This window comes from Patella vulgata, chromosome 4 (genome assembly GCF_932274485.2).
Source record: "Patella vulgata chromosome 4, xgPatVulg1.2, whole genome shotgun sequence".
Lineage (NCBI taxonomy): Eukaryota > Metazoa > Mollusca > Gastropoda > Patellidae > Patella > Patella vulgata.
Window position 1 is genome coordinate 69,876,956 of NC_065882.2, and position 288,358 is coordinate 70,165,313.

Sequence of the window (288,358 nt, forward strand, 5' to 3'; positions counted from 1 at the left end):
TAAACTGGTTGGCTTTAAGCTGACACTTACAGTAGGATAAACTCACACGAAAATTACATCAAGTAAATTTGTGAAATTAAAGACGTCAAATGAGGAATTTTGAATTCCTTGCAAACTACAATATTGTGAAAGTTGGAACTCTAAAAGGAATATCATATCAAAAAATGATTCTATTCCGTTCAGAATTAATAAATTTCGTATTCGACAATCTCTCTCTATATAAAACAAATATCAAGCAAGTGCCACCTCATTTTCAATAAAAGGCCTGGTCTCGCTTTAACCACCGTACATCTTATGCATATTTTGTAAAACTCACAAAACATTTTACCATAGGTACACGAATCGTGTACCATAATGCGTTTCAGCGCCATTTGTAACGAGGGACACGAAAAACGAGGCTAGACATATTCCACAAGTCATGTCAAAAGGTGACGCCATATTCTTATCTGGAGAGCATGCGCAATATAATATATTATCGGTGTAGACTGAAATAACCACACGCTAGAGATTGCCGTTCGATTGAGACTTCTGGCGTATTTCGCCGAACATAAATGATTTTAAATTAGAGTAAAAGCGAAAACGGTTGAATGTAAATCTGTTTATATTATACATTCATATTACATTATAATATGCGTTGCGACCCATTTGTGTCAATTTCTAGGTCCCAAATATTAGCGATTTAGCTCCTTTAAGCCATAAAATATTAGATATTGTTCAAAAAACAGATTCAAATGACACTCATCAACTTTGAATAAATTCCGCCATTTGTTGTTTTTTTTTTTTTTTTAAATACATATCGATCACTTTTTGATGTTTTGTCCTCCAAATCAATAAATCATAAAAACATGTATACCTTTTTTGAAAATTAAACCATCAATCAACTTTTAGATTTTTATGAGAAAACTAAGATTAAATATGTTTTATACTGAATCGGATCATCGATAGTATCGGAGCGAGTAGGTCACTGTTCAGATAAACACGTCGTGTATTCCGTCGGGAGTCAACTTAATTAACTACACTGTTAGAAATAAATGTTAATTTACCGTAAGAATATGGTAAAATATTTACGTAGTTGTATGTTATTTTACATATGTATGTTTTATTACACCAAAATAGGAGTGATAGTACAAATAGTCGTATAAAAACCCATATTATACAGGTGATTTTACCCTGAAATAATTCATTTTACAAACGTAACGTCAAAATACAGTAATTTACAGTGTATTCCTACTATAGTAAGATGTACCGTACCCCAAATGTATTGTCGTAAAAAGTTGATATCACAGAAATATTTTATTCAATAGTAATGAAATCAAAAATTGAAAATATTTTTGTTAGCATTTCTCAGCACACAACCAATTAACAGTGATCATTGAAGTCCACAACCAAATAGCAAATGATGTTACGATAACTATCAGGTACACTGTCAGACATTTATGTAAAATTACAGTAGTACAAGGGATTTTTGTACCTCAATAGTCGGTATATTTTACAACATATACTACTTTTACCAAGTCGGGTGTATTTTTACCGAATTTCGTGTATGTTTATCGAGTTTCATGTCGTTTTGACAATAAACGGCGATGAAATCAAAGACATAATCAAAGTCCGGTAAAAATACATTCTTACATATTATGTAATAAAATTGAACTGAAAGTAACGAAGCAAGCGTTAACTTTACAGATTTACGTTTATTCACATTATTATGTAATTTACTTTTAGGTAAGAAATATGAGTAAAAGTACAACAGTTAAAGTATTTGTTTTTACCTTAAAATGTTAAGAATATTTACCAATATTCAAAAGGCACATTCAAAATTCGGTAAAAATAATGCTTATTATGTAATATTTCAATATTGAACGTAAAATAACATATCCAGCATGTAATTTTACAGATTTACGTTTATTCACGTTATTTTGTAAATTTACTTATTGGTAGGTATCGTAATCGGTAAATTTACTATCTACCAAACAGGATTATTGATATTCAATATATATATTAGAGTAATGTTAATACGAAATTTTACACCGGGGCTACTGGTTGCTAACTCTCAGCAAACGTTGCCCGAATCCTGCCTGTAAAATTACCAATATTTAGTATTTTTAACTAAAGTGTAAATTAACAGTGTGATGTATTTTTACAAGAAATGTAAATTAACATAGTGATGTATTTTTACAAGAAATTTAAATTAACATTGTGATGTATTTTTACAAGAAATGTAAATTACCATATATGTCCTTTTACAGTAAAATGTTAAATAACCAATGGTGTAATTTTACCTATGATTTAGGGGCAACTTTTGCTGCCCGTAATTTTAGGGTAAAATAACCAAAATATTTCTAACAGTGTAGAACCATTAACCATGGGATGTGATCTCTGTTTGGAAAGGATTTCATATGGCGTAATCATAAAATAATTCAGAAATAGATAAACCTGTCTAGTAGAATCAAATAAATTTGAAAGAATTCTAGATGATGATAGGGTTTATGTGAATGGGACTCAATGAAGCGCCTTGCGTCATACGTCCAGAATATCTGCACCCCCTTGAGTTTTAACGATCCCAGTCAAATGGATAAAATCAAGCGGTTTCCATACAAGAACTTTTATGTGTCAGAAATGAACAGTGGCTCAGATATGTTACAACTCGACTTTACCATGCACGACACAGCCCAGAATTTAGGGACCCCCCCCCCCCCCGCCCACTTTAACGATACAAATATTGCTTTTTTTACCCCAATATGATCTGTTCGTTCCTCATGCTAAATCTGCGGTCACTACGCTCCTGTGACAGGTAATGTACACCGGTTATAAAACGTTCTATTACATGTACTGGTTGTCACGAAACCAACTCGAAATGTAATGTATTTGCTTAGTTGCACAAAGATAAGTCAGACATATACATTTTCCTTCCAAATTGTTTTACCTGCCACAATTATATCAAGTACACTTTAGGTAAAGGTGAAGGGTCATTAAGCGGTGAAAGGAATTGTTACACCCGTGATTCAGTTAAACAGATTGTGTCTTGATATAGGTATACGTACATGAATACAGGGGCGCCGGAACGTCGCGAGGACCAAGGTACCAAAAGACAGGGGGGGGGGGGGTCTTCTCTCGGCCACTAGAAAATTTTGAAATTTGTCAATTCCGCGAACGCTGTTTAGAGCGCCTCTAGCATTCCAAATTCCAACATAAAACCCTTTAAAATACATGATAATGAAAGAGACAAAACCTGATTATTCACAAATGAATAGACTAGTAAACCCTGGTACCCGGGTTCCGGCGCCCCTGCATGAATATGTACCAAACTTAGAGGAACAATTACTGAATTGTTACAAACTTAAAGCGGAAATTGCAAATTTTCAAGTTATATTTTTAAAATGTATTTAAATAAAGCCTTAAAATAGATGGTATCCATAAACAGTCCTACCTTGTTAAAGAATAATCCTATTAATCCTATAATTCGCTATTGCCAGCTGAGAAATTGGCAAAAATATTATTTTTAACTTCCAATTCCAACGTTGGAAAATGGCTGCCCCATGTTGTCAATAGCAAAACAGGGGAGGTAATTGTGTTGTTATTTCCTGTGTCATAGATTCTTAAGGGTGGGAAATAATGCCGATGATCGTATAATAGTGATTTGATAACCTATTGATTGGACTTTCTTAGAAAATTTGAAATTCTCGCTTTAAAGGGTGTATGACTTTATTTTTTGAACTTTAAACTAGATGAAAATGGGTCTAATGTTATATGGATGTATAATAAAGTGATTCATATTCAATTTTTAAAATAAATTATTGTAATTTCTAACCATTTATGTTCGGTGAAATACGTGAACATTCCAAATTCAACCACGGTCGTTTACGCCTGCTTATTCCATTCTCCACGTTTATTAAAAAATATTATTGTGTGGTTTGTGAATCAACGTGGTTTTCTTTGTTCATTACAAATAGCGCCCGAAACCATGCATAGAACACACGATTCGTCTATTGATTATAAAATGTTCAATTGGATATTAGGTCCCATATTGTTAACGACATCAATATTGATTGAAATGGACCGATACCGTATTCTAATTTGTGTTTTTAATTTCAAATATTATGGAAAATAATTAGATAGAGGTTTAGCTCCTCTAATCTATTTTTTTTTAAAATTTAATTTCGTTCCAGTGCTGGTTTAAACTACATGAACATCTAACTGTACGTGTTTATCAATCATTTTGTCCAGTATCTCTTCAAAGACACGCCAAGTGAACACAAACACATTATGGATATAATAACGACATTTATTCGGGGGGGGGGGGGGGGCAATACCCGTTTCGCCGCATGTGAAGATTTAAAATTGATCGGGTGATGGATCTATGCCATTAGTCATTATGCCCATACTGTTACTAACAATTTTATTTAAAATCATTCCCGAGAAATGCTATTTTTAAGTGTTCAATCTAGCACTCTCAGAGCAGAAACCCCAACTCTTATCTTTAGAATTTAATACTAAAGATAGGATGCAACTCTATTTCATTAACGTGAAAAACTAAAAAAAGGAAATTATTTAAGAAAATGGAGACGGATGCATAAATTTTACTCAGTTGTCACTGTTATTGTTTAAGTAGGTGTTTCTAAGGAGTGTGAATGTTTAATTTGTCTATATAGGTTTTATGGGGATTTTGTTCACGTAAAGATATTAATCTGACTAGAAAAAATAACACAAGCATACAACCTAGCACCCTAATGACATGTGCATTATATAGCACACCCTTAAAATAAATAACTTTGTGCTTCGATATGCGGAAGAAAAGTCATGATAATTTATTAATATATATTATTCATAGCTTACATTTTTAAACTGACTGACAGTTCATTTATTAGTAATTTTTTAAAGGTGTGGAAGGTGCATTTGTTGAAAGCTTTTTTTATTCCTTAAAGATGCGTTATGTAACATTTAGATACGATAATTCAAAAATAGATAATGTAAAATGAATATATTGAAAATTTTATATAAATTACTTTATTCTGTGTGAAGTTATCACTGTTTGAAGTTTTGACAATATGTGGCTTTGATTGTTTATTATCGTAACAAGGTGCTTGTTATTCGCGACTTAGCCTCACTTCTCCATTTTTAAATTAAATCATTTTATGACTGAAGCGTTCTAATCTATTTAAAATCGGAGCCATACGATGGCCTATCGAGTTAATTATGGGTGTGTCATGTTAATAAATAAATGTTTAAATAATAGTTTATATAAAATTTGAAGCCAAAATAAAGACATGCAATATGCAGATTTAATTCTTACGTATTGCAATTGCGATTTTTAAAAAAAATATCGTTACGTCCAATTTGCATTTAATACAGCCATCTTAATTTGGAAATTGTGAACCAGGTTTGCACCTTCGATTATATTTGACTAAGTCTATCTCAATATTTATGGGCGTATATGAAACGGAGTACAGCGTTAAATATTACCGTGACCACTCATTAAATTTATTACTGAGCTGACGGGACACGGATTTACACAAATAATATACATGCTGTCACTATTTAATTACATATTGGATGTATGGACGCAAGTCATCTTATTAGTGTGTACAATGTGACAGTTTACCAAACTTGCGTACTGTAGATTTGTTAAAATTAGAAATCCCTCGAAAGCGTGATTTAATATGTCTGCCAGTCACTAACCAGTAGCTATAATACAAAATAATAATAGTTACATATTGGTTCCAGGCCCGTAGCCAGCTTGCTAGCTTCGGAGGGGCAGTGAAGTTTTTAGGGGGGGGGGGGCACACCCGGCACAGTCTATAGTAGGTATTTTACAGCTATGGTCGGCAAATTTTTTTTTGGGCTACGGGCCTGATTGGTTCTCATATATAATAATAGATAAGAAGCACAAAAGTTAGTAAATCCGAGAAATTTCTTAAAGGCGTAACTACTATAATAGGTTGATGTGTGTACAAAGTTCCATAAACGTTATGAGATATGCTCCGGAATCAAAGTCGGGACAAAAAGTCCAGAATCAAAACTGGAACAGAAAGGACGCATGGGCAGGGCCCATTTTAATATCATTCGGCGATAGATGACTAACAATTGATTTGACATCTGTCAATCAACTTCCTCTAACCCTAGCCTTGTTCACTACCGTATGGATAATGTTAGTGGCCAGACTCGTGTATTGACGCTCCAACGAGCTGCGCTAGTTATAATATTTGAGAAAATGATGACACTGGCTTTCATATGCCTAACTATTTTACCATAGAAAACAAGACCAAATTATATTCTAACTATCCTTTACACACATCACTTTGATTTCCATCTGAATAAAGTTCTTAATCTGGTCTAATAATTTGTTTTGGACAATTATCCCTTTGTGGACAAAACAATTGATGTCATGTGTGTAAATATTAGCATAATAGGAGCATCTCCATTCTATGAATTCAAATGTTTATTAAAAGCAACAAATGTCTACATGGAGCTAAGTATATTTATCTAGGATTATTTTATTGATTAAACTAGATCTACGCTCACATTAAATCTACATTGCATGGATTCCGTCTCGGTTAATTTTATTCATAGTCAACCAGTCCTAGAATTTTGCCTAAATCAGTTTAATGCATGTAGATGAAACATAATCAAACTAAAGATCACATTTTGTAGCCTGTTGTAAGCGATATAAAACATGCCATAGCAATGATATGATCAAGATCTCTGATTTCGTATGAAGCATGGGGTAAGTCAGGGGTGCCCCATCCCCCGCGCATGCGAAAACTTGGTGCATTGGATGATTAGAGATAATTAAGCCATGAATATGAAGATGGCATCGGAAACGATATTCCTGAAGTTTCCGGCTTCAACATGAACCGATCGCCCAAACTTAGCCAATCTGTGCTAGAGAAGTATCCAGCATGTGCAGGACATGCAAAACGTGAATTTCACGTGCTATAATGTTCTATATATAAAGCTGACAAACATCATGACCCTCTCATTTGCTCTAAAAATGGAGAAAACTGAATGCAGAGCAGTGATCAAGCAAATTAATGATGACATGACACAAACATTAGGTGGCAATGCTTCTTTGTACAGTACAGTCAAAGAGTGGTGTGTTGAATTTACAAGGGGCAAGATAAGCCCTTATCGACCTGTTAAATCGCTTTGAATTTAGTGGTGAAGTCACGTGACAGTATATTCGATTTCAAAGCACTTTGGCGCGTTCGTTAAATGTACCGATTAGGTATCAAATATAGCCAACATAAGTAATAAAAAACGTGTTATTTTGACATTTCTGCCCCAGTCTTCTGGAATCTTCCGACCCAAACACAATATTGCCCACGGTCTATTTCAAAGAAGCATGTCCGACTCCTTCCTTAAAACTGAAGCATTTAAAAACAAGAGACCGTCAGTATTCCATGGATGAGTTTAAAGCTGCGGGCCTGATCATCTGGGTTTTCATTGAGTCAAGTGACGTAGTTTACAAGCAAGCGAATTATTTAAATAATATTGAACCATTTGTTAGTCCCGAAATGACATAGTTTGTGACAAATGAACGTCAAAGCTCAGGTGTTTTAGTTTTATGTGTTAGCAGGATTTCTGTAGGAATTCAAGGGCTCGTTCGGCAAAATAATCCTTATTTACGTATGTCAGTGGTAAAAGAAGTAAGCAAAGTAATTGGTTTCGCCGACTTTTACAAAAGAAACGCTCCTGGTCTTACCAGCTGTAATTAATTCAACTTGTCGTGCAGTCATTTGATAATATTTCCCATCAAACTCAACTGTAAAGAGTTCTTCTGGCTGGATGGACGCCATGTTGACAAAAACACGTGATCACACGATCAAATCGTCAAATTGCACCAGGAGGTGATTTGGCGATTTGACGTAATCGCTTCGGAAATCGGTATCGATAAATTCGTTGATTAGGGTAATCAATTTGAATTAGATGGACATTAAAGATGAAAATTTGATTGAATGCAAATCACCTTGACTAATCAGTGGTCGTTAAAAACGCCTTAATACTGGCCGCTCTTGTGATGTGACCAGCCATGATAACGCTGATGATGTTCTCGACACAATAATTCAGGACAGGCAAATAAGTTTTAGACAGTTAGCTACTACTGCACATGGCACATGCCATTTGGAAAACATCAATTGAACGAATAATTGATGAACATTTCCACGTGAACAAGGTGAAGAACAAAAACGTCGAGGACTATCGGAGAGATCCACGTGATAGATCTTGCGTCATAAGGTCATAAGCATAAAGAGCGTCTTTCAAAAGTAATGTAGCCTACGTTTTCTGCGACTCAAAAGGCCTAATCATGGTAGATTATCTAAAGACGGGTTCCTTGAATTGCGTGGGTTGTGGGATCAAACCAAAAGAAAAGCTCCGTGGCGTCTGGCTGCTCCAGTTCAAACAACCCAAGTAGCAATGAACGCAGCTTAAAGTTCTTCCCTTGCTAGATCCATATCCCTTTGAAATCTGCCATTAGATGCCACAGATTTGAGACGGATGATGAGGCGTCACTGCTGTGGGAGATTTTTAGAGTCTCACGACAATGAGTCACTCAACAAACCTCAGCAGATTCCAGTACCCTACATCTAGCCTCGGATTTATGACGAAGTCCGCCAATGAAACAACTTTCAAGTTCCCGGATTACCAACGGTGTTGCCCATGACGACGCCTTTGAGGAACGTTTTATCATACAAATATTTCAAAGCCCAGAACCATAGAATACACGACTCGTGTACTGATTTAAGAAAAAAATGTTTATTATGTCCTATATATTGGACATTAGGATCTCATATTTTCACGACAAGATATCAACATCCATATTGATTGGAATGGGCCAATACTGAATTCTAATTCGTGTTTTTAATTTCGAAAATTATTTCCCATGTTGAGTAGATGTTTAGCTCCGTTAATTGTTGTGCGGTTGTCGATTTGCCTTTTATACATGATTCTTCCTCTTCAAGTTTATTTGATGTTAGTTAGTTATATTAACCTAATAAACACAACCAACTATTTGTCGTATTTACCAGTAGAATTAACATTTAAATAATCTGAACACACTAACAAACATATTGTACATACTGACAACACGCTATAAGCAGCGTTAAGGCATCCCATATACAGTATCCTGAGGGTTGAACTCAAATTCTAAAACAAGCTTAATTGATAATACTCAAGTCGAAAACACCGCCTTTCCTTTTCTCTTAAAGGTATAGCAAAGAATTTTATGATGAGCTTTACAAGGATAAGAACTATTAAAGATACATTCCCGCGTACAAACTGGGTGATTTGATGATATATTTTGACCAAAAACATATTCAAACTAATTGATTTATCATAAGTTTGCTTCAAATCCTTCTCAAAACATTGTAATTGTCAGGGAATACCCCTGCTATAAAAAAATCGACCGAAAGTGGTCATGTTTGCGTCACGTGACTTACCTCTCTCGGTACCTAGCAACGGGTGCGAAGCCGGAGAATTCATTGCATATATAAAACGATGTTGTCTTTAATCGCTAAATATTTATTACAAATATCAAAGCCCAATAAACTCTCGGATGCCCAAGTTTTTTCCGTGTTTTAACTCAGAATCTGTTGCACCATCAAGTTTATCAACATATAAATCAAGCTCTCACTAACGCTGGGAGATTAGGCAATCTTCGCGTACTACCTTTGACGTTAATCGAGCGGATATCACTAAACGTCGGGTTGCCGGTTAGGGAAACCCTTACATTTTTGCCCTGTATGCACTCCATGGGTGTTTTTCATGAAATCCAGTATTTTTCTACTAAGATTGGATGTTTCTGCTTTCTATATATACCAAAGTTTCATACTTTTATTGGAATTAAACACCCAATAAATACTTTTCTGGGAAAGTATCTTTAAGCAACAATTTTAAATACACGCCAAATTCTAAGCATGCACGAATTACGTTTTCAAAAAGGCGTAACTGGAAATTCAAATTTGCACATTTTTGGGGTTGTTTTTTTTTTGTTATACGAATCCAAGTTAATGATTTACTATGCTTAGAAGTTTATGCACATTCTTGCTTATTTGGTTCGGGTAATCGCCGAACGTGTTTTTCTCATAAGAATTACCTACTTAGATGTACCGGTTTACTGGGAAGTCTGAGTTGAAAGTACAACTATATGTAAATTGAGGTTTGGCAGGCAACAAAACATATGACTGTGGCAATAAAGTATGTGAATTTTTAAGGTAACTATAATAGCCTATAGCAATTTTATTACACTAACTAAAAGTGATCAAAGCCAAAGGATACTTATTGTATACCCTTACAAATTAATAGGCTTCTTCCTGCATTAACGTCAACGACGCATTAATTTCAAGACTATCGTAAGAAAGATGTCTTAAGAAAGAAATAGAATATAATGGTTTCCTCTTCAAAGATATTGGACATGTCGTCAATTATGGCACATGCACAAAAAATATCACGTCATATTAGCAACATTAATATTAATCAGGAAACTAAACAGAAGCTTTATCAACGTAAGAGCAATAAAGACAAGAATTATTGCCAAAAGAATTAAAATGTAGTAAATTCGTCTTCAAAAAGATTGGATTTTTCCTCAATTACACAAACAAAAAAATCACATCATATTAGACAACATTAATAATAATCGGAATCCTAGACAGAAGCCAAATAAAAAATGTCATATAAATTATAGATAGTTCTATTGCACCAAAACATCCATTCGTGACATTCAAACGTCATATTATATGGGTATGCATGTAAATGGAAAATACAGATGTGACGTCGGCCTTTGATGTTGGCGTACCATTATTTCAAATAATGGTACGGGCAATGTGCCAAGCGTACATTATTTATACCAGTTGCAATATTGGACTCGTGTGGCGTATTTCATTGAAATGCACGCGCTGGATAGTGTCTGTATTTTAAGTTGTTTTATGGTCTCGTGCAAGACATTGCGTAATATATAGATATTGCCTAGCAAAACAGTAGGACGTTAAACCCCATTTCATTTCATTTCCCTTGTGCTATCGTACTCGTACAATATCGCACTCGACCATTAAACTACACATATTAAAGGGGCATTCTGGAAGATTGGATAAAGAGCTGAAAGTTCTCGCTGTTATAGTTAAAAAATAGATAATGTTAACAGAATATGCTAAAAAATTTAGTCAAATCTCTTCACTCTAAACCGAGATATTAGCGATTGAAGTTTGGGCTTGCCTCGAACGTCATAACGTTAAATCATCCGTTATAAACGGTATTCAAATCCATTAAATATCGCAGGCTAACGATGGCATCGAAAGTTGATTATGGCCTTGATAAGCTAATTAATGTTTAATTAATAATATTTAATTCAGACCTAATGAAAGACGTACAGTGGGTAGATTTAGCTCTTGAATAATGCATGTTTAATTTAATACGAGAATACAGTTGTGACTTATGAAATATATAATTATAGATAAATTTTAACAAAGTGGTAAAATACCGACAAGGAAGAATAATATAGCTTATGTGGTCGGGTGTTCGGTCCCTGCATTGGCCGAGAAAGTTCATCCAGATTTTCCGGCATGGTTCCCCCTTGTCAGTGATGCAGGACGGAGGTTCTGACAAGGACAGCTGTCTAGTCGTTTAGATGGGACGAAAAACCGAGGTCCCGCCTATACATTGGCGTGCACGTAAACGATCCCTTGACAGATGGAATTCGATATAAGAGTATGCCGTGGTGCCGCTGTCCGGCCAAATTTCCCTCATAGCACACTGTATGGCGTATGCCCGAATTCATTAGCCCAGTTCGGAGCAGTAGGACGTTAAACCCCATTTCATTTCATTTGTTTTGTTGGAGGGTCAAGAAATCCTCTTCAAGTTACGCTGAAGGCTATTTTTATATTTTCGTAGAGCAATGTCGTATTTTTATCTCTTGATTTTAATAATATGCCATTTATTATTAAATAAATTTATTTCTGTTTGAAAAAAAAAGGTGAATCCCTGAAAACTGTTTGAAATAGCCATGACAGGGTAAGTAAATCTTCTCCGGTTAATATTGACTTACCGGTAGCTGTAAAGTTAGCTTGTTAATTGTTCTAGTTAGCTGGGATCCTGGTACATATTGTACTGTTAAACACATTTTCCTGAATAGCCCTTCCTCCTCAGGTGATATGAAAGGAGGGCAGGGGCACCTTAATTTGAGGACAGTGCTAGCTACTTGTGAAAAAAAAACCCGAATGTTTGTGGTAGTTTTTGGATAGATTACTTTAAGGGTGGCATGTGGCCATTGCACCCCCACCCCCCTCAAAGAAAGAACAAAACCAAAAAACAACCGTGTTGTTAGGCCTGTTTTACGTGCACAGATTAAGCAGTTGTTGATTTTAAATGGTATATTGTTTTTGTGTGTTTCTAAAAAAAATTCTGTATCAAATGGCTTGATACATATGAAAGGTCTGGGTTGTTGTGCCTTTAATAAAGACCGAGTTTAAAGGAGCTAAATCGCTAATATTCCGGACCTAGAAATTAACACAAATGGGTCGCAGCGCATATAATAATGTAATATGAATATATATAAACTGATTTACATTCAATCGTTTCAGGTTTTACTGTAATTTCTAATCGGTTATGTTCGGCGAAATACGCCAGTACTCTTGATCGAATGCCAATCTCTAGCGTCTGGTTATTCCAGTCTACACCGATAGTATTTTTTGCGCATGCTTTCCAGATAAGAATATGTGGTCACCGTTTGACATGACTAGTGGAATATATATCTAGCCTCGTTCCTCGAGTCCCTTGTTACAAATGGCACTGAAACCCATTATAGTACACGATTCGTGTACCAATGGTAAAATGTTTATTTTGTCTTAAATATTGGATATCAGAAACCCATCTTTTCCCCGGTAAGATCACAACATCAATGTTAATTTAAATTGACAAATAATACCTGTTTTCAATGTCAAAGACTTTGGATGATATTGAGTTAGAGACTTAGCTACTTTAAGTTAAAGTAGAGCAGTACAAATCCATGTTGTAAAACCAAATGAAATGGGGTTCAACATTTCTGCAAATATTTTATAATGAAGACCCAGTTTGCTGTGAGTGACATTTTTTCTGACGACAGGAGTGTGGTCTAGTGGTTTATTACCTTGGCGTGAAATCACAAGATCTTTCATCGAGTCAAGTGGCGTGGTTTTGATTTTCCTGCTTGAATGTTGCCAAGGAGAATGGTCACCTGTCCAACCTTCATGAGTTTTATCCAGGTCCTCCCACTGCTAAAGACAGCTATGCGCACGCAAATTATTGAAATAAAATTGAACCGTATGTCAGTCCCGAAATAAGCTACTTTGTGTCGAGATCCATTTAACCTGCTTCCAATGGCATATACATGACCTTGATATTTATCTCATCCGAATCACTAGATCATTTGTTCGCACATCCTCCGTCCTGCACTAAGTCAGTTTGGAAAATGGTGGATAGAGAGCAAGCTCTATACTCGCATAGCAATTAGCAACCCTTCAATTCATGTGTTTTTATGCACAAATTTTTTATAAAGAGAGAATAAATATACACCCACACAAATTAATTTAAATTTTCAATTTAATAATTATGTACTTTTAATTTTAAACCCATGAACCAATTCTTAATTACAAGTGTATTCTCTATACATGCCCTCACTTAGACTTCTGATGTCTACAGACCATCAGGAAATTGAGATAAATTTCACCTAAAAAGTATATTTAGCATGCATGGATCACATTACAGAAGTTTACATGTACTGTTCAAGTACTATTGAGTTCATTTTACTTGCCTGAAGGCACTACTATCAACAAACCAACAACTCAAGTTTAATGTTATACTTTATTGTTCGATTATATTGAAATAAAATCAGTATTTTAAATAAAATGATAATTATGGTGATAATAATATCTGAAAATGCAATATGAGCAAATTTGTGTTGGGCAAACAAAATGATTAGAACTTAATTTATATCTCCATATTGTGAAGAGAAGCTCACAGTAACATAACATAGAGGCTTTTAATAGAAATAATAAAAAAACACATAACAATTTAGAGACCTTTAATCTGAGCTCCACTCCTCCCTTTGGCACCATTGACAAGGGGCTGGGGGGGGGGGGGGGAGGGGAAACACTGGGATCGAATCTGGAACCTCTTGGTCAGTGTCTAGTGAGCCAGGCTTACTGACTCAGTCACTGTGCACCTATAATTTATCAGATTCATACCAGATTCTGCAAACCAGTTTACCTCTCAATTTCATTTATATCTGTATAGTTAAGTTTAATAATAAAACCATTACTATACCAAGGCATGTTATTTTCAGTACAGACTTTTCTAACAGGGTTTCTAAATGGGTTAATAAATGTAGGTTCGACCGTTACACCAACTGATGTCACTGCTTGTCGAGCACATTCACAACTATACTGACAATAATCTGTAAAATAACTTGGTATATCTTCTTTCTAAAAGTAAAAATATTAAAATCAATCAATTACTTTATTATTATACTTTAACTGAAAACTGAAATGAATGTAGTTTTAACACAGATCTGAGATCAATGTAACCTGGGCAGCTCATCGGATTTCTGTTTTAGAAAATAAAAGCATCATCTCTCTCTCTATTAATTATTTGAAAACGGTATAATTTATACTTGAATCATGTGGTAATATATCAAATAGTAACAAAGAGTTTTGATTACTGGGGTTTTGAGGGGTTTTTTGTTCTTGGGGTTATAATTTGGGGCGTCATCTAATTGCTTATATTGCCTTACAATAAAATAAATGGGTGGGCCGCAGCTATATTTCCCATGCAATGAAAAGAAATTGAATGAAAATTATTTTTGTGAATGATAGTATGTTTAAATTACATAACCCGGGCCATTGGCAATATTATCATTATTCCAAATATATCTATATGTCGCAATAGATCTCACAACGTAGCTCTAATCAATGTTTGTTAATGTCGTGATTTTAAGTTAGGAGGGGGTGACGGCTGTCCTAAGTTAAAATTGATTTTAGTTAAAATTTCCCTAAAATAGTTTTGCGAAACGCCACTATTTTAAGTTAAGATACAATTTTAACTTACAATATTATTTTAGTGGATTTTATCTTAAATGCTTAAAATCGTTTTGTGAAACGCATCTATCTTAAGTTAGGATCGAATTTTAGTTTAGGACGATTTTAAGGAGATTTAAGTTTTTGTGAAACAGGGCCCAGGGGCCAGTTTCACGAAATTTTAACTAAGATAAAATCCAAATTTTAGTAATTTGATTGGATAATATTAGATTGATTTTAGTGCTTAGCCAATCAAAATTGAGGTATCTACTAAAATTGGATTTTATCTTTCCTTAAAATTTCGAGAAACAGGGCCCTGATGTACTAAATTTATTACATTTATTCCATGGAAACATGAGATTATATCATAGATTACTTACCTTTAATTTAGAGATAGTTTCACCCCATGTTATATATGCACCAATACCAGCATTAAAACCTATAATGACAATATTACACATATAGTACACTTTTATTACAATAATACACTTTCCTGTATGGGTCCTGTAAGTATTTAGAAGTGTGTGTGTGGGGGGGGGGGGGGGTGAAGACCCGTAGACTATTTATGTAAAAAATTGTTTTTGGTCTGGGATTTAGGGATAACAAAATCAAAGCGATTGTATTTGACTATTTATTTTAACAGGTCAAAATTTGATTTTATTGACAAAATTAGGATATCTTACCAACAACAAGATCAGGGTTATCTCCCCTGTACTGATGGTATGGTTTTTGATGTATTGTTATAGATACATTGTTATATACTTCACGTTTACCATCTAAACTAGACATAATCTCTATACCAACCATATGTATATCAAACTTTATAGATGGAACTAAATAACCTAATTCCTGTAATAATATAAACAAATATTTTATGTCAATTCAAAATGGTACAAGTATATAACAAGGAACAAAAATATTTAATTCAGAAAGTACTATTATTAATACAAGAGAGAGAGAAATGAGGTTTAACGTCCACTCAACACAAACTAGGTCATTTTGGGACTAACACAGGGTTCAATTTTATTTCAATAATTCGCTTGCGCGTAGGGGTCTTTAGCAGTGGGAGGAAACTGGAGGATCCAGAGAAAACCCACGAGGTTGGATTATTAATACAACATGAAATGTCCTATTGTTCTGCATCAGCTGGGTTAATGAAGATGGGCATACACCATGCAGTGTGTTATGAGAGAAATTCTGTCTACTCATTGGTGCTACAGCCAAGTGTCAAAGTTTCTTTTATGTGCACGCCAGGAGTCCACAATACCTGTTCTTTTGTCCCATCCAAAAGACTACACACTGTTTCTTGTCAGGCCCTATATGTCCTGCACCACTAACAAGGGGAAATCATCCTCGAAAATCCTGAGTAACCTTCAAGGCCAAAACCAGGATCAATCTTGGGACCTCCTGGTTAGCAAGTACGCATCTTACTCATTGAGCTACTGTGACTCCCCATTATCATCACATCAGTAACATAAACTCAATAAAAGACCATATAAACTATACATCTCAGATCATAATCATTTCAATTAATGCACAAATAAACTTATAAATTACCTGAAATACCATCAACATTTCCACTTCTTTTTCTACACCTAATATATGTATAGTCATATTTCCACTGGTTTCAATTTCTGAAAACTTCTCTGGAACTATAGTGAAATACAACTTTTATTAGCCCACAGGCATTTTCATACAAGTAAATAAGGTATTGGTGTTCAAAATTTATTTCACCTTAGAAATCTGTTTCGAACAATCAAATAATTTTATGTTTTCAAATATAAAACACTTTTAGACTCTTTGTAATCTTGTATTTATAAATTTCTGATCGTAGAAGTTTTTAATTTCAGCAAAATTTTAAGTGATTGACAAAATCAATCATAATTTGAAATCAATAACCCTATGCAGGAGGGGGGCTTTTATTTGTGCAATTTTATTTTGTCAAAGGATGGCGAGGATAAAACTCAAGGTTCTATTTTTATTGCATGGTGTGTTTATTCAATCTGTTGACAGGACGTTACTCTGCAGTACCTTAGAACTGAACTGAACTGAAATGGGGTTTAACAAACATCCTACTGTTAACTGGTCTAATGAAGACAGGCATATACCATACAGTGTGCTATGAGGGAAATTTTGCCCGGACCGCGGCACTACAGCCTACTCTTGAATCAAATTCCAACTGTCAAGGGATCTTTTACGGGACCTCTGAGCGACTAGACAGCTCGCGATGTCAGGCCCTCTGTCCTGCATTACTGACAAGGGGGGGACCACCCTGGAAAATCTGGATAAACTTTCTTGGCCAATGCAGGGATCCAGTATCTTAGAACTGGAATGTTTTAAAAATTTGACCTGGTCAAAGAAATCAATGGGGATTACCAGTCGGAGACCTGATGGACAATCGCTGTCCATCCAAAGACTGATTGGTTATATCGGATGACCTGTGATTAAAGATATGTATGTATACTTAGAACTGGAATGTTTTAAAAATTTGACCTGATCATTGAAACCAACGGGGATTACTAGTCTGAGACCTGATGCCTTTAGGTTGAAGCAATCCTTGGAATGGACAATCGCTGTCCATCCAAGGACTGATTGGTTATATCGGATGACCTGTGATTAAAGATATATACTTACAATCAGGTATAAAACAAGATGTTACAATATAATATAGTGTTAGAGGAAAATGAAGTAATATAGCTATTGGTGAATCTAAAGGAAATCCTCTCCATTTATAATATGATTGCCAATCTTGAAATGGTTGATGTAATGGTGGAACTGTATTATCAGGTTTTGAGGTTAATATTGAAGATTCTACTGGTAAAACGTAAGGGTTGTCATCCGAAGATAGCTGACCTAAAACATATAAATATATTTTTAAAATTGTTTTTTTTAACTGGATGTATTTTTTTTATGTATCTGTATACCATAAATATATATACCCAATATATATACTTTATATACCCAAATTGAAATAGATATATAGTTTAACGTAGAAAAAGTAAAAATGTCCTCATGGGAGAACAACTTTTTCAGAATGATGTTGAATGGTATTCCAATAAAATTAAAGGAGTTAAAACTATTCTTTGGCACCTAGAAATGGACATAAATGGGTCGCAACGCATATAATAATGTAATATGAATATATATAAACTGATTTACATTCAATCGTTTCCGTTTTTACTCTAAATTATAATCAATTATAATCGCAAAATACGCGAAGAGTCCAATTTGAATGGCAGTCTTTGGCGTCTGGTTATTCCACTCTACACAGATAGTTTTCTCCTGTGGGATATGTTTAGCATCGTTCATCGAGTCGCTTCATTACATATTGGATATCAGAAGCCCATCTTTTCATGGTAAGATAACAACATCAATGTTGATTTAAATTGACCAATAAGTTGTGTTTGTCATGTCGAAGACTGTGGATAATAATCATCAGTTCTAAATATATCTTTTAGGTGTACTACCTCAGTTTATCTAGATATCTTTTTATATGCAAGATATTCTAGACAAGAGCTCATTGTCCTAACTGCAGGACTACTGTGTGGGACCATCTCACTCAAAAATTTAAAGATCCACATACTTTGAAATATGATATATTTGGGTCCAGGACAAATGCCCATTTAAAGAATAGTTTCTTTCTAGAAGAATTAAACCATTAAATTCACAAAACTTTTCAAGTTCACAATTAATAAAAGATCAGGCAAAAACCAAAACATTTACATAAGATACAGTAATACAATTACATAATTATTTAATATTTTGACTTTTGTATAAAGACATCTGAGAAGATTTGGCTTTCATGGTAACATTCTAATAAAATATTTTTTGATATTAATAAACTTATGACAGATCAGATGTTTCTAATAAAAAACAAAATAACTCAGGCGGGACGGGACAGTTTTTCTATGGGCAATTGTCCTGCTCCCAATGTATTTTGATAAAAGGTATTTTAGTAATATTTTGATAGACTTAGAAAGCCTTACCGAATGGACATTCATGTATATTGACTATTTTCAAGCCTAAAGGACATTCTCTTCTCCACAAACCATCATTATAAACACCATGTTGTTGTAAAAAACTTTTATATTTCTCAAGATGAAAATCCGCTGCTGTTGTGTCTAGTAACACAATAAGAAAATTATTGATAGTACCAGAATTAACATTTTATTCTAATATTTAGACCATCTATGTAAAACGTTATATGGTAATTTTTCCGAACTTATTAACTCAAAGAGAGATAGAAATGGGGTTTAACATCCACTTCACACAATTAGGGACTAACATATGGTATAATTTTATTTCAATTTTTCTCTTGAGCATAGATTTCTTTGGCAGTGAGAGGGAACCGGAGGACCTGGAGAAAATGTATGAGATCAAGCAAGTAACCCTACCCCTTGTCATGTACAAGCTTGGGATAAAAAAAAAACATGCCACTTAACTAAACAGCAGACCTTATGATCTAAAGTGCATGAGTTTGACCACTTGACCACCCACCTCCACCCACCCAGAACTCAAGGTAAAAAAGAAACATAACAGAAATTAATTTAATGTCTACTCAAAATAGTTATATATCATTTCAATAAAAACATGTGGAAATTCTTCATATGTGCCAATCCACAAGGATGTTTAGTTGGGGGGGGGGATAATCAAAGAATACTGAGATTCCATGAGGAAATTCTTCATTTCAATAATATGCCAATCCACAAGGATCTTTAAAAGTAGGGGATCATAATTGGAGAATACTGAGAAAATACATGAGCTGACACAACCTAATATTGGATGTCGCATATGAAACTGCATTGAACCAAATTACACTATTTCTAAATCCAATCTGATTTGAATAAGCTTGAAGGTTTTGATTTTGACATGACATTTTTTACTACAACTGATCTATATTATGTAATTTGTTTATATCACTAACTTCTTTCAGGGCTAATCAATGTCCCATATTTAACTACTTTCAGGGCTAATTGATGTCCCATATTTAACTACTTTCAGGCCTAAGCGATGTCCCATATTTAACTACTTTCAGGGCTAATTGATGTCCCCAATTTAACTACTTTCAGGGCTAATTGATGTCCCATATTTAACTACATGTACTTTCAGGGCTAATTGATGTCCCTGATTTAACTACTTTCAGGGCTAATCGATGTCCCATATTTTACAACAACTGATCTATACTGATCACTAACAGTTTAACTGATAAATATGAGTAGTATATATCAATCATGTAGATAACTAACCTGATGTAAATGTAAAAGGAAATGTAGCTAGTTCGTCTGTTTTCTCCATATAAACTTTGATCTTCTTACACCAATGTTTATGACTATGTGGTGCCATTGGACCTTTCTTTGACCAATCATTTTTCTGGCATTTTCTTGAACAATACTCAAATCCTTCACATGCTGAACTGCAAAAGAGAAAGCATAATTTATTTTAAAGAATTCTAAAATATCAAACATGAATGATGTATGTTAGATGTAGTAATACTGCTACTAAATTATCTTATTATTAAAGGGGAAGACCCAACGATTTTCAATAAGGTTTCCATAAATAATAAATATATATTTAGAAATAATCCCTCCTATAACATATGCAAAAAATAATTTGTAAGCGAGAAATTAATTTTTATTAATACCGGAAGTGACGTAGTTGGTTCGACATGCTCACTGGTCACTATAGTAAACATACAAATTTGGAATAAGTTTAGCGCTGTATTTTGTGATCGTTTCGCCGTTTGGCAGAAAATCTGATGAAAGGTAATCTTTATTAGGATATTAAGAACAAGAACTTACGGTGTTTTGAAGGTATAATATACAACGCGTTTGTGTAAATAAAGTTTCTAAACTGGAGACTGTGACACAATTTAAACCACATGGCTAATTGTTTACATAACGTGATAGCTGGCACGTGACAGATATTAACCGAACACAAATTGGCGACCTATTCGGCTAGCGACCTATTCGACCGATCCAGCTGGCAACCTGTTCGTTGGCAACCTATTCAGAATAAATTCAACAGTCGCCCAAACTCATCTATTTTTATCAACCAATAAAATCCAACGTAAGGTCTATCAAATGAAAGTAGAATATATTATCATTTATCCATTCCTTTAGCTCAGAATAGAGATGTAATTTCGCATTATCTTACAAAATTCTGGACATCCAACTAAATATATTCCGAAAGCTGATTAAATAAGCTTTCGAAATATTATTAGTAAAAGTTGGCACAATCATATTAAAGGGGTGCGCTCTCATTCTGAATAGGTTGCCAACGAACAGGTTGCCAGCTGGATCGGTCGAATAGGTCGCTAGCCGAATAGGTCGCCAATTTGTGTTCGGTTAATATCTGTCACGTGCCAGCTATCACGTGATGTAAACAATTAGCCATGTGGCTTAAATTGTGTCACAGTGTCCAGTTTAGAAACTTAATTTACACAAACGCGTTGTATATTATACCTTCAAAACACCGTAAGTTCTTGTTCTTAATATCCTAATAAAGATTACCTTTCATCAGATTTTCTGCCAAACGGCGAAACGATCACAAAATACAGCGCTAAACTTGCTCCAAACTTGTATGTTTACTATAGTGACCAATGAGCGTGTCAGACCAACTACGTCACTTCCGGTATTAATAAAAATTAATTTCTCGCTTGCAAATTATTTTTTGCATATGTTATAGGAGGGATTATTTCTAAATATATATTTATTATTTATGGAAACCTTATTGAAAATCGTTGGTCTTCCCCTTTAATATTAAATCAGCACTAATTATTGGATATTTATCTATCTTCATAATTTGAAAATATATTTTTCAGGCTAGGATATTGTAAAATTATTACAATTTTAATCCACAGATACTTGGATATATATTCCCTTATGTTTAACTCGATCAATCAATTGAATTGCTAAACAGTAGTTTTTCTCTTTCTCAACAATTTGAATACAACACCAAGATCAAATACAACATCTGCCTAACAGGGTCCAGACAACATTAAAGACACGCTATTTGAATGGCAAATCATTGTCGCTAGCATGCTATCGAATTATGACAACATAATTATAGTCTTCATTCTTAAAAGGATATATCTTTAAGTAAGGTGTTAATAAATCATTATTATTGGACAACAGAAATCAGTTACCAGCTTACACTCCCAAAACATACAGAAAAAATAAATTCCCTCAAAATTCAGACTTGTTATTGTTATATTATCACTGTCCAAAGCTCAAATCATTTTTAAAACATAAATCTTAATTAATATTCAAGCTAGTAGTTAATTAATCTTGCATTAGTGCCATACAAAAAAAATATTCTGGTTCTCCGACAAGCCTTGCAAAAAAATCTGATGCGGGAGGGAGGTTTTTATTTTGTAACCATAGAGCTATATGAATTCTCAAATCACATTTCAAGAAACTACATTTATCTGATGATGTCATTTATAGGAATGTATGATTACATAGTGTAATTTATGATTCTCAGTAACATTTATCAACGTTGTGACATGGCATACACTTCAACATTTGCTTCCTGTAACTGAGGTAAATAATTTATACAAGGTAATTAATGAGATTGTTTTTATTCTTTTATTCTGAAAGCCAGGGGCTAAGAGAGAGGGAGGAAATGATGAGCTTTGCGTCATGGTTTTGAGTTTTCGCGCCGCCTTGAGTTTTTGCGTCCCCTTGCAAATGACAAAATTCATGTGGTTTTAATGTTATTTTCAACATTATAATAATAATCATAATGCTTAACCAGTGTTAATCATATACAGTGGGTCAGATAGGCTACAAATTGATTCTAGCATGTTCCACATAGCCCAATATTACCCGGTGGCACTGGAAGGGACCCGCTCCCTGCACACACATAGAAATATTCCCTTTTGGGGGCCTGGACGGGATCTTTTTCCTCATGCAAAATCATGGGTCACCTCACCCCTGCTGATAACCGAAATATTTGTTTTGTATGGCCTAATGTTGATGCCACACCCTATTTCAGATGAAAAGATATAAATAGTGTTAATAATAATACCATGTTTTAAATAGTTCAGGGGTTCCTCTAGTTCTACAAGAACAACATTCTCTAACATAAGATAATTCTTCATCTTTCTCGGATCTATTTGACATAGTATCAGGATTTATATACTTAATCTTCAACTTAGACAGATCTAAATGGGTATTCCTGTAAATAAAAAGGCAAACAAAAACTTCAGTTAAACGATCAATAGGAAATCCTAGAACTAAATCCTACATGAATTTATCTTTATTTGTTAATGAGCTACGGTGAGCATGGCGTTGGCTCACTAATCAATAGGTTCGATTCTGGTATTGGCCGGAGAGAGCCAATAGGGCCTGGCATGGAAAAGTTTCTTAACTATGGAAGGAATGAAAATCTGAGGTCCTGTTTACACATAGCTGTGCACATAAAATCACTTATGATAATTGGGAGAGAGAGAGAAATGGGGTTTAACATCCACTTGACCCAAACTAGGTCATTTTGGGGCTAACATATGGTTCAATTTTATTTCAATATTTCGCTTGCATGTAGTGGTCTTTAGCAGTGGGAGGAAACTGGAGGACCCGGAGAAAACCCACAAGGCTGGACAGGCGACCCTACTCCTTATCACGTACAAGCGGGGAATCGAAACCACCCCAGTTGACTCAATGACAGACCTTATGATACAACGCGCACAGCACTTGTCATTGTGTATGCTTGTCTTTGTTGGTACCAACGTTAAACCCCACTTCATGTATAAGCTTCTTTGGGATCATCTACCATACATATTCTATAGAATTTTGCTGCTCAAAATTGATAACGATTTTTAACTCAAAACTAAGTATGAGTCTGGTATTTTACATTTATCAATCAAGGAAATAACTCTGGAACCAAGTATTCAAAATCAGGCCAGACCTCTGTAATGTGAACAGAAAGGAGCGACAACAATTAATTAATTAAAAATTTGTCTCCAAATAAATAATAATAGTGATATCAAACTGTAGGGGAAAAAACTTTGATGGTCCTTGACTGGTACCTTGCTATTTCTGCATCCTTAAATGTAACAAGTTTTGGTCGTCTTGATTTTCCAGACAAAGGATAAAGACAAGCTAAACAAAGTAATGAATAAGCTTGTTGCTGTAGAGATTCTATATTGGGATCTTCCATATGTACAGCTAAATAGGCACCATTTTTATCTGACATCATTAAAGTCCTCTTCTTTATACCATCTACGATCTCTAGAGAAAAAAAAAGTTAACATGTTTTCTTAACCTTTAACAACCTGTTTGAGTTTAAAATATAGTTAAGTTTATTAACCTAAAATTTGTCATGCAGCTCAAACATGTCAATAACACACAGGGGACATAAAATTGGGTTTATCATCCTACTGTTCTGTCTTGACAGGGATAACAAAGACAGGCGTACGTACACCTACTCTTATTTCGAATTCCAACTGTCAAGAGGGTTCTTTTTCATGCAAGCCAACATATACATGGAACTTCGGTTTTCATCCCATCTGAAAGACTAGTCATTGTCCTTGTTAGGACCTCCGCCCTGTACCACTGACAAAGGGAAACCCTGTGGAAAATCCAGGGCAACTTTCTCGCCCAACACCAGGATCGAACCCTGGGCCTCCTGGTTATTAAGCCTGCACCTTACTCACTGAGTCACCGTGGTTCCAACACAAAGGACAACTTATCAGTGAAAAAGGTGGCATATATTTTAACTTCATCACACAAAATCTGATGTAAAAGTTAGGTAGCCAGTGCTTTACTCTCACCAAGTCACACTGGCTCTCCTGGTTATTAAGCCTGCACCTTACTCACTGAGTGACGGTGGTTCCAACACAAAGACAACTTATCAGTGAAAAAGGAGGCATATATTTTAACTTCATCCCACAAAATCTGAAGTAAAAGTTAGGTAGCCAGTGCTTTACTCTCACCAAGTCACACTGGAACTAAGACTACCAGTAATACTAACCTGGTGCCTGTTCTATTATCAACCATACTGTATCTTCCTTAGGTAATTTACAGATTTCGCGTTCTCTGTTCTTCGAATTTTTCATGTTTTCCACCATCTCCTTTGAGAACTTGTCAAATTCTTCTGGATGATCTTTAGCATAATCATCTACGAATTGTGCTAACTTGCCTGGATCTAATAACTCTTTACGATTCATTCTGTAACTGAAATTACAATACAACACCATTTTAGTTTTCAAAAAAGATAAAGACTGTAAGCATCATCAGCACAAAATCTGTTACAGGCCTAGATAAATATTTGTTTTATCCATGTAGGCCTACATATATTTTGGATGCTGAAATGTTTTCATATTACATCATGGACACGAACAAAGAAATAGGCGAATCTTTAGAGCTGTCCACCACTCGCATTACATGTGAGTGATTAATGGTTTTGTGGAGGCAGATATTAAAGAACATCTGGCTCGGTGTCAACACTAAAAGGGGACAACATAAGTCTTAAAGCACAAATGTCTTGTGTATAGTTACAGGGATTACCAAATGGTCCAATGCATGCACTTTAGCTCATAAGGTCTATCATTCAGACAAATGAAATGAAATGGGGTTAACAATAACATCCTACTGTTCTGCTCCGACTGGGCTAATGAAGATGGGCATACGCCATAGGCCTACAGTGTGCTATATATAAGGGAAATTTTTCCCATACAACAGCGCTACTGCCTACTATTATATTGAATTCCAACTGCAAAGGGATCTTTTATATGCACGCCAATGTGTACACTTGATCTCAGTTTTTCATCCCATTTGAATGACTATACAGCTGTCCTTGACAGGCCCTCTGTCCTGCACCACTGAAAAGGGGAAACCACGCCGGAAAATCTCAATGAACTTTGGAGTACGTTGACCCGGCTACTTTTGACTTCCGGCCACTACTAACCCTAACCCTAAGTAGCCGGATCAACGTACTGCGCCTGAACTTTCTCGTCCAATACCGGGTGCGAACCTGCGACCTCCGGGCTAGCAAGCAAGCCTCCTATTCACTTAGCCACTGAAGCTCCCTGTCATGATTGAGACAAGTAGGCTACTCAAGTAGCGTGGTTTCAATTCCCAGATAGGTGTAGGCTCGCCTGTCTAACTAGCCTGGTAAGTTTTCTGTGGGTTTCCTCCCACTGCTTTTCGTACCCAATACGATCAAGCGAGTTATTGAAATAATTTGTGTTGAGTGGATTCACATATCTAATTTCTCTCTCTTTTTAGGCCAACCTACACGGTGAGATTCCACTTTTATTTTAACTCTCCAGTCCAGGCTATCCAACATATCTCATTTATCTGTTGCAAATGACGAAGTGAGGCAAATACACAAAACTTACCCGTAATGTACCCAAATACTAAATTATTATGTATGTTTAGTACTTTTCTGTCGTCTTTTCTGTACAAATCTTTTCGCTAATCCAATTTTCTTTTTTATATTTTTACACAACGTGATTTAATGTAGTCGCGATTGTCATGCACAGAAAATATCTTAAACCTGATTATCTCCCTTCAACCATAACACTGTCGCCATTGAGTCTATTATGACTGCCGACCTTTTTTTTGACAAATAGGAATTCATCATCGCTCACAAGTATAAGATACGAGGGCTGGCTGAAAAGTTCTAAGCCTAAAAATGATAGATCAGCTGGGTTGAAACCTAGGAGTATAATACTCCTTGGTAGTTGGTTGAAACAAACTTTTGCCACCAACATATTAACATTGTGATACAATGATTGCATTGAATGAATATCAATATTGTAATACTATATTAGTATAGTAATTACAAGGATTTGGCAAAATTCAAAATTGTGCTTTCGTAGACATAGATTAAGAATAAGAACTACAATCTATAGTGTTTTTGTCTTCCTACAAGACCATCTTGTGAACCTACCAATTGAAATTACCACAAATGGACAAAACTGGCTATAGAGCAGTGATCAAGTACCTGCAAATGAAAGGACTAACCCCAACACAGATACATGCTGACATGGTCTCCACTTTAGGGGATGATGCCCCTTCCTTCTCCACAGTAAAGAAGTGGGCGGCGGAATTTAAGCGTGGCAGAGAGAGCCTCGACGATGACCCACGTACTGGAAGGCCATCAACAGCAACCATTCAAGAAAACATTACCCGGGTGCATGACATGGTGATGGCTGATCCACGATTGACCACGCGACATATTGCCAGTATTGTGGGCATCTCTCATGAGAGAGTTGAGCACATTATCGCCAGCGAGTTAGGAATGACAAAAGTGTCTGCAAGATGGGTGCCAAAGCGCTTGACTGCAGATCAGAAAGGGTCTGATGTCCTGTGACAATCTGCGCTGTTTTGAAGCAGATCCTGATAATCTTTTGGCCAGATTTGTAACCATGGATGAGACCCGTTTCCAAAAATAAAAAAGGAACTAGCCGGTCATCATTATCCTAGTAATGATGACATCATGTCAGCTGTGAACAACTTTCTTTGACTTTAGGGTGACTGAAGAAAATTCCTTCCAGACCGGCATCCAGGCAAAAGTGTGTAGGCCAACACATCGAAGGGGATTATGTAGAAAAATTAATAGAAACCATCTACTTTATACAGGTCTTCCACATAAAGAACTTTTCATCCAGCCCTTGTAAATCGTTTTAGGACTAGATATATGATGATCGATTAATACAAGATCCACAACTCAGTGGTCTTATTTATCAGTCTTTACCCAACTCAACCGTTGCCACTATGTGCAAATTAGCCATTATAAATAACAAGGGCATATGGATATAGTTTGTATAGCCTTTTGTTTTAAACAGCAAAAAGTTTGTACAAGTAAGAAAACAAAATCGACCCCAAAAACTAGCTTTCAGTTGTTTAATAGGGCCATTATAATATGTACTGTTTATTATAAAATTACATCCCAAGTCTTTTTCGATTTCATTTACAAATAATTCAAGTCACATGCAATGAATTAGCTCAAATATATGAATAAGAAATATGAATATGTAAATTTATATGATTAATGATAAAAATGGTACAAATGATATGAATAAAAATGTATTAAAATAATTTCAGGGAATTAAAACCATACATTTATTTTTCATTTATTTAAATCTTATATTTATTTCTGTTCCTTCCACATAGATACTATCATAATGCCATTTTCTATTACATCTACATTCTGTTCCACATTTCTCCGATGCACATTTAGCGCATGGGAAATGACATCCCGGACAATCGTGATCCAGACAATCACAAATATCCACACCTGTCTCCCGGATCCTTCCTGCTTCATCATATAGACTATTGGGCTTTGTACTGAAAATAAACACAGTTAATTTTATTTTTACAACAAAAATGATATATACGAAACAAGAATCAAAAATAGTTTTCCTATTTAATTGGTTTAATGACATGGGGAAAGCACACTGGAGAATTTCTCGGCCAATACCGGGATCGAAACCTGGACCTCAGGGTAAGCGAGCCAATGCCTCACTGTATCAGCGTATGGGGATTAACTTCCTACACACCATGCAGCCTGCTTTGAGGGAAATTTTAATTTTGTTTGGACAGCTGCATCAAATTCCAATTGTTAAAGGTTCTTTTACGTGTACGCCAAAGTCCTATCCGAATGACTAGACGTTGTTCCTTGCTGGACTTGAAAATTCCGAGGCACTACATGTATATTGGTCAATGCCAGGAACGAACCCAGAACGCCCTGGTTACTGTGCCTGACTAGTCACTCGGCTACCCATGGTCCGACAATTGAGGAAATGATGAATGTGTGTATAGCATGTTCGAAATACATCACCAACGAAACATCAGCGTTAAGAATTAGTTATGTGCTGTGTGTTTTTCACTGGTTGGCATTGTCACCGAGGTGAAATCAGCCTCTTGAAGACATAATCCTTTATTTCCATACATTTCAGACACAGTGTAACCCATACCTAGGTTTTAACTTTCTCTGCATTTTTCGTAGTTCTCTTGTACTTCGTTCTGGATCGAAGTCATCAAGGAATTTTCCAGGATTAACAAAAGATAACATCTTTAATTCTTTTTCGGTCTGAAATAAACAATTGATATAATGTTATATAGTATAGTGTAATTTTCTTTAAATTCAAATCACCAAAAACCCTCTAAATCCACATAATGAATATAGTGTAATTCTCAATAAGGTGTTCGCAATGGGGATGCTCATGTGAACGTTCCGCAACTGAATTCTCTCAATCCTAAAGTACTGACATTCGAGTAAACCGGTGATTTCGGATTACAGCACAGCCAACGACTGCATAAGATGATATCTCAATCAACCATATGACAGCTGAACCATAATATTTGTCGCGACTGATGGAACTGTGACAGGATTGAATTCGGTGTCACTCGATGTTAATAGTGTCAATTCGGGACGTTCCTGACTGGCAATCACACATCCCCTATATAATAAGTGAATGGAATGGGACCTCTAGGTTAGCGAGTCGGCACCTTACTCAACTAGCCACCCTGATTCCCGAACAGGCATGATCAACAAAACAAAGACAGTACATAACTTGCAATATTATGGAAATAAATGAGAAATGTTATTGAAGTCCATACTTGAATCAAGAAGAGGTCAATAAATCTTCGTCTTCTACGATGAATGTGTGTGGAAGAGAAGTAGATGATGTTGATTTCAAGGTGTCGCTTTTTATCAATGAATATAATGAACAAAGACGGAGCATGTTAAACATGACACGCACGGGATGTTTCTTCCCCTTGTCTTTAAAGCACTTAACAACGCTTAAACCTAAACCGCGAGTACATTTAGTTTTTCATCTTATAAAAAAAGGGAGTGTGCAATATTTGACAATGGCAACGAACCCATTTAAATTAATACGTGTGTGGTTAAACGGCAAATAAAATCGTCATAGTGTACCAAAATATTATTCAGTATTTACATGTAGAGAGAGAAATGGGTTTTAACGTCCACTTGACACAAACTAGGTCATTTTGGGACTAACGCATAGTTCAATTTTATTTTAATAATTCGCTTGCGCGCGCAGGGGTCTTTAGAAGTTGGAGAACTCGGAGAAAACCCACGAGGTTGGACAGGCGACCCTACTCCTTATCACGTACAAACGGGCATGTAGTTATAATATGCGGCATAATTATACTATATTCAGTCATATACACCGATCCCCGTGCTGGCCTAGAAATGTTCATCGGTCGGGATTTTCTAGCCCGATTCCCCTTGTTAGTGATGCAGGACAAAGATCATGGTCAGGTACAGCGTATTGTCGTACGGAAAGGACAAAAACAAAGGTCCCGCGTACAAATTGGCGTGAATCTACAATAAACGTTGACTGTTGGAATTTAAGGAAGAGTACGCTATAACCTATCACTTTCAACCATTTCAATCAATCCAACCACCAAACCTTCTTTATCTCGAGTTGGTTTTCCCGCGATTTTTTTAATCTGTTTTGAATGCTTCAATAATAAATATAATGGATGTCCGTGACCTGGTGTTTGTTTACGATTATTTCAATTTTTGCGTTCTAGTTTTTTGAGGGTTTTTTTTTACACGTGAATGCCGCAGGTTAAATTTACGGCTTGTTGTCATCTCAAATACAAGTGAAGTGGCTATAATGTGGACGACAATACATTAAATGACGACACCGACCAGTGTTTATAGCCATGTGATAGTCCTAACATCCCCCGAATTATGCCGTTCTGTTCCATTTCAACGCAACGTATATATATATCTCGTTTGTTCCGTCCTTAAACCCAAAGGTACGCGTTCATTATCAATCCACAGACATTTTCTTAAATGAGTTTCGGCTCGCTACGTGAAGTATTAACTAATGTATTATTTGATAGTATTCTCAGAAAGTCAATTTTAGTGGCTCGCATTCTATTAAATTAGAATTTAAAACATTTGCTAGAAATGTATTTCCATTGGCTGCGCTCTGTCCACCCTTTATATTAAATTTTTACACCCTCGAATTAGATTGTTTTATCTCTTAGCTCTACTTGAACTAACATATACTTTATATACATAATAAGGTAAAGAGCTTTAAAAGATCTAATTACGGTGGGTCCCGATACACTCCACAATACCTCTGATTTCATTATACAGCAAGTTCAACGGGACTTTCCGGCGTGGTTCCCTCTTGTCAGTGGTGCAGAACGGAGGGCCTGGCAAGGGACAGCACAACGTCTAGTCGTTCGGATGGGACGTAAAACCGAGGCCCCGTTTACACGTACACATAAAAGAACCTTTGACAGTTGGAGTTCGAAATAAGAGTAAGCCTTATAGTGCCGCTGTCCGGGAAAAATTTCCTCATAGCACACTAAATGATGGTGTAAGCCCGTCTTCATTGGCCCAGTTCCGAGCAGAACACATTGGCCGAGAAAGTTCATTCGGATTTTCCGGCGTGGTCTCCCCTTGTCAGTGATGCAGGACGAAGGGCCTGACAAGGACAGCTGTCTAGTCGTGCGGATGGAACGAAAAACCGAGGTCCCGTGTACACATTGGCGTGCACCTAAAAGATCCCCTGGCAGTTGGAATTCGATATAAGAGTAGGCCGTAGTGCCGCTGCCCGGGCAAAATTTCCCTCATTGCACACTGTATGGCATATGCCCGTCTTCATTAGCCCTGTTTAGGAGCAGAACAGTAGGACGTTAAAACCCCATTTCATTTCATTTCATTTCCGAGCAGAACATTAGGACAATAAACCACAATTCATTTCATTTCGTTATGCAGCTTTTGGGTTTTTTCTTATCGATGACAATAACTGCTGTAAAGTCACTTACTACAGTATTCAATAAGTGTGGACATTAACGCAAGACGACTGGCTATATACATACGGGATGAGACCGGTAACGGGTAAATGTAAATATGAGATTGCGACCGAGAAAGGAAACATGCGACCATCTCCATTGAATTGTAAGCAAAGTGATTTTACTTGCGCCTTCCGAAGCACTGTCATATTTGTCTGAGCTGGTTTTCACTTGATTTGATTTGAATAATGAAGTGACATTTTACAGGAACTTCATTTCAATCACCTTTGGAACAGAATCGTCGTCGGCATAAAAAGAATCCGATGACTGCGTATAACCAGGAAAATCCATACTGTTCAAGGGCTTCTTTTTTGAGCTATCCGACTGACTAACCGATGAACTTCTATCTCCATTACTAGTAGAATTATTACTGTCTTCAGAATGTATCGAAATCCTGTCTTGACTGGAATCATTCATAGCTGAAAAATACAGGTTTAAAGATATTGATTTTATGTTTTACATGATAAATATAAGCCTAAACGATAATGGCACAGAATAAGCGTGTATAATTGAATCCACGTTGTACGAGAATCTTTTATCGATAACCATCGTTATTTATCTTAGAGAAGGTTTAGATAAGTTGGCCGTTCTTTCGATAATAGTTAAAAAAATAGATAATGAAAAATGAATATATTCTGAGCGAGTTATCAGTGTTTGAAGTAATGACAAGTTGTAGCATAGATTGTTTATTATCGTAACAACAGTGCTGTAAAATCGAGACTATGTATCGATCATCCAATTTTAAATTAAATTATTAAATGACGATCTAGTGAATTGATTATAGGCTTGCTGTGTGAATGAATGTCTAAATAATAGTTTATATAACATTCGAGGCCAAAAAAAGACATGCAATATGCAGATTCAGCGCTTACATAAATGCATCTTTAACCAACGTAGAGACTATCCTCGAGATTTGTAATCAGCTGTTTCTGCACATTAACGGCGTTGTATTTGGTTAAAAGACGACGATTCATATGTACACTATGACGGCATTATTTATATTTGCCTATGTTTTGAGGGGAAAAAAGTCACGTAAGACAGAAGTCGTTGCTATTTCAATTTTTTTTGTTGTTGTTCATGTCACTTCCTTTATTAATTTAAAAATAGTATGGTTACCGGAATATTACGGGGTGTATGCTAATTTCATAGCACGAAATTAGATAACGGTTTATTTATAACACATGTAATAAAAATAACGCATGACACAATTATATGGAAAACAAGTTACTTGAAGAGTTTATTTCAGTTACTTAAACAATTTACATGTAATAAGAGTTTAATTCTATGGGTCCAAATGACTAATTTCTCACGACAGGGTTCCTTAAAATCGGCAAACGAAAGGGTTCTTTCTCTTAATGTACTTTCAATGAATGAAAGCAACAGTTCTTATTCAAAACAACAGGCTAACGCCCATACCGATTTCAAGGTTTGACTAAGTACCCCAGTAGCCTACATTACTGTACTGTTAGTAACGTCATTGTAGATTCCAGTAGTTCTATCCAATAAACTACATAATAATAGAAACACCAAGGTATATATATATTACGTTAGACAAAAAACTACGCGATCGACAAGGAGAAGAACTAGTAACCTTTCATAATGCATTATGAAATATGTTATACGATTCTAATTTTGATCCATCACTTTCTCTTTTAAGGATTGAATATGTCAGTTAATACTTAAACAAATGGAATCGTTGGTTAACAATGAGCTTCCGAGCGAAGCGAATCTCAAATGCTTTGAGTATTAAATGTACCGGTCATACAAACCTACACTTGACAGATTAAATGTAGCCTAGTCCTACCGATAATACAATTACCATTTTTATACCGAGCAAATTCGACTACTACTTAATCTAGTCTTTATTCGGCTCAAATAATTTTTCGTATTTCATAGAATTATGCCCTAAATTACATCTCAAAACTTATTTTAATGTCAGGGAGTGAGAGGGGGCAATGGGACAAATAGGTACGTAACCCATGATGATGCCCTGAATGTGAACCGGGTCAAACCGCAAACGACTTCTTCGCATCAGACTTCTGACTTATCTGTCTTTCAATTTGCACTGCCATCGATGATATCCTAGGCTAGTCTATAATATTTTCCATACAAAATAAATTAAATCTTTTCACCCGCCTATATATATACGTTCTAGTTTTCCATTTCGGGTCTCCTAAGTAAGCGTTGACATATTTACATACAACAGTTATTCACAGAAGTTCCAGCATGGTTCCAAAAAAGTAGGGAATCCCCGAATCCCCCTTTCTTTGTTGTGAATATCTCGTTTTTACGATCAAGACTTAACCGGAAATAGAGGATAACGTCCAGACACTCACGATTTCATAACAAGAGATCGACGCTCTTCTCCAAAATAACACCATATTATTCCAAACAAACTGTATGATTTCACTTTGATTTTGTGAATAAAAAAATACCAAAAAGTATTCTGTTCTTTCAAAAATAAACAAAAGAAAAAATAGGAGGGAGAAGGGCCGAACCTTTAACATTAATTATTCCCTAGATTATTATCTGGGAAATTGTCTAGTTCATTTATACTATATAGTATTCCTTTCTTACTGAACATAAATTTTGAAAAGGGTAAACAGTTCATTATTAGAATTGACCAACAGTCAAAAAAGGAAAAAAGCATGAAATTGTGAAATAATATTGTCAGCAATATTTTTGTCTGGGTATTCGAGACTACGGGCACCTGCCTTTGCATTTAAGGCGTTCACGTATTGGATGAAATCTTTAGCGAATCAACGCCATGGTTACATAAATTGTTGTCGTCATTAGTCTCTTTGATCCAGACACTCGTTGGTGAATAAATTTCTTTAGGACCTGGTAGATCTAGACTAAATTGTCGTCAAACTGATTATTAATTGTGTTTCGGGTGATTCATGAGTCATTATTTGTTGACGAAAAGTGATTTTAAGAACAGTTTTACGGATTATAACGGTTTGGTAAGTGTCTCAAATTGACTGTACTTTATCAGATAGACTAAGACCTTCAATGTTTCTTATTCAGGAAGACATTCTGCAGAGAAACGGAATCTGACAGAAATGAGAAACCAGTGTTGTTTCTTTTCTTCTCATTTGTCCGTACTCTTCACTTCACTCTGAAATTAGGTGAAACATTCATACTTGGTTGTGGAATGTCGACATAGTTGTACATGTTACTGAATCTATGTATGTTTATACTATGTTCAAAGAATTCATAAAAATATCATCAATGTCAATATAATTAATTGTGGTTCACCTGGGAATTATTTTTGTGATGGGCCAAGTTGAAGTAGAGCAACAAAAAAAGAAAAAGAAAGATAGATTAAAGGGATATGTCATCATTTTTATTGTCAATAACAGTAATTTGACAGATCCTATTCTATTGTATTGTTTTCGATGACAATATACATATTTAATAATCAAACACACGATTATACCCCACAGTGGGTGATTGAGATCGAACATCATCAAACATTTTGAGCCCAAGCTGGCCAAGGTGGGGATGACACAGCCCGGAATGAAAGAACCTGATCAAAAAATAGGGTGGGATGAAACCACCTGCATACGTTATATTGGACTCTATTAAATTTATATCGGTATTGCCAATGGAGAAATCCACTAAACGTGAAGTTATATTTATTATCTCTTAACTATCTATGACAGACATCACTGTCATCAGTCACAGTGAATTTGAGATGAAGAGTCTCCCGACAGGAGATGTTACATTTGTTGTAGGCCCTACTAATAAGCTTACACAGCATGCAGAATTGATTTTCTGATATATGTTAGCAGTGGTTTATGGTTTGTAGCCTGATATATAGGAAGGTGAAATATCAGATTAAGTAACAAACATTGGAATTAGTACAGATACAATTCACAATAAGCGTATACACATGATAAATTTATAATTAACTATGTGCATGTTCTCCATCCACCAGTCCATTTTGTTATGAAATGAATTATTATTTAATAAATAAAAGGTCACAATATAGATAGGCAAAAGAAAAAGGAAGAGAATAATGATCAGTGGTGGGTAAAACATTAATATCCTCTTCCTGTTTTAAAGGTTAACATAAAATAGCCATGGGTATTTTACTTGTAAACATCCCTATTTCTCTAGGAAATAAATATTATTTATAAAGGCTGAATTGGCTGTACAATAATACAATAGAGGGCAAGCATATGAAATAGTATTAAAGAATAGGGATTTGAAGAAAATTTGATGGTGTCGTGATAATGATCATGTATGACAGATCAAATCCAAGACTGTAACAAATTAACTCCTTACTGAAAGTACTGTATAGATGAGTGGAAGAATCTCTGTACAGTTCAGGCAAGATCGGATCTCAGTATACGGTTGGGGACCAAAAGTAAGATAATAAAATAAAGGTAATATTGCCCAAGCAATGAACTTGGCAAGACTGTATATTAGAAGTAGAGTAGTTTTAATCCAGGATGCGTTTTGACCGCTTTCCCTTTTATCAATGAATGACAGATCTCAATACACATTTATTGTATAATCAATACATGACCAATTCCAAAACTCAACTGACTTCCAGTGCTATCAAGTAACTATACACACCTACATGTACATCATCTTTGTGGGGTGTACACATATTTTTTTACCAATTGATAAGTATTGTACAGTATTGAAATAAATATTTTATTATTTGAAATTTTACATGTAGGTATTGCGACATTGTTGAATATTACCAACAGCTGTCTGATTATGACACATACATACTGTATCCTATTACAGTATTTGAATTAAGAATTGGGAAATAATTACATGTCCAACAAACCATTTCTCTTGTATGTATTTTGAGGAAAGGTGGGATGAGGGGAGCAAAAATTTATCATTTACGTTTTACATAACAGCTCTGGTGTACAATGTATTGTGTACAAAAATAATTAAATTTGTGAACTTTAGAAAACAGGCATAAGAATGTGAACTTAAATATACATCTTTTCAAGTACAGGACTGTCTGTACATGTACATGTATATGTCAAACTGTCTTGTGGGGAAATCCATCTACTTCATACTTCGAGAATAGATCTCTGCCCTAAATGGCCGCCATATCCAAACAATTAGTATACTGTTTTGTAATGCGGTTCTACTCTGTTTCACATCTGTCATACACACAAAGAACAAATAGACTTTTTCAATTTTATTAAATGGAAGCAGAATAAATACTTAACAAAATTCTCGAAGTAGATACATAATGTTTTAGACTAACATCGTCGATTTAGGACTTAGAATTTCGGTCAACTAGCTTAGTGTCTTTTCTTAAGCGGAGCTAACTGTAGACAGACAGGATAAGTTTAGTATGGGGATCCTGGTGTCTTGATGAGTGTACATGTATGGTGGTGACTCACCAATCCGGAGGTACATGTACCAGGTTCGATCTCTGTTTTCCCTTGTCAATGTCAAAGATCTTGTGACATACATGTACATGACGTAGTACACTGTGGCTTTTATCCATCTTCATTATCCTGGCTGGTGCAGAAAAGTGAGACGTTAAACCTCATTTCTTTTCATTTCATTTTCAACATACATTATGCAAGAGCTAAATCTGCCAATTGCAGGTCTTTCTATAGGCCTGAAATGTTATCTAAATTACTAATTAGACATTAATTAACTTATCCAGACCATAATCAACTCTTGATGGCATTGCTAGCCTGCGATATTTACTGGATTAGAACCAGGTCTGCTGCTTCTGATTAAATCAAAAAATGGATAATCAAGACTATGTTTTTTATCGTACCAACTTTAGTAATGATGATCGAGACTAGGCCCAAAATTCAATCGCTAAATACTCGGTTCAGGGTGGATCAATTTGACTGAAATTTTCCGCATATTTCATTTACATTATCTAGTTTTTAACTATTATTGTGATAACTACCAGCTCTTTATCTAATCTCCCATAATGCAGGGGCGGATCCAGAGGGGGGGGGTTGGGGGTCGGAACCCCCCCTGCTCAGTTACATACAAAATTTTGTAAATCAACATTTCTTGGACGTGTGCTTTATTGTTTATCGGCAGATATGGGACAGGATGGGCACTCAAAGCACGAGATAATGATATAGACATTACATGTATGTGATATCACAATTGATGCTTTGCAATGCATCCATGAAATTGAATCACAATGTCATTGTATTAATTCATAATAAAAATTGACGTCAAACTAGGTGTTGAATTTCTCTGTTTAAAAAGCTCAATGTGTATGTACATGTATATACGCCAAAATGACGATAGAGACTATGCAGGAGGGTGGGGGGGGGGGCGGAGATACATTGTCTCAGGAACCTGGCAAACCCCCTCCTGCAAAAATTCCTGGATCCGCCCCTGTAATGTATCTTTAATCTCTTAGTGTTGATATAAATGCTGTGGGTTGTGGTATACACGACTAACTGTGAGACATCATCTTGTGTTATAAGGTATACATGTAGGTATGTAGAAAGGTCTGTCATCATCTGATGGGTTGGATAGATCATGTACATGTAACATTTCCTGAAAATATTTTATCATCAGTTGAACTTAGTCTGATGTTACTTACTAAAGGGCAAAGGCTGAAATAATTTTAAATATACATGTAATTGTAAGGACACATGTACCACTGAAAATAATAAGTACACTTTTCTTGTGATTTTAATCTTTTTTTCACTGTATGGCTTTTTATGTTATTTATTGATCCATGGAGATATTAGATGAATGTGTAGCCCTTCAGCAGTTTGTTTGAATTGCATACAAGTCAACAAGTGAAACTGATGTATCATTTATTGATTTGGTGTAATAACTGGGAGTTGTCCATTCTACCACTGGTCATACAGAAATATAATGCGATCTAGACACTGTATAATCTTTTTTAATATTATAGGTATATATTATCATAATGGAGTAATTATAATTAAGCCTATGAGCATTAGGCTGCTGGTGAAGTTGTAAACAGTATGGAAATGGGATTAAAGGCTGGTATGGAACCTGATGAAGTAACTATAGTGGGTAAGTACATGTAATAAAATGAAACAATGAACTGGACCTGACCTCTTGTATAAACTTAGTAGTATCTAGTTGATTAGGTGGGATTTATTCATGGTGTACTATATACATGTATTTCTCTTGAAGATCTAATTTGAAAAAAAATTAGAATAACCTCAATATCATTACAAACATCTCAAATATCCTAATGATCAGAAAAAATAATTGTGTGTCCGAAAAAAAATGTCATTGGAGAAATTAAAAAACGAAAGGAGGATATCTTTAAGAAATTCACACGTTTTTTTTTTGATATTGCCCTCTCAGTATACACAGTGACGAAATAACTTCAAAGACTAGATGTATGATGCCAAATATATTCTTAGTGTTATTTTACCAGTGATCACCTACATTCCAAACACCTCACAATTTTAAATAATGTAGCATATTGGTGGGACATGTACTTGTGCATATAAAAAACATTTTTGTCAGTGAAACTACTGAATCAAATTATTTACCAGTAATTTGAGTTGTAAAATTCATTAGGAATTGTGTGTAACAGCCGTAACCAGATTTTTAGTAAAGTACTATACAATTAATTGACATTACTGGTTCCTTTAAGGATTAAAAGTGTAGTCAGACACTGAATGAAGAGCCGTAACCTGATTTTAGTAAAGTACTATACAATTAATTGACATTATTGTGTCCCTTTAAGGATTAAAGTATTGTCAGACTGAAGAGATTTAGTTAATTGGCATCATTTAGCCAGATTGCTATATTGATTTAGGTGGATAACTAAGGATTACACTAATCCTAATTATATTATCTAGTTGAATGCATTCTTTACTCTGTAGTGTAGCCAGTAACCCCATAAAAGTTTTGTTAAATATCTGTCTGCACTTTTTCTCCCAAGTCCACTGAGCAGTGCCAGATTGGTGTATCTGGGCATTACGCCATTAGAGCACCTAGCCAAAAACATTTTTTGGGTGTTTTGTCTGTACATGGAAATTTGATTAAAGATGGCTATTAATCTGTTGATTAACAAAATGATTTTAAATTGTTTTATATTTTCTTCATAGTTGTTGATATTTATGTTTCTGTATGAACACCAAAGTGATATTTAGGGGGTGGTCAAATCGTCTATCACATGCCTTTACAGTTCTAAGGTTTGTGGCATGGTTTCGACCCCAAGCTTGTACAATATAAGGAGTACTGTCCTTTGGTTTCCTCTTACTCCTAAAGTGAAATAAAATGAAATGGGGTTTAACATCCTACTGTTCTGCTTTGACTGGGCTAATGAAGACAGGCATACCCCATACAGTCTGCTATGAGGAAAATTTTTCCCGGTCAGCAGCACTATGACCTACTCTTATATCGAATTCCAACAGTGAAGGGATCTTTTACGTGTACAACAATGTATACACAGGGCCTCCGTTTTTTTGTCCTATCCAAACAACTAGACAGCTGTTCACTCCTAAAGACCCCTACACTAGTGCTGGGTATTGCCACTGCAGTCACGATACGATGCGATGCATGTTGTGATTGAGCTGCTGCAATACGATACATATCACTATTCAATATATACCAAGAAAACAACAGGATAAATGTATAATTGATATTTTTAGTCCTGCCGATGTCGAAGAAAAAAGACTGTTGTATATCACGATATTGATAGGTATCAAAATAAGGACAAAAACAATTTAAGACTGTTTGTGTACTTATGGATAATGTGTGACGTGGTAATTAAGAGTGACAGATTTCTTACTGAAGTGACAAAAAACATAAAAAAAAGAATCGTGAAATATCGATTCAGTGTACTGTCTCTCGATTCGACATGCAAATCGTGAAAAGGTGAATCACGATACATGGATAAATCGTGCCAGCACTATCCTACACACAAGCAAATTCTTGAAATAAAATTGTTATATTATGGAAATGTAGTTTTAAAGTACAATGTATTAAATGCCATACTTTAATAACCTAGTAATCTAGTATTTGATGTAGATATTATACATGTAGATGTATGTGTATAGGTACAGTGTATGTTGACTGGACATGCAAACACCTGTCTATTTTATCTGTACTGGTATATGTACATGTAGATGTCCACAAGCTGTAATGCATGAACTGTTGAAAAGGTTAATTAGTGGTCACCAAGTTTAAAGTCCTACAGTACAATAATTATGTGTACATGTACATTACACTCATAAAATCTAATTTTGTTTTATTACTCATATATGTACATCAACTTTAAATCTTTTGGATTTATTTTTAAGTATAAATGTCTACACGTGACAACTTTCTCAGAGTAATACATCATATATCATTCAAAATTCAGGTTGTTCTAGTTTGTCAGAATTTGCAAAAAGCTATTAGTGCAGTGATATATATATGCAATATATTGCAAAATTTGTTTTCTTAGAGCAAAAATATTATTTTTCATAGAGCAAGAAAACTATTTTTCATAAAGCATCATTTGAAACAGTTTAAAGATATATCCATAGATTTTTTTCACTGCTATTTTGGAATTGGAATTTTGATAGTGATTGTAGAACATCAAACTACAATTTCTGAAGTCACCAGTAAATTACACATGCTATTGTTGTGCTGGTTTACTTGAATTATTAGGAATTAAATGAAGATACATGTAGCTAATAAAAGTCTATTTCCCAACAAAATGAAAGTAGAGTAACACTATTGACACCAGATATGATATTGAGATGTAATGTATTTATACTTATGATTGATTTTCTTTTGACGGCCATAATTGGCATGAATTAAATCGTGCAGTTATACAGTGTAGGCTACATGTACATGGTGAATTTAACTAATCAGAAAACACGCAAGATTTGAGGTCTCATTAATTGATCGTGTTGCCAATATTTGTTACGTCTGACCTGGCCTGCTCTGTCAGATCTTTGGCAGACTTTTTGTTGATTTGTTTTTTGCATCTTGGACGACATTTGCATTGAATGTTACAAACTCCTGGTGGTCTCAGATTCTAGAGCTTTTTGTTATGGCAATTCATACAGCAATTAGATTTAAATAGAAAAAAAACTTATTGGTTTTAACCCCTGACATTTGTACAATGTATGTTTATGTTGTATGATAGAAGCCTGTGTTGTTTTTCTATTCGTGAAGTTCAGTAAATATTGAATTACTGTTATTTTCTCATCCTTTAACATTTATTTACACACTTGTGACTTAAATATTTCTTGGTATAGGAAAGGTGTCGCGTCTGTACAACTGGCCTTTTGACCATGCTATTTAAATAACGTCATTTGTAGGGAATTTGTTTTTCGTTTGTCAATACATTAACCGTTAACCTGTGTTTAAAGAAAACTGTCGATTGGAACAATAAATCTTAATTGATTATTAACCTTGTTCAAGTTTTCACTCTCCCGATTTTAACACACAGTTAAAATGAAATTATTTTGGCTATAAAATGTTGGTTGACCTTCCTTTACCTGTTTAGAATGGTTAAAGATAGTCATGTGCAATACGTCTCTCCTGATTTACAATTCAAATAAACTAGTAAATCTTCTTTCATTCAGGGTCATTTAAGGTGACCTGTATAAATGTAGTAAAGAAGGAAATTTTAAAGGCTTTTGTTTGAAAATGTCCAGTTTTTATATATGATAAAACCATTGGTGGGAATGGGAACAACAATGGGGAGGGGAAAAGATATTCCTTTGCTACTTCAAGTAAATCCAAAATGACAATTTTCGCATATAAAAAATAAAAGCTGTTGAAATGTGCATGCCTTGTGCTACATGTAGATGAAGCTATCAATTTTAAGATGATCGTTTGTCAGCCAGTTCGTAAAATAAGCCTTTCTTGAAAACAGATTGTGAGTGGGTTTTTAGAATTGGTTTATTTTCCCCAGATTTGCAATGTGAATTATTGAAATAAAAATATAATGTGTTAGTCCCAAAATGACCTGGTATGGTGTCAAGTGGACTTTATACTCTATTTCTTTCTTTCTCTCTTGTGATCTACATCTACATATTATTGTTAAATGTATAGTCATAGTATAATTAATAACACATTTAATTGATGAATAGAATTGTGAGCTATTATGTATTCATTCTGATATATTTTCTGAAGTATTTAATATATGTTATAGACCGTTGCATTGTAAGGTCTATCATTGAATCAACTGGCGTGGTTTCGATTCCCCGGTTGTACGTGTCAAGGAGTAGGGTTGCCTGTCCAACCTCATGGTTTTTCTCCGGGTCCTCCGGTTTCCTCCCACTGCTAAAGACCCCTACGCGCAAACAAATTATTGGAATAAAATTGAACCATGTGTTAGTCCCAAAATGACCAAGTTTGTGGTAAGTGGACGTTAAACCCCATTTCTCTCCCTCTCTCTTTTAATGTATATATGTTACTATATTGTTTCTCAATATATCTGATACAATGTAGCGGTACATGTATGTAACTAAAGTGTACAAGATTTTATTGTCTGATGTGAAATTTTTAACAAGTAGCTGAAACAGGTAGATAACCTGATTATTTACATACATATATACCTATATACCATGGTGAGATATAGGTAAACCTTTTGAAGTGTACATCTAGGTATGTAAGTTACCTTAACCTACATTTTATAACCACACCAACATATTTACCTGACTACAAGAAATTATTCAACACTTGTAGATGTAGATAAATCTACTGATACAGGACCTACGTAATACATACTATGATACATTTATATTATGTAAATCTAGGTGTCATCTATTATATATTTGATTGTATGCATTATATTCTATACACTGTACATGCAAAATATATACGCAATAAGATTAAGTAAATATTTTTGTAGAATTCAAAACAACCCATTGTTAACCAAACTTAGAAAAAGGAACGCCCATTTATAGAAAAATCGTCACTAAAAGAAATAACAAACAAGTACAATCTATATAATCAAGGAAAATCTGAGAAAAAAAAAAATAAATTGATAAAGAATTAACCGGCTTACTGACAAGAAATATTTTGATCTTCACTAGACCTATTATCAGATTGTTAACATCATTTTTCAATCAATCAGGAGATACAGATGTATAAGCTTTGTTTAGAATTTGTCTGGCAATAAAATGTCATATTATTAGCCGTTTTGTTCAATTCATAATTCATATAGAAATATGAAAATGACACAGCATATACGTGAAAAATATGGTGTATTAACTATTAATGTCTTTTTAAATGTTGTCTAATCTTAGTAATATCTGTGTCTATGATGATAGTCATCTTCAATCCAATACATACAAATCTACATGTATATAGTGACAATCAAATTTTATAGTTTGCATACATGTATATAGACTAGCATATGTTTAAGGTCCGTCTTATGATCTATATTGTAATAGGGCTTTTACTTCAGAACTTTGCTAGACAGTCAATAATTTTAATTAGCAAGATAATTTTCCAAAGAAATTTACCGTTTTTAGCATTATTTCATTTTTAAATATATTTTTCAGTGTTTTTACACATAAAAGGTATGAATTTAACTTTAGTTATTGTGTTTTACAGTTAAAGTTTGTGATAGGCAAGAGCTCTCCCATTGTATGATAATGAGGGGGTGGGGGGTTTTCTCACCTGATCAATGTTATTTTAAGATAATCTTTTGATTCCTATCGTGGCGAGAATTTTGCTTGAACAAGGATTTTCCTGCATCTTCAAATTCTAATTGTCCAGAAATTTTCCATGAGAATTTAATTTTCGGTCTGAGAGGAATTGGCTTCTGACCAGACAAACTTTCTTTATCAACCCACATGGGCATCGCTGCCGACACGGGTAGAGACATGATCATCCAGACATTCTTCTATGGCCACATTATGATAAACGAACCCAAGACATTCTCCAGCACTCTACTGGTATATGTTGCTTGTCAAAGCATTACTGTTAATTAGACAGCACATTTTGTTTTTACTTATCTATATTGTAGACATGAAGGATAGTTACTGAGTACATGAAAAAGGTTGCCATGACACATACATTGTACCGTACATGTATTTAATAAATTTAAATTCATTATTCATTTATTTGATATTTGAAATCGAAACAAAAAGAAGATAGTTTGCAAGAAAGTATTGTTATTATTCTATGTGATTTAAAAAATATATAATAAAATAATAAGATTCCAACTCTTTTATCACACAAGTGGACTAAGGAATGTTAAAGTGTCTGAAGCTGTTTTAATCCTTTTCAAACTGAAAAATTGTGAAATTAATATCAGTCAAAACTGGTTTAATTCTGTTCAGTATTTAAAATTGTCAACATTTGACATTCTCTGTAGACGATATACTTCTTTGGGGTGGGGGGGATGGCCGAGTCTGTCATTGAGTCAACTGGAGTGGTTATGATTCCCTGGTTGTACATGATAAGAAGTAGGATCACCTGTCCAACTGCGTGGGTTTTCTCCGGGTCCTCCAGTTTCGTCCCACTGCTAAAGACCCCCTATGCGTAAGCGAATTATTGAAATAAAATTAAATCATATGTTAGTCCCGAAATGATCTAGCTTGTGTCAAGTTGACTTCAAACCCCATTTCTCTCTCTCTGTAGACGATATTAAAACTAGATATGGTCAAAACAACCCTGTGTCACATATAATCATCACTAAAATCTTATGGATCTTTCTAATCTGATTGAATGCAAGCTTGGAGATAAATTGATTTCTTAGGAGCCACGGAGCCTACGTAAGTAAGACACTGATTTTCTAACCTGGAGGCCGTGCGTTCGCTTCTGGTGTTGGCCGAGAAAGTTCAAGATTTTCTGGCGTCGTTTCCCCTCGTCAGTGGTGCAGGTCGGAGATCCTGACAAGGACAGCTGTCCATTCGTCCGGATATGACAAAAAACCAAGGTCCCATATACACATTGTTGTGCATGTAAAAGATCCTTTGGCAGTTGGAATTTGATATAAAAGTAGACCGTAGTGCCGTCTTCATTCATTAGCCCAGTCGGAGCAGAACAGTAGGATGTTAAACTCCATTTCATTTTATTTTGATTTCATTATCAAATGTTAAATTATCATTTACAGTCTTATATTTTAGACATGAAAATTTCTATATAGTCAAAAAAAATGAGGATCCTCATGTTTCTTCTATAATCTTTTTTATGACAAGACATCCGTGATTTAAGATTTATGTTATGTAATACATTATATCACAATTTATAACTGTAACATGTAACAGATCTCTTTATAAGGTTTTTTTATTAAAAGATTAGTCCATCCAATAAATCTTTTCAAGAAGGATATACTGTATATCTTTTAACAGAGTAAAGTGGTTGAATCAGACATGAAAGAGATCAAACTTAATAGTTATTTGTTTTGAGCTCTGTGTGTGATGAACACGGGTACTGAATGATATAACTAATAATTTGAAATAAATTTTATAATTATTAAAGCTCTGATTGCTGGGTGTACTTCTTTAAAGGCCCAATACCACTCTTGTTGTAACTGAATAATATGTCCCAATCTTTATTCTGGTCAACAAATTGCACTATTTTACAATATTCCAATTAATTGATGATACAAATTTCATCTTAACACACCTAATTTAAAAAATTGGAAAAATTCAACTAAATGATTTGAAAAGCCTGACGTAAAGCTTTTCAAATGTGACTAGGATTTAAAAATATTTTTGAACCCTCTGGACAAGTAAAATAGGATTTAATGGATAATTTACGCAACAGGTAGGACACTAACACAACTAGTACTTAGAATAAGGCTATTTTTTATTTTTTTGGAGCTGTCAAGCCAACAAGAGTGTTATTGTCCCTTTAACATTTTATTTAAGTTTGAGGTTAACTGGGTTGTTGGGTGGTCGCTTGTTCAAACGAGTTCACTTTTAGATCATATGGCCTGTCATTAAGTCAGTTGGAGTGGTTTCAATCCTAAACTTGTATGTTACAAGGAATAGGGTCATCTGCCCATCCTCGTCTCCAGGTCCTCCTGTTTCATCCCACAGGTAAAGATCCCTACGTGTAAGCGATTTATTGAAATAAATTTTGTACCATACATGTTTGTTAGTCTCAAATGACCTAGTTTTGTGGAGTGACCTAGTTTGTTTGGAGTGGACATTAAAAAAACCTATTTCTCCCTTTCTCGTGACGTAGAAGTTAGATGATATAACCACCTGTAGGGCGGGTCCGTTGATCAGTATATATATTATAATATATCAAGCTCAGTCATTGCATTTAGTAAAAGTGTAAAAATCAACACGTCTAGAATAAAAATCACCATTGATAATATCACATTAAAAACATTTACATTGACTGCTGTAAGGTTTTTTATTTTTATAAATGATATTTTATTCATAAATGAATAAAAACAGGCATGACATATTTAACCTCTCTCCTCTTTCATTTGTTTGTATTCATTGGGCGGAAAATTTATTTGATATCATTGCAATATAGATGGGCGAGGTCTAAACTCAGACAAAGGTGTGGTACAAAATAGATGTCCTGTTTATCTTGATCTTTGATCATGGATTTATTTATTAAAAAATATTGAATGTTTATATCTTACAGTTCATGGTGCTAGAGGTCTACAAGGTAAAAAACCAGGTGAGTAGGTTGATACGTCTATCACATGTAGAAATAAATCATGCATGTCTATAATAAAACAAATAAAGTCATGCTTCACTTGTTCTATATATATAAAAAGGTTTTAACATAGACTTGTTTATAAGTATAGTATTAATGAATAATGTATTGATCATATTTTTAGTTCAAAGATTTAGAAATATTGCACCTTTTGACATTTAAATTAGAAACCCATTATCCCCATACATGCCATGGAAAGTAAATCTCCATTTAAGTATAATAGGGTTTTCAGTGTTTGAAAGGTATATTTGACTGTAGGCTATTGAAGTATACAGTAGTGTATATTAATATAACTAGACACCTTGATGGATGACACTGACATCAACCATTTCACAGAAAAAATGTTTGAGCCTATGTATGGCAGTATTTTTTCTGTTGACAGTTTTAATAGTATAGATAATTTATTAAATATGACACTTGACAAGGAAATCGTTGTGATATTTTATCACCCCAATTGGTCTATTCTGTTGATGAATTATATTGATTGTGTTTTTACTTCTGACCTCAAGACCTACATGTATTGGAATAATATATAAGTATAAAAAGAAATCAATAACTGATAAAGTAATGACTAGGTCTGGTTTGTACCATTCTGTTGCGTACTTAGTAATTTACAATCTAATGTAGTTTTGAAATACACCTAGTCACCTTCTGTAGTGTACGCCTGTCTGTGCCATACTTAATTTGCAATAAATTTCATCTGGCTAATGAACCAAAAGAATTTGGAATTTAGTTTGTTCCATCCTATTCAATTGACTTGCAAGAGCAAATTGATCTAGCTATCATTGGGTATTAGAATGAGTTAAGTTTGAACTGCCATTTCTTTCTACCATATTAGGTAGAATGTGCTTGTGAATTATGTCACCCTGGCCTGTACATTCATCTGGCACCCACAATTACATTCCAATCTTGTTTAAAAAGCTAACAGGAAGAATTCAAATTGATTCTCAATGATATCTGATGATTTATTCCAGAGTAATGTCCCTTTTAGCAGCCTGGAGACAACAATTATTTAACTTTAGTAATAATTGTAAACCAAGATTTCTATCTGATTCATCTAACTCATGTTATACATGTCTCTGTGAATGTATAATCAGTATAAACATATTGCGTTATGTAACTGCTAGTAGCTGCATGTTTTATTGGCTGGCAACCCATGTTTAATGAAATATTTGATGTATGATTACAGGAAGACACAAGTATTCTGTAATTTTTGGTGTTGGTACAAAGAAATTCCGTACAGCCGTAGTTAAAGATGCTACTGGATCACCTGATTGGAATGAAGAGAGTGCCATGTAAGTACCGGTATACCATTTTAAAGTTACAAACCAAACCAAACCTAAGTCTTTAGTCTTAACTGGTTTAAATGTTTCTTTTGATGTAAGATCTGATTGAACTTAAAGGAGCTAAATCGCTAATATCTGGAACCTAGAAATTGACACAAATGGATCGCAACGCATATAATAATGTAATATGAATGTATATAAACTGATTTACATTCAATCGTTTCCATTTTTATTCTTATTTCAAATCAGTTATGTTCCACGAAATACGCCAGAAGTCTCAATGCAATGGCAATCTCTAGTGTCTGGTTATTCCAGTCTACACCGATATTTATTGTGCATGCTCTCCAGATAAGAATATAAGGTCACCATTTGACATGATGTGTGGAATATGTCTAGCTGCGTTCTTTGAGTCCCTTGTTCCAAATGGCACTGAAACGCATTATGGTACACGATTTGTGTACCAATGGTAAAATGTTTATTTTGTCTTGAATATTTGATATCAGAAGCCCATCTTTTCCCTGTAAGATCACAAGACCATTGTTGATTTGAATTGACAAATAATTCGTGTTTTCAATGTCGAAGATTTTTGATGATATTAAGTTAGAGACTTAGCTACTTTAAATCATTTAAACATATGTAATATTGGAATAAGTCTTCAATGTTTTTTTAAAGGCTTTATTAATGTTTACATCATATTACATGTAGGTTCAGTACATAAAAAATTCCTAAGGGATATTATACATATGCATAGAATATTTTCAGCATTGTTAACATTTTCAAACTAGGAAGGAGTAACACTACAACATTGTTATTAAGTTGAATATTAGCTTTTAAAACGGCTAAACTGCACAGGCCAGTTAAAAATATTTATTTGATGGAAAGTTAATTATGTTCTGTCACGCAACACACCATTTTTTCATCCCTGACATTTACATATGAGTAAAGGTTTTACAGGTGTCCCAGATAGTTGATGTTTTTCTTTCATGAAAGTGTCAGTTTCTCTTAAATAAACAAAATGCACATGTAGGTAATTGTTGACATGAAAAACAAGAATGGTTGTACTTAACCACCTGCTTAAAGAGACACTGATAACCTTGTAAATATTACAACGATAACCTTTTATAGTTAATTATAATTAATTGTAGGAGGATGTAGATATAGTAAGATACATGTACAAATAATTTAAATGGTGTCCTATGTCATTTAGCAAGGAAATGATCTATAAAAAAAATCATGCAACTATTCTTTAAGATAAGGAAAACATCCAATGAATACGGTAGATCTATTGTCTATTTTGTAATGTTGTATTTGTATAAAATTGGAGATTTTCCTCTTAATTCCTACTTTATTATTTTATGTCATTTTAGTAATGGCATAGATCTGTTGTGTCTGTTCCTACATGTATTTGTTTTTTGATAAGATTAATATCAAATAAATGGCGGTTTTCAGCTTAAAGGGCCGATCTCGATTATATTTTGGAGAATAAAATTGCTTAATTTTGTGATAAAAGCCCTTAAAATCCTCAAACATACATTTTCGAAGAACTTAAACCCGTCAGTCTTCATCTGGAAATGGAGACCGGTGTCACAAGCTGTTTTACATGTATGCGATGTCTGGATAAAACCAGACCTTTAATTTATAAAAATAACGTGTAGGTGAAATTTACCTTTCGTTATCAAGTACAGCACGTGGGTCATGCACTGTATAGACCTCTAATTAAATGGCAATAGATTATCAGGACACAAAATCTTAAAAGGATTATGTGTCCGGATAAGCGATTTTGACGTTCACGATCAAACAATTCAATATTTGGATCTGAAATTTTGAGACAAGGTAAATACACCATTCCTCTATATTTTGGGGTTTACATGTAAATTACATACGTACACAGACTTTTATTTCTGAGACTGTTAAAATCGGGATGGTTCCTTTAAATCCCATTTTATTATTTTCAGCCATGTTGGTCACAAATCTATTGTGTCTGTTTCATACATGTATTTGGGGTTTTTTTTGGTAAAATTAGTATCAGATAATTGGAGATTTTCTGCTTAACTCCCATTTTATTATTTTCAGCCATGTTGGTCATGCCACAGATCATGTTTTTTTTACCGTTATGGAAAAAGATGATGTCCTTGGACAAGTTGTTATTCCGGCCTTATCTTTACAAAGCATAAAGGGACAAGTTAAAAAGATCGGCCTTAAACCACATAAAAAATGTATGAACCCGAAAGGTGATTTAATATATCAGTGTTATGTATCTAAATATAGGCCAGCAACATCAACACCCATCATTAAAAGTAGTACACCCATGAGATCGGGAGGAGGCGGAGCCCATCTGACAGGTTTCGCGCGCTTAAAGAGTAACCTGACACCATCACCTATTAGCAACGGAAAAGACTCAAATAAACGTGAAAATCGCAGCTCACTGGCAACATTTAATAAAAAGCTCTCCCGTTCAATTCACAATATATTTAATTTTTCTAAATCGAGTGATGAAAAAAATGACGACGATGAAGATAACGATCATTCGAGTAATAAACCGTTTTCAAAATTCGCAGCAAAATTTCGCAGCACTAATAATCTGGATGACATGGCTCAAACTCCAGTTATCACAAACGTCATTCCGAATATTGGCACGGTGAAGGGGGGTACGAGAATTATAATAGAAGGACGTAATTTAGGATTAGGTAAATCAGATATCGTTGAGTTAATGTTATGTGGTAGTGATATATTAGACACAGTGGAGTATGAATCTTCTAACTGTATTGTGTGTACGACGAAGGAATGGGAGGCAGGAAAAGGTGATATATGGTACGAAACTGTGTCTGGTGGCCAAACGGTGGTCAAAAACTTTTTCACTTTTGTTGATTCTTCATCTAAAAATAGTGCACCTACACCAGTTATAATGAAAATATCAGATTCCTCATCGGAAAACAATGACGACGCTAGTACTGGAATTGACAGTCGGAACACTTCAGTTGCTGGAGATGATGAAATGCTTTCAGCCGTTACACCTGAGAAAAATAATATCAATTCTGTTCCACCTAGTCCATGTCCACCAAGAACACCTTCAAACCAACATAAACTGGAGGTAAATATTAATGACTCATCATTGAGTTGATTTTATCACCTGAAACCTTTAGCACTTCAAATATTTTCTACACAAATGCACCTTAATGTACAGATATTATTTTTCCTAAGGCACAATCTATTTCTTTGTAAATTAGCATGTTTAGTTTATATAATGTTTGTCAACCATATCCTTCTTTAGATTTTATTTTATAGATGTGTTATAATTCATCAAAGTAAAATTCAGTCTGTTTTCATTAAGTGTGATCCGTGGAAATAAGGATTTTAATTATACATGTAGCTGATAATTAAAGCACCACAGAACTTGTATCTGACATTTTAAATTTTGTACATGTACATGACATGTAATAAGATGTATTATGTAAGTTTTAGATGAAGAGCTGTCTGTTCTTGATACATGTATAATAGTTATGACTATTTTGAATGTTTCTTTCAAATTGCTTTATTCTGAGCAAAGTTATGAGTTTTGGAAGATGTAGCGTAGATTTTTTATTATCGTAGCAACGATACTGGACAAATGAGACTTTTTTTTTTTTCAATCCTCTGGGCATTCTAATCCATTTAAATCTCCACCATATGATGAGCTGATTATAGGCTTGTCATGTTAATAAATGTCTAAATAGTAATTTATATAATATTTGAAGCCAACACAAAGATCTTTAAAGGCTCAATACCACTCTTGTTGTAACTGAATAATATGTCCCAATCTTTATTCTGGTCAACAAATTGTACTATTTTACAATATTCCAATTAATTGGTGATACAAATTTCATCTTAACACACCTAATTTAATAAATTGGAAAAATTCAACTAAATGATTTGAAAAGCCTAACGTAAACCTTTTCAAATGTGACTTGGATTTAAAAATATTTTCGAACCCTCTGGACAAGTAAAATAGGATGTAATGGATAATTTACACAACAGGTAGGACACTTAAACATCTAGTACTTAGAATAAGGCTATTATTTATTTTCTGGAGCTGTCAAGCCAGCAAGAGTGTTATTGTCCCTTTAATAGGCAGATTTAGCTCTTACATAATTCATCTTTAACAAAATAAATCTAAAACAAAAAAATGTATTCTGTGTCAAACGGAATTGTTCCTGGCAATTCCTTTGACAGGTGCCTTATTTCCAGGCTTGATTACATATATTAAGTAGATTATGTTTAATTTCAAAAGATTCTTTGAGTTTTGCTTAAATGAAGAAATTATGCAGAGATATGTATATACTTGTACAGTAAAAATGGTGAGTCATACCAAGTGAAGTGACACCCATTGATAAGAACATCATTAATTAGTATGATATATTATCCCAATGACAGACTGAATTTTTTTTAATGAGTTATTTTATGTTATTGTGAACATGTTGAATTTCTGTAGAATTATTTAAATTTAGCAGATAAGTGAAACGAGTGAAGTATCCCGGTGGTCTTTAGTGAAAAAACGCATGGTATATACAATATCTGATTTATTAATTATTTTACAGCACATACTCCTCTTTCTCCCTTCTTCTTTTAAGATTTAGTTGCTTTTCCTATATATCCCTTGCAGAGTTCTTATTTAACAAATTTCGCAATAAAGACAGTTAGATTTCACATTTAAATTTGAAGATCAGTTTGATTAAATTGAAAGTTATTTTACGATTATTTCTTTTTTTGAAAACATAATTTAAAGTAGATGATCGTTATAAGGGAGAGTTTTTATCCCTTGCAAACTACAATATTGTCAAAGATAAAACTCGAAATGGATTTTTTGATCCAAAAAGGTTCAGTTTCATTCAATATTTACATAGATATTATGAAGAGTTAGGTATTTCACGATATTCAGATTCCTCTACAGTCAGTATAAACAAACCAGAAACACCTATAGGTGTTGTACTGTACAACATGTGTAAAACCTTTTCATAGATCTCGGTTAATCCAATTAATTCCAAGCTGTAAGATTATCTACTGTTGATATTGTGGTTTTATTTTCTTAATTAGATGTTAAATAATTGAGTAAATTTTACCTAAATATGACGATCAGTGGCTTTATCGTAAAAGACCAATAAATTAAAGTTGAATATTTAAATTTTGGGAATGCAAAGGGACTGGCTGTTCAATTTCTCAACCAGACATTTTTATGTGTTATCTAGTCATTGACTTGCAGAATTTGCTTAAATAAGAACTTTGTTATCTTGCTAGTTGACGTAGTGCTAGAAAAGTACATGTGTTAGATGTATGTTTATGTAATGTGGTATATTTGTCTGTAATGTTAAATGTGTAATTGTTGTGTACATATTCTGCTATGAATATGACAGTATGTGTATTATTTAAACAACGTGTGGGTTGGTCCTTGAAGATGAAACATTTCTATTATATTTGTCATGTCTAACATTTTTTTATCCTAATTACCCTAATTAATGGTGTTAATGACCACTGACCTCTTGGTCTAGATAACATTATTCATATTTTACATTTTTTCTACATTAGTGATAAAACATAACATTTTGTGGTAGTAATAATTTTCTATTTTAATGGGTTTTGAAACAGGATTAGTGAAGTTATTTGAAATTAACCTTTGACATGAGTTCCTGTCGACTAATTTAAAGGGGTATTGTTATATAAAGTTATAAAAATGTACACAAAGTTTAATATAATAAAGTCATCCATCTATAGATACTGTAGGGGGAGGATACTGAAGGGGGAGGGCCCCCTCGTTACCCTGTGAAATGGGGTTTAGCGTCCACTCGACACAAACTACGTCATTTCGAGACTAACACATGGTTCAATTTTATTTCAATAATTCGCTTGCACGTAGGGGTCTTTAACAGTGGAGGAAACCGGAGGACCCGGAGAAAACTCACGAGGTTGGGCAGGCGACCCTACTCCTTGTCACGTACAACCGGGGAATCGAAAACCACGCCAGTTGACTCAATGACAAACCATATGATACAGCACGCACGTGCTAACAATTCGGCCATCCACCCCGCCCTCCCCCCATTACCCTGTGGGAAAGAGAATAACACGTACCGAACCCATGGCTATCAATATTCCAGGTATATTAGTCTCATGGTCCTGAAAACAGGTGCATGAAAGGTGAAGAGGTGATGCGAAGATTTAAATTTTATCCATTTTTTTCTCCCTAGACCTAAACAATCACCGCCATGTTTATTTTACTAATTGGTTTAAAGTGAAATTTGTTTGCATGTGATTAAAATCAACCTAGCTAACTTTTAACTTGTCAAACAAAATTTATCGTGGAACATAATTACTGCACATTATATAAAACATGGTAAAACTACCAAGTTGGGAATTAATAATTTGAACAGAGACATGTTATCGTATAAGCTTTTTATTTATTTATGTAAGGCATTGTCATGCTTATATGATGAAAGCTTTTACAAATGTGATGTTATCATATTTGAAAGTGGGATGCTTTATGCAAGTACAGTATATACACTGTATCTTGGGTATTTATTTATCGCATATCAGCAATGTAAAATGTTTTAGTTGAAAATGTATTAAACGAAGACGTAGTTACAACAAGTGTTTGAATAGGGTAGATTAGGTTAAATATATATATACCAACGTGGATAAAATGAAACCAGCACTGCCTAATATTTGTGGAAACTTAGTTTATCCATCAATTAAATCTTGAAAGAGAACATGTATTATATGACACTTACAGAAACAAATTATATATTATAAAGTTAATTTCAGAGAAGTTTATTTCAAGGTGGGGAATATGTACAAATCATTTTTATTTCATTTTTGTATACTCACATATAATTTTGGTTGTATATTGTTTGGAAGTTGTATCTTGATCCTCAAAACCGTATCATTGAAATGCTGAAGCTGCAGGTCAGCCTATATTGAATTGCCTGGCAAGCCATCTTTCTCATTTTCAGTTTATCTATGTTATGTTTTGTTGTTTAATACATGTAATACCACAATAAAATATGTTTTATAACAATATAATTTGTAATATTTTTAGTTACCCGATTCGATGAAAACTAAATCATTAGGTCGAGTACAGAGTAATGAAGGTATAGAAGGACGATATAAGAAGAATTTTATGAAACATGTAAGACGAGCTAGTGAATCTATAGTAGCTGAACAAGAAGGTTTATCACGAGAAGATGTTGATAGACATAGTAAGTAATACATTAATAACAACTTCTAACTTCCTTGTTTCTTGAAAATACATCAATTCAAGTTAGGTCTTTATTTTATTCCAGTTGTAATTTGCTTTGTGCATGGTTAATGTTAAAGATGCATTATGTAAGATTTAGATAAAGAGCTGGCCATTCTTGCTATAATAGTTAGAGATTAGATAATGAAAAAAGAATAATTTGAAAAATGACTTTATTCTGAGCGAAGTTATCAATGTTTGAAGTTTAGACAAGAAATAACCATAACTCCGCCCCACAGTTCATATTTTAGATTATCAAGTTATTCAAGTACCATTGCCATAATTAAATCTCAATTGTTAGTTCTTTTGATTTTATCAGTAGCCTCTGGACATATTCACATTTCCACTCAATATGTAAGCCATTCGATGATGGTCTATAGAGTTAATTATTGGCTTGTCTGTGTTTCATCTCACTGGTATTTAGGCCACACTAGTTTGAAAATTGGTTCTTTAGCAAAATGTTGGTTTCCGTTTCTTGGGTTATAGATATTCTCAACAGATTATAATTTTTAACTAAACATCATTCAGGAGATTATTTAATTATCAAGACCCGAAGGAACTAAATATTACATTGCTTTAGTCTTATTTCTCCATGGGACCTAATAATGCATACATGTAGTTGTATACCGGGATCACCTGGCTAAGTGGGTAAAACGCTTGCTTGCTAGCCTGGAGGTCGGGTGTTCGATCCCTGCATTGGCCGAAAAAGTTCATCCAGATTTTCCGGCGTGGTTCCCCCTTGTGATGCAGGACGGGGGGCCTGACAAGGACAGGTGTCTAGTCCTTCGGATGACACGAAAAACTGAGGTCCCGTGTATACATTGGAATGCACGTAAAAGATCCCTTGGCAGTTGGAATTCGATATAAGAGTAGTCGATAGTGCCGCTGCCCGGGCAAAATTTCCCTCATAGCACACTGTATGGCGTATGCCCGTCTTCATTAGCCCAGCATAGGAGCAGAACAGTAGGGCGTTAAACCCCATTTCATTTCATTTCATTTCCATAATACTTCTTTGACTAACATCCACAATTTTCAACACATATTTTGTCTCACAGCCCACTACATTTATTTGTACCCAGTTTATACATTCAAATAGGTAAATAAAACATCTTGTATTCAGAAATAACATTACTTGTACACTAATTCTAGTTAATCATATGATACTCAAAAAAAGCTGATATTGAAATAGAAAGTCCATAATAGAATAAGTCTTAATCTTTAAATGGCATTTAGTAAATGGATAGAGAAAAAGCAAGAACATACATGTATGATACTTATGGAAAATAGCTACTAGTGTATTTTAAGGCGATGTTTCGAAGAGTATTCTTTCAACGTTATCATTATCAAGCTAATACTGTTGAGAGAATACTGTTGAGAGAATACTGTTGAGAGAATACTCTTCGAAACATCGCCTTAAAACATGCTAGTAGCTGTTTTCCATAAGTTTGTGTTTTGTTTTGTTTTGTTTTTTTAAAAATAAGTCTTGTCATATGATTTGATAAATTGAATATTACGGTAATTGTTGTTTTTTTTTTTCAGGTATAACAAAGAAAGAACTACAAGCTGAAGTTATACGTTTGTATAATGAAAATCAATGTACGTTAAATTACATCTTTTTGTTTTATTTGAAAGTTAAATGTTATTTTTAATAAAGGTGATCTTGTAAAGTGTTTTGTACAGTTATGTTATAGGAATATGATTGATAATTAAAGATACAGTAATATATTTCACAGGGTACCTATTGATAAAAGTCTACAAATTAAATGCTAAACATTAAAGAAATAGTTAGTCTGAAAGTTTCAGCAAAAATAAAATAGATTTGTTTGACAAGGTTAAGTTAATTCACATTTGGAAATCTCTCTTGAATTGTATGAGCGACTTGGCAATAGCGACTATCTTTTACAAGTATAACAAATGCAAGTATGTAGCCATGGTTATCTTGGCCTTGGGAATAGCATGGAATTTTAAGACGTATCACCCAAAAGCATATGGAAAATGTACCACAGACTAGGAAGGTTCCAAATAGTCTTCCACATAGAATTAATCCATTTGATTAACCCAGATATATCTTGGACTGCTTCTTTATGTGAAATGAAGGTAGCTGTTTCCTGTTCATTGTCATCAAACTTTTAATTTAATGATTTTTATATTTTCAGCATTAAAGAATGAGAATGCTGATATGAAAGGCTACATTGATCGACTTATAGCCAAGGTTATCCAGCATTGTCCTGATGCCTTAGAAACGGTGTAAATATTTCCAGTGTATTGATTTATAGGTAGTTAGTTTGTCTATAAATGTTATTTGTTATTTATGATACAAGTCAAACACATGGTTTATTTGATTATGTATCTGTTATAAATTATCATGTCAAATATTTAAATTTATGAAGTTAGGCAATTTGAGAAAATATGACTATGACATCACACCACGTAACATCTGAGTATCTGGATGAGATATTGTGACACATCTGTCACTGATTGTATTATTTGCATGAAAATTCTATTTGTACCTTTTGTACCTTTTACTTAGAAACTTGGATGTTTTGTAAAATAATGTAGTCTTTGTACATTTACTTAATTAATATTACATTTGTGTTGTTTGTGATAGAAATAAGCCATATCAATTACTAAATAGAAACTAGTCCATAACTAACTTCTTACTAAACCTTCTTCTAATATTCTTCATTTTGATAAGTAAAAAACTAGCTTATATTATTAAAGTAAGAAAAACTAGCTTATTTTTATTATAGTAAGAAAACCAGCGTATTTAAGTAAGAAAAACTACATGTAGCTTATTTAAGTAAGAAAAACTAACTTATTTAAGTAAGAAAAATTACAAGTTTATGTAGCTTATTTAAGTAAGAAAAAGTAGCTTATCTATGTAAGAAAAACTAGCCTATTTATGTAAGAAAGACAACTAGCTTATTTAATTAAAAAACTACCTTTTTTTAAAAAAGATGAATCTCTTGTGGATGATTTCACTTTTTCCATTGAATCTGACAGGATTGCCGAAAGGTAGCAATTTCTAAACTTTAATGAATGTTCATCTTCACATTGTCATGGTATGGCATACCCTAGACTGCCATAGAGCTGTTGGCAACAATGTTGGTCTGAGAGTTTCATACTGCAGGTTATATTCATCACTGGCTGTGCACGTTCAAAGTCACAGTTTGTTATTAGACTGTAATATTATGTTCCACACTAGACAGTTGTAGGTAGCTGGTATATGAACTGTAAAATTATAATTAGTCTTACATAGTACATTGCCAGATATCATATAAATAAGTGTATTGGTCACATGTGATCTAGGGGGTTGAGATGGCCTAGTGGTGTAGAGTGTCAGGCTCTAGCAGGTCTGGTCATCTCTCGCTTGCGGTCGTGATTTCGATCCCAGGTCTGAGTATATGTGACTTAGAGAAAGGGGCACCTTCTCAACCTCGTGGGTTTACTCCGGTTTCCTCCCACAGGAAAGACCCCTACGTGTGCGCTAAGATAATGAAACTAATACAACTTGTCTGAAATATCACCCTTGGTGGAAGCAGATGTTAAACGCTAATAAAAGAAGAACATTATTGGAACCCCTAGAGCAACCATTTTTCATACTATTTCTAATACAGCTGAAAGACATTTATTTTATTATTTTAAAATATTGTATAGTCATAAACCATATTATTCTGTGGGGATATTCTTAGGTTGTTACTTTATTATTTTAGATCATTTTCAATGACTTTTTGTTTTTCTTTTTTTAATTCACACCAATTCGAAGTGTTGTTAACTTAATTCCATACCCAGCTCAAATCAAAAGCTTTCTATCAAAATATAATATCTACCATTTGTAAAAGTTAGGTTGTTAGCATTTAAATACGATGAATCAGATCTGAAGTACATGAACGTGTATTATATTGATATTAATAATAATACAACCTGTTTTTTTACTGGTTGTTATATGATTGTAGATTTCATATGTTTGATATTCTATTCAACATAATTTAATCGTTTGAAGATCTCAAACTAGAAATTGTCCGTTTTTAAGATGTCTATCACAAGTATGTATTATTTTGAAACGATTTTCCCTCCATTTTATAATGTTTTTTTCAGAATCACTTTGAGTGATATTTTTCATTTTTGAAAATCACATTTTTCATTTAAATTTGTACTTTGTAATTATATATATACTTCTAGCAGTTGTCATTATGTTGTAGTGTTTCTACCAGTATATTAAATAATTGTTAATAAGCCATAAACAGCAAGTTTATTATACAGTTCTTGAAATTGTTTTCAGATTATTCAAATTATACAAGAAAAAGTCAGTATTTAACCAGTGTATAAACTAGTGAATTTTATACTCATTGATTATAATGTATGCAGTATAATAAATGTGATAGTTCACACTGTCTTCCACATTTATATAAATACAACGCTGATTAGTCATGACAACCTCATCATGTCATGATAATCATAGTAGTCACAGCACCAAATAGTCATGGTAACAAGAAATCTTTGAAGATGCATTATGCAAGAGATAAATTTGCTTATTGCAGGGCGTTTTTGTAGCTTCTAATGTTATATAATTTAAATTTATTCAAACGACGAGCCCATAATCAACTGTCTAGGCCATCAGATGACTGAGATATTGAGTAGATTAGACAATGTCTGTCATTTTATCATCGCCATTGCACATTAAAATGGCTGAAAATCGCGACTTTGTTTATTATTATGGCAACGTAACCTGACAATTGAGGCTACATTTAAGACCTCAAACAATTATAACTTGGCCAAGAATAAAGTTATTCGACTGAAATTTTCAATACATTCATTATTCATTATCTATTTCAAAACTGCAGCTCTTTATCTAAATCATACATAATGCATCTTTAATATTAGCCACCACCAAACCTGAATTAATGTATTATACTTATGAAAACATAGAAATGTTTTTAGAAATGATGTTCTTTGAACTTGAGGTTTGTTATATCTTTAAATGATTATTTATAACTAAATTGTTACCTTTTTAAACACGTACTATTATTATGAAATTTTTGTATATAAATTGTATCTTGCTAGCTATTGTGTTGTTGGTTTGTTTTGTGTACTGATATTAGTATTTAATTATTTTATATTTAATGTATTATTGCTGTATGTCTACTTACATGTAATACTAACCTAGATCGTGTATATCTACTTCTAAATATTTTATCAAAAAAATATTCAACTATTTCTATTCATTGTACTTTTGCTGATTTTCAGTTAACATTTAGTTATTCTTGTCAATAGAAAATAATGTATGGTTAAGACTTATTAATATCATTTTAATATTTTGTTTTACTACTGGTATATTTTTCAGTTAAAACTTAGAACTTTCCATCTAGAGCATATCAATTTAAATGTTAATTAACTTTTGTACTACCATATGGGACCGAATTATATGCTATTGAGTTGACACCGGTTGTAATTTCACATGTGTTCTCTGGTCTTTATCATCCTTGATACTGTCTGTTACATCAGAAACAGCCAAATCAACTGATACGTAGCTCTACAGACTAAATGTTGGCTTATTCGCATAAAGATTTTGATATCTGGACGTTTTCTTTTAGTTAAAGATGATAAATGTATATTAATTTTTAAAAAAGAAAATAGATTTTCAGTAGTTTTTTTGTAATTGTGTGTATTTCTATACAATCAGCATATGTAAGTACTATGAAATATTTTTTTATATTAAATGTTTATATCATTTTATTGTTCAACATATGTAATAATGTATATTTTATTTATTTTTGTAAATGTACATGGTATGTTGTCTAAAACTGATTTTTAAAGATTCATAGTAAAAGCTGCTGATGGTCATTTAAAGGATTTTAAACACCTTGCTCAGTTATTATCAGTCCAAAAAGCTTTCAATTCCGTTCAATAGTGACCATTCAAAGATATGAAGTACTGAACATTTCACAATATTCATCATCCTCTGCAAAAGACATTTACAAGCTAGTGTTACGTATAGATGCTGGGTCAAATCTTTTGATGGGCCTCTTTCTGATCCGATAGGAGTTTATCTGCCATTGAAATTTTGGTTTGATTTTCCCTATTAAATGTCAAAGATAGATTATGTATGATTTTGTTAAAGAACTGGCCGTTCATGCTATAATAGTTGAAAAATAGATAATGTAAAATGAATATATTGAAAATTTCATTCCAATTACTTTATTCTGAGCGAAGAAATCACTGTTTGTAGTTTTGACAAGATCTATGCATTGATTGTTTATTATCCTAAGCACGGCACTGATTATTCAAGTCTTAGCCTCACTTCTCCATTTTAAAATTGAATTATTAAATGACCGAACCGTTCTAATCTACTTAAAATCAGAGCCATTCAATGGCATCGAGAGTTGATTATGGTCTTGTCATTTTAATAAACGTCTAATTAATAACATTTAAGGCGTAAAGAAAGACTGCAATAGGAAGATTTAGCTCTTACATAATGTATGTTTAAGTAATCAATTTCAGTAAATTATAGCAATGATTAAGCATGAAAAGTTTGATATTATCTGAAATATGTTAATGACACTCAGCAGCTTTAAGAAATAATCTAATTTAAACCAGTATTATCAATGTTTGGGTTTATTATGATAAAGTAAAATGAAGTTATTATTTTAGATTAGTCAAATCAAACACTTACTTGAGATACTCTAATCATAGGCCTATACATTAGATGACAAAATTTAAAAATACTTTAAATACAGAAGAAAGATATTGAATAATAATTATAAATTTTTGATGATGAAATAATTTATACACTGGGCTATTTTTATATGTACATATTTGAAGTTATAGATTTGTTATCCCCCAGAATTGGTGATATACTCATGTTAAATTTTTGTAGCCAAATACTACATTGACCTGTCAGTTATATAAATATTAATATCAAAAATAGATAAATTCAACATTCCAAAATATATATGAGCTGCCCTAATATAATATGATATAAAATTCTATACTGGATGATGATAAAAAAAAATACTGGATAATAGAGTAAATGTGTCTGTATCAAAGAAGAATGTACAGATCAATATTGACAAAGTAAACATTAGCACTGTATAGGTGACCAGCAATAAATTTAGTACATTGTGCCCTTAAGCCGATTTATCCTTGCTATCCCACATAAAAACGTGCCAAAAACAATATCATTTAACCTTGGTAATCTGCGTAAAATCCCAGCGACTTTAAATCTGGTATATTTGTCATTGGTTTAAGTTGATGACCAAAATTAAATCAAGGTTTCATTCTGTGGAAATTTGTAAGAATTTAGGTTATATACGAGATTTGTTTATGTCGAGTTTTACCTCAGGTTGTATTAAAACATCACTAGTTATAGATGACCTTCACAGATGTGTTGACAAGTATTTCACACCGTTGTGATGATACACACTTAAAGGCTTAAAGCTGCTTATTCTTAAAATGCTAAATGTTTGATCCATGGTACAAATTTATGGCATTTGTGTCGGCAAACTGAAAGTTTATATTACTTGTGTCGGCAAATTGAACGTTTATATTACTTGTGTCAGGAAATTGAAAGTTTATATTACTTGTGTCGGCAAATTGAATGTTTATATTACTTGGGTCAGCAAATTGAAAGTTTATATTATTTGTCCTTTATATAAATTACATGGTTGTCAATAAAGTTGTGAATGCATTTTTGTTCATATTTCGATGTGCACATTAATCATTATTATATTATTCATTTGACTATATATTACTAAGTATATGAATTGTTATATTAAAAGGGTCACATAAAATAGGAGGAATTACAATCTGTTATGTATAATCACATATTATTTATTTGCGATTATATTTGATGTAGAAAAATATGACAATAAAAATATTGTGGCAAAAATTTGTGTTTTTTTATATTTTTGTCATGTTGTTTTGAGTACATGCAGGTATCGGATGCCGGACAAACATTACTTGATGTACATGAAGACATGCCTAGAAATTATTATTATTACCAGGGATAAGAGTAGTCTAAGATTTCACAGGGTACCTGTGGCTAAAAGTGGGTAGTTTCACTATGCAAGTCAAAAATGTGAAGATATAGCCTTATTAGAGAGGTTTTTGCTAAATATATTGTACCATTCAGAAATATTATATTTGCACAAATGAGTTATGTTACTCAGTAAAAGACAATATACTTATTATACCACTAGTGAAAGTTGAATCTTTAATAAGAATATCAGTCCAAAAATGTTTCAATTCTGTTCAGTATTTACAAAGATGTAACGAATTGAAAAATCCATCAATCTATGCTGCTCCCTAGTTGTAACAAGAAGGCCGCCATCTTTATTTTCTGTGAACCACATTGATGGGCCTGTTTTTAAATCTGATTTAATCCAAGTTTTGGCATTTTGATTTTGTTTTCTTAATTAAACATTAAATAATCAATCTTGATTAAGCCATGCATCATTACTTTAAGGAATATTGTTTTGATACATCGTATTTAAGGGGACTGTGTAAGATATTACAGGACAGCGTACATGTAAATAAAAGTGTGTTGAAGTATTTAAAATACCTATTTGCATTGTCTCACAATTTAAAAGGAAAATAATGAGCCATTGGGAATGGTTGCCTGATTTGGAGTTGCGTAACTCTAAGGAATTTCAGTGAATTGTATGAGTGACTTGATAATCACGATTAACTAGAACTTCATCTAGTTTTATTTGGGTCAAAAATGTGTTGATTTCAAGGGATTTTATATGTTAATTTGTTCTGTGCGATGACAACCTGTTTTTGTTGAAACTATTTCATCAATAGAACAAGCTAGTGTTGAGATATTACTATTCACCATATACATGATATAACCAATTTTGTAAAAAAAAATGAAATGGGGTTTATAATGTCCTACTTTTCTGGAGGGCTGGGTGGTCCAGTGGTTTAATGCATATGCAAGAAATCAAAAGGTCTGTCATTGAATCACGTGGAGTGGTTTCTATTCCCTGCTTGAACATGACAAGGAGTAGGGTCACCTGATCAACCTCGTAGGCTTTCTTTGGGTTCTCCAGTTTCCTCCCACGGCTAAAGACAATTATTGAAATAAAATTGAACCATATGTTAGTCCTGAAATGACCTAGTTTATGTTGTGTGGACATTAAATCCAATTTAGATCTCTGTCTCCTACTTTTCGGCACCAACTGGGCTATTTTAGAAGGACATACAACTTGGTATGGGGAAAATTTGGTCTGGACAGCAGTGTTTTCATGTATTTGTTTTACCTGCACTCAAACGGGTATACAGGACCTCAGTTTTTCGTACCTTCCTATCAACTAGATCCTTTTCCTTGCCAGGTTCAGTGTTCTGCATCATTGATAAGGAGAATCCACACAGGAAAAACCCTAGGGAAACTTACTTGGCCAATAAAAGGCATCTCTCGGCTAATAGTCAGCGCGCCACCAAGTTTGTATTTCACTGGTCGACACTATTTTATTTTGACTTCTAAATCAAATAAGTTTACGTGGGGGCTGAACATCTAAAAGACATACACTTTTGATCAAGTGACATGGTTTTATATTCCCAGTTTGTACTTGACAAGGAGTAGCGAGGATTGCCTGTTCAATCACATGGGGTTTCTGGTCTACCGGTTTCCTCCCACTGCTAAAGACCCCTATGCACAGACTAGTTATTGAAATAATACAGAACCATGTTTGTCCCGAAATGAACTAGTTTGTGTGGAGTGGACGTTAACCCAATTTCTCTCTCTTTCCAACAGGTTTAGCTCGGCAAACAAGAGTCATTTCCCCTGATACACATTGTTTATAAAAAGGGAGAATACTCTTTTTAATAACCATAACTAGTTGCTTTTATGTTATATAAATCTTAACAAAACAATTTATGTTTATATAAATTGATTTAGTGCATAATGATCGGGCAAATAAATCTCTCCATGCATGTTGGTAGGTCAAGACTGTTAGGGGTGCAAATATTCTGAACACAGAAGGTATGATATAATATAACAATAGTACTTGAAAATAATATATATGGTGCTTACAAAAACTGGGAGTTTGTCATTTCTTGTAGAGTGTCACTACCACGTTCACCTGTCAGATTCTTTACAAGCAATGCCACATGTGCACATGGGTGAATATTTGTTTTCTTCCCATACAAAAGACTAGAGACCCTACCTCGGACAACTAGGACGAATCCCTACAAGAGAATGAACGAATGAAATGGGCTACTTTTCTGCACCAAAATTAATGGCACACAGAAGAGAGGAAAATCCTTTTAAAAAACAATAAGATAACATATGTTTTGTGTCATTGAAATGTCAATTTTATTGAAATAGTTTGCCCGAGACAATGACTGCACATTTAATTAATAATAGCATCCATATCCACTTTCATTCCACCTACAACCAATCTCTCAACACAGCAAATTAAACACAAATATAACTGATAATAACAAAACATAACAGTACTACATACTAATAACATAACACATGCACTTAGATAAATAATACATAGAATCACAGACATTCAACATTATATCATTACAGTTTTAAGAATAGGGTAGGTATCAATAAAGCTTGGTTCTGTCAATATCCAACCTTAAAATACAGATGTGGTGTCATCCATTTATGTTTGACATAATCGTACCATTATTTTCAATAATGTACAGGCAATGTGCCCATGACAATTTCATTGAAATGCATGTCCAGAACAGTGCAGTTTGTCTGTATTTGATGTTGTTTAAATCTAGGACAAGATATTGCCTAATATATTCATACAACACTCGGGTATACGCCCTCATGCAGTATCAATATATTACTTAATGTCTTGCTATCAACCATTAAACCACTCTTAATTCAGGGTAAACAGGGTTTTTTCTAATGGAATAAAGAACAAATTAAAGTACATTTATTGTATCTAAAATACAGATGTGACATTATCCCGTGATGTACAGGCAATGTGACGAAATATTGAACTTGTGTGATTATTTCATAGAAATTCACATACGGTAATGGGTATCTGTATTTTAAGTTTTCTAAAGGCCTTGAGCAAAACATTGTGTAATATATTGATACAAGACTCAGGTTGACACCATCGTGCAACATAAATATATTATTTCATATCTCACACTAGACCTTTAAATCACTCTTACATATTAGGTGTCCGACACTTGCAAGTATGTTTTGTTTCTCAAAACAACCTTAAGTTTTGTCCAATTTACTATTAAATCCTTTTTTTCTCTTTTACAGATATAAAAAAAGGCCTGTATAATTACTTAACAGCACTGACTTTTCCAACCAATAAATTAATACAAATTAAATTTGTGTATTGGCTTTGCACAAAAAAAGTTTCTTTAAAAGTGTAATGTACATAAATGCATTTTCTTATTGTACCTTAATGCCGTGAAAAGTTAGTATTTAGTAAAAGATAAAATATTAGTCGAATAAACTAAATACTCAATACAGAGCATATAATCAGCAATTAACACTAAAATCATTATGCAAATATATCCTGAGAAGTAAGCCTCCAAATATTTTGACACATTTATGCTGATGACAATAAAGCTAAATATTTTGCTGCTCAGGAAACTGACAATTAAAGCTACGCCAAGCACTAAAGTATAGACCTCTTGTTATGATGGACTATAAAGAATGCCCAAATATCCATTCTGAGAACAAATATAGGTATGATTAGATTAGTTCCGATACTGTTTTTTTATATTGCACTTAATAATTTCATAAACATACATTTTATTATTTATTATTCAATTATTCAATTATATAGAACATGAATAACACATTTAATATTAATGTCTAAAATGCCGGCAAACAAATTGTAAGCACTATATGGCTACGTACAACATAAAATCAACAAAATAAATATACATCCATAATCATTCAATGTACATATAATACATAATATGCATAAAATATACAGAAATATACAAGGAGGTAAGGGTACATGTATAGTCATGATGTTACAATAAACATACCCAACATATTCTGAAAGATTTCCAAATCTTTCAAAATACAACAATAAAACAAATATTGAAGCCAATAAGTGATGATTACTAAGAATATTTTTCTTAGAGAATAAATACTATAATGCACCTTTTGACAATAAAACCAAATATCATTCAGAAATATTGAACTAACCACCAATTGAAATAAAAACTAGGAGAAATGGATCCGCTCTACTAATTTATTCTCCAAGAATATTTTATAGCTAGGGAAAATAGTGACAGAACACAATCATGGCTTTTATACAAATGTAAATTTTACATTATTATGGCAAATTAAGATGCAAATGATTTTGTACAAGTTTTATGACTTAATATTGACAAGTGAGAAAGCGGTAGAGGATTTGAAAATGATCGAGATTACTGAACCATTATGATCAAAGTGTAATATTTATCATCATCTATTGTGCCAATTTTCCTTCTACATTAAAAAAACCCCCAAAAAAACTGTCTGCTAATAAAGCTGTCGAACATGAAAAACTAATACTATTGGTCATTCATCATTCTAGAAAGCCACTGAATGCAAATATTTATTTTTTTTAGACAAAATCTAATTTTTCACAACTTAATCCATATTAAAATATACTAATTGATTATTTCACATTTAATTAAAAAAATTCAACATGATATTTTCTGTAGAGGATACCGAATCTGACAGAAGGTTTAATGCATTATATATCTTTATAAATATGGAATGGATTTGGGCCATTTTTTCATTCGTTCCTAAAGTTTTAAGTCCACTTCCACCATAGGTGATATCGTAGACAAGGACCATGTACTGATATACCTTATAGAGATTCTAATTTCACAATATTCCTCCAATGAAGATTTCATTTGTTACAACAATTACAACAATTTTACCATAAAAGTAAGCAAATAGTTTGTCTTGATCATTTCAAAATCGCTTATGCATAAAAACAAATATATATGATGTGAGACATTATTATAATGCACATTAAAAAATGGCATCTAAATGCATGAAGTACATAGTTACTTTGGAATAATTTCAAAATGTAAATTATGAAAAGTAATAATGTTATATAAATATTTACCTATTGTATGTAGGTAGTAAGTATGTGATACAAAATGATCTATGTTCAAACAATATACAAGGATTTCATTATAAATCGGGGAAGGCAGGGCTAAGAAAGAGGTCTGTTCTATTGCAGACCAACCCAGCTCTTCCAAATGTCTAATTAGGGATTTATGTTGCGTGGATAGTATTACTATCTAGTTAAAAAAATCTAAATGTATTTTATCAAAATTATCTACACGGAAGAGATTATTTACGAGACAATCATTATTTAGCAGACAACTCTACTTTAGACGTAGTCCCTGGTGTGCAACAGACTTCCTTTACAATATACATTATGCAAATAGCTACTTCAATTTACCGTTATTGGGTTTTACCACACAAAATTGAAATTAAATCATGAATATTAATATCGGTAATAACATTATCGTATCCTAATTAACAGGATAAATTTTATGAAATGATTTTCTTGGATTTCCTATGATCGACATATAACCTAATAAAATCTTAAATTGACGAACTAAGTTGTCTGAAGCTAATCAATAAATATTCCTATTATTACTTTAATTTTGTTTTATTAATAGCCTTTTATATTTATAATTCTGTTAGCTTACCAAAGTCTCAGACTTTTAATACCAGAATAAGAAATTGATGAACACAGCTTTCATATTATAAAATTTCTCTGGTTTATTTGATCCAATAAAGAGAAAAGAAATGTAGCATGTTAGAGCTGTCTATTCTGTGATCATATTTTATTATTAAAAGAACTGTATTTGCCTCCAGCTGTCTTGAAAAAACAACAAGATGATTGTGCTAAGAATGTTTTTTTTTATCTTTTAAAAATGTTATTGTAAAGGAACATGAAGTTTTGATGGAAAGTAAACATTCTATAGGATCTGACTTTCTTCATCACCATGTACAAAAATCAAATCAATAAAAATTCAATATTTGTTTTTACTCTCTTCAACTACAGTTTCAATCAAAAGTAAAAAAATAACTCTCTTCTGTATTATTATATATATTATAACACATAAAGCTAGTTTAATCATTTTCATTTTCAGAAACAACTGTTCTTCAAAGAATTTCATTGATTCTTTTCTTCTAAGCTGTTTTGATTTGTATCATCTTTTAAAGCTGTCTAATTTCAAAAGAATACTCTATTTCTTTCATATTTTCAGTTTTCAGAAAAAAAGAAAGATTACATGTTTTTCCAGTGATTCTTTTTCTACAAGATATTTTTATTCGTACCACCTTTAAAAACCATGCTTCATTTAAATACTTTTCTGCATTGATTGGACTGAGCTTTATTTAAAGTCTATTTTCAAGAAAATTCTTTATTCCTACAATATCTTTATAGTTTCGAGAAAAAAAAAAAGACTAAATGTTCTTCCAGTGATTGTTTTTCTCTAACCTATTTCAATTCGTATCATCTTTTAAAACTGTGGTTCTTTTAAAGTCAGAAAATACTCTATTCCTTTATTCAAACATTTTTAAAGGATCGAATAAAAAACTTTGAAGAATATATTTGACAGTTGTATACAATACATTAGTTTACTCTTTCCTATTCTCTTATTTATTTCTATATCTTTCTAATAACAATCTTATTTATTTCTATATCTTTCTAATAACAATCTTATTGTGTTTTAATATTAGGAAAGAAATTGACACCTTAATCTGATTCTAATGTCATCTTAATGCATTATACATTTAGATTATTGGTTATCAAAATCTTGTATCACAAATTCTTTATAAGCTTTTAAATATTATGCACTATAACAAACAGTCTCCATACTGGTAAAATGGCTCTGTAATCACAATAGAAACATTAAACTCTCATTAACATATTATCAACAAATATGTTTTCTTTCTATCTTTGTAAGAAGACAAAAAATATTTCACGATAATTAAACATTAATGTACAAACATTATCACTTTATTTTTCTTTGCCAGACTCGATAACTTTGACTGAGTTTCTTGATGATCTCAAACCCTGATAATAGAATATTATGATTGATATATACATGATGTCAGTCATTGAGTGAATACTGATCAATGTAGTAACATATCTACTATAAATAATGAGGAGTATCTTGACCTGTTAACAATCGAAATATAGACGTTGGCATGGTTTTCATGTGGATCTGTAAAAATAACAATAATGAAACAATTAATAAATTAAACAAATAATAAAGGAATTGGAGACATGTTTCTTTCCTGGCTTATTATTGGAAAAACTTGAATATTCTGCATGACATCCTTAGCAATTTAAAACATTCCGCACAACATCCTTAACAATTTAAGTACAGTATTATCAAGTACTAGAAGGCAGCATGAATCCTTCCACTTTCAACGGAATGTAATTTTCTAAAATTGTGATAAAATCTTTTTAAAGGGACAATAACACTCTTGCTGGCTTGACAGCTCCAGAAAATAAAAAAATAGCCTTATTTTAAGTACGAGATGTGTTAGTGTCCTACCTGTTGTGTAAATTATCCATTAAATCCTATTTTTAAATCCAAGTCACATTTGAAAAGCTTTACGTCAGGCTTTTCAAATCATTTAGTTGAATTTTTCCAATTTTTTAAATTAGGTGTGTTAAGATAAAATTTGTATCATCAATTAATTGGAATATTGTAAAATAGTACAATTGGTTGACTAGAATAAAGATTGGGACATATTATTCAGTTACAACAACAGTGGTATTGAGCCTTTAAGGAAATATAACCATAGTGTACATGCATTCTAATTAGAAGCAGTGAGTGTTATGTTGTAGTTTTTCTTATTCAAACAGTGATATGTGTCTGTTGCTATTTGAAGTTAAAGATGCATTATACAAAAACTAAGTCCGCCTATTGCAGGTCTTTTTTCTGGCTTCAAAAGTTATACAAACTATTATTAAAACATTTATTAACACGACAAGCCTATAATCAACTGTTTGGTACATCGGTTGGCTCTGATTTTAAGTAGATTAGAACACAGCATCTATTTAAGAGTTTAAAGATAAAATAGATATCGGTTATCAAGATTTGCTACCATAATAAACAATCTAGGCTACATTTTGTCAAAATTTCAAACACTCATAACTTTGCAGTGAAAAAAGTAATTTGACTGAAATTTTCAATATGTTCATTTTTCATTATCTATTTTTAAATTATTATAGCAAGAAGAACCAATTCTTTATCTAATTCTTACATAATGCATCTTTAAATCATCTGACATATATTTCCCAACCCTTACACTAGAATAAAGAAAACAACCACTGTACGCTCTATAATATAATCTTGTCTGATTAAGACAGATGAACTTGTCTACCAAGACAATACATTTAAAGTTTGTTTCTATAAAAATATAGCTCTTTGTCTACCTTCTTACCTATGAATGTCATTCAACCTAGGAGTCAAATATGAGTAGGAGTGAAAGAGAGAGAAATGAAGTTCAACGTCTACTCAAACCAAACTATGGTTTGGACCAATCTGATTAAAACACAGATCCAATTTCGTTTCGTTTTTATAGTTCAAATTTTTGTTTTTACTTGTCTTTACTACACTTGGATCTGGAAGCGTTGTTATTCAACTCGTGTTCTGCTTGAAATGAGGGGTCAGTCAGCCAATCAAATTGTCTGTCGAATCGAGCGTTTGACCTTTTTTTGCGTGGAACTGTGGGTAGACATTAGCGGCAATAGAAATCAAAACAAAGCAAAAGTAGATAAAAAAATACATGGCGGTCGCTAATTGGTTAATCGAATGAATGAGTAATCGGGTCAAATGTCGCTTGCTTGGTATCTGACGTCATAGAACGTGAACTTCCACTATAACTTGTTAGATCTACATGTAGTGTAGGCCATCGAAAGTATAAAAAACGAAACGAAATATAGATCTATATCTTAATTAGATTGGGGTTTGGACAGGCGACCCTACTTCTTGTCATGTACAAGCGGGGAATTGAAATCTTACCACAAGACTCAATGACAGTCCTTGTGTTCTAATGGCATAATTTAAAGCATTTGGCCACCCAATCCTCCTAGTTTGGGTAGGAACATGACCTAACTTAACACACTACAACCAAATTAATTCATATAATCAGCTAATAATCTTTACAACATTACTTACCTCACCAACTGAGTTGGCTAATAAAGAGACTATTTTTTCATGTGGTACAGCCACCACACTTTGGTTATTTATTTCTATAATACGATGTCCTACTCGAACACCTCCTCGTTCAGCTATACCACCACGTAATAAACTACATATCTGAAATATACAAAATTAACGTTATAATTACTTATCAAATATAAACATTCCAAGTTCATTTTCAGCACTTATCCCTCTCACAGGTAATGAAATGAAATGGGGTTGAATGTCCTACTGTTCTACTCCAACTGGGCTAATGAAGACGGGGTAAGGAAATGAAATGGAATGGGGTTTAATGAAGATGGGCATACAATACACAGTATGCTAAGAGGATAATCCGGTAGCTTTAACTTATATTAACAACACAATTTTTCATTTTCTTTAAGATGGAATTTACATCAATTTATTTTTTATAAAGTACGAAATCTAGAAAAGAATTGCGTTTTTCTAGGCAGCAAATGAAATCCAACTGTCTCAACCAAAGATTCCATTTCAGTCATATTTGCCAGTTTTGACTGACAGTGAATTTTAATTGAAAGCCTTTATCTTAAAGATATATTATTCAAGAGCTAATTTTGCCTAATGCGGTTCTTTCCTTAGGCCTTAAATGTTATATAAATTAGACATTTATTAACATGACAAGACCATAATCAACTCTCGATGTCATGGGAGGCTTGAGATTTTAAGTAGATTAGATCGGTTCGGCCATTTAATGATCTAATTTAAAAATGAGAAAGCAAGGCTACGTCTTGAATATACAAGTACCGTGGTTATGATAATAAACAATCAATGCACATATCTTGTCAAAACTACAAACAGTAATAACTTGGCTTAGGATAAAGTAATTTGAATGAAATTTTCAAGACAATCATTTTGCAGTATCTATTTTCAAACTATTATAGCAAGAACGGTCAGCTCTTTATCTAAATCTTACATAATGTATCTTTAACATTTGTCCATATCATCACATCCTCATTTATCAAAGGGGAAAAAAGACTTGACAATCTCCAAACCATTTTATCCAAGCTATTAATGTCTAAATTATGGTCATGAGTCAACATTACTAAACTATTCTTGTTTAATAAATATTATGATGCATAAACATGACAGAATACAAGTAATGTCAATCTGATACACCCAAAATAACTACTTAGCACTTAGCAATAAATGTGTCCAAATTTGATACAGAAAAAGAACTACACATATTTAGCATTAAACACATACAAATTTGTTAAACTTCCCCATTTGCAAAGATTTATTTGATATTCTCAATTGTGAAGCTATATTATAATGTTGTCATATTGATCATATGAAATTTTTTTAAGCTTCTGTGAAAGAAATTCAGGTCCAATACATTCACATCATGGTTAATTCAAGAAAACAATGTATAAATACGATAACTGACAGAAAAAAATCACCATTCTACAATTCTATCAATAGAAATTCTATCTAATTAATTCAATAAACCCTATTCATACACATCACAGAATAATACTTCTTGGTTCATTCAACAATACAATGTATAAATACGGTACTTGACAGAAAAAAATCATGATTCTGCAATTCTATCTAATTAATTCAATAAACTCTATTCATTCAAAGAATTAAGCCAAAAGCAAAAAAAAAAAATCCTTTTTAAAAACCGTTAATTAGTTTACATCTTGAATGAGAAAAATCTATAAAACATTGAATGAAATCAATCGATTTGTAACTAGACTTAACATGGGAATGTTAAAAAAGTTGATGAATATCAAAATATTGATTACTGTCACTGTTTAGAATAATTAATTCTAAAATCATTTGAATAGATGGATGCACATAGGGTTTGTGTATGAAACATCAGCGTTCAGCTTGTCAATCATTATGGAAAACTCTGCTGAAGATCGTTTTTCGGTTTCTTACGTCTGTCTTTCAAAATAAAAAAAACCCCAAAAGATAGAACTGAAAATATAAGTACATTATTGTGAGAAAACCAGTATTATATATCAACTGGAAACTAGTCTAATATGTAATAAATGGGCACTTGGAAAATTTGGATTTTTAAAGTCTTGTAAACATTGACATAATTGATTTGTACTTCAAAAAATATGTTGACAGTAAGAGCGTTGACAATAAGAAAAACAAGATGAATAGCAGTTAGAGCCCAGTTGTGGGTCCAAAAAATGAAACTTGGTTAGAAACTATTTTGAGCACAATGTTCATAATAATGACTTTTACATTAGTTGTCTCCTAAGACAATAAAGATGGCAGACCAAAATCAATAGGAACTAATGTCAGCTTTAGCTGGCCATACATGTAACTTACAATAGAATCAATCAATTTAAATCATTTTTGGGATTGAACCAATATAATGCCTTTTATTGTTTCTAGACTGTAAGTCTATATTTTCCTTTCAGTCTGGAATATTGTGTCTTTAAAGGAGATGGTCCATCTGTTTCTAAATTCTAACAAAAGACAGATAAAGCTCCTGATTAGGTACTACTCTTAATTAAAATCTCTCAAAAATGAATTTCCAAGATTAACAAGCAGGGGCCATAATCCTTGCAACCTGATTAAAACACGGATCCTTTTTTGTTTAGTTTTTTATAGTTCATAATTCAAACACTAGGATCGGGAAAAATTGTTATATAACCCACATTCTGGTTGATGCAAGGGATTAGCCAATGAAACAGTCTGTTCCTGGCGTGCGGTGCCTGGAATTGTGGGTATCCCACTTGAAACATCAACGCTGATTTGTTAATCAAATGTCTGACGTCAGAGGGTCAAAAGCCGCTTATATGACCCCAGACGCGACCTTCCACTACAACCAGCCAGATCTTCATGTAGTGGAGGCCATGGAAAGTAAAACAAGCCAACAGTGAGGCTGATGTCCCCCACCGAAATCCCCAAATAAATAGATGACACATATTAATTAATCGCACATCTATTTTTTTTCAAAAGTATCGAGCAATCAAACTGATTATCAACTATACACTAAGTTTCATGACTCTCTATCAGATAGAATCAAAGTTATCTTGTCCCAAAGCATCGACCAAGGAAATGGCTTATCTCTGCTTAGCTTTAAAGCTTGATATGTTAATCATTGAACTCAGTTGTTATGTTCCAAAGTCTTGACTTAAAAATGCTTATTGCTCCTTAGCCTAAGCATACAATTCTCATCATCGAACTTAGTCAAGGTATTGATGTAATGAAACTATACACCAAGTTTCATCACTCTCACTTAATTAGAACTAAAGTTATCGTGTCCCAAAGCATCAACAAATCAAATTGATCTGTATTGTAATCAGATTGTAATCCAGGAAGTTACGGTCCGATATATCGAAAGGAACCAATATCTTTGGGATATAAACATAATCTTAAGTTTCACTGAAATCCGAGAAAAATTGTGACCCTTGGTATAACATACTTTTACACTATTTGCATACATGGAGCATCCATTTAGTCAGGCAGTTCGGTCCGATTTTCACACAACTGGAACTCAACCATCATTAGGGTGAAATGGTGATATATTTAAACAGATTTTAAAATCGGATACAAACTGTGTCTTCTAGAGGGTTCACAAGATAAAAACATTATTTTTCAAACAATCAGGGGTCATAATTCAGGAAGTTACGCTTCCAAATGCGCGAATTAAGTTTCATCAAAATTTGATACAAATTGTGACTTCTAGATGGTCCACAACCTTGGTATTACATACTATTACACTATTCGCATACAAGGAGCAGCCATTTTGTCAGATCATTTTCGGTCCGTTTTTCACAAAATTCGAACTCAACCGTCATTATGGTGTAATAGTGACATTTTTAAATTATATAAAAATTGTGAAATCTTGAGAAAACAAGGTAAAAGGTACAATAAGAATATTCAAAATACAGATGTGACGTCATTATGGTACAGGCAATGTGCCAACAGTCCATTATAGGGTCTGTAATTTAAATTGTTTAAATATAACGTTGTCGTTGTGCAGTATCAATATATTCCTTAATGTCTCGCCCTCGACCATTAAACCACACTTAATTAGGTATATCAACTCCTTTAAAACCATGCATGTAATTTACTGATATTTAACCAGCTGAACTCATCACTGCTAGACCAATGAATAATTATTGTATCAATAAGCAGGACAGAAACAGGAATTATCAATTTTACCATTATCTCTTTTACATTCAAATTGAACCGCACAAGCATTTACTGACCTTGAAAACCACTATGATTAGAATCTGATAAATTTTTAACTATATTTAGTTCTGTACACAACCTAATTTTTTAATTCTGATATCCTGTGTAGTCAAATCAATAATTTCTTTTGTTGCTAATCAGCGATGATCACCATATTTATTTCATTGTGTCTATTCATACTTTTTTTAATCAATAAACATTATAACGGTCTCATTCTAATTTTATTAATTTATTTACCAACAAGATCAATTTAATCACTTCCTGATTCAGGTTAGTTTTGAATAATTGTTAAAAAGAATTGAATTTATCAGAGAAAATGCCATTTCAAACAATAGTAAAGACAACAATAAAGGCCAGAAATAACATCTCACATTAAAAGTCTGTGGTTCATAATTCATACTTAAAATACAGATTTGACGTCATCCTTTGATGTTGGCGTACCATTATTTCACATAATGGTACGGGCAATGTGCCAAGCGTACATTATTTATACTAGTTGCAATATTGGACGTGCGAGACGTATTTCATTGAAATGCATATGCTGGATAGTGTCTGTATTTCATCAATCTGGTTAAAACACAGATCCTATTTCGCTTCATTTTTATAGTTCAAAAACTGTGGGTAATCCACTAGTAACATCAATGCTGATTGGTTAATCAAATGACTGACGTCATAGGTCAAAAGTCGGTCTTTTGACCCCTGACGTGACCTATCACTATAACTTGTCAGATCTTCATGTAGTGTAGGCCATCGAAAGTATAAAAAAACACAACGAAACGAAATATAGATCTGTATTTTAATCAGATTGGTATTTCATAGGACTTAATGCTTTGAATTGTTTTGTGGGATAATAATCTTGTTTTGTTGCAAATTTTAAGTCTATAGTTATTGAGTTCCACAAATTGAAAAAGTTATCCAAAATTTAAATCAAATGTACCGGTAGTAAACAATTTGACTTCCTCTTAATCTTCCAAAAATATAAAATCAAAAACTACTGATCTGAAATATTGGAGTCCAGCAAGGCTCATTTCTGAGACCTCTATATTCACAAATTTGTTGCAAGAAGATTGATCTCTGTAATTAAAATCTCTGGCTTCTTGTAACAAACTGCGAATATTTTGGACTGATTTTTCATATAACAAATATTAAATCCAAAATTGGCCTATGTGCTCTAGACAAACAAACCTACAAGGGTAAAGAGGATAAAAAAGATAAATCATTTGATACTATTATAGAACCCATAGATTTTTATTTAAATACACATGATTGAACAGTACGTCGCATGAGAGTAAATAACATGATAAAATCATCCATCTAACCATGGAGACAATGAGATCGAACACCAGTCAAGAACTTTCTGTCAATTAGTTCAATATTGTATTGATTGATCTAGAACAAGTAGGAGTTCCAATACAGCCTTCCTAATCCGGAAATAGATTTTTAATTCTGTATCCATTGTGACAGTTGTGTATTGATAATAATAGCGTACTAAGACAAATGAGTCTGGATCTAGAAATCATAGAAAAATATACATGTAGGCCTTTTGCCAACAAAGTCAGGGGAATCTTTATAACACTATCAGGTTTTTTTTCCATCATGTATATTCAGAAATGCTAATCCAATTAGATCTAATTTTATCATCATGGAAGTCCATTATCTACTGAACAGGATCGTCCCATACAAGCCCATTAGTGCAAGAAAGAGAGTTATGAAATTATTGAGATTCAAATTACCTATGGCTGACTGAGAAAGACGTATACAGTTGCCTAAGAAATGGATTATCTAATCAATAGACTAGTAATAAATTTGATCAGAAGCTGAAGTGATGAGGCACCAACTCAAATCACATCACATCCCCAACAATAGTAAACAGTGAAACGCAAGCCGTAGCAATAATGGTATAAGTTAATATAGAACGTGAAAATGCTGATTATCATTGGATAGCATTGGTGCGTAGAAATAGATTGACTAGATAACATGAGTTAGATAAAAACAGTGAGGAATCTTAATATAGTTTTCACTTTCTATCAGTCAATAATCACTAAGTTAATATCCAATCTAACGGTCCTCCTTTAACTGACATTTCTAACTGTAATTATACCAAATCTTACACACACGACAACGCCAGTAATTTCTATTTCTTAATGATAAAAACTGTTCAACAAACCAACTACAACCTTTAAGACCGGCATTGTAAGAGAAAGCTGCTGGGTCGACAAAACATTACCAGTGTGTGTTAAAATAATCAACAAAAAAAGACTGATATAAAGAATTGAACTCTGCTGCCCATTATATAACTATTGGTTTACCATAAAGAATCACTGACAAGATACAATGAAAAGATGCTGCCATTAGAGACAATAATCAATTAAACCGTGAAAAATATTTCCAAACATACATTTAGTGACTTCCGATGAATTATATTTTGACAGAAAATCTTTTTAAGCATAAAAGTCTTTTCACATGGAAAAATAACTAACACTCTGAATATTGCATTTTAAAATTAAATCATTTTTTTTTTTAAGAGGCGTTTTCACTTTCAACAAAACAATAAATGTTATTAATTTTATATACCATTTTCAAAATAAGCTTAGAATTGCTTGATTATAGACAATTTAATTCTGGAGCTCCTGCTGAACTCCTCGAAAACCACAATAGGCTATAATATGCAAAACCATTTCAGAAATTTAAAAAAAAAAAGAAACTAAAGGAAAAATATTAAAATAAATTTTAGAAAATCAAAATCATCAAACAAAGACATTGTCGCTGTCGGCCATCGTCGAAAGGTGGAAACTGGTGTTATATCTACTATTTAGAACAATAAGAAAGTCTACCTGTATATCTCATTCGTGGACATGCAGATCTGTGTCTCAAATTTTGCACACAAACTTATTAAGCTTACTCCCCAAGTACAGTCAAATCACAATAGAAAATTAAAAAATTAGTTGTTTAATTACCAGTAAAGATCTACAAAAAACTAATGCCTTTCAATAAGAAAACAAATATTGTAATTTAACAATCAACAAATGTTCTTTTTTTCATCAAACATGTTTTTGACATTTTGTCATCTACCCAAAATAGATTGGTAATGAAACATAAAATACATGTGCTGTCAAACCGAGAGCCATAAATAAACTATTAAAGAAAATATCTAGCATCTAAAACTATCATTTAGATCTCTAAATCTAATAAAGCATGAAATGGGGTTTAACGTCCTACTGCTGTGCTCTGACTGGGCTAATGAAGATGGATAAAGCAATTTTATAGTATCCAGAATATATTTTTAACTCCAAAGTTTTGACAATCATTGTATGGTGTTTGCCTTCTATAATCTTAATATTTCATTTAAAGCGATAACATCATATTTTCTCAGAAAGTCAAAACATAATTATATCTGTTGCTTAATACTTTGTCAAATCACTATTATACAATCATAGTTATCATTCTAGCACTTAAAAAAAATTCACAGAAAAATGAAAAATATTTTCTACTACATATATAATGAAAATGGTTGATTGTCCAAGTCTGTGTTTAAACATATAGGGCTAATGGTGCCTGGTTGACCGAGGCAAAATTACCTCCCTTGGCTAAAATGACACTTTCAATCTCAACCGTTTTATTTTCAAAAAGAAAATGATATTATTGTTAATTTTTCAACTGACATCCGTGAATTATAGGATTAATAACGAGAGAGAGAGAGAAATGAGGTTTTATGTCAATTCGACACAAACTAGGTCATTTCGGAATTAAAACATGGTTCAATTTTATTTCAATAATTTACTTGTACGTAGGGATCTTTAACAGTGGGAAGAAACTGGAGGACCCAGAGAAAACCCACGAGGTTGGACAGGCGACCCTACTCCTTGTCACGTACAACCACACCAGTTGTCTAAATGACAGACCTTCTGATACAGCATGCACGTGATAACCATTTGGCCATGCACCCATCCGCCCTATAGGATTAATAGGATTAATCTGTAACAAGAGAGGACTGTGTAAAGATGCAATATATTCTAATGCTTTATTTTGATATATTTTAAACATATGACCATAAAAAAAAATGCAATTGTCGCTATAATAATATTATACAATTTAATAGAAAATTATTACTTATTACAAAGGTAGTTCCAAACTTATTTAATGTTGATTGAAGACTACATCCAAACTACAAAGAAAGTATATTTGTTGCTCAAATATATGTTTAATAACCATCTTATTACTTAAATATTAACTGAAAATCATAAAAATATAAAACCTCTGCACACCCCTCTTAATAACAATTTTGTTAGTATTCATAAATCATTACACTTAATTTGTCAACCATATGCACACACCACTGATTCCGATGTTGCTTTTATCCCCATGTGGTCATTGCCATTAATAATTACATCAAATTACATCTAATTTAGTAATTACGCTTGTCCAGGCTTCTTCAACCTTTAGGCTGGAACCGTAGACATCTGAACACGAGTAGAATATTAAAGTGCTTCAACTCTGTAAACATCAATTACTTAGTGAGTAGATTAGCTCCTAGGCCACAACTATTTACATCATACCTACAGCTTATATGACTTCTGTCCAATAGAGAGACCATCTTAACATCTGCTATAATCTTTCTGTTTGAACATAGACAAACAAATGGAACCATTCTGTCGTCTATCCTTAGAATTTACAATACAATGACTGTACCCAGAGTCAGTATCTGATTACTTACAAAGAAAAGAACTAAGTATACTTAAAGTCTAACTAATCAAGACTCAATAATATTTAATCAATTTGAAAGGTTGACTTATGCCATCAGGTACCAGACCAACAACTTATAATAGTAAGTGCAGGAGGACTGCACGCGGCACTACATGCAAAAGAAAACCAACAAGATAAACCCGCGGACAAGACAAACTACTTACACATTGCAATAAAATACTTTGTTGTGGGTGTCAGCTTTCTAGTTCCATTGTGTCCCCGTACTTTTCACGTAATTCTAACTGTTGAGGGGTTTTTATATGTGCCTGCCAATGAGTACCTACCTGGATGGACATTGGTTTTATGTCATATTCGAATGACTCAATCTCAGGAATTTTCTCATTGAGACCGTGGTCAATGGATATATAGTCATCTACCATTTAACAAGGTCAATAACTCAAGGCTAATACCACATTAATCGGTTAATAACATGCCTCAAACACTACGCAGGTATCAACATCGGGCAATCAATGTCACTTTAAGGAAGCACCAAATTTCAATATTAATGTTAATCTATTTGTTACGTGATAAAGAGTAAACATCCTCAACAACGCCTTTTTTTTATTCCCTTTAATTATTACTACCCCAACATAACCATCATCAACTGCTTTTTGGGTTTTCTTCAGCTATTTCTACTCCAAGATAAAACAAACCCAGAACTTACCACACCATTTTGAACACTAAAACCCAGTTGATATTTGACGTCTGGTCGTTTGATGATCACCTCTACAACAGGCGGACATGGTACCACTGTTAATTTTACTACTGTTTGGTTTTTGGCAGCCTGAAAATATATTTTAAACGTAAGTTTATAAGACATGTTTCATTTAGATCTCATTAGCCTAGATTCCATTAAAGATATACAGAAAGCTCAATTTAGTCATCATCTGAACTATCTTACCCTTTCAAACCTGATGTTTCAAAATGGTAACTGTTTAACCGCTGCTGATCTATTGGGGAAATGGGGTCACAGTGGCTAAGTGGGTAAGATGCTGGTTTGCTAGCCTGAAGGTTGGGTGTTCAATCCCTGCATTGGCTGAGAAAGTTCATCCAGATTTTCCGGCGTGGTTCTCTCTTGTCAGTGATGCAGGACAGAGGGCCTGACAAGGACAGCTGTCTAGTCGTTCGGATGGGAGGAAAAACCGAGGTCCCGTGTACACATTGGCATGCACGTAAAAGATCCCTTGACAGTTGGGATTCGATATAAGAGTAGGCTGTAGTGGCGCTGTCCGGCCAAATTTCCCTCATAGCCAACTGCATGGCACATGCCCGTCTTCATTAGCCCAGTTCGGAGAAGAACAGTAGGACGTTTAACCCCATTTCATTTCATTTCTATTGGGGAAAGAATCTGGAAATGGGGTCAAATAAATAAAGGGATAAAGTTTGTATGCTTACAATCTGCTTGATGCCATTTGTTTCTGTTTGTATCTAATGGGAAACCTCTATTGATGCCAACTTTAGATTTATATTGATCAATAATTTTTTCATATGTCTTTATAAAGTAATAGTCCTATTTACGCATACAGCAGAAAAATTAAGGCCTTTATAATAATCACACAATAGGATCACTGAATCATAGCAAATATTGAGCCGAAAAATGGAAAAAGCATGTATAGGAAATACTCTCTTATATGAAGCTAGCAGCATGATTCCTGTCTGTTGAAATTTATGACAGGATACAAGCTGTCAAACTAAGGTCACATAAATCCCTGTATGATCACAATCTAATCTTAATTATTAGCTACATTGTATGATGTTTTAATGAAGTTATAAATAAGGTGGAAGATAAGAAAACTTTGTAATGACATGGCCATCATACATGCTATAAAGGCCGAGACAGAACAAAATAATATTGAGTGGAATCCAGGGAAACTCTCTCTTAATTTTCTTAATGAAGACAACTCAGTGATTTCAATATCACACGAAAGTAGCAGAGCTCTCATTTCAGTCATATTTGTCAGTCTTGACAATGAAATTGACAGATTGGAGAACTTACCCGTCAGTCAATTTTACATGCCATGAAATTATAATTTCAGAGAATTTAACCTGTAAACACAGTTGGCTAAGTTAAATTTAATAACAAAAATAGTAATAATATTTGAAAAATATGTCTTGCTAATTTGAGGTAAACAAAACACTGGTAAAATCTTGAGGTAAACATATTTCCTGTTTGACCTTGACATTACTTAAATTTATCTGTGCTGAAAATGGATCTTGCACTGTACTGTCAATAGTATAAATGGATGCAATTTGTTTAATTTTTTCAGGGTCAGATCCAGACTTGAATAATTATTGGATGAAAATGTTTTTAATAGTCCTCTGGTTAAATAGTCTAGATTACCACAGTGAGAATCATTACAAAAAAACAATGGATTAATTCAAAACATGGCCACCATCCTACAGCTAAACAGGGAAGTGATGTGCATTGAACGTTTTACAAAGCATTGTTAAGTATTTTCGGACTGAAATGAAATGCGGTTTAACGTCCTACTGTTCTGCACCGACTAGGATAATGAAGACAGGCATATGCCATACAGTATGCTATGAGGGAAATTTTGCCCAGACAGCTGCGCTACAGCCTACTCTTGCATCCAATTCAACCGCCAAGGGATCTTTTATGTGCACATCAATGAGTACACAAGACCTCGGTTTTTCATCCCATCCAAATGACTAGACAGCTGTCCTTAACAGGACCTCCATCCTGCTCCACTGACAAGCGGAAATCACGTCGGAAAATCTTGATGAACTTTCTCGGCCAACAACGGTAACGAACCCGCGACCTCCAGACTAAAGTTTTCGGACTAAACCTTTTTTAAGTTCCATTATTCTTCTACACAATATCTAAAATGTCATTCTGATATAGTTCGAAAAATAAAGTTTGTTTATGAACCCTTATAGAAATTAATTTGTTAAGTATATCCAATATGAAAAGACTAACCGAAAAAAAGCAACCCAACCCCAAAACATGAAGACTCATTTTATTCTTGAAATAAAATGTCACTAGCAGCTGACATTAGACGTAACAGAAAGTCAGAAAACACTGAAGAAACAAAATTAGATCGCATGTACATTTAAACATGCTTATTTCACAGAATCTAACTTTAATTAAACTGTCAAGACGTTCAATAATCTGCTTATGATGCCGAGAAAACTGCACAGCTTTCTTTCATAACAATCTTGTTTCATTTTCTCCTGTATTTTCCGTGACAGTTCGATTCCTAAGCTTAAAATAACTAGTCTAGATTTCGACACTTAATTTACATTTGAAATTCAATTCAGAAAAAAGTGACAGAGGTTGGCTTGTATCAAACGGCAGTCTGTTGAGAGGAATTAATCATACTCTTTCTTTCTATTCAATAAACACAGTAGAGAGGAAACACCATACATAACACTTCGACAGTTCTCAAATTTTAACTCAATTACTTATTTCTATTTTCCTCTATCCAGAGTTAGTTTAACATTGCTGAATGTGTTTACCATTACAATAATATATCAAACATGATCATGAGGTTAAATAATTTTGAATTTATGAGCCCACAGAATAAAATAAATACCGGTACTGACAAAAAATAGTTAATAATAATCCTGGAAGTTCATTTGTCTTGTGCAACTTAACATTCTGAGAGTATTGCTGAAGAAAATACAGGTCCCCTACTGTCTCCTACAAATTTGACAGTGCATGCATTAATAAGTTTTTCTGATTTTTCCATGTAAATGGCATGTTCAAAGTGAACATTGATATATATATATACCGTATATAAAATACAAGCGAAATTAAAACCTATGCTTTTGTTAAATGATCTCCCAGTAAATTCTCAGTTTCTTATTATACGTAATCTAATAATCATATAATGATTAAATTTTTGTCAAATGTTTCAGTAAATTATAAACCGTCTTTACTTTAGCAATTGCTTTGAGTGTTTTAAATGGTTACATAAACCAGGAACTCTAGCAAGTATTTATCATAACACTATGTTAGTAGAATTAGGTCATCTGAACAGACTTGAAGGACACGATATACATGTGTAGATTATAACTACTTCATATTGCCATGAATTTAAACAAATTGTGAAATCATCTGTCTAACAACAGATAGACAAACAACATTTGGGGCTCTGAAATATGCATGTAAGAAACATATATCCATCAGAAACAGATAAAAATAACCAGTTTTAAATGTTACATACATTATTGAATATTTTAACCACATAAAAAAACGGTACATAGAAAGTTCTTATCCCCTGGGAGCAGAAAGACAGAACTTGTTTCAATTTTTATTGCGTCAAACCTCATATACCAAAATATGTAATATTATTTTAAATTGTACATAATTATCATGACTTCTTGGAATATATATCTACCGTAATTCCTATTGGACTACCACAGAACACAATATCCAGTTAATTGTAGCAGTTGAATTACTACAGGGACTCAGGTGATGCAAAATATTATGAGATCAATTCTATATCCAGATTTCTTGACTCAATATGTATTCTAATTAATTCCCAGCTGATTTTTTTTTTTAAAATAAAATTAGATATCAAGGTAACATTTGACATAAGAAATGTTTTGAAGTTGCTGACAAGTAAAATATATTCTGAAGAATAAATTACACAGTTCACAAGGGAACGAAAAGAATCCCAACTAAATTACTAGTTTCTTTACAGCTTAAGGCAGTGGTTTGAATGAATGAGTTTCTACCTCAGGAATTGGTTCTAAATTACATGTTTTTCAAGAAAATGGGGTTTTTTATTTACAAATTATACAATTTTTGCCCACTGTGTAGGCGTGTTCGTGACAACAATCGACATCAGTGCTAACACTTGTAAACAATCAACAAGGTTACAATCTGTTAGAGGTCAAATGATGAAGAGACTATTCCACAGATATCACTTAAGACCCATCTTTCTATTTAATCATACAGGCCTTCACAGTATTTTACCTGGCTTGTACATAAAACGTGGAAGAGATTGCCAGTGTTCCGATCTGAAAGTACCAGATCATCTGGCTAAATAAAAATAATTGATTCCTGGTATTTTTAGGCTTTAATATACTTGATGAAAAATTTATACACCACGCATCATGGATAATCTAACTACCCTGTTCAATTATCAGAATGAAAGGTTTTAAACAAGGTATGCAGACGAAGACATCAAAGATTTGGTTGAAAAAGCAAAAGAGATAATCAATCATCACATAACATCCTTCTTAATCTAGCTTTATATCTAATGTATCATAAAAGGTTAACATCAAACATGAAAATAAAGTCACTTAATAACAGAGGCTAAGTAACCATTAATATCAAATAAATTCTGGATCAGGTTCTTTTACAGATATTATAATATGTATAAAATCCTGTTAAAGATGTATCACATAAGGAGCTAAATCTGCCTATTGCAGGTATTTATTTTGGCTTCAAATGTTATATATTATCTAGACATGTGCAAGTTTGTAGCATATATTTTCATAGAAAATCGCCAAAGAGTTGCACATACTATACCGGTTACAGTAACCTCATTTAACTTAGCTTAAATTCAAGATCAATTTCTATTACCATAATTTGTCGGTACTTATTATAGCTTGACATGTATAACATACTATATTATCCTGGCTTCACTCACACTACTTTCTTAAAAAATTAACATAGAGAATGTGCAATGTAAATGATGTGTCATGGAAGTTCTTTGGTGTCGGAAACAAAAGTGGAGCTGTCAAATCATGCTGTTTTTCTACCTGATTTCCAACATATTTAAATATTATAAAATGGCCAAGTTTATTTAGAGTTTTTGACAAGAAAACCCTGTAGAATTTACAGAAATCTCATGTTTCTTTTTGCATCCAACTGAAATTGAAGAACCCTTTGTTGGCCAGTGAGTATGGTGCTGCTGGCTCACTAGCCTGGAGGTCTCAGTTTCGATTCCAGTGTTCTGCTGAGTAAGTTCCTCAGGATTTTCTAGTCTGATTTCTCTTTATAAATATAAGATGTGCAGGATGGAGGGTGTGGCAAAGAAAAACCAAGGTCAACCAATGGCACGACACAAAAGAAAACTTGACAGTTGGACTTCAATGACAAATAGGCATATACACTGCATGGCTTAAAGCCATCTTCATTAGCCTGGTTGATAAAGAATAGTAGAACATTAAACCCCATTTCATTATACTTTCATTTTAAATCACTAGGATGTATTTGTCAGAATAACATCTTTAAGGTATGGAATAAGACTGTCAGGGAACATTTGGATTTGATGCACTCCAGACACATTCAATAACATCAAAATTTCTGCTTTCTCTAATGTGCACGTACATGTAATATACCATGAGATAAATCCATTTCCAAAATTACTGATCAATCATTAACAAAAGGGATGTTCTTTGGTTTAGCTATTTTTGATAACAGTAGTTCTTGTGAACTTGTGTAATAGTTAGTTTATGGGGATGAGGGAAAGGATTAGGATGACTTTATATCTAATAACAATCAATACATGTCTACATGATGGAGACTACCTTATATAATTATATACAGGCCATATTGACGAAGACATGAATCTCATCATTAAACCACTAACTAGCTGTAGTAATTCAATGTAAGTAGGGGTTAAATAAATCACTCAGACAGCTTCTCTACCACTTTACAGCCAGGTCAGGTCATAGATATTCTGTGATATATTAATCTGTTAATGTTTTCAGATATTTAAAATTAGGATATATATAGTTTATTCTAGTTGATCACCACCATATTTGGTGCATACTGTTGTTAATAATAGATATGGAGCCAACATAAAGATAGGTTGCCTGGCAATGAATCATATGTCCACAGCAGCTAAGTCGCCAGGGCCATCCATATGGGTTGTCAAATTTTTTGTCTTTTGTTGATAAGACACTAAAAAGTAAAACTGATTAAAAGTAACAACCCATCAGCAAATGTTTAGTCCACGCTACTGTTCAGTACGGTACATAGAACTTGTAATATCATGAATTTAGCTGTGTAAGTTACGGGAACTTGGTGAAAATGAATAGACTTCATCTCAAAACCATAGGTGGTGTTTATAAATTAAGCCTCTAAAGAGTTTAAAAGATTTTTTAAAGGGATTAAGGGCCGTAACTCTGGTAGTAATTATTCGAAATCGCTGAAATCATTTAGTTCATGCTGCTGTTCAGTATATAAAACTTGTAATATCGTGATTCTAGCTCTTTAAGTTACGTGAAATCGCTAAAAAGGAATAGGCTTCTTCATCTGCAGGCTATAAATATGTGTATACATTTAAAGTCAGTAGGATTTATCAAAGTCAGTGATCAAGGGCCATAAACTCTAGTTTATCCATCCTTTCTTATAGCAGACAATGTTTCTATGGCACCAACATAAAATATTGCATTGGAAATACAGAAGATGCATGAATAACTTAAAGTAGTGTTATAGATGAAATGATTTGTATTGGGTTGAGTATGGTTGAAACTTTTTCAGCACTACTAGATAATGAATATCTGCAATGGCTGGACTTCTTCTTGAATTCAATTTGTATTTTGGGTTGAGCTTGATTGAAACTATTTTCAATACTAGATAATGAATATAAAGAATAGGCAACAGTTAAACTTCTCCTTTAACATTGCATTCAAAACAGAAAATCCAGTATTTTTCAGTCAGAGAACTGTACAAAGGCTTCCATCTTCTATCCATTCTTCTGATGATTTGTAGAATTAAACTTCATCAGACATTTAAGAGTTTGTCTGTCTAGAATCCATAATGACATCACATCTCCACTTATTTCCAAACCAGATCATGTTAGCCTGAAATACGCCTTTGTCCATCTTCTCATGTCCACATACACCACATGAAGTAATACAAATAGTAGACCTAGTTTGAATAATCTTACATAAGACAGCTGGTACAGGAAGGGCAATAATTATACATTAATTTGTATGTAAATACGGCTTACCTTAATGTACGTCTGACAAGCGGAGAGTGGTAGACCAACTAAACTGATGCCATTAATAGAGATAATTTGATCTCCTATATTTAATTGACCACATCGTGCTGCAGGTCCTATAGGAGACATATTGGCAAGAACAACAGTAGGAACCATGGAACCCCAACCGGACTCTACAATAACTACTCCTAATAACTCATTTTTAGCTTTTGGCACTATCACCTGAAACAAATATATCATTATATTAAAAGTAATGAAACTGTTTCATTTTATTTCCCATTTCTACTGGGTATTTAACTTTATTGAATGCAAGGCAAGGATATTGAATTTTCTTTTCTGTTGTGTTATAATGTCATATTGCTTTCACTTGCATTTTATAATTAAATTTTACTATTTACTTACTAAAATTTTTGTATCGACGAAACGAAATGAGTAAATATTGTAATAAAATGCTAATATTGATTGACGCCATTAAATAAATTTATAAGAAAGGACTTATTTCCTACAAAATAATTAATATGTGAAATGCACATTTTATCCATTTTATACAAATTGATTTACAGTTCAAAGTTTTGTTTATCCAAGACATTAAAGTCACTGATCATCTTTTGTATATTCTGGACAGTATCATCTAACTTTTCACGGTTAAATCCACGCTAAAAAAAGGTACTCAAATAAATTATCTTATATTTATTTAAGAAAACAAAAATCAAAATATTAATGGTAGATAATTTCTTGACTTGGATTCAGACAACTCAAAAAGAGGTCCATTAACAGATTTTACCCAACACAAGCTTGTCCATATGAAAATATTCAATTCATATTTTTGTAAATATTGAATGGAATTAAGCCATTTTAGAAGTTAATATTCCTTTCTCCTAAAGATATTTAACTAAGTGCTTTTCAAGGGATTTGAAATCTCACAAATGATGATAAGCAGCTTTAGTCTTTAGTTCATAAACATACTGTACATAAGCCTATAAGGTAATAGCACAAAAACTGCTGAGGGTATGAAAGATGTCCTTAGAGTGATATAATTTAATATTAAAGAATCATTTGCAGTCGAGTGTAAAATTATATTTGTCTGCAATCGGCTTTTAATCAATATCTAATCAAAAAACTTACTTCTTTATGGTGATCTTTATTTGCAAATAAATTCAGTTCCTCCCCATAGATTTCTTGTTGATTTAAAACATCCTGATAGTCCATTTCCTTCAACAAGCCAGGATCTTCAATACCATTAGCCTTCAGGAACTCCATATAGGCCACCTGGAAGGCCTGCCCAATGGACTGGGCAATAAGTTGGGCCTGGAATAGATATGACCATGACATTGAAATTGCTATATATATGTCAATTACTTATATTTAGTTTGACTATTCATCGTTTTTGATGACAATGTGAATACCAGAGAAACTGAAATGGGGTAAATCACCTACTTAACACAAACCATGTCATTTCTGGATTAATATAATAAGGTACATCTTTATTTTTTTTATTTGACTGCATGCAGGGATCTTTAGCAGTAGAAGGAAACCGGAGATTCCAGAGATCCCTGAGAAACCAGTCCTATACCTTGTCATGCACAAACAAGTGAGTGAAACCAGAACACTTGTTCAATTAAAAATTCCATAATATAAATCCCACAGGAGAAGCCAATTCAGTCACCCCACCCCACATGTGACATTTCCTTTTGCTATGTTTCTTTTAGCAAAACACTCAGTCCAGACCATTGTTGGTTAAAGGGCCAAACTTGATTATATTTATGAGAATAAAACTGTTTAATTTTGTGTGAAAAGCTTAGGGCCAAGCAACTAACTCAATATATGTGATATGTTTTCAAACAACTTTAACCTGTCAGTCTTCATCTGGAAATGTATTATACGGGGTCTGGATAAAACCAGATCTTTATCTTATAACAATCACATGCAGGTGATATTTACCATTCATTATTAAGTACAATATATGCATTACGCATTGTTTTGACCTCTAAAGGAATGGTAATAGATTATCAGGTCACCCAACTAAAAAATTGACCCGAAATATTAAAAGTGTTACGTGTTCAGATAAGCAGTTTTGACGTTCAAGCCCAAAAGAAATTTTCAGACAAGGTAAATACACCATTCCTCTATATTTTGGCGCCTAAATTTCATACATACATGGACTTTTATTTCTGAGACTGTTAAAATTGGGATGGTCCCTTTAAGCAAATTTTATATTTTGTTTGGGAATCCAAAAAGATTGGGTTTTTTCAATGAAATCAATGATTAACTTTGACATTTATATATACCCCACGCAGATTATTTTAATTCCACCATCTCTGAAACTATGTTTATGAAGACTATAATTTAAATATCTATAAACACAAAACATCAAGTAATTCATTTAACTTTCTCTTTAAGATTATATGATTTCTTTATTCAATCTATATCTTGTACACAGTGTATATCTGCCATTATGGCAAGTTAATTAAATGAAAACTATTCATTATTTTTGACATTTAATACTGTAAATATGTATATTGATCATTTTGTTATTTGTTCTAAGTTAAAAGAGCTCTGTAAACAGATATTTGTAACTTTATGATGTATTTTTAAAAAACATGAACTAACTAATAATATAATTTTTCCCATTGTTTCTGTTCATATTTATAGTCCTCCATTAACCTGACATTTTATTTGATTCTTGATCTGCAGTCACAAGCCATGTTAGCATTTAATACAGACATGGTGGGCATAATATGGTCTTTTCGACAATCAATATCTAAGCTATCCATGTTGATTATGGGCTTGTCTCCGACTGGGCTAATAAAGACGGGCATACGCCATACAGTGCCGCATGATGAAAATTTTGCCCAGAGAGTGACACTACGGCATACTCTTAAGATTGATTTCCAACTGCCAAGGGATCTTTTACGTGCATTCCAATGTGTATGTGGGACTTCAGGTTTTTCATCCCATCTGAACGACTAGACAGTTGTCCTAGTCAGGCCCTCCGTCCTGCACTACTGACAAGCGGAAACTATCTTGATGAACTTTCTCAGTCAAAACCGGGAGCGAACCCATGCCCTCCTGGCTAGCGAACCAGCGTCTAACCCACTTAGCCACCGTGGCACCTCTGTCCTGCACCACTGACAAGTGGAAACCATCTTGATGAACTTTCTCAGCCAACACCGGGAGCGAACCCACGACCTCCTGGCTAGCGAACCAGCGTCTAACCCACTTCGTCACCGTGGCACCTCATGTCTAAATAATTTATATTACATTTGAAGCCACAAAATAATATGCTGGTAATATTTGTGGTTTTTAGCAAAGTTTGAGCCACTGTGGCTAAGAGTGTATGGTGCTGGGTTTGATTCCTAGTGTTGGCCAAGGAAGTCCCTAAGGATTTTCCAACCAGATTTCCATCTATCAGAGATACAGCGCAATGGGAATCTAGTCGTTCGGATGGTACGAAACAAAATGCAGAAGAAACCTTTGACATTAGGAATTCAATTAACATACTTGTAAAGACTGCTGTTCAAGCCAAATTGCCCTTACAACACAAAACATGGTGTATGTCCGTCTACATTAATTGTGTTGGTGCAGAAAAGCCGAACATTAAAAAACATTTCATTCTATTAAGTGGTTTGTCTACTACTGAGGTTTCATTGACCTAAAAGAATTTTCAACTCAGTAAAAGGATCAGCAATTAAATGAAAGTCTAATCTGGTTTGATCTGTGATTGTCAATCCATGTTTAATCATGTCTGTCACTCTGTCTCGACATTCAATTATTGCTTTTGGGACTTCCCTCTTTTGAATTTGATCAACTTATCATTTATTTAAATTCCATCTACAAGACACGGAAATTGAATCTCTATCAAGGGAATACTTTGAAATGTTAGAAACTTATCGCAATATTCTAAATTGATAACAATCTTCTATAAAGACTTAACACATGTAAACTAAACTATATTTGAAAGAAAGGTGCCAGGCTATGAAACCAAATCGGTTCTAGAATAGTAATTGAATTATGACAGGACAGTGATCAAACCACACATGAAATAATAATCGGAAATCATTACAATCATTTTTTCTTACACTGACAACCAACATATATGAATTTAATGCAAACTTTAGACTCTAAAGCATCTGCAAGATTTTTCAAAGTGATCATTGAAAATACATGTAACTCTAAAAGTCACTGATTGGTGATTACTTGTTCATCTTTTGTGGCTTTACACCCACTGATTGAAGGTCGGATTATACAATGTATTCAGAATACAGATTACTCAAAGCTTTTTTTCCTGAAGTAATAAGGAAATAATTCAGGACATGAAAATGATGTCGGATTTTATTAAGGCTGTGCAAAAATATCGATATAATCGATAATCGGTAGAAGTTATTTAGCGATACGATAATCGATATTGAAATTCAAATATCGATTATCGGTATATTTACCTTCTGACGGCAAGTTACGGTCACTTTCACATGACTGAACTTGCCGTAGACTGGCATGCAGACGAATGAACGAATACACAACAACTATTTTCCCCCTCTGCTTACAAACTGGCACATTTTAAATATATATTATTGTAAAAAAAATAAACTTTAAGATTAAATACATTATTTTAATATTTTCGTTGTTTTTGTTGTTATTACTAGTTGAAACTAAAATAGGTCACGCACTTTGTGAAAAATGATGATCGCACATGATATAGTAAAATTAGAATTATCTCCCTTCTTTGCTCTTGATTGATTTGTAGAGAAATTGTCTGCTTTCACGATAAAACTAATTGTATTATTAATGATCAACTCAGCTTTTATTACTAAATCATGTCAGATACAGCCCATATAAAACACGTTTTTGACTTCCTGGGAAAATATCTATATCTCTCGTAATTTCTTGGAAGAATTCTACTTCGGTTTTCGTCAAAATTAACCAATCATAAAAATTCTATTTTGAAAGCCGGTAATTTTTTTTTTATTGTCCAATCAATAGACGCCTTCTATTATATTTTATTCTATTATTAGTAACACTGTGTGATCGCCAGTAACTTGCAAAGAGAAACCATGTATTGTCTTTGTATTTATCGGAGATATTGGAATAAAAAAAAGGTTCAAATGAATCAAGAACAAAACTTAGAATAATACTCAAGTTAATCCTACATTTAGCAACTAATTATTTTACATTAATTGATTTTTTTACGTACATCGGCACATTATTAGACTAGGATAATAACACTACTGTAACTCGATCAACACAAATAACAGGTTGGTAAAGTTCGGTTTTTCCGGAAGAATGATAATCGATTATTATCAATAATCGCTGACAAATTCTTGCCGATAATCGATATTGAAATTTCATATCGATTCCCAGCCTTAGATTTTATAGCATGTCGTAGCATTCAGATGTCCACTGTAACTCTAAAAGTCATTATTGGATATCCTTGAAAATAAATAGGCTTCTTTGTCTTTTAATAAATATTAACTGGATGACCTGGCGCCTGGTACGTTCGGGCATTTTTATGCGCGAACTCTTAGGTTTTTTTTTACTGGCATGCGCACAGGTACTATTTCTTTTTCTTTTAACAAGTACCCAAATCGGGGATTTCGTGCGGAGGTAGTTCGGAGGTAAACAATCTGTGAAGTACAACACTTGCCACTGTACCTGTGTATCGCTAATTATAAACCGAATGTGTGAAGACAGTTCATACATATCACTCAAAAATTTTTCAGTACAAACTCAGTTGATTCACGCTCGATTTGCTACTAAACAAACCCATCGGTTTATTTTCTCAACAGTGTGACCCGAAGTGACCGCGGATTTATTGACCTTGTATGAACTTATCCATAGCTATATCCTTACACCGAGAGAAATTATCTAGTCTCGGTGAAAAGAACCATGGTCATCTGGTAGAAAATTACTTTTGTATTTTTTTTTGGAACGGAAAACAGTGTTTTTAGAAGCAAACTAACCTGCCGCACATGAGGAAGTCATTATACTAATAATAAAAGGCGAGACCTCTTTTTGCGGCGCAGGCTTATCACTGAGTAGTAAACCGTCCACAAACAATAATATAGGAAGCCTAGTGACGAGATTACTCGCTTTCAGTTTACTCTGTTTTTGCGATAACCAATTATGTGAGAAATACCATACTGACATTAAAGTTGTACGCCAACTAAATGCGTTTGTTAGATACTGACAGAGCAGCCCCGAGTCGAACAATCGCCGCCCGAGCTGTCTTCGTCAGCTAGTTTCACAATATCGTGCAATAGGTGTATTAATGTGATTTTTAGGTTTAACCCCGCAAACAATGCCAAAATAGTGTTTTCACTGCTTACAGAAAACTGAAATTTAAAAAAAAAATTTTTTATGAGGGTGACCCTCCCACACACTCCCTATCGAGCTGCCGCTCGGTCTGCGCAGCCTCATGCCTGGCACATACTGTCAACATTGTATATTTTTCCGTTTCCGCCCTTCCCCCCCACAATATATATTTCACGGCTACGTTGCGACGGTACCAGCATACCCAGTTGTTGACACCAATTACATCACTCCTGTCTAACAAATCATAAAGCTGTGGTGTTACGGTGGCGGCATAGTATTTCACCCTAACACCACAGCCACTCTAACCATTCATAATACATCTTACTATCCCTTTACAGCACTTCACTCCCTACACATTTCCCCTCGTCCTACTTTCCCAAACGTCAACAACACATCTCATACATCCAGTTCGCTGATTAACCCTTGTACCACGTCTACTGGATGATAACAGTAGCCTCCAGAGCAACCACGGTGATGAAGGGCAACAAATAAAAAGTAGTTCGTAATTGATGAAATTCAATACATGTATCTAAAAAAGGTTATGTAAAAATGGGATATGAATAAATTAATTATGACTATAAAATGTAAAGAGGTTTTGATTTGTTAAACCATTATTGGCCAGATGTGCGATATCAAAGAAAATACATTTTGTACACGTCATTGTTCACATCATTCTGCACACAGAGAACTCTCCGTGAATGGCGGCCATAATCAACCAGCGGCTGCCAGGCAGGATACGCCCACATTTTCGAGAGATGGATAGAGAACAAGCTAAGAAGAAAGTGATTGTTCCTACAATCAAGGGCCATAATTCAGGAAGTTAAGGTCCGATAGGAGCGAATATCGAAAGGAACCAAGATCTTTGGGTTATAAACTTACATTTCAAGTTTCAACAAAATCAGATTAAAATTGTGACCTCCATAGGGTCCACAACCTTGATATACCATATTTTTACGCTATTTGAGAACAAAGGGCGGCCATTTTATATGTCAGTTTTGGGCCGATTTTCACGAAATTCGAACTCAGTCTTCCTTACGGTTTTTTAAATCGGATAAAAATTATGACCTCTATAGGGTCCACAAGCTGAAAACGCGAGTTTTCATACAATCAGGGGCCATAATTCAGGAAGTTACGGTCTGATATGCGCAAATATCAAAAGGAACCGAGATCTTTGGGTTATAAACTTACATTTCAAGTTTCAACAAAATCGGATAAAAATTGTGACCTCTATAGGGTCCACAACCTTGATATACCATATTTTTACGCTATTTGAGAACGAACGGCGGCCATTTTGTCTGTCAGTTTTGGGCCGATTTTCACGAAATTCGAACTCGGCCGTCCTTAGGGTGTAACTGTGATATAATAATACGGTTTTTTAAATCGGATAAAAATTATGACCTCTATAGGGTCCACAAGCTAAAAACGCGATTTTTCGTACAAACAGGGGCCATAATTCAGGAAGTTACAGTCTGATATGCGCAAATATCGAAAGGAACCAAGATCTTTGGGTTATAAACTTACATTTCTAGTTTCAACAAAATCGGGTAAAAATTGTGACCTCTATAGGGTCCACAACCTTGATATACCATATTTTTATGCTATTTGAGAACGAACGGCGGCCATTTTGTCTGTCAATTTTGGGCCGATTTTCACGAAATTCAAACTCAACCTTCCTTAGGGTGTAACGGTGATATAATAATACGTTTTTTTAAATCGGATAAAAATTATGACCTCTATAGGGTCCACAAGCTAAAAACGCGATTTTTCGTACAATCAGGGGCCATAATTCAGGAAGTTACGGTCTGATATGCGCAAATATCGAAAGGAACCGAGATCTTTGGGTTATAAACTTACATTTCAAGTTTCAACAAAATCGGATAAAAATTGTGACCTCTATAGGGTCCACAACCTTGATATACCATATTTTTACGCTATTTGACAACGAACGGCGGCCATTTTGTCTGTTAATTTTGGGCCGATTTTCACGAAATTCGAACTCAGCCATCCTTAGGGTGTAACGGTGATATAATAATACGTTTTTTTTAAATCGGATAAAAATTATGACGTCTATTGGGTCCACAAGCTAAAAACACGATTTTTCGTACAATCAGGGGCCATAATTCAGAAAGTTACGGTCCGATATGCGCGAATATCGAAAGGAACCAAGATCTTTAGGTTATAAACTTACATTTCAAGTTTCAAATAAATCTGATAAAAATTGTGACCTCTATAGGGTCCACAACCTTGATATATCATATTTTTACGCTATTTGAGACGAACGGCGGCCATTTTGTCTGTCAATTTTGGGTAGATTTTCACGAAATTCGAACTCAGCCATCCTTAGGGTGTAACGGTGATATAATAATACATTTTTTTAAATCGGATAAAAATTATGACCTCTATAGGGTCCACAAGCTAAAAACACGATTTTTCGTACAATCAGGGGCCATAATTCAGAAAGTTAATGTCCGATATGCGCGAATATCGAAAGGAACCGAGATCTTTAGGTTATAAACTTACATTTCAAGTTTCAAATAAATTGGATAAAAATTGTGACCTCTATAGGGTCCACAAGCTTAAAACGTGATTTTTCGTACAATCAGGGGCCATAATCCATGAAGTTTCGATCCGAAACATGCCAATATCGAACGCAGCCGAGATCTTTTGGGGATAAACCTATATTTCAAGTTTCGTCAAAATCGAATAAGAATTGTGACCTGTAGAGAGTCCACAAACAATTGTGGACGGACGGACAGGGGCGACGGCATAATACGTCCACATGAAAATGTGGGCATATAAAAATTAGTATACTATTTTGAAATGTGGTTTTAATCCGTTTTACATCTTTTTTACATACAAAGTTAAGGAAATCAAAGCAGAATAAGTACTGCACAAAATTATTGAAGTTCACTCAAGTGTTTTCTACTAAATAGTAAGTGCAGGAGGACCGCACTACACGTAAAACAAAAATCTACAAGATAAACATGCGGACAAGACAGAAAATAGACACTGCACCAAATAAACAAATATCAAATCAAGTGAATGGATCCGGGGGCCAGCCGTAAGCGTCTACTGTGCTGTACAGTCCAAGGCCAGTAGTGACACAGACTTCACAAGATGTTGATGTAGGAATTAAAATGTCGTCCAAATAGCTTCATATCTATTCTCAAGCAGCGGTAACTGTAGACAAGACAGGAGAACAAGATTTTCTGGCGTGGTTTTCCCTTGTTAGTGGTGCAGAACAGAGGGCCTAACAATGAAAGCTATCTAGTTGTTTGGATAGGACGGGAAACCGAGGACCTGTGTATATATATGCATGCACGTAAAAATTTCCCTGGCAGTTGGAATTCGATAAAAGAGTAGGCTATAGTGCCGCTGCCTGGGCAAAATTTCCCTCATAGCACACTGTGTGGCATATACCCGTCTTCATTAGTGCAGTCGGAGCAGAACTGTAGGACATTAAACTCCATTTCATTTCATTTAATGTCTTTCACACAGAAATAACCACCATTCACTGAGATCAATGGGACCTAATCTAAATGTTCTCAAAGACAGTATTATCTTCATACATGTAGATGATAATCTTTTTATAAACCATTGTTGGAATGAGGAAAGAACATCTCAAATCCTTTACATGTTTTACACAGACGACAGTAGAACCATTTCAACAATAAAATTCAGAATATTACAAATAAATTCATTATTATGCAAAGCAGGATATTTTTTTGTGCCATGACATACATGTTCTGGCAAGGATAAAACTTTTAAGCATGCCTTTTCAAAGAAATTGTTGTGCAAAATAAAAGCAATCCAGAGAGACATCATGCGTATCATCCAAGCAGTAAGCTTATTTTTCAGAATAATATTATTTACAAATATGGATCTTTAAAATATATATATCTATGGTCACTTGTGCAATCCCAGAAAGTCACATTTTGCCCAGACTAAACATTTCTGCCCACTCTTCTCAAAATTAAACCCTTTACATGTATGCCAATGACAGACCTTACGTGAGGAAAGGTGAGTGGGAGTCAGTGTTGAACAGAACCTCATCATGTCTGTAAGCTTGTTGGGCCCATGATAAGAATTGAATATTGGTCGATTGAAAATATAACTGTATGTGATAATTATCGTAGTTTATACGCAAGTTGGCAAATATCCTAATGGGAATATTTCCAATCGGACATCAAGATATGGTGAATCAGATTCAAAATTGAGGGTATAAACTATTATTAATCTTGATTGGCGGTGATAATATGTAGGATTGAATAAGTAATATAAACTTTATATCCAATTTGAATATGTGACTTGGCAGAACTTTTAACTTTCATTAAACATTTTTTGATTTGACTGAGGGTAAAATAAAGAACATATTTTGCTCATAGATGTTAGGCTGTTTAATCAATGCATGCACTCAATATAGGTTCAGATGTGACAATTCAATTACGGAAAAAATATTGAGAGATAAACTAATTAAATTAAAGGGAAAAATTTACTTTATCACTTGAATATATCGCATGAAAAAGTATAAAGCGCGTGTTGAATGTAAACAACCAAGCTGATACAGAACCAAGAAGAAAATTGTTAGGGCTGTACTAAATTGATGTTATTTCAGCCTACATGAAAAATCATGATTCACTGCTGTGTTGAAGGACCTGTGCTGACTAGCCACTTGAGTCTCTGAGTGTCCAACACTTTTAGAAGCACAGGTAACAAAAAGGAAGAACCGACTGATATGAAATGAAATGGGGTTTAACGTTCTACACCGACTGGGCTAATGAAGACAGGCATATGCCATACAGTGTGCTATGAGGGAAATTTTGCCCAGCCAGCAGCACTATGGAAAATCATTATGAACTTTCTCGGCCAATGCAGGCATCGAACACTCAACCTCCAGGCTAGTAAGCCAGCATCTTACCCACTTAGCCCCCGTGGCTCCCAGATTGATATGAAGACAGAAGAGAGAGAGAGAGAAATGGGGTTTAACGTCCACTCAACACAAACTAGGTCATTTCGGGTCCAACATATGGTTTAATTTTATTTCAATAATTCGCTTGTGCATAGGGGACTTTAGCAGTGGGAGGAAACCGGAGGACCCGGAGAAAACCCACGAGCTTGGACAGGCAACCCCCCCAAGACAGAAGTAAGATTAATATTGACAGGTATTGATGAAATACAATCATCATGGTTATAATCAGTTGTACAATAGATTAAAGGCACCAGGTTGTCCTGTCTCAAGTAGGCTAAAAATATTAACCCACTCACTGTCTTATGATTCCAGAATGTCAAAAGGTCATAAAATCTTACATTCGTGTACTAACGTTTAGAACTCGTTAAGAAAGGCTAAGATAAATCTGTGGGTATGTTGAAAGACAAGAAATTAATACATATTGAAATTTATGCAACATGAATGGGGGCAGCACACATGTGTATTGAAATTAATGCAACATGAATCGGGGAGGGAGCATGTATACTGGAATTAATGCAACATGAAACATGAATAAATTTACCATAGATGTGTATTGAAATTAGTGCAAAATGGATGGGGGAAAGCAGACAGGTATTAAAATTAAAGTGGCATCAAGTAAGATTAGATAAAGAGCTGGCAGTTCTCGCTATAATAGCTAAAAAATAGATAATGGAAAGAGAATATGCTGAAAATAACACCACCCAGAGTCTAGATATTAGCGGCAGAATTATAGCCTCGATCGTCATGACTACCATTGTTACAATAATAAACAATGTCTTTATTATCCATTTTTATGGTAACCACATCTATCAGAAAATGCATTTGAATCTATTAAATATCACAGGCATTTGATGGCATCGAAAGTTGATTATGGTCTTGGTAAGTTCATTAATGTCTAATTAATAATCTAGATAACATTTAAGGCCTAAAGAAAGATCTGCAATAGGCAGACTAAGCTCTTGCATAATGCATGTTTAATGCAAAATGAATGGGGGTAACATATACGTGTGTATTGAAATTTTAATTTCAATTTTTGCAATCCACCCTTACTTATATGAGCCTATTCTTTATGAGTGACTTCAAATGTTCAGATTATTTTGTGGTGGGGTGTTATGTTTCGTGATGTGACTGGTAACATCCCTGATTTACAGAAGTAACCAGTTCTAGAAAGTGAAAAAAATATGTATTAACATTAATAAGTTTGAGAAGAGATCAGGTTGCATTAACCAAATTCATTTCTTGCTTGCACTTGCATCATGTTTTACAGTAGCAGTATCATTATAAGGATTAAAAGTGTAACTGGTCTGAGTCCGTTATCAGAATACAATAACCCAGCAAATGTTAAGTGAAAAGCAGTGCCAAGTGTTTTAACAAAATATTACAGCCATTAATATCTCCAACTGTCTTTTTTACCCTTCTACAACAACATGTGTTTCTTGTGCTTTAAACTTAATATCTAGAAGAGACGTATCAAAGAGAATTAGTATTCTGGACATGAAATAACCTCAAAACAAAACGACAGAACAAACCATGTTATGTAGCATTTTCCTTTTAAAAATAAAAACAACTGTACTGTACTGAACTTTCCTTTAGAGGAAAAACGGTTCTATTTAATTAGAATTGTTGATCAGATTGATCGAAATTCACCAGATCAACCAAAAACACAGCCGCCAATTAGTCGATTTCTATTGATTATCTGAAAATAACTTGTAAAAGGAATAAGTTCAAAAAGCTAACTACATGGTCATGTATTATAAAATGACTGCCAACCTTTTCATCAGCTGTAACAGACTCAACTGATCTTGGTGCAGTGATAAAAATATATGGCACAGCTTCTAAAACCATTATATTTTCCTCATTTTTGATTAAGTTATTTCTTTTAATTCAATTAAAAATACCAGTTAGCAATAATATCCAGACGGACATCACAAATTCTAGGAGAAAATATCAAAATCCAAAATCTGCAACTTTTTTGTAAAAGTAATATGCATTCTTCTTTTTTAATAAACCAGATACGCCAGCTCGCATTTTTTCATGCGTAGATTCAATTTCTGCAGTCTATGGTACTTATTTAATAATGTAATTCATTTAAATCTATAATATGATATAGAATTACATCATGGAAGTTCTTTTAAGAATTCTACTTCTCTTTGCTTAGCATTAAAAGTTTGTTAACAAATACTACAAAACACAACCAGAATCAACAGACGGTAAAAATCAATTTATCAAGTAATTGGGTGGAAAATGGACATCCACTTTCCTCTATAAAGAAATAAGATTGCTGCCAAACTCTCACATTGATATTGATAATAAATTTTATGAACATCAGAAAGCATACATCATGTATAATGTGCAGAGAAGCTTGACAATTTATGCTCTTAAATCTTATTACAGGAATTCACTTTGGTGTTATTTGGATTTTTTTTAGAACAAAATCAACACTTCTTCTGCCAGAATATCCCAAGTGTAACAGATGCCTTTCTCTGTTTATCAATGTTTTACAAACACACATTAATCTTAATCTCATAGAACCGCTAAAAACATATTTCATATATATCTTAACAATGATGATAGCAAATAATCCTGTCACCATTTATAAAACCCATATGTAAGTATGACAGGTAAATTATTTATTATGTTCTGTAAAAAGAGAAAAATTGTCCATAATCTATTTAGCTATGTGTCATGAGGGAATTAAGAAACAAGAGTGGCAACCAGTTAACATAGAGTAATGAGTAACATGTATAATATATAACTACAAGTAAGATCAACTTTTACACGTTCAATAAATGAGCTATAAAAAAAGACTGGTTATAAAAGAGGGTTGATATGCCAACCAGTTTCTAAACAATGAATAAGATTGATTTTTTTTTCTTAATTAGATGAATCGCATTCGGGTAAATGCTCTTCAGATTAAAATATTCATGTAGATCATTTAGCTTATATATTCTCATGCTAAAAGGGCATTATAGAAGTTTAGATAAAAAGTGGACAGTTCTCACTATAATAGTTAAAAAATAGATAACGTAAATAGAATATGCTGAAAATTTCAAATTGCTCCACTCTGAACCGAGATATTAACTTTTGAATTTTAGGCTAGCCTGCATCGATCATCGTTACTGAAGTCGGTACGATAAAAAATAAAGTCTTGATACGCCATTGTAACATGTTTAAATTTCAAAATATGTATTCTAATCCGCTAAATATTGTAGGCTAGAGATGGCATCAAATTTGATAAGTTAATTAATTTCTAATTAATAATTTAGATAACATTTCAGGCCCAAAGAAAGACCTGGAATAAGCAGATTTAGCTCTTGCATAATGTATGTTTAATTCCAATATAAGTATAAGAGTACAACAAAAAATTTGTTAACTACAGGCACCCCTAAAATGCGAAGAAGTAATCGTTACCGCTGTCACCATAGACTTATTTGTCAGCTACAGCACATTCTCATAGTAATGTACAGGTTCTATTAGATTATAACCCCATGACACAATTATATGGAATACCGGCACAAGTTACTTTAGAAGTTTATTTCTGGCAAATTTTCAAAGAGGTTTCTCTGGTCTTTATCAAGCAAGACAAGTGAACCCTTGTCCAAATGTCACAAGACATAAACTTACAAAGTACAGTAACTTGTATTACATATAATTGTGTCAAGGGTTATTCTCATAGCCACTTGAGCAATTTACTAGATTAATTTGTATATCTTGTATTTCTAAACTTTGAATCCTTTAGCTCTTATAGTTAATGGTACTATATCTATGCCCAACTATTCTCCTAAATTTACATGATTGATCCATAAGCATTACCAGGTCGTTTAGTCTCACCTGTAGAACATTTTGTGTTAAAAATTATTTATGTAACATAACTAGAGATATAACAATTTTTTAATGCTCTCGTGGCTGACTTTATAAATCCTTCTATGTAACTTAATGGAAAATAATATAAAATTCATGTTTTAGGATTGAATTTTTTTTTTTTTTTTTTTTTTTTTGGGGGGGGGGGGGGAATATTACAAAAAAAACGCATTTCAGGCAACCAAATGAATGTTATATATATGATAAATCGGTAGAAAGCTATTAAAGCAGTCGTTATTGACTTGTTCAAAAAATAGAATTTATTTGCAATCTTTAAAAAAAGTCATTATTATTATTATTAAATAAAAGTCAAAAGCTGAAAATAGGCCAACTTCAAATAGTCTAAAATATAAACATTGATCTTTTTTTTATGTTACAATTACGAACTGATTTCTGCTACAGATGGAAAGGGTAAGACATATTTTATAAGGAGGTGGTCTTATATAAGCTGATAAAGCTTGTAATGTTAACGGTTTTAGATGTACATGTACCTGACGAAATTATTGGGCACTAATGAACTTTGGGCTGGACATGTACAAAAAATATTAATGAATAAATCATTTCAGTGCCAGAGAGAATGACAAGCACCAGAGGTTTTAAGCCTGAATTTGTGTCTGACATTACCAGAGACAGATGCCATTTTTTCAGGCTTGTTGTTATCATATATTTTATATAAATCTGTATAAAATACAATATTGTTTAAACCATATATTTCATAAAGAAGTAGCTGGTCATCCACTAATTATGTGAGATCTATGACACTTGTTTTAACTTAGCCTGTGCTTCATGAGAAGTTCACACTAAAGAAAATTTATACAGTCTCATTTAGCTCTGGAGGTGATCACATTTGGTCAATGAACAGATAATAATCCGCCATGGACATCCCCTATCAACTGTCAATTTACATTTCAAATTTCAAAGAAATAATTAATAAACAGACACTTCACTATTTCAATGACATATTAATGTAACTTTATAACATATGGGTTAGGAAATTAGAAATAAAGTTTAATACAGTCAGTATGATATAATCAGTAGGTCTGTCATAAAGACCATGATTTATTACGATATAGATAATTATACATATTACCATACCTCCCGGTGAGTTTCATATATCACATCCAGGGGTTCATATTTAGTACTACTGTACTCCGGGATACGAATGTTTCCACCAATAGCGAACATATTACCATATATTAACGTATCCATATTCTACGTTTCTTCTTTTAATAAAATCCATGTTTAAGTACCAGTAAGTCTATCAGGTTTATAAAGACATCATCAGTTCCGAGAAGTCAGAAATAAAATGCTTTGAAGTCCGATTTGAGCACCTCTTCCTGTTACTGTATGAAGAATCTGATTAACCATTCCAACACAATGCTTCGTTTTATTAATAGCTTCACACAAACAACTATTTTCAGCAATGGAGAAGTAATAAAAAGTACATTAAACAAAGAAAATCAACACAGAATGATGAGTAAACAGACAACGTCAATGTCTATAACAATTTAGAAATATTCTTAAATGCCATTATAACAGTGTTAAATAAAGCCAATTGACAGAAAGCCAAGTGATTAGATGACATTGCTATCAACTGTTTGAATCGGCCCCGAAGAACTCTTATTACATCTGCTATACTTGGTAGAAATCAATGAAGTCATACCATCTAAAACTATAGCCATTCACGTTTGTGTAATCTTCAGAGTGAAAACTGACCAGTTTTATAGGTTTTCAACTTGAGGTAGGACGAAATTTAATGATTGATGTCTCTCGCGACAGAAATAACCTTCGCTATATATATATATATACACAGTCAACTAATTCATTTGAGTCGATATATAAAGAAAAAGAAGTGTTTAGTCCACATCTGATTGTTGCCCATCTGAACACTTTGAAAAGTTTGTAAGAAGTAAGTCTGTATACATCTAAAAATAATGAACTAGGTACCGCCTCACTGTTTCAAGTGTCGGCAATCTCGACATGATCTCTTTCACTTGAGCACAGAGAGTTAAGCAGCTTCTTGCAATAGATCTATGGTAGTAAGCTGATAAAGGCTTCACCTCGTTAGCTGATAACGGTCTCATATCGTTAATATCACAAGCCTTATTGTTCTGCATTGATTTTTCTACCCATAATCCTGCAGACACCTCAATAACTGACCCGATAAAATAGTAACCTGACTTTTTTTTATTCTTCGTCTTATGACACATTGTTATTATTACATACATGTAGTGCACATCTGGTTTTTTGTCCATCATGTTAATTAAATCAATCCATTCAAAGGTCTATTTCTGTTATTTTTACCCCATCTTAAAAACTGCAATAACCTGTGTTCAGGTGTGTGTTGTGTAATACTGGTAATCAATTTCTAAATCAATTTTTGAGTTGTTTTTTGTTGAAGCCAATAAACCTGTTCTTCCCTTTCAGCTGAAGAACTTAAGATGAAATGAAATGAAATGAAATGGGTCTTAACATCCTACTTTTCTACACCAACTGGGCTAATAAAGGCAGAAAAAGGACTTAGGAGTTTTCTACAAAATTACAACTGAATGCAAATTGGAATCAGACTTTTATTTTACTTCAACCACGTAAGTCATGCCAGCCAGCTACATTATACCTTTCTTATATTTTTGTTTTGTTTTTTATATATAATAATGGCCTCCACTACACATGAAGACAGAATTGGGAAGTAAAACTAATTTTTATGAAATAAAACAGGATTTGTGTTTTAATCACAGAGGTAATATGCCTTTATTCACTGAAATTTTTTTCTGGATTTTTGCTAATTACCATATTTCGACTTCTCAAAGATGTAGACTAGATTGATTTGATACAATTAGACTTTTTAAAAAGATATTTTCGTCTGTTTGAACTCGTCAGTTAGACTGCGTCTTTAGATATTGAGGTTAGTGATGGTCGAAGACGACAAGAGAAATATGACAAATTGGTTTCAGCTCAGACAATGTCGTTTCTCTAGGGCTAATATAGACACATTATATTCAATATCTTGTGTCGAAGGAAATTGATGTCACAGCGCAAACAATTTGACAGTTGACTTACGCTTAAAGCCACTGTCTCTTCAAGAATAAATTATATCATTTCAAATTCTACCTTTCATAACATCCCAATTAAATTAAATATTTGGATTATAACCAAACCTATAAATCATTCTGCTGATGAAATGTGGAATAAGATACTAATTAAAGATATATTATGGGAGATTAGATAATTAAGGAGCTGGCAGTTCTCACTATAATAGTTAAAAACTAGATAATGTAAATGCAATTTGCTGAAAATTTAGCGATTGAATTTCCGGCCTAGCCTCGATCGTCATTACTAAAGTCAGTACGATAAGAAACATAGTCTTAATTATCCATTTCATGATTAAATTATGAATGGAAGTCCAACAGCAAATCGGAACCTAATGCAATAAACATCGCAGGCTAGCGATGCCATCTAGAGTTGATCATGGTCTGGATAAGTTAATTAATGTCTAAAGAAAGACCTGCAATAGGCAGATTTAGCTCTTGCATAATGTATGTTTAATGATTAAGGAAATCTAACAAACTCCAAAAGCATAATTGTAGGAGAAAACTTTAATTTTAAAAAAAAGTCAAACTAACAAAAATCTAATAAACTCCAACTTCAATTTTAACAAAAGTCAAAGAGATGTGGAAATAAGGCTTTTAGTACAAGTTGTTAGTTAAAAGAAATTTTTGGGTTTGCTGTTCAGAAGTGGTTTTTATCAAATTGAATGAATATTCTCACTATCGATCAAGTATCACTTAGCTTTGCAGATTTCTGTGCTTGATTTTCTATAGATTGTTTAGTTTTGAATCATTCAGAATTTGAAAGAAAAAAACTATAAAATCACCCAGAATCTATGAAAAGCATAAAGCGTTGAGTGGGAATGACTGATGCTCAATTTTAATGTCATACATACAGTTTAACATCAGCCACCCAGAAACTACCCTGTTTACAATAATGAGGAGGCGTTTGCTGGTTTACAAATGATGCCTAGTTTTAGATTCTGTGTATGGCATCCAGATTGTTTAATATGGAAATTAGTGTTTAAAGGATAACAGTTAATCTAAACATATTCCCATTGTTTAAGAATGCTAATATCCTCTAAAAGTGTTAATTAAGTGGCCGTGGTCCTTGGCATGTCTCGATCTTCATTATATATATTAGGAGTGCATACTGTTTAAATAGAACTGTTAGACAGAAACTAGACACCAAAGATTGAATATAACAGATCTCTCTAGATAAAAGGAAAGTTGTATTGGTTGATATAGATGGTTGGAATTAAATGTTGTGTCAGAAATTTGAGCTTTTTAGCAGTTACCTGTGAATTTGAACTACAGGTGTGTGAAATTAAAATACCTTAATTTATTTGCAAACTAGATCATTTCGGGACCACCACATGGTTCAATTTTATTTCAATAATTGCACGTAGGGGTCTTTAGCAGAGGGAGGAAACCGGAGGACCCAGAGAAAACCCACGTGGACCCAGAGAAAACCCACGAGGTTCGACAGGCGACACTACTCCTTGTCACGTAACGTACAATCGGGGAATCGAAACCATGCCAGCTGACTCAATGACAGGCCTTATGATACAGCGTGCACATGCTAACCATTCGGCCATCTACCCCCCCCCCTCTCTTGTTTTGAAACCAAGGGTTATTTTTAATGCAAACAATAACAACAACTGATGATTTAACCAATGTACATCATTTCTAAAACTAGGTAATAGAAATTGGACAGTTAAAAAACCAAATGCCTACACAATACCAAATACACGATAGTTGCTTTTTAACCAAAGAAGAAATTTTGATAATAAAACCTATTTAAATAGCCAAAAGGAAATATTTCATTAATAAATAATTATTATAGGCCCTACTAACATTTTATTTCGTAGTTCAATATTTACTTTCTTTTAGTTCAGTGGTATAGACACACGAATTCACTATACTGTACTACAAAAAAAAAACATAATATACTTTCGTTTGTAATCAAAATTTTGAAGTCGAAGCCCTGCCGGACAGTAAACTGTATGTGTGGCATCAAATCGGAGCAGCTTACGTAACTACAAGAGTACAAACTACAGCTATTTCAGGACAGTTGACCTAAAAACTCTTAATTCAACACCCCGCTGATTCAAAAAGCTCTAGAAACAATGCGTGTTAACTGAAACTGTGATTTTAAACTGAATCGAGAATAATGGACAAAAACCACTAAACTAAATAATAGATGATCTATAATGTCTTGACATAAAACATATATTTATGAAGAAGCATTATTAAATCAGTGATAAAACTGTCTGAGAAACATTTAAATAATCATAACTCATTAACTACAAGCAAATTGTTAACAAAAGGTTCTCAAACAATCCAAGCAAAAGCTTTTCCCCTCTATTGTATCACGGTAAGACTGTTACAAACTGTTGAATAAAAGTAAATTTAATTTTCCATTTTTCTTTACCAAGGAGGTAAATAAAATAATGACATATAAGAAATGACAAGTAATTGAGGTTAAATGGTTTGAGCAGTCATTGATTGCATCTGCTAAGATTATCCCTCTGGCAACATATATAGATATATTAGTTTAGGTAGTGATTTCATGCTCTTCTGCTCTTACATTCAGGGTAATTTCTCCACAGGACCCAAACGATCTGTCTGAAATGGCCATAGTTTATTGGGCTGCAAATAAATTCATGAAAACCTGATTTGTTGAGAATTTATTTTCGGAAATACAAGACAGAATCTATACTCGTTCATTGTTGTTATAATATTCCTATTTATCATGTTCTTGTTTACGCTAAAGGCAATTTCACGACAGAAAGCTAAATATAATTACTTTCAAATTGCTGATCCAAAAATCATTACCTGAAGTGGATTTTTTGATTCAAGCGGTTTTTATTTGTGATTTCATTCTTTATGAGGATAAATATTGGTTATTACAATGATGATAAATGTAAGAGTGCGTAAAATACAATAAAATAACTTTTTATATTCATTCTTTTGGTTCTGAAGAGAAACAGATAAATCATTTTGTTTAAAGTTTAGAGATCTAAAACATCTGTGTATTGTAACATATTATATAACGTATCTATTTAAATAAGATTTATAACTTAAATGGTCGATTTTAAATAAATACTGTAACATCCTGTAGATAATTGATGCGTGGGGATGAAAAATAATACCTTTAAGTAGCCATATTGCTATTAATTTATAAACATCAACCATGTCCATCAAGTTAAAGGGCCAATCCCGATAATATACTATTCAAAAAAAGTAGGGGATATTTGATTTTTAAGTGTTATTAAAGTCACCTAATGAAACTGACGAAGAAACAAATGACAAAATGAAATGAAGTTCACATTCATCGATTTATTCCAAATGATCGTTAGACTAAGTAAGGCACAGACTGACCATTATAAGGGTAAAATGATACCCGGGGTCAAACAGCAAAGTTACCACAGCATCACAACCAAGTCAGTAACGGGTAAATCCTCCTCTGTTTGCCAAACAAGCATTGATCCCACGTGGCATACTCCTAATGAGACGTCTAAGGTCATTTTGGTCCAGATTGTCCCATTCCTGTTGCAACGCAGCAGCAAGTTCTTGGACATTGGCAGGACGTTGTTGACGTTGACGTAACCTCTGTCCAAGCATGTCCCAGACATGCTCGATGGGGGAGAGGTCGGGACTCAGTGCTGGCCAAGGTAATGTGGTGATGTTCTGTTGTTGGAGGTAACCTGTAACGATCCTGGCCCTGTGACATCTTGCGTTGTCATCCTGGAAGATGAAACGGCGGCCATGACGTCGTGCGAACGGCACAACATGGACTGCCAAGATGTTGTCCCGGTAGTACTGGCCTGTAACACGCCCTGCAACAACATGTAAAGCCGTTCTTCCAGCAACAGTGATGCCTCCCCACACCATAACAGAACCACCCCCAAATCGATCATGTCTGATGACGTTAACGTCTTGGAAGCGCTCGTTTCGACGACGCCACACCCTCCTACGTCTGTCCAAAAAATCAACAGTGAACCTTGACTCATCTGAAAACATCACATTGCTCCAGCGTCGATTATCCCAGTGTTGACGATCCCTACACCAACAACGTCTTGCCTGAATGTGATGATCTCTCAAACAAGGGATCACGCGAGGACGTCGGGCGCGAAGGTGACCCCTATGCAGTCGATTCCGAATCGTCTGGCCACTTACTCTCACACCAGTGTCTGTTTGAAGATGAGCGCTGATCTGATTTGCTGTGATGACACGATTTCTCAAGGCCAAGGTACGGATAAATCGATCCTGGGCTTGAGTTGTCGCCCTTGGTCGACCTGAGCGTGGTCTGTCCTGTACAGATCTGTAGCATGCCAAGGGCACATAACCTTTCATTTTGGGTAAGCCGACGCATATCAAAATTTGTTTTCTGGTCACTAAAACAATTAAACTGATGTTTCCACCCTGGAATTCAATGCCACAATGACTGTAACATTCAAAGTCAGAGTCGTGCAAACCTTGGGTTGGGCCCCCATGATGATCCCAAGCATCACCTGCATTCCATGCGGTAGCTATTGGTGCGTTTGGGCGTCACATGTAACTGGAAATGTTTCTTCTGTTAGGTTCTATAGTGACTTTTTTCGTAGTCATTTGCATATTTTAGTATTATGCCCCCAAAATCAAATATCCCCCACTTTTTTTGAATAGTATATTTTGGAGAATAAAACTGCTTAATTTTGCGTTAAAACTCTGTACCTCAGGACCAATCAACTAATTCAATATTTGTGATATGTTTTCAAACAACTTAAACCCGTCAGTCTTCATCTGGAAATGGAGACCGGTGTCCCAAGCCGTAATATGCGGTGTCTGGATAAAACCAGACTTTTATTTTATAAAAACAATGTGTAGGTGAAATTTACGTTTTGTAATCCAGCACGGCACATGGGTCATTCACTGTATAGACCTCTAAAGGAACGGTGGTAGATTATCAGGTCACTCAACGAAAAAAATGACCAGAAATCTTAAAAGGGTTATGTGTCCGGATAAGCATTTTTGACGTTCACGTCCAAACAACTCAATATTTTGAGCTGAAATCTTGAGGCAGGGTAAATACACCATTCCTCTATATTTTGGCGCTTAAATTTCATACGAACTCAGACTTTTATTTTTGAGACTCTGTTCAAATCGGGATAGTCCCTTTAAAACATATTATATACTTTTCTTTTTCTTTGGTTACCTTATTTTATCTTACAAACATTTTAGAAATAAATGTGATCATGTTTTATGAAGCAAATATTGGCCCTTTTTTCTCCTTTTCATCTGCCCCTCCATGCCAAATTTACATTAACAATAGTTGCCAATTAACATGATCAAACCTTTTAAAATGCAATGAGGCAGTTTTGTGTCACTGGCTCTCGACCTATGCACATTGTTCAACTAGGTTTGAAAACACTAATTCTTGAATAATGCTCATGTACAGTACGTGACATGATAATTGTTCAAGAATATTGCAAGTACCAGAGCCTTAAACTGTTAGAATTGCTAAATTACTTGTGGACTACTATGTTGCATCATTCAAGTGAACAGCAAATTAACAGGAAATTAATTGAAAGACACAAATTTTTTATACTTTACCCTGCTATGAAATGATTAGTTACTACAGATCATTAACTCCAGCCCTACCATGGCTTAGCTTTAATTACTGTATATGGTTGCCAGGCAACCTGATCATATCCTAATATAACAATATTCATCCATCCTATCTCATTTTCTATGCTATCTTGTTATTTAATTAATTTTTTTTTTTTGGCTTTTTAGCTTTTCATCTATTTTCTGCTTTGGTGTCTGGTTTCTAGACTCTTTTGTTACAATATTCAATTGTTTCTTATGTCTATTTTTAATCTCGGACTTTCTTTAGCTTTTGACTACAAATGTCTGAAGAGCTATATTAAAATAACATCATTTCCATAATGTTGTAGAGATGCTTAATTATTTAGGATTATATTTGCGTCAGAACATGACTCTCAGACTATTTTTATTTGCAAATAACACAAATTTGTTATTAAAGGGCATTATGTAAGATTTGGATAAAGAGCTGGCCGTTATCGCTATAATATTTCAAAAATAGATAATGCAAAATGAATGACCCGAGAAATCCTCATTCAAATCTGTTGAAAATCGGACCAATCTGATTAAAATACAGATCTAAATTTCGTTTTTTTATATACTGAGCGCCATGGAAAACGCATCACTTTTTTTCCCAAATATTTTATTACTAGGTGGTTTTGTATGTATAATATTATGCAATACTATGAACTATTGTTTCACACAATGCTCCCAAACGCAAAAAATATCGGCCCTTGTGCACAAAAAAAAATTGCATAAGATGCACATGAAAAACCCAATATTCACGTGCAGCATTGTATGTGAGCCCTTTAAAAGCATGTTTTCAACTTAATGTGCAGTACATGAACTGTTAAACGTCAATCTGTCGTAATTTGTTGTTGGACATGTGAAGGAATCGAGCTAGAGATCCCGAGACTTACTGAAAATCAACGGAATGAAGCCATGGGAATGTCCATGGCTGGCATGTCTACATGTGCTATTGCCAGACACTTCAATTGTCATCAGTCCACTATTGTAAGGTTGGTGGAACGTGTTCGAGTTACTGGATCAACACGTGACCGTCAACGTCCTGGTCAACAACGCGTTACAACCCAGACTCAAGACCGCTACATCCGGGTCACTCATCTGCGTGACAGATACCGCCCAGCGACTCGAACAGGTGCAGCAGTCGTCGGAAGACAAGGACCAGTAAGTGCCAACACCGTAAAACGTTGTCTAAGAGAAGTAGGACTCCGTGCACAACGACCTTAAGTTGGAGCTATCCTCACCATCAGCGGCCTTTGATATGGGCTCAAGGACACCAGACATGGAGAAGAGTAGACTGGCAAAGTGAGCTCTTCAGTGATGAGAGTCGCTTTCATCTTTATCACGCTGATGGCCGTCAACGTGTGTGGAGACGCCTTGGGGAACGTCTTGCAGACTGCTGCATCTTTGAAACGAATCGATGGGGTGGGGGAAGTGTAATGGTGTGGGGAGGTTTCACATTTCATCACCAGACCGCCCTACACATTTGCAGGGGTCGCGTTAATGCTGTAGCCTACCGTGATGATCTCTTGCAACCAATTGTTGTTCCGATGTTTTGAGCGCACCCACAACTTCAGCACTTCCAACAGGATAATGCACGTCCGCATACCGCCCGTTTTAGTATGGACTACCTGGCTGCTAACAACATCAATGTCTTGGACTGGCCAGCCATGTCTCAGGACATGGCACCAATAGAACATGTCTGGGATGAGATTGGACGCCGTCTATATCGAAGACCACAGATGCACACCATTGCTGCTTTAGAAGCTGCTCTTGTCCAAGAATGGACAATTTGTCCCAGGCCTTCTTTCAAACATTGGTAAATTCCATGCGACGTCGCTGCACAGCGTGCGTAAGAGCCTGTGGAGGACACATGCGCTACTGACTTTTGGTTTTGACCCCTCTGACTTTGTACCGTTGATTACAGATTAAACATCCATAAGTGTACAAATGTGTTGTTAATGATGTGTTCCCCTTTGAATATTGTTCACAATAAGAAGCAAAATAAATAAGGTATGTTTACAGGATCATTTTGTTATACAAAAAACTAAGTGATGTGTTTTCCATGGCGCTCAGTATACTTTCGATGGCCTACACTACATGAAAATCTGACAAGTTGTTCTCGAAGGTTGTGTCCAGGATCGTACGAGCGGCTTTTGATCCTGTGACGTCAGACATTGATTAATCAATCAGCATTGATAATTCTAGTGGTTTACCCACAGTTCTGTGCATGGCACGCCAAGAAGGCGCCGTAACAGACTGTTTCATTGGCTTATCCCTCACTTCAACCAAAAAGCTGGTAATAAAACAACTCTTCCAGATCCTAGTGTAGTAAAGACAAGTAAAACAAAATTTAGAACTATCAAAAATGAAACGAAATAGGATCTGTGTTTTAATCAGATTGGTTGAACCACAGATCTGATTCAAATCTGTTGAAAATCGGACACATCAGATGGCATAGAGAATTGATATGGTCTTGTCATATTAATAAATGTCTAATTATTAGTTTATATAACATTTCAGGCCTAAAGAAAGACCTGCAATAGGAAGATTTAGCTCTTGTATAATGCATGTTTAAGCTGTAACAGAATAGCCATTAAAATCTTTGCAAAAATATCATTTGAATGAGGAATTCCACACTTCACAGTGAACACCAAATTCAGTATGTATCGAAAAATAAAGCTTTGTGTTAATGTTACAGGCACAAGTATTTGATTGATGATATCAAATAAGTTTAATTCAAACTAATTCATTTTTGTCTTGAAAGAGAACTATTCAGTGCAGAAACATAATCCTGGTAAACTGATTTGTTATTTTTATAAAAGAGGAAGATGTTAAAAACTAGCGGTAGACCCGGCATAGCACGGGTATAGCCATAAACCGGAAATAGCAGAACCCCGCAACTGGACGTGGTAGTCAAATGCCATCAGGCCAATGTTACTCCCTGGGCCGAACTAACCCTATACAGCAAATGTCATCCTTGGGTCAGTCCTAGTGTAGCAGATAAATCTTGAACAGACAGACAGACAGACAAACAAACAGACAACAACATTCACAAATATTAGTACAGATTCAGTCCCAACATACCAGAACAAAAAGTAAAATTCAGTTTTTATTCTAAAATAAATTAGTTGTAATATGGCCATTAAAGTAATAACAATTTTAGTACATTTTTAATGCATGCCAGCCTATTTTATGATTTATTGTTTTAATACTTTAGCTTTAGCTTTGAACCAACCACACTGTGCAAAACTTTTACAAAATTTATATAGATATAAATCATCAAAGACAATCAATCATAACCGGCAACTAAAATAAAAATCCAATCAACGAATTTGACAGAATCAAGTATTAACAACAAGAGGATATTCTCATTTAAAGGGGCTAAATCGCTAATATTTGGGACCAAGAAATTGATACAAACGGGTCGCAACGCATATATATAATAATGTAATATGTTATGAATGTATATAAACTGATTTACATTCAATCTTTTATGTTTTCACTGTAATTTCTAATCATTTATGTTCGGCAAAATTCGCCAGAAGTCTCAATTGAATGGCAATCTCTAGCGCCTGATTATTCCAGTCTACACCGATAGTATTTATTGCATATGCTCTCCAGATAAGTCACCGTTTGACTTGACTTGTGGAATATGCGTAGCCTCGTTTTTCAAGTCCCGTTTTACAAATGACGCTGAAACGCATTATGGTACACGATTCGTGTATCAATGGTAAAATGTTTATTTTGTCTTAAATATTGGATATCAGAAGCCCATCTCTTCCCGGTAAGATCACAACATCAATGTTGATTTAAATTGTTAAATAATTTGTGTTTTCAATGTTGAAGATTTTGGATGATATTGAGTTAGAGACTTAGCTACTTTAAGGTTGTTATTGTATTCAGTTATAATGAGTTTACATCTTAGAAGAGAGAATTAACAGACACTCAGCACAGCTAAAAGCAGAATGTACATGTATATCGCCTGGATTCAAATTTTCGAGAAATAAATATGTATTCAGAAATTATATCCAGTTGATCTATAATTTATACTTGTAAGATAAACAGTCATTATACAATACCTTTAGTCTTCTCATTAACTAATTTTCATCTATTATGTTTATTCAATGAAATGAATAGATTTTGTTGATGATTCATTGAACATTATCAACAATTAAAACACAGATGTGACTTCATCCTTTGATGTTGGCGTACCATTATTTCAAATAATGGTACGGGCAATGTGCCAAGTGTACATTATTTATACTAGTTGCAATATTGGACGCGTGTGATGTATTTCATTGAAATGCACGTGCTGGATAGTATCTGTATTTAAGTTGTTTAATGGTCACATGCAAGATATTGCGTAATATAAAGATATTGCCCTTGTGCTATCGTACTCATACAATATCAATATATTACTTAATGTCTCACATTCGACCATTAAACTACACTTAGTAATAGGTGTTTATAAAGTGATAAATGCTTCTCATATTTCAGATCAGAATCAATTATTGCGATCCTTAGTACATCACAGATGATAATCACTCTTTCCTACTAATCACATTATCTTATGTGATCCTTAGTACATCACAGATGATAATCACTCTTTCCTACTAATCACATTATCACATTACCTTATGTACTGTATGTTTAAATACAAATGTTCGAGTCATCCTCTGACTGATGTAATCATGTAGAATATGCGTTATAATATTCATTAACTGTGCATGGTCACTTACCTCTTCGGATTCAAACACATGACAGAGAATTTTGGCTTGCCTTCGTCTGTTTGGACCTTCTCCAGGACTGGTTATAAGTCTTCTTCTAGCCATCAAAACCAATACATCCCCAATATCAGCTATATAACTTATAGTACGCAATGAATGGTCCATCATTATCTCCTGAATATACAATAAATCACAGTAAATTACATGATATCTTACACTTATGTAATATGGTTTCTTTATATAACAAATATCCATTTTAATACTGTAGATTAATGAGTGTTGGACATAAACACAACATAAGACCACATACTGTCTATAAGGTCTTGGCAGTCAACAAGTACTTGTAATGACCCAATTGAAGAAAATTGATCATTAAACAACAAATTAACAAACCCAGTACTTGTAATGACCCAATTGAAGAAAATTGATCATTAAACAACAAATTAACAAACCCAGTATCAGTATATATACAAGGGCAATCAGATGATAACTCTATCCTCTAGAGCTTCCAGAAGATTTTCAAAATGATCAAGGGCTATAACTGAGAATAATTATTGGATAATAACTTATTGATGAAATTGATTAATGCTTCATACCAAATTTGAAAAGAATCCATTAAAAACTGCAGTCCCTATTTCGCTCATAAGGTTGTTGGCAAAAAGATCTGTTAAAAACTGTAACCTCAATCGTGTTCACATGCCAATTTTTGATGTATAGACAGACTGACTCACGGATAGGGTGATGACTACATACGCCCAAACTATGTGTTGGCGTATAAAAATAAGTCAGAAATTTAATCTTGATCATAATGAGGCATGTTCAGCAATATACTGTGTATTTTATTAAAAATATTTGTATGTGAAGGACTGTTATACCTATTGCCAATGTACATATCAAACTAAAGAGGAAATTCATGTGACTGACTATATATGCCAGGAATTTTGAGTACAATGAAACTAAAGAGTTTGATGTGTATATAATAAGATGTCTGATTGATAATATACTTCTACAGACATTGTGTGGTGGTGTCTAGAATAAACAATAGGATGTTTGTGTCAATATTCATAGTCCAAATCATCACCATTGACCATTATTCTTCACAGACATAATACAAACAATATCCAAACATTTTTATAGCCATTACCAAAACACTAACGTCCATCAAACATCAATTAAAAAAATACTAAAACACCTCACTCCAAAAGAATTTGTTTTTGATCAATTTCCAGTCTCATCAGCTTTCTCCAAGTTAAGATTGCCAGGCAACAGAACATATCGTCCGAACAGTTCATAAACTTTTCCTCATTCTTATTTTCTTTTAGGTAATGGGAGCTTACATAAACAAAACATGCAAAGGTAATCAGATGATAACTTTCGCTGTTTGGGTTATCAGAAATGTGCTGTCCGTGCGGAACAGTAGGGCGCTAAACCCCATTATGAGCAATTGGAGAATTCCACTGAAAGCAAGTATCAGCTGAGGTAAAGACTTTACTTTTGTTTTGTTCTTTGTGGTTTATAATTACAATGGGCTAGTAGTAAGGTATAGCAACATAACTATGAAATTTGTATTCTATAGACCCAAATTTACCTTTTGGCTTTCATCTAATGAACAATTGCTGTGACTTAGGCAAGAATGATTTTTACTAATCACAATGGCTAAAATTAAACTTCAGAGAGATCTGAGAATTGATAAACAAGTAGCTTAGGTCAATCAAAATTAGAATCAAACAAAACAAGCTCTTCCACTATTTTGTTAGTCTAGCTTTGTCCATGTTTTGCACGTATATTTTAAGAGGGAGAAAAAATGCTTTAACGTCCATTCAACACAAGCTAAGTCATTTTGGGACTAACATATGGTTTTATGTTATTTCAATAATTCACTAGCGCGTAGGGGTCGTTAACAGTGGGAAGAAACCGGAGGACAAAGAGAAAATCCATGAGGTCGGAAAGGCAAACCTTTTCCTTGTCACAAGCTGGGAATCGACAGCATGCCACTGGACTCAATCACAGACCTTACGATCTAAAGTAAACACATTAGACCACCAAACCCCTTATGATTTAAGAGTACATGGATATATTTCAAAAATACTGATTAAGGGGTTAATTTATAGTTTGCGAATGTATTAAGATGTGAAATAAGAGACATCTGTTGTAGAATGTATTAAGAGGTCAGAGGTCATATAATATTATTGATTGTTTGTATACCAACCTGTAAATCTGTATTTAATACCATTAATTTCTCTGTTGATACAAATAGATCTACATCTGTACTAGGTTGATTTTCACCTTCTGGTGCCTGTAATCAAACAATAATATATTCTTATTAAATCCACAGTGACATCTGCTGCATCTAAATTACAAAGAAAATGTATATTTCCATTTAATGAGTTTATATGTAAAAATATGGAACAAGACCACATTCGGAGCAGAACAGTAGGATATTAAACCACATTTAATTTCATTTCATAACTTAACGTAACAACATGCTTCTTTTTCTAGATCTACTATACTTCTGAATGAAAAGAAGACTTTTGTTCATCCCCGGTTCTCTCCCGGAGGTAGAATTTATACCCACAGGTTCTCATTAATATCAATTGATATGCATTTAACCAACATAATTCTTCAAAACAAAAATAAAACATTAAAGCCGCTGATCGTCATTTGCATTGTTTGAAAAAAAAAAAAATACAAATTTTCTATGGCTTAATTCAATAGGTTCAGATGGTAACAGCTTGTCTGAAAGGCTTATAGACAAAAAGGCGCTAAACCAAAACATTCATTTACGTATCCCATTTTTATCGTCTGCAGAGGAATGCCGAATGTTAATAATAATTTAAAATAATAAATGGAATTGAACCATTTTTGAACTGATATTCCTTTTAAAGACTCAACAATCACAATATTGTTGTTGGCAAGGAGATAACCATCCCAAAAAATGTAACAATTGCTTAGGTCAATACTTCGGTGAACCAGCTTTGAGTTGATTGACAAACTAAAATGAAAAGCAGATTCTGATTGCAATACAAAACTGGCACACAATAAATGTATCCACACATGTCCTAATATCTCTAAATTGGTAAAGTGATGTACCTGAAATTTGTCACCAAAATGTAATGTGCCCAACGTCTGAAAGTGATGCATATATATTTTTTAATTACTGATGGCAAAATGCAGAAAAACAATCAAATTATACTACAGAAATAATTATTAAAACTTAAAATACAATAAACTACTGGTAATTGGAATATTTTACAACATTCATGGAATGGTTGTGGTTTTTCTATGATTCGATCAATTAACAGTCTTTACTAAATAGGTATGCATGATAATTAATCATTCTCTTCATTTATCAATCAATGCATTAATTTACATTTTGAAAATAATAAATTTGAACATGCTTTGTGTAAAAATAAGAAGTAAGACTTTAATAAAATGATGTACAGATGACATATTGTCTATACTAATATCTCTAACAGAAAATACAAACATCCAATATTAAAGCATGCAGAGTCAAGTGCTCTTTATAAAATAAAAAATCCCTAGAGATGATCGTGTGGAAGATTTTATTAAACTTTCTAAACACGCAATCCTGGAAATAATAACTTTGATCAGAATCTTGCCAGAAACCATCAAAAGTAATTTAAGTGTCATAAATGATTTTGGGAGAGTAATTTCCATAGATGTTTTGAACATTATGATTCGGGACTTGAGACTCCCTTATTGGCATTATAACAGAGCAATTCTATAGCGACTTTAGCACCGAGTAGCAATAATGAGTGCGACTGTCCAACTGATACTATAGTACATAACGATAAGATGTAACCTCGGGTTAGACACGATCGAATGACACAAATAATTCGCTAGTTAATATTCATGAATCTATAACACTGGAACAGAGCACACACCAAATGACAGCGGCATAACATATTTAGAGCCTGGATGATTACTATATTACATTTTTTTACCGACTGAATTAAATGGGGTTTAACAAACTGTTTTATACCATCTAGAACAATGAAGACAGGACATTTTTTGATATTGAGTAAGAAAAACAAAAAATGACTTCTGAACAAGACGTTTACAAGAAATCTGAAATATGTTATCATGGACAAAATGCATACTTCCGTTAAACAAGAGAGATAAATGGGATTTAACATCAAATTTTCACAAACTAGGGCATTTCCGGACTAACAGGGAGAGAAAGAGAAATGGGGTTTAACATTCACTTAACACAAGCTATGTCTTTTAGGGACTAACATATGGTTCAATTTTATTTCAATAATTCGCTTGTGCAAATGGGGTCTTTAGAAGTGGGAGGACCCGGAGAAAACCCATAAAGTTGGGCAGGTGATCCTATTCCTTGTCACTTACAAACTGCGAATCGAAACCACACCACCTGACTCAATGACAGACCTAATGATTTCAGGTGCAGACGTTAATCCACCAGACCACCCAACCCCACTTCAGGACTAACATACTGTATGTCTTTATTTTAATAATTCACATAAAATTTATGTGGTTTGGCCGGCAATCCTATTCCTAATCATGTGAAAGCAGGGGATTGAAACCATGACACATGGCAAGGATGACAGACCTTATAATCTACTGCAAAAATAACCACCCAAACCGTCTCATACGAGTTGCCTTTAATATTCAATCCAATTCCAAGTATTATACAAATAATAATAATAATAATGATGTTTGTATCGCGCAACTATTCAATCCACTAGGGAATGCACAATCAATATGGACATTTACTGAAGTCGGTGTTAAAAGAATGCACTATCAATATGGACATTTACTGAAATCGGTGTTAAAATATAGTGTTTATATAACTTATACATATGCGTGTCCAGTCCAACAACCGAGGAGTTCTACTGGTAATAGAGCATACTACACAGTTTTTGTTTTTAACTAATTTTAATTCATCAGGTACTAGAATTAACACATCAATATGACTCTGCCATTAAAACAAGATTCTGTGGAACGTAAAACATAACATAACACATTCGGCACAAATATACAAAACATTTTGAATTCACATGACTTCATTGTAGTTTTTAATTGTTTTGACATGGGGCTTGAGAACATCCTATTTCACAATCATGATTAATGATACATTAAGCTGGATTTAGAGAAAAAGTTGTCTGTTCTTGCTATAATAGTTAAAAAAATCAATAACGAAAAATAAATATATTAAATGTTTGATGTTCTGGCATGAAATAACCATCAATTGCCAATCATTGGCAGATGGAAACTCTACTCAGTTTATTCTTTAACTTTCCAAGTATCATTTCCATTATAATTCTTGATTGTCAGCCCTTATTGGTAGTCTCTGGCTATATAATATAAACGTTTAATGCAGATATGACAGAAATTGTCTAATCCATTCAATATCTGAACCATCCAATGCTCTCGAGAGTTCATCATGGGCTTGTAATTAAAATAAATGTCTAAACAATGATTTATATCAGATCTGAAGTCAGAAAAACACCTTACAATTAGCAAATTTAGCTCTTGCATAATGCTCTTGAAAATACAGGATGCGTTCCAGGTTAATTCTAATTTGTGTGAAGACAAACAAATAGAGAACAGATAATACTAGACATTAAATAATACACCCACACTGGGTGTATAAAACTGACATATATACATACAACATAAGGAACAAATAAAAACTCCTTACTACATGAAAGTGCAATATAATTAAATGAAATGGTGCAAGAAGCAACAAGAGGAAGAAATATCTATTAAATTACTGTACACATATTAAACTTAATTATTTTCTTGCAAAAAAAAAAGTTTTAAGTACAGATAGGTGTGTTTCTTACTAAACACATGGCAGACAGATAAAACATGCAGACGGTACTATACTGACAACAGATACCATCAACACTTACCGACGCCTACACGATAGAATGCACAAAACATTAATAATAGATTAGTAAGTGTGTCATGTTTGTTACAGTTATAGACCGAAGAATATTTAATCTATTAGTGAGACAGTCATCAATCATCTTGGGTATGTTTTGAACTTGAAGGAATATAAATGAAGAGTCCAGGGGAAGAACGATCTAAGTCACATTTTTGTCTTTTCACATAAAAGGCAAAACAGACTTTTGGACGAGAATGCTTGACGCGAACAGAACGAGTGGTTTTAATTACAACTTCAAAATGATGTTTAATACGAATCATAATTACCAGTACAACAACTGACATCCACTTTTCAGCCAAATTAAGGTCAAAAAAAGGGTACGATGGGGGTATTTGTCCGGGAGGCCATTTCAGAAGGGCCTTGGTTCGATGTGACTCCAATCATTTTTACCCGAAATTGATTGTTCCACAGAAAGCTTACAGAATTTGCTACCAGATGGTGCCATTAACTGGGGTTTGTTGAAAAAGTGGCTTAGATCATTCTTTCCTGGGGCTCTTCAGATGGAAAGAAATGGGGTTTTTTGCAGTTATTAATATTTTGCAAAACTCATCAATGATTTAAATATAACTTTCATTTACAATCCGACGACATATTTTCACCACAAGGCAAACAACTCTTATATGTGGACTGATCAACTGGTGATGTGTTTGTGGCTCTCGGATGAAAAATTTTGACTTTGAATTGTTGATGACGATTATATTTAGATAATCAAATAAATGAAGATAAAGGATATGAATTATTGAAAACCAACAGTTGGGAAATACTGAACAATCATTCTTGGTCAAATCAGAAATTTAAAGTAAGTTTCTGAGCTATATAAATTTGTGTACACATGTCTAAACTGGACTGCTTTTGTAATTTTGAGAATAACATGGTTAATATTGTCACATACACAATGCTAAAGAGAAGACAGTGGGCATTATGTTTACATTTCTTTGAATTCAAATTGACCAGTAGGAACCAAACTAGAAAATTCCTCATGGTTATTCTTGGCCTACACCAGAATTCCATGCTAAGACATTCTAGTTGAGAGTCCAGTTCCCTAGTCACTCAAGTATGTGTTTAACTCTGTGCTAAATGGAAAAAATGTGGATTTTTATTATTGCATGGCAAATCATACTCCTCTTCAATTATGTACCATGTCATTTACTTCGTGTATGTACATCCAGTAAACCTGAGCTAAATCATTTGTACATCCAGATATATGATATCTTGATAACTAGGACTACTTATAATAAAAGTTGAAAATTATCAGAATCTGAGGACTATTTCTTACAGATTCTACATATTATGGATAACGTAACAGAAATTATACACATATTGTTTAATTCACCGTCTTTAGTAATATGCAGCGCTTGTCATTTGATTATCAAGACAAAACATGACAACTTTACTGCACGGATAGGCGAACTTATTAATTTTGATATTCAATAAGACTTGCGATCTGTATGTAATCTAGATCAATTTCAATATTCTGTTTTGGCTTCTTGAATATCAATTCATAAAGATCACTAGTTTATGGATCACAATCTTCAAACAGAATTTCAATATTCCAGTCAGCAAGGATATTAGGTGTCATACAGCTGTTAAATGAAGGGAATAAATATAACAAGCAAATATTAGATGATACAATTTTAGCAAATTTTATTTTTCACTTAAAACATAAACATATTTTAAGTTCACCATTAGAAATCAATAAGTGGTTGTTACCTATCAGGCAACCTATATATTTTTCATAATCAATACTTAAATTCAAGTTTTTAAAATAATTTGCTTTTCTATATTTTTCTAAGCTGAACCCTGCATTGACAAGCATCTGTCTTCAAGAATATATCTCAGAAACTTGTTCTGTTTTCAGACATGTTTGTGGGTGGTGGTTATTGATGGAATTTTCTTTTTTTTATTGTTTCAGAAATTTTGATAAAGGTTTGTAAAACTGCAGTCAACTGCATTATGAAATCTATAATTATTTTTGGGTGGGGGGAGGGGGGAATATTGACATCTCAATCACTAAATCAAAAATGTAATATTTTAAGGCTTAAATCTTTAAGATTTGATCATAGATTGTAGCTAAAAATGATTTTTAGCCAGCCAGGCAGCCAGGATTATTTGCTTACAAATCTGATTATATTACAGTCTATATTTCTTTCCATTTTTATGCTTTCGATGGCCTCCACTACATGAAGATCTGACGGGTTGTAGTGGGAGGTCCTGTCAAGGGTCATACAAGCATTTGTTGACATTATGTTGTCAGTCATTTGATTAACCAATCAGCTTCGGACGCTTTCGGTGTTTTAAGTGGATATTCGGAAACATAACTTTTGCTTTCATTTATTTTCCATTGTTGCGAATGTCTACCCACAGTTCCATGTGCCAGACGATAAGAATTTGACCCAACCCAACAGAACATGGCTTATTTAACAACTCTTTCATATCCAACTGTAGTAGACAAATTAAACGAAATTTTGAACTATAAAAAAAAAAAAAAAAAAGGATCTGTGTTTTAATCAGATTGTCCGATTACACACTTTTAAACCTGGGTTCAAAAACTCCAGTAAATTTCATACCAGAACTACCTCAGTACACTCAAACTTTGATAGATTGCAGAAACAATTACTGTAAACTCAATTGTAGCTGGAGGAAAACTAACATTCGTGTGAAATTACATGTCAAAATGCACCATTTCTATGTAATGGCTGCTATTCATCATAGTTACAGAAAAGTAACGGTTGCTTTCTGGCAGGTAATTTAATAAGATGTTTCACTAAATGTATATAATACATCAACTTGTACTGAATATTTAAAACAATCCCCTCTAACACAATTTCAATTATTCCGCTTACAGTTCCAGCCCTTTTGTTTTGATGTCCAAAAATCGCAAAATTTACTGCACAATGAACATTTTTTATAATGTGACATCATTAGGATTAGCTAATATTGTTAATAATTGTTTTATTCATATGAACATTTTGGAACTTCATTTCAAAAAGCTATAAATTAACATACTTTTTCAGCAACATCTGAACAATGCCAGACAGAGAGAAAGCAGGCTTTCATGCTAGTTTCTATTTATTGATTTTAATTGCATTTAGGAATTGAAGTGGGAATACTCAGGACACAATTCTATGGCATACAATTACTGTTGATTATTGCTTGATAAAGACAAGAGAAGTCTAGTCAAAACGTCAAAGTAATTATATATATTCCAAAGAATTTTGTCCTGTGCAGATTACATCATAAGGAATTTAAAATGGCTAAATTTTTATTTCTGAGCAAAAAAAAAAAAAATCCTAGATAATTTGACACAGCATGTCATTATGATTTTAAGGCAATCACCTCTAAAAATTGTCACAAATAAAAATAAGTCATGACATTAATGAAAATTGAAATGGGTTACAGTTTGAAAACGACGCATGATGTAAGTTTTAGATTAAGACTAAGAGCTCGCAGTTCTTGCTAGTTTAAATATAGATAATGAAAATTGAATATATTGAAGAATATAATCTCGATTGTCAAGTACCATTGTTACGATAATAATGTCTTGATTATCCATTTTCGAATCAAATTATTAAATGGCGACCATGTTTCAATCCACTTAAAATCATGACCATCCGATGGTCTGGATAGTTGATTGTAATACTAATAATAATTTATTTTTATATAGCGCTCTCCACATTCTAAAAGTTAGTGATAAAAATAACCATAATAATTCAACAGGCTTCTTCGTTTCACTAATTTAAATGATGCATATAAATTTCATACAGATCGGATAATAATTTTGGTCGTTAGAGTATTCACAGGAATTATCTAAATTAAATAGGCTTCTTCATCTCACTGATGTAAACAACATATCAATTTCAAAACAATCAGATGACAAATTAGAGTGTTCACAAGCAATTGTCGACAATGAACAGATGGATGGACAGGGGTGACTGTATATATACAACCACATTTCTATGTGGGCGTATAAAAATCAATGAAATGATTTAGTCTAATTGTTAACGCTGGGCGGACAACAGACAGAAGTGATGACAAAGGCCTGTTAGGCAGATAAAAAATAAAACAGTGTTAACACAAACTAACATGAAAAGTGCTAAACTGAATCTGTATAAAGAAGCCCTTAAAGTCTAACCCATAATGAAACATTGTTTGCAGTGTGATTTTAATAACTTTTGTTGACTTCCTTTGAAACCTGGAATCTATTTAAGTATGATGATGATTAATTCTGAAGGAGTAACAGAGTTTAACTGTTTCTGTCATGATGACCTATAGATCAGCAAGCCATAAAATTTATCTTTTACGTAATCTCACTGAAATTTAAACTTGGTCAAAAAATCAGAACCCCTGTCAATTTATAGGCTACCAATAACTGGAGAGGTTTTGGAGGTGTTGAACCAATTTATTTTACAGTTCTAAACATATTTTTTTGAATTTCAAAGTAATCAGCAGGTTAGGTATAAGTATCAATTCACTTAATTTGATATATATATACATGTTTATTGTTTGAAATGTTGGTGTAATTTGCTTTGTCCCATTGCCTGCAGGTTTGTCTAATGCCATGTGTTTTATTTGTGTGTGGTGTGGTCTTCATGTACGTACTAGCAGAGGTCCTAAGGCCGAAGTAAACACTGAAGGTCTTTTGGACCTGTACAATATTTGCCTATGTTTTGATGGAAGATCAACACATTGGATTTCAAGATAATCCTACTCTTAAAATCCAAACACTTATCAGGTTTCCAAATAATTCCACTCTTTAAAAAAATTACAATTCTCTACTGTAGAGTAGTAGACCCAATAACAGGACATTTTTAATTTAATTTATATTAAAGGAGCTAAATCTCCGTTCCTTGAAATCTAAAATGAACGAAATACATAGAGAATACTGAGCTAGAGCTTTATGTCAATTAATATATTAGTGATCTTTTAGAGGCATTTAGTAACTGGATAGAGCAATAAACTATAACACATACTTATGGAAGAACAATTACTGATTTATTTGGGCGACGTTTCGAAGAGTATTCTCTCAATTGAAAACGTTGAGAGAATACTCTTCGAAACGTCGCCCAAATAAATCAGTAATTGTTCTTCCATAAGTATGTGTTATAGTTTATTAATATATTAGTATTGCAATATATTCTATCTCTGTTAAATACATGTTGACCATTTCATTCTGGAAATAAATTTTATTAATTGATCATCAAAAATGAGAGATGGACATTTTATATTATTTGTGTTTACCTTTATTCTACCAACAGCTTCTTGTGCTTGCATCATTCTTAAAGCTTTAGATGGTTGTCCTTCAGATATTAATTGTGTTGATCCAAGATACCGTGCCCGGAATAACACTCCCTCAATTAAGACTTCAGGGTTATCAGGATTTCGAATTTGTGCTACAAAAATAGATGAAAGAGTATTGGAAATTATCTCTTAGTCTTAAATTATTACCTTAAAACTATATTTACTTCCAGTGTTGAGCAACTATCTGGTTTGGAATCATTAGAAAAATTAACCAAATTAAACAAATTGATAAAGTTAAAATCAATTTTAAACATTTTAACTGGTTTCAATTCATGATACAAATAGTAAATTTCTTTATTTCAAATTGTGAACTAATGCTGTATTTATAACAGAAAAGGAAAATTTCAATGTAGGCCTACTTTTTTGATTTAAATTTTTCTATCTTGATCAAATATCAAGAAGCAAACATAAATAATATCATCAAGATAAAAAAAGAATAAAATTAAATTAAGCAATCAATCCAAAGTACATGCAACATTCAATACACAAAATCACAATTGCAAATCTGTACACAACAGGTCTGGCACGATTAACATTTGACATAATTTAATTATTTCTTGGCTGTACTTTTAGAGGTCAATCTAGCCATTTAAACAAAAAACCTAGAACATCAGGACTGAAAAACAAAGTTTTATTAAGGCTACCTGTAAAGGTTTCTTCTTCCATAAACCCTTAAAATCCCCCATAATGTTATTGTTCACGAGTTTGAACAGCAACCAACATAAATCTGGACAATTCTTAAATCAAAACTTTTTCTAAAATCCTATACGCTAGTGCTGGGTACTGTGATTATAGTTAGAATACAATATGTATCACAATATGCGTCACAATATGAATCGTGATATATATTGAGATCACAAAAATTTAACAAGAAAACCCATACTGGATGTATAAATATTTGTATTTTAATATCAGTGGAACTTAAGAGTGACAGTGGCTATGGTGAATCGCATATCAAGAAATATGATGCCAGCACTACTATACACACCTATAGATGTCACAATTCAGGAACAGCCATACTTACATTCATCACAATGATAGCATGTGATATTAACAAAGAAAGTGGGTTTACTCTGAAGAAGAAGTGACAGGAAACCAGAAATTAACCAAATTACCCAGCTCTGAGAGATCACGTTAGGGCAGCAAGGTGGAATGGGAGATCAGGGCTCAATGGGTTAAAATGGTATTGGATGTTCTAGAAAGAGCATACACTACCTTGGCCATGATGAGTATTAATCTATAGATTTGCTTACTTTCTATTATTGTCTGGATTACAGTACTTACCACAAAACAATTTGGAAGAATGTAAAACTTACAGTTGTATTACATGTCTAGAAAAAGCTACCAACATTATAATGGGTTACCGGTAAATTTACCTCAGCTTCAGGAATAAAATAGACTAATAAAGACTACCGGCACTATCTATTAGTCGGAACATACTAGGACAAATAGATGCATTCTATCATTTAAGATTTATTATCAAGATAAAGTTTTGTAATTTGATAGATTAGAATTGTTTATGTCATTACATAACACTGTAACCAGGTATCATTTAATCTTGTGTATTTAGCACTGATTTCTTTCACATTCGTTTAATATTGAATCTTTGTTTAAAAATTTGATAATGAGTGTCAAATTTACAAGTATTTAATTTCTCGATCACTGTTAAAAAATAAACAACCCAATTGATTATTGATGTATAATGATTAATTTTTGAACAGTGGTCAGGAAATTAAAAAGTTGTAAATTGGACACTCATTATCAAAATTAATTAGTCAGCTTTAAACTGGACTCTAGTAAACATTAGATGATTTGAGGTGATTTTAAATGATTTTTACAAATCTTTAAACAAAGATTTGATATTGAATGAATGTGAAAGATATTAGTGCTAAATACACAAGATTAAATGATACCCGGGTTACAGTGTAATTTTCTGCATGTTTTTTTATTTCGTGCTACACAATTTCTCCCTGCAATGTTCCCTACAGTAATCAATTATGATTATAACTAAACTGGAATAAGGGATAATGGATCTTTATCTATGACACAATAGTTGAGATGGACATTGATTTAATTATATGTAGACATGTTGATTAGACAGAAATTTGGCTTCCTATGCTGACTGCCCCCCTCCCCAAATATGAACATCGTTCTGATGTACATGTTGACTAAAATATGTTAAAGTCAGTTACAGCTTGAACAAAGGGACAAGTAGAATCAGGGTTTATTCAAGGAAAACGGAAACTAACACTGTGTAAAGATCATCAAGAGCACAAATCCCAGTTGAGAAATGAAATGAAATGGGGTTTAATGTCCTACTGTTCTGCTCCGAACTGGGCTAATGAAGACGAGCATAACGCCAAATACAGTGTGGTATGAGGGGAAATTTTGCCTCAACCGTGGCACTAAGGCCTACTCTAATATCGAATTCGAATTGTCAAGGGATTTTTTATGTGCACGACAATGTGTACACAGGACCTCGCTTTTTCGTACCATCTGAACGACTAGACAGCTGTCTTTGCCCAGTTGAGAAATAGATAAACTACTCTTTTAGTCCATGTAGTAATCAGAAAGTTGATTTTAAAATTTGAAAGTGTCTCTACTCTACAAACATGAGTGAAATGTGTGGGTGTATATTACATGTCAAGCTACTATTTATCATCCACCACCAGGTTTATTTCAAAGTTATGAAGAATGCATTGAGCTCTATTTTTCAAATAAAATATCTGCAACATTTAACAATAACCCAACCATAATACAAATTTACTATATTCTGATATAAAACACCTCCACCACACAGAATAAAAAACATAAAAAAAACATTTAGCATCTCATCAGTGTATGGGGAGCTAAAAGCTCTACAACAGCTTGTCAATCAGTCAAGAGGTGCGCTTCAGGGAAATAAAGAGGAAAATCAACAAAGCCCAAAAGGGGGTCAAAGGTTACAAGTTAAAAAAATTTTCAGGACTAAACTGAACCGACTTACCATTCATACATGTTGTTAGTAGTCAAGGGCAAAGGAAGATTCCATGCAGGTCATGGTGGGAAAAATGTAACAATAATTTAGCGTGAGTGTTCATTTCAAAAACAAGACATAACAATCATTTTTCTAATGTTAATTAATATATAATATATAAAAAAAAACAATGAACTAACTGAAATAATATATATTTCATCTAAAAATAAATTGAAGCACAAGACATAATGAAAACAACAATATCCATTATTCACATGTTTTCAACCATGACAAAAATAACTTAAGCTTTAAACATTTTTTTTAAACGAAGACAAAAACATTAAACATTATCACAATTAGATCATCTAATTAAACTGATTAATAAACAAATCATATTCATTTACAGCCCATTATAAACATTGAATATAAAAACAGTTTTTAAAATACATCCTCATTTATTCACCATGCAATATCATGCAAATATCATTTATTTTAAGACAATAAATATCGAAAAAAACTAAAAATAAACTGAAGCTAGAATTGATTCATGAGCAACACCGAAATATGAACAATAAATACAGAGAAAGGGGCCAAATATATAAAGAGTCCAACTAAAGATTATTTAGATCCAGAAAATCATATGCAATTAAATGTATTTATTTATGGAAATTGTGTAAGTTGTGTTTTTGAAAAGCAGAATTAATGGAACTCAAGAGAATAATAATAAAAACAACATTTACTGCAATGATGTACGGAAAACGCTAGATCGGCAACAGTCATGCATAGTTTAGCACATATGACGCCAAATGTGGATTGTGGGTTTTGGTTAGGGTAAGGGTTAGGACCTGCAGATTTCGTCAAAGTCTCGAGATGAAACAGGGCTAGCGCTAACCCTAACCCTAACCCTGGGCAAAGCCTAACCCTTACCCTAACGCACAATCCACAAATAACGTCATATCAGCAGGACCATCTCCGATCTAGCGCTCTCCATGATGTACATGAAAATATTATTGTACTTTATGAATACAGGAATAAGGTTTTCATATAATTAATTTTCTTTCTTCAAAATTTCAAATTAATCCAGCCAAAATAAAAGGCAAGAAGTGAAAACAAAAACAAACAAACCATAAACTAAAGAAAAGAAACAACTGTACACAAGATGAAGAAAATCTGAAGACTAAAGGGAGATAACTCAAAATAAAACTAAAATCCATCAAATAACAGACGTAGAATAGTGACAAATAAACAGCACAAGAGAGTTATCTCAAGTTGAGTAAAAAAAGGACCATATCCAAGATTTGATGAAATAAACACACATATAAACATATCCCTTTCTTTAAATGCTACCCTAGACCTGTGCATAATATTTGGTTATAATCAAGAGCATAACAGAAATTCATTCAGAATTTTAACTTTATTATCAGAAAGTTCTATTGTTAGTAAAAATTTGTTACAGCGGTTTTAAATGTTATCTGTATTTGCATGATAAGCAGATGGGTTGTTTCTGCCACTAAGAGGAGATAACACAGGAGATGGGATACAGACCCCCTGGATAGCGTATACTTGTTTTACTCACCTAGTAGATACATAAATATTACTAGATCTACAACACCAAGATTATATTAGTATAAATTTGTTAGCTTACATGATTCAGGCTCACCTTCTTTGGCTCTTGATCGACGAAGCTCAGCCTGAAAAAAAAACCAAGAAAATGTTAATTAAATATATTGAGAGAGAAATAGAAGTCCACTCAACAGAATATGGAACAATTTTTATTTTCATAATTCTCTTGTGCGTAGAGGTCTTAAGCAGTGGGAGGAAACCACAGGACCTAGAGAAATGGGTAGGCTTGGGATCAAGCCAATGCCACTTGACTCCATCACAGACCTTATGATTTAAACTGCATGTTCTAGACCACTCAGTTCTAGACCACATTAAATATAAGTTTAGAGAATCTCATAAACATATTTAAAGATACCAACAGCCCAGGGCTTCCACTTCAAAATTTTCACTGCCGGTCATTTTTGATAACGCACGAAAACTTTTCAAAGTAAATTTATATTTCATGATTTTTATTCATGGTAGGGTATTATGAATTCACGTGTCTATACTACTTTGTCACCATGGGGTGCACAAAAAAATATATTTTACTTAAAAATGAACTATTAGTAAGGCCCATGATAATTATTTAATAATTAAATATTCCGTTTTGGCTACTTAAATAACGAAATAGTTGAATTGGCCGGAGAAAAACCATTTCAGTAGCTCACACGTAATTAACACGTGCTCTATAGAAAACACACTGACCGGATAATTTTGAGTTGTAATACAATAACTTTGAAATGAAGATAAATATATAATTATCCATGGCATATATCTCACATTTTTTTGGTTTTAGACCATCTCTTACGGAATTACGGGCCGCAGAATTGTGACGTAAATCCTAATAATGTATAACTAAATTACTAACGGATAACTAACTTCACGGCTAGCGACACTAGCGCCCCCTAGAATATGGTCGTGTATAAGAGTAACCGTATATACACGACATTTCTTCTACACGTGGAATTATCAATATTGCTGCACAATAGAACTGGAATACGTATTTTTTGTTATTGTTCAGTAAGCAAGTTAACTACCGGTAATCTCTAGATTTTATTTCAACAATTACCACAAGGCCGTAATACCGCTATAAACATTTTATTTTTAAATGCATTTTTCTTCCAACACGTACGTTGTTGAGGATTTACGTAATTTCTATGCTGTTTTTATTTGATATGACAGTTGGTTGGATTTGAAGAGCATTACTTCATATCAATTGCCCTTTTTCGAAGATCATAATAACCTCGTTTACATTGTGCCTGACCGTAATAGCGGCTTTGTTGTTGAAAATTCTTATGACACGTGGACAATACGTGAATGATTAACAATGGGCCGCTTCACGCCGTTGATTAGATTCCCACTTATCAATTAACATTTATTGCTCTACTACCAGACACGCATCATTAATTATCAACACAACACTCAGTATAATCTGTTGACTACATATATACAACTCTATAACACCAATCACAAGATTGGCTTCTAGACGACGTGCATTCTTGTAAAGTACACAGTGAAGGTTGATCATGGTCATGTTTGAAATTTTTTTTTTTAAAAAAAGACTCTCTTTCCGGCGGGCAAAATGACCGTTAGGTCACATCTAAGGACGGTCATTTTCCATAGCCGTAGGTCTCGACCGGCATATACGGCCGACGTGGAACCCATGCAACAGCCATTTCATGTGATTTTGTTAACTGTACTGTCCTGCGAGGCAACTTTTGGCTAACATGAATTTTATATACCTTCAACGATCTCGCTGTCACTAATGATAGAAATAATAGTTGTATTTTCCTTCTGCTTTTAAAAGATTTTTAAATTGTTGTGAATTAGGATTTCTGTATAGATGGCTGTAAGGTTTCACATAATAGTAGTCCTGAAAACCCAGGATTGTTTTAAGCCCATGTTTTAAGCCCATGCCCGACATTGAAAACTTCCAATTTACGGTGTGGTCGTTGTCTATATTTACAACAATTGATTTATACTGAAGCCAGACAATTATATCCGATTAAGTTTACGAAAAGCTCCAAATGACTGACTTAAAAAACAATCCCTTTTTACTTTAAGAAAACAATTTAATATTTATTATCTGTTTTCTACAAAAAACAGGATTACTGCCTATTAACAAGCTTCATGTTCTTTTCCGTCCTTTTGGTTATTTTGACAGACTTACTTGAGCTTTCCTATTTGATGATGGTTCTGTAAGTTCAGGAATTTCCACATATTGGTCACGTCGCTGGTACTGTTTGTGTAGGAGTCTGTCCGTTTCTTCATCTGTATCGGATTCACCTACAGAGAAAAAAATTTTAAACTTAATACGAGAATAGAAGGAATTCTAATAATGATATCTCTGTGCTTGGAAATAAATCATAATTGAATTCGTTTTTATTATTTTTAAACAATATGAGATTTAATGTTTTATTTATTGCAAAATCCTTACAAATGATACATTTACATAAAAGTTACAATAAGTATGAACAATTGTTAGTATCACTGCAACATCAAATAGTTTCTGCAAAAAAGCAAATTTTCACCTATAACTACATTTACTAATACCAATACAAAAAAAATCAATCTACTTTTCACAACATCTTAATTTAAAAAAAAAAAATCAACACTACGCAATTATAAAATCTAATGTAGCCTTGTTATCGTGTTGAATTATAAATGTTGAAATTTTAAACATATACCTGTAGGCATCCCCGTTACATAAGTGGTACGAGATAAGGGCTCTCGATCACTGCAATACTCTTCTGAAGAACAGTGAGATTCAGAATCGTGCCTCAACTTTTGAGAGCTAGTTGAGTGAGAATTTGTATTAGTTATTTTACTTGTGGAATTGTGACTAGAATCCATATTGTTACTATAAGCGCCATTTTCTAATGAATCTTCCTTCTCGAGTGGTGCATATTTTTTGCCTTTAATACGCCGTGTGTAGCGCTTTCCTTCAAGCTCTTCATGTTCATCATCAGACTCGTAACCTACAAACGAAAAATCATGCATAAACAAATCCACAACATGCAGGAGAAAAATTGGAAAATTACACGATTAATTCTAATAGATCAAAAATGCTTACTAAGCAAAATGCAAATAAAATTTTATTTAATAGAACTAGATATATTGAAAAGGTTTTGTAAATGGAGGAAAATCTAATTAATAAATGTATTAATAAAGACAGTCGAGATATTCAAGAAAATTTAATGCATTCATTCCAGAAGATAAAATAAAAGGATATAAATATATCAAATTCCAAATCATCGTTTATCTAGAATTATTTGATTCCTAATTCACGTCAGCAAAACCTTTCCAATCTAGATTACTGCTACATTTATTCCAAGTTGACTCACAGCTGTTAAATTACCATAATAAAATACATATTCTTCTGTTTAATAAGATCGATACATCAATATCTACTAATATCTGCAACAACTTACACCAAAATTATTAAATTATGAAAAGAATTAAAATTTAATTCTTTCTATATAGCTAGAAATTAAAAAAGAAATACAATATAAATTCACTGAACAACACTGTTTGCTACTACAATAATTCTACCTTTCTTTTTCACTTACAAAGCACAATGAATAAGAAACTAGATTTGCCCCTAAAGACAATTGAAAGTCGTTTTTATATTTTCCTATGTATGTATGTAAAGCTTAATATATTTTGGATATAAACGAACAGTTTTCCTTTTAAAGAATTCTGTTTTTGTCTGGACAAAATTAATAAACATTTCAAAGGTATATATACTTTTTCAGAGATAACTCTCTAATGCTAAGGGCAGACGAGCGTATTTTTTCGTCTGATCGCGCCGATTAAAATTCACCAATGATTTTTTACAGCCAATTACAAATGGGCACATGTAGCGATCATCTCGAGAGTGCATGCCATTCTGCGAGTAAATTACGTCGATCATGTGACTTGTTTTAAATGGCGAATAGCTGAAATCGTAAGATTGCTGTTGTAGTTTGCTATTTATTTGATAAAAACAAAACGCAGAATACCTAGAGGGGCTCGTTGGACAAATCGCAACTAGTGGTACAGGAGTTAGATTCAACGCTTCGGCCGTGGAGGCAGATATTTTGAGATCATGTGATATCAATCATGTCTCCGATTGGCTAATAAAAATGGTTCACGAATTGGATCACCGACGAAAAATATTCAGCCGAAAATTTCTAACATGCTAGATATGAGCGATTTATCAGGTCGAAGGTTCGCCGAGCAGAATCGTCGTCACCAAGAAGGGGCACACGGGCAATTTTTTTGAGCAATTTTAAAAATCGGCGCGATCAGCGAAAAATATGCTCGTCTGTACCCAACTTAAGCTGCCCTAAAAGGCCCTGTTCTCACACAAATTTTATGTCTGATAAATCATTTGTGACAATAGTTACAAATTATATTATTCAGCTTTCTTGGTCAATTACCCGTACATGTAATTGATCAATGTAATGTACCGGTAATGTATTAATATCTTAATATCTTTAAATGGTGTGTGACACACTACATGTACCATACATGTCTATATTACATATAAATATGTATAAAGTTCAGCATACATCGATATATTTTTGTGGTACATTATATTGTGTATCAGATTTTTTGTTTAAATTGTACTGGTATTAAATATCAATTTGAAAATGGCATGTGTTATTGTCTTATCCATTATACGAAATAAGATTACAGAGCATGGCACTTTGTCATCTTGTACATATCTTAAGATCCCAATGTCAGTTTATCAGGGCAGTAGTTTTTAATATTTAAACGTTTCTATGTAATCGGTAATATACGAAATATACATGTAGAAGTGGATAGAAGATGGGCCACAATTATTTTTTGATCCAATAATTCTTGCATTTATATGCTGAACACAACAGCATAATATTGTCTGTCAAATTTTTCAAAATTGCCCGATTTATTTCCTCAACATTGAATACCGGCTTATATGGCATATATTCGTACACTTCTATCATTCGATTTCCTTATCTCAAAAAACAGATATCAGAGCAATGAACATGGTGTGTGTGTAAATGATATTATGCTTCTAAATCATGGCTACTGTTAAATACAGATTAGTGTTACATTGTCCTTGCGTCTTTTATAGTGAATGTTTTAATAGATTGTGCATTCAAATCATGCATATTACCAGGTATAATTAGTTATTTTGCTCTTTAATTAATGCAACGCAAACAATTCTCTGGTCTGGTGTGAAATGAACTAGCTGTGTTTTTAATTTTTGTAAAATAATTTTTTGATTTCCCATTTTTCCCATGAGGTATACACCAACATTACAAACACAATAACATACAAACTAATATAAAGCAGCAGGGAATAAATAAGCTTATTGCATTGCATGTAAACAGAATATAGAAAAAATATTAGATAACGCCATATGGTGTTGGTTACAACTGAAAATTAACACAATCTAACAGCTTTTATCTCATATCAATCGACTTTTGCAACCTTAATCTTGCAATACTATCAATAGACATCATAGAAGAAATTGTCCTATTTTATTATTAATCAAGATATAAAATAATTTTCATGCAAAATTGGGAATAATTGTGGCCGTCAGTGATAAGCATACTGTAAATGAAGATTATATTAAGTCACAGTTTTTCATGCTTCAGAATAAGGTTAACATAGATGTCAACAACCTTATATATTATGTCCTCTTTTTGATTAAGTTAAATGTTTCAACTTAGCTATTTTAAACTTAAAAGAAATAAGTCGTTATTAAAATCAACAATTGACTTTGTTATAGAGAATATTAAAAACTTGATCAATACTATATAAATAGCAAATGTAAAACAAATGATAGCAGATGATTGAGATTTATTTTAGTCACATAAACAGAAAAAGGTCAATCAATGGCCGATTATCTACCTTTGATCATTTGATGTCTTTTCATATATATTTTGTAAAAGGGAATCAAAACATTATTTTTTTGATCTGACAGACCTGATTACTCTGATTATGGACCCTCTGATTTTATAAGGAGGTAATTTGTTAATTATTTGAAAAGACAACGCCTCAAGAGATGTACTGTATCTCCAAATCATTGCTCTGGTAAGAGATAAGCTTAGAAGCAATTGTAAGACATAAGGCAGTTTATAGAAAACCTGATGGCACTTCTTGTTTGAGCGGTTCACATCTAACAGATTATTTACTTTTGTCTAGAAACTAGTACCATAGGTTTGACTCATAAGATGGCAGATGTCAAGTAGAATCCTGGATATATGATGTCAGTGCAAACTCTGCTACATGAAATTATTGTGATTAGCCTTATAGCAGGATAAATGTGACATAAAATTATTGTGAAATTCCATAATCGTAATCAACTAAATAAATAAGTTATATCAAAGTTGAATCAAAGAAAAGGTCATAAGTGATGAAAGCGATAAGCAATGAGATAATACATAGCTTCTAAAATAGAAATGAGATACAGCCTTGTTGCGCTTGTAGTAGCAGTCAACCACTCCTTCTGGGTGACCTAAATAAAACTGATTTGTATTGCCAGCTATGGCATGAAAAGAGCAACATGTACTTGCTACCCATGGCGGCTGCTAAATGGTACCATTCAATAGTTAGATTTCTTGTTTTCCATTGCAATATACTCATGTACTGATCAAGATTAGTAATTAAAGATATATTCCCACGTACAAACTGGGTGATTTGATGATATATTTGGACTAAAAACCTACTCAAACTAATTAATCCATCAAAATTTTGCTTAAAATCCCTCTCAAAACATTGTATTTGCAAGGGAATACCCCAGCTATAAAAAAATATATCAAAAGAGGTCATGTTTGTGACACGCGACTTGGCCGACGCAGTACCTACATGTAGCAATGGGTGCTCACCATCTAGTTTATCAACATATACATCAAGTGCTCACTAGCCTGAAAAATCAGACAATCTCTATATGCAACCTTTGACGTCACTCGAGCAGACATTCCTAAACTTTTAGTAAAACCCTCTCAATTCACTTTTCCTATAACTTAAAATAATTTTCTCTTAACAAGTATCACCACTAAGAACATATCCAATTGACCAGGGCCCAGTTTCTCGAAATTTTAACTAAAGATAAAATCCAATTTTAGTAGATACTTCAATTTTGATTGGCTAAGCACTAAAATCAATCTAATATTATCCAATCAAATTACTAAAATTTGGATTTTACTTTAGTTAAAATTTTGTGAAACAGGCCCCAGGTTTTTATAAGATTTTAACTTATTGGTGGTATCATCCATCCACCCATAAAATCTGACCAAAAACTGAAATTCCTGGTTAAAATAATAGCATGCTGCTGTGAAACAACAAATTTCATGCAACTCATTTTAATATCCCTCTTCAATATCTAACCAAACAGCTATATTGGCCCTTATTTTAGAACACCATAAATTGGCAAGAAAGTTACTGGAATATTCACAGATTATTATAAAGAAATGTGCAATGCATATCGACTGATTCTTGAGAGTCATGGATATTTGGAAACAAGCAAAGTAATCAAGTTAAGGAATGGCAAAAAAGTATAAAGAAAAGATCCACAATGAACAGCATCACAAGGTGCCTTTGGTAATTTTTAAAGCATTTGTAAAAAATACTAACCCTTTTATAAAATATTTTATGCAACAGCAACACCAAAGATGAGATCTATACAATTTTTATTACATAATACTTTTTACGAAGTGAGAAAAAAAAAGAATTGCAAATTGAAAAACTAACTGATCGATAAGTCTGCTTGAATTTTCCCCCACCAAAGGAATTATTTATTGTAGTTTTTATTGATTTTTTGGAAAAAACAATACCATAATTATTTCTTATGGCACCTCTCACTGACAGAAAAAGAAATCGTAATCAAGATAAATTGATATCCAACACCAATTCTTTAATAATATTACTCTACATATATATTCCAGATCATTACTTTTCTTTTATCTTTAGTTTTAAATCCAGGCAGATTAAAAATCAAAATCTATTCCACAAAATAGGTTTTAGATGTCTTTTGTTTAGAACTTAGAAGTTAAATTTGTAGAAAGATGGCAAAGTGTCTTGCACTGTTCCGTTTTTTTTTTTGGAGGGGGGGGGGTGTTTTTTTTGTGAAAGAATCTTCTTACATACACAGTGTAAATGGCAAATGCATAGGAGTGAATTAGTTGCGAGTTTTCAATGTGCATGCTTGGTAATAATAAAAGAACTGATATTAAATGTATTCATGTGGGACACATAATGAAGCAGAATAAATCCAAACTATTTTTTGATTTAGCAAAGGAACTGATTGGATTTGGGTAGCCTTTAGAAAGCATTATATCAATAATAATCAAAGCAGTGACGAAAAAAAAAACTTTCATGAAAATATCTTCATGCTGTGCTAAGCATACAGAACACTGACCCATATTGCAATATTGGAGATTTAATTTATCGATTTAAAATTTATCAAACACACTTCAAAGTTCAAAGCAACCCAAAAAAATATATCTACTTTTTAAATGTCACTCAAAGCTTTTAATGCAGTAGAAATTACCATGCTTGTAACAAAAAATGGTTTCATTTTTTAGCAAAATATTAACTTTTTTTTCAGAGAAGCTATGCAATAATCATGCAATAATGACTAACTACATGTAAAATAAGAACGTGAAGAGTTTGAAGTGAAATAAGGGATGGTGAGAAAAACAAGGTTTATCTTTCCATTTCTTCCCATTGGCAGAATGTGTGATTATAATTTATTGTTCACAAAACCGTTAAACTTGTTATTGATTAACTTTTCCTTAATGTGTTATTAACAAGGTTTTTTTAAAATGTAAACTGGCCTCTAGTGGCAACTGTTTTTCTTGTTTCATGACATTCAATCTATTTTTCCATTAAAGTTATCATCATTTAATTATTTTTTCCTGTTTATTAACGGCAATATAACCCACATACTTGGTCCTTTGTCTACTCAAGAACTGTTACAACAAATAATTAGATGAAGTGACTATAAATGTATGATGTATGAAATGAACATGTCGTCAGTATTGGGTATTGTTGATTAAGGGGTGAGGCTACCCGAAAAATGTGTTCTGAAATTTTAAAGTTATGAATTGAAAATGACACAAGTAGTTAAGAAATGGGCTATACTATATACCGGAAAACACTGAAAAACACCGGAAAACAACCGGAAAATATTGGCAAACTACCGTAAAACACCATGTTATACTGAATACTGGAAAACACCAGAAAAACACTAAATACCGGAAAACACACTAAATACCGGAAACCACCCTAAATAGGTAACCCAGAGAAGGGCTATACTATAAACCGGAAACTAACCCTAACCCTAACTCAGGCACACAGAGGACCAGGCTCCCGGTTACTTATTTAGGGTGCCAGTCTCCGGGTTACCTATTTAAGGTATTTTCCGGTATTTAGTGTGTTTTCCGGATTTTCTGGTATTCAGTATAAAATGGTGTATTCCGGTTGTTTTCCAGTGTTTTCCAGTATATAGTATTGCCGCTAGGAAATGTAATAAACAAGACAAAACTAACATTAAAAATTTTTTTTTTAAAAATTGTTGCTAGAGGAACACATTTTTTTTGAAAAATGTCTCATTTTCAGACTGCTTATTCTTTAATGATAACCCTAAAATCAGACAAGAGTTTTTCTCTATAATTTTCATAGTTTCTTTGAAAATGGTGTTTAAAACATTTGCCTCATCACAATATTTTGTCTTTTGAGAAATATTTTGATAACTTTTCAAATATTAATGATAATTAAAATTGCTTTCTGTCTGATCCACGGTTAGATATTTGTTTATATATCCTGCAAATTTGGTGACGATATCTTAATTAGTTACAAAGATATAGTGTACCTACGCTTTTCATAATTTTCCCCCAAAAAATGAGTTACCCTGGCAACAACATTTTTTAAAGTTACTTTTCCCTTCTTTATTACATTTCCTAACTTCTTGTACCATTTTCAATTCAATAGCTTTAACATTTCAGAACAAATTTTTTTGGGTAGCCCTTCCCCCTTAAAGGGCTCTCAGTACATTATTTTACCTGTCAAATGTCTTACTTGGATCAAAAATTGTCTTGTTGAGAAATCAATCAATACGTTTTTGTCCTTCCCAGAAATGTCATATTTAAGCTAATTTCATGTACTATATTAAATTAATTGAAAATGAGGACAATGCATTTCAATCAGTTGTTTTTATTTTGGAAACAATGAGTTGGATTGTTTTTAATTCATTCATATTTTTATAACAGATTTTGAAATTAACGATGCCTTATGTAAGAACTAAATCTGCCTATTGCAGGTTTTTATTTTGGTTTCAAATGTTATATAAAATATCATTTAAACATTTATTCACATGACAAGCCTATAATCAACTTTTTAGAACATCGAATAGCCAAGATTTAAATGGATTGAAACATGATCGCAATTTAATTATGGATAATTAAAATCAGTCTCAATTGTCAAGTACCATTGCTACAATAATAAACAATATGCAACAACTTTAAACACAGACAATGTCGCTTAGAATAAAGTCATTTTAATAAAGTTTTCAATATTATATTCATTGTGCATTATCTGTTTTTAAACTATTATAGCAAAAACGGCCAGCTCTTTATCTAAATCTTACATAATGCATCATTAATTGAAATGTGAATGTCATATTTGCAACAAATGTTAAAATGTCCAGCTGGAAAAATTTAGTAGTGAGAAGCCTTTGCTTTGTTCATAAATAATGAGTATCTATGTGTGATGAGGAACATGGTTTCGATTATAGACCAAAATGACAAATGACTGGGATGAGAATATTTAACAATTTACAGGAAAAGTAAAAAAAAAAACATAAACAATTATAAAATTATTTATGAATTTAACACATTATTTCTTGTCAAAAACAGGATTCTGATGGACAACAGTTACTAACACTAAAACTTAGAAGTCGAGGGGTCTATAAATCTAATGTTACAATATGAATCCAACTTGAGAGAATATCGCAAAGGTTAGCCGGGAACTACAAGAAATATAGAATACAATCTATTCTATAATATGGTTTTACAATATCACTTATTACAGAAATATATTACCCATTGCACGCATGACTGTTAAAATAAAATGCAATACAAATTCAATCATATATAAAAAGTCAATAATTAGTAGAAAAGAATTATTCAGTCATGCCAAAAGGAAAGATGTTGTTTTTTTTCATCTCTGTACATGTTCCTGAATGATTATATTTCTTATCACGTTCTGAATGAACTTAATATAGAACATCTAGCCCTTAGCATCTCAAAGTGGCCGTATTCAATCCATGAAACTGAGGTCATTTCAATGACAATTTCAGTAATGACAGCACTTGAATCAATGCCTTTTGGGGTTTGATTTGATTGTTGTTGTGCCACGGTACTGAATGAGACTTGTAATAATAAGTATTGTAAAATTAAATATTCTAGTGAAAACACGAATGAAAACAACTTGCCAATTCTGTACTAATGTTAGTCACTGATTAAGGAGAAATTTTCTACAACAGGAAGTTTTCAGTAAACAGTTTCACGTCAAGTTTTATGGACTACTACATGTATCTCTTGTATTAATTTATAATATTTGTTCAACTTCAAGTCATAATATACTGATAAATTAATAAATCATACTGTATCTTTATTATCATCAGATCACTGTAGTACCAACCCAAGCCCATATGTTAACATGTACATGAGAGGCTAAAAACAACAACTTTGAAGGCATTCATATTAAAACTCATGTTGGACAGTTGAATTACCTTTAGGGGATTGGTAAACTTTTCCATCATTTCTTGTAAATTGATTGTTCATCAATTTTTCTTGTTCATCTTCCATCTCATAAACTATTTACCAGTAATAAATTAAAGTACAGGGGTTAGGGTTTTAATCAAATAACTAAATAAATGCTTTAAAGATATATTCCTTTAAGGATAATGAGATCATTTATCAAATCACGAAAATATCATTATTCTTGTAATTTTTTTATCAATGGGGAAAAATAAAATTAAGGGTCAAAAAAGGCTCAAAAGATCAAAAACTAGTTTTAAAACATAGCTAGTTTGATGTTCAAGTGTATAGTTCGGTCCTAACGGTGAAATTGAGAAGTAAATTTATAACACAACTCAAAAAAACAAAGACTTTAAATTCATAAAATAAAATTCTTACACACACACACAGAGAATATCTAAGATATCAAAATGTTAGAAAAAGAAATTAATTTCCAGGTAGTTTCATTCTCATATCAATGGTTAACAGATAAGGACCTCCACCAATGCAGCAATATATATCTTTTATGCTGATAGGTTTAAAATAAATAAGGAATAGTTTTTAGGTTCTTTATCTTTAACAGGTTAATGGTCAAAGTAAATTCATGGAATAAGTTGATAAAAATTTGAAAAACAAAAGTTGTGGATACACAACAGGAACATATCACAAACATTTATCTTCACACTTGTCAAGTTTAAAAAGTGCTGTGACATATAAAGAGTGTATATACTCAATTGAATGCATTATGACTCTTCTCCTATTTTTAAAATCAGGTAAGATTTAAATGACAGTGAGCGATCACTCCCTTTTTACAATAAGATCTGAAACGTCACAGTACATTTTCATATAACAATAACAACCGTGAAGGTGGCAATTGTCAAAAAAGGGAGTTACCTTGTTGTTGCTCTTTCTGAGCATATTCTTGTTCCTGCTGTCTCTCTATTTCTTCTCTTACTCTACGCATTTCTTCCTGACGTTGGATCTTCTGTACATTATCTCCCTTTTTTTCATTATTATTATCTCTGAAAATATAACAGCAAGAGATAATTAACTAAAATATTGTAAAAGCAAAAGGAAATTAATTAACCCAGTAATGAATGTTTTCCACATGTTCATCAAACAAAAAGTATAATAGAGACGACAAACAAGATAGCCCATTAAGATATTAAATATAAAAACAGTTTTATTTCAATATTATATTACATTTTAATTAAAAGACAACTGGTATAAAATGGAATGCCTTTTATGGAAAAGATTTAAGACATTATTTTTACGAACAAATACAAATGCGGGTATAGAAACAGGAAACATTATATCAACTCAAAATTGCTATATCTTGATTAACTAGACCTATTTGAATGCTAATTTTTTCCTTTTTTTAGTAAAACTAAGATTGTGGTTAAATACAGACTCTAAACTAAATCCAAGACGAATTTTGGCCAATAATAACAGTAACATACTGAAGTATCTGACCAAATCAAACTACAAGTGGGATCTTACTCTTTTTCTCATGTTAATAAATGACGACCAGCGGAAAACTAAAGCCAGACTAAATAAAATATGATATTTTAATTCATATTGCAAACAAGTTCTGAGATTCTGATTCTCATACCAAACCAAGTATGAATATTCTTTGATTGAAGTTTAAAAAGAAAATGCAAATATCGCTGTCATCAGTTTTAATCAGACAGAAATAAGTAGAATATTAATGTTTGATTCATCAGTAGATTTCACAGTTGTCAAATCTTTATCTCTTCGATCAAATAAAAATCTTTCACAGATAGATCTTCATATTAAATAACATGTTAATTTTCCATCATCGCTGCAAATTTAAATTTAATGATCCATTTTTATTTTTCCTTTATCATTGTTTATGTATACATATGTTTGTTGAGAATATGTACCAAAAAGATGTTTTGTGAGAATATGTTGATGTACCAGATATAGATAGATGTTTTATGACAATATGTTGATATACCAGATAGATGTTTTATGAGAATATGTTGATGTACCAGATAGATGTTTAATGAGTATATGTACCAGATAGATGTTTTATGAGAAAGAGAGAGAAAGAAATGAGGTTTAACGTCCACTCGACACAAACTAGGTCATTTCGGGACAAACATATGGTTTAATTTTATTTACATAATTCGCTTGCGCTTAGGTTTTATGAGAATATGTACCAGATAGATGTTTTATGAGTATATGTACCAGATAGATGTTTTATGAGAATATGTTGATGTACCAGATATATATGGATGTTTTATGAGAATATGTTGATGTACCAGATATATATAGATGTTTTGTGAGAATATGTACCAGACAGATGTTTTATGAGAGTATGTTGATGTACCAGATATATATGGATGTTTTATGAGAATATGTTGATGTACCCGATAGATGTTTTATGAGAATATGTTGATGTACCAGATAGTTGTTTTATGAGAATATGTTGATGTACCAGATAGTTGTTTTGTGAGAATATGTTGATGTACAAGGTAGATATTTTATGAGAATATGTTGATATACCAGATAGATGTTTAATGAGTATATGTTGATATACCAGATAGATGTTTTATGAGAATATGTTGATGTACCAAGTAGATATTTTATGAGAATATGTTGATATACCAGATAGATATTTTATGAGAATATGTACATGAAACGATATTTCACTAAATTAAAATGTTTGCTCGTAAAAAATTAATAAACTGAATAAATCCATTTAGAACAATTGTTTTAATTATTTCACTGACAAGAACTTAATTGTTTAATCTGTGGATTACGCGGACGTTCAACATCATAAAATGTTACTTCATCTGTTTTTTCAATAATTCAATTTTCGTCCAATTTCATGCAATACTGCTTGAAGTACTCATAAAGACCACTTCATGATATTCAGCCACATGTATTGGCCCATTTCAACCCATCCTTAAGTCTCTTTTTGTGAGTCTGTAATAACACACCAGATATTCCTGCACAAAGAACCTGTAATTATGTGGCATCTCGGAAGAAAATCACCATAGCTCTAAGAAAGGGATCCAATCACAATTTTAAAAAAAAAATCAATGCCCTCAAACATGATGGTTTCATGAAAATCAGATAATACTTTAGGCCATGAGCTGCGATTGAAAAAGATAAGAGTGTCCATACAAAGAGTGTATTATACTTTCATTTTATGTTTGGTCATGATATTCTCATATATAGATCACAAGTTTACTTGACGAGTACCAGATCTATTATTGAATCATTGACTCTTGATTTAAAATGTCTTCATCCATTCAATTTTTTTTTTGCAAGCAAGTGTCTCCAAATGCGGTGTTCAAAGTACCAAGATTGTATCTACATGTGGCAACATCATGAAGGGATTTTGCATCACAATGGACAGTACACAAGTTTGAAACCGTAATGGCTTTATTACATTTTAATCTAAATTTGAACTTCTGTCTATTTAATTTCAGTTTTGACATCTGTGTAGTGTGTTAGCACAACCAGAAATGGGCTATAATAAAAGTTGAACTTACTTCAAACGAAAAAAACAATTTCTAAACTCCAATAAATGACAATTTCTAAACACCAATGACAAATTCTAAACTCCAATGACAATTTCGAAACTCAACAATGACAATTTTTAAAATCAAAAAAAATGATAATTTCTAATCTCCAATAAATGACAATTTCTTAACTCTAATGACAATTTCCAAACACCAATGACAATTTCTAAACTCCAATGACAAATTCTGAACACCAATGACAATTTCTACACTTAAATAAATGACAATTTCTAACCTCAAATAAATAACAATGACAATTTCTAAAGTGATTACATTGTCAAAGACTTGTATTCGCCTATGGTCATGATATTTTCTATTCAATTTAAGTAATAACATTTAGATCAACAACAACTAAGAGAAATATACGCTGGGATTATTCTTTCAAATTTTTTTTAAGAGCGTCACGTTTTGGTTTATTAGAATTTTTATATAGTCATATTTTGATTTCCCAATTTCGGTCTCTTTTTAGATGGAATTGACAGAATAACAGTAAAATAACATTAGACTTAAAGGAGACAAGTCTTTAACTCAATATCATCCAGTCTTTGACATTGCAAACACGACTTATTGGTAAATTTAAATCAACATTGATGTTGGTATCTTACTGTGAGAAGGGGGACTTCTGATATCCAATACTTAAGACAAAATAAAAATTTAAATTGGCATTTGTAATGAAGCGACTATAAACATCCTGAATAAAATATTGTTTATGAAAAAAAAGAAAAGAAATTATAGGTGCCAAAGAATAGAGATTTGGTTCCTTTAATAAAGATGCTGATTTTCATTAGCATTTGCAAATTCCCTGGATTTAATTTTTCATGGCTTAATCCATGCTAAGATGTACTCAAGTTGATTATCCAATATCTAAATATGTGTTGTTGGCATGTTTTCACCATATCCCATTTATATCTTCTGAAGAGAATTCCAAATTTTGAAAAGTTTTGAATTTAGCATATCTCTGACAATACTAAATGGAATTAAACAATTGTTGAACCACCTGTGTTGTAAAAAAATGCATTTGTCATTTCTTAGTACATATTCACATCACTTTAAATCATACTTTTAAAAAAATTGGAAAACATCTGTCACGTGAAAAAATACAATCTTGCATTAGACGAGCATAACAATTTTGTTTAAACATATATGTATAGACATTTCTAATATTGTCATAAAATTGGAAATAACAGCCATTATATACATGTAGTTATATTTTATCTATAATATTGTTATAATATTGGAAATAACAACCATTATTAAGGGTGAGTGGGATGAGCTATAGTACAATTATATTGAAACCAGGTACATGTATGTACAGTATTCTACTTATTACAATATTATTATTATTTAGAGATTTTAACCGGATCAAACACAATCTATTAATCATATCTTGATCTATCCTAACAGGTAACATACCATCATTAATATATCAATGTTTCAATTTAATCTTACCTGGAATTAGAATTAACAGATGGAGGAAGTGGATCATCTTTATGTTCTTTATAATATCTGATTTGTACATACATGGTAAATAGATCTATAAGGTTATGTATAACCTCACCATGAGAATGATATTCTCTATAAGGAAACATGCTTAATGAATGACGTCTGTTTTTTATATCCTGTATCACCGTTGAGATAAGTTATCGTTAGAAGATTCCTGCTGATTAAATAATCAATTCTCTACTAATTACCATCTCAACTCTATCGATCTGAGAAAATATAAATTGTTTGTAACCTATCTCTGTTGTTTCTCTTCCAAGAGTTTCTCCAATAATCATTGGCTACAAGAGTTTGTTTATTGTCACACGATATCAAATATGTAAATTTTCCCAGCTGTACATGTCCTTTATTGGCAGATTTGATAATGATATTACAAAACAAATAGAGTATAGAAAAAATTAATTAACACATTCGCTCAGATTTCCTGGGCTACTGAGCACTATCGATGCTGAGACATAATTAACAGAGCGATTACACAGTCTCACGCACGTATATATTTAACTCATAGACCTGTACTGACACAACACACAAATATCCGATTCCACGTAAGAAACAAAAGCATTAAACATCCTTTTGGTTTTAGTCCCATGAAGCAGATAAACAATTCAGAAATACTCAAATAGCAATGTGAAACTTCAGTCTGATTTATAAAAAAACATATAATTTATTTCTTGAAGTTGAAACAAATTTAATATTACAAACGATTTGTTCCAAACAATGCAGAAACACAATTGTACTTTTATCGAAGTTAATAGAATAAAATTTAATATTACAAACGATTTGTTCCAAACACAACTGTACTTTTATCGGAGTTAATAGAATAAAATTTAATATTACAAACGATTTGTTCCAAACACAACTGTACTTTTATCGGAGTTAATAGAATAAAAAGTGATTCCTGATCCTCACCAACACTTCTGACTTCAAAGAAGTCTTAATACCACACTCTGACAGTAATACTACTTGTACGCTCTATTGATAACTATTAATAAACCAAAGCGTGAATAGAAAAATCCATGGCCATTGATTGAATACTAAAAAAAAATTATATTTTCCACCATGGATTGAAACTTTTTATCCAATCAGAAAAGGATGGAGCAGAGAAAGGGAGAGTTAGCACTAATTGTAATGGAGATAAATTCGAGTATTTGTCAAATATGTCCTCCATAATCATCCGTCAGATCAAGATACAGACAAAAATAGATCAGGAAAGGATTTGGTAAATGACAATCATTTCCAATGTCCATCCTTTTTTTATTATAAATGGTTTCCAAGACGAAGAGATAGATGATTAGTTAAAACTTATCAATCTCGATGTCTGACTTACATTGCTAACTTCCAATGAATACTAATGTCGTTTTGTCTTGTTGTCTGTTGCTTGTAGCTAGGCGGAAAATACACCAGACAGAATATCAGATAAGAACGCTTCTATTGACAGTGTTAGTTGAGATGAGGCAATTTGACTAAATATGCATTTTGTGTGTGATGTGTAATAGTCCTCTATACATCACATTGATTTATTGAATGCTGGGTAATTCTAAATGCTCAATTCTATATAATTATTACAGTTTCCCCACTTCAGACATTCACACAGATTACCAAAACTCAGGTTTCCAAAGACATTTATATAATGTAGACTTTTATGTTCTTGTCAGATATATTTATACAAGGTTCTTTCCGTCAACACAGACTTAACCATTAATAATAACAAACGCAATATTCTCCTGCGCTGAAGATCATTAAAATACAAGTTCCATGTTATTGCTAGCTTTATAAATAGTTAAATCTTGTTATTTTTTTTATCTCTGCTTTTGAAATTTGATGGATTACGCAAATAACTTTTCTAGTTTGTTAAAAATTCATTTTATTTTCAATACTCGATCATTAGAACAGTTTGAAAACTGATTTATTTGTAAATGAACTTTAAACTTTCAAGCCAAATAAAACATGATAAAGTGAAACTGATTTAATTAAACCCATAAATACAATTATTTTTATATATTTTTCAGGAAATTTTGACATTTTGTAGGTCTAAAGACATGCTGTAAACATAATACAAGTGTTACAGGCAGAATGAAATTCATATTGGGAGAGGGGGTGCAGCTTAGTGAACCAAAATGAGGTTCAGGGTCATACCCTTAGGAACATTTTCAAATTAAGAAAAAAATCATTGTGATGGAGATCTCAGCAGTTTAAATTAATGTATAATTTTCAATCTCTGTGACAAATGTTATCTGCATCCTTACCACATCCTTGGCAGAGAAGGCCTGAATTGAAAAAACAAAATGTTACATCTGGGCAAAAAAAGAAAATGCTAGGTAACACACACTTGGGTTGATTTTGCTTACTGGTATGTACGGATGTATTAAATTTGCTTTCTAAATCACCCGAAGTTTACTTAAATAATTACAATTCCAATTCTTTATTATTTTTTTCATAATAAAAATCTAAATGATGTTGAGGGGACAGGAATTATGTATAAAGCTGTTAAATTACACGTCCTCTAGTCAATGAAAGCTCAATAGAATAGTATATTTATGAAGAACAAAATGAGAATATAGGTTAGATTATATTGTACATGGTTATCTTGACTGAGCATGAAGGGGTTTTCAAAAAATTGACAATCAATTAAAATTTAAACACATCGTTTGGATCCTACACTCTCAACTAATGAATTGCTTTTATATATAAAATCTACCGGTCTATCCTCTTATGTTTACATATAAAAACTCTTACATATTATATATAGAGTTGAGAGAAATGTGTCACAGATGTCAGGTGCACCAGGTTATCTTCAGGATGTTGTTTTTGGGAATGAATGGGACCTAATGTACATCTAGACCACACAATACTTGACATTTAGAGACTAATAAATATAAAATGAGAGGCAGGGGAACAGTGGCATTGCCTTGAAGGCTTTTGTTAAAAACACACCAATGTGTTAACAGCTGGACGTTGTTTTTTGTCATCTGATTCTTATCAGCCAACCAAGCACCACCTTCCAAAACTTGGGAGAAACTGGAAAAGTCTTGAAAGTTTTTCTCAGCCACAACATGAATTGAATCTGGGACATGCCAGTTTCCTAATTATTAATGGACTACAACAGCCCCTTGATAATGTACCTTTTTATCCAGTCCATTAACCATTATCATTGCATACTATTTTAATTTTAGTAGATATACCCTACCTGTATTGCACAGCTAGGTCAATATTCAGTATCTTTGTTTCATTAGTTGACACACTTGTTGCCACAGGATGAACAACACCTGGTATTTCCCTATTATTATTTGACATTTTTATATTTACCTGGCCAGGATTTAGCAGTTAAAATTTCCTTACCTCTTAAACGCAATCATATAAGAGGTCATAGGCCATGCACCACTGTTACCAACAAATAAACTATAAGATTTAAGAACACTTTATCATTACAAGTGTCCTATCACCAAAGGTCAAATACATAATAAAACTATGTACATGTAATGAGCTGAAAATCCCTTCTGTTCAACAGCACATTGTATGATTAATTAAAATATTCAGACAAGTAATAACTACACACAGTGGAATAGCCTTTTTAGATAAGCCATATGTCGTCAGTGCCAGCTTCAAGCTCTAACAAAACTTTCTAGGTAATAATCCGAGGGGAAAAAATCAATAGAATTATTATCAAAACATCGGTCACCATCTGATGATTATTAATTATAACTAAAGAATTAAAGATACATTCCACGAAAGTATTCATTGGGTAGTTATTTCCTATAAAAGTATGGAAAATTTGTTATATAAGCTTTTGGAAAGTTGGGACAACCATTCTTGCCAGAAAAATACTGAATTCACCGACAAAAAATACATGGGGCATGTCATGTAGAGGTAAAAAAATGTAAGGGTATCACTAAATGGCAACATGTTGGCTTGTAGTCTGCTCGAGTGACGTAGGTAGCGCTTGGTATGTGTTGATCGAATACCTAGTGGTTGTGAAAACTGTAAGAAACTTAAATATGTACAGGAGACCCTGCAATGAAACAGCGAATAAAGAAGTTGTTACAGTATAATCCCAGATATTCCTAAGGCATCAATATTTATGGTAAATGGACAGCGAGTAATGACAAATACAAAATGGAAACTAACCTTCCTCAATCACATTACGTGGCAAACAAGGATACTTAAAATAAATTTTTAAGGCTTCTGGCGGTTCCTTGCAATAAAAACGTTTTGAGACAGATTTGATGTAAACTTTTGATAGATAAATTAATTTGAATATGTTTTTATCCAAATGTATTATCAAATCGTACAGTTTGTACATAAGACGGCATCTTTAACATCAATGGAAAAACAAGTAGATTCCCATGGGAATAAACTTTAATTCAGTTTCTCATTATCAGAATATTAGAAAATTACTTACAGTTTTCATGGTTTTGAAAAGAGGGAAAGCATGTTTTAATTGTGGTGCAGCCCTCTCACTATATAGAGTGAGAAAATAAATTAATATGTTTCAATAAACTAATAAATAATTATAATCCATAAAATGGATAAACTATTTAGGAGGTTGCATAAATTTTCTATAGGCACATGATGTGGACATATTGTTGTCATCTTTCCACAAATTCTTGCAAATACTTTACAGGATAGAGTTCTTATCATATTATTTTTTTTACATTTTCAGGGATTGTTAATTTGTTTGTAAATTGTAAGGAGTATTGCCGTTCTCCCTGCTTACATTCAATTTGCAAATACTTTACAGGATAGAGTTCTTGTCATAATATTTTTTTTACATTTTCAGGGATTGTTAATTTGTTTGCTTACATTCAAATTTATTAAAACTTGTAAATGCGATATTCAACAGAGTTTTTGATGTATAAACTTGGTACAGGTAGATTGTTTATTAGGGTATAAGGAAGTACTCTATCGAATTTCAATACTGGATCTTAAATTTCAAATTCATTTTGCCGATATACGCTTGTACAATGTATATTTCTAGTCATATTTTGACTTGTAAAGCATGTAAAAACATTTGACAAAGTTTTTAATGGATTTTTTGGATGTTCATTTGGGACTTACTAAAGGAACCCTATCAAAATTCATAATTTTTTCAATTGTAAATTGTTGACCTACGCAGACTATAAATTATAATAAACTACACATATGTCTTGAGTGTAAATAAGCTGGTACGCCACAAAACCAAATACTTATACTACCAGTACCGTAATTTCCACATGGTTTTAGTTGCCAAAGATCACATTCAAAATTTCTTATTTAATGATCTTTTGTGGCCATTTATTTGATGATGTGGTCTACTTGTATTTTGAAAATGAACCCTTAATTTTATCCACAGGCGGCTAAAATATCAGAAAACGTCTCAGCAATGGAAGTCATAATAGGTGGGGTTGTATGCAAATATTTATCATCTTAGTTTCGATAGCAGTTGAATTTTGAGAAATAAAAATTACTGAAATAATTTCAACAACCAACCCATATACAAGACATGCAAACGGTCTTGGAATTATATCAACGATTTTTCTCAACAATTAAGCACCATGTTTGACATTGACACGTTCTTAACGGGTATAGGTGATTTCAAAGATATCAAACAAAGTTGTTCACATACAACATAATTCAGGATTAAAATTCATACACACACGAAACAATTCTATAGAATACAATTACTACTGAGTGATGTTTCAACTAGTTTTCTCTAGTGTTTACATGTATCAAGCTTGAGGTGAATCTCCAGTTCCATTATAAAATGTCATTGAAACAGACTATAATTGAATCACAGCTCATTAAACTACATAGATGTATGTATTTATAATTAATCACATGAAAATCTATACAGACTGTGATTAGTGCCAGTCTATTTGGCATGGAAGCGACCTCGGTTGCTGCTTTATATTCTTGCAATTCTAAGTTTTGATCAGCATTCAGGAAATGGTCCCTAAACCTTTACATATGACCTTTACATGTATCCGACTTCACACATGGAAATTAAACTATCAGTACATGTATTTATCTAATTCTATAACTAGTATAACACATCTATCACTATATGTACAAGGGAAATCTTACCCAGAAAGAATTTTTTTTTTTCATATAAAACAATATTTTATTCCGAATATCTGAATGAAATCGGGAAACAGGATTTAGTCTGATGTCAATCCCTGCTCCAAACAGTAGTGGTTCCACCTACTCTTTGACAAAAATTAATTCATCGCTTCTTTTAAGTGATGCTTATCTGATCCTAGGGTATCGGGATATTCCACGTGACTTTTCAAAAAAACTTAACTATACATCCAAAATTTGGTTAAAATCTCAGTTAAGACAAACAGACGGACAGAAATGATCACATAAGCCCTTTCGGCTAAAAGCTTGGTAAAAAGAAGTACTGCTTGTGCTTTCAGCCCAAAAATGTTGAATTTAAAATTTATAAAATCATATTCAATTTTCAAAATAACCCAGGTTAGCAGGTTAGCAAGCAATACAAGTTCAAACTCTACATAAATTGACACAAATGGGTAGCAATGCATATAATAATGTAATATGAATGTATATAAACTGATTTACATTCAATCATTTCTGTTTTTACTATAATTTCTAATCAATTATGTTCGGCGAAATATTTTAATTTACACCGATAGTATTTACTGACATGCTCTCAAAATAAAAATATGGCATCACTGTTTGACATGACTTGTGGAATATGTCTAACCTCGTTCTTCGAGTCCCTTGTTACAAATGGCGCTGAAATGCATTATGGTAAAATGTTTATTTTGTATCAAATATTGAATATCAGAGCACAACATCAATGTTGATTTGAATTGACAAATATTTAGCTACTTTAACACCAACTCGACACAAACTTGATCATTTTGGGACTAATTTTATTTTAATAAAATATGTGTAGGAGTTTGTAGCAGTAGATAAGGAACTGACAGTTAATGAAAAGGGAATATGTTGAAAATTTCCGTCAAATTACTTTATTCTGAGAGGAGTTTTTCGTCATTTACATATCAGTGTAGTCTTGAGTGTCATTGCTACCCTTGTTACAATAATAAAAAAAGTCTTGATTATCCATTTTCAAATTAAATCATTAACTGCCAATCATATTTAAATCCGAAGTTCTAGAGTTGATTATGGGCCTGGCATGTAAATAAATGTCTTATTCATAACTTATATAACATTTGAGGCCAAAAGAAAGATCCTTTGATTGATCTTAAAACTATAGTCTGTTTAAAAGTAGTCACTCAAGAACTGTTCACTAGTGTTCAGCGTTAATGAGCTCTTAATCCCTTTTAATAAAATTTATTAACCAACTAATTAATGACATTTTGAACACATTTCATGCCGGCGTTATGATTTCAAACATGAATTCAATTCACTATATCAATATAAATAGATGGTCGATCTGTGTCGAAATTATATTTATTTTAAAATGGCAATTTCAGGTTAATATTCGCTTTATCTCCAATAATCGAGGTGGCCGATATTTAGTGGGGCTGTAAAATGATTGTTATGTTGTAAGGCATTTATTTATAAATTATATAATGCTATTTAATAAAAGTTAAATGTGTAAATTGTAATGCATTTTTATATGTGTAAATCATTTAATGTTATTTAATAAATATTAAATTTGTTAAAATCAATATATTTTTATATGTGTAAGCTATTTAATGTTATTTAATAAAAGTTAAATTTGTTAAAATCAATACAGTTTTAGTCTTAAAAAAGATATGGACTATAGTTTATAACACCATTGTTCTAGGATTAACTCTGGATTAGTGGCAAAATTTGACATCAAAGCCTGCCGGCTAAGTGGGAACACCCCATTAATTGTGGTGTATATACTACAATGTAAGACCAGGTTCAAATCATGAAACTTTAGAATTCAAAGGATATAAATATAAATAATCTTAGTGAATTATTACATGTACATGTAATTAGTATATCTATACATGTAGCACTAAGATGTATTTGGTAGGGGTGGGGACATAAATACATGTGTACAGTGTGGACTGACATTTCATTAGGTCAGGGCTAGCATAAATAAATTCCTCCATCGTGTTTCTTTGTATAATCCTGAAAATCTTATTTGGCTCCCAGTTCAACAGCGAATCAAGTTCAAAATATTACTGTTTACTTTCAAGGTGTTACATGATCAATCACCAAAATATATCAAAGATCTGATCACTCCATATAAATCTACAATTTCTGCATCAACCATCAGTGATTCTTGAAATCGCAAAAAAGATCTCTCATTCGCTACCCCTCTCTTATGGAATGCATTATTGACTCCTTAAATGCATTTAAATCTAAGCTAAAGACATTCCAGTTTAATAGAGAAACGTCTGTTATAGTATTATCGCGCTATATAAATACTGTAAAGGACTACAATGTATTATTATCATTATCAAACATTGTCTGTACTTTTGCTGCTATTGTAATTATTGACTATGACATCGTCACTCTATTCTGCACACAAGAAAGTAGAAAACAGAAATGCTGTAACAAAACTTTAACAACACAACGATAAAATGAAATGGGGTTTAACGTCCTACTGTTCTGCTCCAACTAGGCTAATGGAGACGGCTATACGCAATACAGTGTTCTATGAGGAAAATTTTGCCCCAGAGTAGCACAACGGCCTATTCTTATATCGAATTTCAACTGCCAATGGAACTTTTACGTGCATGTCAATGTGTACACAGGCCCTCTGTCCTGCATGACTGAGAAGGGAGAACCCTTCTCGGCCAGCGCAGGGATCGAACACAGGACCTCCCGGTTAGCGAGCCAACGTCTTACTCACTAAGCCACCATGGCTCCCAATGGTGATAAAGAACAAGAGGTTGCCGTGTAAGATACAACCATATTTTGCAAGAGATGATAACAAGCTAAAAAATCTGATTTAGCATAAATTCAGGGGTCATAATCCAAAAAGTTACAAACCGATATGCGCAATTATTGAAAGGAACCCAGATCTTTGGGATATAAACATATAGTTTAAGTTTCACTGAAATCTGATAATTATTGTGACCTCTACAGAATCCACAGCCCATTTGCGTACGGGGAGCGGCCCACAAAGTTGGTATTACATTTTGTCAGGCAGTTTCGGTCCGATTTTCACAAAATTCGAACTCAACCATCATTAGGGTGTAGCAGTGATTTATTTGAAAGATTTTTAACATCAGATAACAATTGTGACCTCTACAGGGTCCACAAGCTAAAAACATGATTCTGTGTACAATCAAGGTCCATAATCCAGGAAGTTACCGTCCGATATGCACGAATAACGAAAGGAATTGAGATCTTTGGGTTACAAACATACCTTTCAAGTTTCATCAAAACTGGACAAAAATTATGACTTCTAGTGTGTTCACAAGCTAAAAACATGATTTTTCATACAATCGGGGGCCATAATTCAGGAAGTTACAGTCCGATACATGCCAATATGGAAAGAAACCAAGATCTTTAGGAGATAAACCTATATTTCAAGTTTCACCAAAATAGGATAAAAATTATGATCTGTATCCAGGTTTTACATGTAAATCATGTTAAACCCGATATTTCTTTTTTAAAATCTGAATGACGATGGAAAAAATAAGAATAGCCAAGAACACCCAGATCTCAATATTATGTAGCAGTAAGTGTGAATGTTTGTGTATCTGGGAACACCTGGATTGTTCTGTTGTAGGGAATTCCATTTGGCTGACTTGGTAGAGGTGTATGGATTTAGCCTACATGCCTAGGGTTGGGGGTTTGATTCCCAAAAAGAGCATCCAGTCACAATTACATACACAAACAAGCCAATAACTTACCTCATAACCCACACAGGTTCCTCTTCTGGATCACTAGAATATTTAGATGTCTGTAAAGCTACACCTTTACTTTGTTGTATGGCAGTTTTAATATCAGCTATGGCACTGTCTAAAGCTTCTCGTTTGGCTTTTAAATCTGTCATTATAGCCTGAGCATCAATTTCTTTTGGCTTCTCCACCTTCAAGTACAAATTATTTATTTCATGTGGTCATTACCATCTATCACAACAATTAAACAAGCCTAGGTCATTTCGGGACCAACATATGGTTTAATTTTATTTCAATAATTCGCATGCGCGTAGGGGTCTTTAGCAGTGAGAGGAAACAGGAGGTCCTGGAGACAACCCACAAGATTGAACAGGCAATCCTACTCCTTGTCTCAACAAGCTTGGGACCAAAACCATGCAATTTGACTCAATGACAGACCTTATGATCTAAATCACATGTATTAGACTAATTGTTCAACTCCCTCCATTAACTCTTAGGAAAGTCAGAGCGGCTTATTTCTTAAAGAGAAATTTCAGTGAATGGATAACAATCCATGTATGATTATGATAGCAACCACCCTACTGTAGTCTTAAATGCAGAGATTTAAGCATGTGCGATGTCACTGTTGGTCCATGCATAGAAAGTATTAGTCGAATTGGTAATATTTTGAATATAATTTTTTAATAAATGATATCAATATATATACAAAATCAGTCTATACAACAACAAGTATGAATTGTGATAAACTCTAAGAAATATACCTTGCTTACATTTCTTGACAAGCAGCCTATTCTAATGCATTTAGTAGTATTTTACAGACATGTTTTTCTCTAAGGCACAGAGATATACAACACAGTGAAAACCCCTTCAATGAGCCCTTCCCATATTCAACCATATTCAAGACAAATTTATCTCAGTCGCAGAACTGATCCTAATATTATCAGGATTTCACATCACTGCATCTACATACATATAATTAATCTGTCCAAGTGACCAATATCGGCAATACACATATACCCATACAACCAGCGGCTGCCAGGCAGGATATGCCCACATTTTCGAGAGATGGATAGAGAACAAGCTAAAAAGAAAGTGATTTTTCCTACAATCAAGGGCCATAATTCAGGAAATTGCAATTCGATATGTGCAAATATCGAAAGGAACCGAGATCTTTGGGTTATAAACTTACATTTCAAGTTTCAACAAAATCGGATAAAAATTGTGACCTCTATAGGGTCCACAACCTTGATATACCATATTTTTACGCTATTTGAGAACGAAGGGCGGCCATTTTATCTGTCAGTTATGGGGCGATTTTCACGAAATTCGAACTCAGCCGTCCTTAGGGTGTAACGGTGATATAATAATACGATTTTTTAAATCGGATAAAAATTATGACCTCTATAGGGTTCACAAGCTAAAAACGTGATTTTACGTACAATCAGGGGCCATAATTCAGGAAGTGACGGTCCGATATGCGCGAATATCGAAAGGAACCGAAATCTTTCATTTATAAACTTACATTTCAAGTTTCAACAAAATCGGATAAAAATTGTGACCTCTATATGGTCCACAACCTTGATATACCATATTTTTACACTATTTGAGAACGAACGGCGGCCATTTTGTCTGTCAGTTTTGGGCCGATTTTCACGAAATTCGAACTCAACCTTCCTTAGGGTGTAACAGTGATATAATAATACGGTTTTTTTAAATCGGATAAAAATTATGACCTCTATAGGGTCCACAAGCTAAAAACGTGATTTTTCGTACAATCAGGGGCCATAATTCAGGAAGTTACAGTCCGATATGCGCGAATATCGAAAGGAACCAAGATCTTTGGGTTATAAACTTATATTTCAATTTCAACAAAATCGGATAAAAATTGTGACCTCTATAGGGTCCACAACCTTGATATACCATATTTTTACGCTATTTGAGAACGAACAGCGGCCATTTTGCTGTCAATTTTGGGCCGATTTCCACGAAATTCGAACTCAACCTTCCTTAGGGTGTAAAAGTGATATAATAATACGTTTTTTTAAATCGGATAAAAATTATGACCTCTATAGGGTCCACAAGCTAAAAACGCGATTTTTCGTACAATCAGGGGCCATAATTCAGGAAGTTACGGTCCGATATGCGCGAATATCGAAAGGAACTGAGATCTTTGGGTTATAAACTTACATTTCAAGTTTCAAAAAAATCGGATAAAAATTGTGACCTCTATAGGGTCCACAAGCTAAAAACGTGATTTTTCGTACAATCAGGGGCCATAATCCATGAAGTTTCGATCCGATACATGCCAATATCGAAAGCAGCCGAGATCTTTTGGGGATAAACCTATATTTCAAGTTTAGTCAAAATCGGATAAGAATTGTGACCTGTAGAGAGTCCACAAACAATTGTGGACGGACAGGGGCGACAGCATAATACGTCCACATGAAAATGTGGGCGTATAAAAATTGTGACCTGTAGACTGTTCACAAACAATTGTGGGCGGATGTCCGGACGGACAGGGGCGACGACAATATACGTCCACATGAAAATGTGGGCGTATGAAAAACAGATACATGTACCTACCTCATTTGAACTTTTTACTCCATTTTTCTGTTTTTGTTTTATAAGTGCAGCTGGTGTAGATGAATCTATGTTATTAGCATCTTCATAATCACTAGCTTGACTACTAGATAAACCATCTTCAACTGTTGGCATACCACGTTCACCATCAGACATAACACTCTCTATTTCCACACTATCACATTCAGTATTTTCAGGAGACAAGGTAAAACTCTTTTTATCCTCCCCCATCCCCCCATCTAATCCATTTAAAGGTATTTCTATTAAGGAATCTTCATTCACGTGACCCTGAAATGCTTTATGATCTAAGTCCTGTAATATTTTTTGCTGAAGAATTTTTTCTGGCGATGTTTCTCGAGAACTCTCCAATGAGCCAGTATCTTGACTGTTGCGTTTAATATTGAGCGAGTCATTTGAACTTGAATAAGCCAATCTCATACCTACATAAGAATTACCTTGTTGCACTCTCGCATACTTGACATAATCATATTCATTTTCAATGTCCATTGGTCTACGTTGTTGACTCAATAGCTGTGAAACTCCATTCTCTACACGACGACATTCTATTTCCATACCAGGTAATTCTTCAGGTTCATCAGTGGGAATTTCTTTCATAACTTTCTGTTCTGGCAGTTCTGTTTCTCTCTCGGAACTTGAACCTTCTCGTTCATTACTAGTCTCTGAATCACAAACTCTTCTAGCGAGTCCTGGAGACTGTTTTCGAATTTTGGGCTTGGCGCCCTGCGCACTGTAGGTCAGATCTTCTAAATCCTTTTCATAACTTTTAACTTCACCAACAGTAGGAATGTTGTTTCTGATTTCCAAACTATTTCGTTTTTTGATTATCTCTTTTGGTTCACTTTTGTCTTTACCAGTCGCATGTTCATTTTTTTTCCTAAGTGATACACTATTTGAGGTCTCTTTACTATCAATGTTTTGCTCAGAACTGGAAGTTTGTGAATTATTTTTATCCGATGATGAAGAAGATTTGTCTTTGGTTTCCTTCGGATCTTGAATTTTTCTCACCTGTGAATTATCTGATACAGTTTCTATATTAATTTCTACATCTGAAATAACTTTACTTGCTAATTTAGGTTCAGAAGGTTTCTTATATTTTTCAGATATAGGTAAATCTGATGCTTCAAATCTTTCTATATCTTCTGAGGGAAAATAGTTATCCCCCTCATCGGGAGGGTAAGAGTCATTACTGTCCTCACTATCACGACGAGAATAAACTTGACTAGAATTTTCAGCATCTTCTAATAAATTCTGGTACGATACAGAACTTATTTCACTTGGATGTCTTGAGGAATCTTCACCCAGATGTACTTCCATACTAATATTATCAGCTCCATCATCAATCATTGACTCTGTCAGAGGATCTGCAGAGGGTCCATGTTTTGGAGTCCCACCACCACACGCTCCTATATCTGGTTGTGAGTCTGTTTCATCTACACCTGAATTTTGTGTGTACCCAACATGTCCCTCCTTTACTGACATGTTGAGGTGAATTGTTGAAAGGGAGAGAACTCTTATATTACCAGCACTGAAAAACAAATGATGCATAAATTATTTTTCATCAACCAATTAGGGCTGTACGATATTGCAAAAAGGGACGATATCGATATTGGCATTTTTTTCAACGATATAGTTAAATATCGCCATATTTAATAATAATGTCACTTTGCTATTAAATAAATTAAATATAATTGCATTAAAGCTGACTACAGTGTAAGTAAAAATTGTGGGTAAGAATTGCTTTATTCATACACTTTAAACTTTGCTTTTTTTAAATTTTTTATTAAAATGAACAAAACAACATCCTTTTTGGATAAAAACGCTTCAATGCTTTTTAACACAAAACAGGAGACATTACTTATGCCTGTACATTCCTTGTACACATAACTACACATTAGTAGGGTGACCCGTGCACCGTGCAGAAAGTTGATCTCGACACGGCGAATGTACACGCTTCAGTGGCTTATCTTGAAGTGATTTCTCTCATACACTACATACTATACTATTCAAAAAAAGTAGGGGATATTTGATTTTGGGGGCATAATACTAAAATATGCAAATGACTAAGAAAAAAGTCACTATAGAACCTAACAGAAGAAACATTTCCAGTTACATGTGACGCCCAAACGCACCAATAGCTACCGCATGGAATGCAGGTGATGCTTAGGATCATCATGGGGGTCCAACCCAAGATTTGCACGACTCTGACTTTGAATGTTACAGTCATTGTGGCATTGAATTCCAGGGTGGAAACATCAGTTTAATTGTTTTAGTGACCAGAAAACAAATTTTGATATGCGTCGGCTTACCCAAAATGAAAGGTTACGTGCCCTTGGCATGCTACAGATCGGCACAACACAGGCGGTTGTGGCGCGGACGATGAATGTTTCTCAGTCTCTCATAAGCAGGCTATGGTCCAGATACCGTGATACACAATCTGTACAGGACAGACCACGCTTAGGTCGACCAAGGGCGACAACTCAAGCCCAGGATTGATTTATCCGTACCTTGGCCTTGAGAAATCGTGTCATCACAGCAAATCAGATCAGCGCTCGTCTTCAAACAGACACTGGTGTGAGAGTGAGTGGCCAGACGATTCGGAATCGACTGCATAGGGGTCACCTTCGCGCCCGACGTCCTCGCGTGATCCCTTGTTTGAGAGATCATCACATTCAGGCAAGACGTCGTTGGTGTAGGGATCGTCAACACTGGGATAATCGACGCTGGAGCAATGTGATGTTTTCAGATGAGTCAAGGTTCACTGTTGATTTTTTGGACAGACGTAGGAGGGTGTGGCGTCGTCGAAACGAGCGCTTCCAAGACGTTAACGTCATCAGACATGATCGATTTGGGGGTGGTTCTGTTATGGTGTGGGGAGGCATCACTGTTGCTGGAAGAACGGCTTTACATGTTGTTGCAGGGCGTGTTACAGGCCAGTACTACCGGGACAACATCTTGGCAGTCCATGTTGTGCCATTCGCACGACGTCATGGCCGCCGTTTCATCTTCCAGGATGACAACGCAAGATGTCACAGGGCCAGGATCGTTACAGGTTACCTCCAACAACAGAACATCACCACATTACCTTGGCCAGCACTGAGTCCCGACCTCTCCCCCATCGAGCATGTCTGGGACATGCTTGGACAGAGGTTACGTCAACGTCAACAACGTCCTGCCAATGTCCAAGAACTTGCTGCTGCGTTGCAACAGGAATGGGACAATCTGGACCAAAATGACCTTAGACGTCTCATTAGGAGTATGCCACGTCGGATCAATGCTTGTTTGGCAAACAGAGGAGGATTTACCGTTACTGACTTGGTTGTGATGCTGTGGTAACTTTGCTGTTTGACCCCGGGTATCATTTTACCCTTATAATGGTCAGTCTGTGCCTTACTTAGTCTAACGATCATTTGGAATAAATCGATGAATGTGAACTTCATTTCATTTTGTCATTTGTTTCTTCGTCAGTTTCATTAGGTGACTTTAATAACACTTAAAAATCAAATATCCACTACTTTTTTTGAATAGTATATGATAACACTCAGCGGAAGAGTCTATAATACCATAAATAGCCATCGCACGTGCAATTCTCTACACATCTATCAACTATTACAGCCGTAAAAAATCTATTGTTGACGATTCTGAATAGCAGTAATATTTAGCTTATTGGTTATTACAGCGGCTTTAGAAATTACGTTCGTTTTATTTTTGAAATTGCTTTATCATTAACTGTACCATTAGGAGCAGCATCTTTTGGTTTAGTACAAATAATATCTCTGAAATACTTGTGTTGGGCAAGAACATGATACTAGCACTCTAGCAGTAGTTTCATTTTACTTTTACAAGGTTCTTAAAACAATTGTTGAGTTGCCCAACGTGCGTGTTTCTAAATTCAATTTATTGTTCCAGCTTTCTGTTATGTTTCGTAAAAAAATAGTCTTGATTATCCCGACCTGTTAATCAAACGTGAATGGTTGGTAGACGGGTTAAGCGAGACTACTTTCAAAACAAAAGCAAGTAACCTATTTTTTACTCACATGTGCTTGGATGTTATGGCCGACACTCGGAACCATCTTTCAGTGTATTATTTATGGATGATTAAATGGACATAGCTTATTAAGTACAGCATGCCCATTTATTTAGTGACTATAAATGTTTGAAGCTGAGTTAAGGCTTGGTGTATATATAGATATTGTGGTGTAATTGTCGAGATATTTATTTATGGTGGGGCACCCTAACATTAGATCATACCAACTTTTTACCAAACTTGGTGATAAATAAAAGGACAGAGAGAGAGAGAGAAATGGGGTTTAACGTCCACTCTTAAAAGGACAGTCCATCTATCATTATGACTGGTATTTCAAGTAGGCCTAAGCTTTACATGTAGTAACAACTGACAATTTATAAACTAAAAACAAAGTAAAAGTAACGCATACACGATGCAGTGAAAAACGGCTGCGGACACTGCTCAAGTGTTTTCAACATATAACGATTCTCAAAACATTAGTTTTGTTATAGTTTATTGCCTGTCGGCTAATTTCCACTGCTGTATAGTGTATTTATTATTTATTTTTATGATAATCTTTTTCGATATTTGAAGTTTTTGGCGATATTCGATAAACCACTATATCGACGATTTTTGGCCACACGGTATCGTAATTGGGTCTGAAAATACCATATCGCGATAAATGACTATATCGAGAATATCGTACAGCCCTACAACCAATTTAGTCAATTGTTGCCCATCCATTTAAATCAAAGGAAAAATAAGACAGAATCTGAGGAAAATAATTTAAATCGGTGCTATAAATTTTCAACCGTACTGACAGTAACTTTTAGTCCCACAGTGAGTTCAACTATTTTCAAATTGTGTAAACTTACACAATTTGGTTTCTTCCACAACCAAACCAGCACATGGTTTAACTTAAACTGTTATCAATCTGTGTAAACAGACACTCTTCTATAGAGACAGTGTCTTTATATGTAGCACTACCGCAAGCCAGAGATGACCGGCCAGATAGAGCTCGTAGCGCGACACTCTAGACCACTAGGTCATCCCAACCCCCTGGCAAAGTTGTGTGTGTGCCAATAGCTTTATTTAACATCTGCTTCCACCAAGGCAAGGTTCGAACACTCCTACTTTATATATGTCCATAAAGATGTTAATTAAGTCCTTGATTGGTTAATCAGTGTTTATCTTAATCACTACACAGATTGAGTAGCAGACTGAGTTAATCAATGCTACACTATCTCCTAATCCCATCATGTATCTTTAGTACTCCCATCTAGATATTTAAACATGCATTATGCAAGAGCTAAATCTGATTATTGCAAGTCTTAATTTAGGCTTCAGATGTTATAGAAATTATAAATTAGATCTTTATTTAAACAACAAGACCAAAATCAACTCTGTAGACCCACGGATGGCTCGGCTACAGCTCGGATTTAAATAGGATTTCACTAATTGATTAAATCAAATAAGGGGTAACCTGATGAAAATACGTCAGTTAGATCGAGGCTAAATGATAGAGTGTACTTAGCGAGGCCGCTGTAAAGCGTTTCCGTATGCCATTGAAAACTTTACTTGATAATCGAGATATGTAGGTGGAGTTAACGCTTGTCAATCAAACGTTCAGCGAACGTGAAGACACATTTCGCTACCATTTCTAGGCAAATATTACAACGATGATAACTATGTTCAGAATAAAGTAATTTGACTGAATTTTTCAATATATTCTTCTTTCATCATCTACTTTTGAACTGTTATAGCAAGAATGGCCAACTCTCTATAAAAATCTCCCATAATGTATCTTTAACTTTGAATTAGAAAATAGTGTGGAAAAACTGAGTCCAATTGTGTATCTGTTGGGCTAATCATAGATTTAGACCAGATTAGCTAACAATAATCCTGTTAAAATATTAGTCGGCATTATAATGTGAATAGTGCAATGGCTTTTCATATAATTGTAATAGAAAGAGAAATCATGTTTAAAGTCCATTCAACACAAACTAGGTTGCTTTGGACTAACTTATTGTATCCTTATTTCAATAATTTACATTTCTGTAGGAGGGCTGGGGCCATTACATTGGAAATGTATTTAATAACATTACTTTTTGAAAGTAATTAATTACCATTACTTTATATACCCTCCCCCCTCACCCAATGCACAGAATAACTAGTTTTCTCATTTTAAATATACCTATTAGATTTAAATTTTCCGTTACTCATTACAAGTTCATTACAAAAGAAATGTAATGATTTCATTCCATTACCATTATCCCTACCTTGTATGTATTTTTTTTTATCAGAAGATCGTGCTCCTTGTCAAGAAACATAATATGATTTATGCATGTTCTTGTTACCACTTTAAAACTATCATCTCAGTTAATTTAGATCATAGTATTTTCATGTAAGTTTACATAAAAGACTTAAGAGTAAATAACGGTTGAACAGTACAATGACAAACAGACACTGTGGAATATGAAAATAATATACATATATGTACATGTAGCTAGACTAGTATAGCATACTTGTAGACATAAATAATAAATGACCCAAATTAATACATATTTATATCAATAATATGTATTACTAATGTAATTATCTAATTACTGTGATTATCACAATACATGTATTATATATTAAGCCTTTTTCAAAAACCAACTCTGGTGATAGATCTTTCTCCGTCAGTGCTCCGAAGTTATGGAATTCAATATCAAACGAAATCAAAAGCGCAAATTCTATCAAAGGTTTTAAAACCGAACGTTTTAATCAAATATACAACTGATTGAATACGGTTCTATCTGTGTTTGTGTCAGACTTTTATCATGTGTACTAAATAAAGTTCTCCATTTTTTGTTTATGTCTTTTTTTATGGATTAATGTGTTGTGATTGTTGTAATTTTATATTAGTTGTACTTATGTAAAGCGCCCGAGAGCAGCTCGCTGAGTTGAATTGTTGGCGCTATATAAATCAATTATTATTATTATTATTTTTATTATATACATGAATGTTCTGGTATAAGTTTATTCTGAAATATCATATCAATCTAAGAACTAAGACTACCATACATGTATCTGAGAGAATGTTAGTATCTTATTACTGCAATTAGTCATATTTACATATTCATGAGTGACCTCTTACATACATGTACACTCAGCCAAATTAAAAACTTGACACTCAGGATTTTTGGGACTAGATTTTTAATATTTGGTTTAAGGCAACTATTTTAGTGTTATGTTGTGCACAGACGACCTTGACATCAACAGAAAGCAAGAATACGTCTCGCCGAAAGTCCTTGACATTGATAACGTTCGTGATGTCACAGTACCCCCCAAAATGAAATTCACAGACTTGGAGAACAATCAGAATAAAGTGTTTAGTAACGGTTGTGGCCTCCTCTAGCGTCTCGTACTGCCACACAACATCTTCTCATGGATCTCAGAACATTAGTAAAAACTATCCGAGGAAGACGTTGCCACTGCTCAGCAAGAGCATGTTGAAGGTCCTGCAACGTCAGTGGTGGATTCACTTGCTGACGAACACGTCGACCCAGTTCGTCCCAGATGTGTTCAATAGGATTAAGGTTGGGGCTAAGCGACGGCCAATCCAGGACTTGGACACCGGCATTTCTTAAAAAATTCTGGGTAGCAATTGCTGTATGGGGTCGAGCATTGTTTTGTTGAAACGTTAGTCCAGGCCCATGTCTCTGCATAAACAAAAGAAGAACAGGTTGCAAATCTGATCCCTGTACTGGACAGCATTTAAGTTCCCTTGGATAACAACAAGAGGAGAACGTCCATGTGCACAAAAAGAACCCCAAACCATGACGCTGCCGCCACCAAATCGGTCAACTTCTCTGACGCATACTTGAGCGTAACGTTCACCTCGTCTGCGGTACACTCGGACCCTGCCATCTGCAAATCTCAAAGTGAATCGAGATTCGTCACTAAAGACAACCGAATTCCACTGTCTTTGAGTAAATCTTATGTGTCTTGTGGCCCACACAAGTCGATTACGGCGATGAAGAGGTGTCAATATTCGGTCCCAGCTCGAAGACCAGCAGCCTGCAAGCGATTTCAAACAGTTTGTGCAGTTACCCTTCCACCAAACATCTCTCTACTTGTGGAGGTTGCTGTGACAAATCTGTTTCTAAGATGACGTAATCGTATTGCTTGATCTTCCTGGAGTGACGTCACATGTGGCGCTCCCGCCCTTGGGCGGTCGGCAATAGTTCCAGTTTGAAGCACTCTCATTCTAAGATTAATTATTGTCTTGTGTGAACAATTAAAGGCTCTTGCAACAGTGACCACAGAAATGAAATGAAATGGGGTTTAACGTCCTGCTCCTAACCTGGGCTAATGAAGACGGGCATACGCCATACAGTGTGCTATTAGGGAAATTTTGCCCGGGCAGCGGCGCTATGGCCTACTCTTATATAGAATTCCTAATGCCAAGGGATCTTTTACGTGCACGCCAATGTGTACACGGGACCTCGGTTTTTCGTCCCATCCGAACGACTAGACAGCTGTCCTTGTCAGGCCCTCCGCCCTGTATCACTGACCAGGGGAAACCACGCCGGAACAGTGACCACAGACTGACCAGCATAGAGCCTACCTATAGCACGTAGACGTTCTATATTTGAAAGGCGCGGCATTTTCTAACAAAGATGAAAATAACAATTTTAATTTGTTTTTGCGTGTGCATGTTCAGTTTAGGCAAACTTGCATCGATTGACCTCGCGAGTTTGTGTTTGCATGTGTTTTTCAGGTTTTTCATCGTTATATGCTCAAAAGTCACGTGATCCACGTGACTTTACAATTTTATGAAATTATGAAATTAAAGTCTTCTTACTACTTACTATCGTTAGAAACACTTTAAAATTTATTTGACTTACCAGAAAAAAAAATTGTTGAAATTCATCAGTGTCAAGTTTTTAATTTGGCTGAGTATATATCAAATTTTTATGTGCAGCAAAGGAGCAGATTATCTAAAATATTTCCATTGCATAAAAACAAAACAAAAAATATACAGATCCATATAAATCTAGACCACTGTATGAAGTGATTCATTCAAACAACTTCGTTTTTGATTGAAGACCACTAAACATAGAGGCCAGCATGTGATACTGTAGGTGTAGCAGACAATATGTTCTGTTGTAAACTTTTTTTTTAACAGGATCAGCCGGTCGTTCATTGTAAAAAATATTATATCTTTGATGTCAATGTCATTAACGTTAAATCCCAAACATCGTTAGTATTTTAAAATTTTCGAATACTGTGATTACATGTATGTATTTCTTGTAACAAATATTATGTTTACATATCATAAATGATTTTTTAAAGGCGTTAAAGAATTAATCTTTATGAAATATCTAAGTTTGTCATTGTCACAACAGTCTAATTACACCAGGTAGATTGTCGTTCTGACTGCCAGCTATAAAATAAAATAAAAATAAATAAATTTATTGAACTTGTATAGCGCCAAAATCCAGCTTGTAAAGCTGCTCAGTGGCGCTTGTACAGAAAAAAAATATATGATTATGAGTACACAATGTAAAACAATACAGATAGAAAGTCATATACAATAATAAAATAAAACTGGTCGGTAAAACAATATAATAGGATTTTAAAAAATAAAATATCAGGGTACAGATAAAATATAGATAGAAAATCATAACAAATTAAAATCAAACTATACCGTACGACATGTCAGAAAATGACCCCGCAAGGGCCACTTGTAGAAGCTACTTTTTCTTTATTTAAAATAATATTTAAAAAAAAATGTCTTGTAAATGTAAAGTAAGTATTGGTATGTTCTGTAAATATAGATGATGTCTCACCTATCGTTTATGCTAATTTAGTAGTAATAGTGCAATTCCATGTCATGTTCTTGTGCACAAAATTATTTATGAACATCAACTTACACATGACTAAGATTTGCACCAGTGACCACATAAAGGTTCCATATGCAGATGTTCGATTATTTCAGAGAATGCAAATAGGACCGAGTTGACGACATTTAGTATATTTGCAACATTGTAATTATCGTTTTTTGTTTGACTGAACAGTCAGTAGGCCTAACACTAGTAACAGCCAACACTTAGGCAACAGTGAGTGCGAGGTCTTTTTAGATCACTTATCTTACCTACTTCCAACTTACAATGAGAAAGTTAATGGTTGAAACAAACAGAAAAGAAAATCAAACCTATAAATTCTTTCAATTCAAATCTTCGCTATTATTCTGCATTTGACACCATGCTTGAAAAACAAACGGTTTTCTAACAATAAACAGTTGCATATGTCAGCGAATCTCTTCTTTTTGGTCAATGACAGACATGTTAATATGACTGTGCATTTCCGGTTAGTTTCGTATTCATTATGATAATTTACGCAATTTTATTTTACATTTCTTTTTTCTTCAAAACAGAACCATATACAACAATTCCATATTCTTCTCTTTATTTCCAGTATAATTTGGAGTTGGCAGTTCCAAAATATTTATATTTCATATTATATCCGAAACGTGGCAAACTTTCAGAATTCCGTCCACGTGACTTGATTAAGCCAACGCTCGATCTTTTTCAACGGGTCCATCGATAAGGCAACATAGAAGAAATATAGAGTTGCCAATCGACTAAAAATCCAAAATGGTGAGTGTCATCGTATATTTATGATAATGGTTATTAGTAATAAAATTGTTTCTGACTTCGATTGTATTGTTTTCGTGGTGATTTGTACTGTTACAGTACCGTTATATTACTCTCAATTTCACTAACCCGTGAAATACATATGGCACGTATGTATGGCCATACGTCACGAGACCATACCATCGATTTAACTAGACTAAAACGCAATTTATTTTCCTGAAAATTAACTAATTTGAATAACTGTTACGACAAATTAAAAAATTATTATTAGAGTGAACATTATATATTTTGACCAAGTTCTAGACAGCTGAAATTTATATAGATTTTATTTCCATTTAGTTTATGGACGGAAACAGATTTATTTTTAATCATTTTAATGTCACTAGTGCTGTATTAATAATTCTCACGGACACTTGAGCTATTGCGATTATTATTGTGTATTTACCGTATAACTTTTACATATAGATGTGCACAGATGTTCTTAACTGAAAGAACACACAATTGTGACAATATGTCAGTAATAATATTATGACTTTCACCAGTTTCAACTGGATCTATTTTCATTTTGCCTTGGTGACCCTGTCAATTTTTAATTTAAAGTCTTTGTTTCATTTTAAATATTCGTTCAAGGGACAATAACACTCTTGCTGGCTTGAAAGCACCAGAAAATAAATAATATCTCTATCTAAGTACTGGATGTTTAAGTGTCCTACCTGTTGTGTAAATTATCCATTACATCCTATTTTACTTGTCCAGATGGTTCGAAAATATTTTTAAATCGAAGTTTCATTTGAAAAGGTTTACGTTCGACGTTTCAAACCATTATGTTGAATTTTTCAAAATTTTTAAATAAGGTGTGTTAAGATGAAATTTGTATCATCAATTAATTGAAATATTCTAAAATAGTACAATTTGTTGACCAGAATAAAGATTGGGACATACTATTCAGTTACAACTAGAGTGGTATTGAGCCTTTAAAACAAAACTAGTGACATGTCAAATTAGGTAATAAATAACGAATAACAGACATTACAAAACAGTTAAAATATTTCGGGTTTCAAATAAATGGGCCCGTTTTATCCAAGACAATGTAGATGTTGCTGCTGTAATATGTTCAAATACATTAGATAGGGGTTTCAGGTCAAAGTTTCATATGACAGAAAACATTTTTTTTTAAATATTTTGTGAAAATATACATAAAATGCTACCCCAATTTTTTTTATTTCATCAAAATATTCTAATTAGATCCAAAGTTATGGAATTTTAAAATTCGAGATAGACGTCAATAATGTAATCAAAATGCTCTATAGCAGTCAATGCGTGGAATGGCACCAAAATAAGTGCTTTTATTTGAGTGACGTGACGTCATAAGCGGTATTTTCCCTTCAGAATCATTAGTACCAATTTTAAAACTGAAATCCACACGTAATAACCACAAAAATAATAACCACAAAAATGTTATCTATCGTTTGATTAGTTCTATATCAAAATCCCCCGGTAACTAACGTGCAGATTCACCAATGAAGTGAGTCGTAGCAATGGAAAATCTCAGGCCGCGTGACGTCAGAGCGGTATTTTCCTGCGAGCGTCTCTGTAAACAAATGGTAATTTCGCTTACATTTCGATAATTTTTTAGCCTGAATCTTTGCAGATATTGAGATTGATATTAAACTATTGCAATACAATTGCTAGTAATGCATTTACATAAAAAAGTAATTCAGAATCGTAGATTGAAGTGGGCTATATTTCAGCCGGTGGCTGTCCGATTTCACGCTAAAGTCACGTGACCAGAAACCCCTACTAAGGTGCAGATTCACCAATGAAGTGAGTCATAGCAATGGAAAATCTCCGGCCGTGTGACGTCAGAGCGGTATTTTCCCACGTGCGTCTCATGTAAACAAACAGTAATTTCGCTTACATTTCGATAATTTTTCAGCCGGAATCTTTGCAGATATTGAGATTGATATTAAACAATTACAATACAATTGCTAGTAATACATTTACATAAAATGGTAATTCAGAATCGTAGACTTCCAAGCTGAAGTATATGTAGTTTGTAGGTATATTTTGTCACCTGCATTCACTGTCAAACTTGCAGTAGGTTACGATTTTATTTCTTTCACCAGGTGAATTTTACGGTGGACCAGATCCGTGACATCATGGACAAAAAAAAGAACATAAGAAACATGTCTGTGATTGCTCACGTAGATCATGGTAAATCAACATTGACTGATTCCTTAGTAAGCAAAGCTGGTATTATTGCTGGATCCAGGGCTGGTGAAACAAGATTCACAGATACAAGGAAAGATGAACAGGAACGTTGTATTACCATTAAATCAACGTAAGATTTTGTTTGTTTGTTCAAGTGCCATAGTAGTGCACAATTTGAGAGAACATATAATCAGTAATATTTAATAGCTGACTCGAAAACCCCATGAAGTGCTGTATAGGTACTTTATTCTAATATCGAGCAATAGATTTGATGGATCATGTAGGTGTAAGCTTACATATTTTCCAGAAAAGCAGTACCACTAAATGGGGCAATATTGACACAAAATTGTAAATAAATGCTTTGTTTGATTCTAATTGTCAATATTATTTTGTTTTGTGTATCGCCCAATGTATTTACATGATTAGGGATGAGTTTATCTGGAAATTTTTTTATTGGCTTTAAAAGTCCTAAAAATATATTTGTGGTGAAGATGTCTTCGTGAAGTTTGTAGCGGAGTAAATTGTTTTTCAGTGCTATATCTTTATACTACGAACTGGCAGAAGAAGACAAGGTATACATCAAACAAGAAATTCATAAAGATACAGGTTTCTTAATTAATTTGATTGACTCTCCTGGTCACGTAGATTTCTCATCTGAAGTAACCGCTGCTCTGCGTGTAACTGATGGAGCTCTGGTTGTTGTGGACTGTGTATCAGGTAATTAAAATATAATTTTACAAGGTCTTGACTTTAGAGGTGTGGTGTCTGTGAGGCTGACGAGGACAATGTTCCTAGTTATGACGAAAATCTGAGGTTGACTGGTCTAAGTTTACAATTTGGCATGCACATGAAAGAACCGTCCGCCGAGAAAGTCAGAGAAAAGTAGGTGGACATGTCTGCATGTAACCATAGAAGTTACCATATCTTTATTTATAAATTACTCAACTATTGAGTTGACAAAACCTTGTAGATTACTGTTATGTGAATTTATCTCTGTTCTAAAGTATGAAATCTTATTGATGCATTTCAGGTGTTTGTGTACAAACTGAGACTGTATTAAGACAAGCTATTGCTGAAAGAATAAAGCCAGTTGTATTGATGAACAAGATGGATTTGGCTCTACTTACTCTACAATTGGACAAGGAAACTCTTTATCAAACCTTCCAACGTATTGTAGAAAATATCAACGTTATTGTCAACACTTATGGTAACAATGAAGGTCCTATGGGAGTAATTGAGGTATGACCATTTGGAACTGGTTTTAAAAAAAATTCAATCAACTTTGTGGGTATAGGTCTTGCATATCTCTTAACATGCCTATGTTTCTTTATGGCATTAGTTCAAAAACCTTTCTGGACAGCATTGTTCTATTTTGAAATGAAATTATTGGTCAAAATTATGGTAACTGATTTTATTTGCCAATTTATCAAGGTTTTATTTTTCAGGTTGACCCAAAGAATGGTACTGTTGGATTTGGTTCAGGTCTTCATGGTTGGGCCTTTACTCTGAAAGATTTTGCCAAGATCTACCAATCTAAGTTCAAAATTCCAGAAGCTAAAATGATGAGAAAATTGTGGGGCAATCAGTTTTACAACACTAAAACTAAAGTGTGGGAAAAACAAGAAAATGCGGATAATGTTCGTGGTTTCACTCAATATATCTTGGCGCCTATCTATCAGGTAGAAACATTATTCATATCGACAGTATTATTCTACCCCGCCTTTCAGAGAAAGCAGGGAACATTGAGTTGGGTTCATTCATCTTTTTAATTAAGATAGAGTATTCACACTTGCTGGGCATCTGCTCAGATTAAGCAGACTGATTGCTAGCTGCTTTATATAAAGATAATGTGCAAATAATTAATGAGTGTCATATATATTGGGATTATGGTAGGTGACCTCGGCAGGGACAGGGAATATGATGAGCGGTATCCCATCAGTTTGCTAAATAAAAATGCCGTAAGTGCGAATCAAATATTAATTAGCAGAAAGTTATCAAATTTAAGTGAATCTGCCAATCAAGTTTCTTGTCCCAGATTAAGTGAAAAAATGTTGAACGTAATTTACCTTTCCACTACGTACAGACATTTTAATCCCCTTGATGTCAGTCAACAAGATTAAAAGTAGTCCAAAGATAAGTCAATAAACTAATTGTAATCTAACCTTTTAACAGTCATTCAATTCACGATCTAACTAATAAGTACAGACGATCTAACTAATAAGTACAGACGTTTAATATACAAGCTTGATAATTGTTCACAGAACAATAATTTTTATCTATTAACCATTTCACTTGGTAAGAATTGACCACGTTTCCATCTGGCATCGCATTCGCCATCACACAATATTTTAATCATTTTCCATTTACTGAACAACATATTCCGCAGGCTATTATCATACGAAAAATGTATCCCTCCGAATCGCGCACTGTTATCAGCTATACACACCAGTTTAATTTTTATTCGTTTAATAAACTACTTTGCGACTTAGGTGTCACTCGGTTCATTTTGGCGGGAAAAAAGATCACATGGACAAATAACACCTTTTTATACGCCCACATGGAAATGTGGTCGTATATTGCCGTCGCCCCTGTCCGTCGGTCGTCAGTCCATCGTCCACAATTTCTTGTGAACACTCTATAGACTACATTTATCATCTGATTGTTTTGAAATGGATATGTCGTTTGCATTAGTGAGATGAAGAAGACTTTTTAATTTCAAGAACCTCCGTTAATGTCTTCTGGAGTTATGACCCTTGTTTCACTTTGTTGCATTTTGTGAATGCTCTAACGACAAAAGTTATCAACCGATCTGTATGAAATTTATATGCATCATTTAAATTGGTAAAACAAAGAAGCCTATTGAATTTCAGCAATTTCCGTTAATTACTTTCACTTTGTTGCACCTTGTGACAACTGCTTGGACGATTTAGCGACTGTGGGCGTGTTCCGTTGCCTGGCAACCTATCTTTAGAACCTTGTGAACCCACAAACGACAAAAAATTATGTCATCTGTATGAAATTGTCTATTAAATTCCCCTAATTACCTACAAAAGAATAAATATGCGACACCCTTGTCAACCGCTCGGACGATTTAGCTGCTGTGGGCGTATGTTTTGATGCCTGACAACCTATCTTTTTTTTTTAAACATCCAATAATTGCTACGTTATTTACAATGCCGGCTGTATTTTATATTTTTTGACATTTTTTTTTTTTTTTTTGCGGGGGGTAGATTTTTGATACCTGTATGTCAAAACCAAAAGATGATGCTTTTAAATTAGCAGAAAAACTACAGATTAAACTGTCTGCTGAAGACAAAGAATTAGAGGCTAAACCTCTCTTGAAAGTAAGTACTATCACTAATTTTGTCCCTACTATTGTCATGTACAGGGGGGGTTGGATGGCTGAATGGTTGGCGTGCGCGCTGTATCATAAAGTCTGTCATTGAGTTGACTGGCGTGGTTTCGACGTGGCAAGGAGTAGGGTCGCCTGTCAAACCTCGTGGGTTTTCTCCGGTTTCCTCCCACTGCTAAAGACCCCTACGCGCAAACGAATTATGTAAATAAAATTAAACCATGTTAGTCCCGAAATGACCTAGTTTGTGTCGAGTAGACGTTAATCCCCATTTCTCTCTCTTGTCATGTACAGAATGTAAAATACTAAAGGTACCTTTTCAGGCATATTTTGGTGATTAAAACTGGTTATTTTGTATGATTATTTGGCATGACAAAACTAGTGCAATAACCTGTTGACTTGCACCACTAAAAATCTGGTACTAGACTGTTCGTTAAAGCTATTGGAAGAATTGACTGAACCTCTCACCAGATCGAATGCGGGACTATTTAAGCATTCATAGAACCAATACGTTGACATTTCTTTTATTTTTCTAGACCATGATGAGGAAATGGCTGCCTGCTGGAGATGCTATGTTACAGATGATAGTCATCCATCTTCCTTCCCCAGTAACAGCTCAAACATACAGATGTGAATTATTATATGAAGGTCCAATGGACGATGCGGCTGCTATGTGTAAGTACATAAAGCAATAATATTACATTGATGACATTCTTATGGGGATGAGGAGGGTTGGATGGCCGAATGATTAGTATATGCGCGCTGTATCATACGGTCTGTCATTGAGTCAACTGTCCAACCTTTGTGGTGGGGGGGGGGGTCTCCGGGTCCTCCTTCTGCGAAAGACTCCCTACAGACAAACGAATTATTGAAATAAAATTGAACCGTGTGTTAGTCTCGAAATAACCTAGATTGTGTTGAGTGAACGTTAAATCCCCATCTCTCTCTCTCTCTCTCTTTCTCATGGGGATGTTTAGTATGTTGATTGTTCTAGAATTGTTTAAAGCTTTGAAAATAATGTAAATGTCTTGAATGAGTGAAGCATATTTAATCTGAAATTTTTTTTATAGCAATGAAAAACTGTGATCCAGATGGCCCCCTTCTCATGTACATCTCGAAAATGGTACCAACATCTGATAAAGGTCGATTCTATGCCTTTGGACGTGTATTTGGTGGAACCGTGAGCACAGGTCAAAAGGTCCGAATTATGGGACCAAACTATGCACCTGGATTTAAAACTGACTTGTTTGAAAAGAACATTCAGAGGTAGGGTTAGAAGTATATCTAAATAACATTAAAAAGCTTGGGATAGCTATGAATTAGTTTCGTGTTATATATGAAGAATACTTCTGTCAATAATTACCTGGGATGGAAAGTGCAGTTGGCTAGCTAGGTCCCATTAGGCCGCGGTTAATTGTTTGTTTCTCATGACCCTCCCGCATGTCCGTTTTCATCCGTAATAATTACACACTTCCATAATGATTTGGTCAAATTTAGTGAGGTCCAAAATTTGTCCTTTAAAACTATATTTGTTTGCCTTTAAATAATATGAACAATGAATTGACGCATTGAACTCCACTATTTATCGATGAACATGACACCGTAGGTAATAAGTAAAGTAGGCTAGAATGTGAAAAAATACACCAACTCCATCCATAAAACCGGAAGTGATAAAGCTGTATCATATCTGTCATCCATACCAAGGAATGGTAGCTACAACATTCACCAAAGACCACATATAATCCATAATCCTTTAGGTCTCAAAAGGACACAAAGAAATGTAAACAGTTTGATTAAGATAGCCAAAATAATAAAAGCATTTATATTATCATGATGCGATGTGCCGATGATGGGTTCAAAGTTGAAGCGTAAACATACGGGCTATTGCCATAGCATTGGTACTATCTTCCTTCACAGCTAGAGAAACGACCACGTGTGTAGTAAATTCTTAAACTGACCTGTTAAATAATCTTAACTTATTTTGTATTTAAAAATCCAAGGGTATGCTTTTAATTATTTATGTCAGAACAAATCATCAATCAATTTGGAACAGGTCATTTCGTAACCTGTCAAAGTAAGGACGGATAAAGAAATGAAATGCAATGAATTAACGAACAAGCGTATCACTAATAATTTAGACCTATTACATGTTTTGATGCCCGGCTATTGTGCAACCGATATTTTAATCTATAAAAATATTGAATAAATGTGAATAAATCGCGGACACTGGTTACCATTGTTTTTATACGCCCACATTGAAATGTGGTCGTATATTGTCGTCACCTGTCCGTCCGGCGTCCACAAATGCCTTTAACTTTAGCCTCTAGAGCGTCCACAATTGCTTGTGGACGCTCTAGAGGCTAAAGTTAATATCCGATTGCCTTTAAATTTATACACAGTGTTTAAGGTCAGGAGACGAAGAAGCCTATTGATTTTCAGCGATTTCCGATAATTACTGCCAGAGTTATGGCCCTTGATCACTTTGAAAAATCTTGCGGATGCTCTAGAGGCTAAAGTTAATATCCGATTGACTTGAAATTTATACACAGTTTAAGGTCAGGAGACGAAGAAGCCTATTGATTTTCAGCGATTTCCGATAATTAATGCCAGAGTTATGACCCTTGATCACTTTGAAAAATCTTTTGGACGCTGTAGAGGCTAAAATTATTAAATTTAAATTTATACAGTGTTTGAGGTCATGAGATGAAGAATCATATTGATTTTCAACGATTTCGGATAATTACTGCCAGAGTTATGGCCCTTGATCACTTTGAAAAATCTTGTGACGCTCTAGAGGCTAAAGTTATCATCCGATTGACTTCAGATTGGTACAGAGTTTAAGGTCTTGAGACGAACAAGTATATTGATTTTCAATGAATCTTTATAACTTAAACAGCTAAATCCATGATGTTAAAAGTTTTGTATACTAAACATTAGCATGGGACAGAACTTTATAAAAACCAAACAAATTCTAATGGTTTTCTGATAATTACTTAATGAGTTGTTACTCTTAATCAGATTTTAATGTATTATAAATGGTTCATTACCGAAAAAATTAAAAATATGCGACAACTCTTGTTGACTGCCCGGACGATATTGCTGCTGTGGGCGTATGTTTCGTTGCCTGGCAACCTATCTTTTCAACTGACATTAGTTATTGCTGAAATAGAAACGGCATTGAGCTAAAAAAAAAAATTAAATTTCATCTCATTAAGTAATAATTACCACATGTAGCATACATACAATGTATATTTCACAAACTCGGGTCATGAGAAACTGACAATTAATTCATAGTATATTTTGCGAAAGGCAGGCAACCAGCTCTTGGTTTAAAAAACCCAAGTCGTACATATTTACAGAAACCAGTTTGTCTTGGGTTATTCAGGGCTGGCCACGAATAAATTGATGGCGAGCAGATGACTGCTCACGCAAATTTAGGTTTGGGCGAGCAAGGCGAGCAATAAAAATTGCTCACGCAAAATGTTGTTTGCGTGAGCACACATTTTGTAACATTGTTTCAATTTAAAATCATAAGAAAATTGCTATTCCTGGCACAAAGTTTGCAGTAAACATGTGTGACCATCGCTTTCTGTTTTTGACAGTCATACGTACTCTTCTTTATTAAAACCAATTTCCGTATGGATTTCTTCAGGTTGCCTTTGGCCATTATTACGCTTAGATTGAAAATTATACGACTGCACAATGGAATAAAAACCGAAGTTCTGATAAAATAGGAAATACCGATAAATATTAGTTTGAAACGTGTTCATTTAGCGTGAATGCCTAATGCCGGATGTAAACATTCTTTACTTTAGACTCGATTTTCACGCGTTCGTTACTGGTGTTCGTAGGAAAACCAGTCATATTGTTCAGGTCTAAGGTGTATTTTTAGTAACAAGAGTGCTGAGTAACTTTTTAGCCAATCAAATTTAAGGAGGAAATGCCGCGTGCAGCTGGGTGAATCTCAGTTTGACAGACGAATTTATGAAGTTATTGACATTGTTGGTTTAGTTTCGGCAATAAACTTGTCAATATTTTGATTATTTTTACAGGGTTTTCTTAAAATTTTGCGCGAGCAACGAACCGCTCGCGTAAATGTAGATTTACGCGAGCACAGCGCGAGCAACTGCTCGCGTCTCGTGGCAAGCCCTGGTTATTGGTATATAAGGACTAGTCACTGTTTGCAAAACTCCTTTATGATTGGTGTATAAGGACTACCGTCATGATTCCTGAATCCAGTAAACCTAGATAAGATTATTTATGGTACAATCTCAAGAAAGTCATTGCAGGGCGGATCCAGGAATTTTTGCAGGAGGGGGTTTGTCAGGTTCCTGAGACAATGTGTCGACCCCCCAAACCCCCCCTCTGGATCCGCCCCAGCATTGTCATGCTTTCCTTGCATAACTCTTAGAAATTTTGGTTTCTAGAACTATATTGATGATGGGAAGATATGTTGAAGCTATTGAAGAGGTACCATGTGGTAATATATGTGGGTTAGTTGGAGTAGATCAGTACATTGTTAAAACTGGTACTATCACCACTTTCAAAGATGCCCACAACATGAGAGTAAGATTTACTTATATATTATTTTATTCCCATATTAAAGTAACATCTAGAATATTGGTACAGGTGTCTTTGACAACCTCCAATATGCTCATTGGGATCAAAATAGCTATTGATGCCAATTGGTTAATGGAATGACCGACATCATAGGGTCACACTACGGCCACTCCAACCGTTAAGATATTCATTTAATGAAGGCCATCAAAAGTATACTAAGTATATAGAGATCAGGGCCCTTATTCAGGAAAACTTAAACTAAGATACAATCGAAATTTTAAGAAATACTGCAATTCGATTGGCTGACCAGTAAAATCAATTTGCATATATCCAATTTGCATATTGGTCAGCCAATCGAATTGCAGTATTTCTTAAAATTTCGATTGTATCTTAGTTTAAGTTTTCGTGAATAAGGGCCCTGTATTTTAATCAGGTTGTAACAGCCATTTTATTTTTTCTGTAATGTAAGAATTCTGGTATTGTCATCCATGGGTCATTCTAATGAGCAACACAAAATGGTGGTGGGGTGTAAATACATGTAGGGTTAGGCTTAAGGGAGAAGTTTCTGTTAATTGAATAGAAACTATTGTATTCCACTTTGATGATAATTACAGTGATCTGAATTATGTTATTGATCTATTGTTTTTGTAAATATTACGATGAATTATTTTACAGGTTATGAAGTTCTCCGTCAGTCCAGTTGTACGAATTGCTGTTGAATGTAAGAATCCATCTGATTTACCGAAACTGGTTGAAGGTTTAAAACGATTAGCCAAATCTGATCCTATGGTACAGGTAAGCAATAACTGTGTATTGATTATGGCAGGATTTCGTATGACATTTTAATCTTGAATGTAATAAGATGAAATGATTGGCCAGTACTAACAGATTTTAAAATTACCTTTACACCTTTCCTCATTATTGAATAGATTCACGTCATGGATTTTATAAATGATTGCTGTGATAAGACAGTTTTAATGTCATTTACTTAGATAATAGCGGACACATTTTACTTCTTGTAGGTAATGAAAGGGGGCCCTACTAGGGTGAATTAATTAAAATTAAACCTAATGACCATCCTTATGTTATGTTATTGCTTTATTTGATTATTTTTTTCTATTCTCAAGTGTGTAATTGAAGAATCTGGAGAGCATATTATTGCTGGCGCTGGTGAATTACATTTGGAAATCTGTCTAAAAGATTTGGAAGAAGATCATGCTGGTGTCCCTCTTAAAAAATCTGATCCTGTTGTATCCTATAGAGAAACAGTTAGTGAAGAATCCACTATCTTATGTCTTTCAAAATCGCCCAACAAACACAATCGTCTTTTTGTTAAAGCTGCCCCTATGCCTGATAATACAGCCGAGGCTATTGATAATGTAAGTATTAAACATCTTATTTCTGAACTACTGTCAATTGCTAGAAGAAAATATTTGAACTACAACATGACGACCTTTACTTGTCTAATAAAATTACACACAAATAGTAATAGTGGTTTCCCCCTTGTCAGTGATGCAGGATAGGTTTTGTCAAGGGACATTCGATATGCATTTGGATGGGAGGAAAGATCAAGGTCCTGTGTACACATTTGCATGCACGTAAAACATGGCTCAAAATGTTCGCCTGTCTACTTGTCGCCGACAGGCGATTTTTTGACAGCAAATAAAACTACCTGTCGCAAGCGACTAAATTTTACTTGATGTTCATTGGGGGGGGGGTGGATGGCTTAATGGTTAGCGTGCGCGCGCTGTACCATAAAGTCTGTCATTGAGTCGACTGGCGTGGTTTCGAATCCCCGGTTGTACGTGACAAGGAGTAGGGTCGCCTGTCCAACCTCATGGGTTTTCTCCGGGTCCTCTGGTTTCCTCCCACTGCTACAGACCCCTACGCGCAAGCGAATTATTGAAATAAAATTAAACCATATGTTGGTCCCGAAATGACCTAGTTTGTTTCGAGTGGACGTTAATCCCCATTTCTCTCTCTCTTGATGTTCAGTAAATTGACCACAATACTCGCGTCCACGTCACGTACATTTAATTATTTGTTTCTAATTGCAAGAATTAAGCACGAAAAGCCGCTTTTTGCACTGTTTACAATTACATTTCGCTCTGTCGTAGGCTACAGTTACTCACACAGTTTGGAAGTAGAAAATTTTATATCAATGAATTTCACACCATCTACGCTTGTTTTGATCTGCTTGACACTAGTTTATAGCATTATGGAGTATTATATCTACTTTGCGGAATTCATGTGGATACGGATGATAGAATTGTACGAATCTTTGAATCGCCGAGCCAAAGCAGATTCGCCGACTTTCAAGAACTTTTAGGCATTCCGATGTCGAAGAAATAAAAACAGTGATGGGATTTTGCCCGTATATTCCGGACTTGTCCGAATCTTTTTTCCAAATGCCCAAAATTGTCCGACCGGGAATATGCCCAATCGGACATCAAGACATGGTGAATAATATTCAAAATTCTGAAATTAATAGTTTACTGATTGTATAACTACCACTCAACCCGATTATCGTCGATAATACGCTGGATTGATTAGGTAATTAAGTGATCAACGTATATATCGTTTTAGACCGTCTATAAATAACCTACCTTGATTAACTACTTAATCTGCCTTGATTGACTGACTTAATCCTTTGTTGGGCAGTTCATCAATCTAGTCGTAAACAGAAGTCATTGTTTCCCCTTTGTCGGAATATTCATCAATCTAATAACTGTGATTATAATTTTAATCCTCGTGTTAACCTCGTGGTTTCTGCATTGTCGGACATATTGATCGCATTGATGTGAACCGACAATATGTATAAACTATAGATGTCACATATTGTAATAGACATCAATAGACAGTCATTATAACTTTCAACATGCTTCGATTCAATATACATTGTATCCGATATTCCTTCGGTGGAAGCCAAAGTTAAATAAAGCTATTTCACACACACGCATGGTTCTAGTAAAGTAACTCAAAATGAAAGTAGTCATCTCGCGAGACACGTGAAATTAAGAGATTTAAACGTGCCGAATTTAATACGTGGGGTTTATGTTTTTAAATAAATAAATAAACACGCAAAGAAATGTTGACGACTATGTCGATTGGAATAAGGTTAGTTAATTGTTTTAGTAAAGTGACTCAAAATGAAAGTAGTCATCTTGCGAGACGCGTGAAATTAAGAGATTTAAACGTGCCGAATCAACACGCCTGATGTGAGAGAAAAGATTCTATTTTGATGACATAGTGTCGGATTTATGATCATATTTTGAGTGGGGTTTATGTTTTTAAATAAACACGCTAAGAAATGTTGATGACTATGTCGATTGGAATAAGGTTAGTTAATTGTTTTAGACGATAGCGCGTGCTAGAGTCGAATGTGATTATTTAGCTGCAGTTGGTGTCCCTCGCTCGTTTTTGAGCAACGTTTACTACGAAATAAATTTCGGGATGTCATATTTTTCCTTTCGTATATAAATCGAAACGGAGTATGAGATGAATGCCGGTCTTTGCTGAAAAATGTATCGAAATATGACCCGAAAAATACGGTAATTTGGGGGGAATTTGAAACAGGTACCGATCGACAGTAGCCGTCACACTTTCATTCTATGGTATTACGATGTCATGTAATTTTGTAAGAATATTATTGACATAAATTTTAATACCGTATGAGAATTAAGCATGAAAAATAACGAGGTGAAGATATTTTTTTATTACGTATAAATTTGAATATTTTGTTGACACGTGATTCTTAATTGTGGTTTAAAAACGTCTGCTTAAATAATAAGAGTTATGCCCCTTTTTTTTTCGGGAAAAAAGTGTGCGACAAGAATAATTTTGAAATCCCATCACTGAATAAAAAGGTTTCATATTACGATATTTATATAGAGCAATGTACGTCAAAGAACTGCACACTGCAAAGCACAGTCGCAGTAGGAAATTAAACTCTATTCCATTTTGTTGTAATGAGATTCATATTTTCTTAATGATTTTATAACTAATATAGATCTTATAAAGTTATCCGGATGTCCAAAGCCACCAGGAGATATTAAAATCACATTTGGAACCTTTGTCAATGAAAATTTTTGTACGAATCGGTCAAGGAATAAGTACTGAGACAAAATGCCCCATTTCTTGGATGTGAAAATATTGCTGCCTGGCAAAATATTCAGCGAGATATTCTATCCAAGAGGGAGCCTGGAGGCTGCATGTTCGATCCCTGCATTGACCGAGAAAGTTCATCAGGATTTTCCAAGATGGTTTTCCCCTTGTCAGTGATGCTGGACGAAGGGCTGGAAAGGATAGCTGTCGAGTCATTCGGATGATGCGAAAAACTGCGGTCACGTATATACATTGGCATGCACGTAAAAGATCCCTTGGCAGTTGGAATTCAATATAAGAATAGGCTGTATGTGGCGTATGCCCGTCTTCATTAGCCCAGTCAGAGCAGAACAGTAGGACGTTAAACCCCATTTCATTTCATTATATCTATGATAATTAAACCATAATACCATAAAAAAATAAAAAAAATCCATGGAAATGAAATTCGTTAGATAAGGTGAACATGAAAGTAGTTAGCCTACATTTTAATTGAATTGATGAGCAATGGAGTACGTAGTCTGAATCAAAAATTTATACCATATCATATCTTGTGTTTATTTGTATTCTAGGGTGATGTTTCACCAAGACAAGAGTTTAAAGCAAGAGCCAAATACTTGAGTGAGAAATTTGATTTTGATGTAGGTGAGGCTCGTAAAATCTGGGCTTTTGGACCTGAAGGAACTGGTCCCAACTTGTTGTTGGATTGTACAAAGGCTGTACAATATTTGAATGAAATTAAAGATAGTGTTGTTGCTGGCTTCCAGTGGGCTACAAAAGAGGTAAAATTTCTAGCTTTCTGTTCTGTTTCCTCAAACTGTAAAATTGCTTCCTTTAGAGTCAATCCCTCAATTCTAGAGAATTAATCTTGGATAAAGATATTGTTGCATAGAAAAACTATTCAGCAAATGGTCATTTGATTAAGATGATTTATAGGTAGATTTCTTTTGATTGTATATGGTGACAAAACAATTTAAGGTGTAATTTAGGGTGTAATGTATTCAATCTTTTCATCTTGACTGATTTCAGGGTGTATTGTGTGAAGAAAACATGCGAGGTGTACGATTTAATATCCATGATGTGACTCTTCATTCTGATGCTATTCATCGTGGAGGTGGACAGATTATTCCTACTGCTAGAAGAGTATTCTATGCCTCAATTCTGACTGGTTCTCCTAGATTAGTTGAACCTGTTTATTTAGTAGAAATTATGGTAAGTAGAATTAATCCATTTTAGATGGTTGGGAGTTCTATGCTATAAACAAAAATTGGTTTTTGATTATTTTCCTATATGGAGTTTTCATGATAAATATTGTCTGACAATCATATACAGTATTGTTGAATTGAAAGCAGTTTATTTGTATTGTGGAATTTATTGTAGGTACCCGAATCTGCCCAAGGTGGTATTTACTCTACATTGAATAGAAGACGAGGTATTGTATTTGAGAACTCACAGATTGGCAGTACACCACAAACATTAGTTAAAGCTTACTTACCTGTCAATGAATCATTTGGTAAATTATATATTTTATACATATTTATGACCTGGTTGTCCGTTGCTAATCAAAAATTAAAATCGAACTTTTTTGTATCGCAGTAACTAATATGCCTGTTATTTTGGATATTGTCACAAAGATTATCCACATTTTGAAGACTAGTAGGCTTTCTCAACACTTGCAACGTGAATAAAATGCCAAATAAAACTTTATAAACTGAATTCTCTGTGACATTTTCTTCTTGATCTACCCAGACACAATTCATTATACTATATAATACAGGGACATAACTCTATGAATAGGGACTATTAAACCAGAAATGGGGAATCAAGTAGTAACACTCACGTTGCAAGACATGTCAATTTCAAGTAATTATATCAGTATTCATTTTGAAAGAAATCCAGTGTATCCTCCACGTATTGTATATAAAATATAAAAAATTAAGTACATGTTTACGTATTGTAAAATGATAAATCAAAGTAAGAATTCCCGTAAAATATTGTTTATAGTAATAGTAATACACGATAAAAAGCAGACGAAATTGTTTTCTAACGAAGATTTCTAACGTAACGAAGCATAAAATCAATTTTTATACTCCCACATGGAAATGTAACGACAAAAGTTATTATCCGATCTGTTTGAAATTTATATGCGTCAAAGAAGACTATTGAATTTCAGCAATTTTCGTTAATTACATCTAGAGTTATGGCCCTTGTTTCACTTTGTTGAATCTTGTGAACGCTCTAATGACATCAGTTATCATCCGATCTGTTTGAAATTGATGTGCATCATTTAAATTAGTGAAACGAAGAAGCCTATTGAATTTCAGCAATTTCCGTTAATTATGCCGTGAGTTATAGCCCTTGTTTCACTTTGTTATACCTTGTGAATGCTCTTAACAAAAGTTATTATCCGATCTGTATGTAAATTATATGCATTATTTGGATTAGTTAAACGAAAAAGCCTGTCAAATTTCAACAATTTCTGTAGATTACTTCCAGAGTTACAGCCCTTGTTTTAGTTTTTAGACCCTTGTGAACCTTCGAATGACGAAAATTATGTCATCTGTATGAAATTGTCTATTAAATTCCCCTAATTACCTACAAAAGAATAAATATGCGACAACCCTTGTCGATTGCTCGGATGATTTAGCTGCTGTGGGCGTATGTTTTGTTGCCCGGCAACTTACCTTTAATTTGCAAATCAAATTTGGCAAAATTTGGACTTTTTGATTAGCAGTACTGTGAAAAATTACCAACAGCCCTGTTGGTTGATAAATACTACAGAATAAGATAATTTGTATAGCTTGGCGATTAAGAGCTAAATTTGCTTATTGCCAGAATTTTTCTGGCTTCAAATGTTACATAAATTTAAGACATTTGACAGGCTCAAATGCCCATAATCAACCCTCCATGAGCATCGGATGGATTAGATATTGGTGGATTAGATGCCATAATTGTGTTGCACTAATATGTCCGGTCAAAGCTGACCTTTCCAGTAGCACATCCTGTCATTCGCGCAAACTGCCGATAAATGGGACTGACAACCGAGACTTTGTTCATTATTGCCATGGTAATTCACAACCAAGAATATGAACTGTAGATGAGATTTGCAACAATCAGGAATTCTCAACAATCATCAGATACAATTTATGGCTATTTCTTGTCAAAACTTCAAGCTCAAGATTAAGTATTCATTTTTCCTGATCTATTTTTTTAACTATCACCTATGCTGAAACATTTTGAAAGGTATTATTGATGATGCATTGTAATTATTGAAATGCAAAGCATATGTTTAAATTGTGTTGAACAGACTATTTCATTATCTCGAACGGCTCTGTTCTGTGATGGTTCTATAACATGAATATTCCACATTTCAGGTTTCACTGGTGATCTACGATCACAAACACAAGGACAAGCTTTCCCACAGTGTGTATTTGATCACTGGCAGATGCTTGTTGGTGATCCTTTTGATTCAACAAGCAAACCTTACGCAATTGTTGAACACGCCAGAAAACGAAAAGGTCTTAAAGAAGGCATACCCGCTCTTGACAACTACTTGGATAAAATGTAATGTTAACCAGCAGTCTAGTGCAAATTTAAAGACTATTGAAATATTTTGTGAATACAAGAGTCAAATTAATTTACAACAGTACCTTTCTTCCGGATTTGAAATTGTCAGTGTATCTATGAAGAAATTTTTAAAAACAAATGACGTAAACAGTGTAGTGCTAATTCAATCTGTTTTATTTTGGTGAATGGACAAACTTTTAAATAGAAAATAGCAGTAGGTAATGAAATAAAATTTAAAACAGTACTCACAAAATGAACTACCCAGCCATTGAGATCCAGCTTGAAGGACAAGTTAAGATTGTATAAAAGTTTAATTTAAGAAAAAAAATAAAACAATCCTTCTATGCTTGTTGAGTGTTTTTATGTTAAATATTGATGCTGAATGTCAAAAACCAGTAAAATGTCTAGCATATGTGAAAGATAAGAAATAACTATTACTTTGCATAATCGTTAGTTTTGAAAGAACACACAACAAATGATGTGAAAGTAATACCACGGGTTCAGTTCCTGCATTTACAAAGAATCTAGTGAAATTTGCAAGCCTGATTCTGTTGGATCCAAGGTAATTTGACCAGCCAATGGAATGGTCCATTCTGTTAGGTATGCATGTAATGGGGAATTAAAGGGGTCGAACAAGAACACACTGAATAACCGTAGGTCAAGGTTTGGAGTAAATTAAAAGAACCTTTTACACAACCATTGTACAGGCAAAATTTTCTTTTACCGCAAACATGGTATGTCCAGTTTTGTGTTGGTCAAGTAAAAAGGGGTTTAAAAATATTTCTGAATAGGATTGTCCAGTTTCATGAAACATTTGGTTAAAATTAGGTTGAAAAAAGAAATAAACCCTGTTTATGGCTAATGTTTTCAGTTCTCTTGAACCTCTTCAGGCCATATTAATATGATATATATATATATACATGTATATATATATATACTGCCAAACAAGCATTGATCCGACGTGGCATACTCCTAATGAGACGTCCAAGGTCATTTTGGTCCAGATTGTCCCATTCCTGTTGCAACGCAGCAGCAAGTTCTTGGACATTGGCAGGACGTTGTTGACGTTGACGTAACCTCGGTCCAAGCATGTCCCAGACATGCTCGATGGGGGAGAGGTCGGGACTCAGTGCTGACCAAGGTAATGTGGTGATGTTCTGTTGTTGGAGGTAACCTGTAACGATCCTGGCCCTGTGACATCTTGCGTTGTCATCCTGGAAGATGAAACGGCGGCCATGACGTCGTGCGAACGGCACAACATGGACTGCCAAGATGTTGTCCCGGTAGTACTGGCCTGTAACACGCCCTGCAACAACATGTAAAGCCGTTCTTCCAGCAACAGTGATGCCTCCCCACACCATAACAGAACCACCCCCAAATCGATCATGTCTGATGACGTTAACGTCTTGGAAGCGCTCGTTTCGACGACGCCACACCCTCCTACGCCTGTCCAAAAAATCAACAGTGAACCTTGACTCATCTGAAAACATCACATTGCTTCAGCGTCGATTATCCCAGTGTTGACGATCCCTACACCAACGACGTCTTGCCTGAATGTGATGATCTCTCAAACAAGGGATCACGCGAGGACGTCGGGCGCGAAGGTGACCCCTATGCAGTCGATTCCGAATCGTCTGGCCACTCAGTCTCACACCAGTGTCTGTTTGAAGACGAGCGCTGATCTGATTTGCTGTGATGACACGATTTCTCAAGGCCAAGGTACGGATAAATCGATCCTGGGCTTGAGTTGTCGCCCTTGGTCGACCTGAGCGTGGTCTGTCCTGTACAGATTGTGTATCACGGTATCTGGACCATAGCCTGCTTATGACAGACTGAGAAGCATTCATCGTCCGCGCCACAACCGCCTGTGTTGTGCCGATCTGTAGCATGGCAAGGGCACGTAACCTTTCATTTTGGGTAAGCCGACGCATATCAAAATTTGTTTTCTGGTCACTAAAACAATTAAACTGATGTTTCCACCCTGGAATTCAATGCCACAATGACTGTAACATTCAAAGTCAGAGTCGTGCAAATCTTGGGTTGGACCCCCATGATGATCCCAAGCATCACCTGCATTCCATGCGGTAGCTATTGGTGCGTTTGGGCGTCACATGTAACTGGAAATGTTTCTTCTGTTAGGTTCTATAGTGACTTTTTTCGTAGTCATTTGCATATTTTAGTATTATGCCCCCAAAATCAAATATCCCCTACTTTTTTTGAATAGTATAATACTGTTTTCCTTTCAACTTTTTAATTTTCATTTTTATATATATATATATAAGGGGCGTGGTATATAAGGGGGGGGGGGGGGGTAGCACGTGCGCACTGTATCATAAAGCCTATCATTGAGTCAACTGGCGTGGTTTCGATTCCCCGGTTGTACGTGGCAAGGAGTAGGGTCGCCTGTCCAACCTCGTGGGTTTTCTCCGGTTTCCTCCCACTGCTAGAGACCCCAAGCGAATTATAGAAATAAAAATTGAACCATGTTGGTCCCGAAATGACCTAGTTTGTGTCGAGTGGACGTTAAACCCCATTTCTCTCTTTATAGATGATGAATATAATCCTTGAGTGGCTAAATTGCTAAATGCCACTAAATGATTATATTCATCATCAGTATGGGGAGGAGGCAGTTAAGTGTGTACGTCAGCTTAGTAAACTAGAAGGGAAATATATTCAAGTGTGTTATAACTTAACATTTCTTATGAGATGTAGAGACAGTAAGAACGGTTTCACATTGTACATATATATATAGACCCTCAAGTTTACTAAATGTCATTGTGCTTGATAACGATAAGAGAATACTTATCGACTCTTATCGAAACGTCGTGCTTGTGTATAATAAACCAGTGATTGTTATCCCATATAACTGTGTCAGTTTCGTAATATTATCAAAATAAGATCACTGTAGGTATTTTACTGGCATTTCATCTGAATTATTACAAAAACTAGACGATACAAAATTCTGCAGCCAGATTAATTTCCAAATTACCAAACGTTCTATTATATCTACAGTTCAGACTAAACTTTCTGCATCTGTTGCCTTTAAGTGACAGGATAGTTTTTAAAATTTTAAGTTGTATGTCGGTGCTTTCATAGCAAATATCTTAGTAGTATGAATTTGAAATGGAGCAGGCTAATGAAGACGGGCATGCAGTGTTCTTTGAGGGACATTTTGCCCGGACAGCGACGCTATGACCTATGGTTCTTTTACATGCACGCCAATATGTACACATGATCTGTTTTTCGACCAACTGAATTACTATACATTGTACCTTGCCATGTCCTTCCGTCCTACACCACTAACAAGGATCGACTACCGGACCTCCAATTTAGTGAGCCAATGTCTTACTCACTTAGCCACTGTGGCCGTATGAATATGAAGTCAGTCGGATAACTTTTGTTCTCTGAAGTGTCCAAAAGATATTTTTAAAGTAATCAATTTGAAGTCAATCAGATAATAACTTTACCTTCTACTACAGCCACCCACAAGATTTTTAAAAGGTGATCTATATTTAACAATGCTGTTTTTGCATGGCATTTTTTGTTGACTGGTCACATTTTCTGCAAGGTTTTGGCAAATAGACATGATTTTGACAGGGCATAGAAAAAAAATCAAGATGGTGAAGACCTTTTAATATTATCAAATTGTATCGAAATGTTCATTGAAAGTCATTTGGGAGAGGATGTCTAGAAGATTTGGTCATCAACATCCTGTGCTGTGTCATTTTGGAAGGAACGGGGTTAACAATCTGTTACTCGTAATCAACACCCATAAACTACCTCCCAATGACTGATAAGTTCTTTATATGCTCAGTTCCAAATGTATGAATGAGGAAAGTTTGAAAAAAAAAATGTTCAGAAATATTGGACAAAGAGAATTTCCCCATTTGATTTAACATTTATTGGGAATACAAGAATATGCTGTGTATCCTCAAACACCCTCGAGGTGATGTGGTCTAGTGTGTGCTTTAGATCACAAGTGGCAGGGTTGCTATGGATAGCTTATATATGTCAAAAGTAGGGTTGCCTGCCCAACTTTGTTTATTCTGTCGGTCGACCGTCCCACTGCTAAAGAACCCTACGCCCAACATAACTATGTTGTAGTCTGTGTTGAGGGCATGTTAAACCCCATTTGTTTTTCTTTCTCCAAACCACCCTTGGATCGTTCATTCAACTATGTGGATGGTATGGAAATGCCCAAAGCTCAGTTTATATGACTTTTTATTTTTAAAACTCTAAGAAATTTCGCAATTAATATATTGGAACATAATTAATATATTGGAACATTCGACAAGTTAAGACAAATACTTTTAAACAAATTCAAAATTTATTACTTTGACATCAATACATATTACAAGCAGGTACCTGTAGCAAAATATAGTATTAAAATATCCTGATGTTAAATTTTGGCTTTCACCAATTCTTATAAATTGGTTTCCTCTGACTCAACTACTTCCGCACAGATGTTGCAGACAAAACATTAATTTCTTATTAAAAGGCTTTCTCTGCTACTATGTGACTTGTTAGACCTCCTAATACACCCACAACAACCAGCAGTACAGTCGTCTATGTACTGGATCAAGACATGTGGGCACCAAGGTAAACATGTTATGTTTATATGGAAATTGAATTACATAAAAATATTATGGATTTGATTTATATAGAAAAGTACAAGCTACCTTGAATGTCCAACAATGCTAAATTGTTCAATCTCTTCTGCATCATCAACCATGGAATAAAGAGTTTATTTAATTTGTAACAACTGATATACCAAGCACAAATAAAATTATAATCAAATCAAAATATAATATAAAATAAATAAAATACAGTTGAATAAATTTTAGTTAAATTCCATTTTCACTCCTGTGGAGAAGTGATTAAGTGTATCCATCACATAGGGTAGAGTTAATTTTATATAAATACAACAGGGTCATGGATTATTTTATTGTCATAAAACAAATTTTTGGACATTTATAGCAATTAAACAAAAGGAAGACCACTGTATAAGTGACTAATAAACATTTGATATAAAACTGAGATCCTGATTTGTGTATAATACTTGTATAAAAATAATGTGTCAAAGCTATTTTTTTCAGATAATATGTATTCTTTATGGCTTAGTTCATGCTAAATTGTACTCAATTGGATTATTTAACATTTAATTATGAAAACAAAACCAAAATACAAAGAGTAGATATTCTGCTAACTTGGATTCGATCGGATTAAAAGATTTTCTCTCAATTCTCTGGCACTTACAGGACGTGCTGCCTTGTTTATACAGTCTGCAGAGGATACTGAATCCTGGTAAATTTGCAAATCAAACTGGCCAGTTGTAGAAAATGCTGGGCCTAATTTGGGAGGCCCAATGTTACAGGATATGAATACATTGCAGGATATGAATAACTTTAACTAGAGACCTATATTCATTCATATTTAAAGTAGCTAAGTCTCTAACTCAATATCATCCAAAGACTTACATGTTGAAAACACAAATTATTTGTCAGTTCAAATCAACATTGATGTTGTGATCTTACCGGGAAAAGGTAGGCTTCTGATATCCAATATATAAGACAAAATAAACATTTTACCATTGGTACATGAATTGTGTACCATAGTGCATTTCAGCGTCATTTGTAACAAGTGACCAAAAAGATTTAGGCTAGACATATTCGACTACTCATTTCAAACGGTGACGCCATGAGAGTATGCGCAATAGACTAGAATAACCAGACGCTAGAAATTGACATTCGGGCGAGACTCGTGCCGTATTTCATTGGACATAACTGATTTGAAATTAGAGTCAATGTAACAATTGAATGTAAATCAGTTTATATACAATTAGATTACATTATTATATGCGTTGCAACCCATTTGTGTCAATTTCTAGGTTCCAAATATTAGCGACTTGGCTCCTTTAACTTTTTGAAACATAGTGTGAAATAAAATCAGTGATTGTTTTTCATATAAATTTGTGTTTTTATATTCAATTACTAAATGCTGTATAAGGATTTCATATTTAATAAGGCCAACTCTTTTTACTTCACAATTAATAGCCACACCTGGCAGTCCTGCTGCCAGATTGCCTGGTGTAGTGCAATGGAACTGAACCATTTTTTGACACCAATAGAGACTCAACTTTCACAATATTAATATTGAAGTTTGTATGGAATTCAAAATTCCCTGAAATGACCATCAGGGTCTTGTTAAAATGGAGATTATAATTGTGTTGTGTCATGATTGGAAAGAGGAACTTCCTCAAAATTTGTATCACCATTGTCAGCTGTAATGACCTTTATTTTCTTGTTGATGTGATCTGGTAATGGTTGACCAACTGTTTCCACCATAAATATCATTAACACTCCACACAGTATAGCAATAATACCAAATATTGTGAATGGTATCGGTTTCCACACATTGCCCTGAAAATATGCAATATACGCTGACTTTCTGAAATCCTAGTCTCTGTACTTCAATATATATTTTAGGATTTAAATTCATTCATTTCAGGGTGGTTGGGTGGTCTATTGCATGCACTTTAAATCATAAGGTCTGTCATTAATTCAAGTGGCGTGGTTTTGATCCCAAGGAGTAGGGTCGCCAGTCCAGATTTCGTCTGTTTTATCTCACAGCTAAAGACCTCTACATCCAAGCGAATAATTGATTTAATTTGAATCCCGAAATCACCTAATGGACATTAATCTTTCTGTTTCAGTCTCTAATTCAGGTACATATATGTGACCGGTGACGGCCAAATGAGTCTGAAGTCGGACATGCCCATTTAACACTACGATATAAAATAGCTACTTGAGCTAACTTTAAAACAATTTTTTTTTGCGACATCTGATGCTTTAACTTGTCTATTATTGGAGTAATCTAGACAAATTTAAATATTTAGTTAATTTAGTGTATAAATTGGGTGTTTTGTAAGTAGTGTCATTAAAATCGATGCTAAAAACAAACCTTATTTACATCCAATCTTTACATTTTATACATCATTGAAAAGCTTATAACATGTACTTTCTGAATATATGCATAACTCAAATATTACTTTTTACCCCAAGTGACTCATTTGGCTGTCACCGGTTACATATATTTAGAGCTTAACTAACAACCCCTGTCGACCACTTTGACTTTGTGGGCCCCAGAGAGAAAGAGATGGGGTTTAACGTCCACTCAACACAAACTAGGTCATTTCAGGACTAACATATGGTTCAATTTTTATTTCAATAATTCACTTGTGCGTGGGGGTCTTTACCAGTGGGACAAGCCAACAGTGAGGCTGATGTCCCCCGCCGAAATCCCCAAATAAATAGATGACACATATTAATTAATCGCACATCTATTTTTTTCCAAAGTATCAAGCAATCAAACTGATTATCAACTATAAACTAAGTTTCATCACTCTCTATCAGATAGAATCAAAGTTATCTTGTCCCAAAGCAGGAAATTGCTTATCTCTGCTTAGCTTTAGCTCAATATGTTAATCATTGAACTCAGTCAAGACGAACATCTACATCAAGTTTAAACATTCTACCTCAATTAGAAGAAGAGTTTGACCAATCAACATGCTTATTGCTCGTTGGCCTAAGCAAAAAATTCTCATCATCGAATTTAGTCAAGGTATTGATGTAATGAACTATACACCAAGTTTCATCACTCTCACTTAATTAGAACTAAAGTTATCGTGTTCCACTTCCAAAGCATCAACCAATCAAATTGCTTATCTCTGCTTACTCTAAGCAGAAAATGATCATCTTCGCACTCCATCAAGGCATTGACCTCATTAACCCCTACACCAAGGTTGAACATTCTAGCTCAATTAGAAGGAGGGTTATTGTGTTCCAAAGTCTTGGCCAATCAAATTGCTTATCGCTCTGCTTACCCTGAGCAGAAAATGCTCATCATCGAACTAAGTCAAGGTATTGATGTAATGAAACTATACACCAAGTTTCATCACTCTCACTTAATTGGAACTAAAGTTATCGTGTCCCAAAGCATCAACCAATCAAATTGCTTATATTTGCTTACCCTAAGCCGAAAATGCTTATCTTCGCACTCCATCAAGGCATTGACCTAATAAACACCTACACCAAGTTTGAACATTCTAGCTCAATTAGAAGGAGGGTTATTGTGTTCCAAAGACTCGGCCAATCAAATTGCTTATCGCTCTGCTTACCCTGAGCAAAAAATGCTCATCATCGAACTTAGTCAAGGTATTGGTGTAATGAAACTATACACCAAGTTTCATCACTCTCACTTAATTGAAACTAAAGTTATTGTGTCCCAAACAAAGCATCAACCAATCAAATTGCTTATCTTTGCTTATCCTAAGCAGAAAATGCTTATCTTCACACTCCATCAAGGCATTGACCTAATAAACACCAACACCAAGTTTGAACATTCTAGCTCAATTAGAAGGAGGGTTATTGTGTTCCAAAGTCTCGGCCAATCAAATTGCTTATCGCTCTGCTTACCCTGAGCAGAAAATGCTCATTATCGAACTTAGTCAAGGTATTACTGTAATGAAACTATACACCAAGTTTCATCAATCTCACTTAATTAGAACTAAAGTTATCGTGTCCCAAAGCATCAACCAATCAAATTGCTTATCTCTGCTTACCCTAAGCGGAAAATGCTCATCTTCGAACTCCATCAAGGCATTGACCTAATCAACACATACACCAAGTTTGAACATTCTAGCTCAATTAGGAAGAGAGTTATCGTGCCCCAAAGTATCAACCAATCAAATTGCTTATCTCTGCTTACCCTAAGCGGAAAATGCTCATCTTCGAACTCCATCAAGGCATTGACCTAATAAACACATACACCAAGTTTGAACATTCTAGCTCAATTAAAAGTTATCGTGTCCCAAAGCATCAACCAATCAAATTGCTTATCTCTGCTTACCCTAAGCGGAAAATGCTCATCTTCGAACTCCATCAAGGCATTGACCTAATCAACACATACACCAAGTTTGAACATTCTAGCCCAATTAGGAAGAGAGTTATCGTGTCCCAAAGCATCAACCAATCAAATTGCTTATCTCTGCTTACCCTAAGCGGAAAATGCTCATCTTCGAACTCCATCAAGGCATTGACCTAATAAACACATACACCAAGTTTGAACATTCTAGCTCAATTAGGAAGAGAGTTATTGTGTCCCAAAAAGTGTGACAGACAGACAGACAGACGGACAGACAGACGGACGAACCCATTTTAATAGTCCCCTGCTTTCTTCGAAAGGCGGGGGACAAAAAACCCCACGAGGTTGGACAGTCGACCCTACTCGAAGCCACACCAGTTCACACAATGACAGACCTTATGATACAGCGTGCACATGCTAACCATTTGGCCATCCAACCCCCCTTTGTCGACCCCAGACTGGAAAACACTGCAATAAACTGTGCAGTAGTAAAGTTTCAAAATGTCTTGACTGTTCTTGAATGTTTCAATCTGTTACCTACCAAATATACTAATTGGGGAGCGACTATTCCACCAATTCTAGCAAATGTTGAACATGCACCAATACCTAGATTCCTAAAATTATACAATCAAATTATACAGCATAAATATTAATCGTTTAGAGGCATTTAGTTACTTGATAGAGCAATAAACCATAACAAATACTTATGGAAAAACAGATACTAATTTATTTAGGTGACTTTTCAAGGTAATACAGTAATACAAAAATGTGAGGCAAATATATACAGAAAAACTGTAACAAGAAACCATACATGACGACAAGAAGGTCAAAGGACATGGAATCACAAGGGTGTTAATCTTTCAGAATTAGCTTGATAGTTGATACGTATAGAGAGGATACTCTATGAAACGCTGCCCAAATAAATAAGTAGCTATTTTCCAAAAGTATGTGTTATGGTTTATAGCATAAATATTAGTTGTCAAATTCAAATCTTTCCAAGAATACCATGTCACTCTGAACACATACCAATGCATAAATCTCAATATAAGTTATGATAGGTGTTATGCAAGGGACAGGGTATTATTAGCTTTAGTGTTGTATTTATTTATGTGTTAACAATTAAACAATACAGCAACAATTTTCAATATAGATTTCTATTACGAGAAATTTTTACCTTACAACAGTGGGGAATGTTTCTGCTGAGAAAACTTGTACTGCTGCCCAGCCTCCTGCTATACCAGATTTGCCTATCATAGCTAAAGTTAAAGTTAATGCTGGCCATTCTTCTAACTTCCCTAAAACACGAAACCAACATCAAATTTAACAAGTTTTAGATAAACTGTTCTGAATAAGCAGCAGTATTATCACCAAGAAGTTTGATATTTTTAATTTCATATACAATATACCTTTTAACCATAAGATGCAACTTTCAGGAAAGAGCAATAAATAGTACAATCATAACACAGTGATAAGTCTTAGCACAGTGATAATTCTTAAGTGTAAATGCAGATTCTATACTGAATTTAATTAACACCTTATATAAACTTTTAAATTTTAATCACATTACATCAGTGATCAAGCATGTTTTATTCATTTCATGTCAATCATCACTTTATATGGAAAGTCAGTTTTGAAGGATTGCCTTAAATACTCCATAAAAATATAATGTATTCATTATCAATTTAGATACTGATCTCAAATGTTTAAAATAACAATGTAAATGTCAATTACATACAGCTTTAACTTTCATTTAAAATAATAAGTATGGACCAGGAACCGAGTATGACGTCGGTCAATCGATACAAAAAATCGTCCCAGTAACATGCATGACGATCATACATTACCCCCCCCCCCCATTCCCAACCGCACCCCACCACACCACCAAGAACAACAAGATTACTGGTCCAAAAATACAAATTTTTAGTTGACATAATATATTACATACCTAATACATCTACTATAAGTATAGACACACAGAATGTACCAGCAATCAACATTAAGATGGCTATCGTTTTACGTCGTCCAATTTTATTATTTATCAAAACAACAAAAATAAGGGCTGGAATTTCCACTAAACCAGATATAAAAACATTTAAATAACGGTTTCCTGAGAGATTCTTCGTATTAAAATTCAAACCATAATAAACAGAGCTGGAAACAAACCTATAGAATAAAATATAAATTAACTTTTCATTAGCAGCAGTACTCACACCCTTAAATCAATTCGGAAACTGAAAGGGTTTTGATATTTAATAGTTTTTTAACAATTTGATTTTTTATTTTCAAACAACTGTCAAACATATTCAGTATAAGGTACCGGTACATATAGCTTGTTGCTAGATTTGAATGCAGAAAAATATAGATTCTAATCAACCACTTGAAGAGTGCCAACAATTGCCAACAATTGTATACAGAGAAAAGGAAATGGGATTTATAGTCCACTCAACACAATTAACATATGGTACCATTCTATTTCAACAATTTGTTTGAGCATAAGGGAACAAACCGGAGGACCTGGAGAAACCCACAAAGTTATTTAGTTGACCCTACCCATTGTCACAATCAGTATGAGATCGAAACCATGCCACTTAACTCAATGACAGATCATTGATCTTATTTGCATGCCCCTAATTGTAAACAAGACAAGAACACTGTAGTTACCCAAATTCAAACATAGGATCCCTAATCAACCATAAAAAAAAAAAATAAGGAGTTCTGACATATGATTCCTAATCAACCATAAAGACATGTAAATTCTGACAATAAATCTATTAAGGATTTCTGTTTTAAAACTTACCAGCTGTACATAAGAATAAGAGTTCCTTTGGTTAATTTCCATGAACTAAACAAATGGCAGTAACTAAACTTCTTCTGTTCTTGTATTTTTCTTTTTTCAATCTAAAATAAAAGAGAGAGAGAGAGAGAGAAATGGGGTTTAACGTCCACTCGACACAAACTAGGTCATTTCGGGACTAACACAAGGTTTAATTTTATTTCAATAATTCGCTTGTGCGTAGGGGTCTTTAGCAGTGGGAGGAAACCGGAGAAAACCCACGAGGTTGGACAGGCAACCCTACTCCTTGCCACGTACAACCGGGGATTTGAAACCACGCCAGTTGACTCAATGACAGACTTTATGGTACAGCACGCACATGCTAACCATTCAGCCACCCAACCCCCCTATCTAATATAAAACAATTTGCTAATATTATAATAAATGTATATTAACTCAAATTCTGGAAGGTTATTACTATACTTAATATATTCCAGCTAATGAGTCAGTGTAAGATATTCTGTATTTTGGGGAAATTTTCTTTACAGCACTTATCTCCTTCATGCTATTTTTTGAATCTGTAAGCCAGGAAAAACGTTACCTCAACTAATCAGCTAGCTAATTAAGGTCATGTATATAGTTCTCTTAACAACAATTTACCTCCATACACGATTTTAATTGATCATATTCTGGTGCTGATCTGTTATTACATACAGCCATTTCATTTAATATAACCATGGCTTCCTTTAATCTACCTCGACTTATCAACCAACGTGGACTTTCAGGTACAAACCTGAAATAACACAATACAGATATTGGTAAAATTTTTCAGCAACGAGAAATTAAACTTTCTAGTTATTGTTAAAAACAGACTATCATACAAATATGATATGATATTTCTAATATATTCCTTTCAAAATAAACAGATCATCTTTTCGACCTATATCTTTTTACCAGGTAGTACGATATTTCTAATGACACGAAAATATAAAACTATAGATACAAATTGCATAAAATGCCCACAATGAATTAATCAAGATAATTATTACAACAGGTATTCCACTTTTTGATCATTTAATTTGAATACTAGCAGATGCTATCATTGTGTTTTATACTATTTGCTTTCATGTTAAGATCGCTAATTCACACATTGTCTAACACTTAGAGTGACATGTCATTTTGACATTAGGGTTTGCATCATTTAAAATGTGCTTAGTGTCAAACATAGCAACAGCTATATTCTTCTCGTTATTATTGTTATATATTCTTGCTCTTGAATGTAACGTTAAATATCAGACTCATAATATTATTCTATAACAAAAATAGGAGAAAGCAATTAAGACCAAGTTGAAGCATCCTACATGTGAGTATAAATATCGCAAGTGCCATACACTGTCAGGGGCGTGTTCAGAGACCAAAAGGTTGAGACAACATCAAGTTTGGTGTGTGATATCAGGGATTACTCCCTCTGGACACAACATTAATTGTTGGGTGATAATTGCTATGTTGTGATGTTTTTGTTGGTCATAACTTTATTAAGAAAACAGAAACAACTATTATAATACTTGCTCACCACCAACAAAATAGGAGAAATATACTGGAAGCTGATGTACCCATAGTTAGATATCTCCAATCACGTAATACATACGCCCATAAAGCTAATGTTGCTAGTCCTACAGCCCAAAACCCAATACAACCACAAAATGTTCTCCATTTAGGTGTTATAAATTCTAACGGTAATACAAAATTAACAACTAGTGTACCTGTAATAAATATAAAAGATGATTCAATGACTATACCGGTACATGTTTCTTCTAATCAAAAACATAATATGAACCTAATCATATAAATATTGCAGTGTTCGAATTGTTCAAATAGCCAAATTAAGGCAAATAAGCAGTTGGTTACCATAGAAATTCATTTTAAACTTAAAGAATCATTTTCTGAAAAGATCCAAGATAGAAGTTTGGAGAGAGAGATAGAAATGGGGTTTAACGTCCACTCGACACAAACTAGGTCATTTCGGGACTAACATATGGTTTAATTTTATTTCAATAATTTTATTTCAATAATTTTATTTCAATAATTCGCTTGCGCGTTGGGGTCTTTAGCAGTTGGAAGAAACCGGAGGGCCCAGAGTGAACCCACGAGGTTGGACAGGCAACTCTACTCCTTGTCACGTACAACCGGGAATTCGAAACCACACCAGTTGACTCAATGACAGGCCTTATGATCAGCGCGCACGTGCTAACAATTCAGCCATCCGACCCTCCTAGAAGCTTGGAACTTGTTTCAAAATGTTCCTAGGACATTTCACTGTGCAATTATATACTATTCAAAAAAAGTAGGGGATATTTGATTTTTAAGTGTTATTAAAGTCACCTAATGAAACTGACGAAGAAACAAATGACAAAATGAAATGAAGTTCACATTCATCGATTTATTCCAAATGATCGTTAGACTAAGTAAGGCACAGACTGACCATTATAAGGGTAAAATGATACCCGGGGTCAAACAGCAAAGTTACCACAGCATCACAACCAAGTCAGTAACGGGTAAATCCTCCTCTGTTTGCCAAACAAGCATTGATCCGACGTGGCATACTCCTAATGAGACGTCTAAGGTCATTTTGGTCCAGATTGTCCCATTCCTGTTGCAACGCAGCAGCAAGTTCTTGGACATTGGCAGGACGTTGTTGACGTTGACGTAACCTCTGTCCGAGCATGTCCCAGACATGCTCGATGGGGGAGAGGTCGGGACTCAATGCTGGCCAAGGTAATGTGGTGATGTTCTGTTGTTGGAGGTAACCTGTAACGATCCTGGCCCTGTGACATCTTGCGTTGTCATCCTGGAAGATGAAACGGCGGCCATGACGTCGTGCGAACGGCACAACATGGACTGCCAAGATGTTGTCCCGGTAGTACTGGCCTGTAACACGCCCTGCAACAACATGTAAAGCCGTTCTTCCAGCAACAGTGATGCCTCACCATAACAGAACCACCCCCAAATCGATCATGTCTGATGACGTTAACGTCTTGGAAGCGCTCGTTTCGACGACGCCACACCCTCCTACGTCTGTCCAAAAAATCAACAGTGAACCTTGACTCATCTGAAAACATCACATTGCTCCAGCGTCGATTATCCCAGTGTTGACGATCCCTACACCAACGACGTCTTGCCTGAATGTGATGATCTCTCAAACAAGGGATCACGCGAGGACGTCCGGCGCGAAGGTGACCCCTATGCAGTCGATTCCGAATCGTCTGGCCACTCACTCTCACACCAGTGTCTGTTTGAAGACGAGCGCTGATCTGATTTGCTGTGATGACACGATTTCTCAAGGCCAAGGTACGGATAAATCGATCCTGGGCTTGAGTTGTCGCCCTTGGTAGACCTGAGTGTGGTCTGTCCTGTACAGATTGTGTATCACGGTATCTGGACCATAGCCTGCTTATGACAGACTGAGAAACATTCATCGTCCGCGCCACAACTGCCTGTGTTGTGCCGATCTGTAGCATGCCAAGGGCACGTAACCTTTCATTTTGGGTAAGCCGACGCATATCAAAATTTGTTTTCTGGTCACTAAAACAATTAAACTGATGTTTCCACCCTGGAATTCAATGCCACAATGACTGTAACATTCAAAGTCAGAGTCGTGCAAATCTTGGGTTGGACCCCCATGATGATCCCAAGCATCACCTGCATTCCATGCGGTAGCTATTGGTGCGTTTGGGCGTCACATGTAACTGGAAATGTTTCTTCTGTTAGGTTCTATAGTGACTTTTTTCGTAGTCATTTGCATATTTTAGTATTATGCCCCCAAAATCAAATATCCCCTACTTTTTTTGAATAGTATAGTATATAATAGTATTGTTATTGGGTCCTTAGATTAGATATCATGCCATATAACCAGAAACATTAATTATGAAAAACTTTTGACTTTTGACAAGGCATTAAGTGATTTAGTAGTTTTGGCCTTGATTTAACTAAACAGTTACAGCATTAACACCAGATATGTTTAAATTAGATTATATGCACATTTTGAAACAAATCTGGGCAACCATCACAAAGATGTACGGTACACAGTTTAAATTCTAGTAACACAATTTGTTGAATGCTTATGAGACATTCATTACTTAAAGTAGATTAGTTTTAGAATTTTGTGATAATTAAATCAGTGTGGGGTTATCTGGAATGGGATATTATTCAAAAGTATTTATTTCTTTCTTAAAATAAAAATTCCTCTTTAAATCAAAGATGAGATAGTAAATTGGTGTGGATAGAATAAGTCTGATTATTTCTTTGTGCAGTTTTTAAACGAATTACATCTGAACAGCTTATGACTTACCTCCAACTAACCCTCCAATAACAAATCTAAGTACAGTATAAAGTTCCCATGAATTAGAAAATGCACTCGCAAACCACACACAAATTAACAATCCATACTCAAGAAATAAAATTTTACGCCGACCAAAGTAATCAGCTAATTGTCCAGTGATAATAGCGCCAACCATTACCCCTGCCATCTGTATCGATGTTATGAGACCAGGAATATAATCATTATTACATATTAGTTTCCACTGAAATAAGATGCATAATAATATAACATATCTGGAGTTCTTGAATCATTAAAGAAATTATGCCACATGTAAAACACTTTACACTAGGCATTATTCACCTGCACATGGCACAGGAAAAAACATGACAGCCAGCAGTGCATTTGTTGTTGTGCACCCAAAAGTTCCCCCAACAGTTGAAATTTGAGGAAGACTAGGCAGAAACACTTAGTCTTTGTAAATTTCAGTCATTGTGTATGCCCTGTCTTCATTAGCCCAGTAGGACATTAAACCCCATTTTATTACATTTCACATTGATCTTGTAAAGCAATAACTTTTTTGGGACAGGTTTGCACAGTTTCTAGCTAATTATTATAACAATTCATCAACAACAAACTGATAACAGTGACCAATGAAAAGTGCTTTTCCATTCACTGAAAAAAATCAGAGAGGTTTTTCTTCATAAACTACATGTATTAAAGATACATTATGGGAGATTCGATAACGAGTTGGCAGTTCTCACTATAATAGGTAAAAACTAGATAATGTAAGGGCAATTCGCTGAAAATTTCATTTAAATTGATCCACTTTGAACCGAAAACTAAGCGATTGAAATTTCCGCCTACCCTCGATCATCATTACTGAAGTCAGTACGATAAACAGCATAGTCTCGATTATGCATTTAATCATTAAATCGCGAAAGAAAGTTATGCAGTAAATCGGCTCATAATCCACTAAAGATTGCAGGCTAGCGATGCCATCTAGAGTTGATTATGGTCTGGATAGATTAATTAATGTCTAATTAATAATTTAGATAACATTTCAGGCCTAAAGAAAGACCTGCAATAGGCAGATTTAGCTCTTGCATAATGTATGTTTGATTAACTTATCCAAGCCATAATCAACTCCTGTTGGCATCGCTAGCGTGCGATGTTTATTGGATTAGGATCCATTCATAATTTAATCATGAAATGGATAATCGAGACTATGTTTTTTATCCTGCCGACTTTAGTAATGATGATCGAGGCTAGGCCGAAAATTCAATCGCTAAAATCTTGGTTCATAGTGGATCAATTTGACTGAAATTTTCAGTTTGTTGAAAATCAATATAGATTTACGTACCTCAGTAATAATAGATGTAAATTCATTTGAAAAATTCACACCACTGCAGACATCTTGACTAGGTGTACAGCTGTTTATATTTTTTTGATTTGATATTGTTAAATTTGATGATATATTAGTAAAGTTTGGACCATCACATGTCCAGCTAGGTCGCGCAGACGTGAATATGGGTAATAACATGGCCCATGCTAATGGTGTCTCAAATAACGACACAAGCATAAATACACGGATTTGATATGGACCAAAAGGTCGAAGTTTTTCTATAATGCTTTCAAAGTCTGACATGGCTGTTAATTTTTAACAATTCATTAACAAAAAACTGCATAAATAATCTTCATTTCTCTTTTTTATAGTTTTTATTCTTAATTTACTTTCTTCTAATATTCTTTTTCTGTTAAATCTACATCATCTACAAAATAAGAAGGTTTTATTAGATTAACAGTATATCACAGAACTACTGGAAGAACTATACACTGAATAAAATATAAGGATTAAAACAATAACAAACGCTACACTGATTTAAATAAACAGCAGAGTTCCATAGTTAATCTCTATAAATCTGGGGTAGTGTTAAACATGTAACATTCTTCAAGCCGTTAATACAATCAACGTTCATTAATTATATGGTCATCAATATCCTCGATGTTATTGAATAAAGTAAAAAGGAACAAAGCACTTTTTCTGCGCTTTTTATTCTGCTCTTTTTATTCTGCTTCATAGTTATATTCAGAGAAATATCAAAGCATGTCAATAAATCAAACAATAACATAAAATGAAAGTAGGCCCATGTCAAGTGACACATCACTGAGTGATGCTGCAGGCTATAAATAGACCTACAAAGATAATTGATCCTACAGAGAGTAACGCCTGTTTAGAGTTTGGGCCCAACAATAAGCAATTTCGATTTTTTTTTTTCATTTAGAGATAAAATTACTCATAAATTTTCAGATGTAATGGAAGGGTCTGGCGGGCCGGATTAGGCATGCTGGCCACTGGCCTATAATAATGATGTAATCATCTGATAGTGGTCTGCAACTTTTATTGCCAATATTGCAAGAAACCAGTACAATGTCGACAAAGATAATTTAAGTGACACCCACTAACAGCTTTGTCATTACATTCATTTGGTTTTTACCGTCACAAGTGATTCCTTCACCGGCTGTAGACCTATGCTTTCAGTAAGGTAAAGGAGTTAATTCGTCAGTCTTGAAATTTATTTAAATTTTGAAAATAGATTCTTGCTTCCTTATGCCCCAATATGAACAATCTCACCAAATTATGTTAAAGAATTTTCTGTCATACCATGTTAATAAGATTTCAAAAATTTGAACAGGACAATATAACTCCATTTGCAATCAAAAATTCTAAAGTTCTCTTTTGGTAAAATTACTAAATTAGTTATAATACCCTACCAAATTCAACCTAAACTTAAATTATCTTAAATGAGCATGCCATTTCCCATAAATGTTTTTAAAATTCCCATTAAGAACTTTCTGATATTTCATTCATAAACTCAATGTCAAAATATGCCCGAAAAGATAATTAACTATCATTATTCATTATATCAATGAAATCAATTTGCAATCAAGAATAATATGAGGAATGTTCACAAGAAACTGCAATGGGGAAAGGATAAAGACAACGACTCGAATCGGTGTATGAAAACGAAAACGATTTCTATCAGAAATATGTTCAGCAGAGAGTGTCAAGCTAAGTTACAATTATGGCACTGCTCATCAAGCATCAAACATAGGCCTACATCAAAATGTATATGCAAGTTCAAACGTAGGACACAATACAATACAGTAATTTATTTTATGATCAGTAGTGGAATACCGCGTTTTATCAGTGAAATAAAAGTGTTATTCCACTGGCTAGCAGTAAGTCCATGTTGTTTTTACCTAAAATGATTGTAAAATCATAAAATAAATAGAACATTTGTCGTTTTGTCGTGAATAACATATTTTTTTTCATCTCTAAGCAAGAAAACGTTTATATTTTCACTCATGCGTAAATATCCTCTATTTATTATTTAATTCCAAAGTCCATAACAATATTATTTAGATGAGATATACTGGTGTAGGTTTCTTATCTACCCATGATATTATGTACGGTACCTGAAAGATAAGCAGTGTCATGTCGTACAATTATGACATTAACAGTTGCAATGATTAAAGCAGTTTATATACATGGTTCAAGGTCTGTTTCATGATGTTTGTGCAATTCTTACAACACGTGTTTGTCAGCAAATTATAAACAAAACTACCGCTACGCCCCCTGTCCAGTAAATTTATTTGTCCTGACGTGACTGAACAACCATTAATTTGCTGTCATCGTTTTTCTTAATATGGTAATTGGCTAAATCGGAGATCTAACGTTGTGATTATCCCACAGGCTAAATAATACATCTTAAACTGTAATACTTGTAAAAATATATTGTTCTTCCTGGCAGCTAGGACAGCCAGCGTTCTTCGTTTTCATTTTTTTTTTTTTTTAAAACTGGAGTTGCTTCCCTTCACTCACCAATCTTTACAATGAAAAGATAAAAACTGGGCCATGTGTTGTCATAGTCTAAAGAATTATAACCATGAAATCAGCGGAAGTTGCAGTATTAGTTACCTTGACTATTACCATAGATTTTGTGATGGGTGAGATAAAAGGGGCGTTTGTTATGCCACATGGTGGCATTGCCTTGGATCCTTCCAAGTTCCACACCACTAACAAAACGGCACTAGAGGAAGCTTGGAAGATCCACACTGCGTGTGCTCAGATTGGAAGTAGTGTTAATGAGCTACAACCGGACCTCATTCTACTCAGCACACCGCATGGCATATCAGATATAAATAATTTCTTATTTTATTTGAATCCTAAGATGGAAGGCTATGCAAATACCGACAATACGGGACCACCTCCTTATGTTTCTCTATCAGTAAATTCAGATGTGCATATTTCCGGGGATCTTGTTCAACACTTTGGTTCTATGAGAAACGTTTCTGGGTTAAGTGCCTATGGTCCACCAGAAGAAAGCACAGAACCATTTCCTTTAAGGCAAGTAGGTTCAAAAATAAATTATATGTAGGCCTATTTGTTTTGTTTTTTTCAAAAAATGTTTGGACTGAAAATTGTATTTTATACTTTAGATAAACCGTTAAGATTAGCATGTTTTGGAACTTAATTCACAGAGTCGTTTTTTTTCCAAATAAATTTTCTCTTTTTTCTTTTTGCCTATAGATGGGGTGAAGTTATACCTCTTCATTTTATGCCCAACCTGAATCAAACAAAAGTGGTTATCTTGTCTCAGCCAAGTAGGCGATACAATGATGATATGCCAACGATGATTCCCGAACTGTTGAAATTAGGTATAACAAGCAAACCAGGAGTTGCATTTAATATATGATAGAGTATAATTTATTACATAGGCGTACCAGCCAGGGGGCAGGATTGGGGGCAACTGCCCCCCTAAAGTTTTTTCGGGCATTTCGGGTTCCGCCCCCCCCCCCCCTAACTGTCGTTGAGTTCGTACGCCTATGTAATTTAATGTATACTTTTCTTGTGAATTAATCTACGATTTTGTTACCTCTAACAAGGCTGTTAGAATTGAGACCACGACAGAAGTGCTTAAATATACATACGCCGACTTTCCTGGGAAAGACACTTTCTGATTATCTGCCCTATAACCAACGATTTCCGAGAATTGAGAATCCTTAGGCCGTGTCATATTTGTTCAATACGCGCAGCTAAAAACGTGAAAGAGTAAGACGTTGGCTCGCTAACCTGGAAGTACAGTGTTCTATCCCATTTCAGCCTAGAAAATTCATCGGTGGGTTTTTTTTTTGGGGGGGGGGGTATTCGTGGTTCCTTTTGTCCGTGTTGCGGGACGGAAAGCTTGGCAAAGGACAACGTGTCGTTCGTTCGGATAGGGCGAATGACCGAGGTCCCGTGTACACATTGGCGTGGATGTAAAATAACCCTTGACAGTTGGAATTCGAAATAAGAGTAAGCCATAGTGCCGCTGTTCGGGCAAAATTTTCATCATATGTCCGTATGTCCGTCTTCATTAACCCATAGTCGGTACTGTACAGTAGTACGTTAAACCACATTTCATTTCAATTATATGAAAGTGAATCCGATTTTATAGTGAGTCATAACGAATGTATACACTAGACCTCAAGAGTTTCGTTCTACCCTAACGACTATACATTATCCCTTACCAGGCAGTCTGTCCTGCTCCATTGACATGGGGGAGCCACGCCGGAAAACCCCGATAAAACTTCTCAGAGAACATGACCAAATGGGTTCGTAATGAAGATAAAAACAATATAATATGACGAGTTTGCACATTTCCTGTAGGTTATGATATTGGAAAATACTTTGAAAGTAAAAAGAAAACAGCTGTAGTCATTATTAGTGCTGATCTGGCTCATACTCACTCTAAAGATGGTCCTTATGGTTATTCAGATGCAGCTCAACCATTCGATGATGTGAGTAACCTAGATTTTATCACCAGTATTCAGAAAGTTATAAATGAGGTCGGCAAGTCTGGACTTAAGCTAACAGTCACAGACTTTGTTAAGTACAGATTATCACATGACTTGTATACAAAATTCGACCATCTCTTCCTGGAATTTATAGTCGATAGGAAAATGTTTGTATTGGCCTACGCTGGGATTCGAATCCACAACTTGATTTGTATTCTGAAATATTGCCAACTTGTCTTACAGGCGTGTGGAAAATGGGTAGAAAATCTGGATGAACAATCATTAACAAAGGAAGCTGCTAGTTATGTTATTAAAGCTAAGTCTTGTGGATACACTGGTTTGGTCATGTTGCAAGGTTTGTTATCAGCAAGTTCTGGTGGAATCATGTCCTGGCAATCTCAACTATACGCCAATTATCACCCAAGTTACTATGGTATGATGGTGGCATCATTCCTTAGAAAATAAATCATGTTATTCTGTTAATTTGTTAAATAGTCATTTTATATAGATACGATTCAAGAGTGAACTTGCTTAGCGATACTATTGCCCATGCGCAATATAATAATTTCAGCTTAGACAATAATAGACAATGATTTCACTTTGAGCTGTATTCAGAGGGAGGGAGGGAAATGGGGTTTAGCGTCAACTCGACAGAAACTAGGTCATTTCGGGACCAACATATAGTTTAATTTTATTTCAATAATTCGCATGCGCGTAGGGGTCTTTAGCAGTGGGAGGAAACCGGAGGACCCGGAGAAAACCCACGAGGTTGGACAGGCGACCCTACTCCTTGTCACGTACAACTGGGGAATCGAAACCACGCCAGTTGACTCAATGACAGACTTAATGATACTGCGCGCGCACGCTAACCATTCAGCCATCCAACCCCCCTAGCTGTATTCAGGTAGAACTATACAATTTCAAGGAAAGATAGTTTCGTAATATTTAATGCAAACCTTTACCTCACGAAATATGTCTAGCCATTCGTGTATCTCATTTTGTTATAAATACGATGACCATTAATATAAACAGGAAAGATGATTTTAACACCATTTTCGATATTAAAGCTCTGTTACAGAGAAAAAACAGATGGCGCGGGGAGATATGGGTTTAACGTCCATGCCTCACAAACAAGGTTATTTCGGGACTCCATATAAATGAAAGTGAATTCTAGATGGCCTTACAAAATGATCGATTTTGATCAATTTTAGATATATGGTCTTTGGTAAGATGAGATCTACTTTTTATTCTTTGATATTGGGTATTTAACACCGAGAGTCACTAAAGAATTCCGTGCTGTCTTAAAATATAGCCCATTTGAAATAGGATTATTTATAAGTATATAGTCGTAATACTCTCTATATATGCTGTCTGATAAATGTTATATGCCCTATAACAAACACCTTGTCTATGAAATTGTCGGCGCATTGCATAATAATAATCAGTGCATTCAGATTTGGAAATAAGGGGATTAATGCATAATAGTAGATTATTGGATTAGCACCATGGTGTAGGGATTTTCTAACACAAACTGATTAAGAACCCACTGGTAAAGACAGACAACGTGTGTTGTGCTCATTTGATCACCTTTCTTGGACTCGTCACTGTCGGCCATGGCTGAAAATACCGCTTCAAAAACTGACCCCGCCACCACGGCCGACGATACAACAGTAAACGAGTCAGAAAATACAATAGCGAAAGGTTCAGAAAATACAACCGTGAAAATCGCTGCCGGGCATGCATTAGTGAAGAGAGCTTTGGTAAGTTATTTTTTTCCTACAAAATGGGTCACTTGGCGTTTCAGGTCAGAAATATATGAAATGGCTTTTAGCGCTTCACTTAATTTTTTTTACATCAACCGAGATAGTTAAGACGTGCATACATTCATACACCAACGAGGACACTGTGTGCAATGGGGGCCCAACAGTGCAATAACGCAACCGAACGAATGGATACATATCCACTCGACAGGCAGCCCGCCCTGGCCCGCCCTGGCCCACCCTGAACTTTCTCGGTCGAAACCGGGGGTTAAACGGAGACCCCTTGATTAGAGACTCTGCACCCTACTCACCGAGTGACAGAGGCCACCGAATCAAGCCAGACCAAAAATACTAATGTCCACAATAAAGACTTACAATTGGGAGGAACACGGAATCATTTCGACCAGATCTCGGCTGTAAAACCTACCACTTCACAAATGTTGCACAGTCCTCACCGTGGTATAACAAAAATTAAAATATGAATGAAAAAAATCCGAAACGATATTAGATCGCATGAATTTTGTAGTAAAGAAATATTGTTTTCAAAAATGGCAATGGTTAGAATTGTTGCACATTTGGCCATCTGTATATATTAATTCCAATTCAACATTTAAACAGACGATAAGCTGTGACTCCAGTACGAGAACCGTAGGGATGGAATGTGGTATAGTCGTGGCCTCTCTCATTTTTGAAAGAATTACAGAATATTTCTAAATCAAATTTCAGCCAAAGGTTTATATTCAAGTGGTATTTTTGAAAATAGAGGGCATCGATACTTTAAAAGAACAGTTTACGGCAGAAGTGTTTATAAGAGCAAGATGGAGAGAAATGAGCCTTGATAACAGTTCAGCACAGGTATGGTATCCTGTATTTTCACAAAGTCAATATACACCTGAAATAAATCCAAATTTAACCCTATTGATTGTTTACAAATCGGTAGCGTGTGTCGGATTTTAAAAGGAACACAACATATTTAGTTACAAAAATTCCATCGGAGAAGCATACAAATGCATACCCCTCCCCCTCTCAACTTACACACAAAATATGCCACATTTACACAATATCCAAAAATTCTGCACCAGCTTTTGTTTCTGACTAGATCAGATTATTTTCATTCCAACAGAAAAGGAAGAACTGCAATTTAAAATAATTGTGTTGCAACCGATGCTTTCAATACCGAAAACTGTTTGCTTTGGTGTATCGTAAAGTTCATGAATTTTCCATAACGTATTTTGTTTTATATTTCAGTTCGTCAGTAATATAAAATGGAGTAAATATTGGGATCCTCGTTTACAGATAGAGAATTATAAAGGTGATTTAAAACAAACAATGTGGCGGGATGTACAGATTGGACCTGATGGTGAAGCCTATGTTCTAGAAATGAGACGAGTTAAAGGAACATTTTCTGAAAATTTAGAGTTAGAAGAATTTCCTTTCGATACACAGGTAAAAACTCGATAGTGCACAGGTGTACCACAAATGGCTATTCGTGGTGCCCGTTGCAATTTTAAACACCCTCCGTGTGTGAAATGAAATGGAATGGGGTTTAACGTCCAACTTTCAAGGGTTCTTTTACGTGCCATCGGGTGTGTACACGGGGCCTTGATTTTCCGTACAATTCGAACCACTAGACACAGTCCTTGCAAGGCTTGCACCAAGGGGAAACCGCACCGGAAAAATCCGATTAACTTTCTCGTCAAAATCCGGAAACGAAACCGAGACCGCCTAGTTAGCTAGTCAGCGTCTTACTCACTGAGCTACAGCGGCTCCCTGTATAGGCTATCGGACGGTTTTGTCATTTTATTTCAACCCTGTGAACAAATTAATGTAATACTTTTAGAGATACTTTTGGTTTGCTGGTTGATCTGAACATACCGGTAATAAATACAAAACAAAACTTTATGAACTCCACCAATAAGCATAACCTGTCTCTAGCACAATACCCACCACTACTTATCAGGAGCAATGTTTTTTGTTTCTTCCATTTACATTATGACGTTTGTATGTTTTAAAACCCTGATGGAATTGCTCAGATGTCATACAAGGGTTGTCTTGTGTGGGGTTACTTTCCCCTTTACGTTTTGACTTACTTACAAATCTTGCTTAATATTCATTGACACTGTGAGGACCAACCGAGGTAATTTAAACATGGGTAATTTAAACACGGTATATGTGGGTTTTCAATTGTTTAATTTTATTTCTTTTAGAATTTATCAGTTCTAATAGCTAGTGAACACCCAATTTCAACGGTAGAACTGATAGAGGAACACGAAGAAGCTAGCAGTGTCTTCACTCTCAACTTCGGTGATGTCCAAGAATGGGAAATGAGAGATTTCGTAGAATGCCGCTCGACGATTACCACTATTGAATATAGTGAAAACCGTTACAAACGACCTGGAATGTTTTACACGTGCTGTGCCTTTCGACGACCTGGATATTTTATCTGGAACATTCTCGTTGTTATGGTAATTTATTTATTTTTCAACATGCTGTGTATTATATCTGGAATGGTCCCCAGTCTATTAATAATATTAAAAGATCGTTTTGTCTTTATTTTTCATTTAGCGTGGTATGGTTTTGCATGAACTTAAAACGAAGCGAAATTAAATCGTAATGAAATGAAATGGGGTTTAACGTCCTACTGTTCTGCTCCTATACTGGGCTAATGAAGACGGCGTACGCCATACAGTGTGCTATGAGGGAAATTTTGCCCGGGCAGCGGCACTATCGCCTACTCTTATATCGAATTCCAACTGCCAAGGGATCTTTTACGTACATTACAATGTATACACGGGACCTCGGTTTTCGTATCATCCGAAGGACTAGACACCTGTCCTTGTCAGGCCCTCCGTCCTGCATCACTGACAAGGGGGAACAACGCCGAAAATCTGGATGAACTTTCTCGGCCAATGCAGGGATCGAACACCCGACCTCCAGGCTAGCGAGCCAGCGTCTTGCCCACTTAGCCACATGATCCCCAAATTAAATCGAAACGAGGCATTAATGATATATGAATGAACTCGGCCCAAATCTCCTCCTTTTTTGTACCAATGAAGACGGGAATACGGAGGAAATTGTGTCTGGATAGCGGTGTTTTCGCCTTCTCCTCAACTGGCAAGGGTTCTTTTACGTGCACGCCGAACGAACGATTATACATTGTCCCTTGCCAGGTCCCCGTCCTGCACCACTGACAAAGGGGAACCACGCCAGAAAAGCTTCTAACAAATAACTGCTTTCGTAAATATCTGATTCTAGAACAGATGTATCTTTCTTACTTATAAAAATTAGTTTGTTTAAATTTCAGTTTCTTATTAGTCTGCTGTCAATGGCGACGTTTTCCGTGGATAGAAGACAACATGAAACACGTTTAGAACTTGCATTCACCTTAATCTTAACCTCAGTGACCTTTAAATTGGTGGCAAATAGGTCATTACCTGTTATATCCTACCTCACACACCTGGTAAGACATCATTTAACTTCTAACTGTAACCATTTAATAAGTGCCAAGTGCCTGATACCTTGACTACGTTAGATAACTGCACAGTCACGAGTGATTTGATGAAAGCTTGTTAACCACATGGGAAGTTCATCAATCACAAATCGCATAGCTTGTTAGACATTTTTGAATTGACCCAAGATTGTTTTATGTTCTCTCAATTTTGATCTGTATGGTGGTCCTTTCTAAGACCCAAACCATGCCGACCATCTTGTCAAACTCCTCCTAACTTCTTTTTGGAAGAGCAGGGTGCGAACACTATAGATAAATAGGAAGGCCAACATCAGAACTTGGAAACCTGAACACTTCATAATGTTGTGTTGTTTCCCCATATTTCTTTATTCTGTCCAACGAAACCCAGTTTAGTGTTGTTATGATTTCATTGTAGAATTGGCTGATTTATGATGTCCCAGTTTTCATTAAAATACTGTATTGTTAAAGATACATTATGGGAGATTCGATAACGATTTGGCAGTTCTCACTATAACAATTAAAAATTAGATAACGTAAAGGCAATTTGCTGAAAATTTCATTCAAATTGATTCACTATGAACCGAGAACTAAGCGAATGAAATTTCTGCCTAGCCTCGGTCATCATTACAAAAATCAGTACGATAAACAGCATAGTCTCGATTATCCACTTAACCGTTTGATCGAGAAGGAAAGTTATGCGGTAAATCGGCTCACAGTCCACTTAAGATCGGAGGCTAGCGATGCCATCTAGAGTTGATTATGGTCTGGATAGGTTAATTAATGTCTAATTAATAATTTAGATAACATTTCAGGCCTAAAGAAAGACCTGCAATAAGCAGATTTAACTCTTGCATAATGTATGTTTAAGTTAATTTAAAACTTATTAACGGATCAATTTGTTTCTTTTATTGTGAAAAATGTAAATATTACCGTTAAACTAATAAATTTAATTAACCTTTTTGGGGGTTTTTTTCAGGATATTTATATATTGATGTGTATAGTATTTATGTTTGTTGTAAGTGCTTGGCATGCATTGGTTCCTGCATTTGAAGGTTTTACTGGGGTGGCAGCACAGTTAGATATAGTCATGTTATCCGGATTATTTGTTATTTATATTATTATGCAGACGTGTTTTGTTGTTGCTATGGTTGTAAGGGTAGGTATCACATTAAATATTAGAAAATTAAATTATTCTAATTCTTTTGAAACATTTAAATATATTTATGTGAACAAATACGTGCATAAACAGTAGCCTATGGTTTAGGGATTCCTTAATAGGGAAGACACGGTTAATCTAGCAGCAACAAGACCTAGTTGAATTCAAACTATATATATATATGGTCTTATATTTTACGGATACCCCCACCCCTCTATATTGTGTCTTATATTTTATGGATACCCCCATCCCCCTCCCATTTAATTGTAACTGCCATGGCATCTGCATGACAAATTTTTGATTTATTAAATACAAACTAAACCCAATTTGTTTTAATCTTATTTTTCAGTGTTATAGAAAAAGAACATTGATGAAACAAAAAGAGTTTGACTATCAGGTAAGGTTTTTTTTTAATAAGAAAGTGTCAAAGAATATATTTCTACCAATTGAAATGTATTTATTGTATAGCGTTATCTTGTCGGCTATTTATATCCATTTTTGGGTGTTTAATGCCTGACGGAAATTCAGCTAGTCGTTCGGTTGGTACGAAAGTCAATGTCTCGTAAAACAACTATTGGAAGTCAGAATTTGAAGAAAAATAGGCGAATGCGCGGATGACCGGTCACAATTTCTCGCACAGGATATCTATTGGCTAATGCCTATCTCCATTAGCTCAATTGGGTCCTAAAATTTGCACGTAAAACCCCATTTCATTTCATTTTTGTGTTTAAATATGAATATAATAAAATGTACAGAATCATTTAAACTTTGAATTTGTCTTTCAGCAAAAGGTGAAGTGGACTCTCGGAGAGCGACCTAGAACAGGGAAGCGCCATTTTGGCCCAAGACCCCATAAACCTAAAGTTGGAATCAAGTTCTAGAAAAAACTAAATCCGAAATTATTTGTTTTAACTTTACCTGTGTAGCACTTTCGGCAATTTTCGGCAATTTTCGGCAACTCAGTTAATATAAGAGCGTGTCTACCCCGTTGTGTTTCTTGTGACATACTCCTGCCAGTATCCAAAATGTGCTTGATGTTTTACAACTTGACGGCAGTCCTCAGGTCTCTCGTTTCTGATCAACGAAACACAGCCATTATTATTATGTGAACATGCCGTTGAATTCTAAATAACTATTGACTTTAATGACACCATCAAAATCTGTACATTGTACTTTATTTAGTTGATTTAACCTAATGTCCTATAAAATTTATATATTATTGCAAAATTAATTAGCCTACTGTTAATATCCATTGTATGGATTAATAAATGACTGGGCTACATCTGGAGTAAAGTCGCTTATAAATTATAATAGACCTAATTAATATTCATCTGACGTCAATGATGCACCTATTTTATAATGATTAGCAGTAATTGATTAGGTTTAAGTTAGTAAAGACTGCGTCCTTTTATTATTAGGCCTAGGGAATAGGCCTATATAACTTTGAAATTATGTTTTCTGAAAAGATCGGGTATATATAGGATGATAGCGCACAACATAATGTATTATTACTTATTACCGCTCTTTACCCTTCTGTTCGACCGTCGAACATTTGATTATCACCGATTATAAACCTATAACGGTAAATCTCTTTGATCTTTGGGGAATATTCTATGCCCGGCATAACTTGCGGTCTGAATGTCGGGCGGCTTTGAATATATGCAGGGGAATTTGGGGTTATTCTTCTGAAAGTTTTAAACATGTAACGGGTTATTCTTCCAGGGTAGCGGGGGGGGGGGGCATAAGAAAACATGATATATGGTTTTTCTTATTAGAATTCTGGTATATTCTGTTACGTAGTCCTACATGTAAACATAGGCGGTTGGTTTATAAGCAAGATAAAGTCCTCGACGGTGGTTATTGTCTTCAGTCTCTCTTTCCCAGCATAACCTCAGTATCATACTTTATCCCACACTGAATAACTCAATATCTGTAAATGTTTGCTTTCTGTTAGGAAATAGAATAATATAATGTAAATACATATTTGTTTGAAATAAAATATTTATTTTCTCAAATGAAGAGCCTTGTTTTATTATTCATTTAACAGTTTCGAGAAAGTTTTCATTATCAAGACAGAAGAAAGTGAAAGCTGAAAGAACTATGTTGATATTATGCCTAAAGGGGTGGACACATTAGCCGTATCATTCGGCCGAATCAGTCGGCGTCGAATTTTATTCGGTCGAATGGGTGGACACACTGGGCGAATTCTTGGCTCGATTCACGATTGCGTCACCTTTCACGTCACATGGCATGGCGGCGACCATGTCTTCTTACATTCACGTGACTTCTCGATATGATTGGATGATGAGTGGTGATTGTCTCATGAATTCTACAATCCGCCGAATGTTTCGGCGAAGCAGACACACTATAAGCGAATATAATTCGGCCGGGTGAAAATTCGGACGAATATATCAAACATGTTTGATACGGCCGAATGACAGTGGACACACTATGCGAATTCGTCATGCATATAACTAACTCGGCAAGTTATATTATAAAAGTTAGGTAGCCTAATAAATAAAATATATCTATCTATAATCTATATGTGTCAGTGTCGAGTCATCCCAAATATAGATCAGTGATCGCTCCCTATTGTGGCTTCTTTGATATAAAGCTGTCGCTACCCCTATCCCTAGTGTTATCTACATATGACGAATCGTGATGATCGGAAAGGTTGGTCTATCACTCCCCTAAACTTTAAAGATACCTTATGTTTATTCAAATCGCACCGAAGTGATAATATTACATATAAATTTACCATATATGTGCACGATAAGATTAGCATACATACACAACAGTACGAGTGACAGAAAGGGGAATTAACGTTCACAAACCAGGTCATTTCGGACTAACTTGTTACATGTATGGTTCTATCTTATTTCAATAATTCGCTTGTGCCGGGCTATTTAGCTGTGGGGGAGGAGGGGGGGGGGGGCAATCGGGGGAAACCCATGAGGTAGGTGTCTAAAATGGACTATAAGTGCACCATGAAATGCCTGCACCAAGATGGACATCATATCGCAATAAGAAGACGGGTTACTGTTTATATATCCCATGGTCGCGAGCAATCAAATACAGCCCATGCTTGGCTTTGAAGCAGAACATTCTTATCCTCCAAGTTAGTTGCGGTATTGAATTAAATAGGGAATCTTATAGTAGTAAAGCGATCTTTTAGGAGATATGGCTCAGTAGATTATGAAAGTTATCACACAAGCGATATCTACTGTAGGCCTACAATGTGTTTATTGGGTGATAATAAAACTTTACACCAAGTTTTCCCACTCCCAATTTGAATCAAAAGTAGAGCTCAAAAGTCTTGACCAATCAAATTTCTTAACCTGGGCAGAAAATGTCCAACATTCTTGCTCAAGAGTTATCGTGTCCAAAAAAGTGCGACGGACAGATGTGCAAATGCAGTGCCGGACTGGGCATGCGCGTAGGGGCTCGATGACAGTTAGGGGGCAGAACCCGAAATGCCCGAAAAAATTTCGGGTTTACAGACAGCAGCGACCTTGTATACCCCCCCCCCTCCCCCAAAGACAATTTTGGAATATTTGACGGCTGCAAACACGTTTTCCTGCTATTGCAGCCGTTGAACAAAGCAACTTCAAAGTGGTCTAATAATTAAGGTGGCTGACTCGGAATTCCAATCAATCGTTTACAGTCCTCGAAGACGGGACCGTTAGGAGTAAATTTTGAAAATTTAACTGCCGCAAACGCGTTTTCCCAATATTTCAGCCAGTGAACAAAGCAACTTCAAGCGGTCTAATATAGCCTAATTAAGTTGGCTGACTCGAATTCCAATCAATCGTTTACAGTCCTCGAAGACGGGGCCGTTAGGAGAAAATTTTGAAAATTTAACTGTCGCAAACGCGTTTTCCTGCTATTTCAGCCGGTGAACAAAGCAACTTCAAAGTGGTCAAATATTTATTATAGCCTTATTAAGGTGGCTGACTCGAATCCCAATCAATCGTTCACAGTCAACGAAGACGGGACCGTTGGGAGAAAATTTTGAAAATGTAACTGCCGCAAACGCGTTTTCCTGTTATTCCAGTCAATTTGGTCCAATATAGCCTACCTGGCTGACCCGAATTCCAAACAACCAATCAATCGTCGCGCGGTATATGAAGGCCTCACCCTCCCGGAGAAAAATTTGAAAATTTAATCACCGTAAATGCGTTTTCTGCTATTCTAGCCCGTGTAAGCAACTCCAAAAGTATCCAATGGTTTTGTAACTGAAATCCCACTCTGAATTCTAACCATCCAATCAGACTGTTGCATCTGCATTCACAAATAATAATCGATGCCTGAAAAATGTCGCACAAAGTAGAGTGGCTCCAGACAAAATGTTTTAATCCATAGTCAACTCAGTACAAATTCGTGATATTCAATTACAAGAAAAGTAAAATTAGTGTTTTATTAGGGCTCGGTGACAGTTAGGAAAGCAAAACTAGAAATGCCCGAAAAATTTCGGATTTATAGACAGCGGCGCCGGTTTTCTTTGAGAGGCGAATGACCCGCCAAGAAAATTTTGGAATATTTGACGGTCGCAAACGCGTTTTACTGCTAGTTTCCTCTGCCACTTTCCGGCCCGATGCCCGTTTTTCGGGCAATACCTAATTTCGGGCATACCTATCGTAAGAGAGCTTCGGGCATATGCAGTGGACAAGAAAAAGACGAGAAAATACTTTTCGGGCAGTGTGGATCTCGTAGAAATAAGTTAGTTATATTTTTTCTCTAAACGTTAATAGAAAAAAAAGGTCGTCGAATTTTTCATTGCCCGACCCTGGGGGCAGTCATCTTTGAATAGTCGATGGTCCAGACCATTAGCGTTCGGTTTCTAGTTCCGACCACTAGTCGTGAAAAAATTATTAGGCTACCGAAGGTCGCCCAGTGTGCTACGAGGGAAATTTTGTCCGGCGGCGACACTATGGCCTACTCTTATATCAAATTCCAACGGCCATAGGATTTTTTACGTGCACGCCAATGTGTACATGGGACGTCGGCTTTCCGTCCCATTAGAACGACCACACGTTGCCCCACTGTCGGGGAACTACGCCGAAAGCTACATTTGGTTATCTCCTTGGTACATAATTATTCATATATAGAACTTGGATAGAGTAGGAGTATATTAATTCAAATGATGCCAGATGGGTTTTGGAAATAAAATCTGAAACACAAGAATGGTATTCTCTTAAATTCTAAACCTCGAGATAAACTTTTAGGCTAAAGATTTTTTGGTGTTTTTTTTATGGGAAATGTGTTTAAAAATGATTCCAAATGTTAAAATTAAATATGGGAATTGCGTGATAGACGTTTTCTAATCTAATCTATTTATAACTATGATTCATCATTTCGATCGCTCAAATCCGGTTTATAACACGAGACAATCAATACCATTAACACCGGTTTATCCAGTCTCAAATTCTTCCGCCCACATTAAATTGCACCGTTTAAAAAAATGTGATTTCAATATATGTACGTAGTATATATATATATGCGGCTTTTCATCAAAACTCGGTCAAGCGTGTAGCCTTTTAAATAGTGGCGTGTACAACTATATTCAGTCGGTACACCTATAGTTACATATATGAGTACATCTCGTTTCATAAATAAAGGCACGGCACTAGCGTAAATTGCGTCTACTGGATGTCGTTAGTGACTCGTCAGTTTATTTTACATATCTGCTGATCAGTGGGCTATTTCATGCTTCCAGTTCTCTTGATTCCTGGTCACCAGCTAAAAATATATTTGCGTATCACCTTGTACTATTCAGTGGTGGTTAATGTTCTCTTTCATATATGTAGATGTTGAACAAAATAATATTCGATCTTAACCATTCCATTTCAAATTTCCAGCTTTGAAATTTTAATAAATGTTGTGATTTGAAATAATTCATTGACTTTCAACTGCCCATTAGATCTACATGTAATCAAATAAACCATTTTGAAAGTACCCAAAGAAAAATTAACATACAGATATAAAGAAAAACACAAAAGACATGAATTTTGATCATATTTACACTTTATTATTGCACAGACCCCTAGCACTCTCCAATGTTTACTTGAACAGACCTGGTTTAATGGGTTGTAGAGCTGAGGGATCAACAATTAAAACTATTCACATCAAGAATAAGACTCTTGTCCTATCAATACACATCAAATTTCTCCATAGAGAAAAAAGAGCAAATATATTCTAGTAACAGGAAGATGTTAATTAAAACTAAAGACTCATGACTGAACTTATCCACGCAACATATACCACAAATCTTATTAACATACACAACACTATTTAACTTCCTAGATAACTGATCAGAATTATTATTCGAAGACAGTCAAGCCTCTTCATTAATCAATTTAATACGAAGCCTTCCTAACTATCCATTGTGTTCTACTTAATTTGAAGCCATAGCTGTTTTTATTTGATAAGATGGGTGTAATCAGTGGTTATTAAACTATTTTATGTATACTTTAGATAAGTATAATAATAATAATAATAATAGTTTATTCGTACTCATGGTACACATAGGTTATACATATATAATAATTAATCAATATACAAATAATTATATCACTTTGATTATGAAGTACACAGAAAGTGGAATCTGAATCTGTAGTTATAATCAATGTACTACAATTAATAAGTATAAGTTATATAACTAAATTCATATATATGTAGCAAAGTTTCAAGTCTTTGTGATTAAGGGTCTTCTATAAATCATAGCCATACTTTATATAAATCTACTTATATGATGTTATTCAAATAGGATATTTACAACAGTATTATAAATGAAAAGAAAATTGTACAGATGATTATTATTACATACATATACATATATTATAGGAGAAAATCAGATATGATCAACTTTTGAAACCAACTCACAGTTTGCTTTGCCCTCATTTTCAGATTAACATGTGTTCACATTAACCAGCAAACATTAACATCCAACAAACATCTCACAGATTTCACAAAACCATCATAATATCAAAAGCAGTACATATTAAATTAATTGGCACAATCAATCACTATTCCAACACATAGTTCTCCTTACATCGGCTTTACAATCCATTAACTACTTAATTATAAACCGACATTTAATAACAGATATTACCTTATTACTTCCTATAGAAACAACCAACAAATATCACTTTAACAAACAGCTACATGTACATTGTCAAAGAAATGTTCAAGTTTTAAAAAATATAAGCCATTTACGGGTCAACTAATTAGAAGACACACATACATGGTTTTACGTCATATATAGATGGATTTGGGAAAATTCAACCCTGAATCCATTTAATACAATATCATCTGTCTAGTTTGAACAACAAACACATTGAAACAAAGCGTTCTATTGACAATTCTACATACCGACGTACAACATCATATATGACTGACCACACATTCGTACATAACGTATTAAATATAATGAATGTGTATCAGAGCATAGTGTACATATGTAGTAAATAAATAATGATGTGTTGATTTATAATAATTCTCAACACTTCTCGAAATGAAACCAGTCTTGACAACATTCAAATTTGGTAATTTAAAATGGATAAAAAAAAATATATATTTAAAAAATAACACTATACTTTCATTTTTCAACCATTCCGAACATACACTCATTCAACCTCATACCACGAAAATTATTGTGAAACTGAAAATAAAAGACCATACATATACATTGTATCTGGTGTTAAAAAGTGCTAAATAACAAAAGAAATAAGCGTATAATTATCTCCTAGAATTAGTATTACAAACAATTGTACTCATAACAGATAAACCAGAATTATTTAGTTATATGTATTCTTCTATTATTTTAATGAAAACCATAATCGAAACTGAAAAAGTAACAGTTGTTGACGCATAGAAGAATATGTCCTATTTTATATTCTCCTAATGCCTACTACCGGTGCTAGTCATAAAAATAGAAAGGGAATTTCACATTTTAATATTCTGATTTGGTCTGTTGATTTCTACCAGGAAGTATATTAGTATCTTTCTTTGCTTCAGGTCTTTTCACACTTATCTATCAGTCACATATTGAATTTCGTCAGATCTCTAACCGGTATAGAACAGTTTTTAATTCATTGATCACAGTGTTCAATTTTCTATCGTGTTGCAACAACTGTAGCTAAGGCTCCAAGTCCAACAGCCGTAAAAAATAGTCCTTTCCACATTTTTTCTTCTACTTCACCTTGATCTGGGAAATATTCAGCAAAAGCATCCTGAAATATAATCAGAAACAGTCAATATTTGACATCACCTTGATACCTTTAATAATCCAGTCAATGCTATCAAAGAGAATTAATATATTTATTAACTTATTGAGACCAAAATATGGACCCCCCAAGATATTTTTGCCAAAATGATCAATAGTTAAAAAGTAAATTTAAATTTCAAGCAAATACAACATGAAATTAATGGTCAATTATGACTTGAAAAAAAGAAGTCTTCTTAGCATAAATGGTTCCAATGCAATGACACACTCAATCAGTTCTTCCATAGTTCCATTCGTCAAATCATTTATTGAATTTAAATTTTAAATAAAATCTCACATTTCATCCATCTGACATTTAATTAAAATCTTTATTAGAAAACACATATTCCAAATCTTCTGAACCTTCGTACTACTACCAGAGTTGTGCAGAGTTAAGTTCAATTTTTACCGTTGCCTGCCTACTTGAGTGCTTCTATTATTAACAATAAGCTTACTTACATTTTAAATTTAATACAAATCCTAAATTACTATGTCTATAGATATACTACTCAACTAGTACTACAGTTCAACTCATATTGAAATTATTGTGATTGTATGTAAAGCTCAATTGATCAAAAACTTCTATCTTTTATTTTCTCGATGTTTTGGACTGCTGACTTGACTATACTTAACTTGTCAATATTGTAATTCGTAGGCTTACAATACAAAGGAGAAACTAATTTTTAAGTGAAAGATTGTGATCTTGGCAATAATGACATTGACACCGCAACATTTTTATAATATCGGCTGATGTTCTTTATTCCCTTAAATGTTATGGCAAGACTGATAATATCATTCCTTACCCATCCACCATTGTCTAAAATCCACTTCCCTAACTTGCTTCCCACATATTTTCCGACAAATAAGGAAACTTTAGCTGGAAATTCATTTAAATCTTTTTCTCTGCAATATTTAGAAAGGCGCGCTGCAAAAGCGTAAACTGCCACAATTCTACCCCAATTAATTTGTCCATCATCAAATATTTCGTCTGCTACACTGACAAAAGTCTGGAAAGGACTGGTTTCTTCGACCTTGAGTTTGTTTACCATTCCTTTGAACGACAGGTCATGTCGTTCAGATAATTCTTTTACTGTTCTTCTCATGGTTTTGCAGTATCTGTTGGTTGCTTTTTTAGATTCATCAACAATAAAGTTCATAAGTAGATCATGTGCAATTATTTCGGCATCTCGTCGAACTTGTTCCAGTGGAGAACTACTTCCCGGTGTTTGTGTGGTTTCGTCAACAACTTCAGAGATATTGTTCAATCCTTCTGACCCAGGGAGTATACCAAACTGTTTACTTATTTCAGCAAATAAATTCTTTGAGTAAACCATATTTGTTTCTTTCTGAAAATAATTACCAATACCCTTGGTAGACATCTCACTCAAACGGTTATATACCGGTAAATTACTCCAAAAATAAATTTAGTTATAACTCCTATCAAAAATTTCCACCTAAAAATGGCGACAATGAGATGTGAAGCGACAACGCACACAGGAAAGACACGTGATTGTTTGTCCGTACTTGATTGGTGTTTATAAATAGATTCTGTGACGTTTTGATTGGGTAGAAAGCGGATACATGTATGTGGAATTCCCGAGATAATGAGATAATGTACATGTACATGTCTTGAGGTAAGAATAAAATTATTTTCCAACTTAATTCCCATTTTGTTGTTTCGATTATGAGTCAAAGTTGTTAATTCTGTGTAAGTATAGAACCACATTTCCTGCAAGAAAGTTTGAAACGGTAAGTTTTAGAATTGATATAAGACTGGAGTGGAAATTTATGAAGTTAAAATTCATCATTTTGAACATTCCCCAGTCAGCATTATTGGAATAATATTCAATGAATGGATTTGGTCGACGACCGGCCCACCCTGTACAGTGACTTCCTTGGGGAAATGACGGGGTGGGGTGGGGGGATTTGAGATCTAGATTCCAAGTAATCTCAGTAATCACACAAATAAATCTTTATAATAAAACGCTGCGAATATAAAACTGTCACTTACAATTTACAGTGTCAATTTCCCCGGTTTTAAAAAGACTGACTCTATTTGTCTCTACCGGAAGATCTCTTTCGCCCTCAGAAGATATTGAATCGGCCTGTGCTATAGTTCCCATAGGCCTAAGGTTGAAACAGCATCCTCGGTTCTAGTTACTTTAGTAACAGATTCATATCGGCTTTGGCCTCTATCTTACACACCAAATAATAGGAATATAAAGCTTTTCCCTATTCCATGGAGAAATCCATTTATGTAAATTACAAGACCTTAACTAGAAATGGTCCCACTACTGATGTCTTCCGCCTTACTTTAAATGCAGTTTAACGCCACATAGTATAGTTAGTCCTTAACCTATTATGTTTCAATTGACTATTAGTAATAATGGATTGTATTTAGGGAGCATATTAAAATTTATTAATACCAGTACCAGTATTTATCTAATTTTAATATTTAAATCCTTTCTTTTCAATTTCAGATCTATGATCTCATAATATGGGTTTAGAAACAGAAAATAAAGAGATTGTGAAAACAAACATGAGTGGAAACAAGGACAACCCTTCCAAAAATACCCATGAAACCCAATCAAACACAAATAACACACAATCGAATCAAGTACCGATACCATCCATAGAATTACAAACCCCACCACAGATGCCAGTTTTACAGCACCCAGTACACGTTAGAAATGCACATGATAGACCTGTCAGTGCACATCAACACAGAATGACAATATCAGGTCGTTTATTGCGTTCCATTGGTGATCAGTATCAGTGCCATACATGTGGACGTGTCTTAAGAACTATAGGAGATGAATTGAGCGGTATCTATGCAATGAGAAAAGCAGCAAGTTCAAATGATCTTCCAAATTATGATCAAAATCCAGCCAGATAATGAAGCTTTTTGCTAGCACCATTTAATACATTTAGCAAAAGACTCAGGTTTTCAAAATCTATGCATCGATGATTCAATGTCTTCCTTATGAAAACGATTCCAAATCAAGCCATTGATCTTGTTAGATTAGAGTATTTGTCTTCATAATATAAACTGTGTTAATATTTAAGTCAAGTTTGTGAATATATAATATTCACACTTAATAAACAATTGAAACGAATGTTTGATAATGATGATTGAATTCAGTTTGATAGCTTTGAATTAAGATTAAGGCCAAATGTTTGTTTATATCCTGCATGTGATTATTGTGAATAGATAACTACCAGTAGATGAATGAGAAATTGTAAATATTTAAAATAAAAAAATCTGTATAATTTATTTTTAAGCAAAATAGTATAAAATCAAAAATATTTTGATAATTATTTGAAGTATTATTTAATATATACATGTAGTATTACCCTCTTTATAATTTCCAGTGAACTCTTACTTTGTGTATGTACATGTAGTATGTATGATTGTTACATGTGCTAATTATTAGTAAATTTAGTCATATTTTTAGAGTACAAATTAAATTAATATTAAATCTCACATATATTTATTTTTAAAGTCTCTGTACATCATTTGAAATCCTTTGCAAACTACAATATCATGGAATATCAGTTCAAAAAAGGTGTCAGTTGGTTGTGTTCAAATTGGAACACAATAACTGACTATTAGGGAGTTGAAATATCACTCTGTAATAAATACTTATTGTATTCCATAGAGTTATATCTTGTGTATATTAAAGATGCATTATTGTATTCCATAGAGTTATATCTTGTGTATATTAAAGATGCATTATTGTATTCCATAGAGTTATATCTTGTGTATATTAAAGATGCATTATGTAAGATATAGATAAAGAGCTGGCTGTTGTTCACAAATAGATAATGAAAAATGAATGTATTAAACATTTCATTCAAATTTCTTTATTCTGAGTGAAGTTTTGACTGTTTGAAGATATAGTGTAGGTCGTTAATTATCTTAGCAATGGTACTTGACAACCAAGACTTAGTCTTGATTGTTCATTTTATCGTCATCCACTTTTTAATTTCATGGATGTTTAAATCCATTTTTTGACCATCCGATGATCTAGAGAGTTGATTAAAGGCTTGTCATGATAATAAATGATAATAAACACCTGCAATAGGCAGATTTAGCTCATACATAAAGCATCTTTAAGAAAAATTTCCCTTAATTTTAATTAAGAGCACTAGCAGCTTAATTGGTGTAAATAACACTAGAGTAATAGTCTTACTAGATTGGTTTTGTTAATTGAATGTGCAATACTGTTATAATTGATTTATGTGGCTAAAATGGTTTCTGTAAATGATTTAAGATAATCTTGTTATTGAGTATTATCTTTAGCATTGTTGCTATGATACTTCAGCTTTGTTTTTAATTGTTGCTCCCTTTGGCAATGGTAGACATGTTATACTAATGTCCAAAAGAAAGTATACACTGTGCATTTTGTGCTGCATCAACCAAAGTCGTTTTTCCATGGTATACGGTATTAGGGTAGAATGTCAATTTGTTTCACATTTTTATTTTGCTTACAAATGTTTTTAATCTAAACAAAACTTAGTCATACTTTTAGTGTGTATACTTTCTTTTGGACGTCAGTATATTTGGTTGTGGTATTACAGTAATGTTTTGGTTACGGCATGAAATAATCAGATTCTATTTTTATTTTAGTAAATAAATTTGTAATTGATCAATAATGAAAATCGCTTAATATCTAGCCTCTTCAGTTTTGGAGTCAACACAGTAACATTTTGATTGGACTACAATAATCCCTTCGTTAATAAAATTCAGTAATCACTGGAACTTTCGTTGACATTAATTAATTTAAACAGACCATTCTTTTTCAAACCAAAGGTCGATGTCAATATCCTGATAAAGTTATGTCACCGATATATTTTATTTTTTCAATAAACAAAACATCCTATCATATTTCCTAGAAATTCAAAGTTTTTGTTAAAAAGGTCATTTAGATAGTATTGTTTACTTAATTTATCATGTGTTTATGCTAATAAATATTTGTGTGCTAATGATGCATGCTGTCTTATCAGATGTTTTCTTACACACATTACTTATTATTATTGTTTATCTGATATACATGTGGTAGTAATAGATGTTGATGTTCATGTAATAGTGGTACGAGATTGGTACCGGTTTAGATAAGATATTAGGTGTGTAGAGTACAGAGTACAGATTACATTGCCTACACTTATAAATCTATATAACACCTATGTTTGGCTAATGTACTTATATCATCTATATCATGTGATATTGATAACATACTATAATCATTTAAGATAAAAAAAATGAAAGAAATCTTTAGGTACAATGTACATTAATTGTTATCAGTAGGTATAAGTATCATTAAGTTCATATAATAATATAAATTCCATGTTGGTCATATTACATAAGCTTATACAATCAATGGGTCAACTCAAGTCCTGGGGTTTAGGCCTAGGTCAAGGTTGGGTTGTGGTTGTGTTTAACTGTTTTAGGCCTTAATTTAAGCTATATCTAGGTTTAAACCAGTGTTACATTAGGGTTAAGCCATTGTTAAATAACAGTAGTGTATTATTAACAACACCAGTGTCAGTTTTTGCTTGGAAACTATCTTGACTCAAAAGAGTATTTCAATATTTAGAAGTTTAACTAAAAAAATTAATTTCTTCCAAAGTAATATTAAAAGTATAAGTAATATTAAAAGTATAATAGCAAATATTGTGCATAGCCCGTAGAAAGTGTTTGCATCTTACAGCCTCAACTAATTATTTCATAAGAGTCACTTGTAGTTTAAATAGGGGGCTGGGGGTTCAATGATTAGGTGTGCACATGTAAGAACGTAAGGTCTGTCAGTGAGTCAAGTGGCAAGGAGTAGGTTCGTCTGTCCAACCTCATGGGTTTTCTCTGGGTCCTCCGGTTGCCTCACACTGTTACAGAACCCTACGTGTAAGGGAACTATTGAAATAAAATAGAACTATATGTTAGACAGTTAGACCCCAAATATTTAGTCAGTGGTACTCCCCCGGTTAAATATCATTTCTTTACTGTTTAACATCAAAGTCAACATAATATCATTATACAGGAATTATTTTGGAAATTAGAAAAATAGTACTGCCTGAAATAATTAGGTTAATTACTATTTAATTGCTTTCTATTAAATAAGCCTCTAAACATTCTCACCAGCTTGATTAACACTTGACTTGAAATGAGTAATTTTTAACCCCCAGGGTTTAGTGTTAGAGATATTTAATTCATAAGGCCCATTTTCTGTCTGATCATTTTCTAAAGCCATAATTTTTCTAGAAAAGGGCATTGAAAATATCTACAAACTGAAGAGATCAGGTAGAAATTAGTGTTAAGGTAACATAGATGAGACAAGAGTTGTGTGATTAGACCAATACAGTGCTAGGACTATCTAGGAAAAAGTGCTAAATTTTGGATGTTTGGGTTTGGTCCGGTTCACTGATTTTAATTGCTTGGTATTCTGATCTAAACAACATGTCCATCTTGAGTAGTATTGCCCTAATAAAAATTACATAAGCGTTGACAACTATTAACCTGCCAGTGGGAGTATCAAATAACTTAACATTTTAATTTCTAAAATAAAAATCTCATTTCATACAAAGTCTTTGATATCAGTTGTTTAGTCTTCCAAAAACCAAGTTTTATCATGCTGAGCTATTTTTGTACGCCCATATTTTCAAGTGGACGTGTATTGAGTCGCCCCTGTCAGCCCACAGTTTATTTGTGGACACGCGGTTCCTTTTGATATTGGCATTTTATCCAATATTAAAAGCTGTTCTAACATATCACCATTCCACCCTTATGATGGTTGAGTTCGAATTTCATGAAAACCGGATTGAAACTGCCCGCTCCTCGTTCGCAAATAGTATAAAAGTATATAATACCAAGGTTGTGGACACTGTAGAAGTCACAATTTTTTTATCCGATTTTGATCAAACTTAAAATATATGTCTATATTCCACAGATTTTTGTTTCTCTCCATATTTGCACATATCGGTCCGTAACCTCCTAGATTATGGACCCCGGGTGTACCAAAAATTACAGTTTATACCCGATTTTAAAAACCGTTTAAATATACACCGTTACACCCTGGGTTTGAATTTTGTGATAATCGGATCGAAGGCTGTGGTCCCTCTAACGATTTGTATCCGGTTTTGAAAAAAACTTAATATTATATGTTTATGTATCAAAGATCTTGGTTTGATGTTCGCGTATATCGGGCCTAACTTCTTGCCTTGTGGCCCCTATTGTACGAGAAATTGTAAGAATAATACTACGAGTTCTTGATGTGGAAATTTACACGGAAATATTTATTTATGGCTAGGGATATGATATCATATCTTTCTTATCTAAATTATATCCTGGTTATATATATTATATCCTGGTTATATATATATATGGCAAGAGTTATACAATCGTAATGTGCTCAACAACCCTTGTTTTACTTATGAATATTTATCTCCCCAAGAAAAAGTTCCAAATTCATTTAATTGGTTAACATCAAATTGGTCAATATCAAAGTATATGAGTAAAATAATGTAAGATATTTTATACCCTGGCTTAGACAAGCTGCTGTAGATATTACATCAAATTAATAAGCTTATTATTACATTATGTAATATTTGAATCAATTTTTTTTAATTTTATTAAATTGTTATTAAATTTGTTTATTTCTGTGTTTAATTTGATTAGTTTTTCTTATTCTCTTATTCAAATTTCATAGAATCTGATTCCAAACCCATCTAGCTTTAGTGTTACATTCTAAATATAGAGCAGTGTAATATGACACTTATACAATACACCATCTGAATAGATCATAATTGGGCTACAATTTATTGTCTTTGAGAGGTTGATGACAAGATTCTCTTCAACAAATCTTTGAGGTCACATTCCCAAACTTGAAGAAATCTGGCTGATTTCTAGTTGGTCTTAAGACTGAATACAGCCCTTCAGGCTGTCTTATATGTGGTGCTGGCATTGTGTTCTCATGGTGTTATATGCTTACTTGTGTTTAACACTACACTATCACAACACAGGAATTGAATTCACCCAATGTAGTTACAAGTGCTATGTGTCCATATGTGAAAGCATAATTGAGAAGTATTTACATGTGTTTTTTATTCTTTATTTTTTGTGTTGCATAAAATTTTATCGCCAACCTGAAATGTAGCTAGAATTTGTATTGTGTGGGATGATCCTTGAGTTTGACCTCCACCCCCCTTCCAAGAAAAACACAACACAATATGCCTCAATCATACTTAAACTGTTCAACAATCCTTCTACTGACCCTGACAGAAGAAACAACTTTTTTTTCAATGCCATAGACCAAAAGTGCCAACCCCAACAAAGTACTGCTTACTAGTCCTCCTCAAGCTATACTACTATCCCAATACGATGTAAATATTTATATTCATACTGTATAAAAATATGTATTACCTCCGCTTTTAAAATTTTTTTTAATATGTACAGTGAAGAAAGATATATTTTAATATTTCACCCTTTTGTTCACATGTTAATAAATTCATACCATTTATTGATGTCTTTTATTTATTATTAGTCCCCAAACAGTGAAGGGAGACGGGACTATAGGTCCATCTGTCTGTCTCTGTCTTCCAGAATTTTATTTTGTTTAATATTTGATTGAAAGTTGGTACACTTCTGTAAATAGCAGAGTAAGATTCGTGTTCTTGTTTCATGGGATTTTGTTTATTCATTACTGAATTACTGACCTTTGTGGACAAAGATTCAGTATTCTGCAATTATTTTAGATTAAACTTTAAGGTATTTGATTGTGAACGTTGGTAAACTGCTGTATATAGTAGAGTTACAAATAAGGTTTTTGTTATTGTAAAAATGTTACTGAATTTAAGATGCCTGGACAACAAAGCTGTTTGTGGAGTACACCACAGATTTTTAATTATCCTTCCTAAATCTAATCAGTGTTATTACTCAGAGGGAACAACTGTGGCTAAGTGGTTAAGATGCTGGATTTTCCGATGTGGTTTCCCCTTGTCAGTGGTGCAGGATGGAGGACCTGACAAGGACAGCTGTCTAGTGGTTCGGATGGGATGAAAAACCAAGGTCACGTGTATACATTCGCGTGCACGTAAAAAATCCCTTGGCAGTTGGAATTGGATATAAGAGAAGAGTAGGCCATAGTGCTGCTGACCAGGCAAAATTACCTCATAGCACACTGTATGGCATATGCCTGTCTTCATAAGCTTAGCCGGAGCAGAACAGTAGGACGTTAAACCCCATTTTATTTCATTTCAGTTATTACTCTGAGTTGTTGTGTAATTGAAAACATATTTATTAAACTAGAGGAAACAGGACTGAAGCCATCTGATATGAAATGACTAACAAAAAATGATCCATGGTTATGTCACCGATATACAGAAACAGGGTCATCTAATCACAAATTAGTTTATTTACATGTTTGAAATGAATCAAGTATAAGTATTTTGTTACACTGTATTTAGCATGTAGGACTTCTAAGTCAGCATTATTTATATTCTGGTTAAAAGAAAAACATTCTATGAAGCATAACCGGTTAGGTTTCTAGACTTCTTGTTTACTTATTGTATTAATAGTCAGCTTTAATATAGCTGTCACAATCAATTATTTTCTTACCATTTTATGATAGGCTAGTATATACCTAAGAGAGAAGAGAAAGTAGCAATAATTTGGTCATTTTCAGATAATACGATACAGAACACACAACAAAGTGGGAGAATATTACCCCGACTACAGTGTTTCAACTTTTATTGAAATTGCAACTTGCAAGAAATATTTATAGTGCATTATCAATTTGCTGTCCCACACATAGCCTTGGTTTTTCATCTCAGCTTTGTTACCCTGAAGGTAACCTATTTATTAGGCTAATCTAATCCCCTAATAAACATTATACTCAAATTGACAAAGAATACAATATAAATGGTTAAGGGTGCCCTAAAAAATATATTTATCAATTTAAGAATAAAAGTCTATTTTTATTTCTTACAGACTATTTCTTTTAAAGGAGCTAAATCCCTAATATTTGGGACCTACAAATTGACACAAATGGGTCGCAATATACATGTATATAATAATGTAATATGAATGTAAATAAACTGATTTACATTCAATCGTTTCCGTTTTTACTCTAATTTCAAAGCAGTTATGTTCGGCGAAATACGCCAGAAGTCCCAATCGAATGGCAATCTCTAGCGTCTGGTTATTTCAATCTACACCGGTAGTATTTATTGCGCATGCTCTCCAGATAAGAATATGGGGTCACCGTTTGACATGAATTGTGGAATATGTCTAACCTCGTTTTTCCGAGTCGCTTGTTACCAATGGTAAAATGTTTATTTTGTCTTAAATATAGGATATCAGAAGCCCATCTTTTCCTGGTAAGATCACAACACCAATGTTAATTAAAATTGACAAATTATTTGTGTTTTCATTGTCGAAGGTTTTGGATTATATTGAGTTAGAGACTTAGCTACTTTAATGAAAATGTTACCATAATAAAGTGTACTTTTAACACAGACAGCAGTTAAAATTTGATATCTTAGCGTTTTCCCTGGATTGAGCGCATTACTTTAAAGCCCCAACATGCCCAAATGATGATTTAATACAAAGTTTAAGACCATTCACAATCATTAGAAAAACATTTTTTTTTAAAAACAATCTTACTTAGTTATGATCACATTTTACATTACTTTCTACCAATTTCACACCTTCCTACGACAAATATAGTAACGAAAATTGTTTAATCTTTTTCAAACAAGCCAGCCAATTCACCATGAAGGCCAATACTGGGTATGTGCTTATTTACAGAAACAATTTTATGCTAAAAAATAATAAATATTTTTGACTTTTGAAATATATGTGAACTTTCTGGCTTGGTGTGCCTTTAATTCTTATAAACTCTACCTTTATTTCATAGGTAAACAAGATAGGTATACATAAGTCTATTTATAGATATTACAAGTTATAAATAAACAGGTTAATTGACCTAGTAAATAAATATACCTGTTCACACTGTATTCTTATCTTTTATATCTAGCTAGTCAGGTGACAGGGCTATAGTACATTAACTCCTATATAATGAAAATATTTAAGGCTGGATCAAAAAATATTTGACATACCAATTAGCATAAGCAGATAAATATATAAATTCTGATTTCTTCTTGAACTTGACATAATTTGAAGCAATTTAACCACAAAATCTTAACCACAAAATCTAGACTATTTAAAGTTTTTTTTGGTCATTTATATAATAAAATAGATATAATTTGATATTTAATTATTAAAGAATATATATAATTTGATATTTAATTATAATAAAATAGATATAATATTATTTTTAATTATTAAAGGATAGATAAAATTTAATTTTTAATTATTAGAGAATAGATAAAATTTAATTTTTAATTATTAGAGAATAGATATAATTTGATTTTTAATTAATAGAGAATAGATATAATTTGATTTTTAAATAATAAAGAATAGATATAATTTGATTTTAGAGAATAGATATAATTTGAGTTTCAATTATTAAAGAATAGATAAAATTTGATTTTTAATTAATAGAGAATAGATAAAATTTGATTTTAATTAATAGAGAATAGATATAATTTGATTTTTAAATAATGGAGAAAAGATATTGATTTTGGAAAACTTAAAGATAGATTATGTAAGATTAGATAAAGAGCTGGTTGTTCTTGCTATAATAGTTCAAAAATAGATAATGAAAAATGAATATATTGAAAATTTCATTCAAATTACTTTATTCAGAGTGAAGTTATTATTGTTCATATTGTTCAGATTCACACCTTCATTTTGAAATTAAATCATTAAATGGCCGAACCGGTCTAATCTAGTTAAAATTTTGAGTATCCACAGTTGATTATATTCTTGTCAAGTCATTAAATGTATAATTAATAATTTATATATATAACATTTAAGTCATTAAGAAAGACCTGCTGTAAGAAAATTTAGCCCTTGAATAATGTATATTTAAAGGAAGAGATTCTTTCTTAAAATATATAAAAGCTAGTTTCATTTACCACACTAAATTTACAAAAGAATAGGCCTATCATGAAAAGTATAATAATGTAATAATAGAGTAAGTGTCTCAACAAAAAGTAATATTACAAATAAGCTTACTTAACAACCTTTCAATAATTTGGAAAGTTTCCAACTGTAATAAGGTGTACAATAACTAGTTTTAATCTAATCATTACTGTACTACTATGATATATATATACTATGATATGCCAAATATATGTAATATATAAAAAAAGAAAACAAAATTGTCCACACTGCTTAGTTACGAATAATTTATGATGCCTTTTTATGAATTTATGATAGATTTTCTACTGTTATATGTATTTCAGAGATGTGTTTGGATAAAGGATGAAGTTTGAAAATAGTGTGATGGTCATTTGAGCAGAATTTTTTGAAGATATTTGTCAATAAAGATTTGAGTTGTGGAAGATGGTTGAGCACAAAATGAAAAAAGTACACTGAAATATTTATACACAGTTATTCGCCTTGCTAAAACAGAGAGGTGTTATTGTCAAATCGACAGTGTCTAATTGACCAATCAAAACGCAAGATTCACCCTTAAGCATGTTACAATAGTCTGTAAAATGTTTCTATTTTAAGTCAGAAATAACAAAAAATTATATTTCAATTCTGGACATTTTATTTCGGTAATTCGCAAGCGTGAAGGGGGTCTTTAGCAGTGGGTGGAAACCGAAGGACCTGGAGAAAACCCACGAGGTCGCACAGGCGATCCTACTCCCTGTCACCTACAAGTGTAAAATTGAAACCATGCCACTTGATTCAATGACAGAGTTTATGATCAAACACACATGCGTTAACCATTCCCCCCCCCACCCACCCACACCTCATATGAAATATCCAATTAGAATGAAGTAGGGCAATTATGGTCTTGTCTAATTAATAGTGTATCATTTAAGGCCTATAGAAAGACCTGCAATAGATTTAGGGTTTGCATAATGCCTGTTTAATAGACCAACTGGACTAACAAAGATGAGTATACAGTTTGCTATGAGGAAAATTTGCCTGGACAGCTGTGTTTCGACCTACTCTTCCTTGTATTCCAATTGTCATGGGTTCTTTTACGTGCACACACAGACCTCAGTTTTTCATTCCATCCAAAAGACTGGAAGATGTTCCTTGTCAAGCCCGTCGGGTACTACTGACCGGGGGAAGCCGTGCTGACAAATCCAGCAGGACTTGCTGGGTCAAGACTGGGATCAAACCTGGATCGGGCTGCAGTTCTGGTAGCTTAATTAAATATATATTGATTTTCAAAACTATTTAACCTCTGATAATGAAGATACGTCTTATCAAAATCCATTGACCAGAAGCGAAGTTAATGCAGTCCAAGAATCAACTAAAAAGATCAATGTTAGAGAGTGATTGTGTTAAGTTAAATCCAAATCCATTCATTAGAAGCACAGTTAATGTGTTTTACATTATCAACCAATCAGACTGAAGGGGACCAATATAATATACACAGATCTCAAGGAATTGACTCTGTTTTGAAATGAATATTTATTCATTAGCTTGTTTATATACAAATATACACAAATAGATCTATCTACATAATTATTTAGTAAATAATCTCATATCCATTTTAATCATTTTTACTGAAGTTAGTCTGTAGTGGCAGAACCATTTGGGAGGCATCACAAGCCATTTCGCTACGTAAAGTATTTGCAGCATGTGATAATTGTAAGGCAGCACTTGGATGAGCTGTTCCTGGTAACATAGTGCATTCTCTGTCTAACATTGTAGCTATGGCATCAAGTAGATCCAAAAAACCGAACGACAACGCAGCTCTTCTTATTCTATTAAGCTCCTGAAAAAAGATATTTTAAAACAGGTTACCAGTGGTTATACTTAGAATGGTCAGGCAACAATAATATAGCCAACTTTGCTATGAGTGAGATCAAATCTTGAAACATTTAACAAAACCATCTATATAATTTTTGGATCAGGAACTAGGCCCCAAAGCACTACTCATCTTGTTGTTTTTCTTGTTCTTGTTGGTGACACTCTTTGAGAAGAGTTGAAGGCTTCGCCAATTCAAGTACAATTGACATCAAACTTGGCATTCCGGATCCCACACTAATCAGCAGCGAATATTCGCTAGGCCGCTACAATCACTGATAAGAATGACATCAATGCGACTTAATCAGTCTCAAATATTAACTTTTATCCACCGACAAATTAAATTCTAAAACATTTCTTTGATGTATTAGAAAAATAAAGACGTTTGACGTATTTGTAGGTAAAAATTATTTCCTATTTAGTGTAAATGGGTATTAAAATGACTAAAAGGCAGCATTCTGCCCGAAGCAGTAACGTCTTTTGTAAACAATGCACGCACCATTCAGCCAATGATTGACGGCGTGTGCTGTGACGGCACATGTTAAAGGCAGTCATCTTTTACAGAGATATTAGAAGACTCGTAATTCTCTGAGGAACAGATTGGCCGGATCCTTGTACAATTGTACAGATTTCGCCTTTTGATATGTCACATATGGCAGCGATGACATGCTTGGTTCTTGGTCCATAGTAGAGAGAGAAATAGGGTTTGATGTCGACTCGACACAAACTAGGTCATTTCAGGACTAACACATGGTTCAATTTTATATCTTTAATTCGTATGTGCATAGGGATCTTTAGCAGTGTGAGGAGCGTTATGGACTTAGGAAACCTTGCTCCTTGTCACTTACAAGCGGGGAATTGAAACCATGCAACTTGACCCGATGACACCCATCCCCTCTGGTCCATAGTAAGATCGTATTTGTTTCAAACATGATGTAAGTGTAATAAATGGTTTGAATCTTAATTTTGAGAAGAATTTGATTTCCTAAGACAATAATTTAAATGCCAGAATGTTTCTTTACAGTTTCTATCATGTAAATTCCCCAAATATTAAACGTTTCTCTGGCATTTAATGAAATTGTTTGTTTGTTTAGAAATAAGGTACTTACTTTATAAAACTGTTGTTGTTTATCAGGTAATTTTCTGGCATGTCTTAAAACTTTCTGTAAATCAGCCTAGAAAACAGAATCACATAACAAAATTTATGGAAGAAATGAACAAAATCCACATACCAATACCTAGGTAACATAATTTATGGAAGAAATGAACAAAATTCACATACCAATACCTAGGTAACATAATTAATGGAAGAAATGAACAAAATTCACATATCAATACCTGGGTAACACAATTTATGGAAGAAACGAACAATGAGCCATGAGGATATTAACCAACATTCTTCTTAAATATTAACAAATTCACCATCTGTATTGTCTGGATGTTTTTGAAAAGCGAATACATTCAAATGATGTTTTTGAAAAGTGAATACATCCCAATGATGTTTTCGAAAAGTGAATACATCCAAATGATGTTTTCGAAAAGTGAATACATCCAAATGATGTTTTTGAAAAGTGAATACATCCCAATGATGTTTTCGAAAAGTGAATACATCCAAATGATGTTTTCAAAGAGTGAATACATCCAAATGATGTTATCAAAAAGTGAATACATCCAAATAATGTTTTACCTGTAAGCCACCAGGTTTAATCCACACAACACAACTCTGAGCATAACTACGTTTATCTGATGGTCTTAGAGGGAAAGGAGTTTTTGTGTCATCTGGACCATATGGGGATTCTTCAAAGTCTGACACTGGCGCCAATTTGTTTAATGATCCCAACCAGCTTATTGAATGTATACCTGAAAAGACCATAGAGAAAACTTGTTTACTGTTATCACAAATCTCAATTCTGCTCACTGGTTCTGCATTTTTACACTAACAGGGGTATACCCCATGTTAATTCCCCTATTTACATGACAAGACATCTGTTTGTTGTGATCATGTCACAAACATGAAGATTTTGTATTTAGCAGCAAGACAAGATGATGTCAAAACAGAGATCTAGATATTTAGCAGTGAAAGTGTTAAACATACATTATGCAAGAGCTAAATCTGCCTATTGCAGGTCTTTCTTTAGGCCTGAAATGTTATCTAAATTGTTAATTAAACATTAATTAACTGATCCAGGGCAAAATCAACTCTCGATGGCATCAGATTTCTCCGATATGAAATAGATTAGAAAGGCTCAGTTATATTTTGATTTAATTTAAAAATGGAGGAGCAAGACTTAGATTCGAACAACTAGTACGGTGATTGAAATTATTGTACACATCTTGTTAAACCTTCAAAGGCTAATATCTTCGCTCCTAATAGAGTAATTTGAATGAAATTTTCAAATTATTCAGTTTACATTATCTCTTTTCAAACTATTATAGCAAGAATGGCTAGCTCTGTATTTAAATCTTATATAATGTACCTTTAGTAAAAAGTAAATAAAACTGTCAATTATGTTTTTAAATACTCTTCTATAACATTACATTACAATGCATACTATATAAACAAAACATAAAGATTACAGGAGGATAATCATTAATAGCAAACCTGGTTCAAACAGGGCAAGTAATAAATTAGATTTTTTCTTGCTGTCTGCCCATGAAAATAACATAGCATACCAATCATCACTGAAAATATAAATACCTTAAAATGACAAGAATTCTTGATTTAATCAAGTTGGATTTGCTGTGTAAAGTGGGTATCTGTCTACATTTATGTTAGTCTGCAGACGGAGCCAATCTGATTAAAATACAGATCTATAATTTAGTTTTTTTTTATACTTTCAATGGCCTACACTACATGAAGATCTGACAAGTTGTACTCGAAGGTCGTGTTAGGGGTTGTACAACCGGCTTTTGACCCTATGATGTCAGCCATTGATTAATCAATCAACGTTCACGTTTCTAGTGGTTTACCCATAGTTCCGTGCATGGCACGCCAAGAAGTCGCTGTAACAGATCGTTTCATTGGTTTATCCATCATTTCAACCAAAACGCTGGTAATATAATAACTCTTCCAGATCCTAGTGTAGTAAAGACAAGTAAAACAAAATTTTAAACTATAAAAAACGAAACGAAATAGGATCTGTGTTTTAATTAGATTGCAGACAGAGCCAATATTGAATTTTATAACCCTGTATTAATAATAAACAAATTAAAGATATTAACCTAAAACTAGATCAAACCTCCAAACATTATGTTGATGGGAAGTAAAAATATTCTAAATATCCCTTGATAAAAGGCGTGAGCTGACAGGTACAGTCAAATGTTGGATAGCGACACTTGAATGGGAATGTCACTAGCTTCATCAATAAATAACTCATAAAAATTTCGAAATTTAATGTCTCTTCAACACAATACTCTGGTCACTGAGACAGATGTATGTTTATTGCTGCACACCAACATTCGGCCTCATTTTTCTGTCCCACGTATTTGACTAAGCACACTTACAATGTCAGCTTCGCAGGTACAACCCATGATCAGTAAAAGCTGGTTTCAATATTTGATCCCCTATTTTTTGATATCAAAACAAATTGATAAACCAATACCCTCTATTTTACTACACAAATATTGTTTCAACTTGTTGAATTTTGTTTTACTATAAATTAAATAATAGAAAGATAATCGTACTCTACTTGTGCTATAGCTACCATACCCTCCACCTTCAGACTACCATGTAACATTACTGTAAACGCTGGTATTTTCCCTTCTTCAACTGTTGAAACCTCTTCATCATCTTCACTTTTACCATTCTTACCATCTTTACTTACGGAATCTATATTAAACATTTAATATACCAATTTAATATATATAGTATTGTCAAAAATTACAGAATCTATAACAGAGAGAGAGAGAGAGAGAAATGGGGTTCAATGTCCACTCCACACAAACTAGGTCAATTCGGGACTAACATATGGTTCAATTTTATTTCAATAATTCACATGCACGTCGGCGTCTTTAGCAGTGGGGGGAAACTGGAGGACTCGGAGAAAACCCACAAGGTTGGAAAGGCGACCCTGCTCTTTGTCACGTACAACCGGGGAATCAAAATCCCGCCATTTACTATACCGATTGGACAATAGTATTGTCAGATTTAGATAACGGATTGCCAAACGTAATGAAGAAGAAATGGTGGTGCGTCTTAATAGCTTGGATGCTTTCACCTAGAATATAAATGCAATTTACACAACTCACTCTCGATGGATTAACTGATTGGGTCTGTATCTGATTGATGGATAAACCGATTGGTCTCAAATTATGCATGCTATCTAATAGCCCCGGGGATCGTTAAACCAGTTTAACTTAAGCGTCTGAACGCAAATGTGGGGCATCAAACCAGTTTAAAAACCCAAGCTCGCGACCTGTCTTCGAGAAGGCTTTTTATTTTAAACTGGTTCATCTTGGCCGTCTGAACGGGTTGGCTTAAAAACTCCGGCTCCAGCTTGCTTTGAGCATGCGCAGTAAGTTACATTCTTCGGGGTCTGGCAGTGCCAATTTTATCGAAAGCGTGCGAGAACCGAATAAAGAACATAAAGCTACCCATGCGTATTTAACTCTAACCGAAGAGGTCAGAATAGTTAAACTGGTTTGGCTTATAGTATGTGTGAACGCAACAAGATGCTGTCTTAAAAGCCCCGGCGATTATGAACTGGTTTAAAACTAAGCGTCTGAACGCGCTATAATTTGAGCATACTTAATGGGAATATGCAGTGATATTCCATCAAATTTCTTGACCAATAGGTGTTGACAATATTTACCATCTAATTTTATTTTATCTTTAGCCATAGGTATAACCAGATGTCTGGATATCGTTGGTGGACTAGATACATCACTTATGTCCATAAAACCACAGATATGTATATCATGTGATATATTTCTTTCTATTTTACCTAGATCAGAATCACTGAAATATACAATTAAGATGATACAATATTGTTAACCCCAATGAAAGGACAACTAGTAATTTAAAATATATTGTATTAAATATTCAAAAGCAATTGAGAGAGCGAGAAATGGGGTTTAATGTCCACTCGACACAAACTAGGTCATTTTGGCCATAACACATGGCACAATTTTATTTCAATAATTTGCTTTAGCAGTGGGAGGAAACCGGAGGACCCGCAGAAAACCAACTAGGTTGGACAGGCGACTCTATTCTTTGTCACATACAACCGGGGAATCGAAACTATGCCAGGTGACTCAATGACAGACCTTATGATACAGCGCACATGCTAACCATTCGGCCATCCCCCCCAACGGCAATTAAAGGACAGTATTTCCTTGATCTAAGTATCTCATGATCTATGGAAGATATACCTCTGTAGAGATAGAACGGGTATATGCATTATTACTTTTAAATTTATGTTTGAATTTGTTGTTTATTATATCAGATATGTGTCAATCCTGAATCTACTAAGCAAAGAACAAATGAAATGTGTCCATGGAATTTAGTAATAGAACTGGACACTGGACACAATTCTCTGGAATCACAATTCTCTGGAATCACAATTCTATGGAATCACAATTCTATGGAATCACTCTATACTCTGTATTCTAAAAATATGAATTACTTACACAAAATATGGCACAGGATGAGGAAATAACTGAACAGAATTTTTTAAATTACCACAATGTAACACACCATGAAATGGATGAAAATATTTTTCTGCTAAATTACTGAATGTTTGTTGCACTGATTTTAAACTAAGAGTACTTTCAGGATAAAACACTTCACCGCCTTGTCCATTTATTTCTATCATTTTCTCATACATAGACAGAGAATTTTTAAAATCTGGATCACTTCCATTGGCCATGCACACAACATGAAGTTTACACGGGAATTTAAAAGGAAGAGGTGATTTAGCATTGTTTGTTTTTGCATCATTTTGACTGTAAGACAGTAGAAAGTTTTTCAATGAACCTTGACCAATACCAGGACTTCCATCAGTTATCAGTATTACCTGTAAAAAATAATAAAAAAAAAAGCTACAACTAAGACTAACATTTCTTTAACAACTCTTACAAAATTTACTATACAAATCAATGATCATTTTTTTGGTCATAGTGCATTTGGTGCAAATTTGCTTCTCTTTTATCATTGAAACTACTTAAGCTTAATTTTCAGATGGGAAACCCCAAAACAACAGATTTAAACCCAAGCTCCATGGAGTTGTCCCCCTTTAATGCACTTTCACCATGATTTTGTGTTGTTCAAGCAATGCTTTCCTTCCAATAATCCTAGAAAAAAAAACAGAGTTATAAAAAGTAAAATTTCAACCTGGCATGGTGAACTGTTTCCCCATTCTTCTAAAATAATAGCACTGATACCATTGAGAGCTGTTTCTATACAGGTTTTATTATATACTTCCACTTTATTCAGTGCTGTTTTAATTGTGTCATATTCTCTTGTGAACGAAACTAGTTGTTCATAAAGATATGAAAAGACAACCTGTAAAACACAATTCAAATTGTTATCAATCGATAAAAAATAAATACAATATTCAATGGTCCTGTAAGAAAGAAATTATAAAATAATGTGAATTAATCATATATCACTAATTAGAATTAGAGACAAAGGGGATGATCTGAAGGATTATAAAGCTAAATTTACTTCCTTCATTCTAGTTATTTTCTACCTCCTTAAAATCAGTTTCAAACAATATTGTTAACATTGCTACTAGATGATACAGCATGGCACTGGTTTACTAACCAGGAGGACCAACAAATTTACTTCTGATTTTCCAGACTGTTTTCTCATTGGGAATTCATGTACCTATCACCTAATGGTCAATTTCGGATCCCAATTTGTTTTAAATCAATCTTACTCACCAAAGAAACAAATTCTAATTTAGAATGTGCATTAATTTGGTCTAATAATGTATTAATACCATGAATAGCCAAGTGACGTTTATCGTATTCTTCACTACCTTCTGTCTTTACCAAACGACTCATAGACAGAGATACATCCAATGCTATTACCGTTGGCATTTTCTGAAATATACAAAATTAAAAATTTTGACAAAGATAAAAGAATTATAGGCCTACTCATTGATTAAAAGAAAATGCATGTTATCAACACTTTTTCTATAAGCACACCTTTCCATCTTACTGAGACAAGGGTTTTCACACATACTGGTACATATACATGTAGATTCTTTTTAATACAGCATTACTCCATAATGAATGCAATACTGTTATCACCACAAGGATTATAAATCAGTTTCACTTGCACTCTAAAACTACAAATAAGACAGCAGCATTTCTGCCAACTGTTCATTGAATTTCAATTGTCAAAGGATCCTTTATGTACATTTCAGTACCGGTCAGTGGGTGGACCTTGGCACTTCATGGCATCCAAATACTAGGCAATATTCTCTTTGTCAGCTACCCCTGACAAGTATGAAATATCCAAAGGTTCTTCACCGCCTATAAATACTGATGGGATTTGATCACGGATCATTCTAGTTGTGGGTTCAAAGACTTTAACATGGGATCCCTGTTTCGGTCAATCAGCGCGATGCTGCCAGGAATTGTAGGCTTCACTTCATCTTTACTGTTTGTGCATTGTGGGCCTTCAGTTCATGCGCCTATCCCCACATTATAACTCGGAATGCATTAAACTTTGAATTCTGTCTACCTATTCTTCACTAAATCATAACTGTCAAGTGTTCTGTTACCTGCACGCAAGAGGTGTAAAGACTAAGACATGTGAAACCGGACTGGTCTATCGGCGAACACCGAGATCTATTTCCAATTCCAAGTTCCAGTATAAATCTATGGATCTATCACAACTCAGCTGACTATTCCCAATATTTCGGATATAAATAAAATGTATGAAACCATAGGCCACACGGTTTCTGTCATTTAAACCTGCTGCCTTTCTATGCCTATAACGTTAAAATTAGCGCACCTCTATTTGTTTTATGTTTTATTTTATCCAATAAAGTAAATATTTATTTTTATTCATTTATGTTGCTGCCATGTTTTAAAAAGTTGGTAAAAACCGCGAAACGAAATTAGATAAGTCTATAGGAAATTAGTTTCAAAAATACATTTTGCATCCAGAACTTGCCTTCTATAATACAGCCTTTATTTAGATTGTTTTCAGGACCGTTTATTATTTTCTTAATCTCCATTACATACTATTTCTTTTCGGAGTATTTATTATGCTCGTGAAAAATCGGGACTCGTCGGCTAACAAACGGTCAACCTGACCTTTTCGTAACTTCTGGTCTGGGACATTACATTGCGAGTTTTACTTTTTTTTCAGACAAGCAATAATCGCACTTTTATCTTCTAGTATGGATTTACACCATAACCCCATTTCAGTTATCTATTTATTATACAGGCAAGATTGTTGTACGCACATGAGAGTAAATTTACAATAAATTTTCGCTTGATTTATATGTGTTAAGCGCTCTTAAATGGCGATATATAAAAATTCTTAATAATAATATACTTGTACTTGTAGCCTTATGAATTTATCGTTGATGAATTGATCCTACTTTGTAAAAAGTCAACTTGTTCTTCTTAAATCTTACTCCTTTTCTTTGGTGGTAAGTTTTAAAATTGGGTGTGTTATCGCTCTCAAATTTTCATTTAGTTTCTTTTTTAAAAAAAATAAATAAATAGTGAGTGGTAAAACAGGTTTTAGGGCTTTTGACAACAATCCTGTGGGTCAAAGGGGTTGATTATAGGTAAAGACAAGTTTAGAAGCCACAGGCCTTACACCTATAGTAGCAAATACGTGGATTATGACAATTTGAAGATGCTATTGGTTCCACGCTGCTATATATGTGCCGGATGGGCTCAAATTATTACTTTTTGATTTATACGCACCAACATCGACATCAAGAGATTACTTAAACTTACATTGTTTATAACAAAATCTTGTAAATATTATCAATATGGCATTGTTAATTTTACACTATTCATTGTTTCTCGACATCTACGTTAATAATAGCCCTTGCTTGCGGGCCATATCTCAAGACATTGTAGATATCTTTATAAAACTATGCACACATATCATTTATCAACCTATGCACACATATCATTTATCAACCTATCATTATATACTAATGTGATATTTGCTACATTCTCTCTCGAATTTGATTATTTTTGTTTCCATGAAAACAAATTTGAGTCTTTGGCATACAACTTTTATTCCGGGCATCATAAACTGTTTTTAAATATCTTTACGAATCTTTAAACACAGACCCAAATATATAGTTAGACATTTTTTTAAATAATTTCCTTTATATGCTGGGTAGGGGCGCGGATGTTGATGACTGAGTATTGCATGCAACAACATTGTGCCGCGCTCTGGTCGAAGGTCTTTTCTTTCTTTAGCCTTTAAAAAATCTGAAGATCACCTTCTTTCAAAAACGGGACATAATTGTATATACATCATGTATATAAATCTCTCACATCCCTCCTCCATCGGGTTCAAGACGGAGAGAGAGAGAAATGGGGTTTAACGTCCACTCAACACAAACTAGGTCATTTCGGGACTAACATATGGTTTAATTTTATTTACATAATTCGCTTGCGCGTAGGGGTCTTTAGCAGTGTTAGGAAACTGGAGGACCCGGAGAAAACCCACGAGGTTGGACAGGCGACCCTACTCCTTGCCACGTACAACCGGGGATTCGAAACCACGCCAGTCGACTCAATGACAGACTTTATGATACAGCGCGCGCACGCTAACCATTCAGCCATCCAACCCCCCTGGTTCAAGACGGAGACCTGAGGGTAGACTATACATGCGGCGAATCCGCCGAAAATGCTATATAGATAGATATGTTTAAATGTAAGAGCTGGCCGTTTTTCCTATAATCGTTCCCAAAAAGATTATGAAAAATGAGTATATTATTGAAAATTTCATTCAAATTTCTTTATTCTGAACGATTTTATCAGTGTTTGAAGTTTTAACAAGATGTGGCAGACATGTAGATTGTCTATTATTTATTAACGTAGCGACGGTACTTGACTAAGTCTCGATTCACCATTTTTTAAATTAAATTATTAAATGGCGATCGTGTTTCAATCCATTTAAATCTCGGTCACCCGATGATCTATATATAGAGCTGGATTCGTTTAGTAAAGCGGTCTTTGAAAGAATCTGATATAAGCATACCAGGCCAAGTTCAGGGTTACAAAGCAATTAATAGTTAAAGACATTTGAGAATAAAGTATATTAACTTGAACAGTAAAAACCTGTGTGAAATTGGATGACTCGCTCACGCAGACCTTACGGTTGTTGGGGAAATACTAATTATGATGAAACTGTCCCGATTTCAAAACCTTTGAAGTGTCCTTAACCATTATATAAACCTCCGATTGCAAAATTGATTCCTTTTATGGAATCCGTGAATAAAATTCTAAGAAAAAGACGCTAATAAAATTAACAAACTGATAATGATTCATGCGGTAAACGATGTTTTCAAAGGGTGCTAGTCTGCTTGATAAATTTTGATACGGCACCAGGAAATTCTAATTTTAATTAAATTATTTTCCTTTTCCAACATATTATAGGACTGGAAATGAACACAAAGAATGTTTACGGTTAATGCATGGTTGTTTATAACCCTGAGTTAAATAAATTGACATAGCTCCCGACCATCGATCAATAATAATAAAAAAGACGACATTTTTGTGTAATACCTATTCAAACATTTTTTTCACAGAGTTGACACCGTCATCCACCCACCGGCCTGACAAAGGGGATAGTGGGTGGGGGTTATATAGAGGACAAATTTCTCTTTTTTTTTCGAAGTTAATGTCTATAGTAGCCCCGAAATGTATGACAGTATACTTCAGTACGACCATTTCCTCATAATAAACATAAAAGTCGACACTTTTTATATGCCTTTCTTTAATTGCAAGCGAGGATTTAGCGACCATTTAATAAACTCGGAACATTAAAGGTTTCTAATCCAATAATAAAGGGCGGGATGCTGACTGCTATCGGCTGCGGAGCCTGCCGATTGCATTGATTCGGTTGCTATAGCCACTGATCATCAACAAGAGGCTAAGTGGAAGTCAATAATCTATCGATGAATTTTACGGTTTGTATATTTTTTACGGTTTTATATGGAAATCAGTTTGATTACATCGTGATTTTGCCTTTCAATTTTTCAGGATTTCTTGAAAATAAGTAATTTTCGGTATATAAAATGTGTATATTTCTGGACTGTATACACATTGTTCGCACGTTTAGTTTAATACACGGTGTTGTGTTGACAACATAACGTAACGCTCGAGATACACCCAGAGAACAGTAGGTTAGAATAGTCTATAGACTATTGTCTTCTTTATATTGAAGAAAAGGAAGACATAAACGTCTCATTATGGAAGATAAATTATTATTGATAAATCACATAATTTAACAAGTTGCCAATATAAATAAACAAATATGCTATAGTAAATCGACATTTTACAGTAGAACAATTTATTCAATATCTTTCCAAATTTCAACCTTTATCTTGAAGTCTCAGGGGTGCCATAGCGCGTAATGTCCTGGCTCCTTAAACAGTGTTGGCTGTGAATTGAATACTATGTGCTTTTTTCATGTCAGTGGTGCAGTCTACAGAGCTGTTGGAAAGGAATAGTGTCTAGTTATTCAGATGGAATGGGAAACTTGAGGTCCCATGTACACGTTGGCATGCACATAAAAGAACCCTTGACAGTTGAAATTCAGTTGCTGTCAGGAGGAAATTTACCTCATAGCACACTGTATAGCAACGTATGCCCAGCTTAATTAGCCCTGTTGGTGCAGAAAAGTAGGAGGTTAACCCCCTTTTCATTTCGGAGGGTTGGATGGCCGAATGGTTAGCACATGCATGCTGTATCATAAGGTGTATCATTGAGTCATCTGGCGGGGTTTTGATTCCCCGGTTGTACGTGACAAGGAGTAGGGTCGCCTATCCAATCTCATGGGTTTTCTCCGGGTCCTCCAGTTTCCTCCCACTGCTAAAGACCGCTACGCACAAGCGAATTATTGAAATAAAATTGAACCATGTCAGCATGTGTTAGTCTGAAATGACCTAGTTAGTAGTTTGTGTCAAGTTGACATAAACCCCATCTCTCTCTCTCTCTCTACAATACTTTTCTGAAAATTGAATCTCTAAAACGAATCAGTCCAAAAATGGTTCAATTCTATACAGTATTTATAAAGATATGATGAATTGACAATATGTCTACATTTTGCAGACAAAGGTCAAAAACAATCTTTGTTAAAATCTCTCATAAGGCCTCTTTTTATTTAATTTGATTGAATCCAAGCTGGGAGATTATATACTAATGACTTATATTTTAATTTAGTTTTCAAAATTAAATGTTAAATAATCAATTTGAGTGCATCTTAGTGTGGATAATTAGTATTTTTTCAAAAAAGTTGAAATGATGCATTTTAGAGAAGCTAAGAAGTTTTAAAGTTAAAATAACTTAGCTATTTGAGCATTCTTTGTTAAAAAAGATATCATTTTCATTTTAAAAAATAGAGATTTGGACTAATTTTATTCACCAACATAAATGAACCTATTATTAAGACTTATTTCCTAACTTACTAGTGAATTAAATATATTGCAATGTTAAGCATACATTATGCAAGAGCTAAATCTGCCTATTGCAGTTCTTTCTTTAGGCCTGAAATGTTATATAAATTATTAATTAGACATTAATTAACTTATCCAGACCATAATCAACTCTTGATGTCATCGCTAGTCTGCGATGTTTATTGGATTAGGTTCCGATTTGTTGTTCGACTTCCATTCATGATTTAATCATAAAATGGAAAATCGAGACTATGTTTTTATAGTACCGACTTTAGTAATGATGATCGAGGCTAGGCCGAAAATTCAATCACTAAAATCTTGGTCCAGAGTGCATCAATTTGACTGACATTTTCAGCAAATTCCCTTTACATTATCTAGTTTTTAACAATTATAGTGAGAACTGCCAGTTCTTTATCTAATCTCCTATAATATGTCTTTAAGATTGAAATGAATATAATCTTGAAGCACTAATCAGTAAGCTTTCGTTTGAAAATCATCTTCTTTGGAAAATGTCTCTTTGATATATTGCTCCATTTTTTTCCAGATTATGATAATGTTCTTCCTGCATGTATGTAATTAGGGAAGTAGAATATTTGAAGAAATGTTCATATTTACGATAATGATATTAAATATCCACAATGTTTTGCCTTTATTGCAATAGTGTGGTGCTCCAAATAAAGGACACCAGATGCAAACCCTAAACCTCCTGGCTAGCGAGCCAACGTCTTACTCACTAAGCCACAAAGGATGGTAAACCCCTCAAATAATTTTGCTGTTTTAAAAGGTAACCAGACAATCTTACAATCTAAGATTGTACGTGACAAGGAGTAGGGTCGCCTGTCCAACATCGTTAGTTTTCCCCGGGTCCTCCGGTTTCCTCCCACTGCTAAAGACCCCTATGTGCAAGCGAATTATTGAAATAAAATTGAACCATGTGTTAGTCCCGAAATGACTTAGTTTGTGTCGAGTGGACGTTAAACCCCATTTCTCTCACTTTCTGTTATAATCTAAGAGGTAAAATCTATTTGTCTGTAATATGCTGCATTCTGTTCAATCCATAACATTTAAAGATACATTATGGGATATAAGATAAAGAGATGGCAGTTCTCGCTATAATACTTAAAAACTAGATAGTGTAAAGGCAATTTGCTGAAAATTTCATTCAAATTGATCCACTATGAGCCGAGAAAGAAGCGGGTGAAATTTTTGCATAGTCTCGGTCATCTTTACTAAAATCATTAATATAAACAGCATAGTCTCGATTATCCACTTTTTCTGATTTAATTATCAACGGCCGTTAACGGCATATAGAAATCTAATCCAGCCAACATCGAAAGCTAGCCTTGACATCGAGTGTTTATTATGGTCTGGATAAGTTAATTAATGTCTAATTGATAATTTAGATAACATTTCAGGCCTAAAGAAAGACTTGTAATAAACAGATTTAGCTCTTGCATAATGCATGTTTAAATGAAATGAAATGGGGATTAATTTTCTGCTCCGACTGGTCTAATGAAGACGAGCATACGCCATACAGTGTTCAATGAGGGAAACTTTGCCCAGGCACTATGGTCTACTCTTATATCAACTTCTAACTGCCAAGAGATATTTTACGGGTATGCCAATGTATACACAGGGCCTCGTTTTTCCATTCCATTGAAATGACTAGACAGCTGTTCTTGTCAGGCCCTCCGTCCTGCACCACTGACAAGGGGAAACCACATTGGAAAATCCCGATGAACTTTCTTGGCGAATGCAGCATAACATTTAAGATTACTATCGCTGTCTCAAAATAACAAGATATTTTTTGCCTAAAACATTTAAAGAAACAAAATAGAGCCATATTCCCCTGAGACAAAAGTTTACATTGTGAGCATGCAATCAAAACACACCAAATATAGTATTTGTATGTTAAAAATGAAATGTGTTTAACATCTGACTGTTCTGTACCGACTGGGTTAATGAGTGATATTTTGTTGTTACAGCAGTGTTACTGCCTACCCTTATTTCAAATTTCAACTGTCAAGGGTTCTTTTATGTACATGTCAATATGTACATTGGATCTTGGTTTATTGTCCCATCCTGAAACTAGACATTGTCTTTGTCAGGCCCTCCATCATGCACCACTGACAAAAGGGAAACACACTAAAAGATTCTCAGAACTTTCTCGGCAAACACTGGGATCCAACCCCAGATCTCCTGGTTATTGAACCAATGCCTTACTCTCTGAGTCACCACAGCTTCCGTAGTATATTCATCTACCTTACAGATGTTAATAGTCAAGGGGGTTTAGGTGGCTGAATTGTTAAAGCATCCGTGTTAGATCATAAGGTCTGTCATTGAGTCAAGTGGCATGATTTTGATTCCCCGCTTTTACGTTGCAAGGATTAGGGTCGCCTGTCCAACCTTGAGGGTTTTCTCCGGGTCTTCTGGTTTCCTCCCACTGTTAAAGACACCTATGTGCAAACGAATTAATGAAATGAAATTGAACCATGTTAGTCCCGAAATGACCTAATTTGTGTCGAGTGGATGTTAAACCCCATCTCTCTCTTGTTAATTGGTCATTCTACTAAGTTTAGGAATGAACTTCAGGATTCTGCACGTGTTGGCATAAGGATTTATTTGCTCTGTTGTTAACTAATTAAGGCTTATCTAGATTTCCATTAGATGTAAGTGCCTTGATGTGGAGGGTCTTTAAATGGCTTCAATCATATATAAAGGACTGAAAATAGAGAAGAAACTTGTGAAGATATTGGTTTATTAGTCGACCTTTCCTAAATGTCATAAGCAATACCCATGATGGAACTTTACCTATTTAGAGGATTTTGTGTGATTAGTTTTCATTACTTGTCTAAATCTCTCTTGTCTAACTTCGTTAGCAAGCAGGGACAATTTTACTTGGACCAGACGGTATTGATGTACGTTGAAACGTTCAATTCAGGTTGTATAATATACCGAGGGGTGTATAGGGAGTACCAGACTGTCTCCAGAAAGAAGGCAGCCGATCACCCTACGATCCATAAAGCTTTGACTGTCATGCAAGATTAGATTGGTCGATAGAACATTTTGCTTCTTAACAAATTCAAAATGTCTGCCATTGAGATTCTACATTTTAAAAGAGACGGCTCAAATATTTGTGGTCATGAAATAAAATTTGAGATCTGTCTGTAGTGTTGTGTTCAGTTCAGCTCTACTAGAATTTACAGCATAGTTTGAATCGTATGAGGACACTATCTGTAAGCATTAATTAGCAAATGAATGATACTCATTTACTGAACAACTATGATATTTATCATCTTTGATTGGCATTTACTAATTGAACATATTAACACAAGGTACAATATTTATGTGTAATTGTGTATCCATAAAATTGTACCTTGTGTTGACTATAATAAAGTCTGTAAAGTTGGACCTGCTTGTCTGAATCTTGCATCTCAAATGACAAATTCTTGAATAATTGCACTGGAGTTACGAGTGCGTGCTTATGCTGCAAGTGGCAAACATTCACACAAGTTAGCCATGCACATGACTTATTCAACCGCTTATTTATCAATGAAGCTCATAGAACTCAACGATTTTATTTTTCATTCAAGTTGATTTTCATGGCTTTTAGTTCAGTCACCTCACTTAGTTTCGTCCATTGAGAATGTGTGTCAGGCCAAAAGTAGACAACACACCATAATAGGAAGGTACTTGCATAATTATTTTAGTTGAAAGGAAGCCATGATCATCCTATGATGTAACTTTGAAAAAATTTAAAATAGGAAAAGTAAGTATTCTTGTCTTTTCACAGTCAGTTTTGAAACTGTTTGGTAACTGGAATTTAAGTGTAGTTGGTTATAACTAAAAATTCAAGATTTGTCAAATTTTCACCAATTTGGCCCAGTAGTTCACCCAAATCATCCAAAACTGGTGGGCCAAGCTTTAATGACTTTTCATCTCCTTTTCATAAACGTTCCACAGAGAAAATGAGCTACCTATCTATGGTCTCTAGTATATGTACATCGTAACCGTCCCAAAACTTTCTTTGACTTCGATCATTAGTAATAATTTGTTTAAATCATCGGTACCGATTGACCTAATGTTAATTGACTATTTTCCATGTACTCGTTTCCACGGCGTTTCAGGCTCCTTTTTGTCGGTTACATGGAAACGGTCACATTACATTGCATTGGACCAACTTTTTTTTTTGTTGGTAAAAACACACGCAGAAATGTGTACATAGAAAACAGGCCTTAGTTTTAATTATCTGTTATATTATGTAAGAATTATTATTGTTGTTGTTATTTTGGTTATTTACAGATTGTCTTTTACTATTAATCGACTTGGTGTTACCTAATATTGGTATAAATAGGCTGATCCCGCCATTGCCCCCCCCCCCTCTCGACATGACTGGAAAAATCAAGCATGATTAGATCATCTGTTAAACCAACATAATTAGAGTGATGGAAGAGTCAAGTCTGATTTGAAATTTGGGACACCTTAGTTAGATCTATTTGATTAATGGTACTGTTTCGAAATTGGAAGTTTTGTTGTTATTTCATTTTTAATGACAGTCTGTTTGTCTATGACGTCAAACCCCATTTCATTTTATATCTGTTTTAGTACACGTATTAAATTATTTAGCTTTTATGGACGCGTTTCAAAAGAATTTGAACGTGAAAAGGGTCTGGATATTTTATTTTAATAAGTGTTTATGATTAAAATGATTAGTGCTAATGAATATATAATTGTTAATGGGCTTAAATATCAGACAAGAATTTCTATGTGATATCCTCTTTTGTTTACTAATGGTGAAACTGGAAATGGGGAGAAAAAAGGAAATGAATTAATATTGACTTAATTACAGTTTCACTTCAGCAATGACTTATTTTCTTTCCAAACCTGTTCAGTGTCCTCTTTCAATCAATGCTGTTTATTAGTTTCAACACTTTAGCTGACGCTCGTCAAATGGTTGCTATGCCCGTACTTCACAATCAATAGATTTAAGTATTCAGCCCATCATTGCAATCGATGTAACCAAAATAATGAATCCAGTATCAGTACCAAATTAAAAGGAATTGAAGTTTTGGGTTATTTATTATTTATATGAGGAGATGAAGGCTAGATATGTCAAGTGGATATTTGTAAGTCTATCAGTGAGTGTATCATGTAAGATTATTATGTAAATAGAACAGAAATGAAATGGGGTTTAACATTCTACTTTTCAGGGGGGGGTCACGGTAGTTAAGTGGGTAAGACGCTGGCTTAATAACTTGGAGGTTGGGTGTTCGATCCCTGCATTGTCCGAGAAAGTCCATCCAGATTTTCCGACGTGGTTCCCCCATGTCTGTGATGCAGGACGGAGGGCCTGACAAGGACGGCTGTATAGACATTTGGATGGGACGAAAAACCAAGGTCCCCTGTACACATTGGCGTGCACGTAAAAGATCCCTTGACAGTTGGAATTCGATATAAGAGTAGGCCGTATTGCCGCTGTACGGGCAAAATTCCACTTATAGCACACTGTATAGCGTATGACCGTCTTCTTTCGCACAGTTCAGAGCAGAACAGTAGAACGTTCAATCCCATTTGATTTCATTTTATTTCCTACTTTTCTGCACCAACTGGGCCAGGTAAGACAGGTATACGTCATGCCTGGGTGATATAAGGGAATTTTTGCCCAGATAACAGCCTACTCTTATTTTTCGAATTCCAATCGTCAAGGGTTCTCTTATGTTCTTTGCCAGGCCATTCATCCTGCACCACTGACAAGGTCAAACCACTCATGGAAATAGAACTGAAGAACAATATAACTTGCACTATGCTACCTTTTGTTTGAAAATAGAGATTTTGCATAATTGTGTGACCAATTCATATAAATTTAATTTAGGTTACCCAAAGCCACAATATTAATTTTCAAGCTCCTGGGAATGTGTTTTTATATGCCCACATTTCAATGCATACATATATTTCTCTCAACCTGTCCATCTATGTGTCTGTCGTTCACATTCCCACAATAATGCATATATCTGCGTGAAAAAGGTATAGATTGTCTATAATATTGAAATGAAGCTGTTAGATACTAAATGTCAAGAGTTATTAACAAAATTTTATCACCTGAGAGGGACTTTAATTAGGATGCAACCATTCTGTTTTTTAATGAGTTATGGCCCTTTGCATATAAAGTCTTGTTAGTACACTAGTTGCGACAATAATCCATAACAGTTTCAAGGTTGATATGTTGTCTGAAATGAAGAAACCTATTGATTTTCATCAGTTTTTAATAATCATCTTGAGAGTTATGTCCCTTTGTTAGAAAATATTTTTAGAACTTTATGAGATAAATATTACCCTAACCGAGGGTTGATATGTGAAATAACCCTGGGCTGGAGGCCGTGGGTTATTTCACATATCGACCGGGGGTATTAGGGTAATATTTGTCTTAGACACCGAAATCAATGTTAAATTTATCCTATCACCTATAAGACAATGGTTTAACCCATATCGGCCCTACGACTAATATGACAAAATTAAGAAAACAAGTCATAAGTTGCACGTGCATTACATTTTGTGCAATGTTGTCAAACGCATCGAACGATGAACTGATGCGTGCAAGTCAGTTTGTAGAAAATGTGGATGAAAAAGAAAACGTAGATTCTGATATAGAATTATTTAAAGCTAGTCAAAGTTCAGAATTTATGCAGAAAATATTTAACAAGGATTTAATGTACTTGGATATTTCGGATTGTGAGGAAGATACAGATGATACACGCTTTTCAATTTCGAGTGACAAGTGGTCAGTGAATGTCCAAACAATGCCTGTCCAAAAATCAGTGTGGCAACACGTTAGTGAACAAAAAAAGCTGTGTGCGCTGAAAGATACGAGTATATAAGATCTTATTATCTGAATGTTTAGATTCGTCTTGAAAGTAAGCAATATAAAATGATGAATATTACCCACTGAATTCCGTATTTCGTTATGGGAATAGTTTCACATTTATGGATTACAAATGAAACTGACGTGGATATACTTGCACAATCCAGAATTTGAGTTTCAGACAAATTCTTGATGGTCAGATGAAGAAACTAATTAACATGGGCCTGGCAAAGTTCATCGTGCAAATCGTTCGACAACATTGTACAATAAGTGAATAAAATGTTAAAAGAAGGAATTTGTGTCCTTTTTATTTACGGAGTCCGTAAACCTGTTGTGACGTCATCAGAGGGTGATATATCGTCTATAGGGTCGATATCAGATATCACCCTCTGATGACGTCACAACAGGTTGGTGCGTTAGATACCATGCATGGGAGATCAAAGGAAATAACATCCCAAGGTGTGTAAAAGCAATTAGTAACCTAACCTTAGTGATTCTAGTCAATGCTCAGAAAAGCTATTTTATATCATACATATTCAAAACAACCATAGATTAAAAAAACATAGTATGAATATATAATCATGGGAGTGTTCAGAAAAATGAGGCGGTGGGAGTCCCTTTTCCGGTGAGACTGTGACCACAACCTGAGAGCCTTGACAATCAAAACCAAAGTTGATCTGAATGACTTAGGCGAGGTTTATGAGGTGACTTTACCATTGATATCATAATTACTGATGTGTTAATGAAATCAATATATCGCATGACAAACTTTTTCCATGTTGCCCTGAACCATTTCTTCCATGGAAATATACACATTTAATTCTTATTGTGAGTGTTATATTGGTGAATCTGTAAATATTCCATTTAACATACATTATGCAAGAGCTAAATCTGCCTATTGCAGGTCTTTCTTTAGACCTGAAATGTTTTCTAAATTATTAATTAGACATTAATTAAATTATCTAGGCCTTAATCAACTCTCGATGACATTGGATTTCTCAGCCATATTTTGATTTAAGCTAAAAATGGAGGAGTGAGACTTAGCTTCAAACAACCAGTACGGTGGTTAAAATTATTGCACACAGCTTGTCAAACCTTCAAAGGCTAATTTCTTCGCTCGCAATAGAGTAATTTAAATGAAATTTTCAAATTATTCATTTTACATTATCTATTTTCGGACTATTATAGCAAGAATGGCTAGCTCTTTATCTAAATCTTACATAATGTATCTTTTACTAAATTTATTTGAGTTCATGTTTTGTGCATATACCAGTAAACAAACCACTTGTTGTCACACTCTTCACGTATATTTTATTATTGTGTTAGCAGTCATCTAAAAAGTCATCTATTGCTATTATTGGTAAATGTTCTGTTAATATTTTATCTCAATATTTTATTCAGTCTGAATATGATACGTGAAACTGATTTAGTGCAGGATCTCCATCCAGTTGACACAATACCATGGCACTATAAGGTTTTCTTTCCGGGGGGAGGGGGGCTTGCTCAGCTATTCTCCCAGGTCTGTCTATAATGTATGAAGAGGGCGATGACTGTATTATCAAATCCCATAGATGCTTTAAAGCAATAATTGTATATTTTCTCAGAAAGTCAAAAAATGATTATTTCTATATCTGTTACTTCATAGGTTGTCAAATCACTACTATACAATCATAGTACTTATAAAATATTCACATAAAAATTTGAAATAATTACTACTCGCTGACGTTATTTGGAAATTTTCACTGGAAAACTAAATCTACACAATGGAAGAAGGAGTTGTCTCAATTGTCAAGGTCCGTGGTTAAACAGATAAGATAATGATGCCTGGTTGAGCGAGACTTTTCAAACCTGTACATGTGATAATAACACCTTAAAAAGCAAGGTTGGATTTTAAAAGAAAATGATACATTTGCCAATTTCTCAACGGACACAAGTGAATTATAGGGTTTAAGATTATTCTTTAATGAGGTAGGACTGTGTGTATAGATGCCATGTTTGTTAATGCTTTTTGGTTTTAAACATATGACTTAAAAAAAAATGCAATTATCACTTTAAAGGAAAGAAATTTGTCTCATTGATACTCATTTGAATCTAACGGAGATAGAAAGTGTGTTTTGTTTGTGAGCAGACAGAAGTGAAAACTGGTGGAAATAACTCCTTCCAAACAGTTGTTGAAGTTTTCTGACAAACCTGTGTCTGACACTATGGCATAGTCATGGGAATTTCGATTTATATAGTACTCCAACAAAGCTCTGTAAATTTGATGCATGTGACAGTACCATAAAACTATTCTTCTTATGAAAATTTTGCTTTATCCATCGAATAAACAAAGTCATTTATTCAGGAATATTGAATTATTTTTGTTGATGTCTGTTTATATTAAAGGGAATGTGAGCTTAACTACTTGTACTTCTTTTGACCGAATTCTGGCCAGTTCGTTTCAAAATGGATTAAGAAGTCTGATGTGTCGTGATTGTTGTTTCCATTAATACCATCACTCAGGCCCGGAGCCAGGGGGGGATCACGTGGGTAAGACGCTAGCTCGCTAGCCTGGAGGTCGGGTGTTCGATCCCTGCATTGGCCGAGAAAGTTCATCCAGATTTTCCGACGTGGTTCTCCCTTGTCAGTGATGCAGGACGGAGGGGCTGACAAGGAAAGCTGTCTAGTCGTTCGGATGGGACGAAAAACCGAGGTCCCGTGTACACATTGGCGTGCACGTAAAAGATCCCTTGGCAGTTGGAATTCGATATAAGAGTAGGCCGTAGTGCCGCTGTCCGGGCAAAATTTCCCTCATAGCACACTGTATGGCGTATGCCCGTCTTCATTAGCCCAGGTTAGGAGCAGAACAGTAGGACGTTAAACCCCATTTCATTTCATTTCATTTCATTTCCGGAGCCAGGGAGTGGGGGGGGGGCAAAATGTTTTGCCCCCCCCCTCCCCCGAAAAGTTGCCAAATAAAGCTCTAAAATACCTACTGTAGACTGTGCCCCCCCTAAAGCCTTCACTGCCTCTCCGCAGCCAGCAAGCTAGCTATAGGCCTGCCATAATTCAGCGCAACAAGGATTGTACCATTTATGTTTCGGTAGTACATGTTTTCAGTGTATCTTCATTCAGAATATCCCGTCTTCATTAGCCCAGTTCGGTGCAGAACAGTAGGACGTTATAACCCAATTTCATTTCATTTTCATTCAGAATGTTTTTTCTTATTTCCAAAAGGCAACAGTGTCACTATAATGACCTTGGATTTGGCGCTTCGCGGTAAAAATTTTGGGGACCACTTCCCAAAAGGTCCATCCCTTTAAGGGATAATAATCTTACATATATACCAGTAAACAAATCTTGGAATTGTATATTTATTAGATATACTGGCAAATATTGAGCTAAACCATGCAATATAAAGAAATTGACTTTTCTCTAATATTTTCATGGATCCGGGGTAATCAGTGTTTACAATTTGAATATCTGCTTAGACATTGGGGGTGGGGGTGGGGGTTGGATGGCCAAAAGGTTAGTGTCAGCCCGTTGCATCGTAAGGTCTGTCCTTGATACAACTGGCGTGGTTTCGATTCTCCGGTTATACGTGAAAAGGAGTAGGGTCATCTGTCCAACCTTGTGGGTTTTCCTCCCACTGCTAAAGACCCCAATACACAAGCAAATTATTGAAATAAAATAGAACCATATGTTAGTCCCAAAATGGCCTAGTTTGTGTCGAGTGGACATTAAACCCCATTTCTCTCTCTCTCTCTCTCTCGCTTAGGCGTTGAAAATGCACTTAAATTCCATACATGTCATGTCAACTGGAAAATTAATTATTGGTGTGATAGCAACCTGTTAATCTTTCAGTATGGTCATATCCATATCATAATAATGAAAAATAGCTACAGAAATTTATTTTATGCATTTATACTCCATCATGTTGATAAGATTTTTATGGTAAAAAAAGATACATCAACATGCTACATTTCATTGTGCAGTCATGATCCTGCCAATAATGTCATCAACTTTTATTTAATAGATAAACTCCTACTCCAGCTTGTCAAAACCAAAAACAACCAACTGTTGTTGAGCTGTCAGTAGAAACAAAAATATGGAAACTGTTTGAGTGGGTGTGTAAAAAATGATGATCATTTTATTACTGCAAATATTGTTCAATATACACAGAGTGGGAAAAGAGTATTATTAGGTAATAATATTTAAGAAATATGGATCATTATGCAGGGGGTTGGATGGCCGAATGGTTAGCACATGCACCCTCTATCATACGGTCTGTCAATGAGTCAACTGGCGGGGTTTCGATTCCACGGTTGTATTTGACAAGGAGTAGGGTCGCCTGTCCAACCTTGTGGGTTTTCTCCCGGTCCTCTAGTTTCCTTCCACTGCTAAAAACCCCAATGCGCAAGCGAATTATTGAAATAAAATTGAACCATGTGTTAGTCCCGAAATGACCCGGTTTGTGTCGAGTGGACGTTAAACCCCATCTCTCAGTCATCATGTATGCAATGGACATCCAAACAATTCCACCAACAGCAGCCATTAATGCAGCCAGTATTGAAACTTCAAAACAATGTTTATTTTTGTTGATAGAAAATACCAACCATAACAATGACATAACCTTTCGAGCTACGTCAAATAGGCAGTGACTTTCACCAGGAAATTAAATATCTTTAATTTCCTATCATAGCGTTCAAAATAACTCCCTGAATTATCTTAACATCTCAGATTTATTCTATGTCAAGAAACATGCAGTGCAAGAATGTTACACATGTCTATCAGAATGATGTAAACTAATCACTCATAGTTTGTCTATGTATCCACCATTAAACCATAATGGGTGGCCATTTGGGTGGCCAAATGGTTAGCACGTGTGCTCTGTATCATAAGGTCTGTCATGTAGTCAACTGGCGTGGTTTTGATTCCCTGGATGTATGTGACAAGGAGTAGGGTCGCCTGTCCAACGGTTTCCTTCCACTGCTAAAGACCCCTACGCACAAGAGAATTATTGAAATAAAATTGAACCATGTGTTAGTCCCGAAATGACCTGGTTTGTGTGAGTGGACGATAAACCTCATCTCTCTCTCTCTCCCTCTCTCTCTCTCAAACCATAAACAGATATCCTATAAATGACAAACCAAACATGATGCTACTGTAAGAATAATTCAAGTCCAGTTTTTCATGTCTTATCAACTTACTGGAAGACAAGAAATTAATGTGTCATGTAAATTGAAACTAATTCAGCCTGCGGGTATCGTTCTCTATTTCAGATGTCAGGAGTGTTTTTTTGTAAGTTTAAAAAGAATTATGACACTGGTTTCCAGATATTGACATCATTGTTTTCAGATATTAACACCCACTCAACATAAGTTAGGTCATTTCAGGACTGAAATGGTTCTATTTTATTTCAGTTAATGGGGTAAGGGCCTGGAGAAAACCCACAATAAGCTTGGTATTGAAACGATGATAGACTTTATGATCTACAATACACATGTTACACCACACGATCATCCGACATCCACACCCTAATAAATGCAAGAATGTGAGGTTGTGTGTAACTCAGTTATTTCCTACTCCTAATAATATTTCTCTTAGAGCACATGGTAGGCCTGTTATACTTCTGTTGTTCACAGGCCAGGATATAATTAAATTAGTTGATCTTTGTGCTGTACCTTTATTATAAATATCCAGTTTCCTCCCACTGCTAAAGACCCCTACGGGCAAGTAAATTACTGAAATAAAATTAAACCATATGTTAGTCCCGAAATGACCTAGTTTGTGTTGAGTGGATGTTAAACCCCATTTCTCTCTCTCTCTATTATAAATATCATTAAAATCTCTGATAAAAGACAAATGCCAGACATAATGACAGGCATGAGAGAGAGGGAGGGTTTTAACATGTCCACTCGACACAACCTAGCTCATTCAGGGACTAACATGGTTCAATTTTATTTCATTAATTCGCTTGAGCGTAGGGGTTTTTAATAGTGGGAGGACCTGGAGAATACCCAAAGGATGGACAGGCAACCCTACTCTTTGTCACATACAATCAGGGAATCGAAACCATGCCGCTTGACTCAATGACAGTCCTTATGATGCAACGCACACAAGTTAACAATTCGGCTATGCAAACACCCTACAGGTAACAGAGAGAATTTGCCTGACATGTCTATCATCATACGTGTATATTTTCAGGCTCGGATGTATAAGCAACTTTCATAAAGTACCTTCTCTTTAATTTCCTTGATGCAAGCCCCCTTTTTATATGTTGTGTATCTGTACTTGATTGCTGTATTCATTCTTGATTAAACCCAAACTTATATATTGATTAGAGACATGTGGTGTCTTGAGAGAAAAAAAATTAAAGTGCTGGTATCCAATTAATTTAACAACTTATAGAGGTAGGTGTTATTAAGAAGCTGACAAATCTCATAAATAATAATCAGAACAGAATCTAGAACTGGCAGTGGGATAGAGCATTAAATTCTTTTATATGTAAGATTAACTTTTTGTATGAGATCTGTGGATATTTTCATAAAATGGCTTAATATTAATCAGAATCTAGAAGTAGGAGTGGGATAGGGCTTTAACTTCTTTTATATGTAAGATTAACTTTTTAGAAGGGATCTGTGAATATTTTCATAAAATGGCTTAAAATTAAACGATTCTAAGATTTTTGGTGCATTCCTCCCTCTACATTACCATATTACAATAATCCCCTATCTATTTATTAAGGTGTTCATTAAATCGACTATTTTCAAATTGAATTTCAGATTTAATTTAATACTGTTGCTAGGATCATGAGATTTATATAATTGTAGAAATCTTCAAAGATCATTTCTGTGCTTGATGCAGATAAAAAGCAATTAATCTGTTTTTCCAGCCAGTGTCAAAATCCAAGGTTTAAATTTGAACTTCTGCACTTTTTGAAGATCTTATTGACTTATTCTTTGGATCTGTTTTTTAATTCTGGTACCTAAATCAAAGATGAAAGATAGGAAATATCAGTCTATATGATCTCATTATTTGTATAATTTGAATTCTTTAAATAGATTTTATGATAAAGATTAATATCCCTTGAGAAATATTTACTTTTAAAACTTGTTTTAAGCCGGTTGTCATGGAAACCTGTAACAGGAATTAAAATTATCATTGATTCTTTTGGTGATTATATCTGTAGTATAAAGCATGCTTTGTTGAGATGTTAATCTATATTTTGTTAAACCAAATTTTATTGCATATTGATTATTAAAAACATACGCCACTATGTAAATAATTCAATAAATGTATGGATTTGTTTAAATATTAATGTCTATGATCATCACATGAGGGATTTTAAATCTTTAAAATCAATTCAAAATGGTTCAATATTAAGGTCATATAATTACTGCCAGAGTTATGGCCCTTGATTACTCGAAGAATCTTGTGGATGCACTACAGGCCAAAGTGATCATTCTATTGACTTTATATTGTTTCAAGATCTTGAGATGAACAAGTATATTGATTTTTATTGGTTTTTGATAACTTGAACAGCTAAATCCATGATATATGTTTTGTATACTAAACGTAAGCATGGGATAGAACAAAAAGCCAAACAAATTCTGATGTATTTTAAACTGATTTTAGAGATTTAAAATCCCTCAAGAGGGGACCATAGGCTAAAAACATGATTTTTCGTACAATCGGGGGCAATAATCCATGGTAATACCGTAATGTGCCAAGATCTTTGGTCGATAATCCTATATTTCACAATTCGTCAAAATTGGTTGAAAATTGTGACCTGGAGAATGTCCACAAACAAATTGTTGATGGGCATCCAGACTGGCACAGGCGACGACAGTATACGTCCATCTGAAAATATGAGTGTATAAGAATGCCAAATGACACCAATAATCAGACGAAGCGAAGATGATACGATTTGACAATCACGATACCTTTATGAAGGACAAATGGACACATGAATTCAAGACAAAAATGAATTTTTGCCAGCACTCAAAAAGTTGCTGCCAGAAACGAATTTGAACAGTTACTCTATCATGTGTCCGTCCATCTGGAGTCAATTTCGGGACAGTGTGATGCCCACTTTACAGAAACATATCACAAATATTTTATTTTATTTTTTAAAATGATTGGGGGTGAAAACGGAGAGCAGACCAGATTCATAAGTGTTGCTGCCACGGCCTATATTTACCATTTTAATTAACTATTTAGTTTAAGCCACTAGTGGCAACATTTATTGTATAACAAATTGAACTGAAAATTATTAGAGATTAGTGTCTTTTAAGACAACCTAGTCATATAAATTATACTCAAGTCAGTATATTATCATAAAGAATGCACATCACCTTTTTAGTTATTAGTTCATTTTAATGTTGTTGCTGGTTGAATAGATTCATATCCAGATTAAACAGTTGTTAATGTTTTAATGGAAGTAACCTTCTAGATTAGGGTGGTTGGGAGGCCGAAAAGTTTAATGTGTGTGCGTTAGATCATGCGGTCTGTGGTCAAGTTGTTACGTAACAAGGAGTAGGGTCGCTTGTCCAACTTTGTGAGTTTTCTCCGGGTCCTCCAGTTTAATCCCACTGCTCAAGAAAATTATTGAAATAAAATTGAATCGTATGTTAGTCCAGAAATGACCTAGTTTCTGTCAAGTGGACTTCAAACCTCATTTCTCTCTCACTCAGTCACCCACTAAGCAGGGGCAGATCCAGGATTTTCAGAAAGGGGGGGGGGCACACCAGAGGTCATGTCATCAAACTTATGACGGGGATCACTACCATTTTTTTGTTCTCCTTTCCCGCGAGAATATATGGGGCAAAAAATTGTTCGCCACCGCAAAAAATAAGCCCCATGGATCCATGCCTGCTATAAGTTACAGTGATACTGTTAATTGTCTTCCTTGTATCAATTTATATATACGATTTGAAATTAATTTGAATAACTACTTGTTAACTTCAATGTCAGGAGATGAATATTGACAAAAGTAGTGCAATAGACTTGTCATATAATTAGTGATTTGACACCTCTGGGCAGTGTTGAAATGTATATAATTTTGTTATCTCTACAGGCAGTTACCTCCCATTGATGACAAGTTTATCTAAAATCATTACAAATCAGTTTGTTAGCCAAATGTTCTTCTGTTTATTATGGTGCTGGTCAATCAATATACAGGTATGAAAATAGTAACAGGGCTTCTGAATGACTCAGTACAATCACATTTGGCACATCTTATGTTCTCTGCCTGTTCAGCCATCTAGAGCAGGAACTGAGTAAGATTATAGTGCTCCCATATGACGCTTAGTTGTAAATTTAATGTCATTTATGGTGAGTCCCTTTTGTGGGTTTTTGTTCAGCTACATCATTTACACCATGACAAACCTAACGCTGGGGGAAAAAACCTTTGTGATGCCCCCATTTCCTTGATGCTCTAAGCTTATTTTGCTTAATGGTTAATCTGGGCTTGATCTTCAGCAAAAATGACAAATTACTGAAACATATCTCTTTTTTTAGTTTTGTCTGTACAGTTATTGTTTATTTTTAGAGAATTGTACCAAGTTTACATATATAAATATTATGCTCTCTGCCGATAATACACAAAATATGGGGCATGTGGAATGTGGTATATGAAAATACTATAATATAATTGTGTCATTGGAAATGTATGATACAGAGTTAGAAATTTTGTAATGGAAGAATTTTCAGAATTTTCCAGAAAGATTTGATGGTTTATTATTTTTAATTAATTACACAACAATACAAATTTACAATGTTCCCCATTCTCGGGATCACAGTGGCTAAGTGGCTAAGATGCTGGTTCACTAGCGTGGAGGTTGGGTGTTCGATCCCTGCATCCAGATTTTCCGGCATGTTCCACCTTGTCAGTGATACAGGACGGAGGGCCTGACAAGGACAGCTGTCTAGTCATTTGGATGGGACAAAAAACCGAGGTCCCATGTACAAATTGGCATGCACGTAAAAGATCCCTTGACAGTTGGAATTCGATATAAGAGTAGGCCATAGTGCCGCTGTACAGGCAAAATTTCCCTCATAGCCAAGTCGGAGCAGAACAGTAGGACGTTAAACCCCATTTCATTTCATTTCATTTCGTTCCCCATATTCTCTGATATTTGTTCCTAAAAAATGGATTAGATTGCCCCACCACCCACTTCCTGCTCCTGTCTATGTATGTTGATCTACTTTTAACATGCTTTTGTTTCACTCTTTCTGACCATGTTTTTCTGGATGAATCGAGTCTATTCTGCAAGTATAGATTGGTTATCATAGATTGTATCATATGTGGTTTCTTGGGTCTCTCCAATGCTGCCCACAGTCACACAGTAATTTCCATGATTTGTGAGCCAACAAGTGCCGCCTACAGTGGCAAAGTAATTATGAGGATATATTAGCCGGCGGCTCTATTTAGGAAGTGACCAAGCTGTAATTGAATATGACACTTCCTAAACTTTTCTTGTAATCCACAACCAGATTTCACATCAACCTGTAATTTGAAAATGTCAGGCACAAACCTATATTATAATGAATGGTTATTGGGTATTACGATTTAAATGGTATGTTTATTATTAACAGACCTATTCTGAACATTGATATAACTGGGTCTTTCCAATCACACTCTCATGTTACAGTCTTTGAGAAAAAAAAGTAAATGGATACCTAGGCAATTTCTATATTCCCCCATCTTATCTCAAATATCATTACAGTTTCTGGTACTGCCTCATGGGATATTATTTGTTGGCGTGAACTACCATGGCTACAAGCACTAAATTGCAGTGTTTTTATATTAAATTGTTTTTATCTAGTTTCTGTTTTAGAAACCAAGTTACGGGCAAATTATTGAAAGCTTTTTGAAAGGTTTAACTTCCTTTGCATTAGGTAGCATGGAATATTGATGAAATATATCGATAGTTACTATAGAATTCATATAATAGTGGGGGATATTAACTGTTTAATAATTGATAATAAAAAAAGGTTATTTATTGAAAAGAACATTTCTTTGTTGGGTTTTGGTTGGCAAGTATTAAATGATCAAAATTTATTTGTATGTAATGGTAGCTAAATTATACATTGTTGTTAAAGTTACACAATTATTCTAAAGAAATAACAATGGTTCGATGTGCAACCATTCAGAATCCCGTCAGAGAAAGAATTAATACCATGAACTGTAATGATAGTGGATAAATGCCACTGATATATAATTTCCGATTTTATTTAAAAATTACAGCAAAGTCATTCTCTTTGAACAGGTCTTAATACCTGTAATTACCTTTTCCGCGCTGATCAATTGTGGTTCAAGGGTGTAATTTGATCTCTGTTAAATGCCCATCTCCAGAAGTAATGAAATGGAGTTTAATAGCATGTTAGCACCACCTTGGCTATATTGCGACAAACATATTGTGATTTTTGATGAGATAAATCATCTCCCTGAAACATTCTAGAAAGATTAAAACAAATTGTATTGGGAGCAGCAGTGGCGCAAGCTCCATGAGTAAGGCATTAGCAACCTAACCAGGAGATGCCATGATCAATCCAGGTCCTGGACGTGGTTCCCTATTGTCAGTGATGCAGGACCAAGGGCTTGGCAAAAACAGTGCCTAGTTGTTTGGATGGGATGAAATATCTGAGGTGTCATGGTCATGTTGGTGTGCACGTAAAATAACCCTTGAAAGTTTGAATTCTATTGCTGTCCAGAAATAATTTCTTTGGAAACAGACTGTATGGCGTATACACTTGTCGTCATTAGATCTGCAGGTGCAGAAATATAGGACGTTAACCCCATTTCATTCATTCATTCATTCATTCAGTATTGCTCAGAGAATCTTTTAACATATAATTTTAAGGTTGTAGTTGGTGAAGTATATATTTCTACAAATAAGTTCAAGTCAACATTAAATTTGTTATTTTGATTCAAGTTGATCCTCTGATATAAATCCTTTCAACTACTCTATTAAATCAACACAATTAAAGAATGGATAAGGGCTGTAAAGCATCAAGTAGAAAATTAGTCTAATTTATGGGAACATTTATTTTGTTTAAAGGCAGCTCCTGGGGGGTTTGACTTGACATTTCTATGTAGATGAAGTCTCTAAGCTTTAAAGATAAGAAGGTAGTGTTAGTGATTAATAACTCACAGTAGACAGTTGATTATAGAAATGGGTTGATTCAATAGTCATGGTTGTCATATCTTAATTAAATTACTAAGTATCTTTATCAAGTAGAACGATGTTGAATTGACTTGGGATCATTCTCATATTGAAATAATATGTTGCCAATAAATATGCTGTTTTCACTTCTTCTTGGAGGCGTGATTTTAATATATTGATGGAATTGGTGAGAATATCCTGATGTGATTAAATACTGGATAACAAAAATATTCGCTATGGAGTCAGACCACTTTTAAATTCCATAATCTCAATACCCATGAATGATATTCCTTCAAATCCTAGTCTTCCTTTCTATCTCCCTTGTCTCAATTTTCTCCCCTTTCTCCACTTTTGCATGGCTATTTGTTTTGAGTCTTTGGTCTCAAATCATAGAAGGTTTGAATTGACATTTTCTTCCAAGAATTGGTCAATATTTATGACTTTAAGAGGCGGAAGGATAACATAGTTAAAAGAGGTTGGCCATGGTATTGTATATGGTGGATAGTTGCATGTTTATAGTATGTACTTCAAGTTTATGTATCTCAAACTTTCAGTGGTCAATCTCATACAAACTTTGTAGAAGACATGGCCAGTTGTTACTTGGTCTGTAGTGAACATCTGGGAAAAAGTTGGAACCAGGCAAAGGGATCAGAATTAGCATTAAAGTCAATGGATAAATCAATGGTGGTCTGTTTCCCTATGTAGAGGTTTGAGTGGCAGAGAAGTCTAGATAATATGGTCTATCATCAATTGGTTGAGATTTCAGATCATTTCTTGTTCTCTGCCTTGTGGGTTTTCTCCATGTTCCATCTTCCAATGAGAAAATATGCCTATTGCAAGTATTTCTATAGGCTTTAAATGTTGTAAAAATATTAATTAGACCTTTATTTACATAACAAGCCCGAAATCAACTCTGTAGAACCTCGGATGGCTTGGACACAGTTTGGATTTAAACAGTCGTCTATTTAATAATTAATTGATTAAATGGCTGACATTTACCGTTGATCACTGATGTCACTACCGGACACCGCCGATGAAGAACTGACAATCAAAGGTACCATAGGCATTGAGAATGTTACTTGACAATTGAGAATATGTGGGTGGAGTTATCGTCTGTTAATCAAGCAATTGGCAATTCTCAGAGACGGTGCGGAGACAGTTGATGCCAATTTCTAGTCCAAACTTCCAACAGTGATAATTACGTTCAGAATAAAGTAATTTGACTGAAATTTTCATTTTCTTTTTTTATCATCTATTTTTAAACTGTTATATCAAGAATGGCCAACTCTTTATTAAAATCTTTAACATACATTATGCAAGAGCTAAATCTGCCTATTGCAGGTCTTTCTTTAGGCCTGAAATGTTATCTGAATTATTAATTAGACATTAATTTACTTATCCAGACCATAATTAACTCACGATGTCGTTGCTAGCCTGCGATATTTATTGGATTAGGATCCGATTTGCTGTTCAACTTCCATTCATGATTTAATCATAAAATCGATAATCAAGATTATGTTTTTTATTGTAAGACTTTAGTAATGATGATCGAGGCTAGGCTGAAAACTCAATCGCTAAAATCTCGCTTCAGAGTGGATCAATTTGACTGAAATTTTCAGCAAATTCCCTTTAGATTATCGAGTTTTTAACTATTATAGTGAGGATAGCTCTTTATTTAATCTCCCATAATGCATCTTTAACTAATGTATCTTTAATAACAGAACAAGAAGCACTGACCAAACAAGTGTTCAGAATTTTTTAAGGATGTAAGATTCGACAACTAATCGGGGTTCATGTCTACTTGTACCAAGGGTGATATTGCACACAATGTGATCTGAATGATGGCTTGGCAGCAGATTGCCGTAAATTTTGCAGATAATCAAATAAGGACTTGTCTGATATAAATATACATGTATAATCAATAACATCACATCTACAATTTCTTATAGTTTACGAACCTGGAACTGCTAATGTCTCTTTATATGAAAATTATCTGTGTTATTTAATTATGGATAAGATCATTATGAATATATTAACATATACACAGGTGGAATTTACACTTCTAGATATACATGTACATTCCTTTAAATTCAGCTAAAGTTGCTCTTCTTTATTTTTAGTTGGTCTTGGACATCTCTCAATGTAAAGGTACTTGTGAGGGGAAATTTTAAAAGCACTGTATATGATTAAAAATGGCAAATGATCTGTGGTTAAAGTGACACAATGCTTGATCACTTGAGGAAACAGTAAAATTAAAATTATACTGACTTTTGATTTTTTTTTCTTCCTACCTCACTATATCTTGGTTTAAAAACTGTGATTGGTTGACTCCAAATTTATAGACCAATGGTACCTCTTGATACAGAAAATTCTGTCACTACCCAGGCTGCTATTTTCTTAAATATGTCTTTAAACCTTAATGGATTAAATTGGACATGAATTGTACACATTGCTTGAATAGAATATGAGTATGACAAAATGTTTCTTACCAGAAGCCTAGATGCCATACAATGACCTTACTAATAATTTCAACCTAGGAAAAATAAAAATAAATCAAGTCATTTAAATTGTTGAATCGATTAAAGATGCATTATGTAAGATTTAAAGAGCTGACTCTTTTCGCCAAGAACTAGATAATGAAAAGGGAATATATTGAAAATTTCTGTCAAATTACTTCATTCTGAGCATTGTTAGGGTTATTTGGAGAATAGCAGAACCTCAATTGTCATTGCTACCATTGTTATGATAGTAAACAAAGTCTTGATTATCCATTTTTTAAATTAAATCATAAACTGCCAATTGTGTTTAAATCTGTTGACAATCTCGAACATCCGATGGCATTGAGAGTTAATTATGGACTTGGCAAGTTAATAGATGTCTAATTAATAATTTATATAACATTTAAGGCCTAAAGAAAGACCTGCAAATAGGAAGATTTAGCTCTTACATAATGCATCTTTAAATGTGATAAGTGATGATCAACTAATTGATTTTTTAATCAGGGATTATCCAAGATCTAATTTGGGTCTACTCTTATATTGAATTTCAACTGCCAAGGGATCTTTTACATGCACACCTATATATACACAGGACCTCGGGTTTTTCGTCCCATCCGAATGACTAGACACCTGTCCTTGTCAGGTCCTCTGTCCTGCATTCCTGACAAGGGGGGGGGAACCACACCAGAAAATCCTGATGAATTATCTCGGCCAACATCAGGATCGAACCCCCGACCTCCAGACAAGCGAGCCAGCGTCTTACTCAATTAGTCACTGTGACTCGGGGATACTAACAGACTAATATAATTATAAAATCATATAGAAGTGTTTCTGTATAATCCACAAATAACAGTGAAAAAAAGTATTGAACTTTTCCAATTTCAATTTTAAAGGCAAAATCCAACAAATTGACTAGACCCACCCTGGACCAATCCCAAAGTACCTTGGAGAATCCCTGGTAATTATATACCGTTAATAATGTACACTTTTTGAAATGGAGTTACCTCTGACTCTATTTTGGGACCAGGAGTTATAAATCTGTGCAAAATAGATGAATTTCAGAAGGGCTTTAACATATGAATAGCTGATCAGTCCTAGGTGAATAAATCTAAAAATATCTGATCTGTATAGTGTCTACAAGGTTTCGCTGTCAGTTGTCAAGACAGTGGCAATAACTTTTCTAAAATTAGAATTTAACATTGATCCTGATTCATTCCCTAGCCAAAGTCAACTGTTTGGATGTTCTGTCCACCACTGTAATTAGCCATATTGCAGGTAGGCTACTGCTACTATGGTGAACATCAGGGTCCCCCAGTGTAAAATTTAATGCTAGAATAGAATGGTGGGCAGATTCTGTAAAGGTTCTTAAATGACCAATATGGTTTGTATGGTAATGTTGAAAACATATAAATTAGCTTCAAATTCCTTATTAATGTATTATAATATTGTAAATGTCAATTTGTAACGTGATAGAATACACGAAACATCCCTTACATGCGGGTTCCGTATTGAATTATAGATTACAATTAGGCAAGATATTAATATCCGATTCATTATATAAACATTGTTCAAGGACATGAAATAAAAACAATATAGATACACCAGTATATTCAGCAGATCAATACTGTTATTTTTTCTTATATATATATGTAGCGATTTACCATATTCTGACTTTTATCAATAATGGTTATTTGGGAATGAAAATAACATGCTAAAAAAAACCAAAAAAAAAACCGTTACAGACATAACCATCGTCATGTAGGTGTTTTATAAAACGCAAAAAATAATAAAAACATTAAACTCGTTCTATCGTTTCACAGAGGATTACGAAATTGTCTTCTAATAACTCTGTAAAAGATGACTGCTTTTAACACGTGACGTCACATCACGCGGCGTCAATCATTGGCTCAATGGCGCGTGCATTGTTTACATAAGACGTTACTGGTCTGGCCAGAATGGTACCTTTTACTCATTAAACATACCCATTTACACTAAATAATACATATTTTTTTTTACCTACATATACTTCTAACACCTTTATTTATTTTTCTAATGCTTTCATAAAATTCTATAGAATTTAATTTGCAGAAGGAAAAAAGTTGATATTGGGGGCTCATTAAGCCGCGCTGATGTCATTCCTATCATTGATTGTAGCAGCCTAGCAAATTTTCACTGCTGATCAGTGTGGAGTTTCACATGTAGGAGGTTAACTTAGGATCGAAAAGAACCAAAAATGTGTTGTTAAATAAGCCTACTATTAAGGGGGGTTGGATGGCAGAATGGTTAGCACATGCATGCTGTATCATAAGGTCTGTCATTGAGTCAACTGGCATGGCTTCGATTCCCTGGTTGAAGGGTCGCCTGTCCAACCTCGTGGGTTTTCCCGAGTCCTCTGGTTTCCTCCCACTGCTAAAGATCCCTACGCACAAGCGAATGATTGAAATAAAATTGAACCATGTGTCAGTCCCAAAATGACCTAGTTTGTGTCAAGTGGACATTAAACCCCATTTCTCTCTCTCTCTTGCCTACCATTATAGTATTTGGTCGGTGTTCAGGATAAAGAACGGGTCAAAGATTATGTCCCAAATCCCAGACATGTTGCAATTTCACATGTTTTAATCAATAAAATACAGCGAATACAACATTAAATCACATAATGCTTTTAAAATATTCATATTTCCATTGAAAATATCTACTTTGTTTGGAATTCCACATGCATGTTCAATGACTGTAGTATTAGTTGTATAATATTACAAGACTGAGCACATCAATTCATATATAATTATTAACAATCTCCTGTATTATAAATTATTTCTACATTCAGACACCTAATTTCCTATATTTGTTTCAAAATAATTAAAAATATCTATATACTGTTTTAACTTTTAAGATGCATTATGTAAGATTTAGATAAAGAGCCGAATGTTTCTGCCATAATAGATCAAAAATAAGTAATGAGAAAAGAATATATTGAAAATTTCGGTCAAATTACTTTGTTCTGTGTGTTTGACGTTCTGATAAGAAATAGCACAAAAAAACAGGTAATATACAGATTTTGCTTTGCTTTTACAAATTGCATCTTTTACTTCTGATATAAAGATAGTAGTATAAGGTGTGTGTGATTATTTTAATAGTAATTTGTATCTAACAAATCTTTCTACACTATATCTTTATGTTTTAACATTATCTACCAAAATGTATAGAAACATATGGGAAATGTGTAGAAACCATATGTGTTAGAGGAGACCTTCATATTTGTGTACATACCAATGTGAAAGATCTCTGTTATCGGTTTACAAAACTAATGTGGTATGTGTGATTTATATGTCTAAATTTTGGAAAACTTGATAATCAACATTAATAAATCCCACCCCTGTCATAAGAAAGCTATACGCACCCCACACTCATTAACCTCCAGGTTAGCAAGCCATTGGCCCAACTATATTTTCCGACAAAAGTTAGCAGGTGTGCGCTGGATTTCAACACAAACATTTGTTGGTCAAACAATGTTCACGAGATCAAACTTGTTAGATTTCAAAAACATTGTTCAGACAACAAATGTTCGTATAGATCTTGTTTGTGTTGAATTTCAACAAATAGTGAATCATTTTATAGGGACATCCAATCTGTATCACATAGAAAAGAATGGACTGACGTCGCCATTTTGTGACCAGGTGATGTTTCGGTCAATCATGTGACATCAACGTGGTTCTCTTTTGAGCAAATGTAGGTCAGTTGCATTGAACATCATTCGTTTCTGGGAAATATAAAAAGGTATAAAACATTTGTTTTCTTAGACGCCAAGAAATGTTAGTTGGTCTGCTCACTGGGCCTCCCTGACTCTCATACAATCAGCAGGGTGGATGTGCGAATGGTTAGCGTGTGTGCGCTGTATCATAAGGTCTGTCGGTTGTACATGACAAGGAGTGCTGTCCTCTGGTTTCCTCCCACTGATAAAGACCCCTACGTGCAAGCGAATTATTGAAAGAAAATTGAACCATGAATGATGTCACTTAATCAAATGTTACCTTTGAACCAAACTTGACTGAACTGTTCAAAGAACTAGAAGGCGTGTTTTTAGACTTGCATTAAGATGATGTCATGGTGGCAGAAGCACAAGATAGGATTGGGCCATGTTGGTTAGTAATGGATATCTTTATTCACAAAATTTCTACCATTCAAGAAATGTAAAACTTGTTGTATTCTCCACCCTGTTGAGGGATTAAGCAGACATGACTATAATAAAAATTATAAAATTACTTGTGAGAATTTGTTAATTCAATCAAAAAGGGAATGGCAAATGGAAATGAATAATTAAGGGAGTGCAAAATAGCGTGGGTACATACAAAGTCTTGTTGAATTAATGAAATATTAAAAAAATCTAATAGGTGTAATATTGTGGTGCAGGACGGTGAGTCTGCAAGGGACAATGTATAGTCATTCGGATGGGACAAAAAATGAGGTCCAGTGCACAGATTGGTATGGACATAAAAGAACTCTAGGCAGGTGGAGTTTGATCTAAGAGTAGGCCGTAGTGCTGCTGTCTGGACAAAATTTATCTCATACTGCACATTATGGCATATCCCTGCCTTCAATAGCAGAACAATAGGACATTAAAGTTACAATTTCATATTTTCTAAGAAAGTCAAAACATAATTATTTCTATGTCTTTTGCTCAATAGGTAGTCAACTCACTATTATACGATCATAGGTGTTATTCTCACACTTAAAACTCATTTACACCGGAAATAATAACACAATTACCTCCCTTGTTTTCTGTTCTCCACCATGGAGTAGTTATCTTCAAACGTTTGAATTTGAAGATGGAAATGATATTTTTGCCAATTTCTCAACTGGCAATATAGGATTAATAGGTTTATTCTTTAACAAGGTAGGACTGTTTATAGATACCATCTATTTTAAGGCTTTATTTTAATAAATTTTAAAAATATAACTTAAAAATATGAAATTGCAACTTTAAACCCTATTTCTTTTCAATATTATATATCCTGAGAGAGAGAGAAATGGGGTTTAACGTCCACTCGACACCAACTAGGTCATTTCGGGACTAACACATGGTTCAATTTTATTTCAATAATTCGCTTGCGCGTAGGGGTCTTTAGCTGTGGGAGGAAACCGGAGGACCCGGAGAAAACCCACAAGGTTGGACAGGCGACGCTACTCCTTGTCACGTAAAACCCGGGGAATCGAAACCCCGCCAGTTGACTCAATGACAGACTGTATGATACAGCGCGCACGTGCTAACCATTCGGCCATCCACCCCCCACCCCCCATTATATATCCTGTTTTCCATTAAAACATACTGTGCAAAAAAACAACTCATAATCTCTTCATTAAAGTCATAATTAATCTTGGGTGTTAATCAGTGAGGGGTAGAGATTATACCTGTAGGCCTATAATCCATTGTAACCTATATAGTCTCCACAGTATACAGGTGTGCTGTCAACCTTAAGTTACTTATAGTTGTCTATTGTTTAGAAAACTTTCTGTAGCAAATTATATACATGAATACAATTGAGAGTAAATAGTCATATATTGCATGTTTGTGAATACTACAAGAAACATTACTGGCTGATTAAATGACTTAATATGTTAATCCCTGGTTCATGTGATCATATTGTGTAATACTAATTGTTATGTATCAACTGGAGAAGGAACATATTATAGATGTTCATATTGTGATAGCAGTGGATTCGATTACATAGGAATGTACAGTTAAAGGTAAAGTTGATTTGATTTAAACAATATTTTATTCACTTAAGGTAAGGATTCAAAAACAAACCAAAGGCTTATATTAATTTGTCTCCTTATTTAATAAATATACTACAAATACAATTGTAATATGTACACTTCACATACAAAATACATTTAACAGTGTGGTATTTTCTATTTACTATTAATCATTCATGCAAGTAATTTAATAGTTTGTGTCACTTACAGTACCTTACCATTTCATGATAGGCTTGCTTCCTATGATGTTTTGAGGACGTCAGATGTATATTAACTGAGAAAGTAATTGATTCAGCTAATATTTTACAACGGTCATTGGAGTCTTTTGGATAAATGTATGAATTTATGGACTGTATTAAAAATGTGCGTATTCATTTGCAAGGTATTATTACTATCACCGTTGGTTAGAGTTTGTAAATTAATAAAAATATTTGATAATGTATTTATAGTTTGAAATCCAACATTGGTCAAATTTGGACAGGGTAACAAATAGTGTTCCGTATTCTCTATATAATAGCCACAGGAACAAGCTGGGTTGTCCGTTAAGTGCATAGTGAATTTATGGTAGTTTAAGTTGCTTTTATTGTGACACAGTTTTGTATGGATTATTTGAGAAGAACGCTTTCCGGTGTAAAAATATTTAGGTAGTAATACATGTATATCATCATTGGTTAAGTGTGCTTTAAAGATTTTTATAGTAGGGCATGCTTTCATGTGCTCAGGTAAATTATTCCAGTCTTTTATTACGGACGGTAGAAAGGAGTTTTTATAAAATGTATTAGCAGGAATATTTCTATATAGTTGTGAATTCCGCGTTTCGTAAGGGTTTACGTTCGAGGATTTGGGAGGAACTAGGATAGACAAGTAACCTGGAGTTATTTTATTCACCATTTTGTAAAACAGAATTAGTTTAAAGCGAAGTGAACCCGGATTCTTTATTGTATATTATTTCGGTAATTTTAGTTGTCTTTCAAATTTTTTAATGCGATTTGTTTTTCATAAATAGGAGACTGGAATTTATTAGTCTACATATAAAATGTTGAGATTAATGATATACAACGAAAGATAAAAGTTTTGAGATGAATCAAACTAATATTGTTTTCACAGCTTTAGCTTTTTTAAAAATGGTTCATATGGTATATCATACACAATGACTTATGACTCATTTTGTAAAATAATCCCCCCCCCCCCAAAAAAAACTCCAACAAACTCCACCCAGCATTAATCTACCAAGAAACAGGATTTCTCGAATTTATAAAGTCAAGTGTACTGTAAGGATCGGCGACTGAACATACGACAATGTATCATAAATCGAAGCACGCAACTGTTTAAGGAATAAGTATGCCAAGTTTCATGATGATCTTACTTGAATTGACAGAGCCTTATGCCTCTTTTTTAAAGAAGGCTTGAACACCAAAATATATTAGGGGGGGTGGATGGGTGAAAGGTTAGCGCGTGGCACACGTTATATCATGATGTAAGACCATACAGCTCTTTATTCAATGTTCTTAATTTCTTAGTTCTTAATTCATAGTCCTTAATTCTTATTTCTTCATTTGTTGTTGTACACTAAAAGTAACATTTGTAACTTAAAGTCAATATTTGTTTTACAAATCCGACATTTGTCATAAAAGATTTGTGAATTGTGTTTTGGTTTTAATTTAATTTTAGTTATATAAAGATAAAATTTATTTTAGAAAATCAAAACATTAGCTTACATTTACATTTCATCAGAGACATTCAACGAAAAACAAATTTCGAAAAACAAATTTCCAAATACAAATCTTGAAACACATTTCTCCAAATACATTTCTCGAAACTCATCGAACCGGAACATTAAACCCGATTTCTCTCTCCATCTCTCTCTCCCAAAATATATTTTGGTTATATATGTATTCTACTATTTACCATGTACATCAATGGAACGGCTCATTAACTTATGGGAATATCGGTCTTTGCATGACTACAACATATGCAGAAGTTGATTAATTTACGACAGACTGGTTCACATAGTTAAAATAGTTCAGACACAACAATTTACAAGAATACACAATTTAGTTAACAACCAGACATGATAAATACCCAGTTAAAAAAAATCTTACACCAAAAATCGTCGAATCGAAACTTGTTCATTCATTCGATATTATTAAATTAATTAATTGTCTATAAATAGTTATTAATACAGGTATCTCAGATTCAATTTCAATATTTGATTAAGTGTCTGTGATTTAATCACACATTAAACTTACGAAAAAACAAAGTAATAATCTGCGGTGAGCTTCAAGAAAAGTGCTACTTTAGCAAAGTGCCATTGATTTTGATTGTACATTTGATTGACAACAGTGTCAAGGCTGGGATGGAAACATTGTCATTTTTGTCAGCCCAAATTTTCATGTAGACATATATTGTAATTGCCCCTGTTCATCCGTCCACAATTTGTTTGTGGACACTCTACGGGTCTCAATTTTTATCCAATTTTGACAACACTTGAACTATAGGTTTATGTCCCTAAGAGCTTGGTTCCTTTCGTTATTGGCATGTATCAGACGTTAGCTTCATGGATTATGGCCCAGATTGTCTGAACAATCGTGTTTAAGCTTGTGGGCCCTTTAGAGGTCACAATTTTGATCCGATTTTAATAAAAATTAAAATATATGTTTATATCCCAAATCTATTGGTTATTTTTGATATTGTACTCTTATTGTACAATAAATTGCTTTTTAAGCTTGTTCTCTACTAATCTCTTGCAAAATGTGGACGTATCTGGCATGGCAGTTGCTTGTTGAGTAACAAGACCCGGTGTGAAAACAGATTATTTAACAGTTGATTAAAGTTCAGATGTATCAGTTTTTCGCTATAGAATCACTTGCAAACTACAATATTGTCAAAGATGAATATCTAATAGGAATATCAGCCTGCCTCAATTTTTTTGTCCACGAAAATTTATTGATAGGCTTTTTGATATTCCGATGGAAGGCAATCCAGAATGGTATTTTGATTTAGAAGTAAGAAATTAGATATTGAATTGAAAAATGCCAATGACTCATCAGGTTGAAATCCAGATATTAATGGTTGATATTTTCCTGATTTGGATTCAATTACCTGAAAAAGAGGACTATCTATGATTTTACCCATCATGTATTGATGGCTTCTTAACATCATCTGCAAAGGATGCTGTCTAGTTATTCGACTGAGACAAAAAAAAACCAGAGATCTCGTTTACACATTTGTGTACACGTGAAAGAACTCTTAACAGTTAAAATTAGATATTAGAGTATGCTGTAGCACCACTGTCCGGGCAAATTTCACTCATAGCAAATTGTAGGGCATATGCCCATCTTCCTTAGCCCAGTAAGGTGCAAAAAAGCAGGAGGTTAAAGACCTTTTCATTTCATTTCCCATGATCTAATTAGAAAAGGTTAAACAAGTCCTTTATATTATCAATATTATAAGGAGTGTCTGTTTTATCCTATATACTGTTTCTGATTACCGGCATGTTTTTTTCAATTAGTGAAATTAGTCGTCAATCACGGCTGGTGTTAGTCATTAGGAATCTGGAGGAATCCACTTTCTTATAGATTTCTTTAAATTCAAGTGATCTATATTATAGTTGTGTAAAAAAAACGTTTCACATTAAAGTAGCTAGCCGACAATTTTTCTTCTTGAACGGTAGTTTGACAAGCTAGTTACCCAGACACCATTAAATATATAAATTATAAAACAACATAATTGAATTGTTGATATTACTTAAAGCTGTTTAGTTAACTTAACTTTTATTTACTGGTAAAGGAAAACTTGATTCGTAACCACAGAGTTCACAAATAGAGATTATCTTTCCAACATTGTTGTTATGTAAAGTGATTACCTCTTCCACAGTATTTATGATATAAGAGTATCAAAACTTTACCCTAATCCTAAATGAGCTAATCTATTTTAGGGTTACCCTAATCTTATTGGTATTACAAATAACTTATTTCTTATTTTAAACCATCACCAAATATTAGACATAGTACCCATATGTCCCATCACAACATTGTGTAATTTATTTGCACACCGAGCAGCAATCTGTTTCATAGTGGTAATGCGAAAGCCTTTTTTTAACTATGTAAATAATTATTGACCTTTAAGGTCATGTGCAGTATAGGTCTATGTGTGTCGTAACATACATTGCTTACATCGGACATAGCAACACAAACTGTTCCTGGCAGAATGGTGCATTTTACTCATTTTACACCTTCATATACTATTTTTGATATTCTTCAAACACCATTATTTATTTCTTTAAAAATTTTAAAAATTATTTTAGAATTAAATTTGCAGAAGAACAAAAGTTAATATTGAGAGCTTCTTAACTCGCCCTTACGTCATTCCTCTCCAATCAAATATTTACTGCTGATTTCAGACGTTTGAAATGATCCTTTAGATAACATTAAATTATTCATTTATAAATGAAATGGGGTTTAATATTCTACTTTCTAAACGAACTGGAATAATGAAGTCAGGGTTCATGTAATATAGTTTGCTAAGTTGAACAGGGATTCCAAATATAAGATTGATTGATTTTGATATTAATCGAACCAATATGCCTTTTATGAAAGACTTTAATTTATAATGTGTGTGGCCTGAAACTCTATTTGTCTTACTGCACTTTTTATCGGTGTATCAGATAACATCCAAATCCAAATATTTTATTGACAAATGAAATGAAATGGGGTTTAACGTCCTACTGAGCTAATGAAGACGGGCATATGCCATACAGTGACCCCTATTTTATTGATCAAACATCGATAGTGTTACTAGCGCTCTTTAGATTGTTCATTGATGATTTGATATTAGTAATTTGTATTAAGACATAGATGATTTGATATTAGTATGAATTGTTTATATTGGTGTCTGTCACTTTAAAGTGGGAGGAAAGACCTTAAAACATGTGATAATTACAGATATAATGATTTTGTGGATTCTGTTCCTGAGACATCTGTCTTCATTAACACCATCCTATTGGAACTTGGTATTAATCAATATAAAAACACCAAGTATGTCTGTGATAAGTTTTATGGCGCTACCAAACCCTTCGGCTTAGCTGAACGCACTAAAAAACTTAAGATAAAATCGTAAAGGTTGGGGACAACAAGTCAATTAAGCATACTTAAGCATATCAGTGGAATCTTGGAGGAGAATTAATGAACTATTGTTAATGTTAAAGAAGGTTAATTACGTTCTTAAGAGAGTTTTTTCAGTATTTGTTTATGAACAAGTAGGAGTTTGAGTCCAGTATGGCACTAGGGTTTGTTTGTTGGGGTTAAGTGATGTTGCTAATGACGTGCTTTCTCATTTCTGTATTTGCAGGAATTCATGATTTGGCATAAGAAATATGGAATGCACTGATGACTTTATAAACAGTTCATCTTAATGTACATAGCAATCAATCCAATTAGGTAGAGATCGAATAGACGTTATGTAAACATGTAATATTTCTGGCAAGATACGAATCTGTCCATGTAGTTTGGAAGGTTCATGCTTACCTATAGGTTACAAATAATTCATCATTATAAAATAAATCAGCTCATCTCATGATCGTAACAATACAATTTGACTAAAACCGTGTCATTTTTATTGATATAAATTGGTCTGTAAGATTCAATTAAGATGTAACAATAAATAAAGAAATGGATCCCGTGAGAGGCATTCACTGTATCGAACTCCATATAGAATTGAACCAAAATATCTGTGGTCTTTATTGCCAACTCTGAATATTTATGACATTTTCTTGCTTTCATCCTGGAAACTGTATATCACAGCAATATACTGCTAGTGATCTACATTTTATTATACGCCCACATTTTTATGTGGACATATATTGTCGTCGCCCCTGTCCGCGCATCCATCCGTCCACAATTTGTTTGTGAACACTCCATGGGTCTCAATTTTTTTCCAATTTTGACGAAACTTGAAATCTAGGTTTATCTCCCAAAGATCTTGGTTCCTTTTGATATTGGCATGTATCGGATGGTACTTCATGGATAATGGCCCCTGATTGTACAAAAAATCATGTTTTTAGCTTGTGGACAATCTAGAGGTCACAGTTTTTATCCGATTTTGATAAAACTTGACATATATGTTTAAAACCCAACGATCTT

General features: G+C 34.1%; 10 protein-coding genes and 2 long non-coding RNA genes across 22 annotated transcripts; 6 read left to right on the forward strand and 6 right to left on the reverse strand.

Annotated features, from left to right (window-relative positions):
- Window positions 1–13,794: 13,794 nt before the first annotated feature.
- LOC126819757 (zinc finger MYND domain-containing protein 15) lies at window positions 13,795–28,123 on the reverse strand. Of its 2 annotated transcripts, none has more exons than XM_050547955.2 (11): window positions 26,277–26,304; window positions 25,011–25,213; window positions 24,067–24,268; window positions 23,067–23,216; window positions 20,285–20,451; window positions 19,025–19,159; window positions 17,673–17,891; window positions 16,596–16,690; window positions 15,722–15,887; window positions 15,419–15,477; window positions 13,795–14,447 (listed from the first exon to the last, which is right to left on the reverse strand). In XM_050547955.2, the coding sequence occupies exons 2-11, from the start codon at window positions 25,204–25,206 to the stop codon at window positions 14,229–14,231; spliced, it is 1,608 nt and encodes a 535-aa protein (XP_050403912.2). In that variant the 5' UTR covers window positions 25,207–25,213; window positions 26,277–26,304; the 3' UTR covers window positions 13,795–14,228. The 2 variants fall into 2 exon arrangements, with proteins under 2 accessions (XP_050403912.2, XP_050403911.2); XM_050547954.2 differs by lacking the exon at window positions 26,277–26,304 and adding an exon at window positions 26,380–28,123 and having other exon boundaries at window positions 13,796–14,447.
- LOC126819759 (ARL14 effector protein-like) lies at window positions 28,114–34,132 on the reverse strand (the record flags this gene model as incomplete). Its single annotated transcript, XM_050547960.2, is given in 4 exon segments — window positions 28,114–28,333; window positions 28,963–29,078; window positions 32,057–32,250; window positions 33,968–34,132. Coding segments are annotated over 3 exon segments (528 nt in total), but the record flags the coding sequence as incomplete, so codon positions are not given.
- Window positions 34,133–34,672: 540 nt separating this feature from the next.
- On the forward strand, window positions 34,673–63,851 carry LOC126819758 (uncharacterized). 3 transcript variants are annotated; one of them, XM_050547956.2, is made up of 9 exons: window positions 34,673–34,794; window positions 38,715–38,839; window positions 47,348–47,383; window positions 48,612–48,717; window positions 50,782–51,799; window positions 53,193–53,246; window positions 55,772–55,931; window positions 57,509–57,565; window positions 58,126–63,851. In XM_050547956.2, the coding sequence occupies exons 2-9, from the start codon at window positions 38,788–38,790 to the stop codon at window positions 58,218–58,220; spliced, it is 1,578 nt and encodes a 525-aa protein (XP_050403913.1). In that variant the 5' UTR covers window positions 34,673–34,794; window positions 38,715–38,787; the 3' UTR covers window positions 58,221–63,851. The 3 variants fall into 3 exon arrangements, with proteins under 3 accessions (XP_050403913.1, XP_050403915.1, XP_050403916.1); XM_050547958.2 differs by having other exon boundaries at window positions 53,196–53,246; XM_050547959.2 differs by lacking the exon at window positions 53,193–53,246.
- Window positions 63,852–65,775: 1,924 nt separating this feature from the next.
- On the reverse strand, window positions 65,776–173,863 carry LOC126817331 (golgin subfamily A member 6-like protein 22). 5 transcript variants are annotated; one of them, XM_050544196.2, is made up of 17 exons: window positions 173,731–173,863; window positions 163,508–165,050; window positions 160,937–161,115; window positions 146,974–147,101; window positions 146,073–146,156; window positions 145,381–145,395; window positions 136,996–137,286; window positions 136,479–136,594; window positions 134,367–134,397; window positions 129,691–129,842; window positions 120,727–120,813; window positions 118,530–118,691; window positions 91,114–91,296; window positions 89,998–90,210; window positions 82,728–82,847; window positions 73,121–73,261; window positions 65,776–71,152 (listed from the first exon to the last, which is right to left on the reverse strand). In XM_050544196.2, exons 2-17 carry the CDS (start codon window positions 165,002–165,004, stop codon window positions 71,081–71,083), a joined length of 3,471 nt encoding a protein of 1,156 aa, XP_050400153.1. In that variant the 5' UTR covers window positions 165,005–165,050; window positions 173,731–173,863; the 3' UTR covers window positions 65,776–71,080. The 5 variants fall into 5 exon arrangements, with proteins under 5 accessions (XP_050400153.1, XP_050400156.1, XP_050400152.1 ...); XM_050544199.2 differs by having other exon boundaries at window positions 129,691–129,812; window positions 134,352–134,397; XM_050544195.2 differs by having other exon boundaries at window positions 134,352–134,397.
- Window positions 106,592–119,990, forward strand: LOC126817332 (uncharacterized). The gene is made up of 3 exons (XR_007678979.2): window positions 106,592–106,868; window positions 107,555–107,715; window positions 119,840–119,990. It is a non-coding gene; the product is annotated as an uncharacterized LOC126817332 (long non-coding RNA).
- A 160-nt stretch (window positions 173,864–174,023) lies between the features above and the next one.
- Window positions 174,024–192,309, forward strand: LOC126818708 (eukaryotic translation elongation factor 2). Its single transcript, XM_056100357.1, has 15 exons — window positions 174,024–174,175; window positions 176,299–176,513; window positions 176,916–177,100; window positions 177,414–177,622; window positions 177,829–178,062; window positions 179,614–179,727; window positions 180,272–180,410; window positions 180,806–181,001; window positions 184,163–184,301; window positions 184,971–185,090; window positions 185,423–185,674; window positions 188,969–189,178; window positions 189,426–189,608; window positions 189,777–189,909; window positions 191,771–192,309. Exons 1-15 carry the CDS (start codon window positions 174,173–174,175, stop codon window positions 191,962–191,964), a joined length of 2,526 nt encoding a protein of 841 aa, XP_055956332.1. The 5' UTR covers window positions 174,024–174,172; the 3' UTR covers window positions 191,965–192,309.
- A 3,962-nt stretch (window positions 192,310–196,271) lies between these two features.
- On the reverse strand, window positions 196,272–211,851 carry LOC126818709 (organic cation transporter protein). 3 transcript variants are annotated; one of them, XM_050546241.2, is made up of 10 exons: window positions 211,760–211,851; window positions 209,337–209,745; window positions 208,007–208,238; window positions 205,232–205,421; window positions 204,319–204,451; window positions 203,683–203,783; window positions 202,831–203,048; window positions 202,060–202,180; window positions 201,427–201,499; window positions 196,272–198,382 (listed from the first exon to the last, which is right to left on the reverse strand). In XM_050546241.2, the coding sequence occupies exons 2-10, from the start codon at window positions 209,619–209,621 to the stop codon at window positions 198,179–198,181; spliced, it is 1,557 nt and encodes a 518-aa protein (XP_050402198.1). In that variant the 5' UTR covers window positions 209,622–209,745; window positions 211,760–211,851; the 3' UTR covers window positions 196,272–198,178. The 3 variants fall into 3 exon arrangements, with proteins under 3 accessions (XP_050402198.1, XP_050402199.1, XP_055956582.1); XM_050546242.2 differs by having other exon boundaries at window positions 211,454–211,808; XM_056100607.1 differs by lacking the exon at window positions 196,272–198,382 and having other exon boundaries at window positions 201,227–201,499; window positions 211,454–211,808.
- Window positions 211,694–214,297, forward strand: LOC126818714 (protein CA_C1420). Its single transcript, XM_050546250.2, has 4 exons — window positions 211,694–212,384; window positions 212,568–212,695; window positions 213,687–213,817; window positions 214,058–214,297. Exons 1-4 carry the CDS (start codon window positions 211,924–211,926, stop codon window positions 214,277–214,279), a joined length of 942 nt encoding a protein of 313 aa, XP_050402207.2. The 5' UTR covers window positions 211,694–211,923; the 3' UTR covers window positions 214,280–214,297.
- Window positions 214,298–215,862: 1,565 nt separating this feature from the next.
- Window positions 215,863–221,141, forward strand: LOC126818713 (gamma-aminobutyric acid receptor subunit beta). The gene is made up of 7 exons (XM_050546249.2): window positions 215,863–216,429; window positions 216,823–217,020; window positions 217,782–218,039; window positions 218,879–219,034; window positions 220,020–220,199; window positions 220,549–220,596; window positions 220,985–221,141. The coding sequence occupies exons 1-7, from the start codon at window positions 216,403–216,405 to the stop codon at window positions 221,078–221,080; spliced, it is 963 nt and encodes a 320-aa protein (XP_050402206.1). The 5' UTR covers window positions 215,863–216,402; the 3' UTR covers window positions 221,081–221,141.
- A 5,064-nt stretch (window positions 221,142–226,205) lies between these two features.
- Window positions 226,206–229,946, reverse strand: LOC126818715 (bcl-2-like protein 2). Its single transcript, XM_050546251.2, has 2 exons — window positions 229,266–229,946; window positions 226,206–228,430 (listed from the first exon to the last, which is right to left on the reverse strand). The coding sequence occupies exons 1-2, from the start codon at window positions 229,839–229,841 to the stop codon at window positions 228,314–228,316; spliced, it is 693 nt and encodes a 230-aa protein (XP_050402208.1). The 5' UTR covers window positions 229,842–229,946; the 3' UTR covers window positions 226,206–228,313.
- Window positions 229,947–231,945: 1,999 nt separating this feature from the next.
- Window positions 231,946–236,975, forward strand: LOC126818716 (uncharacterized). Its single transcript, XR_007679326.2, has 2 exons — window positions 231,946–236,290; window positions 236,326–236,975. It is a non-coding gene; the product is annotated as an uncharacterized LOC126818716 (long non-coding RNA).
- Window positions 236,976–241,995: 5,020 nt separating this feature from the next.
- LOC126818711 (integrator complex subunit 14) lies at window positions 241,996–250,400 on the reverse strand. 2 transcript variants are annotated; one of them, XM_050546246.2, is made up of 10 exons: window positions 250,317–250,400; window positions 249,236–249,397; window positions 248,685–248,855; window positions 247,982–248,367; window positions 247,165–247,310; window positions 246,038–246,182; window positions 244,956–245,035; window positions 244,041–244,213; window positions 243,463–243,528; window positions 241,996–242,321 (listed from the first exon to the last, which is right to left on the reverse strand). In XM_050546246.2, the coding sequence occupies exons 2-10, from the start codon at window positions 249,392–249,394 to the stop codon at window positions 242,097–242,099; spliced, it is 1,551 nt and encodes a 516-aa protein (XP_050402203.1). In that variant the 5' UTR covers window positions 249,395–249,397; window positions 250,317–250,400; the 3' UTR covers window positions 241,996–242,096. The 2 variants fall into 2 exon arrangements, with proteins under 2 accessions (XP_050402203.1, XP_050402202.1); XM_050546245.2 differs by having other exon boundaries at window positions 250,084–250,386.
- Window positions 250,401–288,358: the final 37,958 nt, after the last annotated feature.

Coding starts and splice junctions, on each gene's coding strand:
- LOC126818713 (XM_050546249.2), top strand. CDS start 216,403: ATGAGCCTTGATAACAGTTCAGCACAG. Junction 220,200..220,548: donor TTGTTGCTATGGTTGTAAGG/GTAGGTATCACA, acceptor CTTATTTTTCAG/TGTTATAGAAAAAGAACATT. Junction 220,597..220,984: donor AAAAAGAGTTTGACTATCAG/GTAAGGTTTTTT, acceptor TTTGTCTTTCAG/CAAAAGGTGAAGTGGACTCT.
- LOC126818715 (XM_050546251.2), bottom strand. CDS start 229,841: ATGTCTACCAAGGGTATTGGTAATTATTTTCAGAAAGAAACAAATATG. Junction 228,431..229,265: donor TTTTAGACAATGGTGGATGG/GTAAGGAATGAT, acceptor ATTATATTTCAG/GATGCTTTTGCTGAATATTT.
- LOC126818714 (XM_050546250.2), top strand. CDS start 211,924: ATGAAATCAGCGGAAGTTGCAGTATTAGTTACCTTGACTATTACCATA. Junction 212,385..212,567: donor ACAGAACCATTTCCTTTAAG/GCAAGTAGGTTC, acceptor TTTTGCCTATAG/ATGGGGTGAAGTTATACCTC. Junction 212,696..213,686: donor TCCCGAACTGTTGAAATTAG/GTATAACAAGCA, acceptor CATTTCCTGTAG/GTTATGATATTGGAAAATAC.
- LOC126817331 (XM_050544195.2), bottom strand. CDS start 165,004: ATGTCAGTAAAGGAGGGACATGTTGGGTACACACAAAATTCAGGTGTA. Junction 147,102..160,936: donor GAACCTGTGTGGGTTATGAG/GTAAGTTATTGG, acceptor TTATATTTTCAG/AGATAATAATAATGAAAAAA. Junction 146,157..146,973: donor TCAGAAAGAGCAACAACAAG/GTAACTCCCTTT, acceptor ACTGGTAAATAG/TTTATGAGATGGAAGATGAA.
- LOC126818709 (XM_050546241.2), bottom strand. CDS start 209,621: ATGTCAGACTTTGAAAGCATTATAGAAAAACTTCGACCTTTTGGTCCA. Junction 203,784..204,318: donor AATTAAAATCGTGTATGGAG/GTAAATTGTTGT, acceptor CTTTTATTTTAG/ATTGAAAAAAGAAAAATACA. Junction 203,049..203,682: donor CTTATTCTTATGTACAGCTG/GTAAGTTTTAAA, acceptor TTTATTCTATAG/GTTTGTTTCCAGCTCTGTTT.
- LOC126818708 (XM_056100357.1), top strand. Junction 184,302..184,970: donor AAGATGCCCACAACATGAGA/GTAAGATTTACT, acceptor ATTATTTTACAG/GTTATGAAGTTCTCCGTCAG. Junction 185,675..188,968: donor CAGCCGAGGCTATTGATAAT/GTAAGTATTAAA, acceptor TTTGTATTCTAG/GGTGATGTTTCACCAAGACA.
- LOC126819758 (XM_050547956.2), top strand. CDS start 38,788: ATGGAAATGGGATTAAAGGCTGGTATGGAACCTGATGAAGTAACTATA. Junction 38,840..47,347: donor TGATGAAGTAACTATAGTGG/GTAAGTACATGT, acceptor TATATCTTACAG/TTCATGGTGCTAGAGGTCTA. Junction 47,384..48,611: donor TCTACAAGGTAAAAAACCAG/GTGAGTAGGTTG, acceptor GTATGATTACAG/GAAGACACAAGTATTCTGTA.
- LOC126819757 (XM_050547955.2), bottom strand. CDS start 25,206: ATGAATCGTAAAGAGTTATTAGATCCAGGCAAGTTAGCACAATTCGTA. Junction 24,269..25,010: donor GATAATAGAACAGGCACCAG/GTTAGTATTACT, acceptor TTTTTTCTCTAG/AGATCGTAGATGGTATAAAG. Junction 14,448..15,418: donor AAACTATCTCTAAATTAAAG/GTAAGTAATCTA, acceptor TTTTACTTTTAG/AAAGAAGATATACCAAGTTA.
- LOC126818711 (XM_050546246.2), bottom strand. CDS start 249,394: ATGCCAACGGTAATAGCATTGGATGTATCTCTGTCTATGAGTCGTTTG. Junction 243,529..244,040: donor TTAAACCTGGTGGCTTACAG/GTAAAACATTAT, acceptor TCTGTTTTCTAG/GCTGATTTACAGAAAGTTTT. Junction 242,322..243,462: donor AACAACAACAGTTTTATAAA/GTAAGTACCTTA, acceptor ATCTTTTTTCAG/GAGCTTAATAGAATAAGAAG.